The 288,358-nt window shown below is 40.7% G+C and overlaps 6 protein-coding genes across 32 annotated transcripts in view; 2 read left to right on the top strand and 4 right to left on the bottom strand.

The window, feature by feature from the left end:
* The first annotated feature begins 9,970 nt into the window (after positions 1–9,970).
* znrf3 (zinc and ring finger 3) lies at positions 9,971–79,490 on the top strand. 4 transcript variants are annotated; one of them, XM_086206836.1, is made up of 8 exons: positions 9,971–10,453; positions 48,612–48,734; positions 68,891–68,965; positions 70,569–70,700; positions 72,021–72,131; positions 73,712–73,879; positions 75,612–75,714; positions 75,912–79,490. In XM_086206836.1, exons 1-8 carry the CDS (start codon positions 10,223–10,225, stop codon positions 77,660–77,662), a joined length of 2,694 nt encoding a protein of 897 aa, XP_086062962.1. In that variant the 5' UTR covers positions 9,971–10,222; the 3' UTR covers positions 77,663–79,490. The 4 variants fall into 4 exon arrangements, with proteins under 4 accessions (XP_086062962.1, XP_086062963.1, XP_086062964.1 ...); XM_086206837.1 differs by having other exon boundaries at positions 72,024–72,131; XM_086206838.1 differs by lacking the exon at positions 9,971–10,453 and adding an exon at positions 47,809–47,830.
* Positions 79,491–80,769: 1,279 nt separating this feature from the next.
* Positions 80,770–87,446, bottom strand: coq5 (coenzyme Q5, methyltransferase). Its single transcript, XM_086205411.1, has 7 exons — positions 87,189–87,446; positions 86,142–86,291; positions 85,636–85,860; positions 84,149–84,255; positions 83,334–83,422; positions 81,614–81,725; positions 80,770–81,361 (listed from the first exon to the last, which is right to left on the bottom strand). Exons 1-7 carry the CDS (start codon positions 87,388–87,390, stop codon positions 81,260–81,262), a joined length of 987 nt encoding a protein of 328 aa, XP_086061537.1. The 5' UTR covers positions 87,391–87,446; the 3' UTR covers positions 80,770–81,259.
* Positions 87,447–90,692: 3,246 nt separating this feature from the next.
* kremen1 (kringle containing transmembrane protein 1) lies at positions 90,693–159,585 on the bottom strand. 2 transcript variants are annotated; one of them, XM_086206841.1, is made up of 9 exons: positions 159,230–159,585; positions 133,556–133,718; positions 124,636–124,727; positions 105,383–105,507; positions 102,983–103,136; positions 101,128–101,460; positions 97,926–98,123; positions 95,835–95,919; positions 90,693–94,505 (listed from the first exon to the last, which is right to left on the bottom strand). In XM_086206841.1, exons 1-9 carry the CDS (start codon positions 159,306–159,308, stop codon positions 94,346–94,348), a joined length of 1,389 nt encoding a protein of 462 aa, XP_086062967.1. In that variant the 5' UTR covers positions 159,309–159,585; the 3' UTR covers positions 90,693–94,345. The 2 variants fall into 2 exon arrangements, with proteins under 2 accessions (XP_086062967.1, XP_086062966.1); XM_086206840.1 differs by having other exon boundaries at positions 97,884–98,123.
* A 37,034-nt stretch (positions 159,586–196,619) lies between these two features.
* LOC147260323 (retinol dehydrogenase 14) lies at positions 196,620–199,989 on the top strand. Its single transcript, XM_086205412.1, has 4 exons — positions 196,620–196,981; positions 197,126–197,368; positions 198,837–199,139; positions 199,404–199,989. Exons 1-4 carry the CDS (start codon positions 196,861–196,863, stop codon positions 199,661–199,663), a joined length of 927 nt encoding a protein of 308 aa, XP_086061538.1. The 5' UTR covers positions 196,620–196,860; the 3' UTR covers positions 199,664–199,989.
* A 906-nt stretch (positions 199,990–200,895) lies between these two features.
* camk2b1 (calcium/calmodulin-dependent protein kinase (CaM kinase) II beta 1) lies at positions 200,896–278,927 on the bottom strand. Of its 23 annotated transcripts, none has more exons than XM_086206842.1 (22): positions 278,656–278,927; positions 271,874–271,968; positions 265,245–265,304; positions 264,522–264,576; positions 264,080–264,145; positions 250,660–250,732; positions 246,822–246,924; positions 245,494–245,577; positions 245,290–245,384; positions 242,764–242,886; positions 242,574–242,657; positions 240,888–240,930; positions 238,101–238,196; positions 231,381–231,415; positions 229,450–229,482; positions 225,339–225,407; positions 220,565–220,609; positions 216,494–216,542; positions 208,221–208,296; positions 208,030–208,124; positions 207,230–207,463; positions 200,896–206,009 (listed from the first exon to the last, which is right to left on the bottom strand). In XM_086206842.1, exons 1-21 carry the CDS (start codon positions 278,715–278,717, stop codon positions 207,231–207,233), a joined length of 1,674 nt encoding a protein of 557 aa, XP_086062968.1. In that variant the 5' UTR covers positions 278,718–278,927; the 3' UTR covers positions 200,896–206,009; position 207,230. The 23 variants fall into 23 exon arrangements, with proteins under 23 accessions (XP_086062968.1, XP_086062969.1, XP_086062976.1 ...); XM_086206843.1 differs by lacking the exon at positions 250,660–250,732 and adding an exon at positions 257,441–257,513; XM_086206850.1 differs by lacking the exon at positions 238,101–238,196.
* Positions 278,928–285,392: 6,465 nt separating this feature from the next.
* LOC147260325 (protein transport protein Sec24C) overlaps positions 285,393–288,358 on the bottom strand; it is an 11,536-nt gene continuing 8,570 nt past the window's right edge. The window contains exons 18-21 of the mRNA XM_086205413.1: positions 288,108–288,287; positions 287,620–287,817; positions 286,418–286,507; positions 285,393–285,845 (exon numbers count right to left, since the gene is read on the bottom strand). Coding sequence (XP_086061539.1) covers positions 285,705–285,845; positions 286,418–286,507; positions 287,620–287,817; positions 288,108–288,287 — 609 coding nt within the window. The 3' untranslated portion in view covers positions 285,393–285,704. The remainder of the gene's footprint in view (positions 285,846–286,417; positions 286,508–287,619; positions 287,818–288,107; positions 288,288–288,358) is intronic.

Here is a 288,358-nt window from a genome sequence, read left to right on the forward strand (position 1 = left end):
AAGGGGAAGACAAATAGAAAGGACATGAATGGCCCCGCAGTAAGTTGTTGGAGCACCTCAAACCTCCGTGACAGTTTTAGTATGCTTTGGCATTGATTCTACTAGTGCTCGCACGTCCCAAATTTCCCTTACGTGTTGGGCTGGGATGAGATCTTTTGACTGGAAAGCCTTAGCATATGATTCACATCATTCCAACGCTCAGTCAAGCACATGCCCTGAAATGAAGTTTATTATGTTTCAGGGATACTCGGGTTTCAGGTTATGCGTATTTCATAAGTGCTGTTGAAACATCTCTCTTGAAATGACCCGCAGCAGAAGAGTGTCAGCAAACTAGTTAGCAGAGTAAACACATATCAAAAATAGTTTAGCAGTTTGAGAGATATGGTAGTTTGTACGGGACTTTGATCTTCCTTGTGTTTAAGAATCTGCTGCAGGCAAATTCAAATGCGCACGTCAAAACGCAGACGTTTGTGAATTTCAAATGAATGATCCTGTCTGTTGTGACATTATGTTTCAGTGCTACATAGAACTTTTTACTATCATACAGCGTTATGAAATCAAAACTTCTCTGACTTGAAAGTCTTGTTAACTTCTGACATTTTTAATAGTGTTACAAGTCAATTTCTTGCTGTTTCATATCAAGGTCTGATTTCTTAGGGAAATTTAAATCGTGGCCCACTACCACTTTGAAGTTCCTTCAATGTTTCCTCTACTGGATCCTGGTGTATGTTTTTACGAGCAGGTGCGTGGTTGTCCAGTACCACAAAATCAGCAGAGAACAACTCACAGACATCAAAGAGACCCTGGAGGAAGCTGATCTGGTTTCAGTTATGGTGAACCATATTTCTTTCTCTCCCCAAGCAGTCGTCCCTCACACAAACCCCCCAGTTTAGACATCCTTACTGCTACACAACCACTGGATGGCACTTGTGGCAAAGTATTACACAAGGTCAGCATGTTGTCTCATGCAAACCAAAGATCCTTTCCCTGAGACCTAAATGAGTGATGTGCTGACTAGCTTTTCACTTTGGGATTTAGATGTTTAGGATTTGCATTCTTTTACTCTTGTAAGCGACGGCCTATGGGCCTGCAGTCACATGATTCATCAGTAAAGAAATGTAAGGGAGTAGTAAGTAATACATTCATAAATATGATACAAGGCAAATGATCAGATAAAGCTGTTAATAATACATCATCTTACCAAAATATTCAGAGAGTTACTAAAGTCTGACTAACTTCATAACTAAGGGAGGAATCAAATGAGAAGTGGTAAATATTCGTTTTCATATCGTGCCCCTCTACATTTGTGGTATTCAAAGAGCTTTGCAAATAACTACAAAGCAATTGTTCATGCTGCGAATTAGTGAAACAAAAGCAAATTGATGTCACCCCAGCCACAGCTGCATTGAGTTGATTTCTTTTAGCCTTGCGGCAGCAGAAACCTGCATACACTGACACATTATCATTTTGAAATGATGGAATGAGATAGTAAACTTCTGGCCATGACAAATCTACAGGCTCACTTGTCGTTCAGTAGCAATCTGCAAAATGGCTCCACTATTCTTGTATTGTGTTTTACCAGCTAGTTTAGTTGGCTGACAACATCTCTATGGTACAGTTTACAATGAGATGAAAAGCAAGAAAAACATTGATCGTGTAAACAGCTGAGAAACAGTCATGAAACTTTAAAGCAGCTACTTTAAACCATTTGTGTTCACTTTGGTGTCATCACTGACCAAAAGTCAAAGTGTTTACCATCACGAACGTATCTAGTTTACAGGATTCATTATATTAACCCAATGTATTATCAATAAATGACTAATGTGGCGATGGTGAAACAAGCAAATTTGCGGGTAGTTAACATTACATTACATGCAACTTACAACTACCATTTTTGGCCGGCTGCTCTGAGAACATCGTTTGTGCTTCATTTGATTTCACTGCATAGTGACCTGAGCAAAGGACCGTAAAAGCAGAGCAGGTCAGCAGGGCTGCATAACCGTTGAAAAAGTCTAGTGGCATTACAGTAAAATATATCTATATATCTATATATATATGTGTGTGTGTGTGTGTGTGTGTGTGTGTGTGTGTGTGTGTGTGTGTGTGTGTGTATACACATATATATACTGTATGTGTGTATATATATATATATATATATATATACATACAATATATATGTGTGTATATTCATTCATATATATATATACATATCTATATATACATACATACATACAGTATATATGTGTGTGTATATATTCATACATATATACGGTATATAGTTGTGTGTGTATATATACGGTACATATATATTATATACTATGTTTTTTCTGTATTATGCTTGTGCTTTGAACTTCAAGCAAAAAAAGAAACACCTTGGATGATGATGACTTAGCTTTTCAGAGCATCTGTATCATTTATTTGTTATGAAACAATCCACATGCTGACGATGGTTATTGAAAGCTCTCACTACACCAGAACCCCCAACTGTTTGGCTCTTGATCATTCCAATGTGCATAAACCCTTCACACACACACACACACACACACACACACACACACACACACACACACACACACACACACACACGTCTTCAGGGACTCCTCATCTACAGTATATCCTCTCCCTTAACATACTTCCTCATCCACTTACCCATCATTACTACCTTGTAAACCCTACCTAGTTACACTCTTTGATGTCAGCTTAAATGACTTGCATGTTTGTTTTTGTTCAACTGATTTTCTGTTGTTTTCACTACACAGGTGACCTAAAATTGTTCCTGCTTCGCTTTCTGTCCTGAGCAGCACAAATAAAAGAAAAGTGAAGCAACACATTTGCTGAAATTACTTTGTTTTTCTCTTTATTGCTTTGCGTTTTGTGCTTTGTGTGTGTGTGTGTGTGCGAGCGTGTGCATGCGTACGTGTGTGTCAGCACAGATTCCAACCATCCATACATCCTTTGAGAGCATGTTCACGCCTGTGTGAGTATATCAACATCATATCCCCCTGTCCTCCTCACTTCTCAGAGCAGATTATGAGCGCTGGAGCTGACTGAAATGACTTTGAATTCTCCAAAGCCCCTAACCCCTGGGAATGTACCTGTTCCTGCAAGCCTGAAATGTACAGGTGCCTCATTTCAAAAGACTGCAGCCCTCTTTCCCTCACGCTCCTTTCTCTCTCTCTCTCATTTTCCCCGTACCCCCTCACGGCTGCAACTTTACTCCTCAACTGAACTAGAGGCCTATTGAAATACCTCCCTCTGGTCTAGTCTGCACTTCAAAGTCGACTTTCACCCTCAAGCCAGATCCGAGGGGGCGGTTCAACCAGGAAAAAGCCCTTCCCCTGAATAGTTAGGACTTCAAAGCCTGTTGCATTTAGTTATGAGCTGTTTGAAAATTGGAGAACACCATGAAAAAAAGACTTGCTGATTGATGCTATCATTTATCCAATGTTGGAGGCAGCCTTTCCAGAATTTAGCCATCAGATCGGAGCAGCATGTTGTGGAAGGCAAGATAGTCCTCCATCCTATATTTGGTCAATATTTTATTTTACATTCATGTAAATGTAATAGAAAATTTCCAGTTATAATACTTTAAAGCTGCAGAGGGACTTCTTTCACTATCGTCTGACTGACCTTTACCACAGCCAACTGTCGACATGCTTATATGCAGGGCTTTCACCTCCTCAGAACTTGTGTGAAAGTCACACAACCCCGAGTTAGTGGAGGGCAAACCTGAACAGTCCAGCGTTTCGTTGGTGGAAGTCTCTGGTGAGTGAGTGTTACCATGAAGACAATCTCCATGTAAAAAAACAGAGATCCATGTGGCGGCATTGGGATTAATGAGCAGTCACTCTTAATGAGAAGTCATTTGAGAAGGGTTTGAATGTGAAAGATGTTCATTGATATGACAATGTGATTCACGATACCTTTCAGTTTGTCACAGAATGGATTTATTACTTGGATTATGTGGGTTGGTTTCTTTAAAAAAATCTCACAATTGTTTTATTTTAAGTAATGCGAAGTTGACACTGTAGTTATAATTTTTTAACCAAATATTTTGTCGGATAACAGTCCATTTAATAGCTTCAAGACAGTGAACAGCAGAATTGGCGCTGTTATGATTTCTCTCTGTAACATTTCGTTTTTATAGAGTCATTTTCTTTCCACTGTAAAAATGTTTGTCCTGTTTAGATATTGTATGTTATGTATGTACCTGTATGTATATATATATATATATATATATATATATATATATATATAGCTCAACAATGTCCACTTACATTTGCATCATTTTCAAGCAGATCTTTTTTCCTCATATAAGCATATTCCAGCATATTATAAGAATATCATTATTGTTATTATTTGAGGAACCCAAATTTTCCCTTTTATCACTGCTGTTTTTTTCCCCCCTCGTAATTCATCGCAGAACATTTCATGACAGTTTCCCACTGGGGTTTGTGCGGTGACATCATTGCAAACATGCAACTTGCTCTGTGTTGGCTGAAGTCAATAGTCATCACCACACTGTGTCATCATGGGGAAAGCATCTCCCATAATCTGGGGGGCTGTGGGGCCCCCTAATTACTTTATGTAATAATATGCTGCAGTGATGCATTCTTATGGGTACCATGAATGTAAATGTTCCCCCTCCTCATCATCTCCTTTCTTCATTAAAACATAACGTCAGCACCGTGCCAACAAAGGGACGATTCACGGAGGTTGGAAGCCCAGTCAGTATGCGTGGAGCCGTGCTGATGGATGGATCAAACACATTCAGATGTTCCCTTTGGATATTGTTAATAACCCTTGATGAAGTGTTTATTTTATGGTTATGAATTTGTTTATCCAGACAAGTCAATTAAGGACAACTTGTTATTCACAATGACAAACAAGAAGGAGGGACTTTCATAAACAATAGCATCATTGCAACCAATCAACAGTGATGTGAGGAAACATAGAAACGACTGAAATTGTTCTTCTCGTGCTGGTCAGACAAATTAGTGCCTCAACATAATAATAATAATATCAGCAGTAAAAAGTGCAACCTTGGAGAAAAAAAGCGGCTGATGATCATTATATCCACCACAAACATACATTCATACATCTGCTGTATTTTGAGAAAAACAAAACATATTGATTTGCTTCTACTCACCTTAAAAAACTCAAATTAAAATGTAATTGTAGTCATGTTACTGTCAAATGGGCTTTGCTAGATCATTCTTTTACTTATTTAGCAGTATGGTGTTTGCCTTAAAATATAAATGAATAAAAAGAAAAACTGCAATGACCTCCCCATGATGAAACCTCAACCAACTGCAGTTTACATTCATGCTTGTCCAGTCTAATCATGTGCTGCAAACTTAAAGGATTTTTTTAAATTACCCAGAATATCATGATGTCACAGGTGCGGCATGGCTCAGAGGTGAAGTGGCCATGTAGCAACCGAAGGGTCGCTGGTTCGATCCTCACTTCCATGGGTGACCATGTCGAAGTATCCCTGAGCAAGATACTGGATTGGCGACCCATCCAGCGTGAACCCCGCCTCTCGCCCAATGTCAGCTGGGATAGGCTCCAGCCCCCCCCCCCCAACCCTTAACAGATAAGCGGTATAAAAAATGGATGAATGGCTCATGATGGCACACTGAAGTTGACCTTTAACGTTTCCAATATGACCTGTGAATGTCTTTACCTCATTTTATGTTCGTGCTATAAAGTGCTGCAGAAATGACGTATCATTTTAGGCGAAACCACAAATTGGTAAAACACCACGGGATCCATCAAGCAAAAGCCAATGGAATTTTTATATTAACATTACATTGTTGCTGCATTCTGTGGCGAACCGAGTTTATCAGACTGACGTGCTTTCAACCAGATAATATTAGTAAGTGACCACTTCCATGATTTTTGAAGCATAAATGCAATAGTTAGAAGTACAAAGCTAAATATTGAGGAGAAACCTACACCACAAATGAATGACTTCAACATCAACGATAGATGTATAGATTTACTTTACTGATCCCAAAACCGGGAAATTCAATGACGGGAGCTGCTGCTTCAGGCTGCCTCCTGGCAAGGTGCCATCATGCATAAAGTTCATGCTTTTTCTTTTTTCTGTCCGTGACAACTTCTGCAGTCTTGTTGAGATGCTTGTAAGCAACCATTGTTTTTCATACAAAAATGCTTTGAAATTCAAGAGCGGGGAAATTTGACTTATTTCTGTGCTATTTAAATTAATTTATCCTGTCATTTTTAGAGTGTGAAATTCTGAACCATTCATGTTTTAGTTTTGTCACTGGGACATTGACTTTGAGGACCGTAATCTTTGCAGTTCATCCTTGAGTCCCAGTGGATGTTTGTGACAATTTTACGCCTAGAAATCTGAGATATCACTTTAATAGGACTGGGACCAATACAGCATTTATGCTCGGGGCATCACCCGGCACGAGTCATCTTACATACCGCAATGCTGCTGCATCAGTGTGTTTTAAGGTTTAGAAATAAACAGATTGTGCATCTAATTAAAAAAAAAAAAAAAAGGCAAAAAGAAGCTTGAAACATAGTTAAATATAAGAGAACAAAAGTCATGTTCTTTCATGGATTTAGTCAAGTAAAAAGTATGCCTCATTAAAACTACTCTTACAAGTGCACTTTAGCCAAAAAGAGACTCAAGTAAATGTGACTTGTTACCACCCATCTCTGACCTTTCTTGATTCACCAGCAAAGTCTTTTTCCTTCATTCTTGTGTCCAAGTGGAAATTTGTGCCGACATTTTAAGAAATGTCAAGTTACTGAAAACAATAACAATCAAAATACATGGTTCTTCCCACCCACGGCTGTCACCAGCACGGATGCATGAAATACTCATTATGGAATCTTTAAACTGCTAATCTCTGACTAACAGATAAATGCTTTTAATTTTCTCATGAGACAAAGTCAAGCAGCATTTCCACAGAAATTGACGTAAGGAAAATGTTTATTCCTCTGTTGATCGAGTGATTAACTGTGATTCGCAGTCATACATAGCGTAGCCGAAGTTCCAGCCATCACCTCTGACGGTCGTCCTCATCCTCAACACTCATTCAGCCTAAACAAGAGGACAGCTGATTCTTCTCAGGGTGGCTGGAGTTTGACACTGGTGGAGAGAGCGGCTGGAGCGTCAGGAGAAGATCCACAGCTGCTGTCCAATGAAAAGCACACACGGGGGGGAGGGGGCACAATTTGTCAGGAAGAAGGGGAGAAATAACGCATGTTGTAATGATCATATTATGTCTTTAGAACAGCTTCAAAAGGCTGAATGACCACCAAAATTTCCCAGAAGGCTAAACAGTCAATTCAAGTAGAAAAGAAAAGCCAAACTAAAGATTTGTCATGAACTTCCATCAACCAGCAGAGGGCAGACTTGCCATTAAATAGGAGGATCGTTTTAACTTGCTGCTCTAATGCTTTGTGTGGTCCATTAGCAAACTGATAATCTCATCAAGCTTGAAGGAAGTATTTGTATGCATTGTTCAGTTTACATTTTTAAGGTAATTTATTGATTGCGGTTTAATGTTTCTTCACATCTGTGTTTCATGAGCGCTTAGAGAAACATAAAGAGAGAAGTGTCACAAGATAGATATGGGACATGTGGTGTGGATCAGGATTTATAAAGCAGAGTGACATCCAATGTGATCTGTAAATTATTGCCACGCTGGAGGGGCTGAGCAACATCTTACGTTTCTGCTTTGAATTGTTTTCCGCCCCAGTTTTTCTGAGTCCGAACACATGTTGACCATCACGCTTTCTTACAGAGGCGGCTGCATGCTTGACCTAAAAAGTCCTGACAGTTGGTTTTAATAATCACACTGCCACACACTGAACTGAGTGCAAAATGAGATGATCACTGTGCATCCCTCATTTGAGAGCTTTAAAAGCATCAATAGAACTATTGTACACAGGCCTTTCCAATTTAATAGTCAATTCCATGCATTGTTTTCTAATATTTTGAAAAACAACTTCACTTTCCAGCTATGAAACGATATTATACTCTCATCTTTAAGTCTCTATTTAAGAGCCACAATGTACAATATCATCATTGTTCTGCTTGTTTCTCACTGTGAACATTTTTCATGATTGGTCATTTGTACAGAGAACAACATCTTCTTGTTTTGTAAGAATTATCTACTCTTTAAATGTCCAAGACAGACTGCGATTATTTGCAGACGCATAATGTACAGTCGAATGAAAGAACTGCAGATTTTCTCCAGGAAGTGTTCAGCACGTACAAAACAATCTTTATTCTGAAGAATAAAGAAGAGAAAAATAATTGTCTTTTTCCTCACATAATTAGAGTCTATCTACAGGGATGTGCCTACACAGCTTTAAGTGCTGATGATGGAAAACTGTATGTGTATATGTAGGACTGGCTATCATCACAGGGTACAAGACCTCAGAAAGACAAGGTTTTCACTATAGAGGATTGAATAGGGTCACACGCTATTCACAAACGTTGAATTTCCTAAAGAGGTATTCAATATGTCAAGAATAAACCGTTCAGGACCTGAAATACTGATTAAATCTACAGGGATTTCATCATTTTTGACCCGATTGGATCTTCCTTTTTCAGTTATTGTTGACAGCACCACCTTCGCAATAACTTGATTTCAAATCTTGAATATGCATTCAAAAAGAAATAAATAACACAAATCTTTTTTTTTTAGTGTTCAATTCCTTGATATTTTTCTTCTACCATGAAAACATAACTTCTCCATCCATCCATCCATCCATTTTCTTTCACTTATCCTGTTAAGGGTCGTGGGGGCTGGAGCCTATCCCAGCGGCCCTCAGGTGAGAGGCAGGGTTCACCCTGGACAGGTCACCAGTCCATCACAGGACCAACACATAGAGACAGACAACCATTCACACTCACAGTCACACCTACAGTCAATTTAGAGTATCAGTGAGTCCCGTCTTGATGCCGGGGCTCGAACTCGGAACCTTCTTGCTGTGAGGCAAGTCCATGCCGCCCTTTACGATAACTCAATTTGTCTATTGCGACTTTTTTTATGTTACATTTCATTAAATTACATTTCAAAAGTCGCAACCTGGAGTTTTCCTCCGATATTGAAAATTGTAATTATCTAATAGTGTTAAAGTGATGCTGTCACTGCCATAAATGTTCTCCTGAACAGAAATGAAAAATCTAGACACTTGTAGTACTTGAAATGATATATGAGGCTTGTCAAACGAAATGGTGACAGCTATTTTAAAGATCAAAGCCACCTGGTAATTGGAAATCCATCTGTCTAATAACAAGTGCCCATACCTGAGACTGAGCTGTTTAATGTCATGTGACCAAACTACGTCTCTGAAGAAGAAAGATTCAATTAATCACCTTAAGAGATGAGGAAAAAATATTGAATGACGTGAGAACATTTTATTAAAGTAATATAAATCATTATGCAGATGCACTATCGTTGAATAAATTCATAATAGCTATTGGCCAGTGCAAAAAATGACCAAAAAAAATTCTAGTACTACAAAGAACAAAGAACATACTTGAAGTGAGAAAATATGAATCAGGTTGAAAAATTAGCCCGGTTTAATCATGAAGGGTCCTGAAGAGGGGAGTGTGTATTTTAAGGTGGTACGATAGTTTAAAAGGGTATCAAACTGAAATAATTATCATGATAAAAACATCCCAAATCAACCATGGTTTGCACAATTGGCAACAAACGTGTCCTCGGGGAAATTAACCCAAATTTAAAGGAGTAACTTCAACATTTACCAAACAATAAGTCTCCTTTTTGGCTGCTCTGTGGAGTCCTCGATGCCTCCTTAACTGTGTGCTGCCACTTCAGAGTGGGGAGTGCAAAGGAGAGGGTCAGAAAGATTGGTGGGTGGGGACAGAACCCTTTTGGGAGAGAGAGAGAAAAAAAACTTTAAAAAAAATCACGTGTTTGGAGATCAAAGGAGATCCGCTTTGTAGAGGAGGAGGAGGAGGGGGGTGAGAAAGAAGGAGAGAGAGAGCGAGCGAGCGAGCGAGAGAGCGCGTATGCAGGCAGTGTAATTGACAAGGCTTGCAGTGGTGAAATAAACACGCTTCAGCCCAGTCTCAGCGCATATTATTGCACAATTCCCACTCTTTTGACGCATCGCCTGCAGCGCGCACAGACCTGATTACCGTCACCCGATTCATTAATCTGTGTGAAATTATGTTCCGATCGGCGCAGATCCAGCCGGCAAGATGATGATTCTACCACGGAGAGGCTCCGATCGTCTACCCAACTCGGTGGTCCTGGTGTTCTTGTTGGTCGCCGCTTCTCTCGGTACCGTTCTCGCCAAGGATACTGCCTTTGTGGAAGTGGTTCTGTTCGAGTCCAGTCCCAATGGAGATTATACTACTTACACGACTGGCTTGCAGGGACGGTTCTCCAAAGCAGGAGCCACTATCAGCGCGGAGGGGGAGATCGTTCAAGTACGTAAAGTGTCTTTTTCGTGCGGGGGGGAAGAAGAGGAGGCAGAGCCGAGAGACAGTACCGGGGCGCGGGGTGTGATTTGAACAAGCTGCCCCTCTTCAAACTTTTCCAACGGAGCTGGGGGGTTGACAGGAGTTGTGTATTGTGTTGCGTGTGTGTGAGCGTGCGTGCGTGTGTGTGCGAGCGTGTGTGTGCGAGCGTGTGTGTGTATGTAAGTGTGAGTGTGAGGATGGCTTGCAAGCAAATGCGGTCACAAGATGGCTCCTATCTTGTGGAATTCATTCACAGGGAAAACATGCTCTTGCAGGTCATTTCGTTGATGTTTGGAGCTCACTACCAGTTCTTAACCTTCAAGCAGAGAACCTTGCTTTCGGGAAAGTTGAAAATTCTCTACCGCTTTCGAAAAGTTTGTAAACTTTTACCGTGCAGACTCACCACAAAGCTACGAGGGTATGATTTACGGCTAGTTCCGATACTTTAGCCATGTGAACACAGTGTTTGGACCTTAAATTGTCTTTTAATGTGGAGACGTGAGTTTTAGTATTGTTTGTTATTATTGTGAAGGGACTCCCGCCGCTTACAGAATGTAACCATGTAGCCGTCATCAATGCTGCCTCGAAATATTTTATTTTGAAATTAAAAAAAATATATATAAGATGAATATTTTAGGAGGATATTTTATTTCTGACTTGTCAACATGACAAGTGCACTTTGCTGGTGTTGATCATGTTTTGGATCAGCCATCAAACTTTGATTTAGTAGCCTATAAGCCACTAAAATATAAGCTTTTCCTCAGTGCCAAGTGTTTATTTGACGTTTTATTACAGTTGCTTAATCTACTTGGCGGTGTTTGCTGGCAGTAAAGGGTTTGAGGTACACTGCTGCAATCATGTGCCAAGGCTTTTATGTTTTTCATGTTTGATTTCCTGACCTCTAATTCAATTTGTGAGGGATTTTTTTCAAACGAATTTCGGCCCATGAGGAGATCAAGTTTCGTTGCATTGAAAACAGCCTGATGAGCAAAATGATGATGGTGGAGTTTTTGTCTCTTTTTATAGGCAATTGTGTCTTCAAGGCTGAAGGAGTTGTTGAGCTCCATGAGATCGGTGGCCTGTTGGTGGGAGATTTTGAAGGTTAGCTGGTGTTTAAAGGCCACAAACACGTTTCATTAGAATCATGTTTCATCAGCGGTGGTTGTAGCACAGAGGCAGCGACCATACTGATACCGCATCTTCCCAGCCTGCTGCATCCTCTGCAAAAATGACGCCCACATAGATATCAAGCACACAACAGCAACTCCTCAGTGCCCCAAAATGCGTTCTTTTTTTGCTCCGAATTCAGATTCTGACTTTGAAAGGAAAGACGATATGTGAGGATCAAAGGAGGGGATACTCAGCACAAAAATGGCCCCTGTTTATACACAGTGATGGCCATTTGGCGCCACTCGCTAACCACACAGAAATGCCGGACCTCAGCTTTACATCGAAAAACCACATCTATTTAGGTTTGCTTTCTTTGCTAACATAGTTTCTGACCACTTAGAGGCAGCTTATATTTTGTCAGGCTATAATGAGGGGCAGTTTGTCCAGCATGGCGCACTGTCTTGACTTTCTTACAGCATATATTCTACCAAAGATTTATGAAAGTTGAATATGACAACCTGAAGAGTATAATTTCAAACTGGCATCATTTTCCCACTTACAGATTCTATACTTGTGAAATAACATTGCTGTAACATGGTGGGAAATTGCTGCGGTGTTGAAGCTGATATAGTTTTACACTTGGTTGAGCACTGATATTTAGATTCTTGTGCGTTAAGTTGTCCGTGGTGACCTCCTCAATCATTACGCTTCTACTCTACTTTTCCATCTTGTCTTCAGGGGATAGAATGCTAATTCCCTTAAGCTAACACCTGCTCAGTCCAGTTTGGAGAGTGTGAAAAGTCCCATACACAGTATAAGTGCCAAAAACAATACATCAATTTCCTATCAAGATAAAACGATGACAACACAAATAAAATGCCCAAGCCAAACCACAGGCTTCGAAGCCAGTTTCCTGAATGCTCCAGTTCAACTTGGTAATGGCAAAGTAATGGATGACTCCTTAAATCATTCTGTCAAGAAATTACACTGAGTGGGTATCAACAGGCTATTTCCCTTAGATGACCTTTAGGAGAGTATTTACAGCAGTGGGTCTTAACTCTGGGTGATCAGAGTGGTGCAGGTTCCTGCCAGGTGCTTAATTGTATTCACCACTTGTCCCATATAAAATGTTGTTCCGTAGTGATGGAGTGCTTGAAAGAAAATAAGAAGGTTGAATGAAAAAAGCAACAGCCTTTCAGGGCCAAAATGAAAGCAACACTGTGTACCTGGACATCTTGAATGCATCAGTTTGTGAAGGAAGTTGTGATGTCCTCTTTGTACCTTCCCACATCGAAGTTCCAATCGTGTTAATCCTGTTAAGCAGTGCAATGATCAGCACAGATCATCCCCTGATTTAGTCACCCATGTGTTAAGACAGACACATTTTGGAGTGAGAAGACAAGCTAGGTGTGATGTTTGACAGGCTCAGCCTGTTGATGATCAAGGAGCGGCCTCACTGAGTTCACGTCATTGTTGACATGTATGATGTGAAAGCAAATGCCATCTGCAGCTCATTCTTCTCCATTGTCCTGATGCTAAATTGTCTTTCCTGTAGCGAGACGAGCAGTGAAGCATTGCCCGATTGCACATCTGCCTCTGATTTCCATCGGGCGTGTGTTGTCAGCATGTGAGTGAGGAGCCGAGCTAGGCAGGGAAGTGGCAGGGGCACCAAGTGGACCAGATGGAACTCATAGTGTCGTCGGCCAGAACCAGAGGGAATAATGTGGCTTTTGCTTACTTCCTCTCCGAGGGGATACAGAGCATCCCCTGAATCCAGCATCAGGAAGAAGAGGCTATGATTTCCCAACACCCACGAGCTGTTTCACATTTGAACCTCATCTCCATATACATGAAGTGCCAGTAACTATAGCTGGGAGACTTCATGATGTGGTTCTTTCAAAGTGGCATTTTTTTCTGACTGCATGTGAAGGGGGGGTGGGGGTTGGCGGTTTTGAGCTAAGACAACGATGAGCTTAAATACTGGAGCTCCTACCTTGGAGCTGGCAGGAGTTGTGTCGCGCTGCATTTAGACTATAATGAGAGCTTTAGTGGTTTAAGGCATCCAGCGCTCTTTCTCACCACAGGCTGGAAACCCCAAGAGGCCATAATGGGCTGGTCCCAGACGGGAGGTGCCAGGGACCGGGCCACTCCTAGCGCCAAAGCAACAGTAGCTGTACACAAACGCTGGTTTAAAAGGTTAAAAGTGCTGCTCTCCATTTATTGGCTTGGCGATCGCAGCTGTATTTTAAGTGCTATCGTCTCTTAACCGCCACCCTGGTTCACTTTCATGTCCCTGCCAAAGTAATTTGAGGCTGCTTTTCTCCCCTTTTCGGAATGGAACAAACTAAACGCCCCCCCACCCCTTACATATACACACACAATCCATCCTTACCACTAGTGTGTTCTTTTTGATGGAGCCAAAATGCGTTACCACGCATTCTATACTGCACGTGAATGACTTAAACTGATGGTTTCCACTATTTTGTTACTCACATGTACAGATGAATTGAGTCCAAAACTTCACTTGCAATGGTGCGCCATGGGGTCTTATTGGGGAATTAACATGAACGTTCATTATTTTACTCATTACTACTGTCAGCTGTCCAGAAAAGTGTTATAAAACATGAACAAAAACAGAAACTAAGGAAAAACCTGAATCAATAAGTCAAGAGAGATCTATCGTAGACTTTGGCAGTCACAATCTCTACTCAGCCATGACAGCATTCTCTTCTACCATCAGTATGCCGAATGAGGGAATATGTTTTGGATTGAAGAATAGCGTTTCAATCCTCCTATCTATGTTTGGGTTTCGGTTTCTTGTGAAAGCTTGAGTTGTAGTTTTGCATCAAATGGAATCCTATGGCGTTGTTGCCCTACACCGTTGCCTAATCACAGAACATGAAGCGCACCTCCTTGGAACTGTAAATACGGATCGCAGACCACGAACATTTATTCATGCTACATACCTCAATTTATCTCGATAGTGCATAAGATGTATATGCGAATGCAGGTGTTTTTGTTAGCTGGACCGAACAACATTAAACAGAACCTGCCAGCTGCCTTGTACGAAGTCTGTAACAAATGGCCAGGTGAGTCATTTAGTGAATAGTAGGTCATAGTCCAGAGAGTTCAACGAGAAGGAGATGCTGATGCTACGTGTCTATCATGTAACATGGCACAAAACCAGGAGAAGACAACCACTGAAGGGTGAAGAACAAACTGTCTAATTGGAAAGATGAGATTCTGGAGCTTCTGTCAGTCAGGGCTAACACCGAAATCAGAAGTTGTGTTGCTACATGAGTTAAAGGGTAACTGGACTATTTTTGTTCCTGATTCGCTAGAAATTGTACAGACTTGTAGTCCTCTGTTGTACTTTCTGTGTGCTGGATGATCTGGGAAGATCTTCTTGAGGTAGATTTGCTATCAGAAGGTCTACGCAAATATACTGAGCAATTTTTTTTGTGATCCACAAGCATGTGCTAGTCGACCTTCATGCAGACCTAAATACAAGGTCGTGTGAGGAGTTTCCTTGCTACGCCACATCGGTATCATTAAATGCTATAAAGAGAGAAGTGCTCATTATTCTTATTTTGATTATTATTATTATTAATCTGTCTGTCGTGGTCATGTTCAGAATACATCTTCCTGTAGACGATGATCTATCAGATATCATTTAGAAGTATATTTTGAACATCTTGGATTGTAACACTGGCTTTACTCATCTTGCCCCTGGCTCTTCTCCCTCTCATTCCCAATTACTACACAGTTCCACCTGACACAAGTGCTTGTTGGCACCCGTGGCCCCAATAGCCGTGTTAGTTTCAACTGGGCTGAGTTGCTGAGCTGATCTTTGATGTTCCACTCCAAAATAGATTAACAGTCAGGGCTGCTTCTCACCGGTGTCCAGGCCTCTCCTTGGGGAATTCTATTGCTCCGTGTTGCTCTCCTCCTGATATGCTTTGATAGTGTTCAAGCTAATTTATATGAACGTCTTCAGTTTGCCCTTTGCTTTTCACAGTATTGATGAGAAAATGTAAATTCAGCTTTGCCTCAAGGCCGTCATGTTTCATTTAGGGGTCTGGCAAACAAACCACAGCAGAATGTCACACTTTGACAGGAGAAAAGGTGATTTTTCACACAGCCAGCTCACTAAGGTTATTTTTGAAACAGCAAGTCAAAGATGAAGAAGAACCCCCTAGTTTGTCTCTCTGCAATTGATGAAACCGTGCTGAAAGGCCAGTTCATTCCCTCAGCCCACATTTTTATCCACTGACACTGAGGTTCTGCAAAACAAAGGCTAAGGGGTCGAGGGTTATGAAATGACAATACTCACAGTGGCTCATCCAGGCAGAGGCATGCTTTGTTGTCAGCAAGGAATGTGCTGACTAACCGTGGAAGGCCACAACGCCAGCCTCCTCTTTTGTCGTACTTTTTTTGCCAATAGACTCGGAAGGTAGCTATGCAGGGAGTCCATTTCACTCGCTGCAATACGCTCCATCTGCCACCTCCTCCTCCTCCTACCTTTCGCTGCACTTGTGCCCTCATACTCCTCTCACTACTTGCATTTGTTTTCATGATAGGAGAGGTCTTATCACAGATCACTCAAGTTCAAGATCGTAGGGTTCAAAGTGCTTTCTTTTGTGTACATCATTACATAATTATCAGTTTCCTATGTCTGAGAAACATCTGTTTATCTAAAACTTAAGATATGATCATGCAACTCCTTGTATTTTTGATTCATACTAGTCGCTTATTGGCCTTGTGTCAGATTTTCTGGTTCTTGTTCTAGTAAGCTGTTACTGGTTATGTGCACATGATTAGGCAACCGAGTTTATCATATTAATGCTGCTCTCCTGACAAGACCTCTGTAAGGTACCCTGACATTTTTCTTTCTCTTGCCTTTGTCTCCTTTAATGGATTCCTACGCAATCATGGATAAAGGTCGTTTACAGGGGTGCCAGATGGGGACAAATCAGTTTCTGGTTGAAGCCCTGACCCTATCTTCATTTTTGTCCTTGCCCCCCCCCCATCCTACAACCATTTTCAAGCCCTCGTGCCTGCGTGCGCGTGTGTGGTTCACGTAATGAGGAAAATCCTGATTGTAACACAATGGGGCTAGAGTCATGATGGATAGGGCTTGCTTGTTCAGATGGTGAACATGCTAGATTATCAATGCGTTTTCTGTCTTCTGATAGAGTACCTCATGTCTCCAAGCTCCATAGTGCAGTGAAGATGTATCACTGTACCTTCCCTCCCCCTCCTGTTCCTGTATCTAAAAATGTGCCCTAGATTTTTGAAATGAAAAATTAGCTTCCTTTTTGTGGTGTCCTCGTATCCCTGAAGATATCGGGGACACAGGGTTACTGAAAGATGATTCTCTCAATCTCATCAAGAATATGAGTTTGATTCCAGCTCCTTAAATGCGAAACAATCAGGTGTAGCGTTCTCTTTTATGATTGTTTAAATATAGTATGTTCAATAATATACCATACCAATAAAAAGCTCTGTAATACCACCTCAGGCTTTGATAAAGCTTCCACAATTCCTCATGTCCTTCCCCTCAAGCCCCTTTGGCAGCTCAGGCCATCTCCAGCCCCTGGACCCTGAACAGGGAGGGGCCTGCGGTGTTGGGTGAATAGCTGCCGGGAGTCGTGCTGCGGGTGTAAACCACATGAATGTGCCGCCTGAGCAGATAGGATCAGGCAAGGCGGGGAGGCCTGGGAGGCCATGACGCTCGGCGCAGCTCCACGCGCTAACATCAAAGGCAGTGCTGGAGGGGGTGGCGAAGGGGAGGAGGGAAGAAGAGAGACAGCGAGGGCTGAGCCAAACTCTTCAAAGTCCTCTCTGAGTAATGCCGGTCCTGATATGTGGCTCTGCAAAACTGAATGATGATGTAATTGTAGGCCTTCCAGCTAAATCCTCCCCCATACAAATAAAGGTGGAGGTGTTCCCTTGCACAATCACGGTGAGAAAATACTTAGAGTTGAAACCAAAGAGTTTATAGGGCCTGACTGACATGGCGTTCGCTCATGTCCTGACACTCTACTAATGTAAGGACCCTGGTGGAAAAACTGTATAATTTTGATGGCAGACTTGAAACAGGAAACAGTTTTTTGTGTGTGTGTGTGTGTGTGTGTGTCTGATTTCACAGATAGGTTAATCCGCTGGGCAATTCTAAAGTACACAACAGGTGGAACAGAGTTGAATCTGTTCTTGGTAAAGTTTATACAGGGCCTGCGTGTGAGTGTGTCTACATGTACGTCCCTTGTAATGTGTGTGTTAAACCAAGCGTGACCACAGAACCTTTCAAAAATGCCCCCATGATCATCGGGCTGATAACTCATTGACAGCTCCCATGACAGTTGAGAGGACACATGGCAGGAAAGTATCTCTGACGCTGAGAGCAACACTGCAATCGCTCACTGTTGTTGGTTTGGTTTGCCAAAGGTTATTTGCATGCCTCTGATTGAAGTTATCGTCTCCTCGCCCTTGTTATGTGATTGTATGTCCCTTTGATGTAGCAGTAAACAGCTGCACTCCTATTTATTTGGAGTTCATGCAGAGGTCGGCCTTTTAACTCCTGCATTCTGGGTCGACTCGAAAGTCAGGACTGCAGCACAAAGCTTTTGTTGCTGGTTGTAAAGAAGAGAGCTGATAGTTTACGGCATGTAGCATTCATGACTATCACAGGACCATCTGATGGCTGCAGTTGAATACAAAACACAATTCATCGCAGGATTTCACGCTGTGCTGCACTTAAGAGCATTTCATTTGCTCTTCAGTGCTAATTGATGCAAAACGAATACATAATAACCCTTTTTTTTGCCAACTTAAAAACTTTGCAGTAAACAATATTTGTTCATTAGCTTTTTTTGAACCAATTTCAACTCTTAAACCAGATGCAGGGCGTTGTCAGCAAAAAAAAACCCAACAACCCAAAAACACATGAGCGAAACAATACAAAGCTTGCAGTTTCTAATAATTGTATCCACACTGACATCATATGCACTGAAATAATCAAGAATCTCCATTTTGTGTTGGAGAAGGATCAGAGGACCTCTACATGTAATTTTGCTTTTACTATAGCAACACTACTAATTACATATACATCTTTAATTCTGCTGTAAGTTGAAATACTGCATTGTAATTCCTGTTGTGAATGATGAGTGGCTGTTCAAACTTTCCTGGCAGATAGGACACAAAATACTGTAGGATATTGTAAATCATAGGCAACAACTAAAGGAAAGCTGTGGTGCCAGTTTTATGTTGCAGAACTATTCCGCTCTCAGTAAATTGAATTTGATTTACGAATTTTAATGTAGAGCTTTTTTAGCTCGAAGATGTCAACTGTGGATTGTCGCTCGACGTTTCTTATGTGCAGTGCAGTATTTTACAGTGAATCTCTTGTCATTTTATGTAAAACAGATTCCTGTACACTCTCTTTTTTTAGCTCTGAAATGTTGCTTAACAATGATGAGGTTTAAAATGGATAGGGATGTCTGGGCAGCATCTTTAGAGACCAGTTAGTCTAATGGAAATGACATTTTCCGTCACTGAATCAGCGCTCTCTCAGTCCCCCCACCCCTGCACAACTACCTTTCTGCCCCTGGCTCAACATGAACCTGAGTGTATATGAAAAGGTCAGAACAATTACTCCTGGCCAGCTGTGTCCATTTATGTCCTCTTCCAAATCCATCTGTTCAATCCTCGTTGCCCTAACATGTTGCTGTTGGGTCCATTCTTTTTGCAGGTCTGATAATTCTTCTCAAACACGTATTGCAAATTGGTAGGTGATATAAGGGGGAAATAAAAGGAAATAGGACTCTAATGATAGACGCAATCAAATCCATGATACTTTAATGTGGTCTAATGCAGCTCATTTGTTGCCCTGCAATTTCTCAACTTTTCTTTTATCCATCTACACTCCTTCTCTTGTCATATATCACTGTAAAAGCAGCAGTTTTCAATTTTAGCAAGTTTAAAAAGGGCACACAAATGGTTCTTGGCTATTCTTTGCCTGCCAGCGTTGTTTGTCCAAACAGACTTGGCTCGCTAATGATAACTTTTCCTCGGACCTGTCAAGGAATCTAGTTTCTCAGAATGCTGTTTTGAGAGAAAGGAGAATCGAGTAGGAGAATATAGGAATGCCAGAAAAAGACAGGCCAATGCAGCCCTTTGCTATTTCATCTGCATCCCACAGGCATGTGATAAAGTCAAATTTTCATCCCCGAGGTGACATGCATCCCGCAGGCATTTCGAAGTAAACACATCCCAGGGAATGTGGCTGGAGAGTGGCCTCACCAGGCGCTTGGAAGCATCTTTCTGTCTCATATAGCACTGCAAGAAAATCTATAATTTAGACATTGTAGATTTATTTATGTGGTCGATAAAGCTCAATTATAGTTTGACCTAATTATAATTGAAGGAAGGGAAATGGAATTTTTGGAAATTAAATTATTCTCTGTCTTGTTGAAATTTGGATGACAAGATTTATATCACTCCTGTGTTCAGTTTTATATGAAGCTAAAGCCTGTAGTTGGTTAGCTTAGCTAAACAGAGGAAATGGCTAGTCTGGCTTTACCACAAATTTCTATTTTTAGACTTAAGTTTTTGTATAGATTAAGCAACTATATTGCAATTAAACTGCACCATGTTGCACCAAAAATAGTTTATGTATGCTTTTTTTTTTTTTTAATGCGTGTAATCTTGCTGAAACAGGCAACTGACACCTTTCCCGTTGCCAAAAGTCAAGTTTGTCTTGCATCTTTCTGCAGGTGTGTGTCTGTTCCTTTTGGTGTGAGATGTTAAATGTGTGTTGGAAAAAAAAGGATCTCGTGGTTAGTTACTCTTTTCATCCCTAGATGCTCAGCATACCTGCGTGGCAGGTGAAGGTCGATAGAATGCATCATTGACCTAAAAAAATTGATGTTTAGCTGCAGTGTTTTAACCTTTTAATTCTTGCACATCAAGTTTAAGTTGAGTGAATGCCCGAGCCCGTGCGTTTGACCTATGTCAGGAACATTTATACGACTGCACTAGAAGAGGTGCGCATCAGCCTGCACCATAAGCTACTTTGTGGAGCTACGCTCCTTATGTCGCTGATTTAACTTCACGAGTATTAACCAGACTTTTGGCTGAAGAGCAAATGCTTATGGTGACAGTGTCAGTTGATGATAATTAGCGGTGGCAAAAGGCAAAAAAAAAAAAAAAAAGTCTTTCCAGGCATCGTGTTTACAACACAGCTGATCAAAGGTGGCCAGTAAATACTACTGACTAGTAATTAAGGAATATGATTGAATGCCAATTGCACCCTTTCCCATTGTAGAAGAAAGAAAGATGTTAGCTTTTCTGTCCAGTGAGAGAGATTTTAGTGGGCTTCTGAGATGTTGGTATGCAGAGCTAGGCTAGGTGTCCCCTCTGTTTTGAGCAGCTTGGACTTTTATCAGAACTTAGCTGAATAAGTTCATGTTTCAGCCTCCATAGGCCTAACCATGGCTGAGCAGATAAAGCATTCAAGAGAAGCATCAGAAAGTAATAGTGCAGTCCTTTGGAGTGCAGGGTTATACTCTTGAGACAAGTTGTGGCTGCAAGCATGACAGGATTCATGTTTTGGCGCAGCAGTTGGCAAATGTTAATTTCTGTTTTTAATGTATCAAACCTATGACTTCATTCACATTTAGCTGTAAACTTAAAAAAAAAAGAAGTGAATCTTATCACAACAGATGAATCAGTCAATTTGCTTATGTGGATTCATTTAGAAGGTGTGATATAAAAGAAGTGCTCATATAACAACGTTATAGCAATGGCGTCACCATCCAGTAAACTACCAAGTACAAAAAAGAGACTCATGTCCATGTTATAGTAACAAAGATGGCCTGTTACAACATTTTCTACAATGTGTTGGTGTTTAATTTCATATTACACAACTCAGGTGACTCTTGACAACAATATTTTGCATATTTGTGGCAGCTTTACTGCAGCATCGCCCCAAGCTAAGTTTATGTACATAGGATTTGGTAAGCTACTGATGCATATACTCGTCATAATTACTGTTTTGCAAAAACTGGAGTTAGAATCACCCAGGCAACGGAAAAACTTCAGAATTCAAATTAGAGTGTGGGATTGAGCTTTAACATTGTGGAGTAGGGATGTTTTTGGTTACTTCATCCTACAAACATCTTTTCGCCCTCTACCTCCTGTTGGTTTATCTCAGTTGCTCATGCATTAAACGGTTGTTGGCTTGGTGCATTATTTCTCTCATGACCTGAGGCGACATGGGAGACAGGTGAGGAAATCCCTCGAGTGTTCTCTGTGTTCTCTTTACTGAATGAAAACAAGACACAACTTTCTTTGGGATAGGTCAGTGAAGTTTCCTTAAACTCACTTGTTGATAATTTTGTACGCCTACTTAAAACTAGTGCAATATAATACAAAAACCCTGCAATAAATCTTAATTTGTTCCTAATATTATATATAACTAATATTATATAGAACTAGGCTTGTCAACAACTCTTAGTATAGCCCGCGCAGATTGTCAACTCAAATTAGCCTCATGAAGGTGGGATTTACTGGAAGGCTATTATATGTATATAAATGTTATATCTAGGTGTGCCTAATAAATAAGCAAATGAGTGTTCATGTGAGACCACACATGCTGCCTCCATGTTTGCTGGAATAATTAGGGACAATGTGAGCCAATAATGTGAGGATTTCAGTAACCTGAACTCACTTTGTTCTTCCCCAGCAGCAAGACAAAAGCAATTGCCAGATGTACAGATCCACAGGCTCAGAGCAGACACAACTGTACTTTTAGCCGGTGCAGTGCACATCTCAGGTGATCCGTAGGGAAACTGATTGGACTCGATGAAATTTGAACAGTCTGTACTCACTTTGCGTGGATACAAAGTGATGTCACTTTAGAGGCCTTTTAAACAGTGCCATTACATCCCTGTCACCAAATACACTCCTTCTCACCCTCCCCAGTCGTCCAACACATGGCCCAGGCTTAGAGGCTCCTCTTTAACTAGAGGATATCCGGCCGCTTGGTATGCAAAGAACCCGTGGATTCTTGACACGAGCGCTGGACTCAAAGGTGACTTTCAGTGTAGCCAGACAACTGTTGGATTAGCAGGACACTTTACGTTGACTCGGAGCCAATGGGAGGAATCCTGGCCAGAGGCAGGGCGTACTTGGTCAAATGCAGGCTAATAGATTCTTTTGAGCTATATATATTAGCATCAGTGGAATGCATGAAATGTAATCTCTTATCCAGCATGACTTAAAGTAAGCACGGCACACTTGGAGGCTTCGTCTTTTTCCCCCAAAACAGTATCATGTAGAAGAGAGGAACGAGCAAAATGAATACTCAAGAGAGCACCGGAGGGCACTTTATAGCCTACTTCAACACAAGACTGAGAATATTATCTTGCATAAGAGGAACCCATCGGGAAAAGACACAAGATTATACTCCCGAAGACTCCCAAACAGTGCACGCTAACAAAGTGTTGGTGTTTCCCTGGCTTTAGCAGTGACCCACTGCTACACCCCTAGGTGGACCAACTGGTTTGTCCCCTCCAGTGTCCGTCTTGAAAGGGGACACCGCTATGGGATGCATACATCCTGTGGAGGTCGTGGGTGTCATTCTGGCACCTGTCCGCTCCACTCTCGACCCATGTCAGCAGCTCAGATTTATTTACATTCACTCTTGTTTTCAAGAGAACAGAACTAGAAACAGCAGCGGGTCAATTTGTAATTCCTACAACTCACATCTGAGGGTTAATGAAAGAAAAAGTAGGCCTATATACATTTTGCCACATTGTGTTACAGCTACATCTAGAAAGTCTGGCTTGAAGTTTCTTTGTAGCAAAGTAAATACTGCAATAATGCTTGTGAAAGACTGTCCAGTGCAGTCATATTTTTGTTTGGAACTAGCACTATGTATTTATGCTACATCTCATGTCATATTTATAGGCACTTGTATGCGAACTTGATTTGTAGTTAGTTTTTGTTTGTTTTTTTGACAAACCGCATGCATCCCAAATCTCTCAAGGATCTGGCTGGGTAGAAATATATGGACTCTATACAGTTTTAGGGTATTTCCCTTCAGGAATAACTTCTTCTTTGGCATTTATACTTGTTATTGTTCACTTTTGTTTGACAGAGCTTCCCTCTCTCCCTCTCTTTCTCTCTTTAGCCTGCGGATACACAACAACTTTCAATTTTTTTCATCTACCCAGTGCTCTCCTATAATCATTTTCAGATTCCGTCTCCTTCTCATCACCACCCCCCACCTCCTCCCCCATCTTCTCATTCCTCTCCACTAGTCTGATGTTCTGTTTAGTTCTCCTGGCGGCAATGTGTTCCTCATCACAGCTTGTGTTTCCTCTTATCTGCAGTCCTTTTATCTATGGCCACCACACTTGCCCAAGAGAGGGAGATGGGGGGTGGGAGTGGGGGCTGAGGCAGCTGATACTATCAGCAGGTGGAGATTTCACCACCAAGTTCAGGGGTCCAGTGTGGCCAGAGAAGGGCCAGACCGGAAGGGTCTGACATGGGAGAGTGTGATGTGATCTCTGAGCAATGTGAACCTGGCTGTCACCAAAACACCTGCCTTTTAGTTAGTTTCTCTCCTAAATAATTTCAAAAAGGGAACATAAATGAAGTTCCCACGCTTCATCTCAATGACTTATCAAACTATGTTTGCAGGTTGCTTTTGATTTGTTGTTGATGAAGCCTTGCCTTTAATGCTTTTCACTTGGAGCTTCAAGTTTCAATGTTCTGGTATTTTGTGTGTGTGTGTGTGCGTGTGTGTGTGTGTGTGAGAGAGAGAGAGAGAGAGAGAGACTGGTGTGCGTGTGTAATAAATCCTTAAGAGAAGTGAAAGTTGAAATATGTTTTAAACTGTAAATACAAATAACTGCTTTGTAACATGTAGAAGCATCACTTTATACACACCCATCAAAGGAGTTCAGGACATTTTCTTGAATTTGATTGCAAATTATTATCAACCAGTTGTGATGTGAGGCCGCTTCGGATGTGCAATAATATGTGAGGTCCATTTCACCATACAGCGGTCAAGTCCTTGATGTGGCAGGATCAGAAAGCAGGCACGATGCAGAGAGAATGGTGGGTAAACCCAAGCACAGGCATGCAAAAGCCTAAAATGATATCGCTGGTGGATATCTGGATGCTTGGGATGCCTTGGATGGCTGCTGTACACTTTTGGCTTTGTCTTCTACGGGGATGAATAGAGGCCTCTGTGGCAGTGATGACAGGCCTCTCCGGGCTGGGCCCTGACTGGATGGCTAGATGGCAGACTAGGTGCTGGAGGTGGGGAGATGTCAGCCCTTCCATAGGGGCAGGAGCCTGAGAGGGGATGCTGGTTGTCCTGGTTCCCCTTACAAAAGACACTCTGTTCTCTGCCTACGACCGGCACTTGTTATTGTGACGTGCCAGGTACACTCATCCACACAGGTTTTGCCTTGCGCCTGCAACACCGACTGTCTGTACTTGACCTCTTGAGGACATACTTTGATGTTTACCTCTTTGTGAATTCATATTTCACTATCCACAGCCATTATTGCTCAATACATATATGGGGGAGGGATATGATTTATGTTTTTTGACTTTTATTTAGTGAGGGGAAACTCAGAGTATTACTCCCATTTTGCAGTAATACCCTGATCACATTCACACAGTTATACCTTCACACCTGGAAGCTGCTCAGTTTAACCACAATCTGATTTTACGGCCACTAAATAACTCAACTGTAGCAGTTGAGGTTAAAGGCCTGGCTCAAGGGCACCTCGGTGGTTGGTGGTTGTTTTTGCGTAGGAGCCACAGGTGCAGCAACTTGTAAAGATCTGCCGTGTATAGCTGCTCACTTACAAAAACACTTCAATCAGTTCGTTGCCACCGTCAGTTTTGTTTTTTTGTTTTTTTTTTTAACGTCAAAGTTCCAGTTCAGTGTGCGTTCAGAGATCTGTGCATTTGCAGATACACCGAGGCCAACTAAAAAGCCTTAGAGGTAGTTGCCCTTTGCACCAACTTGTGATGGGTGCTGGTCACCTTTTTTTGCCAAAGATAGAAGGAAAAACATCAGAGATGGCCTCCTCCTCATCTCATTTTCTACCTTGAGAGAATCTGAATTTTAACCCTGGGTAATTCTTCATCAGTTCATGTCACCATTTACACCCTTCAGTATCATCCTACTGGGGGAAAGTACGTGAGGGGGCACCAAAAGGTCTATAGAGTCTCTAGTCTGGAGAACCAAAAGGTCTATAAGGTCTCCAGTCTGGAGAACTTTAGGAAATATTGCTTTTCATTTATGAAATAATTTGAAGCATTTATTTGGCACACACAAAATGACAAGCAGAAGAATAGTTATGACAGCTTTGATTCTGTAGACCACTTTTTGTTTTGGACTCTGGTTGTTTTTTCTGGTCAAGTAATCAGAAGGATGCTAGTTTGATTCTCTAGGTCTATGAAGACTTTGTCCTTGAGCAAGACGCTGAACCCCCTAATTGCAGTTGACGCGCTGGTTATGTTTGCTGTGTGAATGACGCGCATTGAGTACTGCTAAGGTGGAGAAGGTGCTGTATACATTTCTCATGCTCACCTGGAAAAGTACAGGAGGGTTTTAAGAAAAACAAGGAGCCACCATGGCTGTCACACAAAGTTTCATCACCCCTCGATTTGCCTTAATACAGCACTGCTCAGCTGGCCAAGAAAAACGTGAGGTAGACATGCTGCTCACTGGACTGTGTGACTCACTTTTAGCAGCTCACTAGCAGCAAGCTCTGGAGACTCTAATGGCTGAGCCTTGCTGTGGTCTTTTTATGTTTTTTTTTAATTATTAATGAAATGAGGAGAGGCTGTAAATGGTCCAAGCAGAAGATGGGGCACGCAATGCATGATGAGCAGTAACTCTCTCAGACCCTTCACATGCCCTACATGTTTATTCCGATCGCCCCTCTTGAAGATTCACAGAGCCTCTTTGATCCGCATGCTGTCCTCCCAGCTGGGAGGTCGGGGCATGCAAGCAGCCCCTTTGGTCTTCCATTTCAAGTCACACATTCTTTCCTTAAGGACCCAGAGGTCCTGACCCTCAGTTGCAATGGAATTTCATATGCAAAAATAGGCCAGACTTGTCAGGCTATTTGAAAATGGACTTGTCCTCTTTTAGCATTCATCATCTTTGGATCCTCTGAATTTAGTATTCATCTGCAAGGTGTCTTGTGAGTCGTATTGTAATTTTGGCTGAAGCACACAGAGACCTTCCTCTTTTTCTGTCCTAATATTTTTATCACAGGGACTGTGCTGTTTGTTTTAGAAGGCTGTGTATTCCCAATCAAAGGGACAAATACCAGCCTGTTAATTACCTCAATGCCAAAGACAAACATGGTGATGGATGCTCAGACTACCTACTGATACAAATCTGCTCAGGGCCATGATTTTTGTAAGAGATAGGGATTTTTTCCTACATTGCATGGCCCTTTTTTACAATGTACCAATTTCCATGCTTCTAAAAGTTACCTTAAGCCTCCTGGTATTATTGTAGTGTCAGTCTTTCTGAAGTAGTTGCTTTGCATAATTTTGACAATTTGGTTTCTAACTCCAGGGGCAGCATTTATCCCTTTTTCAGAAAAAGGCCTTGCAACCTGCGGTCCTCTTAGATGTGGAGCCAAATGCCCCAGAGGTTACAGCCAGCTAAGTGGTTCCTTGTCTCTAATAAAAACAAATCAAATAACATGAATCCTGAGGGGTTCATAACACCAGAGTCATGAACTCTTGGGCAGATAAATCTCCTCCAGATATCCCCATTCTAGGGCACAGATTTGGTGGGAAGAACTTGTTGGCTTTGATTGTATAATTTATAAGCCAAAACGAAAGAGTAAGGGGGGCTGACCACTCTGCGAATTGCCCTCTCGACTGTGAAATGACCTGATCTTCAGAAGTTGGCCATTACCTTTTCAAAGTGTCCTGGTATCGCTGATGGCAGGAAGTGCTTGTGTTTAAAGCAGGTTTGATGTTTAACTCTTTAGGGGCAGTTATCCCCAGGGTCTGCTTATTCCTAGCCCCACAACTCTCCTTTCCCTGCTTTCTCCGGTCCAGTCAGCTCTGACCTCTGGCAGCGCAACCAGAGAGAACAGGAGGAACAATACTGTGTTTGTGCACCACTCTGCACTCGGCCTGCTGCAAAACAAATGTTGGGAAGAATTCTGGTTGCTGGTCTTGCCCCTGGACCCAGGCTGATGCACAATGACTTCATAAACACTCACAGAGGCGATCAAATGAACAAGTCATCCTTTATAGAGAGCTATATGGTAATGGTATTATTTCCACAGCAGTAAAACGCTACTTTTCTCTCCACGTGCCCCGATGGAGACTTTATTTTACCATTACAGAAAAAAGTTAGATTTGATATTGCCCAGGTCACAAACATTCTGTGGCAAGGTTATTACTTTGCAAGTTGTGGCATATTGAACACAGGACTGTCAAGTTTTCGCAGTTTTATCTGTCTGGAACTGCCACTGATGCTGTGGTAATATTTACAGGGGGGTTTACTCGCTCCTCGTTCTAAGTTGCTGTCACAGGGTTTGATGTAACATGCTTGTTTGTGGTCTGCTTTCTTTAAGTTCAATTTTCTCAAACGTGGTTTTGCTAAACTTGAATGACATCCTGAAAATCAAAACCACTTCAGTGGAGAAACAAAAGTGTTTCCCCTCTAACTGTGGAATGTATGAAATCCACAGACCCTGTCCTCAGGCAGCAGTGTGGGTTGACAGATTGGGGGATGAGGGGGATTGAATGGCAGGGTGACATAGATCCACACCCAGACCTTCGGACCATGTGGCCCTGAGGTGACTAGTGAAGGATAAAAACATGCAAGATAACTGAGTATTAGGCTTCTTTCTCAGGAAAAGAAACCAGTCAAATGGTCAGGTCATTATCAGTGCTGTTCTTCATAGATTGCTGATCAATTTCCAATATAGAACAAATGGGTAGGCCTCCGCTCTTTTTTGCCATGTCTGAGTCTAACCAAAGTGTAGAAACACTGTGGAGGAAAGCTCTGCATATCTGTCTCTAATGTTTGACATGTTAAACTAAATGACATTGCTTCCTTTGCATTTGAGCTGTGTAGGTGCATGATATTATTTTGCAATTAGCAAAACATCCCAGCATCGATCAAAGGAGTTAATAAGCTTGTAGGTGAACAGTATTGAGTCTCTGGGTTTGTGTCAATTTCTTTTCTCGATTCCTTTTTCTACCTAAGATGTGCCATATTTTTCAAATTGTCTCTTTCAAGCTTGAAAATGAACAAGCCTTTGAATGTTTTCATAGGAACAACCTCTTCCAGTGATCAATTTTCTGACTTTTTCCCCAGTTTTCCACAGATTTGCACGAACATTAAATGTTACAGCTCCCATGTAAGGGACTCAAACCAATCTCTGTTGTTAACACTGGCTCCCTTAATCTCAGATCACTTGCTAAGTAGAAATGATTTATTGGAAATAGTGTGTGCTTTTTTTTTCTTCTTCTTCACTCTTTAACTAGCTTTGGACATTATCCAAAAAGAATCTGTCATTTTGAACTCTACATAGGACGGCTCAGCTGCTCACACCTGCCAGTGTGAGTCAAAACCATCCTTCAAGCCATTTTCCACCACCTCGGCCAGGCCTCAACTTGGCCGCCCGGTACCTTTCTGCATTTTATCTCCATCCACTGATGGAACCTCAACCCCCACCCCTCGAAAACCTTTCTCTGTCTCGCTTAACCGCTCACTAGCACAATGGCCTCAGTCGGCAGAGTTCCAAGAACAGTTTTTGTCCGATCACCACCATAGCCCCCCCATTAACGTGTGTGTGGAGGACAGTGAGTGTGTAGGTTGGTGTGAGCACCAGAAGGAGATGTAGCTGCCTTGTTAATGGTACAGTAACATTAATTGCAAAAAAAAAGTTCCTGTTTGCATCTCTTTTTTTTAAACTTTCAAAGTAGGAGTTGTTGAACATCCAAGATTTTAGAAATCTTAGACCATGTGAGTTTACTCACATTTGAAACACTTTCATGCCTTTGATTAGAAACTCACAATTCAATCACCAACTCAGAAGATGAGTGATGTGTTCAAAAATATCCATTCATCAATTAATTAAAAATTGAAGTCTAGATGCTACCACACTCCAATCGGAGAGATTATAACGTCTTCCTTTGTTTCCAGCTAACACTTATTAGAAATTAGAGGTCACACGTTGTAGAACCCTAATAAAACACTGAGCAATTTAAGTCTCATTTTAAAATTATGGGTCAAATTCAGAGAAATTCAGAGGCCACAGAGGCTTACAGCTCTAAACAGTGCCAGTGTCTAGCTTTTTCTTCTTCTTTGATTCAATCAAAAATGTATGTTCATAACCTAAAACCTTAAATCATTTTGGACACGACAATGTTTTTTTTCATTGAATCATCTACCCAGATATTCAGCAAACTGTGGATATGATGAAAAAAAAGATGATGTGCCTTCGGTATTTCCATCAACTGTTTTCAAGTGAATGATATGCCACCAGAAGATGGTGGTAGTGACAGCGTATCGTGTGGCTGTGGCTTTAAGAGTGTAAAAGAAGAGCCATCTCTCGAAAAAAGCAAAATCAAGCTTGAAAACTTTTGCTGTTTACATCAACCTTTTCTAATGTGATACTTCAAAATGTGCTTCAAAATATATTCATGAAAGTTGTTTCTATGGCGATTCAAAGGATTTTTTTTTTAAATCACAATATTGCCAAGTCTAAATTCCAAATCATAGGAGCTTTTTTTTTTTTTTTTTTTTTTTTTGATATGTCAGCGTACCAGAATAATAAATGAAACATTGTGGCGTGAAGGAGGTGGCTCAGCCTGCAACGCGTACTCTCCAGACCTAAGGCAACATGCTTGTTTGCTGCATGCCCCTGTAAAAGTGATGTCATCATTTCAGTCTCATTCCCACCAAAATCACGAGTCATATCAGGACTGCACTATCTGCCAAGATAGCGGCAGTGTTATTTATTTGCAGCCAGATATGGGGATAAAACACTTCCAGAGGCAGTGTCTTTTCCAATTTTTCCATTTTAAAACAGATTGAGGGGAACCTAGTTTTTGCAGTTTATTTAATTCAGTGGTTCCTTTTTCATGTGTCACCTTATCCTCCACCACATGCTTGTACACACCTCTTCTCATTACCTAAGCTTCGATACCCTAAGTCCAGCTCCTGGGCCAGAATAGGGCTGTTCCTTTCCCTTTTGTCCATGCCACTGACCTCCAAGCGCACTGGGAGCTCACCTCTGTGGGGCCTGGCCCATAGCCGGACGCTTGATTTGGACATTGTTGAAGCAGCGGGTCCCCCTCACCCGGGCAACCAGGCCCCATTGAGCCTATACCCCTCACTGTTTGCCCAGGCACTCTTTCCTCCCGTTCTACTCCTCTCGTACTCCCCCTCACCGTGGGACTGGAGGAAAGCTTGAGAGACAGCAAGTTGTTTTGTGCTGGATGCTTGGATGTGCTGCTGGTGGCTGGCTTCCTATGGCGCACCAAAGCTCCCATTCACTTTCCCTCCCTCGCCTTCTTTGGCCTCCTCCAGGGAAGGAACCCCTGTTTGATCATATTAGGGAAGCAAGAGAGAGATCAGTGGTGCTTTTGACATCCCCTCTAGCTTTTGACAGTAGCTGCTTCAACAACAAATGTTGCACCTTTTATTTTACCTTTCTGTTAATGTACGAGAGAGCCTAGGGGAATATGTGGCTATAGTTTAGCAGAGCATTCTGGTTTCGCAGTTTTGTTTTGATTTTGCTATCTTTCTGTTTCCATCAACTAAATGTGTCGAGTATTGCACAACTTAATTCTGTTTGCTTTCCTTAATGTTTCGCTAAAACATAAATGCCTGATTTACTCTAGAATCAACTACTGCTTGTGTTTGTTATGGCACTTCTGGAACATTTTCCTTGCACACAATCATTTTTTACTCACGTCTGTGGGAATATTGCTTAATTCCTGCGAAATAATCGCCCAGTCATTTCAATCACGGACATTTTCACAATGGAAATACTATCTTGTTTGGATAATCTGGCATGATTTGTATTTGTTTAAATTGATTGCAGGAAAAGAATGGTCAACCAGGCAAGAAGATTTAGTTTTAACAAGTGAAAGAGAGTGGCGCACTGATATCAATTTTATGTTTATTTTAACAGACACCCTGACTGGTGACGAGATCAGACCAGATGTCAGTTGGTTTACATGATGTTAGAAAAAGTCCATTTATTGTGTCAGTCCAACTAAGACTGAGCTTTTAAAATGCGTGAAAGGTATGAAAAGGTATTTTTAAAAGTTGGCCTAACAAAGCTAGATAATAGTGATTTGGTTCTATTTCATCAGAAAGTCACTCTTTAAAAAGTCAAAGAAGGGTATCATCATAACAAATTAAATCAGCAAAAAAAAAAAAAAACTAATTTCTGGACACGTGACAATACAAGTTAGCTTAAGGATTTTTCTCTTCATCATACTGTTTAACGCTGCTTGTTGCTGGTTAACTCATTTTGGTTTACAATGTAAAACTTGAACTGTAAGATAATCTGATTCCAACTAGCTACATGGGACCATATTGCCACCTTCCATTTCTGAATGTGAGCGATTGTGCAAACCTCGCATGTGGACTTACTTCTGTCGCTGAATCAATTCTTCCCCAGTTTAAATATACTGGGACAGTGACCTCAATCCAATTAAATGATCCAACGGCACTAGCTCGACTGTAACTGTGCGTGTAAACCCGTTGAATCTACCCGTGCCTAGTTTGAAATTAAAAGAAGCACTCAAAGCAATACCAACTGGGTCTACTCTTTGGCAAGTTCCAGGCAAACTGAATCACTCAAGATGTCTGACACACTTCTAGTAATGTTCAGCCAGATGTTGCATAACAAAATGAAGCTGTTGGTGTGTGAATGTGTGGTGAATGTGCTGGTCACTGCTAAAATACTGCGGCAGCATGTTGCCCAGACTACCTCTGATCTGCTGTCTCAGTGATCGTATCACAATGCGTCCCGAGTGCGTCCAGACCTCACCACTTGTGATGGATCATTCAGGATGTGTGGAAATACTAGAACAAGGCCTTTACCTGAGGTAAAGCTGAAGCTGTCTAATATTTCGACCAGTGGAAAAGCAGTGGTGTGTACTGCAGAGTTGCTGTGTGTGTGTGTTAAGGTTGAGCGTTTACTTACTTTGATATGATAATTTCGTTATCACATCTTGGAAGTGTTCTGACAGTGATTCTCCTCTGTCTTTTGATCTGCCAGGTTAGAGAGTATTCCAGTATCGTCACGTGGTTTGGGGTATGACCATTTTACATTCATTGGAGGCCCTGCTTACAAAGAGGCAGATTTCACAAAAAGGCTTAAAGAAGGCCTCTGGAATCTTGTTTTATTTATGCCAAAAAATGCCTGGCCACAATTAACCAACCACAACCACTCTGAATGTCAATTTAGGTCATTTTATACCCTCACAAAGGCCCTGGACTTAGAACCCGTGAAGCAGAAAAAAGCTGATGTAATGGGTTTAAGAAAATCTCCAAGGGGAGTCAAACCTCACCCACACTCCCCAAACTACCCCCACCACCCCCCCGTCCGCAAAATCCCACTATTTATCCCCCCTTCAAACTTTGAAGCGGTCACCACCCAAATATGGTCACTTTGATCCCAAAAGACAGCAGGTTGGAGACTTATGAGAGAAAAGTTTGCACTTTTAGACTTACATTTTGTAATGGTGACCAAAACAAAAAGAGAAAAGGTTTATGATTCACTGATTTAGTGTTTTGGATGGGGGAAGGGGAAGAGGAGATGAAGGCAAAGGGACGAGGGAGAAAGAGAAAGAAATAGGGAGGGAGGGCGGGTAAAGAAAAGAAATCCCAGCCTTGGCACACACACACACACACACACACACACACACACACACACACACACACACACAGGCTCTCTGTGCAGCGCTAAAGCACAAAAGAAACCTGTAACGCCTCCAGATTCCTTCTCGTCGGGTATCAAAGACATGCTTTGCTTTAGAACAAGAGACTAGTGGGTAAGATAGGACTGAGTGAGCCAGTGAACCCAGTGCTGGCGTGGTTGGGTGCTGCGAGTTAATCTCTCAGATAGGATTTTTCCCCTCTTCTCCTCTGCCTCCTCCCTTGCTTTTTCTCCTCTGTGGGGATATCGGTATTACTGTTTAGCTCTGAATGGAGGGACTTGTCTAACCTGATCACTTGGCAGAAAAAAGCCACAAGGAGAGGCTCTGAAATCACATGCAGAGATGGTTTCAGCTTTGATGATCAGAGGTAAATGGACTCATTTTTGTTTTGCGCCTTTCTACCTTAGCGACACTCAAAGCACTTTACAGTGTCATCTCATTCACAAACACTCACACACTGATGGTGAATGCTGCCGTGCAAGGTGCCTACTCATCAGGAACAATTATGGGTTTAGTATCTTGCTCAAGGACACTTCAACATTTTCACCGGAGGAAGTGAGGTTTGAACCAGCAACCTTTCATTTGCTGGACGGCCACTTTACCTCCCAGCCATGCCGCCCACTGGCAGAGGTGCCAACTGGTCCAGTATGCTGCTCTCAGGGTAGCTTGCATTTCAAACCTTGCAGAGATTTAAACTATTCTTGTTGTTGATGTTTTTGCTTTTTTGTTTGGTTTTTACACTGGGGCTTTAAAGCCGGAACTTAACTAAACCATTTTCTCTAACATTTTCAATTTAATATAGCACATCTCCAGAGATGTTCTGCCTCCAAATTGTGTTCTGCAGACTTCAGGAAAAATCTTCATTCTCACATCATCTTACAGAGATTTTTTAATGAAAATGAGAAGAATGATGTAAAAAATGAACATTCCCTCTAATATGGTAAATCTCGTCATAGCTGTAATTTCAGTCCAAATATCTTGAATCTGGAATTGGCAAACTGGCATCTCAGCGATGAAAGTCAATGATTTAAAAAGTTGCATATCTCTATGACTGAAACACGTGCCCTCGATTCAATTTCTGTCCATCTGCTTGCGTTTTCAGAACTCGTGTCTTACTGACTTACCCGCTGAATTTCTAATGCTTGAATTTTTAGAACTTTAAGAAACATTATATCCCAGACGATCGATTTTTAACATGAGCACATAAGGAAGTTTGATACAGACGCCTTAATAACATTGGAGAGCTGTCTCTTTTTGGCATTATTAGACCATTGACCCCTTAATTGCTGTTGTTGTCTCCCTGCTTTTGTACAGTATATACAGGGGGCATGTGATGGATCCACAGTTGTGTCTCAAATCTGTCTTTACGATGTATAAAATCATGCCAAAGTTGATTCACATTTTTCAGTATTGTGACAGCTTGCTTTTGCTTTTCACAAAATGGTATTTGGATCAAATTGTGACCCCAAGAATCGAAATCTAATTGTAAGATTTTCAGAATCTTGAATCCCTAATATTTACCCTTATTTACAATACAATTGTCAGCTGAAAACATCGGCAATTCAGATATCAGTGGGGCTTTACTAAGTTTTTGTAAACATAAATGTGTGTACACTTAATGTGTTGGCGTGAAAAACTTGCATGACCTCTCATCCTTAAAACTACAACAAAGAAAAGACGAGACAATTGGCGGTTTGGAGAACATCCAAATAGCTTCCGCTGCTCCTGTTCTTGCCATTCAAGCTCTTCCCTTCAGGAATATAAGTAGGAAATGTTGTGATGGCTCCCCTTGCTCCGTCCAGTCCCCTTAGTCCACCCCAATCCATGTTTCTCGCATTATTCCTGGAAATGGCCCTGGCTTTGTTTATTCACATTCTCATTTCCTCTGGAATATCATTAGCTCCTTAGAGGGCCTTGAGCTCTTCAATCAAGCTTTCCTCCTGTTTCCCCCTCCAGGTTGTCTTGAAAGGTGATCATGCAGCCATTCACAGACACAAGAGAGCTGGCAAAAGAAAGAGAGGGGGAGGAAAAAAAAACAGACAGACGCAAGCCAAGAAACGACTTGGGAAAGTGTCAGAACCTGATTCTACGTGTGCCAGTTTTCACAGGGAAAATCAAGCTTTCATCCCCCTTTATTCTTAGTCCTCTGTGTTTTCTTTAAAGGTCAAGACAGCACATATGAAAAAACTTATTAGCTAAATAGTGACAATTAACCGCATTCCGTATGTGGTGTAATGGTGCTCTCGCTCTTCATCTCTTTTCCCTAAGTACAGTGTGACCTGAGCCATACGACCCGGAAGTGATGTAGGTGAGCACTTCCTCTGGTGTAGCTGGAGCCCCAGTAAGTGTTTCCTAAAGAAAACAAGTCTGAGGCGTCTGAAACCTGAAACCAGTGCTAATACTGGCTGCCTCTCTACCTTACCCTCCCTCCTTCCCTGAACACTGTGGCCAGGGGGTGAGCAGAGGTAAAGGGGCCTAGCTCAGACTCACCGTCTGTGCACACATTTATTTAAGTGTGTGAACATGTGCATGTAGTGTAAGTCCTGTTCACATTCCTCTCACTCTCACTGGCAGGGAAGTACAATCCTCAGCAAACACACTGTGCAGGGTTGGCCAGTGTTCTGGTTAGCCTAGCCGAGTGTAGCCAAGCCCTGACAGACATCAGCACGCAAGGCCAAAATGTTTTGTTTGTGCAGTTGTTGTGTGGAAGGTCATTCACTGTGTAAGTAAGTATGTAACTACTAAGCGTGTTTGTGTGTGCGGCAAAATGATCCTGACCTTTGCCGAAAGTCCTGTCCATCTCCCCTGCAAGGAGAGGCTCACATTTCAGCTATAACACACTCACACAATACACACAGATACTCTCTCCGGCAATTTAATAAGTGGTTGGATAAAAAAGATGCGGTATAATGGGACAACCATGGAAAAAAAACAAACCCACAAAGATTATAAACGGGAAACTAAATTTGGTGTTGCACTGTTCAGGGTGATCTAGTAAGGTGTTCCTAAAATATTTCCCACCCTCATTCATATAAATGAGGACAAATATCAGGAACACCCCACTGTATGTGATCAGTTGCTCACAGCAGACATCTGATTACACTATGATGACTTTGATAACAATTTCCTGACCTTTCATTAGCTAATTAACTGCCCCAAATGTAAGGCTCTTGACAAGGTTGCCGCCATGTTGTCCACCCTAGTCTATCCTAGAGGGCAGGCTTGAAGCAAAGGGGGGTGGGGGGGCAATATGGACCTGCGCTCTAATCCCATTTCAGTGGGCCTAGCAGCAGCAGCAGCTTGCACCACATTCCACAACCGGGGAGGGGGGGCTTTTGGGATGGGGGGAGCAGCATTCCTCCATGGCCGGGGCCATCAAAGAAGCCGCGTAACTTCAAAGGCCAGTCAGAGCCTAGGTGTTGATGACTGCAATCCTCCCCTCAGTCTACTTTTAGCTCAGCTCCTCAGCTTCCCCCCTACACACACACACACACACACACACACACACACAGATATATACAGTGTATATTCAGAGTGGACTGACTGAGCCAGGTATGAGCAGCCTCCCTCCTCCTGGGGCTTGATAGCTGCTCTGCTATTAATCATAGCTCGTTAAAGAGTGACACTGACTTTTGTTTTTATGGTGAGGATTGAAGTGGGCCAGGTTGGAAAGAGGATGCCATTTATATTTGGGTGTTTTAGGCACATTTTTAGCTGCACCAAGCCTGAATGTGAATTGGGAAGTTAAATTACAAAGAGTAAAGTTGCCTAAATTGGGGCAGAATGATGAATTTATAAATGAATATCAGGTAAAACTTATAATTACTGTGTTTTTCAAGTTTTGTATAATACACCACTTGCAAGAAAAAGTCGATTCGTTGCGTAAGTCGAAAAACCTGTAAACATGTTAGTCCAGCTGAAATTGTACTTGATGAAGTTGGGCTTAAAATACCCAGATAATGCAGTTGGGGAGAATTGGACTTTGCAGTTAACCCAGAAGTCCCAAACAACCCCCTTCTGCCCAGATGAAGGGGCAACATATTTTGCTGTTAACCTGCTTGGTGCTAACTTTCTTATGTGACACAAAAGGAGAACCGTAATAAGGTGGCATACCACCATCTCCCTCCTGTCAGTGAATCGATTCTACTCTGGTTCATGTTGTGTTGACCCAATTGAGAATGTGAACCCAAAGAGTGTTGGGTTGATAAAATTTGTAGTGAATCTTGGTCTTTTAGTTAAATCACCACATTCAGGTGCAATCTGTAACAAGCGTCTTGCACTGTATTCTGATGTTGTAGAGACTCAGTAGTTGATGAGTTCTCGATTAAATAGTCATTGTTAAGTTTTTACTGAGGAAAAATTCCTGCTTAATTTCATAAAAAATGAGGACGTGTTTCTGTGTTGGGAGAAAAAGCACATGAACGCGCTACTTTGCAGTTGTGTGCTGTTTATGAATGAGCCCCATTTCCCCATGCTTGTTACATTGTTAGTCCTGCTAATTAATTCACTGTGGCACCTTGATGCTGACAAATAATGTATGTGTGCTCACCTGCCTCCAGAATTGTACTGATAAGGGCAGAAAAGGCTCTTGTGCATGGAGACAATGTGTTTGTTTGCTGTTGTTACTTCATCTTTGCGCATAGATGGTGTGATCTCTACAGGGAACGGGGTGCAGTTGTTTCCACTCCCCCCTTTTTCTCTTTTCAAAATTTTGGCATCCCGCCCAATGTTGACCTCTGACCTTTGTCAGCCTATCCTTTGTTCATGTCACTCTGGGTTTTAAAGACTGAAGAACTGAAAGTGACACCACAGAGACTTTTGAGAGCACACACACACACACACACACACACACACACACACACACACACACACACACCATTGAGGATTTCAGGATACACTCCCAGAGAGTTAATAGAGTCACAAGCTCGGCGTCCTGCTCAGTGTTAAAGCTGTCAACCCCACAGCCTTGTGCTACATATCAGGACATTTACATGATATTAGGTGTCCTCTGCCAGTGTCCCTCGCTCACTCTGAAACCATGACACTTGTTTGCTTTGCCTGTTGCTATGAAGATGGCGTGGAGTTGATTTCCAGGGGAGGTTAAGGACCGGACAGTGACTGGTGGTGGGGAAAATGGGACAGATGATTGCATCAATAAGCAGCCTTGACATAACAAAAAAAATATCCTACTAACATCAAGAGAAATATTCTTTTTTTAGTCACACTCTTCATCAGTTCACTCCCCAATACATGTCCACATCACCAAAATATAATTGTTTTGCCAGTCTCTCTCTGTCCCAACCTTTTGTACAATCTTCCTTTTTATAGTGAAGATGGCCATAAAAGATGGACGTCAGTCTAACCTGGCTAATTGCTCCTTTAGTCCCAGGGGAGAAGACAAAAGAGAGGAAGTCTTCATTATTTCAGAGAAGCGGAGGGATCCCTTTACGGGGATAATGTTACAGGAGGAGGAGTGTCGGCCCCACCTGTAGGGCCCTCCCAGCTGCTCTACTGTAACTGGATCCCACTCCCTGTCTTTGAAGTTATTTCTAGTGTTGGGAAAGAGGGGCAGAGAGCAACTGACAGGGGCTGAGAGAAGCCATTTTTACACAGCAATTCTGCAATAGCGCTGTAAAAATGACCCCACCCTTTAGGATGCTTTGCTTGTTTACACTGAAGCATCAAAGCCGGCGTAATGCTGCCCCGGTGTGTGATTTTTAGAGTGCATGCAGGTATTCTGTAATCAGAAGCGCGAAGAGTAACACAACCGCCTCGGCATTTAGTGTGGCGCTGTCCCGCCATTCTATCTTTCCCCTTTACACAGACGGATGTCGATCTGGCGCTGTGACCACTACTGCTGTCAGCCCTCCACCCCCATGCAATTTGACAGAACAGCAAGGCGCACTAACAGGAAACACCACGGGGAACACTTAAGTGACATAATCCAGCAATTAGTATACTAACATCTGTGCAATACAATGACAAGGGGAGGTGTGTGTCACCTTCATGATAGGGACACAATTTTTTATTTAGACTCTATTTCTGGATTGTTCGTCTTCCACCAGTCTCCTCATCACCTAGAAATCCTCTTAGGGTTGTGCGATATGCTCCATTTTTAAATCGTCCTGTTCAATGGGGATTGCTGACTTGTGATCCAGTCACCTGTGAGATGGGAGGAGTCTTTTCAGTGCGTTAAATTTATATAGTCTGTAACTGAGAGGAAGATTTCATATGAGCCTAATTATTCTTACGGTTACATAGCAACGTTAACGCTTAAGACTCACCATCCCTCCGAGGCAGCTAAACTATGACAGGCTAATGCACCTCACCTGTCCTAATGGCATCTTTTGCAAAAGGTGTAAATGCAAATATGGAAGGACCAAGGCATTGAGTGCTCAACTGCTGTTGCAAGATATTTCACAATGGAGTTGGTTTTATTTTGTGTACTAGAGAATGGGCGACCACCATTGAATTTCTGTTAAATGTCAATAGGTGAGCGAATCATCATGATATGTCCAATGTTGTTGTGATGTTAATCACTGGTTAGCCATCGGCTCACCAGTCAGAACAAGCTTACTTTTTCTTTTCTTTCCCAGCATGCTAGAGGAGGTGAAAGCCACTAGCTTACTCACTGACTCTACCTGCTGGCCTTATGAAAGCTGCCACAGAGCGGCTGATTCTCCTCTCTCTGTCTGAGTTGGATGGTAAAGTTGATAGCATCTCATCAGTTCTTTACTGGCTGGGCTCGCTGTCGGATTGCAGATGTTTGCTCAGGGTGAAAAAGGCGAACATCTGAGGTGAATTTTACACACAGTGTGCGACTTCTCCAAATCATGCATCTCAGCAACTTCAGAATGAGAAATACGTCAAGATGTCCACTTAAAACCTTGGTTGTTTTTTATTTCTTTTTGTTTTTTTTTTTAGTTTAAATCATTCGCAACTGTCTCCATTTCCCTTTGCCATGCCTCCCTGTAGTGTCAGCTCAGCCTATAAACATGTTAGCTTGCGTGGCATGCTTCAAGTCACACCGGGAGAGATGGAGACACAGATCTCATGAGCTACCAAGTTGAGTGGTTTGTTTTTTCAAACTATTGTAACTGTAATTATGATGGTTATTCTTACTTTGTCTGTTGCCTACAGTGCAACAGAGTTAATACAATCAACTGCCGTGGTGTTTTCCATCTTTTAAGATGAACCTCCCGTTGTCCATAGTTTCCCGGCAGCCCGACGCCGGCAGTTTTCATCATGCAGAAGTGTGATTTGAGAAAGTTTGACCTTTTGACTCATGACAATCTATCAAGGTTGCAAAATATGAAAATAAAAAAAACTACACTCAAGGAGTGTTTCTATTCCTATCTGATAAATTCCTTTCTGCAGTTATTTTACTGGGAGCAAGTCACCATCACTTATGCATGTGGCAGCTGCTCAGGCCTACCCTAGAGAGGACAAACAAGCTTTCACTAGAGTGTCTGTGTCTCATACACTTTAAATTGGGACAGCAGCTTCTAGCGACAACACCTCATCTCATCTGTTTCCACATATTTACCGGAGATCTGGGGAGCATGTACCGGCTGGGAAGGGGTCATTTGTCTCCTTATAACTAGCCGATGGTGTGTTCATGTGTGTGCACAGTCTGCCGAGGAAGGTTTAGGGTTAAGCATCAGCAGGATCATAATCGCTTAAAAAAATGCTCCCGTGTCTCTTGCAGGGCACAGAGAGGTGAAGTAGACTGTGTCCTTCATCCACCACAGTTTGTTAAGGAGTGTGCAGCAGGGTGGCTGGTGGTGGAGGAGCTTGTGCTAACACGTACTGTTTTCTTATATGAATTCCAGGATGCCCTTTTCACACATGTAGCACTCAATAGGAAATTTTACATTTCAGACTTACTGTAAATGCTGTTTGGGTTCGGTGAGGGTTGGCGCCTGCGTACTGTGAGGGGGCAGGACATGGCTCAAAAAGCAAGCTTCAGTCATGTAGCATATTCGCTGGTTGAGACATTAACAATAATGTATCTCACCTTCGAAGAATTAGATGATTTTGCCCTCTGCCTGTTCTGGGAGAAATTCCACAATGGTGTCCTCTCTTCATGTAGACACCGCCGTCTACATCTCAGTGAGACTTGTCCTGCAGCCTCAGATTGTTGTGTTCTTTTTTAAAGCTTCAACCAGGTGATAAAAACTTCCTCAACATATTCACCCGGTAAAGTCTGGTGTATATAACGCTGTGGTCTACACATCTATGCCATCTTTAAACTGACAGAGACTAAAGTTTGTTTGTCCAGAGATGTCTCACCCCCCCCCCCCCCCATAATGACTCCTCCTTAGCTGTGCATGCTATGATTTCAGGGTTAAGTACCAAAGTGTAACCAATGGAACATGCACAGAACACTTTAGCAAATTTGGGGTTGTTTTATGTTGAATGATTTATGAGTAAATTTATCCTGAACCTGTTTTACAGGCAGGTTTGTAAAACTTTGACATGTGGCACAATTTCATTTGAAATCATGTGTTTACACGTATTTCAAAAGGCCGGGAAATAAATGGACTTTTGCAGTAAATGCACTGATATTGACTTTGTGTACATCACTCGGTTTAAGCTAAAACAGAGGAAACATTTTGGAAATGTAGCTCATAAATGTTATACATCTGGCTCATTTGTGAATTCTCCTGACAATGGTGTCCTCCATTCACACACACACTCTCAATTGGATATTTCCCAGACTTTGTACAGGAAGCTGGCAGGGTTAAGTCTGTTCTTATCCTGCTTTACTGTCTCAGACAGTAGCCTTTTCACATGAAGTCCCTCAGGTGAATGTCTTGATAAATTCAGATTTGCAGTGAATGAGGCTTACATTTAGCACATTAGTATGTTTTGGCCAACAGTTGTATAACTGAGCTCCATATTGTTGCTGCAAGGCTTTTATTGTGATATTATAGATGTTATCTACAGCGTTATTAGGGTTGCTGTGTTATTTTTGGTTTGGTGGGATCTCTGCTAATGATAATTGTTAGGGTGGTTTTTGAAACTGCATCACATCCTACAGTGATTGTTTTTGTTGAAAGAGGAACACTTAATTGTTCGGATAACTTATTAAGCAGACATTCCCAGCTGTAGTTTCTCAAATGGGAGAACATGATGTTCTTGTGTAATATTTTTGTGTATTAAACATTTAGACAGTTGTTTTTACAAAAGAAGTCTTATAAAGATGTTTCATTGGACTTTAGATCTTTTATGACATTTGACATACAAGACTTAAACTTGTTTATAAAAATGACAAATGAATCACAGTTGAAAATGATGTTAAAATATTTGTGTTTATTCAGGGTGTGTCTTGTCCAGCACTGACAGAAAGTGCTATTGGATGATTATTTTATTTTTTGGACAGAGATATTATCCCCAGGAGCAAACTTGTGTTGACTGAAAGGTTACAGTTTAAGTTAGTAGTGTTGTGTGTGTGTGTGTGTGTGTGTGTGTGTGTGTGTGTGTTTGTGGGTGTGTATCTTGTCATCAACATCTTGTTGCATATTCCTGACCTGAAAAAGCTCTTTCTTTTCTTTTTCTTTTTTCTCTTTTTTTTTTTTTTTGTGCCAGCCCTGAGAGTCACGCCTGTGTTATGAGATTCTGAAAGACACCACAGGTCCCAGCGGAGACTCGGTCTGTGGGCTGCGCTCAGACATACCCCACTGAACAACCCCATCCCCGCAGGCCTCAACACACCCGCCTGCCACCTCTGGTGGACAGACTGGTGTGTTATTCCAGGAAGTTGACAATTCTCCCCCCATAGTGAGGGAGGCTGAAGCACAGTGCAGGGGTTGGAGAGGAAGTGTTGGTGGAGGTGGCGGTGTGGGGGGATGTTGGAGAAGGTTAGAGGGGTCAGCTGAATTAAAAGCCCGGGGAGGTGGGAGGGATGCTTCTTCACTGGGGTGAATGAGTTCACACCGACCGGACGGTCAGTGAGAGATGCCACTGAGTTACCCCTCGGTCACCCATGATGCGTTTCAGGCTGCAGACACCCCTCCACACACGCCTGTGCTCAAACAGTGAGATACGTAAACACATGCACGGCGCTGGGGAAGCAGGTGGGTGCGAGGACTGGCGCCGTGCCCAGGTTTTTCTTCCTCTAGGTTTTGTGTGCATGTGAAATAGGTGCCAGCTCTTCTTCCAAAATTCATAAAAGAAACGTATGAGCAACAGAGTCATCCAGTTAATCATTTAGCCAGCCTCACAAAGAACATCTTGTAAAAATTGGCTGGCACACACTTCAGACAACAAGGCAGCTTTTATTGTTAGGACAAACTCATCTTTGGTGTGACCTAAATGCCTCCACAAGAACTGCTGGAACTGAAATGTGAAGTATTGAGGACTATGGTTTTTAAGAGATATGTTTGATGTTTTCGGAACATGCATGCCACTTTTCTATTTCTGCATCCTCTATAGATGTGTTTTAGCTCAGGGATCATTCCTCTCTCCTATTCTTGACTTTGATGTTGTGAGCTCCTGGTAGGTTGTAGCAAGTACGCCTTGTTATAATGCAGCATGCTTCTGCAAGTGTTGAACTTTAAATAGACATGCAATTCAGCAAGTCCTTTTGTAGACTGGTGGATTTTTGTACACTGCAAGCATCATTTTTCAAGTTCAGGAGTCTTTCCTGGCTGCTGGTGTTAAAAGCAAAAGAGAAATCTTTTTCAAGTTTCTGCCTTGTAACAAAAAAAAAACTTTTCAAGCTACAGGGAGATTTCATTGGCAAATATAGACATTTGCAATAAGATTTCAAGGAGGTTTTTTTTTTTTTTTTTGAGAAGACAAGCAGGAAAACAGCTACGCTAATTATTGCATTTAAAGTGCAAGTGAGGGAAGATTTTTGTAGACATACACAGCTGTGCAGGAAAAAAGACGAGCTCTTTCATGCAAGGGTGATATAGCATGATGAGGGCAAGGGGGGGTGACTGTTTTGGAAGTGTGGGAGGGATAAGGTTTTTTTTGGGGGGGGGGGGTAAAAGGGGCCGGCAATAATTTAGAGGGAGAGAGCAAAGGGGGGGGGGGGGGTGCAAGAGGAGGAGGGTGAAGAAGAAGTGGTTGTTGTATGATCAAAGGCTCAGCGAATTGTGTCACAGATGGAAGAATAGCGTTGGATGGTGTGACTTGCATTTTGATGTCCTGTGAGAGCCTGGGGGGGGAGGGGGGGGGGGGTATAAGTAGGGCCCTGTTTTGATCCCATTACCAACTCTCCGGTCACTTGTTTGTGTATTACAGCCAAAAAGCACCACCAGAGAGCCAGAGTTTTGATTTTTTTTTCACAGGAAAACCAAAGCCTGTTGAACATTTTTACAATTTTACCCTTGAGTTCACAGTTGTCTTCATGGTTTAAAACATTTTATGTAACAGCATAAAAACAACGTTTTGAAATTTAAAACAGGAAAAAAATGTGGTGTAAAAGCCATCTTTTATTTAAACACATTTAACCAATCTCCATATATTGATGACTATGTGTAAGACCTGCAAGTGGTTTTACGATAAAAAGGGTTTGGGTTCTGCCAGGGGGTGCGGCCAGCTTGAGTGACAGGTGGAGTTGAAGTCCCCGCCAGGATTTCATTGAGAGTGTGGTCTGTGTAATGGGATATTCATGTGAAAGGCTGCCTCCCCAGGGGCAGGACAGGCAGGGCAGAACAAGAGCCGCCCCCTTGTGGTACTATGGGGGGCACCGGATGCCCTTCACCCAATTCCTGGGTATGAAGGAGCAGAGCTAAGTGGAGCAATCGGGTGTTTCCAGTGGGCTGAGCTTGTGTGATTTGGGGCCTAGTAGGGAAAACTGTAAGTGGAACACAAGAGGGGACAGTTTCTGTCATTTTGTGTTTGTGTGTGTAGGCACGTTTGCAATTGTGCTCGTTACTTTTTTGTGTGTGCACGACCAGTAACCCTGACCCACTTCACTAGATCTCTCATCCAAATCTATCTTTCTCTCTTCGCCCCATCACCATGTAAATCAACACCTACGTCAATATGTGACAAAAAATAAAAATCTCTGTGGTGGAGATAATGGTGCAGTAGCCAGCCTCTAAAATAACAACACAACAACAACAACACTGCCTCATTTGGAGTGCAAGAACCCCGCACAATGGCCCAGTGTTCAGGAGCCGGGGGCGCAGGCGGGGCTCCCCACTGCCATCTTGTTAGACAAGCAGGATAGAGAGGTCATAATCACCCAACAAGCAGTGCTCCACTTCCTGGTCTGTCTTTAGCTTGAAAGAGATTGCTTCCTCTGTACATCTCATCCAACTTTAGCTGTTACCTTACTTGACTTGGATGTATGGTATGTGCTGGCAAATTGTCATGGTCACCTGATGATATGTGGAGGACCAGGTCACAATGTGCAGGTTGAATGGAAACATTATCTTATATCTTTGCCAAAATTGAAGAGAAAAAAACATTCTCCGAAGGCTGTGAACGAGAGTGCACTCTGAAATTATCATACCAAATGTGTATGTAATGTATACCTTTTGCCTGCGCCCGTGCTCCTCCTAGCCCTGGGCAAATATCCACCTTTCAAACAGCTCTGCTCACATACAGTATGTTGAGAAAAACAGCTTTGAGAAAATGCTCTAAATATCTGTGAAATGCAGGATGACAAGGTGACTGGATGCTGCAGACTTTGTTAGAAGAAAGAATTAAAAGTAAGTTGTAGCCTTGGAATGTGTTGACCTCCTTTATTTGGTTTCCATAACGTGGTTGTAAGGATGAGCCATTTTCCTTCAAAGGATTGTGGTGGAGTATCAGAACCTAATCTTTGCTATAGTGTTTGTCTGTGTGTGGGAGGTCTGAGGAGGCAGATGCAAGGATGAGCATTCTTTTCAGAATAAAAGAATGCCTGCACGTGTGAGGGTCTGTGGTCTTAAATCTTCTTCCAGTAGAGCTACCTTCAAGGCTTGTGATTTCTGTAATTCAGACTCCTTCTTGACAACTACGACTGCAAATTCCAGTCATCTTTCATCGAGACCTCCGGCAATTCCTCTATTAATTGAATGAGAGAAAATTAATCACTAAGATTTACTTACCACACTCTGATCTCAGGGAAATTTTGATGAGCATTTAAAAATTTTTTTTGGACATTTTAGGATGAAAAGATGATGAATCAAAAATTAATTGATGATGAAAATAATCTTTAATTAACAGCCTATTTTCATCTCTAAAGGCAGGAAAGATGCTACACTCTCAAAATCCAGGATGGTGTCCACGTTCCCTCTTCTTTCATGGACCACCTGATTTGCATTTGACCCCTTTACTCTAAGCTAAGTCCTGAAGAACTTAAAGAAAAACCTTCAGGTCAGGGGCTTGACCCCTCAACCTTGTACCACTGAAGTGAGTAGGCGCTTGGCTGAATATCTCTTCAATTGGCCTGCTGCACGACCAACCTGCTCCCATCATGATAAAGTGGAGTTCAAAGGTCGGGGGGTCACCAGAGGGAGAAGGGTATCTTGGGTCATCAGTGGTGGCCCAGGGGCCAGAGTGGCCAAGGGCCTGGCGCCACATTGCTCGCTGATTGGGATGCTGTGGTCATTGGGTTAATGGGATAAGTGGCCTGCAGGTCAGTTTGGCCCAGTTCTAATGCTAATACTGCAGTTTGTCTTGTTGCCAGGGATGGGGCACAAATCCAAAATTTTTGGTCACTCTCTTAGGTTACAGTTTAAGCTTGTTTAATTAGAGCTGCATTTTGTTTATTATTTCACTCAAGCAAATGACCAACAGCCCCTTTCCTTTCAGATTTGAAAGTTTCTGTTAACTTCCATCATGATAAGCGTTATGGATTTCTGACATTCTCATTCTTTCACATAAGTGCTGCAAACCAAGATATTAACTTGAGGAGCTATATTTGAGAATTTCCTGGAAACAGTCATTGAACAGATTTTATCCAGCCAGCTTCTTAGCACAAAGTGTGTGTGATGTCCAATTTTATCTCATCTGGGAATAGAGAAGGAAATTGTCTTGAGGATTGAGAATTCATGGCGAGTCAGTGGGTTTTTTCTGATATTTGTACTATTTGACTGGTACAAAACCAGAGAATGAGCAGAAATAGCAGACTTGGTGAAGGCTAGTGCTGAAATCGTCAGAAAAAAACCCCAGAGGCAACAGACTTGATTTTTTTATACCCAATGTACAAGTCGTCTGTATGACTGTCACATACTAATTGCATCATGTGCTCCTTGCTGCACAGTCTACGCAGACACCACCTTTAACCTGATCTAAAATGGAGGATTTACAGAAGGGGTGAGAATGAAATATGGACATCTTGGAACATTGTTGGAAATGCTGGCAAAAAATGCTTTAAAATAAGGTCTGCTGTCTTTTCTTTTCTTTTTTTTTTGGAGGGGGTAGTCTTTTTGATGTCTTTAATCTTCTTTAGAGACACAAAGCACTGACTCTGCTAAGTGTTTTGGCACAGAGAACTGGGCCAATTTAGTGGCCTTGAGTGTAACTGGAGGACAATTTAAGATAGTCTGATAGATACTGATCATAGTGTTAGTGTTGGGCGGTGTGACATGTCAGCATTAATCTATAGAGATTAGTGAGAGAAGATTAAAAAGTCTTAAATAATTGTGCTCAAGTGCGCTATAGAAACAGCATCTATATGAATCATTGGTAGTAGTCGGATTGAAGGTATGGGATCTTCTGTAAGTAGAAATGTTGCCTCCTCAGCACATCTTTTTTAGCACAAGAAGCCAAATTTGCTTACATGCTACTTTTCTGGAAGATGAATGCTGTACTTACCGTTTTCCTCTGCACTGTAATATTTCAGAGATGGTTCTCTTTATCATGTATGCCTCTATATGCTAGCTAGGTGACAAGTGGATTATAAATTGTTGCACTCCCTCAGGAGGGGACATCCAGGTGAGAGTAGATTCACTCTTGAGGGGGTGTTCAACCCTACGCCTAGAAATCTATAAATCTGTGATGCAAGGGCATTTAAACTTGGTGCACCATATGGGTCAACACTTCAAGTTACAATGATGACATGCCGACTAATGTCTTTTTTTTATCTGTTTTCCAGATGCATCCTTTGGGATTATGTAACAACAACGATGAGGAGGACCTGTACGAGTATGGCTGGGTCGGAGTTGTAAAGCTGGAGCAACCTGAGCTGGATCCAAGTTGTCTCACAGTGCTGGGAAAGGTAAAGACAACAGTGAGCTAATCTTTGTGGTGAATGAGGCAGACACATCCATCACTGATGGTTTTGAAACCATATGAGGTCATGGTTTTGGTGGTGCCTGCCTGTTTGTTTTTCAGCAGCGTTACACAAACTCTATGAGGCCAGTTTTCACCAAACATTGTGGAGGGGTGTAGAATGGGCCAAGAAAGAACTCATTAAATATAAGGGCAAGTTGGTTATTGCGTCACTTGATGGCAACAGGAAATTACATGTTATTTTTACATTTTGAATTACCCGCCCTAGATCCAGATCCATCTCAGATATAGACAGAAACACCGTGAGAACTTGGTGGTGAGATACCCGGAATGTGCAGCACTTTGTTAAATTATGTTACCCTGAGTACCAGGTGATCGGGTTTCAGCCCCCCTCACCCCTTAGAACAACCACACACTAGAGCAAGGCAAGGCAATTTTATTTGTATAGCCCGTTTTCACAAACAGTTTGTCTCAAAGGGCTTCACATGGCATCATAACAACATCCTCTGCCCTTAGACCCTCACATCGACTGAGGAAAAACTCCATAGAAAACCCTTTTAACAGGGAAAAATCTGAGAAACCTCAGGGTGAGCAACAGAGGAGGGATCCTCACCCAGGACGGACAGACGTGCAGTAGATGTTGTTACAGACAAGAAAACAGTTTACAATGCAGAATGTGGGAAACATGGAAATGTTAATAACAGCTGAAGAAGGAAGCTTCTGGTAGGGGAGGCAGGGAGAGCAAGCCAGCTTGATGGGGGACTGGATGGCAGACTGGTTCATGGAAGGGGAGCGCAGGCCGGTGTAACAGTAGGGAATAAGAGGGGGGGGGGGGGGGGGGGCGATGCAGGCGGCGGTTGGGGCTCTGGTGGATCTGTGGAAACACAGAGAGACTGCGAGACACCAAGGCCAAACTACAAAGGGCCAAAGAGCAGGGGCAGGGGGTGTGAAGGCCTGTTCATCCCTGCCTGCAGCTTTAGGGTGTCTGGCCTTAGGGCTAAGCAAAGTAACATCAGTGCTATCATGTGTGTATTAGATGTTTAGGTTTGGGATTTGGAGAAATGTGCAAGCATGGTGCCTCAACCAGGCTTCTTAGCTACGGTCAAGTCAAGCAAAAATTATTTCTTTCATTGTTTAATTAAAACCCTTAACAAATTAATATATGATCCTTTGTAGTCCTTTTAAGAGAGTTCATGGGGGATGAGTTTTGTAGCATTTGTCTCCGTTGAGAGAATGAGGCTGAACTGAATCCCTCCCTTGTGTCCCACCTTCTGCCCGCCCGCTCCCTCCTCCTCCAGAACCAAGACCCCTCTGGAGTCCCTGTCTAGTATTTTATCATGCTTTAATTAAGTGTTACACTTAATGGAATGGGCTGACATTCCCCAGAGGATGATGGGGGGACTGGCTATAGTCTCATTTATCTGGTGCATGTCTCGTGACAGAAGGAGAGCAGCTATTCATAATTTAAGGAGCCCTTGTGCTGCATAGACATGCTAATGGTGGACTCAGCTGCTGGTATCTAACTCTTGCAGACTTATGTGCAGAGTTTAAAACGGACCTAATCATCATTCAAACTTTTCTTGAACTGTAGCTGAGGCATGTGATTTTTACAACAATATACAGTGTATCCATCCATCCATCCATCCATCCTCTACCGCTTATCCTGTTAAGGGTCGCGGGGGGGCTGGAGCCTATCCCAGCAGCCTTTGGGCGAGAGGCGGGGTTCACCCTGGACAGGTCACCAGTCCATTGCAGGGCCAACACATATAGACAGACAACCATTCACACTCACAGCCACACCTACGGTCAATTTAGAGTATTCAATTAGCCTAGTCGCCATTTGCATGTCTTTGGACTGTGGGAGGAAGCTGGAGCACCAGAGAGAACCCACAGGGAGAACATGCAGACTCCACACAGAAAGATCCTGTGTCCAAGCCGGGACTCGAAACTGGAACCTTCTTGCTGTGAGGCAACATTGCTAACAACTGCACCACCATGCCGCCCTATTTTCAGAGTATAGTATGGAAAAATTAGTTCTTTTATTATTATTGCTGTAAATCTACTCTTACAGGAAAAAAACAAAAGGATGTTTGAGTTTAAAAATTGATTCAAACCATGATTTATGAAAGCATGTGTGAGTAGAAATATTACATTAAAATTCAGTGTCTTTGCACATTTTGCCTGTCAGAGTGACATTGACCTTTGACAATCAAAATTGTTTCAATTCATCCTTTAATCCAATTAGATATTCGGACCAATTTTGAGGACATTTTCTTAAAGTGTCCATGACATAATAAGTTGATTGATTATGGATGGATGTAGATAAGCGCAACCCAAAAAATTAATGCCTCCAGCCCATGGCTATTGCTGGGTTGAAGGCATAGAAAGTGTTCTATTTGAAAATAAGGGTTACTGTAATTTATGACAGAATTATAATAAATTCTGTACATAGAATGATAACAGCCAGTGTTTATACCTTAACTATGGCAAAGAAGGTGTAAGTTATTGTCAGAGGTGGCTTCACGAAGCAAGAAATGGCTTTCACTCGGGTGTATGTCTGTGTGGTGTTAACAGTTCCAGAGGGAAATAAAGTAAACTATGACTGGTTTACAAGAGCAACTGTTGTTTAAGAGGATTATAACTACCATGAGGGTAATGGGAAGTACATGCTTATAGGATGGAAAGACAAACAATTCACATTGTCAGAGGTGAATGTTTTCATTCTATCACATGTATGAACCTTGTCTGTTGTGTCAGTCAACAAGTATCAGCGCTTACCTCTCTAAGTCTCCAAGAAAACGACGGATAAGTGGCTTGTCTTTTGTTTGTGTGTCATTTGCAGCAGATAGCAGGACAGATGGGGAGGACAGTCATCATGTTTGGGCCAGATTCTGACCCAGAATGTTTTGGGTGCATGGCATGTGCCTCTGTCAAATTAAGCATCAGAGCAAACCCACACCTTCCTGTCAGTAGAACCAGCCAAAGCAGGGCGCTAATGAGCAGAGCATGTTCTGGATTTGGTGCTTTGCTAAGGGACACTGGTGTGGATGACAGGGACCTTGGCCTGTGACCTCCTGGCCTCCAGCCAGCCTCCCTAACCTCTAGAATAGTTTCCTCTGTGTTTACTCAACCAGGACCATAATTAGAGGGAAAGCCCATTGTTGCATCTTGCCAGACCCTTGCCCAGGCCCTGAACACAGCTGGGTGCCTCATGTTGGCACTGCCACGTTTGCCAGGCCAGACAGTGCAATGTCTACCCCCTGCCAGTCCACTTAATCTGCCTAAGCCACCATGCCCAGCCCCAGTCTGGACAGTATGCCCGCTCCTACACACTCACCCTGCCTGGTCTGGCCTCATGCTTGGCAGACGTTAACCCCCCCCCCCCCACACACACACACACACACACAAACCACACACACCTGCCCCGTCCTGCCCTGCCCTGCCCTGCCCTGACTGGGCCACTTTGCCACCAACAGTGTTGGAATCTGGTCTGGTCAATTAAGATTCAATTTAATTATAAAATCCGAGTGAATGTGCAGAAACTGAAGGGATAATTGCTGCTCACTCTAAGCCAGGTCTAAATATAAAGTGTCTGAGAGCACAAGTCCCCCAGCTGTGCTTTGGAGCTGGTTAACGCATAGCATTGAGTATTTTCTCCTCTATTTAAAGTTGGCTGCACACAAGGATTGGACTTGCCTTTATTTTAAGTGTCAGGTCCCAATTGGCTATTATGTATGGTCACACAGATAACATTTAAAGAAAAAGATGATTGAGGAAGTGTTTCTGGTTGAAAAAAGAACCTTACTGTCCAAGTTACTTGATTGATCAATCTAAATTTAGATTTACTAAATTTTCCAGCCTAGTGACTAAAGGATGTCTCACTGCTGCAGACAGATGTAAATACTGAAGAGTAGAGGAAGAAGAGGAAAAGAGTGGAGGTCATGTTGCCCTCTGAAGTCTAAAGCAAACCTCACAAAAGTGCTGGCGTGTCATGTATATGTACACAGTTCTTTCCTGCGCTTCCTGACTAGTTTGTGTGAAAGCTCCAGGAGTGGTAAACCCCTGACCCCTGTGTGCCATAGCAGTAGCACCCTTCTCCTCTCCCGCCCCCATTTGCCAGTAAATAAGAGCAAAACAGTTCCTACTGTAAGGAAATGTGTGTTTCGGCTGCGTTTGTGTAGGCTCAGTGTATCTTGGTGTCTCTCACTTGGGTTCCAGCTTATCAAATCTGTTTTGTCTAAGGTGCTAATAAATGTTGTAAATCATGCTCACACCTCTGCACATATGTCTCAAGTTAAACTATTTATTGCAGTCAGTAACTTATTCTTGGTTGTCATTTCCTCTATGCTGCTTGACTTTCTCAGGGCTGGCCTTCCTTCCTACTCATCTACAATGTCTTTTCACACACACACTCATTGCAATTGTTGGCAGGTCCTCTGGAACATGAAATCATGCCGCTGGCTCTCATTGGTGGCTCGAGTTGGTTTGGGGTCTTTGTCACTGTGCCAGCGAGATATCTCTTCTTTCAAGTACCTCAGTGTCAGTCCAATGGCCACATTGGTCTCATAGCATGTCAGCTTTTCCCCTTTCATCTTGGCTGGACTGACATCATGACAGCAGTCCCCAACTCAGGCAGCCAAGAGAGGAAGAGCAGAGGAGTGGAGTGGTGGCAGATAGGGAAAGAAATGGGAATCACACACAGAGGGCAGAGGGAAGGGAAAGAGGTTGGTGGACTGGCTTCTCAAGGAGATGACGAAGGCAAATGTGTCTGGTTTGGTAAGTGGGTGGCTGGGATTTGTGTCTCCCCCGGTCCTGCTTTTCATATGCTCATAAGCAGGAAAATGCGACCCATCCTCCCACACAGCCCTGCAGCTTGTGTAAAGCAAGCCTCTTGGCTGGCATAGCATGTAAAACTCACTGGTATGTGCTTGTTGTGTGTGGCCTGGCACTGCCCCTGACCAGCTCGTCTATGAACCGCGATCAGTTCCACCTTAAACACCAGCCAAAGACAACATTTCATCGCAGCAGAGTGCAACTGCCCCAGGACTGGCCACTACAAAAGCACTTAAAAATAACTGGAGCAACAAGAAATGTTTCAAGATCTTTATGACATATCCTCCTAGAAATTAAGCAAGCTTCTTTAAAGTCTTTGCCAGAGGCACACAACCATGAAATGTGTATCCTACGTTAGAAGCTATGTCTTTGACACACATACAAACACAGTTCTAAAACCACAGTTGCCATGGAACAATGTGTGCGGGCAAAAGAGTGGGTTCTTATGTCTGCTAGTTTTCCATAGAATGCTAGAGATTTGACTCGACCCTACTCAAATCCCACTTGCTATTGGTTGCAGGATTTCATTTTCCACTGCTCAGATAGTAGCCTAGCTGGCTGTCATAGCGATGCCACATGAAGCTGTTCTAACATTATCTTCAAAGCTCCATGCAAGATCCTTATGACGGCAACCAAACAAACAAACGTATGGCCATGACAAGACTTATAAATATGATTGACATCTTTGTTTCTGTTTTTTTTTTTTTTTCTCACTGCTGGATTAGCTCAGCTCCCTTTGGTGACACCAGAAAGTACCAGGTTCTGCCCGCAAACTTTATTCAATGGAAAACCAAAAAAGGCAAGTAGAGCTGAGCCAGTACCAAGTGGCTTTATTCTACCATGGCCCTCAAGCTGGCAGTATGGGACAGCAGGCCAGAGCAAACAGCTGCTGCTTCTTAGTGCTAAGTGGCTTTTGGATTCTACATGTGTCTGGCATCTTAGCCAGAGCTGCAGTTAGGGTGTAGTGTGTGGAATTATGAGGGGAAATAGCAATTACACAAGGCCTACAAGAATGAGTGTCTGAAGAAGAGAGACCTGCAAAGAAAAAAATACGAAATCGCAACAGGCACATGAGTGTGATTTTGCAGGCGACTGGCTCCAAGCCAGCGGCCAAGTGAGCTGTCCTACACACTCGGGTGTGTGTTAGAGGTCGTCCTGAGGCCACGGCAATGCCAGTAGAGTGTCATACCACAAGGCCTGTTGTTAAGGAGCTTCGGTGCTGGAGCGAACTGGCCTCACTTTGCCCATGTCTTCCGACAACCTCTAATAGACTGTGTTGTCCTTCATGATTCAGAATACTGTCTGGTCAGTGGGTATATCTGCTGTGTGCATGCATTAGCTCATCCGCCACATATCAGCCTGGATAAGAACTAGAAGCCTGGCAGATCAGCTTGTGTTTTGATGCAGACGGCTGAATGACTCACTGTGTCTCTTTCATCACTCTCTTCTCACTTCTCTCCATTTTGATGCTCTTCCCCTTGTCCACTGCAGAGAACTCTGTGAAGACGAGAGCCTTGGCAACAGCAAGAAAATTGCTGTAGTTTAACATTGAAGTCTGAAGTGTTTTGTTAAATTGCTGCAAAGACACAATAGAGATTGATTTGGAATGGCAGCTTTTTTGCGCGACAGATGAAGCTTGTTTTTTTCTCATCTCAAGTTTTTAAAGGAAATCTATTCATAACACAGCCATAAAGATGAAAGAGCCATATCGATAAGACAATGTCTCCCGCTTGAGAATTTTTAGGGATTTTGCTTCACTTAAATCACTTTTGTGCTGTAAAATTGAAAGGGTGTGTGTGTGTGTGTGTGTGTGTGTGGGGGGGGGGGGGGTCTGCCTGCCTCTAAGGCTCTCCATTCATGTTTTTGTGCTCCTCAACTTGCTGATATTATCTTGGTCGCTCTTCCTGGTGGGGTGTCAAGTGAGGTGTCCCCTCCCTCCCTCTCTCTATGTCTGTATGTGTCTCTCTTGCCTCACCCACCCTCCTACTTCCATCCCCAACACACCCTTTTCTTTAAAAGAAAAAGTCCCTCTCCTAAATCACTGCTTCAACACGTTTCACGGCACTTGGAGGCACCCAGGATCCCACTGCGCTCGTTTCCATGGTCACTGGGAAGCTCCTTGTGTCATGTGGCTCAAAGTGAGCCGTTCCTGGGCTGAATTACCCAGATTTCAATGGGAGGCCAAATGACCATTATTAGACTTCACAGCTCAGGCCTCTATTTAAGGAGAGTAGAAAGGAGTCCTGGGGACTTCAGATGAGAGAGAGAGAGATGGAGGGAGAGAGAGGAGGAAATGGGAGAAAACAAGGAAAAGGGGAAATCAGAAGAAAGACAAGAAAGCACAACTGCAAGCAAAGTATCCCCCCCTCACCCTTACATTGATTTTGGTTCTCAATCACAATTGTTTTTGAAAGTCAGACACCAGCAACAGCTAAAGCTCCACAGTCAAACAGCAACCAGAAAGACGGGGCGGTGCTGGATCAAAAGCTGAGCCGTGGAAAAGTAAATCTTAGTAAAGATAGGACCAGACATCCACCCACATTAACCAAAGCCCTGCCTTTTCTCTCTTCATCTGTGTCTAAGCCTGTTGCTTTGTAGGGCAATGTGCTTGTGTGCATGAGAATCCTCGTGTCCTGCACCCTGCTGTGTATGTCAGGGCCATGTTGTCTTTAAGGCTGGGGCCCACAGCCTGGCACGGAAGCTGGAAACGGAAGCCCCCTGGTCCCCGCAAAGATAATCTGAGGCCTCTTCTCTCTACAGATGAATCCGCCACTAGAGGATTCAAAGGGGATGAAAACAGAATCCTGCTCTTTTGGTTTGAAAATTCTTTAGCATTCTACCAGGGAGCCAAAGTTGGGCCCCTCCAAATTTGATCAGTTAAAAGTGAGATGTAGGTCAGCGTATTGCCCCTGACAGGCTGATGGTTAACTGTTGGTAAGGTAACTATTGTTAAGTTGGCTGTAATCGATGAATATGAGTTGTAGCATTGACTGTCAGTGGGAGAAAATATTCTAATTGGCTCTGATTGGCAGGGAGTTGGACAAAACTTTTTTTCTCAACTTCCATTCCTGACAACAGAGCTTTTTGCATCTCAGCAAACATATTGACAATATAATAATCATGCAAAACTTAGCAAGAAAGGAATGACGTGAAAATAGCAGGCAATTTTTTGTTATCTGCAGTCTGTAGTTCCTCTGGTTAATTTTTTTTTGGGGGGGGAGTAACCAACTCAGACTACTGCCACCTGCTGGTATGGCGAAATATATTCTCTCACGCAGAACATCTGGTTGACTGTCGCCTAAAATCTGTTCAAATGCAACTTTTTGGCCGAGTGACTTGAGTTGACAGAAGATTCAAGCATCATCAACCCTACCCGTCTGATCAGCTGGGTGTACCTGTGCCTTTAGAGTGAACACCAATCGTGATATAACAAGGGTGACAACCGATGTTTGCTATCCATTGTTCAGTGTTACCTAAGTGTAAGTGGTGGATGTTTTTCAATGCTGTACTTTACAAACTCACTTTATAAGTACAATATTTCTTGAGCGAGTGCGCTTTATCTCTCGGCAATGGTAAGTTAAATCAATGGCAAAACATAGTACCACAATTACTCTGAGATAAGACAACACTCAGGTGTTATATGACAGTCTTGGCTGAATGAGGTAAACACTATAATATTGCACCATCTTTCTGCCTTGCTTTGTTCAAATCTGGTTTACAGCCACAGACTTTTCCTGCTTATGTTATCTTTATTGGGGCAAAAACAACAAAAGGAAAGGTGTTTTCAATGTTTGGTGTAGAGACAATCTCAGTTCACCATAAAATAATATTTGCTCCAGTCCTTGCCCTTTCAGTGAATTTGTCCTCATGATCAGTTCAACTGAAAAGGGCATTATTACCTTTTTTAGATTAATTGAATGATTTTCACCGATAAGCTGTCCACCATATCACAAGAATCAGTCAACCTCTAGACTTGCCATCATCTCATCTTATTTAATACCCTATTTAACTGCAGTTGTCCACATTCTTTTCCTTTCTCTTTGACCTTCATTTGTCATCTATTCTTTCAACTTCACCAGTGATGGATCTCATCAAAGACCTGTCTGTCAAGTCTTCTCCTCCTCCAGCACTTTCCTTCATATTTTAACTCCTGAAATGAAATAAACAAGCAAAGGTTAAGCCAATGATTGGCTACATAGTGGGAGAAGAGAGGGTACAGTAAGACAGGAGGCTACATGGGGGTTAGAACGCTGAGTCCTGACCTGCTCTGCCTTGTTTGCCCAGGGAAAGGAAACAGCAGGCAGCAGCAACACCCCTCCATCTGCAGCAAGATGGAGCATTACAAGAGATAGATGCAGCAACAGCAACTTCTCTTTCATGCAAGCAGGGACTTGGTCTCCCAAAGAAGCTTCAAGGCAGAGAGAGATTAGAGGAAGCTGTATGACTGCAGACGAATTAAGAGAAGTAGCTGTTCCATAAGGATCAGCTCATCTCAAATCCCTACATTTGGGGTAAGGTGCATGTTCACACTGGTAGCGTAAATAGATGCCATGTTTCTGTTTGTTTGTTTTTAGTTACTCAATGTCATTTTTAACCTTTTCATAAAAATGATGCTGTTAAAGTGTTGATGTAGTCGTGATTGTCAATTAGCGTGTAGAAAAGATTTGATTAAATTTGACAGTCACGTGGGTTATTAAGAACAGGTGCACCTCCATGATGAGATAACGTCTAGGTGCCCTAGGGCCTGTTGGATTGGTGACAATTATTTTTCCTGTAATTTGATAAATTACAAAGTTTTTTCAGGTGTATAAACTTCTATAACATACAAAAGTCTTTGTGACCTCATCTTGGAGTTGGGGAACTTTGTCCAAAACAAATTTTAATACCTGCAGTATAATATGTCCGTGGAGCGCATGTCTAAATGTGTTGGCATCTCCTCCACAGATAACTGGTTGTGGTCTGTTGTGTGAGCAGGCTCAATAGGGCCCCCCCCCCCCCCCCCCCCCAGTTCATTTTGACCTATGACCTGAAAGCAGATCTGGATCTCCCATATACTCATGGACTAAGAACGTGTGTTGCTTTTTGACAAAAAAAAAACAAAAAAATACAGTAATACAGTAAATATGCTCCTGTGAAAGCGAGCCAGAACCTTGCATGTTTTAGACGGTGCTCTCCTCCAACACGTCCAATACTGAACATCATCAAACTCGACTGACTGAGTGTAATCAGGTGCGATGGAGCAGTAAGACACGGCTGAGAAACAACAGACAGCCCCTCTATTGTAACAGAATGGATGTTGTACCATACTGATGTTTCCAAAAGGTTTGGAGTCACCAAAGAGCTGTATTAGTTGTTGATTTGATGTTGACACAACTGTACACTGATCTGGTCACTGAAATTCACTGATATGTAACACTTGTTTCAAAATTTGGGGAAATTCAGTTAATATGTGTTCAAACAGAGGGTTGTGCACCCTTTACTGAATATTGCTTCAAGTTACCTGGTAAACATTTACTTCTCACCCCATACCATCAGGTAGCTTTGGTCTTGTGGAAAAATAGGATTGTCTGGAAAATGATTTCTTTTGAGAGCATAGAACTAATGAGATCAAATAACCAGATTGTATATTGCTTTTTTTAGGGCCTGAGCCCGGAGGTACTCCGGGGCGAAGACCCTATTACGTTTTTGTCGTATGTTTTTGACTACCTAGTGTCAAAAACCAGTAAGAAATGCATTTACACAAAATGTTCTTGATTGAAAATTTATGTAATACTGATTAAAACTATTTTTTTTTTTGCAAAGAATTCATCAATGTTTTACTCACAGCTAACAAAATTAATCAAAATTTTTGATTTCCTTGGATTAAAAAAAAAAAAAAAAGTGTGTCCATCATCAATTAGGCTGTCAGTGGAAATCTAAACAAGAAGTCCAGTCACTTTGATCCAAACAACATGGTAGAGAAGAGGCACTTAAAAAGTAGTATTCTTGTCCTTGTCCTTGGCTGGAAAGCTTGTTTATTTTCCTGTGAATCACAAAGGGCCAGAGCCCAAAACCGGTAAAAAAACAACATGGGAGGGACAGAGAGGAAAAGTGGAGGAAATTTAATTAGTGGTTGTCCGTTCCTCCGACCGTAACGTTTGGTCTCGACAGGCAGAAACAGTGGGCAGCCGTAACAGAGAGGATTGATTGGTTGCAGACTGAAACAATGTGTTTGTATCTGTGCTTGTGTTTATGTTCGTGTGTGTGTGTGTGTGTGTGTGTGTGTGTGTGTGTGTGTGTGTGTGTGTGTGTGTGTGTTGGAAGAAGTTAATCCATTTAGAGAGGCAGGAAATACTGCCTGTGACACAACTAAGAGAAGCATGTACATCCCAAGAGAAAGATGCATAAATGTTCAGTATTGGCACATAAATATGCAGCTAAGGACAATATAAAAATGTCTGTGGTCAGTTGAAATCATATCTATAACAGTTGATGATTGTGGTTATTCGCTGTTAGAAATAGTATCTTGTTAGAAACTTGTCACTTCCCAAGTTGCATCACTACCAGATCTATTTTGCACCTGATCAAGCAGGTCCACCATCTTCAACAGCAGCAACCCTTGGACGAAGCACAGGTCTTACGTGGTTGGCTAGCTGGGGTGGCTTTACTACATTGCAGCATATTGTGTCAGCTGGGCTGGTTGGCGGTGGTGTGAGACTGTGAGGCGGTAATACCTTTTTTTTTTTAACTTGTCAATTTATGCAGCAGGTTTGCCACTTTCATACATTTTTGAAATTATTATTAAGCCAGAAAGTGTTTGGTGGAACAAGTTGACAAAAGCAGTATTTGTACTTTTAATATTTTATGCATGGATGTAAATTAATTCTGTAAATGCTAGCAGGGCTCAATCAGGGATTCACAGCTGGACTGGATCCCCTGAAGTCTGAACCGACGTGCTCGGCCGTGTATTGATGGATGTACCTGACGAAGTTGTTAATGTAACTCAAACTCCTTTGTAACTCATCTTTTGATAAATCAGAGAAATTCACACAGATGGAAGAGATAAACGATGGTAAATGTGCTCCTGTTCATACGGGTCAATGGCCAGGGTCCATTCAACAAAAAGATCCAACATTATGCTGAGGTCAGGTGTGCTGTCTGTAGGTGCTGCCTCAGTTTTTGGTTCTGATGGTGTTGAGAGCTCCATAGGTGTACACACACACACACACACACACACACACACACACACACAGGCGCACGCACGCACGCACGCACGCACGCACACACCAGCTTTTGCCCTGCTTTATCACCTCAATGATTAAACAATGTTAATACACAAATTTAATGTTTTTAGTGAAATAACGCTTATGTTATTGTTTTTTTTTTGTTTACAGAACTTTTCCATTATTTGCTACACAACAACCTAATATTACCTGTAAACTTACCAAACTAAGCGCCCCCAACTGCTTGCCTTGTTTGAAGATGGATTTTATAGAATAAAGTATTTATTATTACATTATCATGACAAAACGTTCTCAAAATCGAGGTTGAGAAACAATAGTCTGGAGTATGAAACTTTCTTTGGGGTTATGATACTAAATCTGTATTCAATGACATTATCAAAGTTTAATAAACAAACATAATTAAGTAAATCGATAACTAATAGACTGTTTCCTGCATCCTGAAGTTTCCAGTGGAGGTGTGGAACAGGAAGTGTGGATGTGAATTTGCTCTAAGGGGGTTTTACCTTCTTGTAGCGCTCACATAGACCATGACCTGGACAGCACATTAGTGAGAAAAAGACATGCTGTGTGCTTCTTATGATGAGAGAGAGAGAGAGAGAGTACGTCCCACTCCATCTCTCTGTCTCTCTCTCTCTCAATCTCTCTCTCTCTCTCTCTCTCTCTAATGGGCGCCGGCTCATTGCCAAGTTCCACTGGCAGCCCTTCTTAGAGGTGCCCCCTCACACACATTGCACACACACTTTGATAGCACAATTCACTTGTATAATTCTGGTTACGCAATAGTTGGTGAATGGCCACCCAACGTTGTGCGTTGAGGCGGAGACAGAAAGAAGACGTGATGAAGAAGAGGAAAAGAATAATGAGAGGAACTGAAGGCAGATATGTCAGAATTAACGGGGGCCAGACTCTTGCTCTTATGTGTTGCTTTTGGGCCCAAGAGAGCTCATTGTTTCTCTTAACCTGACATAGTACCGTCTCCTCTAAGAGGCTGTTAGAATTGTGAATGCACCTGAGGCACCTGACTCAATATCACATTTTCATGTCCATGATCCATTTGTGTATGTAATCTAGAAAAAAGAAAACTGTGAAAACAGTAACAAGCTGATAAAATCTTTCAAAGCCAGTTCGGCAAGATCACACCTCTGGAAACAATCTAAATCTGATCCAGGATCACACCTTAAGAACGGGTGACATGAGAGCGTGTCAAATTGCGGGCAGCACTGATCTGTGTCTCCTTCCCTCTTTGTTCAGTGTTGCTTTTTGTTTCACACTTCGACGTAAACGCTCCACTCGATTCCCAACTGTCATTAAGAAAGAAATGATTCTTTGCTAAGAATTTGTACTGTTTTAATTATATTTGCATGTATTTATTATGTACTTTTTATGTCCAATCGAGTGATTTGGGACAATATCAGGCCGATAACGTACCAGTGTGCCTGTGTTTCACTACAAAAACTTTATAAAACGCCCTGATTTAAGAAAGATGAAGATGCCATATTGTGATATATTCCTGATGAGTAGTTTAACAGCTTGCATGGCAGCATACACGTGTGTGTGTGTGTGTGTGTGTGTGTGTGTGTGTGTGTGTGTGTGTGTGTGTGGAGTAAGGCGTTACATAAAAATGAGTCCATTCACATCACCACTTATCTGATCAAAGCAGGATTTTTAGGAATATGACAATTTGACATGCTCTCATGTCACCCGTTCTTCAGGTGTGATCCTGGATCAGATTAAAATCGGTTCCAGAGCTGTGATCTTGCCGAACTGGCTTTGAAAGATTTTATCAGCTTGTTCCTCTTTTCTCAGTTAGCCTGATTTTCCTTTTTTCTAGATTTACAGCCCACACGCTTGCTTGATTTTCAGTCTCAGCAAGGTCTACATTTGTCCTTTTGAGGCTTTTCCAGCAAATCAAGTCTTATAGGCCCCTTGTTAGCTGCCTGTCCATCACCAAATCTCTCAGTAGGTTGGTGGAGATCATTAACGGTGATGGAAACGGGTACTTTATCCATATACACAGGTCATATTGTGCACATCTTCAAGTTTGTTCTTGTGTCAAATGAGCAACTGTCAGCTAGAGCCGGTTATGGAAGTGAGAACTTTAAGATGTAGCAGCTTTTTTACTCGTAGCACTGGCGGGAAACAGCAAGGTTCTGGTTGTGTTGCTATAATTGCTAAGTGTTTATTTTGGTTGTTCTAAATGTGTGCATTTACCACATGCCTTTGGATGTAACTTTCATCTCAGTTTATTTTGAAAAGATTAAAAAAACATACAAACATGACAAAGATAAATATTACAGTGCAGTGAGCAGTAGAAAACCCAGCAGACTTGAAGCTTTCCCTTGAATAAAGTAAAAAAAACAACAACAACACATAGTTTCCACAGAATTAATAAAGGAATGAATAAAATCCTGAAGGAAAAAACTAATAAATGCAGCAGAATCAGCACAACTTGAAGGAACTTTGTTCTGCAGTCATTATACTGACTTTTTCAATATTAATGGAAGTTGTCAAGCGCACAAGAACTTCAAGTGACTCTTTCCTCAGCATGTTTGTGTTGTGTAATCTGTCCATTTATATGAAGCCGGCCGAATGGAGAGAAGCTCGCGGAGGCTTGCTGGCCTCTGACACACAAGTGGATTTTTATGTGCTTCATAAACATTTTATTCAGTTTGAAAAATTGCACCTCTGACGTCCTGTGATTACTGTTTGTAAGTGCTCCGTCCAGGGGGATTAACGACATTGTAATTCGTATTAAACAGGAAAATAGTTTAAAAGTTCGGGAAGATAGTAAGCAGTTTCCAGAAGGACCCTATTTGTGCCGGAACCTTTGAATAAGATACAAAGGTGGTTAATGAAACTACGTTATGAAGCTCTTTTATTTTGTAGGTGCTGTGACACAATAAATAGTGAGAGTGTCAAAACAAGTGGATTACATGTCACACAGCCAAAACGAATCTGTCAACTACCTGTTCATAGACTGACATGTTATGACAGATTAGCAGTCTCATCAAACAGCCGGAGATCTGGTGAGTAATGTGTTGAACTCCCAGGGGAAATGACTAAATCCTTCTGTCGTGAAACATGTTGACTTCACCAGCTTCCAATCAGGTTGCCACGTTGAAAACGTAGATTTTATTTTAGTTGAATGTAAATGATGTTTTGGCGTACACGCCTGCTTGGAAAGGGGGAGGGAAAAAAAAAAAAAGACAACCACATATAAGAAAATCCATGGGAGAAAAGTATGCCTTTATCTTTTAATAAACCGTAAAGCCAGGAGGCAACATGAAATTACAGCATAATAGCAGTGGAGAGTCTTCTGAAGACTTAATTGCCTTAATTATAGCAATGCGGAGGGGGGGGGGGCAGGAGAAGGAAAAGAAAGTAGAGATGCTGAGGAGAAAAAAGGAGAAGAAAGAGGGACTGATATGATAAAGAGGAAATGCGTGTGTGAGAGCCAGATGTTGCAGGTGTAATCCAGATGTGTCTGCAGGGGGGCGCACAATTGGGTTTATTTATTGTACACATATTTATTTGCACCTTAATGAGAATCCATGTGAATGACGGGAGCTACGCTGAGGAAAAGTCTCTTTCCAGACGAGTGAAAAAGTCTCTTCCTTAGATCTCACAAGCTGGCAGGCTTACTTAGGGATGCTAAACATAGCTTTCATTTTCCTCTGTGTCTAGACTTGGTTCTCAGTGCTTTTCTGCTGTGGTTTTTGTTCACTCGGGGAAGGTTGTACCCTGATTCTCATGCCTCTGAGCCAGCGGGAAGTTTGTTTAGCCAGCAGTAGTGTGAAGTACCTGTGAAACCCCCAACTCATCCCTCCAGCCCCCCCCCCCCACCCCCACCTCCACCCCTTCAGCTCATTACGTTCTAGCTTTATTATTGGTGAACTTAGTCAGATCTTAACGAGAGACATTTTTGGATCACCTGTCTTCTCCATTTTTTTCTTCCAAGAGGTACTGATGTATTGTCAGGGGTGTCAAACTGGAACTTATTAAAAAAAAAGTGATTTTTTTTTTTTTTTGGAGCATAAAAGATGAGTTAAGCACCTGCAAGATCAGACTTCTGCTTTACCCAAAAGTTATATTTCTGACATTTTGAGAGGAGCGTGTTACTTTCTCTTAGTACTTATTTACGAAGTCTCAAAGGTGGTACATTAATGAATTCTTTACCTCAGACCATTTTGGATGGAACCAAGAGAAACATCAAACGTGACTTGACCGCAGTCTTGTACAAGTGCAGAAAAAAAACAAACGGCACATAGTTGAGGTCTCAATACCAGTTCATAACAACTCTCTACGAACTCCATGAAGATGGACAGCACAGTGTGTGTTCGACTGATTTAATGTGACAAATTGATGACAGAGGAGCTGAAGAGGGTCTATAACGCCATTTTGAATCGTGATCTCGGGGTTTATAATGTATTTCTGAGTTTCCGAGTAGGAAGTCTTAAATTTCCAGCAGAAAACTCAGATATCAACCTTCTAGTTTAACTGGAACATACCATTATTGTCAGAGGTTTGTTGCATTAAAGTCCATCCATTTTCTACCGCTTATCCTGTTAAGGGTCGCGGGGGGGCTGGAGCCTATCTCAGCAGCCTTCGGGGGAGAGGCGGGTTACACCCTGGACAGGTCATGCGTAAAAGTCAAATTTTGGGACTCTCTACTCGCCAAAACCTGTCTTTGATCTCCAATCGTTGAAAAGGCGTCATCGGATCTCACTCATGAAATTTGATCTTACACTTGGCAGGGATTTTTTATACTGTATTTCACTCTTACAGGCAGGAAACAAAGCCTGATGCTTATTTTAAGCTCTTGTTTACCTCTTAAAACTGTCAATCACCTGGGCTCTTAAAGATTTTAATATTCCAAGAAGTACACAATAGAAGCTTTCTTTCTGTAAGACTAAGTTGAGGGCTAGAAAGTCCAGCTATTTTATGAATGACGCTCTGCTTGACCTTTTCCACGACAAGCTTTTTGAGAAAGGTTGCTGAGGACAAAGGATGGAGACTAATGAACACGTAAACTCTTATCCATACTTTTTCTCTCCGCCTCATGTTGGAGCATTACCAACTAGGACAGTTTTACATTTAAATCATCACGCAAGAAGAATGTTGCTTTTCTTTTTTGTCTTTTTTTTTTTTTCAACAGGCTTGAGAAGGTGATGTGTCATGTTTTTTAAGACAGCCAGTTTGCCTGTGGGTGCATTTTTGTTGTTGTCAGGCAAGTCCCTGCACTGCAACAGAGGCCTGCCCGAGTGGAGATTCTTTAGGAGGGAGATCTTCTTCTCAAAGCGTCTTACCAAGAGCTATTAATTATTAACTGTGAGAGCGAACATCAAAGGAGCAGACTTGCACTGAATTAAATGGGGGGGGGGGGGTGTGTATGTGTGTGGGTGTGTGTGTACACGCACGCGCGGGGGTGGGGGGGGGGGGGTGCTGGAGCCTGGCAGCATGGAGCTGAGAGAAAACTGGGTGAGAGGGAAAAGCCGAGCAAGATTTCGCTCTCCTCGCTTTTGAACTTTCCAAGTACAAAAAAGTGGGGAAGAAAAAAAGAAAAGAAAGAAAAGAGCTATGTTGGTTTAAGAAAAGGAGGCAGGGTGGAAGAGAAAGTTGGAAGAGCTTGTATTTATAGTCTGTCGCTCTTTTAATGTTTCGCTGTTTAATAAGGATTTTTTTCACAACTGGGAGAGATTGAATCAGTTTGCAGGGCTAATTACTCTTTAATCAGCTATGAAAGCCAGATTTATAAACATCTTGTTTGCAGATTAAATCGAATTAGTTATTATATGATCGCATTTTGCTCAGATTTACACTCAAAAGTTGAATTAATAGACTTTCATAGAGTTGCCAACCCTCCTATCATTTGATTCGCGTCCCTTTAAAAAAGGGGAGGTTGGTCCAGGATGTGTGTCGTTATACATGGAGGTGAAAATCAAATGTACTGTACTGTTGTATCCTTCATAGAAGGATACAACCTTGTACCTATGATTTCTTTTTTATCACCTCCGTCAAGGTTGCAAGTGAGCTTGGTTGGTTGACGTCATGATGACGTGAAAGCGACTGAGAATCGTCACTTGAGTCAGTTGTATCATCAGTGCATGACACTTAGCTACTGTAAGCTAACGCAAGATCAGACACATTTTTTTTCTCCTTTGTCTCGTTGCCAAAGTTGGTCTCCTTGCCGTTCAGTGCAAAAAACATCTTGGTACCAACAAGAAATTTATTGACTCCAAACTTACTGAACTTCTATGAACATAGTACACAGGGCACACAGGAAAAATAATATAAACTCTCTGAGAGGGAAATTTTCACAAAACACCTATGCCATGAAGCTTTCTAAGAGTTCAGGGAATCAAAGGAGGTAAATGGAGAGCACTCAGAGAACGCATTCCTCCGCCGTGGAGGCTACGTGGATACAGAATACGAACGTGGCTTTTCGGTGTTTGCTTCCCACCAAAAATAGGTCCTCCAGAATGCAGTTCAAGAAGGCAGTTCCAGAACACAGTCCGTACCACCCTCAGGAGCATGACACTAACCTCTCTAATTAGATTGTATCGCCTCAATGAATGAATTAAAAAATCTGAGATATCTGCAGGCCGAAATGTCATCTTAATTTGTGACTGACACCAGCCCATATATCCTGGCAATGGCTGAGATCAGTTGTCAGGATCCAGGATCTATCATTTTTATTTGGATCACTTTCAAAAAAATAATTACTTTTCCTTGTAATATTACCCCTATTTCCAGCCAATTTCATCAGAAGCGTTCTATTAGTTTTTGAGATATGCCGCTAATAAACAGATGCATGCTGGTGATCACATGACCGCCTTGGCTGAGGTAAATTCATAGAGTTCCAACAAGGACAAACCATTACGGTCAGTTTGTCAATCAGTATAATCATGCTAAACAAACTCTGAATCATTCATTGTCCAAACATTAGGCTTTGTTCATATCATCTTCCACTAAAACATCAAAGCATCAAAGAGACTCTGGTCCCTCCCTCCTTCAAGGTTTTCAGTGTGTTGTTGTGGCGACTTCACAAAGCCTTCTCTCTTTTCTTGCCTGTGTTGAAGCTGCATAAATGTCTTCAACATTCTATTGTTGAGTATTGTTACTGTTACCCCTCTCACACACATACACACACTCTCTCTCTCACTCACTCACTCACTCACACACATACACACACACACTCCTCTTTCTGTCCTCTGTCAGTGCCGGCAGACTGGGGCAGTGACTCTCTCCAACCGCTCGGCAAGCTGAGTCGCAGCACTGTACATTGTCACTTTGATCTTCACCCCCTTCTTCCTTCCAGTTATAAAGAGCACTGGCAAGCACCCAAGGGCACTTGATAATACCAGGATATGATCCCAGCCACACTCTTTTAGATCATGTAGTGCAGACATCAAAACTCTGTCTAAATAGGGAACCATGAATCAAGCCGGGTGAGAACGACTTGCAGGAGAAAGCAGGAGTTAAGATAATGGAATTTTTTTTTTTTTCCAGCAAGGGGAAGCCAATTTGGATTCTGCAGAGATTCTTGGGGTTCTGCACATCCAAGCATTTCCTTTATCTTTTGCCTTTAGCAGAAGTCTTCAAAAGACTCCTCTGCTGCGACTCCTCTCTGCGCGACGATGAAAAAAAAAAAAGGCTTGCATTTGTAGCAGTTGGAAACTCTTGATAACTTTATTCTACTATTCTGAGTGCACGCACACTCACAGAATTCAAATTCATGTAATTCTTAGTCGCTTAGTTGCAGAGGTGAATTGCATGTGTTAGTTCTTGACAGAAGGATGCAATTGTTCTAGTTTTTGTCAGGGTAATCTGATGCACATTTACAAAGAATGACATCATGAAGACCATATGTGCACATTTCACCAAATGTTATCAATGCCTTGTTTACTTCTTGCCTGTTGAGGGTTTTTTTTTTTTTTTTTGTCCTGTTCCAGAATTATATATTCACATTCAGGCAGATAACTCCCTCTAGTGGCTATAAAATGAATGTGAAAACATGAAATTGACAGGTTTGTTTTTTTTCTCCCCGCTCTCATGGAGTAACTGTTACTCTGTTTTGTGTTTGCAGGCAAAGAGAGCCGTACAAAGGGGGGCCACGGCTGTTATCTTTGATGTGTCAGAAAATCCCGATGCCATTGACCAGGTTGGTACACATTTTTTACACACACACACACACACACACACACAGACATTTATCACCACTGAAATACTTGTGTGTGAGAATCACTTGTGCTCAGCTGCCTTGCCTCTGTGACTGGCTGTGCTGTTTGCACAAACAATGATCTTTCTATCTTTAGTTTTGTTCCGAAGCATGTGGATCAGCCGTGCTCATTGAACCATTCTGGGCCTTTTGAGCTCTCTAACTTGTGTTTGGATGAGTGCAATGTGAGGACTGCAAATGGATATCCAGGTTCAGCTTTCACTAGACCATGACCAAACTCTGTTGAGCTCTTAATTGCACAGGTAGTGCACATTACCTCATCCCGCGGGATGAAGGATTTGTCTTTGTTCTCCTCCAAACATGCAGTATATTTCTTGTCACACATACCCAGACAGCCCAATTCCTCCCTTTTCCACTCTTGTCTTTTGCTGCTGAGAGGTATAATATTTGAGTTGCTCGTCTGAGCGCCTTTTGTCGCAAGAATTCTCCTGTGGTATTCATCCTCACCACAGCAGGCCTGGACTTGCAGGATTTTTTTTTTTTTCCCTTTCCCTCCTCTCCTCTTCTTCTCTGCTGCTGGGTCGTAAAGTGCGTTGCTGAGAGATAAAAGGGATTGCATGGAGACCACATGAAAGGCAGCTCTGGGCGGCTATGTTAAATTCCCCCGAGAGGCTTTTCCAGTCAGAGCTGCCCGATCAGCAGAGACAAGACCCGCAAGGCCGAGGGGCAGGGAGGTGGAGCTTATTGAGAATTAAGGTCCCGGGGCCAAAATTAAGAGAATCTTTTCAAAGTTAATGTACTTGGCCTCGTCTTTCCTCTCAATTTATATTGTAATGTGATGCCAAGTGCTGCTTGTGGCTAAAATATTTCCAGTTCTTTGAAGGGGTGGGGGGGGGGGGGGGGACTTTCTTTAAACACCAAGACATACATGCATGTTCTTTTTTGACATTTCTTGAGGTTTGCAGGCGTAATTTCAAGCAGCAAATTGTTTGTCAAATGTCAATCCTTTCTTAAAGAGGGAGCAGCATACCAAAACTGAGCAGGAGAACAAACGTTTCAACACATATACTTTAAAACCAGAACATACTGTATTTCACTTGGGAATATGACGACAGCAGAAGAAATAGAAATACGAATATCTTCGGTAATTCCCTTGGGCTTTTCAAATTACAGATTCCACCAGCAGACAAGAGGCAAGGATATATAGAGGAGAGGAAGTAAAGAAACTTGTCAACGCCAGAACAGACTTCCTCCTCCTCCTGCTCCCTCTGGCAAACCGTGACCACAGTTTCCATGTTTTGAGCCGATAGGCCACTTTGCTCAGTTGGTAAAAGGAGAATTTTTTTCTCTCGGACTGTCCATTAGGGCAGTATTTCCTAAATGTTTTGCCTTATATCAAATTGAAATATCTACTTTCAGTCATTCATTTGACAATGAATAGTGAGCAGATCAACCGCAGTAAAAAAACAAAACACTTACGCTGCGGCCAGTGGGGATCCTGATCAACTAAAAAAACTGTCATGGGTAAAAGTTCTTTGGCAGCAGCAAATCATGAAGTTCTATGTGTTTTTTTACCCTCCTCCAGCTCAACCAGGTTGCAGAGGACCCCCTGAAGCGACCGGTGGTGTACGTGAAGGGCAATGACGCTGTTAAGTTGATGAACATCGTCAACAAGCAGAAAGTGGCTCGTGCTCGGATACAACACAGACCACCGAGGGTAAGCACTCCTGCCAACCCCCCCCCCCCCCCCCCCAAAAAAAACCCCTCCGTGCACATGACACGTGTGTGAAAAGACAATCTAAGGCACATATGAGGAGCATGAGAAAGAGGCTGACTTGTTTGTGCGGCTGATGATCTGCAACAGAGCTGAGGAGTTGTTGTTGTTGTTTTTTTTTTAAGACTTGTAGGCAAACAAAAATTCCAGCTGCGAAATCTGACCCCTTTTTCCTTTCTTGTCCGGTGCCCCTAGGCAAAGGAGGTTTTCGGGGAACAGTGAGAGATGAATATCAGCCATTCAAAGAGCTGTTTGTTTGCTTGCTCTGAATATTTGATAAGAGACCAGCTCACTTTGAGGTTAAAAAAATTTGACATAATGCAGGCCTGAGAGAAAGCACTGTCTGATAAGAGAGCAAGTTTCCGACATAGAATTAAACAATCAGCTCTTTTTTAATAGAATTTTGTACAGATGTTTGGGACATGGGTCAGCTTCTTAATTTAGTTCCCAGTGCTCAAGAAAAAGAGATGTCAAGTATCTTGTTTTTCTGGTCTTGAACCATGTAGAACTGATTTGTAAAAGAAGCAGCAATAACTTAAATACGCAAACACAGAAGTTAGCATTTCTATCAGTTCAAAAACTAAGGGGATTCTTAGGTTGTTGTTTTTTTTGTTGTTGTTGTTTTTTTTTATCACTGCAAAAAGATCTGTTGCAAATAAAAGTATATTGGACTTACAAGTTTTGCCCCAGCAGGGTAATCTTTACTTATCGACGACTGTATGATTTGTTTGACTTTTTGTAAGTGTAGATACAACAACATAGCCAAACTATTAGGCTACTGAGGAGTACATGAAGGATATTTCTCCTCCTTTTGGTGCGATCACATTCAATTTCTATGTCACCAGCTATAGTTTCCCTCAGGCACGTGTCAGCAACAGGTGTTTTTGAGATGCATAAACTTCCAAATTTCCAAGTGTGGTATCAACAGATGTAAATCAAAGATTTAAACCTCACATGCCTCACAATCAGAGAGGCGTTGAACAATGCTAACATATTCCTGTGGGTGTAGGATTTATTCCTCTGCTACTTTATTCTTCCCAGAACTGTGAAGTTTTGTGGACATATATGTCATTTAAAAGTGAATGAGTCCCAGTGTTGAATGTCCAGGTCTGCTGAGCGACTTCCTAAAGTGTAACTAAATATCATGAACTGTCAGTGAACAGAAAAGAAAAATGTACCCATTGCATTTTCCAACCATTTCCTCCAGCTGCATGTGAAGCTAATTTGTCAAAATTGCATTCTTCCCTCCCTCCTGTTCCACAGCAGCCGACAGAATATTTTGACATGGGCATCTTCCTGGCTTTCTTTGTGGTTGTGTCGCTGGTTTGCCTCATTCTGCTCATCAAGATCAAACTGAAGCAAAGGAGAAGTCAGGTCAGTGTCTAATCGCACGCTCATCATCTCCATTAGAACAGACAACTTTGTTTATCGCCGTTAAACTCAAAGAAGATCAAACCTGTGTGTGTCTCACTCACAAAACACGCCCTTGTTTTTCCAGTCACAGCAGGACTGCGCTGGGAGTTGCAGGCATGGAGTCAGGGGACAGTAGTGCCACCGTTGATTGATTCCTTTCGTGTTGGCAAAAAGCTGTCAGTGGAGGCTTATGTGGGGTGGATAAATCAGGATTTGCATTTAATAAGCACTGATGAGAGGTCAGCTGTTGGCGCCAAATTACAGAGTCAGGACAGGGTAGAAAACCTATCGTGGCATCCGTTAAGACAGGTGTAATCCTGCCAGCACGTGTGTGTGTGTGTGTGTGTGTGTGTGTCTTGACTGTTTTTCTCAGTGTGGGTGTATAATGGGTGTGTATGTGTGTGTGTGTGTGTGTGTGCGTGTGTGCATGTGACAGGAATGTATGATCTGATCACGACTTCTTTTGGTGGTTAATTAAGAGAACAGCTCACACCAGAGGCACATTATTCACATGTGACAACCTTTTTCTTTGCAAAATGGGAAAAATGTAATGAGTTACATAAAACAAAGTTATAAAACACAATCGCAGTTGTGAGAATGGTGCAGACATCTCAGGCACATTAATGACAGATTCCTTAAGGGTTTGCCCACACAAGTTTGCAGTTAATTACACATTAATCATGTTGAATTTCAATTCTTCATGTTTTGTTGAGCAGGATTCCCTTTACGGCACCCTTGCCAACCACAGTGTGTCCTTAAAAACTCTATTTTCCAGTGCTGATGGAGAGAATCTAGTTGACTAAAGTCTCTGCCATAAATGATGCCATGTACTCAAGGGATGCACTCGTGACTCAGTCAGGGGAGTTCAGTAAATCACAAAGGCTGCCAAATGAGTCATCAAGTTTAATCCCGGCAAACAATTTCCTATCAGTCATCTATATTTAATAAGTGAACATTTGAAGGTGGCACGAAACTGAGATTAACTGTTAATTTTTCAATCAAAAAAAGGAATTCACTGCCAAAAAGAGTGGTCCTCCCCGCTGTCATTTAAGCGTGATTACACTCACAGACGCTTGGACGGATGTAAGGTGAAAAGAAAAAAAAAAAAAAACTGATTTGACCCGATTGAAATATTTGTCTTATTTGTTGGCCCTCGTGATAAATTCTCTGAGTTTATAGTCTTAAAATTGAAAATAGCAAATTCCTAGCCTGCAGACATAAAAAAAAAAAGAAGGCCACAAGTTTTTGGAAAAGTCATTTTAATCTTTGTGGTTTAGTTAAGATTGACTCGGAAGAAATGATATTGTTAGTGTAATTTTACATGAATAATAAGCTTGTCATTCATGTAATATGGTGAATTTTCACATGTATTTTTTTTTTAATCGCTCATGTACGTACTCACTCATGTCAGAGAATGTGTCATCTTGAAAATATTCCTTAAATTAATGGAGGAAAAAAAACTTATGTATGAGCCCTGAATTCTACAGATGTTCTTACATGTTGTGTTCTCGCTGACCATTTCCTCCTTCCTCCCACCGCAGAGCTCCATGAACAGAATGGCCATCCAGGCGCTAGAAAAGATGGAGACGCGCAAGTTCAAGGCCAAAGGAAAGGGCCAACGGGAGAGCAGCTGCGGAGCCTTGGATTCACTAAGCAGCAGCTCCACGTCTGACTGCGCCATTTGCCTGGAGAAATACATCGATGGCGAGGTAAGAAGAGGCATTTGCTTGACACTACGGATCGAATTATCGAATCTGTCACTAGTGGTGTTCCTTGAAATTGCCTCGACACATATCCATCGTATAAAAGTAATGTCCCTTTTTTTTTTCTTGGCTCGTCTTCTTGCTGAAGAAGCTATTTGTATACCAAAAAAGTACTTCATTTACTCCTCATTTGAAATTTCCATGGTATTTACTATTTTTCCTAGCATTAAGATAATGTCTTAATGAATGGAAAAGTACTCAAGGGTATGATACAAATGTTTTGGGAATTTTGAGCAACATTTGACCTTTGACACAGAATCAGGATTCAACACAGACACAGCTGTAACATGTGCTGAGTCCCTTTTATACTACAGAAGAAACCAAACATCTTCCTTGTGGCCGTGGTCGTGTGGTCATCTACCCACTGAGTTTGTTTTCTTTTTCATTGCATGGACATGAAACATAATGCAGTGATGTGGACAATAGAATGGAAGTTCCCCTGATGTGCATGGGGACTACAGGCCTGCAGTCCTTGGGAATGTTCTTTCCGGCACCTTTTTAGATGTTTAGCTCTGTCTTTCAGAGCACCTGGAGAGATAACGGTGCCCAAAGTGTGTTAGATTCTGATTAAACTTCCTGTTTTCCCAGTGCGGCTTCTCTAATCCTTCAAGGCCTCGCTGTCAAAATATATGGCCTCATCTTGGTTTGGGTTTACCGTAACTCTATTGCTCATCCTCATTCATGGACGCTAGAGGGACAAAGCCCCGGTGCCCAGGGGGGGGGGAGGGCATAGCCGGTGTATGTGTGTGCTTTTGTGGTAATGTGTCTCTTCAGTAAGGAGGAGAAGAAAACACAACAAAGCGTGGCGCCAGGATTGCACAGAGGAAGTGGCGATATAAAAGGCTTGAATGGCATCAAAGCATTTTTTTGCGCAGTGAGCCATACAACAAAAACTTGGGTGGAAAAGAGCCCACAGATGAGTCACGTTAAGGCAGAAAGTAAAATATTTATGGCTGTGTGAGAGCTCTCACTGGAAAAGAATATTATAATTCATACTTGCGGTGCTCCTGCTCCTGTGCCATGCTAATGGGAATGTGAACTGTCACATTCTTTTCATATGAATCCTCAAGTGGAAGCATGTTTGTTTTGTTCTTGTTCTTGTAGCTTAGCGTTTTGTTTGTGGCATGATAGGATGCTGGCTCCTTAGGGTGTAAAACATAAGCACTGTCACCAAACAGCCTCAGCAGAGGGTTCAGTGTAGCTTTGCTGCCACCTTCTGGACATTTAAATGCTTCCAAAAACAGTTAAATTCACTCTGGTACTGAGTGTCATTTTTAGATGCGTAATAGAAACAGATAGCTGGTAACTCTGGGAATTTTCTCTTTAAGCCTGAGAGAATCACTCATGTTAAATCTCAATTAAGTTCCTCTCATTTTTTTTTTTTTTAGTGGTTAATGCCTAAATTGAAATTGAAATCATGGCAAGACAAGAAACCTCACAAAATGTCACTGCAGTGTATTGACCTGTTCTACTTATTTGGATGTAAAGTCTTCTACAAGAAATGCTTAAAAATTGCTACCACATGATATTCCAACATAATGATCAAGCTAAGATATTTAGACGTGTTGCTGAATCGTCTTTGTGTTGTTTACATATTTGCTGCTATTTCTTTTTTGGGGTAAAAAAGTGACCGTCAAATCTTCTTGTGTTTTGTTTTGGTTTTTTTTTTTCCCTCCAGGAGCTGCGGGTCATCCCTTGTGCTCACAGATTTCATAAGAAATGTGTGGACCCCTGGTTGCTCCAGCATCACACCTGTCCCCATTGTCGACACAATATCATTGGTATGTTTCACCACCGTCATCTGTTTGGCTTTGACGTTTACATCAAATATGCTTTGTCAACAGCAGATACACATATTTCAGTGCAGTAAATATTCTTCCTTCCTTGGTTAGAAATGGGATGTTGCATTTTCATTCATATGAGAGAGTAATTCATAACGTCATTTAAAAGTTTCAAAATGTGTTATTTCTCTTCACAGAGCAAAAGAAGGGAAATCCAGGACAGGCCTGTATGGACCCTGGCAACTCAGTCCATGGCCGGCAGCAGAGGGTGGTACTGCCTGTCCATTATCCCGGCAGGGTGCACCGTGCTGGCCAGGTGACAGCCTACCCAACTAGAACAAGTATGGACCCCCATGGTAATGCTATTACTGTGCTTACTGTGGACCAGCACCCAGATCCTCAGGGTTTGTACCCGCCCCAATCAACGTCTGCCTTCCTGCGGAGCTACCACCCCACCCTCCATCTGGACCACTCACTTAACCCCCATCACTGCGGATTAGAGCACCGTGGGCCCCCTGCCTACCAAGCACAGCCGCATCACGCTGCTTTTAAAAGACCCAAGTTCCATGGACGCAACTTCTCACGAGCAGCCTGCTTCTCGCAGTATGAGACTATGTATCAGCACTACTATTTTCAGGGGTTGACTTACCCTCAGCAACCAGAGGGTGGCCAAGGACCTACTGTGGCAGGACAGCTTGCAGGTGGTGGAGGGGCTCATAAGGGCCACCACAGCAGGGCCTTCCAGCAGGGTCTGTTGTATCCCACAGTGGTACACATGGCACCTGCCTCTTCTTCACGGATAGGTGATACTGGTAGTACTTCTGGCCTGAGCTGTTACCATGGCCACCGCTCAGTGTGTAGTGGTTACCTTGCTGACTGCCCTGGTAGTGACAGCAGCAGCAGCAGCTCGGGTCAGTGCCACTGTTCCTCCAGTGACTCCATGTTGGACTGTACCGAGGTCAGTAACCAAGGAGTGTACGGTAGCTGCTCTACTTTCCGCAGCTCGTTGAGCAGTGACTACGATCCATACGTCTACCGAAGTAAGAGCCCATGTAGGGGCTCTGCCGGGGAAGCAGGGACTGCAGCTTGCACTTCACTTCCTGCAGAGGACTCTTCATCCCCTGCTCCCCTGGGAAATGACTGCCTCCAGCTTCCTCCTGGGGCTTCAGGATATAACTCTGGGGACCACCTCTCCAATTGCAGCTTGGAGCCCCGCTACAGCAGTCGCTCATCACTGGAACCCAGGGAGAACAGCAACACTAGTGCTACCTCAGGCAGGGCTTCAGAAGCTACCGGGGCAGACAGGGCAAAGGGGGCGCAAGAGGAATCAGGGGAGCTTGGGGCTGCAGCTTGTAGCTGCTGTTTTGAGGTGCTTCCTGCAAATGTGGAGTGCAAGGGGCAGGACTTGGACCAAGCTGGGCCTCTGGCGTCAGGACGCTGTCACAGGGGGATGGAATTTCAGAGCTCCACCTCCAAGAACTACTTTGCTTCTGAGCACATGTGCCCTTCCTCGGAGCAAGCAAGCTATGAAGGGCTGCCTTGCTGTTTTTACAAAGAGATGAAGGTCCACAGGGCCACGGCAGGGCGTTACACAGAGGACTATGCTGTCAATGTGCAGTATGCGCATGGAGACTCAGAGGCCTGCTCTGGACAAGGGTGCTGTGAACTCAACCAGAGAATACCCATAATTCCTGAGGACACAGATTGTGAAATGGGTATAGGAGCAGAGACACATAGCAGTTTATTGCCTATCAGTGTCACAATGGAGGCAGAGGTGCAAACAGGGGAGCGACATGAGCCCAGGGAGGGGTACTTCACCTCAGGACAATTCAGAGGTCAGCCATACCAGCAGGAGGAGACGCGGGCTTTGTTTCACCCTCAACTCTCTGCAATCCCCAATTCATTGGGAAGCAGTACTTCGACAAATGAGGGAGGTCTGGGTATATGAACTCGAGTCCAGAGAGAAGGAACTCAGTTAAAAGTATGTATTTGGTACCACATCAGTCAGTCAATCATTCAAACTCTCAGTTGCCTTGTACTAACCTTGCTCTCTGAGCACTGAATGTTATCATCGAAGTTTGTGTGGATTTCTACTGAAATGGCCTGTCATTTCTCGATATACAGTGTATCAAGTTCATTCCTGTGGCCACGAATGTCTCAGAAATTGGTTGGTTTTGGCATCTGTTTGCAGACTGCTACCATCAAGGGTTAGGCCCTTCAGCACAAGGAAATTGGGCCCATTTTTATGTGAGAATTATTAAGAATAAGATCACAAGTCTCCATCTTCTTATGTCACAAACATCTGCATCTCCATGTATACATTATTTAGTATATGTGCGCACATGAACACGGACTGCCTATAAAGCTTCAACCACCAACTCAAATAGGTTGTACGGACATAGCTATACCAAAACAGAAAGACATGATTGTGTGCGCGCGCGCGTGTGTGTGTGTGTGTGTGTGTGTGTGTGTGTGTGTGTGGGTTTTGTTTTTTTTCCCAGTTTTTTTTTTTTTTTTTCATTAGCAGGGAAGGGGGTTTAAGTGTCTGTGACCCACACATTTCTCTGAGGAGACGAAGCTATATATTACGGAAAAATGCATAGAAATGTGAATGCAAGACTGACACTGGTCTCTATTCAGTAAGATACATAATTTGTTTTATGCATTGCATTTCTATCCAGTCGTGGCCTACCTGTATGAGATGTGTTAGAGCGACATGAAAGCCTTATGCTGGTAAGCTATTTGTAGCAATATCTACTGCACAACTCATTGTCGAATCCCAGACTGAAGTGACTGTCTTGGGGTCAGTAGATTTCTTCAGAAGTAGAGTGTACCACTCTACCTCTTGTTCGGAAGCCCTTAGAAATGGTATTTTAGCTGTCACTTACCTGATTTCCTCCATGAGGCTTGGTCTAATAAGTATATACGGTTCTTAAGATTCTTACATGTATCAAAAGGCCAAAGGAAAGTAGCTGGAAAAAAACTCATATTTCATAAGGGTTCCTTATTGTACTGTGACTTAAAAACAAAAAAAAACAAAAATGCAGTTATACATACCACAGTCTATCCGGTTTAATCATATTGTGCTGTGCATAGTACATACTCGTGATATCAATGCTTGTCATTCATGCCTTTCTGTTTGTCCTGCAGACTGTTTATATACTGTTTCTATGAAATATACACATTCTCTACACAGAGGAAAACCTTCTGAAATAGCCCTATTTATAAGTTAACCCAGTGCTGTAATCAAGTGAGAATCTAATCTTGCCTTTTGCATAGAGTTATGTACCTACTGCAAGTATAACATTTGGGGTACTTGAGTCACTATTTAATTTTGTTATTGTTTCTAGCACTTAAGAAGATTTAAAATGTGTATAAAAATTAATATTTTTTAATTTTTTAAGAATATAATTATTTTCTGTCATTACCATTACAAATGTTTTAAAAAAAGGCTAGAAATCAATCTGTGTATATTTCTGTACCTGTATAGCAACACATTTCATAAATGGAAATATGTTCTCTGAATATTTATTTACTAATATATTTATCTTTAAGCCATGTCTTATGTTCAGAGTATATGAATGTTTGAGCTATTTGGTTGCTTTTTATTTTGAGACAAAAAATCACTAACATGAGACTTTGTATATACATGGTAATTGCACACAAGACGATTAAATCTTCTCTGACCAAAAAAACGATTTTAAAACTTTAGTACCATACAGTTTTGTAATTAAAATGTACAAAGATCTGTAAAATATACAGTTTTATTCAAGTAACTGATGTTGTGGCGTCCTTTTTTTTCCACTACAGATTGTTAGTGGTTCATTGATTTTTTTTTTTATTTACTTTTTTACAGGGCAAAGCTAATCAAAAAGACTGACTACAGATATTTGGAACTGATATACGTTCATAGTGGAAAATTAAAATCTTGGCCTCAAAATTAATATTATAGATTTTTCAGTCTTTTTTGCATTTTCAGCACTAAGTATTGTGACGTTTGTTCATTTGGAAATATTTGTCACCTTACTTTTGACACCTTTGTTCCTCTGCAGCTGTCAATCACACAGTAGCCTTCAGTATTGGTAGGCTACACTGATAGCAGGAAGTAAAACCCAGATGATGCCCATTAGAGAGGTACTGTAAAAATCTTACATTTTTATTTAGTATTTTTGACTTTTTTTTTGTTTATAAAAAAATAGGGCTGTACGGTGGTGCAGTGGTCAGCACTGTCGCCTCACAGCAAGAAGGTTCTTGGTTCAAGCCTCAGCTCCAGCACAGGATCTTTCTGTGTGGAGTCTCCATGTTCTCCCTGTTCCTGTGTGGGTTCTCTCTGGTACTCCAGCTTCCTCCCACAGTCCAAAGACATCAAGAGAGGACGAGGCTGACTGATACTCTAAATTGACCGTAGGTGTGACTGTGAGTGTGAATGCTTGTCTGTCTCTATGTGTTGGCCCTGTGATGGACTGTGACCTGTCCAGGGTGAACCCTGCCTCTCACCCGTAGGGATAGGCTCCAGCCCTCCTGTGACCCTAAACAGGAATAAGCGGAAGAAAATGGATGGATGGATTGATCAAAATATGTTCTTGTCATATGAATTCATATGCCATGATGAGGGGATTGGTATATTGGCAGACTATTAACTTTGGTCACACATTTTCAGAGCTTTGTAGAGTGTGTATGTCCAATTCTCAGTTATGCAGCCGGGCTATGGGGTTATAAAGATGCCCAAAAAATAAAAATTTAATTCAAAATAAAGACCTTAGATGGTTTCTTTTGCAGTAGTCATGGCACTCTAGGGAGCTATGGGTTTGGAACTGGTGGAGGCTAACATGGCTGTTGGACTGCCTCGCTGATATGCCAGTGTGGAGTAACGATGTGTTCACCTGGTATCAGGTGTGCAGTCACATGACGAAGGACGTTCAGTTATTTCAATTGAGGTAGACCATTCATATTTTGCATTACATGCAGCACTGAAAGTCTCAAACAGTCTTTGAGAAACACAATAAAAAACAGCTGCAACCGTGAAGAGGAAAAACTCATGCAAAATAATGTTTTCAGAGACTTTAATTGTTTTCAGTGTATCGAAACTTCATTTTGAGTCTTCTAAATATTTTTGTCAGTGTTGCTAAACCTTTATTACACTTCAAACTTTCCAACACAGTTTCAACCTCCCGGATCTTATTTTCAGTTTGGAATTATGGCAGGATACTTGTCCCATACATAAGGAGTGAGCCATGTCACGAAATGAAAGATACTCAAAAGAAAAGAAATAAATTTGGGGGTAGAGGAAAGTAAAAACTGACTTGAGACAAAAAGATTTCTGACCTGCAAGAAAAAGGACCATTGACACTGAACCCTGATATGTCCATAAACCACATATTCTGCCACTACGCAGTGGAATCTGCAAACAGTGGGGGTTTGTGCCCGGAGATGTCCAAGAACTCAACAGTCTGTCGTAAAGGCAGAAGAGCTTGAAAAACACATCTTTTCTCTTTTCCTTTTTTTTAGTTGTTGTTTTTTGATAAGAGGAGGTTAGGAGTGCATCTCACAGCTTGAAACCTGAGTGAAGAGAGACAACGCCGCCAGTGAAGTTGTAGGACTGCACGCAGTAGAAACCTGCATCCTCAATCATTCCTTTGAATTCTTCCTGCAATGGAAAACAAGAGGAAATTTAGTTTCACATCATTTATTTTAAGGAAATTTAGATCCCAATAGCTTGGAAGAAGATCATTTTTCAAATCAATTCTGTCAAATAATTCACTGGCCGTTTTTGTCGACATGACATCGACACTTTGCGTTGATTTCACAAGATGCTTTTTTTTTTTTAACTCCAGAGTTAAATCATGTTTTTGTTGTTGTTGTTGTTTTACCTAGTGAATGATTGTAAATATTTGCTCACCTGATCTGGGAATTTGCGGATGCTTTCGACTAAATACTGGTAGGATTTCCAGTCTCCAGCAATCACCTCTCCTAAAACTGGAATTACCTGGAAACTGTAAGCGTCATAAAGCCTGAAAAACAGACAGAAACATGCTGATAACGAGTTGGCAAAGAAGTGTTTTCTCAGAACAGAAGCTGTCGTCAATCCCATGTTTGTCCCAGTCTTTGAAGGTGACCCATTGTGCTCATTCCTATCTTTGTACATTTATTTTGTAACTTCAATGGACTCATTTTTCTTGAGAAACAATTTCATGTGGCCAAGCGTGACGATGGTAATCAACTGTATCTGCATGGAAGCCCTTTAGAGCTACAGTGTGTCAGGCGAAAGGCTGGTGACCACCGGTTCATATAAAAAGGTGCCCATACTGTGTTTATGGGGAAGAGAAAAAAAAAAAAAGAAAAAAAGATCCTCTCACTGAATTTTTAGGGACTCAAAAAGATGTCATGTCCGGTAAGAGAGGATGCTTGGTCACCTGTACGACTTCAATGGATAAGCTCACTTGTTCTTGGTACTTCAGCTACTTTTGATTTCTTTTTTCACTTGGCGTTCTTTGTAGAAACGAGTATGCATCATCTTTCCCTTGCTGGCTTTCAGGGTTTTACTTATCATCTACCGTTTGTTAAGAAATGACCTTTATGATGAATAAATGGCAACTATCTAGCTGACAGTGTTACTAGCGTGCTGGATGATGACCTCAGCAGAAAGTACACAGGTGATTATTGTACTTTGCAGACTACAGTAAGACGTACTTCAGTTAAAGACCCTCCGGGTGTGGAGCAGGTGTTAGATACTATACTATATACAATATGCATAGATACAGAAATCTATCAGAATTGGAACACTCAGGCTGAAGTTGACGACAGTGAATCCTCTTACATTATCAGATACTTTGAGCTTATTTAACATGAACATCATCTCAGTATTTATAGGTCAAAAACTGGAGCGTAATATATGGGCCTCCAAGTACATCTGCATGGTCTCCTTATACTTCTACTAGAAACTGCATTTGCATTAAGTAAACAGCGCTACATTTCCATTTGAATTTTACTTTTCCAATCAGTTTAAACTCTTTCGTTATAAATGCACGCAACAGAGCAAACAGCTTTCTAGATATCTGATTCTATTTTATCACTGAAAAAGCACTTACTTTAGGTAGTTCTTCTTTATCTCATGTATTTATTTGTGAATAGGGGATGATAGGTTTGCAAACATATATTGTACATATCAAGAACTCTCTGTACACATACAAAACAACAGGCCACTTTGCAGGTGAAAATGTGTAAAAAAAAAAAAAAAAAAAGACTGGAAAATTTTAGGGTACTGAAATAGAAGCGAGAGCAATACTTCAGGAGCAAGTAAAACAAAATCACTCTCTCTTTTACAGATGGGGAAGCACGTTCACACTCAAATACACAGTTTTGATCATGTAAAACCCTACGAAAGAGCAGGGGTTTATGGGAAAAGACAAAATACTGCACGTTTTAATTTGTCTTGCAACAAACATCAGGAGATCTGTCGAGTTTATGACCCTAAATCCTTTAATCAGTTCCAATATTTATTGATTTTTTCCATCAGTCCACCCCCCCCCCCCCCCAAAAAAAAAGGGTTGGACAACAAATCTGCAGCGTGAAACATATTAACACCTAGTCAGCCATCATGAGAGTACATCCCTCCTTACCTTGCCAACACAGGATTTGTCACTTTACTGAACTCTAAGCACATGAACCTGCCGCCAGGCTTCAGGACCCGGAGAGCCTCCTGGAGCGCCTGAGTGAAAGAAAACAATGATTATTCATGAATAGACACATTTATAAAAAGCATCATTCAATCTAGCAATGATGCCAATCATTCATCTTGCGTAGCTGCTGAATTGGGACGATTTCTGCTTTTCCCAGGTTTAATGCTGCCGAGATGGGAGTTCAACCAGATTTGGGGTATTACATTGGTGACAAGCTGCTTTTTCTCAAACATGAGAAGGATGGAATGCAGGTATTTGTTTAATCTAAGGTTGCAACCAATGATTATTTTCGTCATCATTTAATCAGCCAATCATTTGTTTCATCTGGAAAATGTCAAGAACATTTGAAAACTAATCATTGTCATTTGTTTTAGCCCAAAGTGATGTGTTCAAATTTCTTCTTTATCCAACAGTCCAAAACGAAAGATTTTCTGTCATAGATTACAAAAAAAAACATCTCAGATCTTGATATTTGTGTAACCTGCAAATATTTGAAAATTCTGCTTGAAAAAAAAGACTGAAATTGTTCTGAAAACTGTTGGCGATTAATTTTCTTTTGATGGACTCATCAATCAGTTGTTGTGGCTCTAGTTTAACCATGATCCTCCTTCCGACACAACTTTAGCACGCTGATACATGCAGTGGAATGTAAACTTCAGTCGCCAGACAACAGATATATTCTAAGGATTTTATAAGAAACCTAAAAGTGTCTGACTGAACATCACGGTATGAATTTAACCCCATCATTCACTTACCTGATCTATATGGGTCACATTACGAATGCCAAAGGCGATGGTGTAAATATCAAACTGGTCATCATCAAAGGGCAGTTCTTCTGCATCACCAACCACCCATGACAGACCTGGCGCGGGGGCGCGCGCACACACACACACACACACACACACACACACACACACACAAACACACAGGACAGATGCATGAAACCATGACAGTAGCCTTCCAATGGGAACTGGTTTTTAACATCATGCAGCCTCCCATGTTGATGGTCTCAACTGAGTTAATTGTGGCTTTGCAGTTGCAGAGTCGAAGGGCAAATAGGATTTAAGAACACGGTTGAGAAATCGCAACTTTAAACCTGGATTTAGGGAGTTTTCTCAATGGAAGCAATTGCTGCACGTGAGGCGATGGAAAGCTGAACATCTGGCGACACATGTTCACAGGCTGTAGCTACGATAAATGACAGAATTGGAAATTTGATATCCAGTAGGTGAAAACATTATGAGACATTAAGAATCAAAAACTGACATTTTGGATTTTAAAAGATGTGTTATTTTGTAATTGTATGGTGTAACTATAGATACACATTCTATTTTCTGATGATTTTATCATATTATTTGTATAATAACGATCATTGTTGAGTCATTCAATTATTCATTTATGTACAATATCAATAGCAGTCAAACATTTCTCGTCACTAGTTTCTGAAGATAATCGGCGAGTCTTCATATAAATAATATTGTAAATGAGCTCGTATTTCGTCTATCCTGGAGGTGCTGCAGTGGTTAAACATATTTTGAACTGTTTGGTTTAGAATAAAAGTCTGAACATAAGGTAGTAAAATACTGATTTAGTTTGTTTCATGATGTGTTCTTTCTGAAGAAAATAAAGTCAAATTTAAGAGTTATTCTTATGTTAATTATTAAAATTAATAATTGATGAGCCGAGTTCCCCAGCGCATCCTCTGTACCCACCTTAAACCCTTTTCAAGTTTAGGCAGATGCTAATGCAACCAAAATATCTCGACAATCATTTTAAGCAGTTTTACAGCAAATTATGTGTGCGATATGTAAAATTAAGCACGCTTTCTCTATATTTATCTATTTTAGCATCCATATTCTGTCTTTATTTTTGTCTTATTCATATTTCCATTGATCTCTTCTTCGACCCTTTAAAAAGGCTGTAAAATCTGTTCTTATTTCAGTCTCTTCTGTTTGCTCACTTGCTTTGAATCACTTTGAATTTCAATTAATTTGTTTTAAAAGGTGCCCAAGAAAACAAAGTTTGATTAACTGACTGAATTCAGAGGGCTTGCTGACAATGATCAAAAGACTGAAATAAGTGTGTGTTCTTCTGCCACCAGAGCCTTCAAATTGAGTTACATTAATAGGATAATCCCCAAAAACCTGAACTGTAAATACGTAATGATGCCCTGTGACACTTCAGGGTTGAAGGGCAAACAAACAAAGGAACAGTTGTCAGTGTTTTACAGCAGAAAACTAACCAGCACTGATGTTCATGTCATCTGCTTTCTGCTTCCCTATTTTCAGCATCTCCTTGTTGATGTCACAGACTACAGCCCTGGAGTCTGGGGACCCTTCCTCATTATCAGCCGAGTAGTTGTTGGAAATCTCATCCCACGAAGGTGTCTGCATAGACCGCGCCGCTCGCCTCTTCTGCCGCTCTTTCTGAGAGCGAATGTACTCAAGAAAACGAAATGCAATGTCACCTGTGGGGGTGGGGGTGGGGGGTGGGGGGTGGCATCACAAACCAAACACCAGTGTGACTCAGAGTGACCTTGAACTTGGAGAGAACAGGGAAAGTTGCAGACTTGAGTCAAAGTTTACATTTGTGCCATTTATGAAGGCTTTCCCTTGATGCACCAGGATTTACACACAGAACACTATGCTTCCGGTCGTGGCATTAAAGGCCTCTCATCGGACTTACAAAAAAAAAAAAAAAAAAGATGTTTCCACAACAGAGTTCACTGTATGCGTATAGACATTTTACCTGTTCCACCTGCCACATCCAGTAGTCGTGTTCCAGGCTGTGGGTGCATAACATGCAACAGGGCATCTTTCCACAGACGATGAATCCCAAGACTCATTGCGTCATTCATGATGTCATACTTCTGAGCAACATTCTCAAACACTTCATACACTGAAAAAATACAGACAGAGAGAGCATACGTATTCTAGAGTACGATTTTAGGGTGTGTGTTGTGCCTATTTCGTGCCATTCAGGTATCTAGCTGATGTCTCTCCAGCACCTCCCCCTGGTGAAGAGTAGTTATGAAAGTCAGGAGGGGAAATATGTCAGGGGTTGAATCTTAAGGCAGGGAAAAACCTGCATGCTTTTATGTAAAGATAGAAAAGAAAACTCATTTTTCTCTTCTGCCTTCTCTTGTTCACAGTGACACTGATCGTTGCTTGGCTTGAAGTACTGTGTCAGTTTTATCTAGGTGGCAAGTGGATGTGACTTCGATTAAATGAAGGGAATGTTTATCTGTGTTCCTTCTCATGGCTTAAGTTAACCACCTCCCAAAAGTACACAACACATAACATTTAACATTTAAGGACTTGTGTGGATATACTACCTTGAATGTGAGGCTTGGGTGATACATCCTAAAGAGTCTAGTCTCAATTGTGCCCCGCCCTCGACTGTCAAATATTCCTTTCAAAAAAATAATAAATTTTAGCTATTCCCTTGCTACGGAGGTACTACAACGAGCACAACACAATTTCAAACGTTTCAGCGCATAAACAATAAATCCCTTTAAAATTCGGCATACACAGACTTCACTATACCATACGTATTTAGGTAAAATTGCAAATTCAGTAACGCTTTAAAGCAATGGGAATCACCTGTTCATTTAATGGATATTCATTTAGCAGCTTGTGGATCATTTGAGAGCCGGATAGTCCTACTTACTTTCAGCATTCTGATATCATCTCAACTGTTACTCCTTACAGCAAATATATGTCGCGAAAGAAAAACAAATTCTTCAATTGCAAGATTTTTCAATGAGGTTTGCTTCTCTTATACAACTTCACTCACCTTTCTTTGCCTTCTCGGCCTCCGGTACAGTTTCGAAGCCGAAATGAGTGCTTTTGTCTCCGGCTGCATCGCTATAACAGCGAGAAGACGACGGTTCCCAACAACTACGCGCCTGACCAGACACTCCAGGGGCGGTAACGGAGATATTTCTATGAGAAAGCCGGACAACCCTCCGAACTAGCAATCTGATGGACGCGGCCATATTGACCAAGATGGTATTTAACCTCGCGCCCGTATGTCGTCATTCACATGCGACGCTAACGTCTGACTGTAGTTTTCATGCTCGGTCTTTATCAGCCCTATTGACAATGGTCAGTGTGGTGCCAGTATTATCAAGTAAAACATTTTCGACCACTATGACTAGTTGTATGATTACACTACAGACTACATCCATGTGTCCCCAACTGATAAGATAAAAAAAAAATACATGTTTAACCCTATTCGACCACACGTCATTTTATTAGGAACAAATTGAGATCATTTCTTCAAAAACAATCATCCACTGGAAATCAAGAATAAGATTTCAAGCGGCGAGGTTACAGGGCATTGTCATGATGGTGGTATTTCATGAATGTCTTCAGGGGAATTTCTTGAAATTGTGAGCAAACTGTCACTGGGACTCACTCGAATACTGAAGTACTCCGAGGACAAGAGTAATCACTCTTAGTGCTACCTCCCAAAATTTTAATTCTCTTGCTGCAATAGTACTCAATAACAGTAAATGAGTTTTTGGGGTGCAATATTATCACACTCTGACTACTAGAATATTCCGAGTACTCATGTCCAACTCTAACATACACTGGGTATGTTCACCAAGCAGCAGGCCTGTTCAAAATTTTGCAGGAATTTTCTTGTTTGTTTGATTTTACAATGTATGGATTGCTTATGAAATGTTTTAAATTAAAGTGATTGATGTTTACAGATTGCTATCTCAGTCCGACCAGCAACTTTGAAACTTTTAATTTTTCATTTTTGAACGACATGAGTTAAATGTTAACATTTTTAAGCTAACAATTCCAAAAATTATTTTATTTTACAAGTAATTAAAATGATGAGTTACCTGGATAAAAATGGAATTATACAATCACAAAAAGCCAACACTAGAAATATGGTAAATAATAAAAGCCCTTATAAAACATTTCCAAAGGCTTACACAAATAAAAAGGGTTTATAAAAAGCAAGTGATTTGGCTTGTCTAATTTCCTTGACTAGAGAGTTTAATATTTTGCGTGCAAACGCCTGGTCACCCTTAGTTACCAGTCATGACCTGGAAGTAACCAGCAGGGCACCATCCATGGATCATAAATGTCCAAAGAACATATGCCAGGTTAATAAGTTTGAAATATAACAGAGTTCCAGACTGCTTAAGACCTTAAACGTGAGCGTTCATATTTATAAATCAATGTGAAATCTAAAGAGAATTAAGAGCAGGGGAGGAAGATGTGTTAAAAACAGTAACAAAAAGCAACATAATATCCAGTCAAAAACCAGCAAAGTTTTCACCAAATGATTACAATAATCCAAACTGATTATTTTTCACTCAGGTTTAAGCCATTAATTATTTTAGCTTGAGTCAACTGTCTTTCAGAGGAGCTTGAATAGTTGTGTAAAAAGTATCAGCAGCATTAAGGTACAATAATAGAAAGAACATCTCAAGCATGAAACAGGCTAATGCATGCTCATCTCAAAACCACTGAAGGGCATAAGACTGCCTTAATTGCACCAGGGTCAAAGACAAAACTGCACAGCCAGGCAGATCAAAACAGACAAGTTCCTGCAAGGCCGGTAAACCAGACTCTTTCACACAGTTCTTGTTTAATCCATAGAGGGAGGCCAGTTCCTTTATTTCAAACAGTACCTCACTCCTAATCTCCCTGACTTTGGTACCTTGAGTGCAGAAAGTATTAGGTGTTGTCTCCCGTTCTTCTCGCTTTCCCATTCCTACAGTAACCAGACACTGCCATGTATTGTCCTATTGTTGCCTTAATTACTGGTCGACTCAGGTTCAGAGGGATCTGCTTTCACTGGCCTCTATTTTTCTGCTCTGGGAAGGTCGACCAGAGGGGGGTCTGCAGGCCGGGGCTTTCACACAGGGAACGGAGGGGTGGCGATAAGGCTCTGTGTCTATAAGGATTAATGTTTCAGCTGCACAATTGCTATTGAGAGAAACCCATCTGAAGTTGATAGGAGGGTGTGTGGAGGGACTTTGATATCTCACCATGATAGAATTTTGCTGTAAAGCTTCTTGGATCAGATGCTGCAGAGCAACAACTATCCATGAATTGAACCTAGCAATATTATATTGAATTAAAATAACATGTTATTGAGTAAACAATCTGGGTTTCACAGCAACAGAATACTTTATGTAATGAGTCAGCATGCAAGAACACATACCATTGGCACTGAGGATAATTTTTATGTAAGGCCTGACTTCAGTGCTTAAAATCTACCAGTAGAGGGAGTAAGAGGGCCATTCACAGTTTGCTATCTCTTAGAACGCAGAGGCTTCTGTTGGGAAATTAAAAAAAAAAAAATCTCCAAATGGTCTGATTCTCAGTTTTTGTTCATCTTTGGTTGACTTTGATTGCTACTGAGCATTGAATGATTGATTCATTCTATTGAAACCTTAATCGTTATGATGAGATTAAATAGATGAAGCATCTTTTTAAGAGCATTTTCTTTTGATGGGGTGGCATGGCTCAGAGGTAGCTTGGCCGTCTAGCAACCAAAGGGTTGCTGGTCCGACCCTCACTTCCCCCAGTGACCATGTCGAAGTATCCTTGAGCAAGATACTGAGCTCCTAATTGCTCCTGATGGCCCTGTGATGAACCCCGCCTCTCGCCCAATGACAGCTGGGATAGGATCCAGCGCCCCCAAGACCCTAAACGGATAAGCAGTATAGAAAATGGATGGGATGGATTTTCTTTTGATTATTTCATATTTACATACAGTTTTGAACAGGAAGGTTTTTGTGTTTTTCAGCAGCCTCATAAATGCATATGCACTACTATAGACATATGTTAGCACTTGCTGCCTTTTAGGGTTATTTTGCTTTTCCGTGGGGTATCATCGCTGTTGGCAGCAAAAAGGAGCACAGCACGTCGCTTCAGAAAAAAAAAAAAAATCTTTAAGTTGTTACAGAGCAAGGACACCATGAAAGAAACACAGAACCTTTTATTAATCAAGAAAACATCCCTCCAAACGTATCCCAGCCTATTACACATCCTTCCATGTTTGTTGTTTTTCTTTTCCTTTTTTTTTTCTTCATAGTGTTCCAGCTGCAAAGCTGGACTCCTGCTGTTCCCTCTAAACTCTGCAGGTTGCATGCTTGACCTGATCCCAGAGAGGAGCCAATGGGTTACACATGGCACTTTAATCCTCCCTCCATGTGTGTGTGCATCTCCAAACAGTCTGGGAGTCATTTCACATATCTGATAAGTATTTAGCATCACACACACACACACACACACACACACACACACACACACACACACACAAAGAAAAAGAAGTGGTTGCACATGTCCTGCTATGCAACCACTGAAGACTTTTTGAGCCAAATAGGGAGATTTGAGAAAATGACCCTGCACCTTTTGATTTTCACACTCAAATCTGTGCAACATTTTCAATGTAGTGAACCGGATCAATTTGATCCTGTCTCATATGTATCTCATCCGCATATACGTTTATTCTGGTGACATAAATTCTGTTTCATTAAGATCAAAATCAAAGGCTCATCACAACAAAAATTTAAGAAACATGCATACAGTGTTTATTTTGCAACCAGGACACATTAAATAAAACTACCAAGGTACTTCACTTATACAAAAGATAGTTTATATCCCATTCACATACAAAATAACAATAATTTACTGTATAAATTAACATTTTCACTATTTTGCTATATACAATTTCATGAAAACAATGTTTTGGCCCATCTAAATAATTTCCCACAGGGCTTCTGGTGTTTTCACGTCAACAATCACAACAGGACATTCACATCAACTACAGTTCTGTGAGAGATGATTTCCACTGCTAAGAGATACCGTGGAATATTCCACATGACTGGAGGACGGGACAGAAAATAGAAGTTTGCATAATTCACCTGGCTATCAAAACAAATATGCCCTTGTTAGATTTTAAGTGTCAGGTTTAGTTAGCTTGTGTTTGAACTGTGTTTGATGCACATTAATTTCCTATGGCTCTGTCACACACTCTCTTCTCTCTCTCTCACTCTGCATCATCTGCTCTGAACATCACACACCCAGGGGCATATGCTCTTGCCGTGCAATCATTTACATGGGTTACAGTTGAGCAGACAGGCAGAATATAGCACAGAGTCACATTATTACAAACATCTGATCGGTGCAGAATGTTTTTTTAATGGGCTTCCAATTCTGTCTGTTTTTTTGAAAACGATGAATCCTGTCTTAAAAGTCATGCTGCATGTGTGAGTAAAACATAACCTTTAGTCTCAAGTGCTCAGTTTGTTGCACATCTCCTAAGTACTCCTAAGTTTTGGTTTTGTTTTTTTTCCCCCAGTGAGACTGAAAGTACTGCTTCACTAGTGAGTGGAATTTAAGTGCATTGACATTTTGGATCTCTTCTTTATTTATTCTGACAGTGATCAGAGGATTTTTGACCCTCGAAACATCAAGTCCCACAACAGGAAAGGCCAATTACTATGCCGAGGGTGCACCAGTAGATTTTGACCTTTCACAAGTAGTTTAAATGTCACAGCATTGCACAGAAAACTGTCACAGCTGCAAACCTGCTGTCAGCTTGTGCATAGTACTGCTGAGTGCTTTTGGTTATAATTCTATTGGGTATATTGTTTATACTCAACCTTTTGGCCTGAAAACAAGGTGATGCGTATAAACTTTGGTGTCTGCGGTGTTTAAAGGTGCACCTCAACTTTTTGGGGAAATATGCTTCTTGCTTCTGATCTTGCCAACCTTCCCAAGATGATCGCTAACCCTCTGTCTCCAGTGTGCATTACAAAGCTGAGACCCACAGAGACTGGGAGACTACCAGTCAACTTCACGCAATGAATGATTACGGATGTGAATTGTTAGCATACATCCCAGTAAAAGTTGCCCATACATTTTTCTGATCTTTGCATGCATTAATATAACTAAGCACATGTGTACAGGCTTGTTATATAACAATTCAAAATTACAAGATATTGTTATTTCGGATTCTCTAGACACAGTCGGAAGTACCTTCTTCATTGGGTGCAGTGGTTTGATACAGCACTTCAAAATCTAATTTGCTGATGAGTATAGGAGCAAATTCTACCACTAAACACGTCTGACTTTGTAAGAGAGGAAGAGGATGATGACTTGTGAAAAACAACAAGATCCTCAGTTCTGACCTATTTGATGCTCACCCTCCTCATCCACTATTATTCATTGTGCCGAGCTAACAAGCCGTCAGTGTCTGTGGGTTTCAACTTCACGCACATTAGAAAGAAGGGTATCTATCTTCTTGTCTGGCTCTGGGGAAGAGGGACAGCGGGCGTATTTCCTCAAAAAGCTGTCGTGTTGTTTTGAAGAGTGAATTTAGGAAAAATGTACTGCGGTCTACCAAGAAAAGAAAGTCTCTGTAGTTGATGAGTAAATACAAAAAAGTACTTTGACGGTCTCTTGAATTCTTATCTGAGACACAGAATGAAAGAGCGGACATAATTCTAATTTTTATCACACTGAATTATATAATATACAACAAAATTCATCCCTCCCATGTTATCAAAAGACAACATAATGTGAACAATATGTTCAGTAAATGTCCAAGACTACACATAAGACTACACACAGAAAAAAGAAACAACAATGTTGTTTAAAGTCTTGTCAGTTAGTACAGAGTTCCATTTAAAAAGGCTATGTCTTCTTCTTGGAAAAAAAAAAAAAGACTCATCATATATCCATGATATAAGGAAAATGTCAAAGTCCAGTTTGGTGAGGTGTTTAGTTGAGTGTATTCTGCTTTCAATCACTGTACAAGATTGTTGTTGTTTTTTTAAAGCGATGGATATTTTGGAATGAAACCAGTTTTAAAGAAGTGCTTGTGGGACCTCAGTCCACGTACAGACAGAAACAGATGTGAGGAATCTGAGACAAGGGAAGTGGAGATCCTTAAGGCACTTGAACACCATCAAACCGGAAATACTCCCACCCACAACTGAGCAGAAAAAGCCCTCAGATCTTCCCAAACCTCCCTAAATGGCAGTTTGTCTACAAAACTGCGCCACCCAACCCCCCTGGTGAATGATGCTCCCTCTGCTCTCCACCCAAATCCACATGAGCTCTGAGTGAATGAGTGGGCGAGCGGCTTCTTTTTCTCCTCTCTGATCTTTTCATTTTACAGCGAGTGATTCATTTCCAAAGTGCTGTGATATCTACCTTCGTGCAACATTTCTGTGTCCTGCTTCCCTCTTCTCAGAGAGCTGCTTGTCACATAAAACACAGCAAAACAACATTATCACTTTGCATACAGAATCAAAACACAAATCAAATACTCTTTGGATGGGAAGACTTCAGGTTTTGGCTGCAAGTGTTCATCGTCCCTATGAGGCAGAAGAGTTATGCAAAATGTTACAGCATATGTGTATCAAAGATTCTTCATCCTCTCTTTGATACCGATGAAGATCCGATTGCCACTGTGAAGGAAGATTTAAACCTTCCTGTTTCCTAAAATGTACACAGACAGTGAAGGAAGCTGTTATTCTGTGCCTGGCTGCATTGTGTTTTCACTGGTGAGCCTGCAGTCTGGAGGGACTTTGGAGGTACAGTATGTTGATTGTTTAAGGATGGAAATGGAAGCTCACTGAACCGGGGATGTTTAAAGCATCCCTGTATCTTGGATCTGAGCTCCCTCAATCCAATCATTTGCTCTCCGTTCCCACACTGTGGCCACTGACAGTCCTGCTTGTCCCCGTCCTCTTTGGTGCTGAGCAGGATGGGAGGGCCCGGCCACTTAGGCCCACAGGCCATTTCGTTGCAGTCACTCAGTCAGTTGTCATTAGCCACTCTGTTGTTGGCTTGTTAGCTTAGCGCCTCACAGAGTTTCATTGTTTGAGGGCTTGGCATCTGACGGCCCTTGTACTGAGAAGTTGTGGTTGGTTGGCAGCGTTTGGTTAACAATGAAGTGCAGCAATGGCACTAGTTGCCCACTAGGGGACTGAGGTCACCGTGGTGGTTCTTTAGTTTTTTCTTGAAGAGGGAGATGGTGGAGGGCCGGTACAGGATGATCCAGGGCTCAGAAGATGCCGTGCTCTGGCTGCAGCTGTCTGACCCACTCACTGTGGGGATGCTGGGTGACCTGAGAGACAAAAGGACAAATGTGAGAAAGAGGTTGAGGGGGAGAGTTAAGAAAGAGTAGAGCAAAAGGCAGAGGAGGGAAAAGGGATGGACTGAAATTAAAGATCTACAGACAGTGCATGATCATAAAGTAACATTTAGGCCATGATGGATTTATTGTAAAAGCAGTCTGGTAGTCACTGTTGGATATAGGTGATATGTTTTTGTCATTAATAACATAAGTCAAGTCAAAATATTGGTGTTTAGTTTATTTCACTAAAAATCAACAACTTTACTTAAGTTAGTAAAATAGGCCTGATGACTCTAACAAGAAGGTCAAGTGATAATTTGAGTTATTTTGTCTTTTGACAGGATTACTCTAAAAGTTGTAGATGAATTTTGATGAAATTTTGGATGATAGACTTTAGGTTGAGGAACAAGCAGCTAGAGATTGTCTGGTAGCAGGATTATTCAAAAAATGAGGCAGATTTTCTTCAAAAATAGTAAAGAGGATGGACCAAGGAAGAGCCCAATCAATTTAGATGCAAATCTATTTCCATCCATCCATTTTCTTCCGCTTATCCTGTTCAGGGTTGCGGGGGGGGGGGGGACTGGAGCCTATCCCAGCTGTCTTCGGGCGAGAGGCAGGGTTCAACCTGGACAGGTCACCAGTCCATCACAGGGCCAACACATAGAGACAGACAACCATTCACACTCACAGTCACACCTACGGTCAATTTAGAGTATCAATCAGCCTCGTCCCCTCTTGATGTCTTTGGACTGTGGGAGGAAGCTGGAGTACCAGAGAGAACCCACACACGACAGGGAGAACATGGAGACTCACACAGAAAGATCCTGTGAACCTGAACCTTCTTGCTGTGGGGCGACAGCGCTAAACACTGCAACACCGTGATGCCTTCAAATCTATTTTACATAATAAAAAAACTGCAATTTTCTTTTATTTTACACTGGGTTTGACTGAAGTATCCACTGATTTTACTTCACTGGTAGGAATGCGCTGTTTGTCAACGTTGTACACATTTTAGACATGTTTAAAATTCAGAGATGAAGACCTGTGAACCATAAATTTAAAACTTAATACATTTTAAACATTTACTCAACATATTCCTAAACTCACCTATTATGAGATTTGATGGTTACAACTGGTCAGGTAACACTGACTGATGGGAATACACATGGATCATTACTAAGCTCTAAATAACCCAGACTGGATCTATTTCACTGAGATTGCCTCATTTGTCAGATTTCAATTGATCTTTCATCTGCCTCCAATTTGACATGAATGAAGCCTAATACAGGACATGAATGCCTCAATTATCCTCACACTTACTTGACTGTGATATGCAGGAGCAGCTTCGCCACCATGGCGATGACGGTGAGGATGAGGAGAGCTGCTAGCGCGTAGATGGTCCACACTACACAGAGGGAGTAACACAGTATCAGATATCGTATTGCATTAGAGAAAACAAACTGGTGCAGACGGAAAGGATTAGCAGGCGGAGAATTATTGAAGTCCTGCAGGTACACCTGTTAATTTTAGGGATGCATCAACTGCACTTTTCTTGGCTGATTCCGATTTCCAATTTTTTTTGCAAGAGGGACCTGTTGCTACCGATTTGAACAGATTTTGATATTCTGTCTGAGATCTATACCATAAAAAACAATAAAAATCTACTTCTGTTGAATGAGAAATTTTATTTTCACTATTACAGAAAATATTACTTTTCCAGTTTCCCCCAAATTGCACTACGTTGCTATATGTTTTCTTACTTAAACAGCTGTCGATAAATAAATAAAATTCTCCTACTGGAAAGCATACTAATAAAATTATAAATTATCATAAAATTAGTTGTTGTATATCAAGCTATGTCTCAACTATATTTTTACTTATCTAACAACAGCTGTTGAATGCAGTAGTCAATGATGGATGGAGCAGCCTGCAGGCTAGTTCTTGGCTCTGCTCTACCTCTGCCCATCAGCCTTAGCAGCTTTCACTTTGCTAGCTTCCTCAAACTTAGCAGGCTCAACAGCGTGATGGAGTTTGAGGTGTCTGATTAGGTTTGTTGTTTGGGATGTTTTCATTGTTACTCCCCCATTTTGACCTTACATGTTTTTAAAATTGCAAACTTGATCCCGAATTTCCAAAGGCATGGCTACGCCACACTTTGCCATTTGTGTCAGTCCTCACAGCTGCACTTTCCAGCGGCCCGCCGGCTTCTATCACATGCACGTAGAGTAAATGTTAATATTGTGTCCTTTTCAGGTCTGTTTTAGCGATTGGGAGCATACACGTGATGTTTTATTTTGAAAAATTGACCGGCTATACAATGCCATTCTTGTAAAGATTTCCTGTCTGGCTCAATCTGCTCTGATGCACCGTTTGTCAAAAACAGACTTGTCCCTGTTCCTTGTGAAGCAGTTCTGAGGCAGTGGTGAGCCATCTCCAGGATTTACTTGGGTTCTACTGTTGTTAATATTTTCTCAAAAGGACAATCAACAGTGCCAAATCCCTATTATAGGCAGGTTCTGAGAAGCGTGGCAGTGACTGGCAGCATAACGGTGGCCCTTTTTGGAATCACTTTCATGCTAAGCATTAAATTACACTTAACACCTTTACTCACTCGTTTGCTGTATATGTGTGTGTGCGAGGACTGGATTGGACACAAACACGTGTGGTGTGATATCATCAGGCCAAATCATCTACCACCTCCCTCGCCTCTGCTCTGAGGTACAGTATCTCAATCTCTGTTTGGTGCTTTTGTGAATTAAATTTGAGCTAACTGACTTAAATTAAAGACATTAATAATACCACAAAAAACAGGCTATCCTATCTACCTCAAGCGTCCTTTTACAGGTTTTCCGTTTCATAAATAAAACATATTCTTTTGCTGAGTTTGAACCCATGGCACTGCCTCTATTCTTGTAACCTTAGAGGTGGGCCTGCAATTATTAGATACGTCTTTATTCCTGGGCTGAAAGTCCTCAGGTGGCGTTGCTGTGAATTCAATGTAAAGCCCTTGGGCTTGGTTACAGCCAGTTAAGTTGTCTAGACATGGCATTGCATCATTAATTCTGTTTGAGAAATAGTTATTCCTTCTAGACAGAACACCCTGAGCTGTGAGAGAATCATATCTAACGCAAATGAAAAAGCCCAAGACACATCAGTCCATCCTGCTCAGCTTTGATCAGTCTGGCTGAGATCAAGAATGGATCCACAAAGTGACTTCACTCATGAGTCAATGACAGGAACAGAACAAGAGTGTTTTAACTAGCTCAGATTATTCTAATGCTTTTAAAGAGGCCATATCATGTAAAACCTTCCACAACATCCCTGCAGAGGTAAAGACAAGTACTGAAGGTGTAATGGGTGTTAACATACTAGCGCTGTGGCCAGTGGTTCCGCTGGGTCCAGCCCACTGACCTGGCATGCTGTGGTCCGGTTTGCCGGGGCTGGACGTGATTACATAAAGGATCTGTGAGGAGCGGCCTTTGGAGGTGCTGTTGGATCTCTCTGTAACCCCACTGGCCAGCTGGGGTCCCACTGTACTAGAGATGTCTTCCCCTTCATCCTCATCTTCTCCCTCAGCATCAAATGTCCTGGTGTCTTGGCTTCTCAGTGCTGTGTAATACAGATTACAAAATCTTGGTTATATGGCCTTTTGATTTGTTTAATTCTGATATTTGTATAAATCATCGTTGTCGTTAACAAAACAAATAACACAGCTACCAAATACAAGGCTTTATCTTTATTGGCAGATCAGTTTTACAGCTGATCAACAGTGGAGAATATAACAAAAGGAGAAGGCTGGAACAAAATTGCAACACGGTGGGACAGGCCAAAACCAGCCGCAACTCATTGTTCAAACACATATTTATTTTGTCTATCTTGCCATCTAATTTTTTTTTTTTTTAAGTGATGCATTAAGTATTTCTATCCCAGAGAACTATTTGTTACCTCCGCCGCAGGGGGTAATGTAATCACTGTTGAAGGAATTTGTGTTTTTGCAGGTAATCTGGATCATACCGTAGATCCTGGAGTCACTGGAAGGATATCAGTGCTGTTTTTCTACACACCAGACAAGATTTTGATCAGTTCCTTGAATTCTTGTCAAAATGATTAAGAAAAAAAACTTCCACAGACCGTCTCGATCGTATTCTGGATCTGTGATGAAATTTGCCAAAGTCATGTACCGGTAATCTAATGGGAGATGCAGCTGGAGAGCACACAGAGATGCTACGGATCATTCTCTGGTTCATCTGGGAGGCCTGTTTCTGGCAGTTGAGAATATCTAAAATTAGACGACAGAGCTGATGATACTATGTTCATGTTATCCATCAGCATAGCCTCCAAGGTGCAGGTTTGCACACTGTGAGGCCTATCAAGGTACCCCGACTCTCTGAGCCACCCACATACCGTTACAGTATTTTGCATACACCTGATCTTTGTTCTACTTATCTTTATTTTGTGAAAATGTCAAATTATTGTTGGGTTCCATGAGAAAAAAAAAACGGACTTATTTTTCAAAGAAATAAGTTAAAGTAACACGTTTAATCTCTCTCTCTCTAACATGCAGCAAGAGAATACATTCCTTTCACAAATGAATACAGGTTATTATACCAACTGCATTTGGCAAGAAACAGAATGACTTTGCAAGACCTTTCAAGTTTGCTGTAAACATATGGTGTTGAGCGCTTTGCTGTCTGCTCCAGACGTGATTCAGAAAGTGTTTGCAATAAGTTCTGTTTATTTTAACCTGCTCAGAGCACCAGATGGGCAGCGTTTGCTTCATAAAACAGAGCTCAGAATCTTTAAACTCATTTGAGGAGAGCGACATCCTAAATAAGATCTTCTCTGCCTTTCATTCTCTTCATATACATGTAGATGGGATTTATTTCAAATCACTTTCTTCTTTTACATCTGACACTCTGCTCTTAGAAAATAAACCTTGGAAGGTCTCACTGATGACTTTTCATTTACGCAAAAGGAAACTTATCAGAACTCTATCAGCGTGTGATTACTCATGTTTTTGTAATTTCTCAAACACCTCTCATTTGAAAAATGTTGCTGATGGCTTAGGAAGCAGAATTTAGCTAGATAATTAACAATCAGAATATTTAATCCACTGCATGACTAAGTACAACTAAAAATGTCCTGATATGACAAACCCCACCCATCCTGTAATGCAGTTTGTTTAAAACAAAAACAACTTCCCAATACTTTTGAATCCAGGCTTGTTCCACTGTTCCGTGAATGCTGATTTCACTTTAATGTATATAATTGCTGAGCCTGCCAGTGACATTCCCCAGGACTTCCCACATGTTCCCTATTTCCCAAGCAAAATACCATGCCATCATCATCATCATCATCATCATCATCATCATCATCATCATCATCTGAGAGCATTTATCCTCAAATTAACATGTAGACCACTTAGTATGACACCAAGGACATTTTACATGTAAGTAGTGATGATACTTGCATAACTGTTGTCTTTCTCTCTCTCTCTCTCTCTCTCTATAAATATATATATATATATATATATATTAAAAAAAAATTTACAAAAAAAAGTCTATTACTCTGGCAGTTGACCTGCTCTCACAGCATATATGCCATTCGATGTCTTGGCAACACATTGCCTACAACACCTTGCTCCAAGAAATCAGCAAGACGTAAAGACAGAGAGGATCTTGTGTGTCCAGAGGTCGGAGGACTGTGACCGCCGGATATTATTAGGGCCTGAGCCTGAAGGTACTTCAGGCGAAGACCCTATTATGTTTGCTCGGCAGAGCAACACATTAGCAGCACTAAAAACACAAACTAAACAGTGTCCCAGGCCCCCCCAACACCCATGAGGCAGCTCGGCCAGACGGCCCGGAGCTGGTTTTCACATACACACCCATTCAAAACCTGGTATTACACTGTTCTTGCTATTAATGAGCGAGCGCAATATGCGCATAAATTATTCTTTCTTTCTTCCGCCACCTCTTTGGGCCTTAATTTCACCTCCTAAACATGCATGAAATTCGCTGCAAATCGGCACACTTGTCCGGTCTGGCGAAAAATTCAATATTCTAAAAAAAAATTAATTCTGCATTTGATGGAAGTCCATATTTTTCACATTTATCTGGAGAGATTAAATCATTAGTCCAGCTGTATGTGAGCTATTGTTCTTACAATTCTGCTCTACAGTGCATGCTAGAAGAGACAGTGCACAGTATTGCAGTATTTTGCATGTAGGTGTAATTAAAACTCCACTAAGGAACACATTGTGGTAAAGCACAACAGCTTCCTGCAGCTTGATATGTGAGTGAATTCCTTGAAAAGCAAAACTATTATGTAAATATTCAGTAACCTCCTGGGCAGTGAAACATTGACTCGCAAATTAAAAAGAAAGGGGCCTGCCAGTGGCGTGACAACCAAGCACTAGCAGGTGTCAGTCTACTAAACCACAGCTGCTATGCAAAACTCCATCTTGGAGCCAACACGTCAGAAAGAGACAATGCAAATGTGGCTCTTGGTGGGTTTTAGTGAGCATTGTGCCTCTGGCAATTTTGCTTAAAACTCAAATTAGGAGTGATACTGTCATTTGCTTAGGGAAAAAAAAGTGAGTAAAAGCTCCTACCTTGGTAAATTAGAGCAAATCCCTGAGCCTGGTTGGTGCGGTCTGAGTAGAAGTAGAGTATGACAAAGTCACCAGTGATGTTCACCAGCTCCCGTGGTGGGCTGCGCCAGTCAAAGCGTGCTACCACCTGGTTGGTGTAGCCATCCAGTAACTCTACCATGTCAGTCTGGTCAGAGATGTCAAAGAAGGTGAAGTTGAAGAGGATAGCAGAGGCTCCAGGGACCTGGACGGTCCAGTAGCAAACACGACCAGCCCCATACTTGTCTGGGAAGTCAGGCGAGTAGATCACACCAGATGAGGAGGTGTAGTTCCCACCACAGGCCCCCACTCGTGCTGATTAAGGGGAGAGAAAAAAAGAGGTGCAAATGGTCAGACATTTCTACTTTAAAGTAAGAATGACAGAGTTTATACAGCCCTACTGTAGGTGAAAGTGAAAAATTGCATTTTAGGGCTGGTCTAATCTATTTAGATTAGTTAAATGATGCATAATCATTGCACAAATGTACAAAGCAAATGAGCTGTAATTTCATTTGATCATTGTTGTGGTCTGGGTGTAGCATTTATTCAACAAACCACCAGCCTTTAAAGGCATGCAATGCCATTTGCTGTATGGCATAACGCGTTTGGCGAGACGGAGCTAGAAATGATTTTCTGTCAAGGAAACAACTTGGTTTTGCTTTTCTTTGTAAAAAGTACACAAGAAGTTAGAGGTTTGATTTTATTTTTTTTTCCTCTGTTCGATCAAGTTTTTGAATTGATGTTTAGTGATATCTCCTGTGTGCACTTAAGCACAAGCACTGAAAACAGCCTTTCTAATCTTTGAAGAATATAATAATAATAATATAAAAAAAACAGCAATACAAAACACAACACAGTCAACATTATGAAGCTAAAGGATTTAGGACTGCTGTTTTACACGCATTTTACTTCCTCATGTAAATGTACACGGGGAGAAATACATATGTTTCTGCTGTAGCTATTAAATAAATATAACCTGTGTTTTTGACCATGTCAAGCTTTCACATCGTAATATTTCAGCTTTGATATTTGCATGTTTGTTTTGCTGAACAAACACGCGAACATTGCTGTCCCCATGTGTGGTGCATCATCTGCCTTTGTTGGCACAGCTTACTCTCTGGACATTGCACACTTTAAATAGCCCCTGACTGTAAACCGAGTTTTCGTTGGGAAAAAGAACATTTGGGCACCGGGCTGCATCAGCTGGGAAATAGCAATGTTAATGGTACGTACACAGCTTAGGAGAAGACTTCCAGATAGAGAATCTAAAACTGCTATGGTGTGTAGCACAAATTTCTAAACAATATAAAAAAAAAAAACATATACAAGGTTTTGTGTGGGTGAGGGCATAAGTTTTGACTGAAGATATGATGTGGAGGGGAGGTTTGAAGTAGAGCTTAATTCCATCCATCCATTTTCTACCGCTTATCCTGTTAAGGGTCACGGGGGGGGGGGGGGCTGGAGCCTATCCCAGCAGCGGGGTTCGCGCTGGACGAGTCGCCAGTAGAGCTTAATTCAAAAACACAAATTTGATTTGACAATTCCAGGCTCGAATCCAGAGAACAAAGGATTCTTTTAGCTTCCATGAATGTATTAAACTCAAAGCAATTCATGATGCATGATATGGATTTTACTTACTTTTATCTGCTTTGATTTTACTGTAAAGCCCCTTTCAATTAATCTGGAAAGACGCTATCTAAATAAAGTAATCATTTTTATCCTACAAATCAAAGACACAAAGGGGAGATTATATTTTTCATAAAATTCATTAGCTATCACAGCAGAGGTGTGAAATGATCGTGAGGTGGGAGCCAAAACAACACCCTCTTATACTCACTGTCAAAGATGATGACCCAACCATCTCCACCGCAGGGCTGAGTGTGGTCGCCGAAGCAAACGTGGTTGCACTCCATGCTAGGTGACTCTCCATGGTCATGCAGGTCCACTTCATTGCCACAGAAACAAGCATATCCTGACTCCATACCAGCCAGCTGCAAATGAATTCATGAAAACGATGAGTTCTGAAAAACGCGAAGATTGCGATTATCATCTCTTCTAAGTAAACTTTGATTACGCATGACCATTTCAGCTCATCAGCCAAATGTCTGGGACATAAAAAAAAAAATTCTACCTGTTAATTTTCAAAAATTTTTTTTTTTTTTTACAAGCCATGATAAAAATTGTACACAAACAGCCTTTTCATGTTGTGTATCGTAGATGAATAGCAACACTTTCTGGGGATGGATTAAAAACAATGCAAAAACCAGATTCAAGCAAATACATTGTGTTTTGTATTTAATTAGTACAGAACAATGCAGCAAGCCTGAATAATTTGATATGATTACTTGATTTTTTTTTTTTTTTAGATCAGTGGACCTTATGGTTTTGTTTTGTTATATGATGATCAATAATGTTGTAGTCTTATTGAAAGAACAATTAAGTAATAACAGATGTATCTTTTTAAATAAAGGAAAATAAGACCAAAAAAAAAAAAAAAAAAACACTGTCGATTTCAACAACCTCCTTAGGCTTGACCTAGTTTCTCACTAGTGTGATGGTGTGATCTGTCCTGCCGGCTAAAAGGTGGTGCAGGATGAGAATTATTTATGGAGCAGGTGTGTGTCTTTCATACAAGAGTGTATCAGAGAGGGAACTACAAGAATAAAACTAAGTATGGAGACCTCCTTCACCTCCATCTTGAGTATTACGACAGTTTAGTTTGCATGATTTTTATAACTCTCTTACTTTTTCAAATATTTACCCACCAGATGGCAGATTTCCCTCCAAGATTTACGCACGGAAGACAAAATTTACCCACATTTGATGCTTGGCGTGTTACAGTTTGTGTGATAATCAACAGCTTGTCATAAAATCAAATCAAATTGAACAATCAAACTCTTATGTAACTTTATAGTTTGAGTTTCTCCTTTCAGCTTTATGTGAACCTGCTTTCATTTCATCATTACTCTATATTTTGACAGTCAAGCAACTTGAGATACATTTTTTTATTTCCTCATGGTAACATAATTCTGTAATCTGAGTCCGTACAAACACAAGGTCTCAGCTGACAGGGTGTGTGTCTTGAAGCAAAAGTCGAGAAATAGTGCCTTACTATCTTTGAACCTGTTATTGAACTGTTCTTTAAAAGTGCCGGCGCAGGAATGTGAAACGTCAAAAATCATCACGTCTTGACCCCGCCACCACTGGCTGCCTGTCCTCAAAAGAGCTATTGTCCTTCAATCAGAAGGACACCATTGTCCAATCTTTAGGCCCTAAATGAATCCACAGAGACGAAGGTACTGCATCATTTCCCACTCTGCATATTTCTCATGGAATAGGAATTTATGGCGCCTCAGTTCATCGTATCAAGCTATGTCCTTGTTGCATTATTCCATCTGATGAAGCAGCTTTTGAGAAGTCTAATGTGAGTAGATCTGGCAGAGCAAACAAGTGATGGATCAGTGTCTAACTCATCAGGCATGCTCTTTGTCACAGTCACACAGGATCTATACTCCTGAGCATTGATGTTTCACATGCGAATTAAGGAAAGCGACAGTCGTACGGTAGGAAGGCGATGCCAATCTGCCACCGCATCTTGTAACATCTGCTGAATTGAGAGAAGGGGTGGGGGTGGGGGGCTGTCAGGATCTGTCAGTGCAGACGGAGCTGAACTGGATCTTCTGAGACAGAAAATGAACACCTGGCACTGTTTATAGCAGGGACAATGGCATGCCAGGCTCAGAGATGAGGAAAATGCACTGAAGAGGAGGTGCCCACCAGGCTAATAACCATTCATTCCCAGCTGTCAGCCCCGATTGCCGTGATGATTTGTCATCCGCTACTTGCTTTGAAACAGGAAGCCTAAAAGTTGCACAAAAAAAATGTGGCACTGGACCTCACAGCCCGGAAACGGCCTGCCAGTGGGGATGATTTACATAAAAAGTTTCAAAAACCTTAACTTGTGTCATTTGTAGACATGACAAAGGCAATTAACTGGATTCTTTTGCTTTTATTGAGTGGCCACATTTGGACTTGCCAGAAGGAGGAGGTGAAGTTTTTGATGTATGTCTGTCTGTTTGTCAATTCACATCAAACTTTTGGTAGAGGCCCAAAAAAGAACTCATTATAATGTCCCAATATTCTTTATGATTCCTCCCCCACAGAATCCCATTTTCTATCTAAGTGAATACATCATTTTCAGTTATAAATTTCCTTTATGTGCCCTCTGCAGTCTCACCTTGTATCGCTGCTTCCGACAGAAACTGATACAGTTCTGGATGGTGAGTTTGTTAGAGGTCTCGCTGGTGCCTGACAGGGTGGGGGGGTCGCCGCTGTCTCTGAAACAGCCCAAGTTCCCAGGCACTAAAGGAAGATGACAAAAGAGTGAAAAAACTGATTAGTTACACACAACAACTGAGATGCGATCAGTATCACATGAGGATGTTTAACATTTCACCAGTGTAAATTAGATTATTGATTGCGTTTATCCGCTTTAGTCATCCAAAATCGGAGAATGTCTTTTGTTGGAGCTGTTTGTTGGGTGAGGTCAGTACTCTGGACGCGCGATCTAAATGTGACTGTATAAAACCTACAGTATATTCTACAACTCTAAGGATAAAATGGTCAGTTGTTATGGTAAACTTTTGTAAAGACTTCAGCTACTGCATTCCTTTGAGCTCTATAAGTTTGACACTTTGCTTCACACATCCAGGGTGACACACACCTGGGGCAATGTTATTAGAAGTCTTCAAATTTTGACGTTTTTGGAGAAAGTCCCCGAACAGTTAAGACAGGATCCTGATAAAAGATAAAAGCACTTAGCCATTAGAGAGCTCCTACGGTGCTAAACTGTTTGGAGTAGTTTAAAAGTTTCTGAAGCAGTCATGATTGTGCAAGGGCTTGATCTCCCTACAACATACTGTAACGCATGAATGCAAGCTACAATCAAATATCACTTGTGCACCATCTCAATTTATACTCTCTTGGTTTGGAGCATTGTTGCGGCAATCACATCAATATCTCTTAAAATGTGACACAAATAGGCCACTAATCACAGATGGAAGGTGGTTTTTTTTGGACACATTTCTAGATTCATATTCACATTCCAGGTGAATCAGTCTGACTTCCCTAACCCACTGTGTATTCATCAGAGACTCAGCTATCATTCAGAACTCAGTACAGCGATTAAACACTCAACAGATTCAATGTAACAGCCAAAAAACATTTCCGCTCGTGATTTGCTTCTGCATTTCTGATCAACTGGCACTGTAACTTATTTGTCTGAAGACATTTCTACAGCTGGTATAAAAAGAAGAGGAGAAAAGAAGAGAAGCTCTTCATTTATTAAAAACCAGAAAAACACTCATGCTACATCACGATATCGTCCAAAATCTCAGGCCATATCTAACCCACGACCACAATATCTATGTCATATCAATATACAGTCATCTAATATGAATCCTAAAAATCACTGAAAAATGTCTCATGTCTTCGGCTACCCCTGTGATGGGATAGTTTATAATATTTCTCATGAGTTACTTTGTATAATATAAATATTGTTTGATCAAAAAGTTGGATCTCATAAAGCGGTATGTTTTTAGTTGTCTGCAAGAAGAACCTCTGTGGACGCTGCCAAGTCTGACAACATGCTGAGAGCCTGTGTAGTGGCTTGTCCCCTGACTCTGTATACCAACACTGTCCTAGAAATGAATTCCGCTCGAGCTTTCGCTTGTTCTCTCAAAAATTTGCATGTCGAAAGCTGCCTGCTACTCTGGTGACAGCGAGTTCCTCCAGTGAACAACTGGCACGGGGGTGTTGGCAGTAAATAATCCGTTTACACAAGGCCGTCATGATTCAAATACGGAATATATAAAGATTCAGATAGAAGAAAAAAGAGGTGAGGCGCACATCTGTAATATAATCATGGAGGACATCACTCGCCATCGCCCTCCCCTGCATGATAAAGGGCATCCACGTGAACTGTCACAAGCATGCCAGTTGTCAGCTTTTTGGCTGACATAATAACGCATTTACTTGCAAAACAGATTCTGCAGATTCTTTCAGGGGAAAACCATGTGAGAATGGCTTTCGGGTGAAAAGTGTGACATGTTTTAGATTCCACACAAATTATTTTACACAAGAATGTTCACTCATGACTGGAAAAATTAAGGGGTGGGGAGGAGGAAAATGAACAAAAACAGACTGGCAGAGAGAAGGCTGCACTCTGAGTCTCAGCCATTTTTTGAAACCATAAAGTGGCTGACATGCTACGGTTGCAGCCATGTTTCTGACATATGATGTCAACTCTTTCAGATAAAAAAACAAATCCTCATACACCCTCAGAGTTGCAATAAATAATGTGTAAAATTTCTTTTCAGTAAAGGCACAGCTTTGGAAATGGATTAATGTCCGCTTAAATCATTTAGCAAGACTCCATCATTCACACTTGGAAATGTAAGGAATGAATAACAAGACAAGTTTAAGGTAAACATGACAGTAATGGGAGTATTCCAGATAACTCCTATTTTTAGGGTAAGGTGGGACAGCCGTAGCAGCAGTTTCTTTTTAATCTATCACTTGAGCACACATTGGATTAACCTGAGCAAAGTGTGCGGGAGGAAAGCTGAGAGGAGAGATAAACACCTGGTTGGGAACCAACAACCTCCCCCCGAGGAAGACACGCTGGTACATTGTCAGTGGAGCTTTTTTGTAATTGCAGTCAGATTTAAGGCAGCAGTGCTCTTTATTTTTTTTACCTCCCTGTCAAGGAAGTTATGATTACATTTTTTGCAGTTAGTCTGGAAGCAGGGTTATGCAGAAACTACCAGGCTGATTCTTCATGAAAGTTAGTGTAGGGTCTTGAACGTGGGATAAGGGAGAATTAACTTTTGAATCAGGTATTTATAATGATAGTATCGAGGCTTTAAGTAAAGTTCTGATTAAATTTACTACAATAGTGTTAGAAACTCAAGTAAATCTCTACAGGGCCCATGTGCTAAAGTGGCCAAATTTAACTGTAACTCTTAGCCTTTGTAGTTAATTTCCCCTCTCGTCTCAACTTTTTACTTTTACATTATATGAAGGCCTATCGTTATGCATAATTAAGCGTACAGCCTGTTTGAGTGGCAGCTGGTTGTGACCTCACCTCACAGCTTATTTGCATCACACCCTAACTATCTGCTCCAGCTCGTCCGAATATAGTAACCTCAATTGTAAAAAAGAAAAGAGAAAAGATAAGGACAGTCGAAATCCTTCTCTTGATTTTCAAAAATGGAAGTCCGCAAAACAACGAGTAATGTCAGTAAGCGTGTCCACTAAACAGGCCGTGATTTAAAATAGTTTCAGATGGAGGTGACCTTAATTCAATCACTGTACAAATTGGGGAAACTTATGAATGTGCGGTTTGATGAAAAAAAAATTAAGCATGTCTCTCATACTTTGAGATAAGATATATGATGGTTTCAGGTGTGGATTTGCATATATTAGTGTGTAAGCTGGGTGGAGCTCTCCGAATGCCCTTCTAGTTTCACCTTGCTTTGACAAGATGATTGTAAACTGCAGTCATTTTATCTGTCTTTGTCCTCTTCTTGTCCCAGGGGCTGAAGAAACGGCAGGTGGTGGGATCAAGTCACATTAGGAGTGTTCGTGTGGAACTGGAGACAGACAAGACCTCTCCACTGCACCGTCCCTGCAAACACTGCATCTATTTTAAAAAGTTGAACGTTTTTTTGCATGAAAATCCCTTACCAAAAAATAGTTCCAAGGGGAGAAAAAAACAAAAAAAAACATCTGCTTTGCAGACGCAACAAGTGCAAATATCTCCACATACATTAAAAGAAAAAAAAAACACACAAACGCACTCAAGGCTTTAAAGCTGTCGGTAGAATTTAGACTTTAACGAGCCAGAGGGGAGAAATGGAGGAAACACAAGGTGCATAAATGCTCCAGTCAGCCCAGAACAGACCTCTGAAAACCTCAGGAGATCACAGCAGGAGTGGGGACTCCAACAAAGTCAGAGGCAGAAACCTAAACAAGGCCTGACTACTGCCAGACTCCTCACAAACCGGCAGCCTGCGGCCTTCGCCTCAGGAGGAGCAGTCAGTTCGCTTACCCGCAATACAGTGCTGCGAGAACAACAAAGTTCATGGGCGTCTGTCTAGCAGGGAGCAGGAGACACGTCTTTTGACACAACAACTGCACAGACTCCAAACACATCAGAGAGAAAGAGAAAAGAACAATACAGTGCGATTTAACAAACAAAACATCAAACAGGCTTTGGCAAGTGCATTTGGCGTGGAGCACATGAGCGTCGAGTGATGAGTTGTGGAGGGGGGGACAAACATGTTATTAAAGAAACATAATTACTGGTATAAATCTTGATGACATCTGGAGGTTAGAGATGAAGAAATATCTACTGGAGGAAGAAGAAGAGCTAAAGAAGTCTTTTGTTTTTAAAAGGATTTTTTGTGTGTGTTCCACAAAAATAGTTTTACTCGTAACAGTTAACGTCTGCTTGCTTTAATCCACCCACCACAGCGAGCAAGATATCTTCAAAGATGAGTTCAGAAAACCAAGGGAGAATATAAGCCTTGAGGAACAGCGGACCTTTAAAATCTCAGTTTTTTAATCACTGTTGAAACACTGCAGGATTTCAGTACAAGGTCTGTCCTTAGTATAATCTACAAGAGACACTGAGGTGACACTGACTGAAAAATGTATCTGAAAAAGCCTGCAGCGATATGGGATATTGAATAAAACAATAAAGCGAAATACGCTAAAGTGTCATCAGTTCAAAGAGGAGTGTTTTAGGACCAAAGCCCGGATATCATTTGGCCCTTGGTATCACAGTGTGAAATAGGTCAAAATAATATGTACAGTATATAGCTGTGAACATCTGCTCAACATCATGACTCACCATTAACCTGACCCACTGTTAAATAGCTTTTTGACAACGCACATGAATATTATTCACTTCCAGTGGAAACAGATATCGGGTGAAAAATACAGTCACTTTATCGTTTCCCAAAACCTTTTGTACAAGACAGTCACTTTATATCTTCTGTTCAATAAGAGATATGATTTCCATATCAGTTCCAAACATTCCTTTTGCAATAAGTGAAATATTCCAGTGAGATAGAGGGATAAACTAAACATGTTAGTGTGTGCAGTTGGAAAACGACATCTGACCACCGCCAAGGTGAAGCGAACTTTAAGCGAAAGTGCTGCATTTCTGCTGCTATGATCTAGCGGTGACAGTTCGTAGAAACAACAGTCAACACATGTAGAATACTCAACTGTTGCTGCTTTTGAGCATCACCACACTTAAATGACTTGTGTCACTGTCAGACTTGCATCCATTTGGTCTCATCACAACTGGAAGTCTAAAAGAGATGCTTAATTAAGTTAATTATCCATATTCAAGTTATTAGAGGTCTAGCAGAAAGGAACCAGGTTGGCCTGTACAACCCTGATGTCATTAAATCAAAATCACGAAAACTAAAAAAAAAACAAAACAAAACAAACCAACTTCTCCATATACTGTGAAATCCAGAGAGATTTACCTGACAGCAATGAGATTATGAAGCACTGTGTGATATGATATGAGCGTTAAGAGAGTGTTGAATTCGGGCTCCCGTCAATGCCTCAAAGTACACACAGATTCTTTTCATGATGCAAATGCATTTGGATTCTAAATTCATTTTGCAGCATGACAACCACAAACATCCAGCCAGAAGCAAGAAGAATTACAGGTATTTCGTGCAACGAGAGGAACACTGAGTACCACAGGAGTTGGTAGGAAGCCAATTGAGACCTGATCTGAACATCTGGGATCACAAGATGAGACAGAAGCAACTGAGGCTGTTGAAATCCCACGAGTGGAATGTAACTGAGTACATTTCCTCAGGTATTTGTACATTACTCCTTTCTAATACTCCTCATTCCGAGTGACTTTTAACCTCCCTGAATCTCAGAGGGAAACACTGTAGTTTTTACATCACTGTATTCATCCGACAGCTTTAGTTTCGACTGTAATTCATGATTGTTTTGTTATTACCTAAAATACAACTCCCAGTATGACACAGTTGAGAGAAAACTAGCATCTATTTTACATCATCCATAAAGAAGATTATCCTCGCTGTTGGGATACTCCTCTACATACACTGAACTCATGGAAGTCCTGCTTATACAAAAATCATGTATCCATCCATTTTCTTCCACTTATCCTGTTAAGGGTCGTGGGGGGGCTGGAGTCTATCCCAGCAGCCTTCAGGGGAGAGGCGTGGTTCACCCTGGACAGGTCACCAGTCCATCTCAGGACCAACACATAGAGACAAACAACCATTCACACTCTCAGTCACACCTACAGTCAATTTAGAGTATCAATCAGCCGCGTCCCCTCTTGATGTCTTTGGACTGTGGGAGGAACCTGGAGCACCAGAGAGAACCCACACAGGAACAGGGAGAACATGGAGACTCACACAACAAGATCCTGTGCCCGAGCCGGGACTCGAACCCGGAACCTTCTTGCTGTGAGGCGACAGTGCTCTGCACCTCTGTGCCGCCCTTAAATCATGTATTTAAGAGTCAAAAGGGACATTTTACAGCCCTGAATATGTACATTTTAATAATAATAATAATACTCTCAATAATTAACTTTTTAAAATAAAGATTTTACTTGTGACAGGGTACTTTTACCATGTGGCACTAGCAAATTTACCTCAATCAGCTACTGCTTTGGCCAGTCCTCCAAGATGATTGGAAGAATACCTCTAAAAATACTAATTGATTTGATGTAGCTTTGCCCTTTGGATGCAGTGGAATTATTTTTTGAAAGCGTCCTCATTTTACAGTGCGAGTCTGTTGCTAACACACATGATCTTTTGTTGACTGTTTCTTCTGAAAAACATCTCCCTTGCTGTCATGAGAATTCAGGATGTGGGAATATGAAAGGTTGCGTTAAAGAGGCTGACTGATGGCCCCCGCTCTGATATCACCGCTGTGTTTTGTAAGCGCAGCATGGAGGCTCCACATTGAACGATTCTGATTAACTTACTAAAATCACAGAAAAGGGTTATTTTATATTTACACTCATTTTTCATTTTTTGCACATCAAAGTGCATAAATATGCTGATTTCAGGTTGCTGAGAGGCTGAATGAGGCTGTAAACACCTCAGTGTTTTGCAGTGGCGGCGTTCCGAAGGAAATGAAGCAAATACCAACCATAACACCACACCATCCCCCCCATGTTCATATTGTGTCTCCAGCTAATTATTCTTTATCACTCATTTTACGCACACGATCATCGTTCCCAAAGCAGCATCAGGCTGCCTCATTGCTCCTTCTTCTTTACATACCTTTACATTTTACAGTTACATCTAATATCTCATGTTTTGTCTTCTGGCTGTGTTTTAAATGCTTGAACAGGAGCGTGTTTTTCCTTTTTACCCCCATCGAGCTGCAAAAAAACATTCAAGAGAACGCTCCTTTCACAGATTATATTTCCCTATGTTGAGTTTTACATCACATAGAGATTTTGTTTCGATAGTTCTTAACTGCAACATGAATGCGAGACAAAACAACCTTTACTGAGGCCAAAATTTTTCTTTAAGCAGCGCCATTTGTTAATTAACGTGTAATTTCACTGGAAGTGGAGACAAGCCGTTAGTGCTCCCTCATTAGTCAAGAGAGTTAAAAAAGTAAAGTAAAAGCAAGAGTTTAAGAGCACATTCCTTAATGTAAGTGCTAAAAGGTTTGATGAAACTAATTTGAAACACAGGTATGATGGAGCCTTGGAAACACTTCCACAAGCCTAATGAACCTCCAGAAGGTTAACCATTCATATTTCTCTCTCTCTCTCTCTCTCTCTCTCTCTCTCTCTCTCTCTCTCTCACACACACACACACAAACACACACAGATGCACACACACTGACTTCTCAGGAATTCAAAGTGCAACAAAGCAAGGAAATATTACAGTTTTTATGTGATATCCACCCCCCATGCCATTCTGTCTCTCCTTTATTCCTTGCTCCATCTCCCTTTTACTGTGTTTCTGCCCTATTTATCACACACTTTTGTAGCATAGTATATTCAATATATAAACAAATACAGCTGCTGCATTTCATCAAACCAATGATTAGTCTTGCTGACTGCACCAGAGCCTGAGAAACACAAAAGTACCCGAGAAATATCCCACAAACTCCCCCAGGACACTCATTTCTGGAAACTCAGCATTGTTTATAAGAAGGTGGGTGTCGCTGTTATGTCTTTCACTGCTTCGTTTATGCTTTGTTTCAATGCGCAGATCATAAATTATTCTGGCCATAAAGATGATCATTTGTTCAACAATAAGGGAGTTATTACTTGACAGAAAGAGGGTATTTGTGTCTGACTGACTGAATTTACCAGTGGGATGTTCAGAATACAGTGTCAGCACGTGTGTGTGTGTGTTTTCCAGGTATTCCTCATGTTTTCTTGGGATATAAATCTGTTTTCCAAGTCACATGGCAGACCAGATTAAGGGTCAGTTAGGGTACCAGAAGTCAGAAAGTGCTCTGAAGTGACAGAAATGAAATGTGTGCGTGTCAGTATGGTATGTACAAGATTACTGTATCTGTACATCCTCTTTTATCCTTTTGAACATTGCATGTGTGTGAGTGAGTGTGTGTGTGTGTGTGTGTGTGTGTGTGTGTGTGCGCCATAGAGGCTATGTTACAACAGGATTGAGATGGAGGAGATCAATGACCCAGCCCGAGGCCCTGGGAGAGTGACTAACCATCTAATTAGAGGGAAGAGGGAAGAGCTGGAGCTTTAAATGAATAATTAGTGCCCTAGCAGAGACCGGACAGAACAATGCAGGGAGAGATGAAAAATGGTCGCCACATCGCCTCGCTCCACCTCTCCCGACAAACCAAATAGCCTGAGCCCCAAGGAGTCCCAGGGGACCTGATGTAGAGCAAATGGATGAAAAGATTAGCAGTCATTTTGTGGCCTCCTCAGGCAGTATTTAAGCACTACAGTGCATTTCCATATATCACGATATTTCAAAGAGATGGACTTCTCGTTTGTCCTGCTTATCTAGATGTCCATAAAGTGAATAGGTCCCCAAGACTGTGCAAAAAAAACGTACCTTCAACATGTGACATCAGTGGTTGATTTCACTGCATAAAGGGCGTGGTCCATAGCAAATAGTGAAAAAAATGGCCTTAACATAATTGATTTCTTATTTTTTCGGACGAAAAAGTAAGAATGCTCACGTTCGAGAGGACTAGGATGTTGCTGTCATGTGAACCAGCATCGCATCGCTGTCTCTCATTGTGACACAACAGAGTAGTATCGTTTAAACAAATGTGCTTTTTGGTAAAACCAGACTATGAGCTGAAAGCACCACCGCCCAGTTCCGCCTGCAAGTATGACAGTAAAAAAACAAACAAACATACAAGGTCTTTAATTAGATGTGCTTCAGTTGTTGTTGTTGTTGTTGTTATTCTTATTCCCTAAGCAAATGTCCACCTGTTCTTACTTGGAGATGAGCTGTCACTCTCTAGTTCTAAATGAGTTGACCTGCTATTAATCTCCTCTTTTCACCAACAGGTGACAAACAAGGACTTCCTAGTTGTTACGATTCAAATATTCTAGGTTGCTACTTTGCCTTGGTGATCAATACCTTTAATTCCCTAATGGGCCTTTGCAGAATTAACCTGAGCCATGTTGAAAGAGGGACTGCTGGGAGATCTTTCTAATGTCCTCTGGGTTGTTTTGGTGAGAGTCTCTACTTTCTGTCTGAGTTTCCTTGCTGCACCGCGGACAGAAAATTCCCTGGAGGGCAGGTGTGGTGGGGCTATGAGGAGGTCAGAGGTCAAATAACACAGAGGAAGTTCCCCCAACCACTTTCTTAAGGATAGGCCCAATATGAAGGATGTCGATGCCACAAAATCAGCAAACAATATTAGCACGATTTATCTCAGCTGGCTCTGATCTCTGAATATCTTGAGGATTCTTGATTTCAGGCTCCGTGGCTCTACAGTCCAAAATCTTTCTTCCTGTTTCCCAGAGGATGTTTATCAAGTCTAATTTTAGCAGGAAGTTAACATCATCCCCATGTGGACAGTCAAGTGTTCATTCAGGAGACAAAAACCTCCATTGTTTGAGTGCACAGGCTTTAAAACTTCAAAACTCCACACATATGGTATATTATTCCCTAAATAGCTGTACAAATTGAGGAGATGGTGTGATGGTTTTTATGAAAACTGTCAATTTATTTGGTAAGAAAAACCATCCTGAAAGGTAATTTGTCAACTTAGTCAGGGCACTGAGGCAACAATGAAAATTTTGGACCTTGATTGCTTCTTCTAACAATAAAAGGACACTTTATCATTCATTAATTATTTGAATAATACAAAAGGGGTTCTTTATGAAAGTAGCTCTCTCAAGGGGAGCCACATAATGAGCCTCTTCCTCTTGCCTCTGTTGTAACTGTGTGACACTTCCAAAGTAGCAATCTAAAGCTACTCCAATACAAGTGAATGTTGCCACAGTAACTGTGCATAAACACTGTTGCCACTGTTACAGGTAGAGCTAGTTTGAGAACCATTTTGAGAGACCAAAACCTGGGGGGGGGGGGGGGGGGGGGGGGGGGTTTACAAGATGATTAATGAAAGAGGAAGGAAAAAGGAAGAGGAAGAAATCTAATACTGACAAACACATCAAAAAGAAAAATCACTATTTGGTGGAGGACTTAACAGCTCATTTATATTTGAAATTTCACCCACACTGCTTCTTTTCATCAGAAGCGGAAAAAAAAGTGGAAAGTTGAAATACAAATGGACAAGTATGTAAAAATTGTACTCGCTGCGTAAATGTTACTTTCTTCCGTTGATCATTTTAGTAAAACTGAAGAACAAGTCAACCTTTTCGTTTGTTTTCTAACTTATTCCTATTTTAACTGTTTAAAAATAGCCACTCTAACCAAACCTTTACCAGCAGTGTGACATGTCTGACCTCAACCATAATTCTTAAATAATGAACTCTTTCCTATAATGGCCTCTTAAATAAGTAAACAATGGTAAGAAATCACTTCTCCAAAATATCCTCTCTCTTTTTAAGAATTGTCCAGATATATTCAGTTGCATGAATACACAAAATAGCTCCAACACGTATCCACTCTGAAGCGCTAAATAATTTTATGGTGTCCAAAGTATAACAAATAACCCACTCGCTTCTCACTCTGTGATGCCTGAACCTGCCTGGGAGGGTTGGCAGTGCTGAAAACCTGGTACAAGGCCACCTAAGAAAAATATTCAGCTTCTGAAAACAATGACAGAGTGAGATAAATACTGCAATAACAGAACCTGAAAGCATCTCTAGTTCAGGGAACCACAACAAGCCTGAGGCAAGGCTGTGGTGCTTTAGTCTGGGCTCTACTGCCAGACCACATGTCCAACATGTTCCACTTGTCTGGGCTTCTTGCTTATTCTGACTCACCCTTCTTGTTTCACTCGTTGACCCGTTTATGTGACTTTTCCATAGAATCTTTCGTAAAAACCTTTCAAGATGTAATTTCACTCAACCTTATCCACATTCATTTTTGTTTCCCACACTTTAATGTGTGTAATGATGCGATGCACCTTCTGTGGTGCAGAGACGGACGCACCTGCTCACCTTTGATAGGCATTATTTTTAACAAGCGTTTTGCCTGTTTTCATCTCAAGCATTGAGGAATCTTGCTTGGTCATGACTGCTCTGGACACGATATTGTATTTAAACCCGCATTCATGTTATCTCACTTAAATCACTAAAAGTTTGAATTTATGTCATAAATTCAATCATGGCGTAACCCAGTGCTGCTTTTTAAAACAATCCTATTTAAAACAGCTTTATTACCACGTTGAAAGTTTTAACATTAGAATATCTGGTCGCGTAGCTGTAATCAGAGGGTTACTGGGTTGATCCCTGGCTCCTTGACTAAAGCTGGTGCCCATCAAATCCTCCTTCCAAACCATATGAACATGATGAATATGTTAGAAAAACTTTGAGTGATTGGTAGACTGGAAGAGCACTAAATAAACCTACTTTTCAATCCTGCCGTCAATTTTAGCACATCATAAAGCTGTTGATTATTTAATTAGTGTGCAGCAAAATGGCATGAAATTAATGGAAAAGATATGCACTGTGGCTGCGCTGTAATTGGCTGTAATGGGTAAGTATTATGCAATAACAAATACACCGAAGGGCACATGAAGCCATTGACAAACGCTACCAACTGAAACACACCATTGGGGTGAATGAAATTAGCTCATTTTTACAATTTTCAGTGATTGGAAATATTTGTAAATGTACAACTCAATAAAATATGCCGTATACTAAAAAAAATGTATGTATATTGAGTTTTTTAGAGTTGATTTTACTCATAAAATGCCCTTACAAACATTAATTGACAAATTCAATTGCTTCAGGTGTCAGTTTGTGTTCTGAGAACTTGTGATAGACCTTTTCAAAACATTCGATGGGATTTTTACAGCGAGTGTTTAGTCATAAACCAAACTGAAATTGGTAAAGATTTTGAGCTGAAGTCAAGAGGAGCACTAAAGTCCAGAAGGGGACATTATACTGTATAGGGATATTAGTTTCTGGTCTCACTCCCACCCCTTCAACATTTTTTCTAGGTTGTCAACCTAGTGGCGGCGCATAGGAAAAGTCATGAGATCCTGAATTACACAAGCAGAGGGCACTCTGAGCACTCTGCATGTTCGTAATCTTGCTGACAGCCACGTCTTAGGATAATAAAGCCTTCAGCCAGACTCAGCGGAAAAAAATGCCATTTTCGCTACGCTAAATGGACCGAAAACGTAATGGGTTTTCCCTTGAACCCTGCTACACTCCTCCACCAATACGTTTGGGGAAAATCGGCCTCGTTGTTTTTATGTAATCCTGCTATCTCCATCTATTTATTGTGGAGACATGTAGTTCAAAACAATAATAGTGATGACATAATTTATTGGCTGCTATAATTAATAGGGAAGGGCTGTTTTAATAATTAATAATAGCAGCCTACAGTATTCTGCCAAAAATCGCCACAACAAGGATGTGAAACAATTTTACTGCAAGTCACAAAGCAGTAACCTTTAAAGCTTGTGTTTTTGTAGAAAAGATGGACATTTATGACTACCAAGACAGATGATTTCAAAAGAAGACAAGGTTGAAAACCTGTAAAACTGTGACCAAGGAGCAGGTTGGTTTCATCTCAAAGCCTTGAACAAGCCGTGCAGTTCTTGGACACAGATATGAATCTCATCTGATTCAGTTTCCTGAAGGTTGACTCAGATGTCTCACAACTTCAAAGTACCATTTAGCAGCTTTATAATCACTCTTAATTTTCACAATATCTCATCACTGCATAGTTTCCTCTGTCTTTCAGTACTAAAATCTTGGGCCAAACACATTACTCCTTTGTCTTAATGTCTTCAAGGTGTGTCTGCTTCACCTCCCAGATGTATGTGGTGATTGTAGACTATTGTTCCACAATGAAAGACACAGTTAATTAGACATTCTTCCATGTGTTCAGATAGATGAAAGAGTAGCCGATACATTCAGGTCACACAAGAAGCAACTTATATTCCCATGAACATCGTGACACTAATTGTTCTGACATGAATTATGACTCAAAGGGGTTGAAACACATCGCACTCCATCACTAACTGAAAAAGTCGATCATATGCTTTTATTGGGAACTATTTTCAAAAGCTAAAGGAGGTTTTGCATTCAGATATCACTGCACCTGATCAAGAAATAAATGATTTCTTGTAAATTGCATTTGCATTTTCATGACTCTGGTAAGTAAACATCCATTTTGGAGTCCATGAGGGAAAGACAATGTGATATTATAATTACCATCGTCATTATTTTTAAGAAGTAAATTGAATTAAGGGGAAAAGCTGCTCAACTTTTCCAGGAAAATAAAGTGGCACAACAAGTTTTTCTTGGTTATATGTTGTTGAGAAACAAGCTCGTGACATACACATCAAAGTCTCTTTGTCTTGGCAAGTGCTCAAGGACTCTGACAGTTTCACGCCACGTCAGTCAGCTTCAGCCGGGGCATATCAGCGAGCAGATGAATGTCAGGTTAAATGAACCACAGCAAAACAATACAGCCTGATCTACCCTGTAAGAAACGTGTTTTCGAAAAGACAGTTCATTTCTAACAATACAGAAAGGGATTTGTGATCTAAAGGTCCAAAAATACCCTGTGACAGTCTGGCCAGGGTGTACCCCACCTCTCGTCAAATGTCAGCTGGGATAGGCCCCAGCCCCGCCAGGTATAGAAAATGGATGGATGGATGGATAGAGGTCCAAAAATACAAAACAATGAGAAACACATGCAAAACTAGAGGACACACAGAGAATTGCCATTTTTCATTATGGTAAAAGGATGTGCACCAGAATTCTATGGGTTAATCTGAGCTACAACCCTCTAGGAAGTTTGATGACATTCGGCTGAAAGAAAGTCTGAAAAATTGATAAATGCAAAAACAAAAACAAAAAAAACCCAAACAAAACAAAACACCAAAAACATTATAGCATTCATTATGAGAATTCACTTTTCTGAATTTGTGTTTCTTTAAAATTCCAAACAATTTTTTTAGGTTTGGTCTGTAAAGTGAAATTTCCCATACTGCAATTGAACAAAATAATAAAGAAATTGGTCTAAAATGAAAGAAAACACATAATAACCCTCAAGGAATCACCTGTCCTGTGTGAAACTAAAAACTTAAGCACGTCAATAATTGACTAGGCTGTCAGAAGTACTTGACAAACTGAGGTGCTTGATGGACCCACTGGTGTGGCTGGGGGCTCGACTGGTAAATTCTTCACACTTCATTAGATTCTGTGTGACTTTGTCAGAGAGCATTAACACATAGAGGCACAAAACAGAAAGTATAATCCTGAAACGATCTTGACTTGTACTGCACAACACCTCAACAATTCAATGAGGCGAATGAATATTTCACAAGTATTTAGGCTGGTCTGCTATACAGGAAATTGGTTTCAATAAATAACAACAAGCCATGACAAGGCTGTGCTTAACTGAGTCTTTGGTGGCACTGAAATGAGAAGGGGAACTAAAGCGGCAGTGTCATGCTACGGTACTTGAAAAGAACATGGGAACACCAGTTTGTTCAGATGACAATGTGCATCGACAATGTCACTTTTTTGAAGTGTTAAAATAATTCCACCACATGATAATTGCTGCCAGGAGGGATTACTGGGATCAACAACACTACACTATAATCCACACTGTCCTCATATAACCTGCCAGGAAAGCGTCTACAGCACCAGGGTGTGTCACCCTCACCAGGGTGGCATGACCTTAGATGAAAGGGTGCCCAGCTGAATAACACTGGCAGGCTCCAGGTGCCTCGATCAGCTAGTGGCCTGCAACTACCAACTGCACCACATCAAATATAAGCAAAAAAGAGAGAAAAAAGGAGGCCCAGACAAAACAAAAGCTAGACAAAATGAAAACAAAGACCTTTGTTGCACTTTCTCTGGCACACAATGTTTTTCAGCCTTTTTTTGTGTGTGCAGGCTAGACACTGACACTAACCCGTTGTGTACAGAGATTCTGCAATCCTGGTGTTATGAAAATGCCATCATTATGGCGCTTTGCTTGTTTACACAGACCAAAACAAAGCTGGCTAATCCTGCCCACATGTGACTTTATAGGGAGTTCACGTGCAACTGGGGAGTGGGAATGTTCCAACCTCTGAGGTGGGAGAATGTACAGTTGAACAAGGAGGAAATTGGGTGACATCTGAGAGCTCATTGAAGGAGTTTGGTGCCACTTGCTGTGACAGCATTTGTGATAAAAGCTATTCCACCTATAGCTGCACACTGTAACTAAAAAAACCTGACTAAAAGTAGGAATTTTCCAGATGAAGGCAAGCTGCTGAAACATTTTTTGAAATGTGTTAACGCATCATTAAAACTAGAGTATGCAGCTACATTTAATGGCTTTCATCATTGTTTTCATTGGCGCGGCTTCACACCACTAAAGGTTTGCGTTTCACAGTGACTTCGAGTTTGTGAAGCACACAACGTATATTTGCTTTGTGCAAAATTAAGTCACCTAACTTTGATGTCATACTCAGCGCATTTTGTCTTTTTCAAGTGCAAGTTTTTGCGTCGCTAAGTAATGTTAGCCTCTTGCTAAATAGGTTAAGCAACTGATTGACCTTCATTTCCTCCCTGTGTTGGTAAGTTTGTCAAGCTTCTCTCTTTCATGTTTCTCATCTTCCAGCACGAGATTTCACAATTGTTTTGTATTACTGTTAACCAAGCCAAGTTCAGACTTTTATAAAATTCCTTCTGACCATGTTTTCCAAAATATAGGTTATTCAGTTCATGATCCTACCGTCTTGACCATGTAAGAGTCATGATCCAGTGAACTGGAGATCTGAGAAAAAAATCTGATCATGTGTAATTCAGTTTTTTGGTAAAACATTAAGAATGGCCACCTCGTGCTGGTAAGGGCAAGGTGGCCATTTCATTGTCTAATGAAAACTCAAAGTCTTCCCAGTAATTGATCACTAAATTCTTAAGGCAATTTTGAACAAATTTGAGATGACGATAGCCAACCGACTAGGAGAAGTATATCAAAGTGTCACTGTAATTTCCTTATTGCTCCAGGGGGGCACTATGACGAATCTGCCCCAAAATGTTATGTTTTTTCTTTAGTCCATACTGCAACCCCTCACTAAATTCAGTGAAAATCTACCACATAATCCCGCATAATCCTGTTGACAAACAAACACAAGTGAAATCATTATATCCTTGACAGAGGGTTTTTAAATTTTTTTGGACAAGCCCTCTCTGTGCAAGCCCTCGCCTCATGCCTTGGCCTTTCTCTTGTCCAATAAACATAAAAAAAAAATATTACACAACTATATTTCAAAATGCTAAAGTGTCATTTTTTTTCAATACTCTTGTGTTAAGAGTCTCACGTCATGAATGGTAAGTCAGTCTGTAATTTATGTAAATCAAGACGTCTCAAGTTATGAGTTACAACTGGAGACCCCAAATACTGTCATAAACCCCAAAATACCAGGAAAAACTCATAAAATTGGGCTGAGAAATGTGGACATCATCATGCATTCATTTACAAAAATGTAATTGGAGGGGAAGAAATTTTGCATTCATGGTCCTGAAGCAAACAAATCCCCTTTATTCCATCTCAGGGTGTTCTATACAGAGTGGCGAGGTGTAGAAGTGACGCTACATTCCTGCCCTGAAAACACTGTGTAAAAACCGTTGAGAGAGCATAAGTCCCCCGTCGCTTGGCAGCTGAAGGCAGTATATTGAGAGCAAGGACCAACAGAAGGTAAGGTACCATGTGGCGATTGTGGTTTCACAATAAATGAAACGGATCATTTGTGTCTGGAAGCTCCCTAGTATCCCTGCAGGGAGAAACTGTTTTCATGTCACTGAATGCCTGGCTCACAGCAAACTTCATTTCTTTTTTCTTACATTACAATACTCTGTATAACTTTTAATGCCCCAAAAGAAAAAAAAGGAAGATTTACACTCGATATGGGCGAAGTTCTCAGCCGTTAGAAATTTGCCACATGTCAAAGGGATGAGTTACATGCTATGGAGTACTGGATCCTAGACAAAAACAAGACTGAACCAGCGCATGGTAAGCCCATCTGGAACAAAAGCTGGCCTAATTTTACCAAAGATAGAGGACAAGACTGGTTCCAAACAGAGGCGGTGTGGGCTGCACTATTCTTCCCTCCAAAACCATACAGGTTTGGGATATTGGCCTAGACACACTGAGTTAAATGGGCAGTTGTTTGAAGTAGGTCAGTCAAAAGTCTAATGGGAAGCTGCTATACACATGCAATCATTCACACATGCAAAAACACCATGGATAAATATGTGGATACACACAAGCCATCCAGCCAACAGGCATTATTAGATGGTTTAATGGCTCTAAGCTATTCTGAGCTATTCAAACAGCAGGCTTTAGTCAAGCATGCTACTCAGACGGGATAATGGTGGGATAGCTAGAGGGGGTGGGGTGGGGGTGGGGGAATACTTGAGACCTGGCGGTAAAGTGTACCTCCCGCTATGTACCCTGCAGCTGTGACTACTGTCCACCACGTTACCTCAAGTTCGACCACATGATGCATTTTTATGTATTTAGGCGAGGCTTTTATCTGTGCAGGCAATGGGCCACATTCATGACACATTCTTACTCAGAAATCTGTTCTTGAAGACGAAGGACAATTTTAGCCCTCAATTTAGTCTACCAGACAGGAAGTAAAGCCTGATGACAATTGTAATTTGCTCCAGGCTTTACTTCCTGTCGATAAGACTAAATTGAGGTATAAAAGAAAAAAATTTGAAAAATATTTAAATTCTACAAGAACTGTGAATCACTATTACAGTCTACTGTGATTTTGTTGGTTGCCTGATTCTAGAACTTCTGTACAAGTTTAATCGAACACTAAACATTCAAGAGGACCTATAAATGCCAGGCCGAAATGAAAACTACCCCAGGTGCATATGTAAGCCTTTAAATCACCATCCTTTAAATAAATATACAAAACTTGGCTTCAAAAAGGGATAAATGTACACTAGATTAAAGATTTTAAAATTTGTAATTACTTTTATAATTAAAATAAACCAACCTTTAGCAGGTGCTGCTATTACTTAAGGTGAAAAAGACAACTGTTATAAAAGCAGATAGACTATGATGAAGCAATTGCATAACTACCCCACTTCCATCTTGACATATCGCTTCAGGAAATATTAAAAAATCAATTTATGATACTTAAAAAAATACGAATCATCATTCCCCAATTAAAAATATAAAACATCCGGCACCATGATGATCATTCTGCGCTTCCCTAGTAGGAATAATAATGATCAAAAAAGAACAGGTTGATGTGCCTCAGTCTGTTTTCAATGGCAGTGATTAAAAAGGTGCAGGCAATAATCATAATGGGATTAAAGACTTGTACGTCTTTGTAGAGGCAGCATTAAGCTCTAAAACCATCACACACATTTATACAGGCATTACTGGACAGCAACTCGTGCACAAAACACATCTACAAACAGATACATACACCAAATCACTCCCATTAAAAAGCCAGTCCAAACAAGCTAAAAAGCCAAAAGGGAAACAAATCTTAAGCACACACACACACACGCACACACGCACACACTACAGAGGCAGTGATTGACAGCTCGTATTAAAGTAAGGGCAGGCCCATACATGGCAGGTTTAGGGGTGATGGGAGGCAATTAGAAGCATTTTTTGGACGATAATAGCTGTACACAAGCCACAGAGTCTATAAAAGCCATTCATAGAGGGAGAGCAGATGAGCAGAATGATGAAAATTGCTGGTGCTTATGTGTGTGATATGGCCCCCGGGGCATGGAGGGGCAGGAGAATGACAGACAGAGATAACGGAGGAATGGTGATCCCTTACTCTGGCATGTTGGGATGTCACAGTATCGCCAGTAGATTCCATCTTCGTGGTCTGCGATGTAGCACCATGGTTGAACGTCCCCATCAGGGTTCCTGCAGACATGGAGGCCAATAAGTTAGATTACAAAGCTGGCAAACCTCATGTGATGGAACATGGGTTTTAAGACCTGAGGCAACATCCACATGGTGGCTATTTAAGTACTGCTTACTGATTTTTATCAAACAACAGGGTAAAGGCAGGTCATTTTTACAAAGAAACTAAACCTGTAAAACCTTTTCTTAAGTTTTTATTTCATGTTTTTTTTTATCTGCTACAGAGGTGAAATAAAGGTTTTAGTGAATGTTGACAATTCTATCAAGTTTTTGAGCGACCCCTTGGGTTTTTAGGTTGTTTACAAAAATGAAGAAAATGGGTTAAAGATGACAAGCAACATTTTCCCACTGTTTTTGTTTCTTGTCCTGAATAATCAGGTATTTTGTTTGTACCTGTATTGTATCTTTGTGTGAAATACAGGTACTGCAAAAAGATGACATATCTGATCAGACACTCGACATCCTGTTTTTTCAGACCTTTAAATCTTCTCTCTTACTCATTTTGATATATTCACAATCATAAAATAGTATTGTTTGCCTATTGCCTTAATTTTTTCTTTTGCTCATCCTTGAAACTCAGCCAAAAAAAACAAAAAGAAGACGTAAAATGCTGTTTTTCTACTGTACTTCAGAGAGGGGACAGAACAAATGGTTATTCGGTTGAATCAGCAACACCTTATTAAATGTTGAGGAAACTTAGATAATTTTGAGCCATTTTTTTCAACTGCTTCCAGGTTCAAGATGTGTTGGTAAGACGCTAAATGTTAGAGAGGAAAGAGAAAAGGGATAAGAAATTAATGATGTAATGGGAGGAATATAAGGACAAAAAAGCAACACAAAGACAGGCTATCCACTGAAAGCCCCACAGTAAAGAGTTGAAAATTCAATAGTGTTGCAGAGGGAGATTATCTTGCTGTGTCAATCATCTGCAGTTGTTAGTTCAGTTTAGCCTCTTCCTCTGTGCTCTGGTGGCTTGACCATGCGTGTCAGGCGAGGCCCAGGCCAATGGGCCTTGATGGGTGGAGATGGCTACAGGTCAGAGGGGGGAACACTCTTTGTTCTGGGCCAGACACAGAGCTGAAAAAGGGACGGCCAAAGCTTTTGTCTGAAACTGCAGCCTCTTTTGAACCACATCAAGGCACTTTTAACTCATCATAATGAGGGTGACAGACCCCTCGGAGCTTTTGCTTTTCATTTTCACTTACAAAGGCAATCAGGGGAGGGATTGAAGAAGATGAAAATACCTAAAATTTTGTACATGTTCCAAATCCCCCATAGTAATAATGGGAATCTGTTAATCACGACCCTTATGGCATCATCTACATTGCTGATAAATGAAATCAAACGTGACAAATGTGGCTATTTCAGCTGGATTTCATGATTACTCTAAAGACACACAGTGTCCACTAGTACAGTGCTCTAATGTGACATCGCTTTTTTCAGCCTGGACTGTAATTGTAAAGGACCTTTTCTCTTCTCTTTTGACACACCTCATTGTAGCGTCTTGAAAAAACCCTGCGGCACTGCACTATCCCGTTTCACCCTTTGTGAGCAAAGTTGTGAAGGGCGTTTCCATTTCTTTTCTTCTCCTATCAAAAACAGTATCCTAGGTTTCCTCCTCTCTTTTCACAGTCAGAATGGGGTACTGACAAAGATGTCGTTGTATAGACTTTCTGAAATGAATTCAAGTTGAAGTGCCTTCAAGCTTTTCAGGTCAACACATCACTCTTTTTCTTTGCAGCTCAGAGGTGTTTAAAGAATCTAGGCACATTGTTATCTTATATTTATCGTACCATCATATCAAGATGTTATGTGCTCATTCTGAAATCTTCCAAATGTTCAAAAGCTTTGTTTTCCACTAAATTTCATCACTGTGTCATGAGCCTACATCTGTTTGCTGCTCCACCCAACGAGGAGGAAGACACATGCTGAAAAGGAGAAAAAACTCGATCCAATCATCAAAACATTGGCTCAATTTCTCTCTCCCTTTATTTGTTATAAGACTCCCACAACTCATCTTAAGCAACTTCCATAATTCATTTAATCACCCAAATGAGGCAGACATATATTACAACCATCAGCACCACCACCCATCCCACGTCTGAACCAAATGATGCTGTGGTGTTCTTTTCTGTTTGAACAGTTTCATCTTTTTGAATAACCTGCACATAGCAGGACCATCTGCAGAGTTAATGACTGTCACGAGGGGATTTTCAAATCTGAAATGATTTTTAAATACCTGGGAGACCTCATATTTAATACGATATTTCCCATTTAATCATATGTATGCACACGGGATGATTCAATCAAGACGTAGGACCATATACCGTACCTAAAGGTCATCCTAAAAAAATAAGAGGAGGTGGAATGTTGTAAATAGTTTGTCTGCGTAATGTTCGCTTAAAAAATAAACAGAAAAAGAGGAAAAATTACAGAAGAAGCCATGTCTGAGAAGACGAAAGAAACATGGATTATACTTTATTTTGCACGTCGAGCTAGAGGTGAGTTGGAACTAAAGTTTTATTACTGTTTACAAACAGGGATGGTGCTAACTACTGCTCCAAGTTAAGCTACACTGTATCGATGATTCTTCATTGGCTGTTAAATTTCTGCTCAAAATTGCATCAGTGTTTCTTTCACACTACATAATTTCAAGTAAAATTTTCCAAACCAGTTGGGAACATTAAGATTATGTCTGTTAACCTCTCACACGACAGGAGCATTTGGGCAGATCATCTGATCAGCTCAGGCTAGAATTGGGTACACGCCTGAAATCATTGGGAAGGGCAAGCCAGACCCATTTTATTATTCTGAAGTGTGCTGTCAGTTTCAGGTGAACAAGCTAGCACACATGACAGAGAGACATAATCAATCTGGCCCTGAGGTGCAAATGTGTGTGTGTGTTCAGGTGTGGATCTGGAAAGCAGACAGCCTCAGATTAGTGGAGGTGCCAGAATGCTGATATGAGTGAACCTTGATTAACCGAAATCCATCCGTTTAACCCGGCAGCACAGAGAAACACTGCGGTCCTCATGGTGACCGATAAAAGTTACAGCAAGTTTGTAGTTGAGGTTCTGTAAGTTGTGTGTGTGTGTGTGTGTGTGTGTGTGTGTGTGTGTGTGTGTGTGTGTGTGAGTGTGTGTGCGTGTGTTTGTGTGTGTGTATGTCTTCAGGGCTTTTTGGGTAGGTTGAGTTCATATCCGTGTGCGTCAGAGAAGGCCTGAGTGGAAGAGCTTGTTGAAACACTCCCATACCCAGAGGTACATCGCAGAAGATGTTTGGACTCTTAATTGGCACAATTATGCTGATTGACTCATTTTGCTCAGAGTGAGCCACATAGTTAGGTACAGAGCCAATTAGAGCCACATTTGCCTCGCAGGGCTTTGTGGTCCTGCATAAGAGGAGAGAGGCTGAGAAAAACAGCTGTTCTAAATTGGCCGCTGTTCAAACGCTTTTCTTTAATAACCATTTTCCAAAAACTTTAATCAGAAAATGTATGATCGCCTTTAAAATACTTGGCACTGTGGGCCTACTTATAAAACTCTAAAAATCATTACCATCAAACAGTATGTGCAAAAAGTGCAAATAACATGTCCACAGAGCACTCATGAGTAAACTCAGAGATTATGTTGAAAAAGACACGTAACTAAAGCGAGTTTTGGTACATTAGAAAGAACACTGAGTGAAATACGGTAGTGAGAAGCTTGTCATGACTGGGATTCGAGGTCAACAACAGATCAGACTCTTGCAATTTACTGCCTGGGAGAAGACCCTTTAATTGACTTGGATAACTTATCGTGCAAACTGCTGCCTGCTGTGTTGCTGCATGAATGAATGTATTGTAGAAGAGGGCTTGCTGGCCATGATCTGATATCAGTCTACTGTCTATTGTTGTTCTGTCATGGTCTAGTTGCGCCAAATACAAGGTTGCAGTGTGTCATGTGGGCTAGTATATAAGCCACTGTTTTCATTCACTGATCTTTAAACAATATATAACTAACATCCTGCAGTGTAATATTTGTATTTGCCCCAGTTTGTCAAAGTCACTTTTGCCTGCGGGGGAGCAGAATGCTTTTTTTCATGCTCACAGCAGTGAATCTAAATACATTTTTGTCTTTTAAGTAAAGGGGGATACTCAGGATAGTCAGGAGAGATAACGTACACCTGCTTCTGCTGGAACTATGTGTTCTATTGCACTGAGGCCTGCAGATTAGCTAAAGCACCAAGGACTGTTTTCAGGAAGCAATAACGATAGAAAAAAAAAATTTCCCTGCAAACAGTTTGACTTGTCAAAGCAACAAAACCACAGATGAAAGCACGGATATTAACAACAGACCTGAGAGTGGACAATACAAGAGGCCTGATTTTGCTTCCTAATCGTTCTTAAAAATATATCTTTATATATTTTAAGGGGAATTTTTGCCTTAATTAGACTGGGGTTAGGGAAAGACAGTCAGGATCTATTGTCAGGACTCAAACCAAGGACTTGCTGGTCAATTTGGGAGGAACTTCAACCAATTTTTTAATTATGTGGCAACCTATAATCTTTTCAGCAGCAGGTGTAGTTGTAAATAGAAAGTTTTATCCCAAAACCTTGAAAGAAAATCTCTTTATGATTTGAATATATTTGCAGTTTGGGTGAACTAACTGATGTCAAAACATTTCAATTGTACATTTTATTGCGTGTAACGACTCCTGAAACAACTTTAACATTGATTATTGATGGTTCGGCACCTCCCAGTACATCTTATCTCAGTGCTTTTAATTTCTTCAGTTTAACAAACCAGCTCACATGGGTCTTAACAAAGTAACATAAACAGGCTAACAGCTCAGCTGCAGTTTGCCTGACCTCACATTTGCACCTGACATCATGGGGATTCAATTACAATTAACTTGACGAACAGTATTCACTCTGGTACTTCCATTATCTTATTTATGTATAGGAAAAGCATTACAGGCCAAATTAGACACTCATAAATTGTGCAACAGTCACACCTGCATATAAACAGCCAGGAAATGGCTGGCAAAGCCATTCAACCACCCACTGAACCATCATGCACTTCACACATTGTAATGCATGGGGGTGTGGGGGGTGGGGTCCAATTTAGCCTGTATAGGACGAGACTGGAAGGAACGACAAATCAGACTTTGCGGGATTTCCTTCTTTATGAATGTCATGAAGTATTCAGGAAATGTTAAGGACCTACTCAAGAAATATATAAAATAAATAAAGGTCTGGTATGAGTGCGAAAATGTCTGAATGAAATACCAGGCTTAAAGGAGCAGATCATCCACGACTTGATAAATTCTTAGTTGGACCTGCATATGGATAAGTAATGTGACATTCACTGTTGAGTCTTGCTAAATCTCAGCTTAGACACGACAACTCTTGTCCTTTTCCTGAAGCTTTGTGCTCATCTTTTTTTTTTTCCAGAGAAATAATGTGACATTTCCCCTCTTCCCAGTTTCTGTTTTCAGTGGAATATTTTATAGCCAGCTATAAAAATGAATTGTGGTGGCTCTTTGGACTGTTTCACCAGCACCGCCATGGTGCCCTCTTGTCTAAATCCCCATGCATAGAAAATACCAGTGATGGGACGAGAATTGAGTTTGAAAAACGTCCCAGCCTCTCAACATCTGATACATGTTTAGAGCCATGTGCTTGAACAAAGACATGTAGTGAAGCAAGGAATTATCCACCTGTGCCCTGGCCTCTGCTCGCGCCTCATAAACCCACAATTTGCCTCAGGCTCAGGCAGGCCAAAACTGCCGTTGCTCTCTTTTCTTACCCCTCATTCATGCTGTAATTTATTCCCTATTTGTCAAAAAAACTAAGAAGATCTGGCCAGAAATGTCCACAAAAATGTAGTACTTTGATAAAGGATGAACAGAGATCAAGGAGACAGGAAAGAGTTTGAAGGTTTAAGGAGTTTGGGAAATACTGGAATCAGAGCTTGAATTGCACAATGCACTTAATGTAAATCAGGAGTCGTGAAATCCAAATTGTTCAACAATCCATGTCAAAAAGCAATATTCTGAGCCCCCCACCCCCACCCCCCATCCCTCATGGTTGATTAACCGTTTGCTATAGGCACACATACATGGGTTAATGCTTGCATGAACACTTGACCCTGTGCAGACATGCCATAAATGCTGTCCCTCATATTTCACAATGAAGTGGCCAATTTGATTCCAATGGCACAGTGAGGGACTGACTCTTTACAAGGAGAATGTCTGAAAGAAAGTGAGAATAGTTGTTGAATAGTGACAAAAAAATCCCCTTGTCGGGAAGAAACAAAGCGAGCTGTCGGTGAGTTAGAGAAGTGGCTATCCACAGCCAAATCCAAACAATGAAGATGTCCATTTTGCACTTTTTGGAAATGTGCAGGGAGAACCTTCCGCAATCATCAGCATGTATCTTCCTCATAAATCTTCGGATTTTCCTTCAAGTTCAAGCAAAAACATATCCATCCAGTGCCACTTCAAAGCATTGTTGCATTATGGGTTTACAACCATGACTTCAAAAAATGTTTTTGAGGCCGAGAAGGTTGGAGGGTTGGGGGGGGGGGGGTGTTCTGTTACTTAAGGCATGGCAGCCAAGCCACTGTTCTGGAAGTCTCCATGAATTCTATCTTAATGGCAAAAAAATGTGTCTCCTTGAAAATACAAAAGTCTGACAGTCACACATACATACAGCAGACACGGTTGCACTCTGAGTGTGACAGATAGATAAAGAGAGTTTAAAGCCACCATGTCCCTTCACATTCCAGGGATGAACGATGGAGATTTGCCTACACAAACTTTTCATGCATGTTTGCGTCCTTGTGATGATGGGGCGAAACGTGCATTAAAATATTCAGAGGCAAAAACGTCTGAGCTGAAACCCTTACACAACAACCTGCTTTTAAATGATTCAAAAAGTCAAACGCTTTGTTGAGGAAGTTCAAAGACGCTGCATCAGCTTAAAAGTGTTACAAGGAACATTTTTGACATCAGTTGAATAAATGATAACGATCAAAAACAAACAACTGCTACAAGACTGGTAGGCTGTGGCCTACTGTTTAAGAAGTTGGATTAAATCTACTGGATTTCCAGCGTGAAAAAATATTGATTTACACTGTGAAACAAGAGGGAAGATGCGTTGTTATTCAATTAGTGCAGACAGTGCTTTTATGAAATGGTGGCTACTGAAATGAGTTAGAAGACTTGAAGAAGTGGCTGCAGAAACTGTGAAACAAAGTAAATTCATTTTCTTTCAATATGAAAAACCGCAGACTCTATCAACAGACCATACAACCTGTGTTACATAGCCAGCAGCATGAATTTAATGCTAATGCTGAGACTGCAAATATAGAGTGCATTGCTAACTGATGACAGCTGAGATGGGTGACGTGCAGCTGTGATATACACTGCGTGCAACCCACCAACACCAATATCTGTAACCACAGTACACAATTTTAAACGGCCCTAAATTAAACCTAAGCCTTTACGTATTTTTCTCACATGTTTTATTCATATAGCACTTTAAAGCTCAAAGTGCTTCCCGGACTAGCCAATTCACCGTCAATAAGCAGCACGTAGAACAATTGCAAAAAGGCAAAAACTCATTATTGCATGCATGAAAAACAATAAATAAAACAAATCTGCTCCAATAACCTAAACCCTAGGCTTAACTACAAATTTCTCCTTGTGTTTTCGCCCTCGTGTCTCTTCCTCACTTGTCTGTCGGTCACTGAAATCATCGATTTACAATCTGCTTTCAACATATAATAAATAATAATTTGGCCACTAAATGTTCACAAGTAAATAAGCAGAATACTCTAATTTTACATTTACCACCCAAGTTGTTGGACCCTAAAGTTGTACATCCACGAAAAGAAGGCTTTAATCTAGTAAACAACCAGAAGTTTGTTCACTTTTGACCATGGCTGGCTGAAGAAAACTCACAAAATGTTTTCCAATTTGGATAATTAGGGGACAGACTCTACATGCTGAATGCTTAAATGTTAAAAACTGCTTTGAAGATTGCTCTTGCACACTCTGAAGAGACGTCCAACAAGCTGTTGATGCAGACACAGAAATGCTTATTAAGAATTAAGTATACACCTGGGTATTTCTTACATTTTCACAACTCACATAGTAGCAGGAATGCACTAAATACTCAACTTGACATCATATGTGGGTGTTGGCAAGGCTCTCCCTCTCCTTAGTCACCACTACATGCTTTAGTCCACTTAGTGAAGCTGGTGCAAAAACTATCTCAGAGTATATTCTTTATGCCCACTATTCACACACCTTTGTCCACAGATCTTTAACTTCACCCTTATTACCTCAGCCTTCCATTCATCACCTTCTGTTCTCCTTTTGTGCACGAAAATCGCATTTTCATATCACCCTGATGTCTGTCTATGAATTTTGGTCCAAAACTGAATTGAACTGTATCACTCTATCTGACATGCTGATGCTGCTCGATATCAGGATCCTTCCCATACATTCATAATCTACTAGTATAGATTTTTTTTTTGTAATAATAAAATGTGGCTGTGTGTGTGTGGATGTCCCTTAAATTTAATATCTATTGATTTTTGATTTTTTTTTTTTTTTAAACTTTCTGTACATTTTTTTGGAAGTTTTCCCTCACCTAGACAACGGGGGTCTAAGGTCAGAGAATGTCCCACGATGTACAGATTAAAATGCCCCTTAGGGCCTCTTCAGATTTTTGACTTCAGGTTTAATAAACAAAATTTGATTAAATGAAATGTAGATTAAAACATAATCATAAAAATGTATTTCTCCGGACTTCAAGATTAAGAAACAATACATCGAACCTGCAGTAGTTGTGGCTGCCCAAACCCCCCTCTCCGTTAGGGTATTTGAGTGTGTTGTAAGGGTGCTGGAACGTCTCATTCCAGAAGAGGCAGGGTTTACCACCATGCAGGTTGGTCTGGTTCTGGAAGCCCCTGTAGTCCTCTCCGTTGGCAGTGTAACACTCTGTAGAATAAACAGAGAAGGTGCAAGAAATAAAACAACATGTTAGATGTCTATCAAGAGAGGAATCAAACGGTTGACAAGAGCTTTTAAGTAGGCATAAAAATACGCCACATGTGACCTGCATTATTGAGAATCTGGGATTAGTAAAATGCTCTCATGCTATTAAAATGTTTTAATGTATTTGGAATGATCACAGACAATAAGTTTGGAATAACTTTTTTTCTTTGCCCTGACTCATTTCATTTCAGGTCTTGCCAAACATGTAAAAGAAAAATCTTCCCCGGTATTGTTTCAATTAACATCAACGCATGGCTTGAATTTCCAGGAAGTGCATGACAACCATATGGCTGAGAGAGAGAGAGAGAGAGAGAGAGAGAGGGAGGGAGAGAGAGAGAGAGAGAGAGAGAGATGGGCTTCCAAGGCAAAACAATAGCTGGTTGAAGGCTTTTCTTCCTTGAAAAAAGGGAGTTCAAATAAACAATGGCTGATGGGAGTGTGATGAGCTATCAACGCTCATCGCCCTGAGCCTAGGGGGACTCCTGTTAGCTTTATCTACAACTGAATTCCTCTTTTGATTACATTAATATGGAAAATGTGAATTTACCATGAGCTTGTTATGATCATTCCTCGTGCAGGATCTCACTGTTGACAGAGCAAGAGACCCCTTCATGTATAAAACAGATTTTTTTTTCTGTCTACATACGTTGACTCTGCCAAAAGTAGATATAATGTGCCACAAGGGAAACTCTGTTTTATGTACATTCTCTTTTCTTAAATATAAAAACTCATCTACTAAATGCCAAGCAAGTGCACACGGGACTATTAGAAAAATTACACATCATGCCTGTCAATCAAATGTTAACAAGAAAAACAATACTCCTTTGTTTGATTTGTCTCCATGGGGTCTTGTTGCTATGTATGGGGTTAGCCAATGACCGTCCCCTTTCATCAAGTCAAGCTGTCTTGGCTGAGTATGAGCTAATGCATTGCAATATGACAGTCATTACTCCCCTTGGTGAGCCAGCTGTGCTTCGAGGCACGTTCTCATTTTCGTTCTAGTACAAGGTTTCTCAACGTTCTCTCTCACTCACTTGCTTATATCCTATTGTCTGTTCTCTTCTCTCCTATGCTGCTTTTGCCTTTTCTTTCATCCTCTTTCAACTCGCAACATGTCTTTGGGGAATGCTAAGCTTCACGGCCTTGTAATGCAACTTCTTTTAACTGTTGCTAGGTCCATCTTCTGATGATGGCAACCTCCATATTTCTGAAGTCCAGAGGTGCTTCAGCATCAGTTCCAGGAGCCCGATAATGAAAATAAGTTCACATACTGCTCATAAATCTTCACAAAGTGACTAAATGGAGCTGTGCAGGGTCAAACAAATAATTAAACGTGAAAGTTAATGAGCATCCCGTACATTCTACCATACTTTTCTATATTTACAGCTGTTGTTTTGAATGCCTCTAGCCTCTGGCATTCATCAAGAAAGTGCAGATAACTATTTCTTTTCGAGTAAATCAGAGCCCCCCAGCTGTTCTCAGTTTTGCTTAATTAAAGTGGTTTTTGCCTGTGTGCAGTCAAGCTTAAGAGCCATCTATCGTTTGGCTGACAGGAGCTCAACAACAGCAAGAAGCGGCGGGGAGTCAAGTTCCTTCAAATAAGATGCCACTCCATTGTCTGTAAATGGCTCCCACTCTTTACAAATGGATATGAAGTTGGCATACATGGACATCAACTGCTGTAAACCCACTTCAGAGTGGCTGAGGCAGAACACAACCCCATAAAACAAGAAAAGCAGTTTAATAATGCTACAAAAAGGGCAAGATCTTGCCACCTTTACACGAGGGAGCAATGAGAGAGGGGTGGAGGAAACAAGTTATTATTGGGCTGACATCCAGAGGCCAGATGAGGTGTTAAATAACACTATGCAGGTTCCAATACCTGCATAAGAGGCTGAAGATGATCAGAACTGAGCAGGATTTAACCTGCAGAGGATTTGTTGGAAATGCAAGTGGGTTGGATTGCGGTATCTGGTGCCAACTCACCTGATTTAGTAAATTGATATTATGTGCATTATGATTTTAATTTTTTTGAGCGGAGTGGAAGCTGATAATGATTATTACTTTATTTTTTTGCCTTGATGGTTGCAACAGCAGCGACAGAAAGAAAGGGAAGGAGACAGTGCTATTTAGAGTTTGGCAGTTGCACAACACAATCATGAGTCACTACTCCCCAAAAGCAATCATGACCGTTACTGCCCCAGGATAACATCAGGCAGGGACAGGGTAACTGACTGCATCCCAAATGAGCTCACGTCCTTCAAATATCTTCTCCTCGAAAAGAGCCGGTATTAAAATGACTGAACTTGGCTGTGTGCAGCTCTGCTTAATGCACTGTATCAAAAAGGGGGCCAATGACTTTGTAAATGTCTCCTCCCAGCTCCTTCTTCAGAAAACTTTATTGTGGAGTTACAGTATGAAGCTGAGCTTGTCTGCACATGGTCCGCTTGGAACGAGCTGCTGCTGGCAATCATCCTGTCCAGCTGTGGCCAAGTTAGCTTTCCAGGATGAGATGGTAAATATGTCAGCGTTTTGCCACCGGGAGGGAGACAGTGGGGTGTTCCATCCATGTGGTTTCAAGGCACCATTTGCTTGCGGTGGGAATGGGAAGTAGCAGATCTGCAAGGACTCGGAGATAAGTGAGGCCATGGTAACGATGAATGGACCATTTGAGGGCCCTGCGGATGGCCGCACATCTATCACGCTGTAGAGAAACGGCTGATTTTCAGTTGTAATGGAGTGGATACGATCATTTTATCTGTGTCCTGGAGGAAATGAAGAGTTCAACTACTGATTGGACCATCACCACTTCAGACGTACGCCCCTCTGAACACATCGGGACCCCACCTAACATCCCTTTCTTGTCACCGAGCAAATGTTGTACTCTCGTCGCTTGGGCCTCAGCTTTCTTGTGGTTTCATCATAGGCTGTGATGGGAAACAGAACCACCACCGCATGAAAGGGGGGGAGAGGGTCTATAAAATACATACAGGTCTACAAATAGAAAAAGTCCGGGAAAGGGAACTCACCCTTGACCAAGCCCTGTGCTAACAGAATACTGTATAACCCCAGCAATGAGAGAGGTAGAGGGGAATATGAAACAGCAAAGGATCACAGAGGGAGAGGGAGAGACAGAGAGAGAGAGAGAGAGCTAATCGCCCTGTTATTATATTTGTTGGGATTTGTGGCTAATGACTTCCACATTGCAACTTCAAATGATGAGAAAAGAGGATGGAGAGAGGAAAAAGAAGGAGGAAAAGCGTCTCTGGTCATGTGATCTCAACAACACAAACAAACAAGTTTCCAAACAAATGGTTTCTCTAAATCGCGTTGCCAGGTCACACGAGCGCTTATTTGTTGTGTTTGCTACATGGGATGAAAAGCAGCGATAATTACAGACGACTACTTCCTCACAGCGCTGACAAAGAGCCTCCTTCCAACTTTATTATACGCTTCGAAGTCTGGGGAGAGCAAAACGTGCTTACTGCATGAGCAATACTACCACTTTGATACAATTACAAAAAATGATTCTATGTTAGAAACAGGAATATACGGTATTATGCACAAAAACCAATTTGTTCAGGCACTGACCCCACCAAAAACTGGAAGCTGCACACACAAGTTTTCAACAACCTTCCACAGTCAACAATGATGACAGAAATGGCAGATTATTAATAGACAACCTCCCATGATATTTTTCCCCACAGTGTCCTGGTAGCCATTACAGTTGTGCTCATTAATGTCAATGTAGTAAGAGCTGAGGCGAGGGCCAGACCAGATGCAGCAGGTTACAGAGTTCTTTTCTGAGGGGGACACAGCTGGCTGCAACACAAGTCTGGTTCCCCTTTTCCCCACCAGCGTCCCCGAATCAAAACCACATCAGACTTCAGAGGATCGCAGGAGGACTGCTTCACATTTATTTTCCAGGTTTTGCAGATTCCAAGAGGCTCCTTTTAATGAAGTTGCAGAGGAAAGGCAGTGATTTCTCTGGTGGTGGAGGTGGTGGTGGTGGGGGGGGCTCGGCAATCGACCGCACTTCGCCTGCATGCTTTCCTGACCTTTCTTCCCCTGGAAGGGTTTTTTCCAAAGAACCCTTCAGTGAGAGGGTCAGTGAAAGTGCAAAAGAAAAGCAATGGTGCCTCCTAAGTGATGAGAACAGATGCCTCTAACCAGCTAATTCTTTGCTCAATGACTTCTCAATGGGATTTTACAGTCCCTCGTTTCATTTAATGCTTTTGTCATAGGTTGTAGCCCCAGATAACTGGGCCATAAACCAAGACCTCATTCGAGCTCAAAATAGCCTCCACTACCGCCATTCTTCCCACAAAAACTCTGCACCACCTCTCCAGTTCACAACCACTGTAGCCACGCACCCACGGGACTCAGTGCCAAAGTTGCTGGGCAGCACATAAAACGTGGCCCCATCTCATTCTAGTACGGCCCCTATTATTTAACTCCATAATGGAAAGAATCTAATCTACTGGAGCCACCGGTGGGCTACACAATCTGCCAATAACTCCACAGTTTGAAGTTGCTTGATGCAAAAATGGAAAGCTTAAAAAGGCTCTTTTTTGCCACAAGCTGCTGTCTGGCCTTCAAATTACGTGTTGCATCTTGACTGATTTTGAAAAATCAATCAGCAAACATATGGAAGAAGATAAAATAATCACATTTGCCAAATGTCTCATAGTGGCTTGGATGATTTCTGACAAAACACAGCACAGATGCACCATGGGTAGTTTTGGCTCTGTGGAGGATGGAATGAGGTGGGACGATTTTGAGTTCTGCTTGGCAGAGGTTCATTCAGTGACTGATGGGCGACAGAGTCTGACAATGACGTAAAGGACACTCAGGGACTTGCTGGAACCCAGCTGAAAAAAGACACTGGCAAAATATCAACACCAGAGACCCGCCAGCCAACCTGACATGAGGGTGGATGGGGTGTCACGTTCAATTACCTCCCTCTGGCACCTCCCTGCTATTTCCTCAACTGACATCAAACATGTGCCAAAGAAGAGGACATTTTTCCAAACATGATTAAAGTCTTTTTCACCTCCACTAGCGTCCTTATTTTGCATAATTTCTCACACAGTAACACACCACACACCTCTCCATATGATACACTGGTGGAAAAAGTTCTCAGACACCCCATGCATTTGTGAAATATTGCATTAGGAATCCCTCTTAGGTCTTCAAGTGCTATTTCTTTTGTACAGTCACAGCCAAAATACTGAACAAATCCTAAAAAAGACATTAAAACCAAGTCAGTTGGTACCAGTGATGCACTAATGAAGGTCATGCTTTTTATTAAATGACACAATTTTTGTTGCTTTGCTTCATGTCTATGTAAAACCAGCACATTTGAAAGTTTTCAGAGACAGAAATGGCTAAAACAAGGAACCTAACTCTGGAAACACACCTGAAATTCTCAGCCTGGAAGGGTACAGCTGCCGCCAGATAGTCAGGAAGTGCAGATGCAGTCCTTCAGCAGTTTGATACTCTGCAGATATACAGACGAACCAACAGCTTGGAAGACAAACCAACATCTGGGCATCCAAGGATTTCTTCAGCAAGAAACGGTCGCATCCTGATCCGCATGTGCGGGAAAAACCGTCAAGGCAGTGGTCAAACCAAACTGGTGTCCAGTGTTCCACCCCACTGTACGTGGCTGACTTTTAGATCATAGCTTCAGGTCTTATAAGGCTGCCAAGAAGCCCCTGATCAATGACACAGAGGTTAGCCTGGCATCGTTTGGCCCAAGCACACAAGAACTGGACAGCCAGGAATTGGAAGAAGATTCTATGGTCAGATGAGTCCAGTTTCCAGCTTTATCTTCCTCCTGCTAATGTGAGGGTATGCAGAAGGCCAGGCAAAGAATTGTCTCCAGCATGTACAGTGTCTACTGTCGAGCATGGTGGAGGTAGTATCATGGTATGGGGATGCATGAGTGCTGCTGGTGTTGGTCATTTCACTGTCTGTGATGGTACATTGAACTCTGCCAAGTATTGTGCCATTCTCAAAACCCACATGCTCCCTTCTACGTGTACACTGTTCCGTCGGGGTCAAAATTGGATGTTTAAACAAGATACTGCCCCTTGCCACACATCCACAGCCAGTAGAACTTGGCTGCAGAAGCACAGTATCCAGGCCCCATTGAAAATCTGTGGTGGATTATCAAAAGGTCTCTTTCAAAGCGTAAACCAAAGAATTTCGAAGAATAAAAAGCAGTAATGCAAGAAATGTGAAGGCTCATGAGGAACGTGCCAGCCAGGATTAGAGCGCTACTGCATGCTAATGGCAGGACTACTAAATATTAATGTGATGATGTGATGGTATATTTATTTTGTTATCACTGTTGAGTTCGATACTGACAATCAGAGAACTGACATATGGAAACTGTCAAGAATTTAGCTTTGATAGTTTTTCTTTTAAACAATAAACAAAAAAATAACATATTGTGGCTATCTAATGCAGCCACGACTTGATAATATTTGAGATTGTTTAAAATTTTAAGTGTCTAAAAACATATTTCCACCACTGTGTGGAGAAAGAGGTTAAAGGGTTAAACAGATAGAGGTTGAACTCTCCCGCATGCTCCATACGTGCCACTGACCCCACTCTAAACCACCTCTGACATCATAGTAAACAAGACGTGCGCAGCCAGTGAGGGAGGGCGAGAGGGAGGGAGTGCAGAGAGAAACAGAGGAAGGATGAGGGTCTTCGGTTCAGAGCATTCCAAGGTGCACGATCACTTTGTCTGTTAAATTAAACAGTACATTAGCACTGAACATTAAGACTTCAGGATGAATTATGAAAAGCCGAGGACAGATGCAGAACTGGGGTGTCCTGAGTGATTAGACAGGGTGGATGGGGTGGTTTCTAAATATAGATACGAATGCAACCAGGAGGCGCCGAGGTGATCTGATCGCTGGCAGGTATACATGCATCTGTGTCCTGGGCTACAGGGCCAAAGAGGTCTTAGACATTTCTTTCTTTCTTTCATATTACTGTGGACCTAAAAGGGTACGAGTGCTTGACGCTGGGGGATCTTTTGAGAGCCAATTTTATACACTTCAGTACAAGTTCTACATGCTCTGTTGGGAAAAAAAGGTGCACTTCTGGGTTCTTGAAGACCAATATTGTAGTTTTTGAGGTAACAAATATTGTATTGGGGAAACATTCTTCAAAAGTGCAACCGTGAAAAGATCTTGTCTCGTAACTCCATTTTTGAGTGTTTTGAAACCATGCACACCACAAGTACAGATTTACACACGTCTATTTACAGGTCCTATATCATGGACCCATCAAACATTTTGAGTGATTTGGCCAATCAAGTTTGATTGATTTTAATTTCAGGCACACAGATACACGAAGTCTGCTGCTGCATCCTGCCGGTTAAACAGAAAAGTGACACAGAAATAACATACATTTTTATTTGCATATCAAGAAAAAAGAGCAAGGCAATCACAAGCGGTCACTCGTGACACATGAGAAGACATATTCTCATGCCAGGTGTGACCTCACCGGCTTTCCACTTTGGACAGAATCATGCAACACACGTTAATAGGTCTGAACAGGGTGAGCAATGGCAGGGGAAGCAACGTTGACAGAGGAGAGAAAAACAGAGGCAAACAAAGACTGTGTCAGGGTGGGACAAAGACCGTTTTACGATCCAGCAGATTGTTACCCAGGCTCTAATTTTGTCTTTTTTCTGCAAAGCAGCAGTGAAGTGAGCTCTTGGTTTATTTCACATTTCCCCACGATGAGCTGACAAAGCTCAGGCTAGTAAAATTAACGCCAAACATGAGAGACAAAGCCAGAGGTCTGGGTTTGAAGATACAAATCCCATGTGGCGCAGCTGCGTGCTGGCACCCTTCATGAGCAAACAAACAACCAATGCAGAACTTAAGAGAGAGAAAGTATGTCTTGCTAATGCGAATCCTGTGTAGAAAATAACACATCCCCATATGGGCTCCTCATCACTTGCAGCCTTTGATATCCTGCCCTGAGATACAAGACGTGATTGTTCACTGTTGCTAATGGTCTTGCATGGGGGTATTTAAAATTTTCTGTCCTCTTTTGTTTTGCCAGTAAATGATAGTAAAATGATCTCTCTGTCAGCTTGTACCGTCAGATACCCCGATGAACATAAGCTGTGACAAAACACGCTTACCCTCATCATTCTAGCTCTTGTTTTCATCCTTCGCCTCCCTCACACCCCCCTTTCTCCAGATGCTCGTAGAGCTAGAATGAAAGGGAGCAATTTTCATCAGTAGAGCAGCCGCAGTATTTTAAGATGGATTCGATGTGGAGGGAAGGAAGGACACACACACTTCTTCACGCACATAAATATGGACACAGGCCCCTTTGTTCCCTCAGTGTTAGAGCCAGTGTCTTTGCAGTGATGCCATTCTCACCCACTCATCACTGAACTGTAGATATCGCCCACTGAGCATGTGTGTGCGCGTATGAGTGTGTTTGTGTGTGTGGTACGTATAGAGAGAGAGAGAGAGAGAGAGAGAGAGAGAGGGAGCACGTGTCTAACTCCTCTCCTCACAATGAGCCAGACTCTCAAAGGCAGTAATCAATTTGTGGTAATGTTATGTAAGCTATGTGGTGAGTATGGCCTCAGCTCACTTCCTGTCCGCTCTCTGGTTAGACTTCCATGTTTCATGTTGAGCCAGTGATAACATTTTTGATCTGCTGTTGTACCTCCGATCTTTGACCTGTTTTAAAGCCACCTTGATCTAACATCAAAGGCAGGTAGCACCTCCACAGCGAGGTGAAGTATGAAGGATGAAGCAAAGGGTTGTCACTGAACACACCTGTTTTCCATCGTCCTGTTTGTGCTCAGGTTAGCTGGTATCTGAGGAATGTAAATTATATGTGGTTTGGTTTGGGCTGAAGCTCTGTCAGTGCTGTTGCAAACGATTGTGCGCAGCCATTACAGACCCTACCTCCACCACCACCACCACCACCCCCCAACACACACCACCTATCTGTCTCTTCTTTCTCTTTCAGAGGTCCTGCGTGATTACAGGGTCTGTGGAAGATGAGGTCTGACTTGAGTAAATAAAGGTCTCTGGCGATGGGGAGGGAGCAAATGTGCTTACCTCACAAAAACAAAAACACACTCAACAAAACCCCCAGATGATCAAAAGCTTGGTGCTTATTCCTGTTTATTCTTAACAGGCATCATTATCAAAAATTTCTCTTCTTTTTGTTTTAAAGTGAAGGAAAAAGAAGCTAAAGCCCGTGTGTAAAGCAACAGGGGAGTTACAGGTTGTGATAGTCAAACAAATATTTTGCAGTTTTTGTCTGTATACCTAGTTAAACTGGCCACCCCTCATGTTTAAATTCTTCCTTTTCAGTAAGTGTGCGGGTGTGATGATATCTTCTAAGCAGAGATTATTCTGCAGAGGTTTTTGTTGGTTTTTTTTGCAGTTTGGATATGATTTATATTTTGCTGTCTAGTTTTGATAAGCTATTTCCTGTCCAGATTTCCTGCCAATAGTCATTTGTAACTCCAAAATTTGATTTGGCAAATTAACAGATAGGAAGAATTTTATTGTAAGAAGATGGAAAACTCCTCTTGGTTTCTGTCCCATTTAGTGGTTCAGATTGGTTAGACAGGTGATCTGTCTTTTCTAAATAACTAAAATTACCACCTCGTGGTTGCATGTCTCCGCTAACCGGGCCAGTTGAAGTTTCCATTCATGTTTGTCAAGCCTCACTAATATTGTAGATGTAGTGCAGAATTCAAAGGAATTTAATAAAAGGTTTGACGTTTCTTTGTGGGTGAAACAGAACTGATTATTGAGATGGCATTGAACAATGTCCAGAAAAGAGTATCTGGCAGAACATTATTAACTATTGTCACAATAAATTTATCCAGAACTCCAAGTGAAAATTTGTGGCGAATTTAAGGAATTCCCTAAAGGCGGTGCATTATATTACATGCAGTATTTTCCATTTGACATGTATTTAATTAAACAGAGGACTTCACAGTTCATAGGGAGTTTACATGCCACAGAACATTTGATCAGAACGCAACTTTTTTGACATATGCAAAGATGTTCTTTTCGAGTCGAGACATGTTGAAATCCAGAAGTGGACCTGCCTGCCAATATATATTTATATTGAAATTAATCTACATTGATTACAGGGAATAATACATCATTTTCAATAAAGCAGTAATCCAAGCAGCATTTTTTAATTGCTCAGTGAGTCAGAGGATTCCAGAATGATTTAAGTTTTCAGAAATTTGTCTGATTAACTCTTTATTTCTTTATGGTGTTGGTGAATGGATACATGTCCAGCATCGGCTTTCAAACACAGGCTCACCACAGGGTTGCATCCTGTCAACCTCACTCTTCATTATTTACACAGACAGCTTTAGAACGTCACAAGAGGGCAGCTCGATTATAAAACTCTCTCTCTCTTCTCTGAGGCCAAGATTCAGATCATGGTCAGGCCCTACCTGCTTTCACAAAATGGTGCGACGATCAGTTCTTGAATCTTGATCTGTCAGAAACTAACTGATAATTTAAATCAAAACAAATTTAAAAAAGGAACGTCAGGACACACCGAGAGCAATCGCCATCAACAGCGAAGAGGTTCAGATTGTCATCTTCTACAAATATCTCGGCTCCATGTTTCAGCCACAGCTCAAAGAAAACACTGAAGTGATTGTCAAACTGATTGACGTTTGCACGCGTGTGGAAAAGCTGCACATGAATTACCCATTTGGGATGAATAAAGTTGTCAGAACTGAACTGATTTTATTCCTGCCCCAGACATGAGCAAAAAGAACATGTATATTTCAACCAGAAAAGGGATTATGCAAGTTTAACACACTAATCAGATCAATCTAATAGAGAATTCATGTTGATCCGGTCAGACTTTTCCAGGAGGTGATTACATGAGGCATTTTTATTCTAACTGGAATTTTATGGTTCATGTTAACCCAGTTGCTCCGTGTGTGTTCATGTGTCTGTAACGCAAGTGCAGCCGAGAGGACAGAAGCAGGAGCACCACTCACTGAAATGTTGTTAGCGTTTCTTCTTATGTAAGTAAACACAATGGCCAAAAATGAGGTGAACAAAAATGACTGTCATGTCCAGAGTGATCATGGCGGGCCTATATTGACATTTTTCATCGAAAACTGAAAATCTTAGAAAAAGACAACGCCTAAATGAAACCTTATGTCTGGATATTCTCAGCACCAATTCAAGCACCAAGGCCGCTTCAACAATAGCATCTTGAGCCTTTTAGACAACTTTACAGTAACTGGTTCCTTTAGAAACTGAGCAACTCTTGTTACTGGAAATTGGGGTTAAGTTGATCAAGTGTGTGAGTGAGACTTAGAGCCATATGATGTGATTGAATGTAACTAAAGTCGACCAGTTGTGGGTTTTGTTCATTGCAATGATTTAGACTGACAAAGGAGAGGACTTTGTGAAGGGGTCATTGACATCAGGGGAGCTCTAATTTATGTATATTGAATAGTGAGGTTTAAGTAACTTTTACTTGCGCCCACTTTCAGTGGCGGGTGGATGGGTGGGGGCACTAACAGGGCCCATGTGTGCGGAGCACAACCATGCACCCATCTGAATCCAATGAATCTCCAGCACGCTCGTTTGGAGGGTAGCAAACACATCAGAGCAAAGGCCGCAGTGTGTTTGTTTTGTCTATCGTTGTAAACTATAGATGGAGGCAATGGTCTGGTCCTTCAGTTTTCCCTGGAATCTTTTGATTATTTTATACTTAAAATCCATCTATTTTGTGGAGAAAATCCAATGTGCTTTAGCCACATACCAGTTTTAGATTTTACCATAATCTCTTTGTTGACAGATTTGCTCTGTTCTCGTTTTTGACTTCAGAGCAATTGCTGATCATTATGCAGCACTGCTCATTCATCTCAATTTGTACTCTGTTATTTGCTAATATGTTTCAATCTTTCTTTTTTCATCGTCTCACCTGAGTGACCTGGTGAGAGCATAAACGGAGTGTACATTTCCAGTGTATCAAATCACAAATGGTCGTCAGATACATGGCAATGGAGCATACTTTCAAGGACACATCAACAACAACACAATAGGCTGCTAGAGAGGCGACCGCAGTCTTCAACATTCAGACCCCTTTTAACCAGCCACGTCTCCAGTTCCTGATCTTGACTGTGAAAGCGATCCTCTTCTACAGTGGTTTGTGTGGCTCTGGGAAGAGCGGTTGTACTGGGAACCAGATGGGAAAAGACAGGGGGCATCCCACTGGCTTCACTGAGAAGAGGATCCATTACGGAGGATCTATTGAGGGTCAGCAGATTCTGTTACATGGCATCAGCCGAGTGTGACCACCGCTCAGTTGGCATTAGTTGAGGTGTGGTGCCATGTAGGCTGCTGCAGGCCCAGCCCGTTTTATGTTCACCTCGGGAGCCGTATTCACCTGCAATACAGGACAGACAACTAAATACGGGCCTCTTGGTGACTTGGATTTCATCCCTTTTGAGCCTCTTTCAAAGAGCCTCGCATTGCAATGGGATATCACCAGCTCCAAAGCTTGAAGGACAATGGATGTTTGTGAATGAAGTTGACGAGATGTTCATGTGCACTTGTAAAGTAGAAGTCTTTAAGCTCAGTTAACTATCAACGGGGTATCATTTGCGTTAACAGAGGTTCATGTCCATGTTCTCACGACATCCTGAAACATGTTCCATGCTCTCAGATCCGCAGCACATTTCCATGTCATGGCTTCTTTGCTCTGCCCACTTCTGGCTTTGTTCATTTATTTGCTGTCCACTTAGCTGTGTCTGCTCCCTTCCCCTGTCCAAATGTTTGCTCTGTCCACTTAGCCATGTCCACTCGTTTGGCCGTGTCAAATCAGTCCTTTCTGTGGGCGTTTCCTGCGAGGAAGAAAGGCGACAATTTGCCTCTTTGGCCACAAACTTCGGCAGGATGGACACAAACCAGACTCCGGAGCTCAGCAGTGGAATTACTCTCCATTTATTTAAAGTGGCTGCCATTACTCTACCGCAGGAGAGCGCAGACGTCAGTGGCCCTGGCCCAACCATAACTGAAGTATAAAAAGAACTAAAGTTCGCCGGACAGGTCATGTCTCACACAGTAGCAATTCAATATCCTCTCGTTATGTTCTTGGTTACGCTGTTCAAACGCAGAATTGCATGTGACACCACAAAAATACATGCTTTTGTAGAAACAGAATAAATCACTGGTAGGATTTTTGTTTGAATCCAACAAAGAATAACAGCTAATCTATCTTAATAATTGTGAGACAAGAGCCTTATTAATTGTACTTTCCAAAGGAGGATTAAACAGCTATGAGATTTTTGTATAAAAAAAAATATGTAACAGTCAAAAATGTAAAAGTCTCATTGTTATACCTTTGCTCATTGAAATACACCACCACCAACCAAAAAATGCTGTGGGGCAGTAGTGCTGCTCTTTATCAGGGATGATAACCCACTTTTGATTTCTCATCATATTTGATTCCAACGTTGAGAGAAAAAGTTTTGTAATGTTGTCACACATCAGCCACTTCCTCCCTGCGGACTTAAAGTCTCCTTTACAATTCCCTTCAATGTGAATTAAATTGAGTTTTGATAATGAAAACAATTGTTTGTCTGGGAGTTAATAGAATTCATAGAAGAACATAAGGCTCGATGGTATTTCATTACTGTTCTCTGACTATTTGATTTACCTCTCTCGCCCTGAAGTGTGTTCCAGCTGATTGGCTCAGACTGTTGAAGAGAGCACTAACAAAGCTGGAGAGAGAATGTCATTCAGCTTTGACTAGAGTGGGTCTCCTCATGCATACGCAAATGTCAAGGTACGCAAAGAAACCGGGAAACGTAGCTCATGCATAGTAGTATCAAAATGTGCGACAGAGGGGAAGGAAGAGAGGGGTGAGGAGGTTGAGAGAGGGGGAGGGAAAGAAGTTAGGGAAAACTCTCGATTAATTTCAGATGAAAGAGGGTTGTGAAGAATACATAAAGACGCTATGTTGTGTTGCAGGCTTCCATCCAAAACCAACATTGCACAGCTCATTGACAAAAACACACCGACTGGTCTTGACTGACCTTTGAGCAACACGACCTCACAAACCACTATTCTGTCCACATGAGTGCACGTTCCCACCTAAGTATTGTTTATCTCTTTCACGCTTGACAGTTGCGTACAGCCAACAGCGGCTTTGACAACTTAATTCCATGTTGTTTCACAGGACCTCCTCTGTGGATCAGGCAATTGAGTGACACACTAAACCTTACACCATTCCGTTTGGGGATACTTGCTGGTCCATGCTTTACATGACTATCACATCGGTCATGCCTCATCACCTCTGGCAGGGAGGCTACCCATGCACAACCTTCACCATCATAAACCTGAAGTCGGAGGGACCTGGTTGCTTTGCATGCTGGTCGTCAGAATAACCGCCCGAGCAGGTGGTGATTTGCACAATATGAGAGCAGCGCTGAGCAGAAGTTTAAAAAGAGAAACACAGGAAGTAGGGAACGACACATACAGAGGATCAAATAAAAGTAAGCCTTTGAAAAGCAACGGGCTGAGAATCAGAGTGGCATGATAATAAGCATGATTGTGTTTATAATAACTGGGTCTGTTTCTACATCTTGGCGGTTGGTGGTTTTCTGCTCCAATCCGTTGGCATTGAAGAATGAGGGTGTTGCCTGCAACTTGACCTTCTGAGGGCACCACCCAGAGGTCAACAGGAAGTAAATGGGTAGAGGCGAAACACACAGGCACACATTTCTGATTTCTTGCATCTGTTACACCAAACGTGAACCAGATTCAACTTGCTTTCACACCGGGAAATGAGGGAATTATTCAAATCGGCCTGTCTTCAAAAGTCAAGCTTATGCTGAGTGTCACGAGTATTGAGAAATGAAGAAAGGAAACTGCACTACTGTGCTGTCAGCGAGTGTAACTGTGTCTCCTCATTAATCACAACTACCGTAGGCTTGCCCTGGTGTTACTGAGGAACTAGATGAAGATTGATGGATTCTTTTCACACAGACCTCATCTAAATGTTTAACTATAAATGTAAGAAATCTATGTCTGTCTGTTTGTGACTCAGTTAAATCGTCAACTGTTCATCAAACTGTCAAGTTAGGCAAGAAACTAGAGTGATAAGTTTTAATTCTAGGGTCTGAGGTTTGAGGTCACTTGTGGGCAGAGGTCCTATTCAGATCAGGATTGAAAATAAATAAGTAATTGGATTTGGTATGTGGATCAACACTGTCATTCCCATATCTTATTTGTAAATAACATAAGTCTCAGCACCAGATGTTGATATTCCTGATCCAATATCCCATTTCAAGTTCGGTCGGAGCATTTCTTCTTTAACCACCACAGCTTTTCAGTACCTGTTTGGCATCCAACTTGCAGACAAATTGCACGCAGTGTGAATCATCACATGCGATGCTGCTCAGCTGTGAATTAATTTGAAAATTAGTCTGCGTGTAATAGTACATAAAGTACTCTGTAATACTGAGAGTAGGCGATAGCCAATCAACTGTGCCAATTTGTTTTTCCCAAAAAATGATAATCCATTTTCCTGAATTGGTTTGCAGTTATCAATGCACCCTTATTGACACAGAATTGACACGAACATGAAAGAGAAAAAGTAAGAAACTAATATCTTTTTATGTAACGTCTTTTAAATGTGCTGCTGAATACAACACGCAAGACAGTATTCAGCATTCTGCTACTGGGAAGCTCGGCCGTAAATATGTATCCAAGCATAAATAACCATAATTGACAGCATTCATATAAGGAAATCAAATTACAGTAAATCTAATTACACCCCTGTTGCCAGGATGGCTAGACAGTAAAAATATTTTCAAGCAGTTTTTTTTTTCAAAGCAGTAATAGACTATTCCAATGTAACATGGATGGGAGCTGTTCGGGGCACTTACAGCAAAAGCGCTGTGGAGAATACACTCAACGTCTGTCAAACTTAGAAATATCCCACATGACAAAGGGAGAGCTTTGTGATTATTTTTACTCTACTTTGTCCAGTCATGAGTAGAGGTAATTAAGATGTTAAACAGCAATCCCGAATGAAATCTTTCCAAAACTCAGCTGCCTCATCACGCTATATGACCGGAGAAGCACTGGCATCCCTGCACGACCCGACGCCTGAAGTCAGTTACCTCAGTGGCAGTTGAAGACAACACGCATAGTTGGTTTTTTGAAAAATTTTTGTTGTTTTACAAAACTTAACCTCTCGGGGCATTTCGGTGAAGATTTATGGGGGTTTCACATGCGGCCAGTGTGGACCTGATTATGCATGGACACAACAAAGGAGGAGACAGACTGACTGGGTTTACTGTGAGAACAATCAGGAAATAATGACTGAAACCTGCGTGCAACCTGCAGGACACTTTAAGGAAACCAACGATACAACATTTTTAAGCAGATTAGTCCATCTGACATTGTACTCACCATTCAAATGAAGGGTATAGAGCATAAAACCAGCCATGTGTCCCTTGTTTGTTCCCTACTGTGATTGATGCAGACGTTGCATGCCCTTGACTGAAGGGCAGATAACTCACATTATTTCGAAAGTCATTAAACAGAAGAACAGCTACAACCCTATGTTTAACCTTTTCCAGATTTTAAATCCAAATAGGCAATCACGCTTAAAACGTAATCTTTTCTAAGCTGTTGAAGGAATGCTCACCAAATGAGTGAATTTTGTCTCTGAAGTACTTCCAAAAATGTCACTCAAGATAAAAAGAAAGAATAAAACAAATGGTATTTTGATAATGGCTGTTTACTTAATTACGTCATGCCCTTGCACAACATAACACATACATGTACTGTTGGTGTTACACCTGGGCGCAGCTGGATGGTGTCAGTTTGAGATGAAACAGGTCCAGAATGCAGATGAAAACAAGCAAACAGAAATGAGGAACTAAAGATGATGAATCATTGAAATTGAAAAAGAAAAATGTATCAACTAAAGACAGAGAGACATCACAGGGATGACAACAGGCATGGCAACAGTGACCAGTCAAAGACAACACTAAGAACCAAAGTAAAATACAACCCCAATGACCCAGGTCCCTTGTACAGGTGGGACAACATGAGGACAAAAGGATGAACACTGACAAGATCCAAGTGATCACACAAAGAGGGTGGGACCCAGATTAAGACAGGAAGAGAAAAGAGGGAAGTCCATGAAAATGCAAAGTAAATGGTAATGGACTCAATTTTATATAGCGCTTTTCTACCTCAGCGGCACTCAAAGCGCTTTACAGTGTCATCTCATTCACCCATTCACACACACACTCACACACTGATGGTGAAGGCTGCCATGCAAGGCGCCAACCTACTCATCAGGAGCAATTATGGGTTCAGTATCTTGCTCAAGAACACTTCAACATGGTCACCGGGGTCAAGGATCGAACCAGCGACCCTTCGGTTGCTACACGGCCACTCTACCCCTGAGCCATGCCGCCCAAAGTCAAAGATAATGACTAAAGTGTTCAAAATGAAAATAGCTACAGTCAAGACACAACTGTTAAAATGTTTGAAATGAAGAAGAAGACAAGGGGAGTGGCTTCAGATCTGCAATACATTCAAATGTTTTTTAACCACTCAAGAAGTCCCTTAGGTAGAAGGAGTGCTAATCCCACAAGGAGATCTCAACAACTAAAGTTACTGGGAGTTTAAGAAACAGACAAAATAGATTGATTCAGTTGTACTATGACAGAAAAGCAATCACATCAGATATCCTTTTTCTGGCTAATCTATGATACCAGTCCAGATGAGAGAGAAAAAGCTTAACTTCAAACACAGTGCAGTTCTCTATCCATATTTTTTTGGTGACAAAATGCAGTGGACAGATGCTGGAGAGCACTGGGATGAAACGCCTTCACAGCACCAGAAAGAGTGTTTCCCGTATGAGTCTGTTTTATATAACAAAAACATCTTAGCAAATTATATGATAGCCCAGCCTGGCCCCTTTTCTTTTTATAGACTGTTTTTCTTCTCTTATTGTTTGATTTTCCTCTCACCATGAACATCAAACCCATGATACTGTAACTGTGTGTGTCGCTGGAGATTGAATTGATCCAAAATCTCCTCATTAACATTCGGTGCTGCTCTGTTCCCACAAAGTAGCTTTTCTTTCTCTTTTATGATACTTTTAGAGAGAAATAAATAGTTCAGAGCAAACAGATATGGCAGGTAAATGGTGTGTTACCAAAGTAACAAGCTGATTGGTTTCTCCCCCCCCCAAAAAAAGACTACAGTGACAGTAGCCTGCCTGAAAAGTTTTGAGATTTTCAACGAGAAGGATATAAAACAGGTGGAGCTGTCCGATGCCGGCTGTTGCTCTGAAAATGATGCGATGTGGACACAAAGATAGCAACGTTGCTAACCTCTGCAGACTATCGTGCTTCACATGTATTTGCAAAGTGTTTAGATACACACTTCAAAGTTGTGGCTGATGTTAAAAAAAAGTGAAAGATAGTGAAAAAAGACGACTGATCGTTCACCATTCTGATCTGCAAGTCATCAACCTTTATCAAACATGAGCCAAAACCCTACATGAGGTCAGGATGAAAACGATCCAGCCATGGAAAACTTTCTTACTTTTAAGGTCTAAACCTCCCTTTGGTTAACACCAACATCCACATCTTTAATCATGGATAGTTAGTCAGATGTGCTCTTCATATTCAACCAACACACTTTACACTGAAGTGTGTGTACCTCTTTCCAAGTGGTTTGTCTGCTGCACAGAAGCTCCCCAGGAAAGAGGAGGTTTCCATCTCCAACTCTGAACCGGAAAAGCAAGGGGTACCACAGGGCCCACATCTGAGACCCGGACCCCATGTATCTTCTTCCCAAAATGCCTTCTGACACTCCCCACACTGAGCAAAGAGGGTTTACCCGCACACCAAAAGCCCTTACGTTAAACTCTTTAAGAACCCGCTGTCTCTCCTCAAACCAGCACTCAATTGCAATCACCTCTACCACCACAAGCTCATGTTTCTTCAAACAGCAGGGAAAGATCTGTTATTATCTTCCAAGGAGAGGATTCAGAGTATCTCTCTCTCTGTCTCTCTCTCTCTCTCTGTCTCACACACATACACACACACACACACACACACACACACACACACTCTCACAAAGATCACTCTGTCCAGGGGTTACAAAGGTTGATGGAGTGCACTTATAAACTCTGTATAGACTGCATTTACAAGTTGAGAGTGGATTAAGTCCAGACAGATATAGTGATTGGATATGTGTATGTGAGTGTCAGGTTTTGAACAGAAAAGTGAGTGTGTGCGTTCATGTGGGCACGTATACATGTGTGTGTGCGTGAATGCGTACGTGTGTGGGAGGAGGGCATCAGATAGAGTACGTGAGACATCTTGGTTTGATATTTGATGTGGCTCCTTTGAAATCCAGAGCCGGGACACTGGAAGTTTATAGAGACTCCAGATGGCTGCAGATGTCTTAACTTTTTAACTTTATACCAGACACAAGCATTGCTGAAATTAATGCTGACATAATCTGGTATTTGGAGAAGTATGAGGAAGACAAGGATGACCAATTACAATTGAGATCTATTACACAAGTCAGTGAAGATAAACAGCAACAAGTTAAAGCAGCAGTTCAAACGCTTCTTAGAATTTGACATGTTTGTTTGCCAAAGATCATCGCTGCAGCCAAAACCACTGTCCTCATCAAGCAAAGTTCACAGTAGTTTATCAAGTATGTAACTACAGAATCTGCAGGCAAGGGAGAAAATTTGATCTTAACTTTTTAACTTTAAACAACCAGACACAAGCACTGCTGAAATGAATGCGATTAAAGAGGAGGAAGACAAAAATCTAAATCTAAAATCTAAATCTTCTAAATGTGATTTATCACACAACTCAATAAAAATCAACAGCAATAATCTAGAAAATTGACATTCTTTAACACACATGGTGACTGAATGGTAATCTCTGAGGGGAAATGCCTTTTCTGCATTAACCAGTTAATAAAACCCTACAGAGCAGCTGAAGTTTGAGCCTTTGACCTTCTGATGACCACACAGACTGAGCGCTTTGTAATCGACAAACTGATGTTGAAATATGCTCTATTTTATGTTGACTGCAATACTTTTGACTTGGACTGCATTGAAAATCTTTTCAAATATTCTGTTTTTTGAGATGAAAAACAATTACATCTTATAGCGAATGTAAAATGAAAAGTTGAGATTTACATAAAGAGAGCAAGCAGTGGCTGTTAAAACAACTATTTACACCTATGATATTTTAAGGTGGGTTCAGTTTTTGATAAAACAAAAATCTGGGAGGATCGCTTATGGAGCACAATCTGAAGACGCAATGTGCTTCGGATTGCTTTGTAGGCCCCTAAAGTTTCTTAAAATAGGAAATGTGCTATTCAAACACACAGGCCTTGTCTTGCCATGCACACGGCTGAAAACAAACAGAAACACGCCAAAGACTGCACATCCTGTCAACTGATGTCAGAAGTTGACCACATCCTTGACCTTCAAACAGCTCCAGCTGTTAATATAGGAGAGAAAATGCACACGCGGCTAACAAATTCCAACTGAAACTTAGTCTTAGGCCAAACATCTGAAAATAACACCAGAGCCAATACAGATTCCAATCACAAGTAGTAGACAAAGAAGTTGCACAATTGCTGCCAGGATCAAACTCCAATCCAAAACCCTGCGGGAGCTAATGCTTAGGATTTGTGCAATGTTTTAAACAATTCAGAACCACCCAGTTCCGTCTGCGGCCGAGAGCGATGAGTCGGGGCCAACGCTGTGCCCTGCTGGACAATGATCAGACAGGGAGCAGGCTTGCCAGATGAAACATGGAGACGGCAGTTTATGTAGCCCATAATATGCATGTCAAGCTAGAGAGAGAAATCACAGCTCATGCTGTCATTCATTTACCCATCAGTCTATTTGGAGTCTGCACTGCTTCAAGGAAGAAATAAACTGCAGTTGTGAACGTGTCTAAAAAGCTTAAATGTCACTGCTTCAGTCTGAAAATAATCTAGTTGCTTCACCTGCCATATGCTAGTTTGATAAGATTCCTCCCTGCACAGAAATCAGCCTTTGCAAAAATACCCGCTGTGACCTTAAAAGTTATTTCATGCATGTTGGCAAAAAGTAGGAATTACAGTATAGCCCATAAGGCACCTCTGTTCTCGCATCCTGCTATCAGTGCAAGATTCAGTCAGTGGAACAGAGCCTGATATTTACCTGACGTTTTCTTAATTTAGCTTTATTCCTGACAGCCGTCTCGTGTGATCGTATATTGAAAGTGCATTTCATATTGCCAAAAAAATCAAAATGCAAACCTTTTCAAGCCTATGCTTGACTGAGCTGAAGCTAGCCATTCTCCTTCAAATGTAATCAAAGACAGTCCACTTGATTCACTTTGTTCTTACTTTCGAATCTGACAGTAAAGCATGGCTAGATCAACTGATACCAACCCTTTAAATCAAACACAAACACTGAGGTACAAGTGTGTACCTACAGTATAGGGCCACAAATGTTTGTCACTACCCTTATGTACACTTCACTTTACTTTGTACCCTGTCTGCTCTGAGTTTCTGACCTCTTAAAGACCTTTATTGTACTTTTGTGGCACCGTTCTTCAAAAGCGTACTTGTACGTATGGACTGACCTTGTCTTGTGCCTCCATTTTTGAGTGAGTCAAATGTAACTTGTAAGACTTTGACATTTGAGTATGACATCATCTCTGCGACGTAACAGCAAGACATTAGAAAGAGCTCCAACTTCATTCTCCCGCTGTTAAAGCAGCAGCTGAAACACTTCTGAGGAAACAAGATGATCGCTGCATCCAAAATCATACACTGAATCCGCAACACACAAAGTAACATTCTGCAACTGGGCCTCAATACACAACGGGTCATCGAGCATAGAAATACAGAATCTGTAGGCAAGGGAGAAAATGTCAGGACAAGGAAGCTTCTGCTTTCTCTTTTCCAACCGATCACATCCAAACAGCCCTTGGTTGTGTCGAAAATGATGGAATGACTCAAATCTGAGTCATCTCTGCAAAGAACCAGCTTAAACATATCCTCTTGAACCCAGACTTGTGTGCAAGCTGTCTGCCGATGGTAGTTTGATGTTAAACTGACAGTTAAAGTGGTTCAATCTTCTCTTCCAGGTGACAAACAATTTAGATAACCCTCCTGCTGCTGCCAACCTCTGTTTCAACTCAATGATGAATCATTTACACAAGCTGAAGTGTCATCATGCTGCTCACTGCTGCACGACAAGCAGAGGTGGGAAGTCCATCCATCCATCCATCCATCCATCCATCCATCCATCCATCCATCCATCCATCCATCCATTTTCTTCTGCTTATCCTGTTAAGGGTTGCGGGAGGGCTGGAGCCTATCCTAGCAGTTTTCGGGGGAGAGACAGGGTTCACCCTGGATGAGTCGCCAGACCATCACAGGGCCAACACATAGAGACAGACAACCATTCACACTCACAGTCACACCTACAGTCAATTTAGAGTATCAATCAGCCTAGAGATGGGAAGTTGTGATTCGTTTTTTTGTTGTTGTTGTTGTTTTGGACAAATTTCTACTTTTATCACCTACATTTTAATACAAATACCTGTAATTTCTGCCCCAACTTTAAAAGAAGTTTGTCTAATTAGGTTTATTTTGCAAGATTGTACACCTAACCAAAAGCACCTGGATTTTTCCCCAACCAAAATAGATTAGTCAGTAACACAGAAAACATGATATCTTGGTGTATCCTCCAAAATCCTCTTATCTAAGGCTGAATAAGACCTACCATTATATTATATTATATTATATTATATTATACTATTAGGTGAAGAAGTTACTTCAATTCTTCTACTTCTACCACAATCATCTTTTCTGCTCCTACGTATGTATACATATATGTGCATCTGCTGCCTCTGATCATCAGAGATCATCACACGTCTCCATTCATGGATGCCCTGACCATCAAAATCTCAAGAATCCCCGGCTGATTAACCAGCTCTAGCTTGCTAACAACACTGCCACCAGCGCCATCATTACCACCTTACAAAGCAACTCAATTATACCTCCTCTTGACAGTTCTGACAGCATTCAGCTTCCACATTTGTGTGCAGAAGACAAGAAAACAGCTGCCAAGTGAGCAACAGCAGGCTGCCGACAGAGAAAACAGCATCTGGGGGTATGAAGGAGGTTTTTTTTTTTTTTACAGCCTTTCAGTTCAGGTGTGTCACTGGATGAGACTCAGCACACATTGTACTGGGAGGATAATGGGTACTGTATGAAAGAAGAGCCCATTTTGACATAAATAAGCTTGAAAGCACTTATCTGCCGAACCTCTACAACCAACATACATTAGCTCCAAACTTTCTCAACATTTTTGCTCTTCCTATGCGCATATATATCGCTTAACATTTGATTATCCCCCTACAGAAGGTGAGAAATGCTTCTCGCTGTTCGCAGAGTTCAGCTTGGTGCGTTGCTGCAGTCTCCCAGGACAGTGAAAGCTCTCCTGTATAATTGTTTTAGACGTTCTGTCACAAAAGCAACTGGCTTTCTGCACAACATCAATAAGCCTCTTCTAGCTGGAGCAGTTCAAAGACAATGCCACCGTGTTTAAGAACTCATATTTACATCCTTCTTCACAAAACATCACAGGCATGCCGAGGAGTTTAACAGAGCCCACAAATTCATGGCAACAGTCTGAGCCACATGTAGAAAATGGAACTATTGAAGCACAGATATCGTAAAGAGCCCACCCCTGTAACCTCCACGTCCAGTCGTCCTAATCTCCAGAACATGAATTTGCATTTTCATCCACACTGATATGATTTAAGATGTATAAACTAAAATAAAACACCCGTTGGCTATCGGCCAAATTATCATTATCACATTGATATCTGTATATATTTTCAGATCATCCCTAAAACATATTTTTGTGTTGTTCTTTGATTCTAGGGGCTTCAAATTAAAAGAGTCTACTCACACTTAACACAATAAAACACGTCTTGACTTTTATGAAGATATGGGGCGACAGTAACAACCAGTGAGGCCAACAGTAACAGCTATGTCTTTATTTTAAATGCAGGAGAGTTGTGTCTTTGTTGTTTTTTTCTTTTTTATGTGGAGTAGTTTTCAGGTTTAACACCCAGTTTGACCCTTTTAATTGTAGCCCACAGGCCAAACGTATTAAGGGCATCTGCATTGAAATTATTGTTTTACTGTACAGTAAATATGGCACAGCTGACTTCAACTAAACATAAACTTGGTCATTTTTTTCTCCTCAGTGTTATGAGGGGGAACACCATTGCTTTAAATACTTTGTTAATACATAGGTACACATGGGAGTACTTACGCACTAGCCCAGATGGTGGACCCTCTAATTTGAAATCCAAGGCTATAATTAAGAGACAAAAAAATTAAAAAGGAAAGCCTGCGGATTTGCTGCTTGGAGATGAAACGCGGCACAAATTACAGCAAGGAGAAGCTTGGTTTGTGTGGTCGTCATTATTAGATATTCACATTAAGACCAAATATTCTCTGGGGAAGCAGCTTTGAACCGGAATCCGCGTGTAACTTTGAAGCCACGCATACTTGAGCGTGACCCTGCGAAAGTCTGATGGCAAATTAAATGGTGACATCGAATGACTGCTGAGGGTTTCAAATACATCTCGAGGAAAATGCTATGCAGACCGTAGGAAGATTAAGACATCATAGAGCATTCTTTTTTTCCCCCGGCTCGTGTCACCTGTGATAAATCAGACTCTAGTGCAGCTGTTGCAGAGCAGGTACACATCTGGACAAGACACCCAGCAGGATCGGTGCGTAAAAGCGGCCGGGTCGGTGAGAGCTGCAAGCAATTCTTGATATAAACCAACAATTTGATTCAGATGATTTAAAGACCCTTTATAAATCGGCATAGATCTGGAGGGAAAAATCTGAGCACGCGGAAAGAGTTTTTCCACAAAGTATACGTGCCGATCACTCAGATCCACTGCCGTCTTTAAATTCTTATAAAATACTACAAAACCATTCATCTTTACGACTCGGCTGCCGTCTTAAAATCACCGCCATGCGGTTTGGAAAGCAGCACCGTTGTGGGACTTGGACCAATATATGCGATGATGGATGAAAGTGTAGAGGCTGCAATCTGTGGCAGATTCGACTGTGAATGAAAAAGTGTGTGTGTGTGTGTGTGTGTGTGCGTGTGTGTGAGCGTGCGCGCGTGCGTTAACTAACACAGACTCATATGTGTGATATTGGGCTCTTTGCAGCATTTCAAAAAGACAGCTCGTTCGGTCTGCGCGCTAACTTTGAAGACGCTTCCGACAACGCTATCAGAATAAAGGAAAAGGCGTAGAGAAGAAAAAAAAAACTTAGTAGAAAAGTTGAACTCACCGGTATCGAAATGACCGACAGCTGCACAAGATAAAAAGCCAGTAAGGAGGAGAGCAGAGGTGACTGTCGCGGAATCCATGGTGTGGTCAAAGAGTGTGAATTGTCTCTCAGGTGAAGCGCAGCCTGACAGACGGACAGATGCGCAGACCGGCGGCGGGCTGCTGCTGCTGCTCGACTCTCCGGGTCTGAGCTTCTGGAGTGGCGGATTCTTGTCGACGTTTAAAGTCCCAGAACTTCAAGGGAGGTCACGCGAATACTACAGAGACACCACAACGACTTGACTAGATAGTAGAAAGAAGGGATCCTATTTCCAACCCATGTGACAGGAAACAGGGGCAAACATTGAACCTGCAGCGTGCAGGGAGCAGCAGGAAGAAAAGAGGAGGTGGAGGGAGGGTTGGAGGCTGGGCTCTGCTGCAATGAGCAGCAGGTTAGTAAAGTGCGTGAACTCCAAATTATTGATTCTTCTAATACCCCCCCAAAAAAATCATAGACCATCGTAGAAATACCATTAAAAAAACATCACCCATCGCAGCGTTTCAGACATATAAGTGATACCACAGATATGAAGCATACGACTTCCCTGAATATGCCAGAGTACCTCATGACTGGAATATATGAGGGTGTTATTATAGCCTTTATGTTTGCGTCATTGGCTTTGAAAACCTCTGTGCTAACTGCGCACAAAGGCAAGTTAAACGACCTCTGACCGCCACATATCATTTTAATCTCCATAGCCTAGAAAATCGTGAAGTGAATTAGAAGGACCTGCACATATAAAACAGTAGACTCCTAATCAAATTTGGATGAACTAATATTGAGGATTTGCCAGGGAAATTTACTCAATATAAGTTTTGGGTTTTTTTTTTTGGAGGGGGGTTGTTTTTTTGTTTTTTTTTAACTGATGCTCCTGTTGCTAAGGTGGTGATGATCAGAGATACTGGTCTGAAAACATAACAGTCCTGAAAAATAATCTGGACATTCATTTGTAATCCACAAAAAACACACTTGCAAAAAAATAAAAAACGACAAAAAAACAGCAGAAATGTTCCCTAAAAGAAGAAAAGAAACTTAATAGTTTCTTTAACAAGTTACCCCACATTTTAGCTTTTACCGTGAGGAACTCATAGTTTTGCATAAAATGTTTACAGATTAGAAAGTAAAATCATGACGCGGCTGCAAAGCAGTGCATATAAAACAGGTGCACAGAAGTCTAGCAGCAGTGCTTGTCACCTCTCTGCACCCCTCCTGTTAGACGGACTGTTCCTTTTTAAGTGTAAAACAGCACCCTCGTGTGTTTAACTGTTAGTATCCTACAGCTCTGTGTTTTTAAGTGTCCAAGCCAATGGGCCTAAAAATAGTAACTCTAGTATGATCTCACCACTCGTGAAAAAGTAAGTCCAACATTTATTTTTGCCAAAACCGAAAGGGTTTAGACAGAGTACACTGGGAAAGTCATCTAGAATGATGTGTGCCCTTTTGAGAAATGTAAAGGCTGAGTAAAAAAAAAAATCACTTGGATTACAGTAAACGACTGAGACTGTTTGACAGAGGAGAAAAGAGAAGAGAACATTTTAGTGTGACTATGACTAAACTGCTTGGTTATTTGGTCTAAATGTGCTGAATCTGACACATATTATCTGTTGTGGCAGAGAATCCTGCATTTACTGAGTGCTGTCCTCAAATATAAAAGAGCTCTGAGGCGCCCAACCATTGCTGTTTTTCAGAGATATTAGACTTTGCACTTGAGGATTTTACATACTAGCAAAATGTAATTTTAGTTGGACACGCAGTAAATTTCATTTAAATTCTTAGGGGCAGAGACAGAGACCGTCCAGGGTGGCGCTGGCTGCCCCCGATACCTGACTGTACACTCTGCGTATCTCTGATGCGCATTTATTTATTTATTTTTGTATTCATTCATTCATGCGTCAATAAGCATATAATTAATTGGTGCCTCCCTCAATGATCTCCAATTCTATGGCCCCAATGTTGCCAGATTGGGTGGTTTTCCACCCATTTGGGCTACGTTCGATCGCATCAGACATGAAATTTTAGCCTTTTACGGTACATCAGCAATATTTTTTCTGATTTTATTCACTGTAGAAAATGAGATTAATATTTTGACCTCTGCAAAGAAATATCCTTGCAATGGCAGAACAATCATGCTGCACAAAAGCCAGGCTGGGGTTACATTATTGTTCTACATGGTCAAAAGTGTTTTTTTTTTTCAGGCCAAGGATCTCTTACCAATTCAAAAAAACAAAAAACAAAAAACCTCCAGCTCCGTCTCACCCACTAAGTGTTCCCCAAAACATGAATAGGTCCATGCTATTACAAATTATGGCTTAATTAAATGATGAATTGAGTGAACTGTTGAAATAGTGTAGTTGACACGCTCATTATTGTCTCTGGGGCTGTTGTCAAAAGAAGTGTCCTGCTTTTTTATTGAGAGACATCTCTTAAGTGCTGCCTGGCTCCACAGCAGAGCGTTTTAGTCTCATCAGAGTCCAAATTGCAATGCTTTGTTTTCAGAAAAATGCAATTTCATAGTTGTAAGTGGTTGTAAACAGCAAGAGCATTTTCAGAGCAGGGCCATCGACCTCAGGAGGCTCAGGTTGGATGAGGAGTGTAAAGTCTGTCAAACTTTTAGTCGCTGTGGTATTTCTGTTTCACTTGAGCTCTGGATTTTCTGGGTTTATACTGAATTTCACAACTTTGACAGTCTCCATTTAACAATAGATCCTGTGACTAAAGGCTTTCTGAACTGGTCTCTGTCGATGAATCACTTGTTATCTCAGACACTTGCATCAGTTTGCTGCACTTTTTTTTTGTTTTTTTTTATTTAGAAGTTTTATTTGATTCTTTTTAAATTGACCTGTGTTACGCAACATATCCCACCGCTCTGACCATGCCTTTTTTTGATGTAAATCATTCTGGTGTAGAGACGTATGGAAGTAGCGTTGTGGGCAGTGTCAAAAAAGGTCACTATAGTCCAACAAAAGCCAGATCAAATAATAACAGTTGGAGAGAGGCTGGTCATGAAGTACATAAACTGTAGTTCCTCCAAGTATTTATTTCCCTATTGTATGTAATGCAGTTCAAAAGACAACAACTTTGAAATGTTCCTTATTCATCTGTGCAGTAATGATACAGTTATACTAATATTACACTTTTGATAGTCAAACTATATTGGCTACAACAAACACTGACATTATCAATTATTCTTGTAATTTTTTTTATTGAAAGCTCATAGTGATGAAATGTATTGTAACTGTTTTGAGCAGGTCTAAGACATTCAACGAGCTTTTACATATTAAGAGCGTCATTGAAACCAATGCGCACAGTAAATAAAACTCATGAAAATATGATCAACTTGTTTGATTGAGGTTTCAGGGAAAAAAAATTGTTTTTGATCATAGCGACGTGTCCATCTGCTCTCAGATCAGCAGACTTTTCCAATACCAGACCAGGTGTTTCAGTCCTGCACTTTTGAACATCTGAAAGACTCACATGACTTAAGGGGCTGTACAGGTTTATACATCCGTGCAAGCATGTCAGACACTGAGAAGACCTTAAAGTGCTTCAACAACAAGTAACATTTTTTTTTTTTTATTGTTAGTCAATATGGAACTGTCAGGCAACCAGTGTGAGGAAAAACAGGTGTAACATGTCTCCTGGTTCTTGTCAGCACTTGAGCAGCGTAGTTCAGAATCAACCGATGAATAACATCTTCAGGGAAGAGGAGGGTGTCACACTATCCAGCCTTCTGGATATAAATACCTGCATTGTGTTACAGAGGGAAAAACAGCCAGATTTAATTTGTGTTTTTGAGATGATAAATAGCAGGCAAGGTTCTTGCCTGCTGGCTGGCCCTGGAGAATTACACATTTTCTCTCCAAGGATTAGAAGCAATAACTAAAATTTCAGTTTTATGCTGGTTGAGCTGTAAGTTTGTTTGTTTTTTTTACATCCACCAGTGCTTGATAATGCTAATATGTATAAGACTCATCTGGAAGGAGCATGAGATGGTCTATTGTTATCAGACCACAGCAGCCACATAAAGCGGTGTGTCATCAGCATAATTATAGAGAAATATCCTGGAAAGAGGGCGGCACGGTGGTGCAGTGGTCAGCACTGTGGCCTCACAGCAAGAAGGTTCTGGGTTCAAGTCCCGGCTCCAGCACAGGATCTTTCTGTGTGGAGTCTGCATGTTCTCCCTGTTCCTGTGTGGGTTCTCTCTGGTACTCCAGCTTCCTCCCACCGTCCAAAGACATCAAGAGGGGACGAGGCTGATTGATACTCTAAATTGACCGTAGGTGTGAATCTGTCTATATTAGTTGGCCCTGCGATGGACTGGTGACCTGTCCAGGGTGAACCCTGCCTCTCGCCCATGGCCGCTAGGATAGACTCCAGCCCCCCACGACCCTTAACAGGAATAAGCGGAAGGCAATGGATGGATGGATCTTGGAAAAGCAACTGGATGAAGTACAAGCAAGAGCAAACTACCAGCAGCAAAAAACCAAAGATCCTAATTTGCCCAGTCTGGCCATGTATATATAAAGTTTTAAAATGTATTTATATATTGCAACTAATTGTGCAAAAAAACAAGATTTATGTATCTTCAATGAATATCAGCCAAAAAATCTTCCTAAATTCTACACACTAGTCTCTTCTACTCCTGTAAAAAATGAAGAACACCATAAGCCATCAATTTCCATCCATCCATTTTCTATAGCGCTCAAGGGTCACGGGGGGGGGGGGGGGGGGGCACTGGACCCTATCCCATCTGACAGAGGACGTGAGGCAGAGTTCACCCTGGATGGGTCGCCAGTCTGTCGCAGGGCCATTGGGAGCAATTAGAGGCTGAGTATCTTGCTCAAGGGTACTTCGACATAGTCACCAGGGGAAGTGAGGATCGAACCAGCGAACTTTACGTTGCTAGACGGCCACTCTACCTCTGAGTCATGATGCACAAATCTGTTTTTTTAAGCCCCTCAAAGAATATACATTTCTGGCAACTGATGCCGATTAAATTTGTTTTTGAGGACTAATCAGTGATTCTAGTCATCTTTGCTGCAACAGACTAGTTAACATCTACTCAAGTAATTCAAGAAAAGGGTGCGATCATATTTTTATCACTGTGAATCATTACAAATATACTATATATCAAGGATAGATTCTATTCACCCAGAACAAACCCCCCTATTAATGAAAATAACTGTTATTTCACAACAATTAACCTGAACAGTCATCTACCTCCCCTGCTATCAATCCATGATGCTGTGTAGTTGTGATAGAAAGACTCACTTTGTTGTCTCTGTCTCTCTCCGGTTGTGTGATCACATGTTGGGCATGTCTGTACATGCTGCCTGGCCGCATTCCTCGTGGTCTGCTGGAGTCACTGTATTGCTCTTCTGTAGTTTTGTTCTCAGATCAGACTTAGCACCTCCATTTTTGACATTCACTGTTGTTTTCACCAGGTAAAGTGCATCAGATAACACATATGGAGAGTTTTTCAAAGTACTATGTGTGTGTGCATTTTTAGCATAGGCGGCTGAATGCTCTGCCTGTTGAGTTTTGCAAGACGGAGGAGGTCACAGGAAGAATAATCCGCTGAGATGTATTAGAAAGTACTCGGGCATCCCTGACCTGCCTGCCAATGGGACTTTGTGCATAGCTGAATTAGAGGTTGGCCCAGATGCTTTGAATTCACAAATTCAGGAGCCAAGACTATGTCATGTCCTTGTTCTCTCCTGGGTAAACATGAGCGCCTGGCCCTGAATCTTAATGCCATATTTCTTCTCTTTGTGTTCGATACTTTTACTTTTGGCATCCAGGATCATTTTTGGTTCCATTGTACCTGAGGGTACCTGAGAGAGAAAGAGACAGACAGACAGACAGACAGACAGACAGACAGGGTGTGAATGAGAGAGAGTGAGAGTGAAAGAGAAAGAGAAAGACAGAAAGTGAGAGTGAAAGAGAGAGTCTAGATGCCAGGATAAAGTATTGGCATTATGCATTGTTGTTAACGATAGAATCCATATAATGCCAGTATTTTTCAACCAAATACATTACAGAAGTTGGTTGTCTGTCTCTATGTGTTCACCCTGAGATTGACTGGCGACCTGTCCAGGGTGAACCCCGCCTCTCACCCAAAAGCTGCTGGGATAGGCTCCAGCGATTTGGTGAGATGAAAATGGAAGTGAATTTTGGTGTGGCGCTAACAGTAGTGGTAGTTTCTAGTCTCTAAGATCTCTGTCCTGGTATTCTAGTCCTGTTCTTTGATTAATTACCAAATATACTGATAATTATTCAATTATTTGACTCTCTTATCAAGAAACAATTCCAAACATTCATTGCATAGTTCTTCACACGTGATGACTTCCTGCTATTCTTTGTCTTATGTGATGTAAATCAACTCCCATGTTTGTGGTTTATATTGTAATTAAAGGCATTTGAATGTATTACATAGTTTGATCTGCATTTTCTGCTAGTAGCTGGCACAACAAAAGATTGATTGATTGATTGATTGATTGATTGATTGATTGATTGAGGAAACTTCCATTGGATTATTAAGTTCTTTATAAGAGAAATCTCTTCACCACAGTCTGCCGTTGTTTATGTTTTCAAGAGTACACATACATAGGGTTCTCTTAAAGTAAAAGTAAGGTTTATTTTCAAGTTGAACTTCAGTGAAGTTCAAATATGTTTTACTCAGTACACTTAATCTATGTACTATACTACTTTACTACTTGTGGTAAACTGGTAAATGTCCCACATTTGGACAAAGATTTTGCTGAAATCATCAAAAGTACACATATTTGTGTTTTATCTTATCATTATGAAGTGAATATTGATCACACAATGACTCAGTCTTTTGATTGTTTCCCTATCTTTCCCAAGGTGATTCTGTTGATTCATACTATATGGTAGTTGTACTGCACATCAATTTTTGAAAGCCAAGGTACAAGTGAAACATACTACTTTTCCTTACACCTTTCACTATAAACCAGAATAAGCGTGTTAATATATTTCTGATAGGTCGCGAAAAAGTTAAATGAAAGCATACAAAAACATCCCTGTTGTTTACTAAGGGATCCACGGCTAAATTTGGACAATTGGGGAAGCTTTCACCCTGATTAGAAAACTGTCCTCTGTTTTTCCTTTTTCTGTTCTTGGCAGCAATGTGACAAGAAGAGGGAAAACGGTTCTGTCTCCTCCTGCGACATCAGCACTGTCTGGATGATTGTCCTCACTGCCAAAATAATCTCTGCCATCTCTTGGCTCATTACATTAATTAAAAACAAAACACTCTGGCACGTATTGACGCACAGCTTCTTGCATCTACTCCTGTGGGGGACACAGTGAGTCAATGCAATTACTCAACCATGCATCTGCTTGTTGTGTAAAGTCTATGTGACCCAGCCAACACCCCCCACACACTCACACACAGCCACATCAGTGTATATATGATCCACATCATTAGTGGTTGCAACACAAAACACATTACAGTGTCACTCTCTGACTCCAGCAAAGCTCTGTTGAAGTGGGCTCCCCTTGACAAATGACTGCCTCTGGCCCCGTTTGTATCAGTGACAAGCCCCAACCACCATTTTCTCCGAACACTCCTCCCCAACCCACACACACACACACACACACACACACACACACACACACACACACACACACACACTCATGAACACACCCTTGTATAGGCCCCTGAGCCTCCCCGGGTTCAAAGCAAAGATAAAAGCTCACGTTTACATCCAGCCACCTGCACATAACCAGCAGCCACTGTGGGACCGCATCCCCTCCACCTCCGTCTCTGTCCGCTGACACACACAGAGTTGTCATCCATCTTCTTTGGCCGGCCGGGTCTCTAATTAGGCTCCGGTTAAGGTTTATTGTAGCATTGCTCAGCGTTAAAACCTCTGAAGAAAAGACAAGAATAGAAGGAGAGAGAATAAAAAACAGAAGGAGGGAGCGGTGACGGGTACATGCTTTTGCATGCTTCTTCAGGCACCGAGATGTTTATCAGAAACTAAGTTAAATACAACTATTGTGCTTTTTGGGTGTTATTGTCATCTCATCCATCACTGCTCTGAGTTATGACAACACTGTACTAACCAAGGAGATACAAGAGTAGGAACAGAGACAGGGCAAGATCAACAAACACTGAAGTAAGCAGACATGTTAAGCAGTGAACCGCTTAATTTGGAGGTAAAACTGAAAATGAGTTAAATTGATGATTCAATATGAAGCAGAACGTTACCAAAAACTCTGTGATGAATTAGTTTACTGTTTCCCTCATTTTGTTTTCCCTAAACAGAGGGTTGGTAAAAACATGAGAAATGCGTCCCAACATGCCCTCAGGAACAGAAGAGGAACATAATCCAAATCCTCAAGTTGTGAAAAAGACATTCAAAACTTTATTTATTTATTTATCTATTTATATTGATTTATTTATTTTCCAGTTCATTTGACAGGGATAGTACATGTAGGCATTCTTAGAGCTATTATAGTGTAATGCATATGGCACTTCTTGCCATGGTTAATTTGCAGTCTGGTAAGACTCTTGGGAAATTAAAAATATGATACAATACTTTAAAACCAACATAAAACTCGTAAGAAGTTATAAACAATCAGGCACAGGAATACATACAAATATATAAGCAGACATAGACAAGCAAACCAGCCGCATAAAAGAAACGAAGACCAAAGGAAAGGGAGAAAAAGAGAAATGTGAGAAAACAAAGTAAAAAAAAATAGATGTAAAGATGTGACTTAGTGTTCACAAATTTGCCTTTTTTTTAAAGCCGTTGTTTTACTTTAGCACTGAAAACCTCGAAATAGATTCATGTTTTTACTGCTGTTGATGAGGTGTTCCTCAGCTCCCGACCTTTGACACATGACATAACCACACCCCTGGTTTTGACTTCATTACTGGACTACTTACTTTAGTAGAGAGTTTAGTGAAGGAAGGAAGTTTTTGTTTTGTTTTGTTTTTCGCTCCTGCCATTACGGTGGCTTCTGATCCAATATTTTGAAGGTTTTTGTTTTGTGCAATGACATCATATGTTTCATTGCAGATTGACTGGCCTGGCCACAGTCACTTACATGGTCAGAAAAATGTGATGCAGTTATGGCTTTCATGTATAGTTGTGCAGCCTCAATCAGCCAAAAGACTAGTTTTTATGGTCTTTGATAATTTCCTGATATGTGCTTCAAACTTCAGTGGGGAAGCCAAGACAACCCTTACTGTGGACGTCTGAACTCATTCACCTTCTGTATTTCCTTCTGATCAATAATAACTATAAAATCTTTACAGGGTTTTTGCCCCACACAGAAGGACGAGTCGACTCTTTCAGCACAGTTATTGCTGTCACTAAGACAGTAATCAATTACCTGTTCAGTTACTTTGAAACAGGATTGAGGTCTTTGACAATTCATGGACTATTGCATCATCAGCATCTATTCTTAATAACAGAAGTACTGATTAAAGGTACTATTTGTATCTTTTCATAAGCTATTTCATAATACCACTTTGTAGTGAGTAACTATCCTCAAAGCTATCAGACAGATTAAATTAATTTGGGCTGCTTTTAACTAGGATCTTTCATCACTACCCTAAGCTTTTGATCACCACAAGTGAGAGGTGGAAGTCATAACCATGACCATCCTGAAGGGTAAGAATATTTTCCATCTAAAACTGCATTTTTTTTGTTTTGCAGGCTGTTCTTATTCACTCATCCTATTCATACCAATGAAAAGTAATGTACTGTGATTCGTAAATAATCCAAGCCAAGAGCTGGGAGCGAGGCATAAATTGTTCTGGCAACAAAACAGTGAGCTTTTAGTGAGGCATTTGCACCCGTTTTTAATTATTTATGTTTTTTGCATTTGTATGTTAACCCAAACCTTGATCTTTCCAAGTAGTTTTTATGTGTAAACCTGACAAGTCCTATTATAAATCCACCATTTTCCACTGAAAATAATGTAAATTATAGATATAAATGATAGTAGCTGGCATTTTACTTGAGATTTTCACCGCAGGGGTCTGCAAAGGTATGATCACTGCTCATGTCACTGAACAAGACTATGCATGAAAAACTAAGATATCATAAGGTATCATACGAACATCCCATGAGAGAAAAATTTGTGTGCAGAATTTAGGAAAGAAGAGGAGGTGAAACCATGAGCGTGCACAATGAATGACGGGTTGAACGTCAACATCGAAACCATCCAGTGACCACAATAGATGCCAGGCTTAATGTTTCCTGTGGCTTGTCCATCACCCTCAATTAGCAAAAACACTGCAGGCCTCAAAACCAAAACAAAAACCAAAGCTGAAGAATCTCGCTGCTTGTAAAAGCCTGGTCCCTGCATATGTGATCTGTACATTTCTGTGGAATAATAACATGAAAGTGCTACATTTATAGGGTCTTGCAGTAAAACTGATTCAAAGGGGAGACAAAAGTAATGATGATATCTGTTTGTCTCAAACTATCATAAATGTAGCTCTAAACTAACATGAGATAAACGACAAACTGATTTGAGTAGCTTAACCTCTTTAAAAGTCTCCCCGTTGAAATCTGTTACACTTCAAAAAATGTTGTTTACTATCGTAGATTTGTGTCTTTCTTACAATAACATGGGACAAACAAAAGAGTTTTATGCGTCAACATTTAAGGAAATGATGGCTAAGAATGATCAGCCCTCTCAGTCAGAAAGAACATCATATCAACTCACTGCAAACCAAGAGAAGATCCAGAAGACAGATGGTTGTTGGCCAGCGATGCCAAACGTCCCGAAAACAATGTCCAAACCCAGAATACTGGTTTGCGGAAACTGTCCTGAAATGGATCTTTGTTGTTGTCTGACAATTGCTTCATATATGATTCACACACTGCTAATGCTACAGCAGCACTAGCGGCTGAGGAGCCATTCATGAAAAGGGTTTTTGTACCCAAGAATTAGGTACCTGATTCTTTGATCTTAAATACGAGACTCCTACTTGAATAGGGTGTTGCAGGGTTTCCGCATATTTGTAAACCAACCCAGATGTTAGCATGGGTTAGCAAATAAGGCTTTTACAATGGATTTGGGGAAATATGTTTTTGTCAAATGAAAGTTTATGAGGCTAACACATGTTGAAAGAGTCTCACATATGAACATTATTTTTATGAAATTTGTAGTAGAAATACGATGTTGAAGAGGAACAAACTTTGTACTTCTCCCTTTGGCATGATGAGATAAAACTTTTTTCAGGCATTTAACTGAAAACCAATTCAAAATACCATTGACACAGGCAACATATTTCAAGGTTTTCTGACGCGTATATATATATTTATACGCGTCAGAAAACCTTGAAAAGTAACCCTAACCTTAACCCTAAACTGACCCTAGAAAATAGTAAATGCATCAGAAAATACATCCATCAATCCATCCATTGTCTTCCGCTTATTCCTGTTAAGGGTCGTGGGGGGGCTGGAGCCTATCCCAGCGTCTACGGGCGAGAGGCTGTGTACACCTGGACAGGTCGCCAGTCCATCGCAGGGCAGGGTATCCAATCAGCCTCGTCCCCTCTTGATGTCTTTGGATGGTGGGAAGAAGCCAGAGTACCAGAGAGAACCCACACAGGAACAGGGAGAACATGCAGACTCCACACAGAAAGATCCCGTGCTGGAGCCGGGACTCAAACCTGGAACCTTCTTGCTGTGAGGCGACAGTGCTGACCACTGCACCACCGTACAGCCTATATATATATATATATATATATATATATATATATATATATATATATATATATATATATATATATATATATATATATATATCAAATTTTATATTTGAAAAACATGTTTATAAGAGCCATACAATTGAATTATTCATACCTAATCCACTCAGTGAGGGACTAACCAGAACTAGACCTTTGTCACTGTTACTATTTTGGCTGTAAAGTGGTGGATAAACAAATGAAAACATGAAAACATGTTTACCAAAAGTGAAAAATGAAGGGGACTTAACTTTCTTTACATTTGGAAAGGCTGAGTTATGATTTGAGAGTTGTCTGAGTCTGGTCTTCAAAGGACCATAGAAAGTGGTCACTCCACTGAATCAACTACAATCATTCAGAGCACAAACATCTCCGGGGTTTTAGCTCTGTTGGGTATATTAAGGCCAGACTTGTTTTTATGCAAGTCAAACTCAACAACACTGCAAACATCCTTTTTTATTTCATCCATTCGAGACATGCAATGTGAGAACCACAATCCAGCGTGTGTAGAGGGTAAACTGCTGATGAGAAACACTTGGAGGATGCATGCTTTGCTGCAGTTACATTGTTTACAGGGGGCGAATGAGCAAAAGATGAAAAGTGCCTTGATGTCATATTTCATTTAAGCAGCTAAACATTCTGTGGCCAAGTGAAAACAGAGACGCTATTCTATAGTGTCACATATCGACACTGACACAACCCATGAACAGAGTTTCAGGCCACAGAATCCTGGAACACATTTATGTTTGCAGGTTTCTGATTTGAAAAAGGCGATCCCCTGCACTGTCGCCACTAATACAGCATGTTGTGCTGATGTTTGGCAGCTCTCCCACCACATTTCAGTCCCAATTATGAACCGAAACCAGTCCAAGGAAACTATGTCCTCCATGCAATCTTCAAACATTCATTTCAGAAAGGATGACAAATCCTTGCCTGCAAATCATGCTAAAACTGGAAAAAAAAAAAAAAAGCAAGTTTAGAGATTTTAGTTTCTGAGTCACATACTGTGCTGCGGTGAGACTCAGGCATAGCAGAAAGAGATTACAGATGATTGTGTTTGAATTGCATGAACTAGTTACATTTTTGGAACATCAAAGAGAAACACGTTGAGTGTAAAATGTAAAAAGAAATGGAAAATCTGATATTACTGGCTAATCAATGAGTTATCCTAAAGGGGGGAAAAAAAATAAAGCCATTTTAAAGACATCTGCGTTCAGATTCACAGCCCTGTTCACAGGAGACACTGCCAAAAGATGAAATGGGCACAGTGCCACATGGCTTGAGGTGAGCTGACAGGAGGCATGTTTGCACACTGCTTGCAGCTTTGGCAGTCCCACGATTTAGTCAGTAACCCTAAGGAAATAAATGTTACAGTGGTGTATGGTTGAAGGCGTCAACTGACATTTTTCAAAGGACTGTTGAGAGGAAAAGACATAAAATCATCCTGAAAGTTCACACTGTCTAATTCAAAACATGCTGTGTAACTTTGAATCGATGGATTCCTTGTTCTTGACTGCTCCTGCTAGATGTAAGATGGCTGCCCTTTGCTAAATTAAAGGTGGATCAAAAAAATTAGTTGCGCAGCTTTTCTACCCACCTGCTGATTAATGTCATCCCTACCATTGAGGACTTTGTTAGCACTTCATATTATGTAGGTGATAATCGACTGTCTTTCCCTGTCAAACTCTTGTAATTATACTTTGCATCCACATAGGACAGGTTTACTGTCCTTATAACAGTTCAGTGCTGCTCACTGTAAATATGACTGTTGTGCCTTTTGGACTATATTTTTCATTTGGTATTGTGTATATTGTATTCTCTCCCATGTATTTAAATTTTTCATATAAGGACTACTGATGGAAATGATCTATCAGCTAAATCTGTGCACTATTATTTCTTTGCAGATTCAATGCGCAAGTGCACACTGTCCTTCATCTAAATCAAATAACGTTCAAGATTTTTCAGATGTTATCAGTCCAAATGGATTCGATTCTGATGGTGGAATATGGCGTTTCTCAGGGTTGTGTGATGCTGAAAATTACGTATTTGCCTTTTTACAGCTGAAACAATCGCAATGAAGTAGGCCACAGTACATTCCAGCCTAAGGTATAAGTACTTTGAGACAGATGTTGTAATAATTGGCACTGCCGGAACATAAAACTTTCTGTTGATCAGCCAGTTGATTAAGTTGCACCATTTTAATTAATTTGTTGCCTTAAAAAAATGAATGTTGGACATCACACGGTAAGGGGATGTTGTGTTTTCCAAATATGCACTTACTGTATGTAACGGTTGAAGATATTTACATGTAACATGTCACTGCAGATGGTTCAGCACCGTACAAAAACCTCTAAAAGACAAGACTAAAAGAAACTGACACTCCCCTTCAATTTAATGAATATGAATGGCGATAAATTCACCTGGTGTTGCTGGCCGTGCTGTCTCAATTAGCAGAAGCCTGCGTGGGGACAAGGATATGAATAATTATGAGATATTTGACCTTGTATGTTCAGACACAGCAGAGACAAGAAGTAGAAAGAACAAAGCATGAATCACGCCAGTGAGAATGCATATGAGGACACAGAGAAAAAAATAACAGACCTTCAATGTAAATGTGATGGTCCACACATGGAAATGGTACCACAAATAAGTGTGTCAGGAGAGAATATCTACCTAAAATTGACAGCAGTGGGCACAACAGGGACTGTAGGAGTCTTAAAATTGAGTAAATATTGAGTGTTACAACTATAGTGCAGAACAATAAGTCCTAGGCTCTGCTGTGGGCTGGTCCATCACTGTCAGAATTTGATCCATTTGGTACAATAACATTTAGGAAGTTATAAGAGCCACACAATTGAATTATTCATACATAATCCACTTAGTGAGGGACTAACCAGAACTAGACCATGGTCACTCTTACTATTTTGGCTGTAAAGTGGTAGATAAATTGTTCTTAGTATAATGCAACCACCAAGACATAAATTTAATCCATTTGGTCCGATAGTTTTGGGAAAGTCTTAAAGTGCCACATGATTACATTATTTATCCACATTCAATTTCGCAGAGGGCTAACCAGAAGAAGCTAGCTCTGCAGACGGAGAATGCTCAGCTCTAGCGTCACATGCAGATTTAGCTGGAGGCAATGAGCTCAGTGAGCATTGTGTGGACTCGTATGGCGAGGATTTTAAGGTGCACGGTCATTTATATGATCCACAGCTTTAAAATGTTCTTAATTAACATCAGTAAACCTAAAAGCTGAGACAGTGGCGAGTCTGAACAAGTATAAGCTCATTTCATTTGAAAGCTGCAGTGTGTATAGACACAAACAACCGCACATACACAGAGTGGAGATTTAATTCCTTTTTTAATCATATCTGTGTATTGTTCAAGTTCCTCAGGGCATGATAAGGACAGAGTGGGGGGGGGGTGGAGGGTTGCACAAACCAAGCATGGAGAAAAATGTGCCTTTTGAAGTTGTCTTTCTTCTTCAAACTAGCTTTGGCTTAATGCAGCTAGTTAAGCAGATCATTAAGCGTAATGGTCCGGGTGGATTTCAGCACTTTATCTCCGATGGCAAGAACAAAGTTCTTGATGATCTGAGGGATTCTGGAGATAGATTGGGTGGGAATTCCCATACCTGCTGGAACAATTTATTTTGAATGTTCTAATCTATGCAAACAGACAGGTGCAACCATAAATCTGGAGTTAGGGGATTACTGAGTCAGTTTTACAGTACATACAGAGACATGGGGTACAGAATATGAGGATCACATTTTTATTGAAGATTCTCCTTCTTGTAGACTCCAATATTGTATATGTCTTGAAAACACTGATGGAAATACTGCTTTTACATTATTGTAAAGAAACCTATTGATGAAGAGATCTAATGTGTAGGCAACCCCAGCACTGAGCTGAGGACCACACAACAGCAAAACATGTGGCTCTAAGTGGGATCTGATTGTAATGCATGGAGCCAAATCTCAAGAGTCCCAGCTTGCCTTTAACTTTAGTAAACATAGTTGTGAAAATAAAGGGTGAAAGTTAAATAGGAAAATGTGTTTGCCAGGGCTGAACTTCTTCAAAGAAAAACAAATAATCAGGATAGAGCACGACTTCATCTTTGCGTGCCACCAAGAAGTGCCATGATGCACATCTTTATTCATGGCAACAGCTGATCCATGCATAAAAGCTCCATTTTCATCACAGTTTAAATTCCTTTCAGCTCTGAAATGAGAGGACATTGTTGTTTGAGGATTATCGCCTCTAAAATGATTTCTCAGGATAAGAATAAACTTTGAAAATATTTTCTCTCTCGACAAATAAAAGACGATAGTTCTAGCAATTGTTTATTTATTTTCTCTTCTCGTGTCTCTTTTGTCAGTGCCCTCCACTGCTTTGCATTTGAATCACTCCAAATCGGGAAAATCACTTCCACCCAGTTCTCATGTTTATGAAAACACAAGTTTCCAAGAGCCTGCAATGAATTTATATTTGGTGCAAGCTGTGAAGCGCATCTCACTCCCTTGGCAGCATGCCCGTCCACAAGCTTTCCATGGAGGTTTGTCCCCCCCAGTTTCCACAGTGCCGACTGATTGATTTGCTCTTTAATGGCTTCCTGTGTTGGGCACGGATGAACATCTGTAAGGGTGAATTGCATGCTGTTTTGCTCCTTGACACTCATCTGTGGTGTTGTAAAGTGAGGTATCTGCCTTTTCTGTGGCCTGAGAGAATGACGTGCTCCATTATAAAAAGAATTGACTCCAATGAAAAATGAGCCTTGGGTCTCAGAAGCCGCTGGTCGTTGAGTGGATTACGGTGCCTTGGGGAATGAGGTTCCGCCTCTGATTCAGACGACCGAGGAGGGGGAACACTCGTTTCTGGCCCGTGAGTGATAAAGTCATACTGAGTGTTTATGTCAAGAGCCGTTTATATTTGAAAGGTCACAGTTATGAATCCTCACAGAAGCCGAGCTTCAATTTTGGGCAGTACAGTTTGACTTCTGCCTCCTTATGTGTCGCACGAACGTTAAGGTTCTGAGTGAATTAAGCTTGTGAATATTTAATTAGAAACATTTCAAATCCCAACCCTTAATAAAGGCATGATAAATTTGGAAAGAGCAACATGCCAAGACTTGTAAGGCAAAACTTCAATATACAATAGTAAGTCCTCTTCCACAGTGCTGGCATCTACAGAGGCGCAGTAGGGACAACATTAAGACATACATGCTACTGGCACCATAGAGGTTGCTCCAGGTCATCCTGTTATTTCCTGTCTTATACTTGCTATTGCTGGTTGTACTAACTTATTTCACACTCTATAAACAAGCTAGTAAAGAGCGCTCTGCTTTTCTTCTCCGTGAGACTTTTTTCATTCATCTATTTTGAGGTCTTTGTGCTGCAGCTTCACTTTTGTATTGTTTTTAGCTGGCCTACAGCTAATGACAGACAAAAATCGTTATGTTTTTGGCACTGGTAATTGGCTCTTGTGTTCTTAACTGCATTATAAGTAAGCTTATTTAGTTCTGTTCTGTTTTTTTTTCACAGTGGTTTTACTTTTGTCTCAGAGATACATTTTTTTCAGCAGCTCCACATTTGCAGTGATGACTCCAGGGACCAGCTGATCACTCTGAAGCTAGACTCAACAGTGGACATCCCTCAGGAAACTGAGGACACACAAGAGGAGCAGAGTCTGGAAGAGAAATGACTGAAATCCCGTCTCCATTCTTTGGGTATCACCTGCATTGTGTAAGCAACTTCCACCACTGGACTTGGACTTTCAGCCCCTGAATTAGGACATGCTGGCATGGACGGTAAAATCCACAGGCACTTAGTGTCACCAGTGCACAGGGGTGAAAGTGAGCCGGAACAGGCCGGAATGCAGTTCCGGTAAAATACTCACGGCCAGAACAGAGTTCCATTTAAAAAAAAAAAGGAGGAGAAGGGAGCTGTCAAAATCCTATATTAAATAAATAAAACGACGTCTGAAGGCGGTTTCACTCTGAACGCGGCAGACGCGCAGCGCTACCGAGTTGCTGGACTTGGTTTGCGCTCATGTGACGTCACAGCGCGCCCACATACACAATGAATGGACTTCCCCTGCGCAGCCTGCGCCTTGCGCGTTCAGTTTGAAACCGCCTTTACACGGGCTGCGTCCGAATTGCCAAGTGGCAACCTACGTCCTACTTCTACAACCTAAACATGACGGCACCATTCAGACACCCTAGAAGATTGGTGAAGCACGACCTCTGATGGCAGAGCACAGACACAGTACTTAGGTAGACAGCACCAACGAAAGCCCCACCTGCTGGCCTGACTGTTGTACTGCACTCCACTCTGAGCGCACCCTTCATTCATTCTCTATTATTAAGCACATCAACGCAACTGTAAAGGTGTGTTCACATGGTCGCGTTTGGTGTGAACACGTCTTTAGTCATCTACAATTACTATGAATGTTCGTGATGCATAAGAATGGCAGACTGTTGGTGGCGCAAACTTGGCTTGCAGGTCCACAAGTTTTTAGGGGACGAAGAAGAAGTCGGCATTGGTTGCTCTGTAGGATGCACCTGAACCGACCTACAATGTGGGCGTGTTTAGGCTGGAATTTAGGTTGCGAAGGAGGTCGCTACTCGCGCCAGTTGTGGTTTTGGACAGCCTACAACCTACTCTGTGACCTATGATCTGACCTACTTGGCATTTCGGACGCAGCGATGGAGTCGTGCCCATGAGCGCATCTCCACATGCGAGGCATTGGCTGGTTGGCTGACAGACGGACACGTGGGTCACGTGACCAGCATTGTTAGTTTTGATTGGTTAAAACCACACGCGTTCTACTTTCACGGAATGAAAAAAGAGAAAGAAAACAAAACAGAGGGCAAAATCAAAGAACTAGGCTGCTGGCTACCTGCTTTGGCACAGTGCAATGTAAAATAAGTGACATGTTTAAGTGAACATGTGACAGAGTTGAAGAAGCAAGAGAAAAAGTTAGCAAAACTAGACCCATGGAAGATTCAGACTCAGAGACACTCATTGTTGAGAGTGAGTTCCAGGGAGAGACTGTCTCTGTGGAGTCTGCCAGTGAGAGCCTACAAGAAGAATAAATCACTGAGTGATATTGATGATCTGTTTTTTTATGTATGCATGTCTGTCTGCCTGTTCCCTGTTGTTAGCACTGTAGTGGGCAATTACTGTAAAAAGCAGTTCTCAAAACATTTCCAGGGGTAGGTGGGGTGGGGCTATGGGGGCTGCAGTTGTGTGGGGAATAGACACCCGAAAACTGTAATAAAAATCACCCAAAACTGATTAAAAACCGTAAAACTTCGTCGGCGGCGGCGCTTTTTTTTTTTTTGAACGCATGCGTGCGTACAGTTCCGGCATGACTTTTAAGCCACTTTCACCCCTGCCAGTGCATCTTTTGAGGTATTTGTTGATTAAGTTTTAATCACTGAACAGCACCAACCACTGGCCCCACATACATGCACAGGATCTTACATGTCATACTGGTTTAACAGAAACTCATAAAATGCAGCAATGAAGTATATTTGGCAAAAGTGGAACTTTGAAAAGCTAGAATATCTTAGAATGTTTGTTTCTTTTTTTTAACTTCTTTAAATACCTGATTGCATTCAGTTTGGATGTTTTCAATGTTGTTGCGTGTTAGGGTTTATTAGTTAGCATCTTGTGTCATGGTGTGTGAAGCATGACTTGACAAAAACATTTATTAAATACACAATAAGACGAAAGGTAAACTGAACTGGTGACTAAATTAAAAGAAAAAGCTCTGGTAGGTAACAGGCTGAAGAAGAAACGGGAGAGAACAGACACTGACAAAGACAGATGTGATAAACTGAATTTAATTGCAAACTCTGCTAATGACACAACAAGAAACAGGTGGTAGAACATGAGGGCAGGAAGGAGCTGAATGGTCAAGAAACACTAGGAGCAGATCTGTGACTGATTAACTGACAAGACAGAGGTGAGACTCAAAAAAGGTGGGGAAACATATCAAGAAAGGAAGTTGAAAGTACAAAAATACACAAGAGATAAATGAATACAAAATAAAACAGGAACTGACCGGACTAACCACAACCAAACCACAAGCCAAAAAACCCACAAGAACCACAGGAAACACAAGGACAAATATACTGAGGAAAACCAAGAAACACCACCGCGATAAGAACAACAAAACTAAACAGTAAATAATACAAACTAAAGAGTCCAAAAAGTCCATCACTAAAAGTGAACACAGTCAAAGTGGGACAGGACTGTAATTTTGTATGCCACAGCTGAAGCTCAAAACAGCCTTTTCTTGGTGAGGAAAAAGGCCTAAATCGATAAATGTACAGAGTATAGTCTATGATATGATGGAATCAAGATGGCTTATCAACTCTATCTGACTGTGATAAAATCTTCTGAGTTTTTGACAAACCTCCTAAATCCTGAAATCAGTTTATTTAAAGCTTTGAATTATAAATTAATATCTGAGGGTGCTACTCAACCATGAGACATTAGGAGCTTTGGGACAAAGGACACCTGCAAAGCTGGAGGTGACATGAAATAGAAAAATACACCCAAAACAAACACCTCACCCGTAGCCACTTCAGAAGCCTCTCTTCATAATCCTGGGATGAAAAGCAGATCTGAGGAATGGGAAAAGTCCCCGGTGAATGCAACAGGTTTCCACAGAGCACATTAGCATTAACCTACGTTTGAATTTGATTGAGCTAATTATGCCGGATTGTTGGGATGATAAGCAAATGTAAACATGTGGGGTTATCGCAGGCCCCCACTGAGATGAAAAACCTCTACATTACTTTACTGTACACAGCACCTGCCTTTGCAAACAGATGCGGCAAAATCTTCCATATCCTCTCTCTTGTAAGCACTGACTGGCACATGAAAGTGGAGGAATTTGCACCCAGTTAGGAGATTATACAGTAAAAGAGTCAAATCCGCGTTGAAACTGCAGAAAGACCCCAGACAGTGACATCCAGGGAGGCTTTGCTTGTACTTTGTGGGGTATCAGGACTTGTGTTATTACCAGGTAACATCACAAGGGAAGTATATGCATACTAATTTAGAATGGTTTCAAATCAGGCACTGCAGCAAAGACGCCAATTCTCATTGTGTTTGTGTGCAGATTTGGAGCCATAGCTGTCTGTCACACAAATTTGAACCAGAATCAACCTTTGAAGAACTGCAACCTGACGTCATGCTGTGGAACACGAGCCGGGAATCAGACGAGAAGACACCCAAGAGAAGAAGCGGTTTATTATGGTTTACCATGCAGCACTGAAGGATTCTGCTGTTTCCTGAGCAACAGAGAACATGGAAGAAAAAGCGTGAGCGCCACCACAATGTCTTCCCAGGCTGTACAATGTCAACATGAAGCCCTGAATAGATGCAAGTCAACATGCAATCACATAGTGTTGTTTCACTAGCCAAATTGGGATTTGTGTAAAGACTCTTCTTCCTGTCATTTGTTGTGTCATGGCATTTGGCAAAGAGGCCAAGTACATTCTCACATCGCCACACAACCACCGCAGCACCCGATTTGGCGTAAAACCAGCAGATCAATGTACATTTAAATGAAAAAAGTGCTTGAGGTTTGAGAGCAAAGCGAAACCAGTCAGTTTGTGCAGGAGCTAGTTGGATAGATCATTGCACAAGTTAGGAAACAGCACTCACATGTGCCCTAAAACTTCAAAGCCTCCCACATCCAGCAGTCCAGGTTATTTCAATTAGTCTCCAACAACAAACCTTCTTCTCCGCCAGATGGACCTTCACTTATCACTGCCAGGGATCAGCCACACGTGACCCTGTCATTCCATTTCCTCTCAGCCCCCAAGGACTTTGTCTTTTAAAAGGAGAAGTGAGTCAGTTCAGGGGTAACATGAGATGAAGGCTCGTCCATCGCCTTTATCAGACAATGCCTGTCAGCTGGGCCGAAACAGGAAGTTTTTTTAATTTCTGACCTCTAAACATAAACACTCAAAACTCTGCAACATCGTTAATCACCGTATTTAATTCAAACATAGATACATTCTAAATCCTCATATACAGATGGGAAACAGTAGAATAAGGAATTTCGATGGAGTGCAAAAAGGAAACCTTGAAGGAACATTTGTGGAATTTTCTGGTTCAGTCACTCAGCAAAACCCTCGAGTGACTGAGACCCACATGAAGGCTGCGTACGAGTTCAAAGTCTCTCAGCCAAAAAAAAAAAAAAAATCCAGTTCACTTCACATTTGATATCAATATAAACACACGTGGTCCTAATTTCAGTGTAACAGGAGAGGGGACTGTTGATTTTAGTGATACATCCATGTACATATACAGTTCTCTCTCCATTAAAGATCAGTGGTTCGCTCATGCGAAACAGGAATATACAAGCAATAATTGCATGGTTTAATCTTCACACTACATGCCATTTACCATAGCCTGGAGGTTTTTCCAGACTGAACAAGGAAAAAATATGATTGCCTGAGGTTTTCCTAATAAGGTCATGAGGTCAAGCGAAGGTCTAATGAACAACATGAGTGAATATGATTTCAAAAAGGCGCAGCAATAAACCATCAGCATTAAATATGCCATAGACTACATAGATAAAGGTCTCATTGTGTTAGGGTGCGATTTAAAATTTAAATAAACTTTGATGCTCTAGGGAGTCCGTTCTTGTATCACCATCAAGTCCAGTTTCTCTTTTTTGAAGAAGTCATTCAAAGAATCTCTTAAAATGAACAAGTAAGTCATGAAATTATTTTAGTTGTATGTTCTCTTCAAGAGAATGGGCCTCACCTTTCCTAATTTCATTAGTAAAAAGCCATCCAAACTGTATCTGCTTCAGCTCAGGAGTTTATTAGGCAAAATGATGAAGACCGCTTGTTTAATCAAAACCGACTCCAGCAAGATTACCCGGTAACCCTGCAACAGAACATGTATTGTTTTCAACGGACTTTTAAATGAAAGCACTGCTTAAGTCCTGTTAAGTACTGTTTTACTGTATTTATAGCTCTCCTTGAAAAATCCAAATGAAATTTGACAAATTGGTCAACACATGGTTGATCTTTTTACTACCATATTACTTCCATAACTATATATTACTTCTGCTTTTCTTCTTAAATGCATGTTTTTTAAAATTTTGCCTCATTTCGTTTGTTCATTTGTTTGCTTGTATATTTTGTTATGATGCACAGTATTTAATCTGAGTCTCATGAGATATTTTGAGACTTTCATGCTACTTCCAGTGATTTGGATGCCCTCGTCCTCTGAGCGCATCCGTCAGTGATTCTTCAATTCTTCAATTACTTTTACTTCAACTCTGCCATACTCCTAAGGTGCACAGAGGTGGCCCTCGTCTCTCTTCCTCGACTCATCACTCCCATCACCACAATCGCTGAACTCACTACAGCAAATATATCAGTCGGTTATGGATATTTGCCAGCATCTGCCTGAAGGGCCTGTCTTATTTTGGCCCGTAGTTTCTTCACGCCTTCTTTTCATTTTTTCTTATCAGTTTTGGCACTTGGTGTTCTGTTTAATGAAGGCACTTAGCCCAAAGGGTTGGGCTTTAAGATGTGTTAGGGCAGAGTTTGCTCCTTCATAGGCCAGTCACACCAAAAACAGACACTTTTTGTTATGCTGGCCCAACGGGGGCACATCCCTGCCAGAAGGCCTATCCTGAGCGCTGCATGCGGCTGCTCACTGCGCCATAGACAATGGGTTAAATTCAGAGGAGAAATTTCGCTGTGTTAAGTACATGTGATAGATAAAATCTTCTTTTTCTTCCTCAGTTCTGGTTGTATTGTGGTTTTCTAATATATCACACATTTTTAACTCATAAATTAGGAATAAAGGTTTACTATTCATGTGTATGTTAATATTATTAGTAGTAGTATTATGATAAAGACAAGCTTTACAAGACCTTTGAAATGTGCACACCCACATAAACTGTTAGAACGTAATTCTAAAGATAATCCTCTCTGCTGGCGTAAGCTACATGGATGAACACTAAATTAAACACCAGTCCTTGACACAAAAAGAGACAGAAAATGCTAATATTATTTGAAATAATTCCAAGTCCCTGATCATTAACTGTACATATCTATTTTTCAGATACACCGGTGACACAAGTGTCTTGAACTTCCTGGCATATGTTCTTAAGACCGTTTGCTTTAGTCTAGCTATTAAATATGCTTCCTCCTTCAATCTAAACTGAACCCTGAGCCAGGTTCAGACAGCTCCCTTCTACTGTTTTTGATGTGTCACATAGCAGAAATGGAGCAGACATGATGGTACATCTGACGCTGTAATGACATTTCTTCCTCCTGTGGTGAGCTGCCAGTAGGCCTGTTGGAACCTGCAGAGTAACCCTAGATGTGGAAAGTACCCCTGCAAGTCTAAGACACTTCAATATCTACCTACTACATGCACACACACAAAAACACACGCACACACAAGCACGCACGTACGCGTGTGCGCACACGCACGCATAGAAGTGTAGTATCACTGCTGCTCTCCTCACGTAACCCAGACATGATCTGAAATCCTGTACGGCCCCTGATACTTCCACCCTGCTATGCTTCTGATGAGGGGAGACATCAATGCGTCCGCACTTGTTAGATGGGGGTGGGGGTGGTGGTGGGGGTATGCATCTGTGACCACTCACACTTAAGGAATGTATAAGATTTCTCTTGTATGTTGTCTGGCCGCGTGTGTCATATGTGTACCAGCATGTCATGGGTGTGATATCAACTCCCTCACATCTGCTGCAGACCTTTTGACACTCTTCTCCTCTTGTTTCACCTGGCCTCCCATGATCAAGGCAGATTGAGAGGGCAGGTGTGCTAGACCCCGCCAAAGCTGCAGCAAGCAGGTGGCCCTTGACTGCCTACATCTATTTTTTTTTTCTTCCCCTATCGGAGTTATGGCGGGGGAAAGCCCAAATGAAATCTATGAGTCCATAAAAGAGGCCTTTAATTTGCCTTTACACACCCAGGAGCTAGTGCTACCAGTAGACTGTCATTTCTCTGGACTGCATTCATGATTAAGGTCCCACGGGGTGTATGGGTTGACTTTGTTTGATCAGACCAGAAAGGAAATTTATGATTAACGGTTAAGAGGCCAGGGCACGTTTGGATATCAAACAGGCAGGTGGGATTCACTGCTTTTTTGTGTGTTTTTGTGGGCTGAACAAAAAGGTTTTCACTATTGGGAGGAAATGGGAGGAAAAGACCTCAAGCCATTTAATCATTTACACAATATAAGAAATCCCTTTATTTCCAACATGTAATCTACCAATTCAAAGATGGAAGGATACAAGAGGTAATGGCCAGAGGCGTTCTGAACAAACACAAACACATTAAGCGTGACCTGTGGTGACCTTTCCAGTGGTAGCTTGTACACAGAAGGGGAGCTATAGCCTGGCATTTTGAAATAAAACAGTAGTTAATGGTACATTGATGAGATTTTTATGGTTGGAGATAAACTGAGGGCGGCACAGTGGTTGCCTAACAGCAAGAAGGTTCGGGTTCGAGCCCTGGCTCGAGCACAGGGTCTTTCTGCGTGGAGTTTCAGAATCAAAATACTTTATTGATCCCCATGAGGAAACAAAGTCAGTTGCAGGTGCTTCCATTGTAGAACAATAGAAAAAGAACTATGTTAAAGAATATTTAAAAAAATATGTAAAAATAGGGAATAAGAAATGTCTGTGAAATATGTACACTATGCAACAATGTAAATCAACCATAGTCAATTATGCATGATCTCCCTGTTCCTGTGTGGGTTCTCTCTGGTACTCCAGCTTCCTCCCACAGTCCAAAGACATCAAGAGAGGACGAGGCTGATTGATACTCTAAATTGACTGTAGGTGTGACTGTGAGTGTGAATGGTTGTCTGTCTCTATGTGTTGGCCCTGAGATGGACTGGTGACCTGTCCAGGGTGAACCCCGCCTCTCGCCCGAAGGCAGATGGGTGGACGGCGATAAACAGAGAAAAAAGTGTCACTCACTGAAGACAGGTCATGCATGTGGGGCCTTATTTATCTGTAGTAATTAGAAGCCCACTACCCAATGTGCCTTACTTGGGTTGGGGGACATGCTTCAACTATCACATGGCATGTGATCTGGTGATAAAATACCTCTATTTTTCTGGTATTTTTTTCAGGATCATGCCAAAAACGATTATTTATAATTTCACAATATTTGGAAGAGCCAATGAAGAATTCCTGGTGGCTCAGCAGGCATTGATGCCTTGCAGCAACAAGGTATCTGGTTCCCTGTCCCAGCCTCCCTCTTTGCATGTATCTTTGCATATGTTTCCTGTATCTGTGTGGGTTTCCCCCCTTAAGACAGAGTGCTTCTGACTTTGACAGTGGCAGAGAACTGTAGAATGTTGTCATCACTTCACACGGCTGCTCAGTGCTTCACAGAGGTTGGATTATCAGTTAGATTACGGTTTTGGGTGCCCCCCGTGGAAACGGTCTGCTACATACAGTACTAACATATCTGGCATTTAATGGGCTACACCACCTGCATGGTCAGTTTGTGCCAATCAATAGGCATGGCAGTTAAAATCATCACTGGGCAAAGGAAATCACGATCTTTGTGATATAGCGTTCTTCCTCAGTTTTCATAAAAACACAAAAGAGACTTTATGATGGATTAACAGCATGTTATTTGAAGACGCTGAGTGCTAGCAGCCCTCACTGAAAAGTGCTGTCTCCAAATGGTTTTGCAAAATAGACACGGGCCTCTGAATAGTCTTTGCCTGAGGCCTCTATGTCTAAAACTGTCCCTGATTGTGGGTAGCTACATCAAGATTATCAGTTTACCAGGAACCTGGAATTCAATCCTACGAAAGGACTGCTAAAGAGAGAAAAACATTTTTTTGCAACTTTGGAATTTTTATCATCATCGTATAATGAAATTGGTTCAAAAAACACTTAAATTAAGAGAAGTACATTTTTATGTTTTGTTTCTTGTTGTAATTTCGTAGCACCAGTGGAATACGTGAATTCATTTTTCCACGAGATGACTCATGCGAGAACTCACCTTGTTTCCTGTGGTTTGGTTAAGAATTATGATCAGTGCTGAGAGGGAATGTCATGTGCAAAGCCAAAGTTATCATTCCTCACATCTCCAGATATCTGGATCAATGCAAAAGTCCAAAGAAGCATTATGGCTGAATAAGGACACATCAATCAATATCCATATTTTCTTTCAGAAGCTCAGTAGCCTGAAGACTGTGGCTGCGAGGAACAGTGTAGCAGTTGGAACATGTCGCTAGGTGTGGCTGAAATATATCATGCATGTTCAGTCATTTATATCTGGGCAAATAAAGGATTAAGGCGCAATAAACTGAAGGGTTTGGTGAACATGGCCGAAACGAAGGTTTGCAATTGGCAAACAGAAACTATACCACATTTGCATGTTGTTAGTGTAAATGTAAATGAACAGCTTTGCTAGATATGGTCAGGGGCAGCTGGAGACATGTAACCATAAAGTTTTGTTGTCAACATTACATGATAGATTAATTAAAAAAAACAATAACCTGTACTCATAAGTGACCATATATGTAAATACAGAATGTTTAATGATTTTGTATTGCATGGAGGGTGCTGGTAAATTACATGTACATTGATGTTTATTAATCCTATGAGTTCGTTGTGTTTTATTTCCAGTTTTTGCTGTGCTATACGTCCTCTCTGCTGCATTTCAAAGGCAAATGTTGTGATTTCTACTTCGCTGCATTTATTTGCCAGTTATTATTTGTTACTTGTTAGATAAAGCTTTGAAAAGGTTTTAAAATGAAACACATTGTTAAAGAAACAGTTGTTGAACCAGTACTTCACAAGCATTTCTGTCATTTCGTCACTTTTCTGGCTTGTAATAAAATCTGGTATTACCTCTGGTCGGCATGCGAGGAGAGTGAGCGTACTCAACGTCGGCCCTCTTGCTTTGCTATTTTTACACCACTTTTATATGGCTTCACTTTAAAAGTGTAATAGACATTTCTTACCAAAAGCAGCTTGTATTCAGGGTCACATTTCAGATGTCTACGAGCTGTTGACTGCTTCACCAAACAGAATATTTTTTTCTCTAAATTTCTCATATGGTTTTATTTCGACAAGTGTGCAATGGTCCAATATTTTACCAAAAAGATCAAAGATGTGAGAAAATCAAAAACATACTTGAACATTTGATCTTTTTCCTTTTTCCTTTCCCATTAATCAGCTCACGATTCCACAGATTTATCCGGAATCAGTACATAAAACCGCCTGCTGCAGCTACAACAGCAACAATAACAATACACTGATGCTTCAGTATCAACAATATAATAATTTCAGTACATCAGTAGAACGGATTTTACTTCTTCCTACTGATATTTGTAAATTTGAATTAAGTTGTATTTTACTGGACTTTCAGCAAAAGTGAGCACATTAGAGGAAGATACATTTTTGGAAGTCTCAAACTGTCAAGTATATGAAAAAGTATTGTTATCTACAGTATAGAGGCTTGCCCAAAGTTGAGCCTGTATAATAACAGTATCCAAGTGATCCTCTAATGCATGAATGCACAATCGTATATCAGATGCAGCGTATACCCGTCAAGTGAAGCCGTATCAGATTCAGGACATCAAACACATACAGAGGCACACTGAGATCCATGTATGAAAATTCCCTGACGTTCGTAAAGCAATCAGTTTGGCTACAAGCGGCCAGACCTTGGATGCAGCAGCAGGGAAAACAAGCCAGACGCTGAAGCATTCAGCATGAGTGCAACAAGCTGCCGGGGTATAATTGTAGTGGGAGCATGAGGAGGGCTGACAGTCAATCAGTGTTAACACAAAGTTTCTCCCCCCTCCTGGCAAAAACCCAAAGCCATTTCATTAGTCCACTGACCTCCCCCCACCCCGGTCAGTTTGAAACCATTACATTCCCTCAGAGACAAGATCAACACATGACAGGACTCAACAAGCACAAGAAGCACAGAAAAGGGCATTTCACGACAACATCTTCCATCTGTAGAATCTATGCTATATCAGCTCAAGAAGATGAAAGCGATTGTGTTAAGCATGATACTTGGTACAAAGCCAAACTCAACAACTTGAAACATTTCTATTACTGAGCTCATCATTATTCAAACGTATCCTTTTCTACTGTTTATCTCAGAGTGAAATTGCAAACATACGATACCAATCATAAATCCGAGACTATTTTCATAACCCTGCCACACCCGCACACCCCTGAGCTACAGTTTTATCATCTTAAAGCATTTCTTCAGATAGAGAAGCTTTTTTTTGACAGAGTTGATATCATCTTATAATAATTCTGTTGATGTTGATGTTGTTCTCTCCCTAGTAACAATGTGTGTGTGTGTGTGTGTGTGTGTGTGTGTACCCAAGCTACTGTTGTCATCTGATATATGTATCTCATCTTGTCTGACTTTTAACGTGACGTCTGGAAATATTCTTGGTATTTGAACCACGTGTCAGATGTAAAACTTCAGACATCCAAACTTAACAGGCACAGTTGCAAAAACAAAGACATAAAGTCAGGTAGTAGCCAAGTCAAACATTTTAAACCTGTTTCTTTAATGTCAAACCTGCCTGTTGTGAAAACAGAGATTCATATGCAGAAGCCGTTGGAGGAGTTTATGAATATGCACTCTTCACAACAGCAGCAGCATCTCTGGAAGATAGGGTTGTCACAAGCGATTAGACTCAGCTTCATCACCTAACCTTTCTTGTGGTGTGGGACCCCGGGGCCAGGTGTGTGAGTATGGTGGGAATGTAGATGTCAATGCACGGGGGTTTACTAAAGTTTTCAAGATTTCTTTGATCCCTGATGGTTAAAGACAGCATTTCTGTTCAAATTTATAACCATTTTTCAATGCATATAATCTCATAATAACTGTCACCCTTCCATGAAGTCAGTTTCTATCATTTGTTTTCAATTTCTATTCCTCATACATGTAGTTAAGTCAATGTCGGTTGCTTTCAGACACCAGGGCTGTATGCTATAACAGAGACATACAGTAGTAACTGAATTAGACCATGGTCAAGCTAAATAAATGTCATCAGCATTATCTGTGCAACTTCCTAATATTAGGCATGGCCACCTGTCCAAAACGTGTTAGAGATCCAGTTTGTTGAATTTGAGGTGGATGAATGGGTTCGGGTCAGGTTTAGGGAATTGAAAAATAACATTTTATAATTGGTTTGAAAAAGGAATTACTCACAAGAAGACTCAATGAGTTTCTCTTTAATTAATCTTGATGGAAAAGTCAACTAAGGCTTCTTGCTGTTACCTGCTGTGAAGGGAGATTATTATTATTAGGGCCTGAACCGGAGGGAACTTTTAAGCTTTCTTTTCCAACAACTCTCACGTCACACATCGCAGTAAATGGCATTGCTCTGGCTTATCATCATATTTTGTCTTTTTCATATGAAAATGTTCTTTGTAGTAATTTATTTCTCCATCAAGATTCCATCAGCGCTGCTGTATTTTTATTCATTCAACTATATGTTTGTCACTGAATGCATTTATGCAGCAACTCCCGTTTAACTGTTTACATTGAATCATTCTGCAGCTAGTTGTCATTAGCAACCACAGAAGCCACTGATACTACAAGGACACATAGTGGCAGTAGAGAGCAGCAAAGAGAGGCAGTAAGCCTCCCTGACATGGTTGCAATAAAATGTGGTTGACAAATTCTGGATCATATGTAAATTAACCTGCAGGCTAATGGAGGCATAATCATACAAGCTTGGAAAGGGAATGAGGGGTGATAAAATCTAGAGGACACTCCATCCTACAGAGGTATGAGCCAAGGTCCACCACGCAGTTTGGCCACTGCATAAGTAGAGGTAGAGGTCTACTAATCAAACACAGAACAAAACATGTGTGAAAATATTGGTTAAGAATTGTGTGTGTGACTGATGAGTGAAGCAGAAATCATGTTCACAAACGAGGAAATGCCCTAAGTTGTATTCAAATTTAGTTCGGTCACTTTGACAAAAGTTCTGTCCTTAAATTATAATAAAATATTTGCAAATACCATTTGCTATGATCACATTTAACTCTACTATGTTGAACAATGTTGAAGTTACTAGTTTGGGAAAAGTTACCTTGAATAATTTTACAGATTCCTCTGAGTTTGGACCTTGTATTCAGCTCTACAAAGCACATAACTGATACGTAATTGTTTTTACATATTTTAATGCAGAAACATTCCATATCACGTCTTAAATGGAAGGTTTTTTTTTCCCACATTCCCTCAATCACAGAAGCGGCTACATTATGTCAGTAGAAAACAATGTGCAGTTCTTGGCGTTTCAACAGCTCCTTTCTCTACGTGGCCTGCATTTACCAACCACCCCCGTCTCTCCTGGCTCCTGGCTGCACTAACTCAGAGGAATCTGAGATGAGAACCCCAGGAAGAAAATTGAGCAAGGCTTTGTCTTGCAACCCACGTCACTTTTCCCTGTGAAAATTGCTCTATCCCTCTCCAGCAGCTGTCACCTTCCCTTTAATCACATTCCTCTCCTCTGCTCAAGGACCTATATTAATATTATAATGCCATTAAGGTGGAGGGAACCTGTTCTTGGCATGTGTCTGATACTTAAGCAGGGTTATTGTTTTTCACAGGAATGTGACAAGGTGCAGCCAAGATAGTAGAATCTGGAATCTTATACCTCTGAAGACTGCAGTGGCCTTGTTTGTACTTGATCAAATACACTTCAAGAACTTCTTGATAAACCCCGCCCTCGCCTCACTCCCAGCTTGAGATATTCATCACGACAATACAGCAGGATAATAGCAGATAGGTGTGGCCAATACTGTAGATATTTATACAGAGATCCACTTTGACGGAAGGGATTTACTGTCACCTCTGCTGACAGTTGCCCTTTCAACGCGACTCACTACAGTGACTCAGAGAAGAAGTCAAACTGGATGCAGTAGCATTTGTTCAGTGGCATCTTAACTACGACCACAATTCTCTAGCTGTTTGTTTGGCCTAGGCTGCAGTGAATCATACAGGGAGGAGGAAATATGTCTGGGCATCCCCTGCTGGGTCTGTATTTAGTGTTGTTCACATGGCTAGAGGTCATGTTTGAATGGTGGGGAGTAGAAGCTCCTACAACACCTGCCACTGAGCACTTCAGGGCATGTTGACTGTTATTAGCTCTGATTTGCTGTTGTGTGAGCAGAAAAGTCCGAGCTTAGTGTGTGTGTGTGTGTGTGTGTGTGTGTGTGTGTGTGTGTGTGTGTGCTGCCGAACACATTTGTGTTTGTTTATAAATGATTGTCGATGTGTGGGTGAGATTTTATATTAACCTCAGGAAACGCCCACATCACTTTCACACTTGCTAGGATCTCTATACATTCTAAACTTGCACAGCAGCCTGTACGGTATAATTATGTGAAACCTAAAAGTCCCCCCTCCAGTCAAAAATGTGTTTTTCTTCTTGTTCCCACAGTTGAAGGTTTAAGCTTTTCTGCGTAGGATGATGGATGTGCTGGGTTTGACCTGAGAAACATTTTCACATTCATTCGAGAAAGTGTCAATTTTCTCTGGGGACAGTCGTACGAGCGCAATCTGTGACATCACAAATATTTTGGAAGCAATTTCTGGTCCAACTTCAACATAAACAAGTGTAATGTGGAATTTGAAAGTCTCCTGTGGACAAATAGTCAAAAAGACCTTAGAACACACCTCTTGTCCAACAGTTAAACATGTGAAGTAAAAAAAGAAGACGTATATTCATGTCATCAGGAATATTTAATATGGGAGAGGAGCAGGAAGCATTTTAAGGATTTTATTACAGTAAATCTAGTTGTGCTGATGTCAGACACATATTATAGGGTAACACTTTACAATATGTGCGCATTGGTTAGTTAATTGCAAGGGGTTATTTAATTAATCATTAATCAAGGTGTTCTGTGACCGTTGCCCCACCTTAAACTCCCTCAGTTTATCCACTCATCCTTGTTATAACACTTAAATTTAGCTTGAAATAGTAAATAATTAATCCGGACATTACTTAACCATTAGTAATTAAAGGGTTACTGAACTTTACTTACAGTAGCTAAATATTACATCACTATCATTGATGAGAGTACCATACATCTTAATAATACTGTCTTTGTATTCAATCATGTGTGGAGGGGATCTTTTAACAGGAAAGCCAGGAAAGATCTGACTGAGCGGTTAAAAACATGTAAAAATGGATTTAAGAAATGGATCTAGCTCACTAAGAAACATTTCTGAAACACGTTTCCTTATGAACCCATATGATCCATCTGATGAAGGAGTTCAGTGTTCATGTGTCCAGCTGTGACCCAGCCAGTTGTTACCTCCGAATCTAATAAATGAAATCTGTTCATCGCTGATCACTATCAAAAGGAAGTCTCTGTTTGTAGCTCTTACCAAGACAAGCTGGAGTCACCAGGGGATTGAAGGAGAGGTGGATCAGAAGTACAGTGCTTTTGCTTCTCCGCTTCCTCTCATTCCTCATAGTTGGATGAGGATTTGAAATCTTAGGACAATATAAATGAATCATTGTTAGCCATTACACCGGGGAAGGTTGCTCCGTCCTACGTGGAAATTCAATGGGAAATACTGCCACCTGATGGTAATTACTGATTACTACCACAATTCTTAGAGTTCACTGCTGGGGTGATTAATGAAACCATTCCAGAGGCCCAGGTGGTTCCAATCGACAAGCCCAAATCCAAGCCAGTCCCGGTTCAGAAGTTTATAGCATTAAAGCTAATGGTCTGCATGAGCAACTGAGTGCAGAAAGAGTCTGTTGAATCAAAGAGACTGAATGAGAAGAAGATGATTCCCTCAGTTTTCATGGGAGGATGCTGCCAATCCTACGAAACAGAAAACATAAGAAGTTTGTTTGTACGTTAAATTACGGCTCACCTATCAAGAACAATCGTAGCAAACTGTTCCCAAATAAATGAAACAAAAAGAACAACATGTACTTAACACACAATGATTCAAATTATACAGATGAAATCAACTACATCTGCATAAAAAAAAAAAAAAATTTGCATGTCTCAACTCAAATTAGATTATACCAGAAGAGATTGCTTTGAAGTCACTCCCTGTTTGTGGTTAATGAAAAAGAACAGTTGTAAATTAAACATGATCACGCTCACAGAGTTATGCCTCGTATGTGCCGCTACAACCTTGCTGTCCTCTTCAATTCGTTTCAAACAAAGATCTTAAGCACAACACTATTTTCTTTCTGCAAACTTGGGTTGAACGAGTTGGAAAAACTATCCAATTAGGATTATTAGACTGATATTGCAATAGATTCACAGTGGCAGAAAATAAATCCCTCGCCATCCCCAGCAAAGAAAATTCCTTAACTACAGGGATTTATACTAAGTAAATGTTTTTATTGATTGATTAAATACGTGATGCAATCCACTGGCAAGTCCTATTGTTGGAATATTTCCATCATACTCTTTTACATACACTTTGAAGAACACCACCAGCTGCTCCATCCATCCATCCATGTTCTATACTGCTTATCCGTCAAGAGTCACGGGACAGGGGAGCTATCCCAGCTGACACTGGGCCAGAGGAACCCTGGATGTGTTGGCATCAGGAGCAATTAGGGGCTCAGTGTCTTGCTAAAAGATACTTCGACATGGACGAACCAGCGACCCTTTGGTTCCTAAACGGCCGATCTACCTCTGAGCCATGCCGCCCACCAGCAGCTCCATGTATTACAAACCTGCCATACAGAGGATTTGCTCTCCTTTCATCATCAGGATCTTTGCACACTGCAGATGCAGCTTTCATTACCGGAGAAGTGTAAATATTGATTCTTATTCCTTCTCCCATCTCAGGACAGAGGAATCTAGCCACAAAAACAACAACAACAACAAAAAAACACACACACCAAAGAATTTCCACCGACAAAACCTGAAAGCTAATTGGTTGTGTCACTGAAATGTCACACATTGTTCTTTGCCACTGTGGACAAAATTAATTAGTACACAAAGGGTTTAACATCGGGTAAACTTAACAAGGAAATTCTACTTTTGACTCCACTCCCCATCGTGTCTGTTGCTGTGAAGATGTTGTTATTCTATGTTATTTCTCTGACTTACTCAGTCCAAAATGGAACACCCCTTCTTTGGCTCATCTTTGACACCACTAAGAAACAAAGACACATTTAAAGATGTGTAATGAAATACTATGCTGTGTAATAAAAAAAAAATGTAGCCATCAAATTTTTACAAAAGATACACAAATATGTGATCATCACTGGCAAACTGAAACATGAATCCCTCTCTGGCCTGCTTTACTCCTCTGAACACAACATAAACACATTTTATAACTACATTTATGCAACAAATTACACACTTTCAAGAAAAAAAAAGTGTTCTAGAATACTTGCAATTGTCACTTTGAGAACGGAGGTCGGTCTTTGCGAGCAACATGTGTATTTTGAAGTGCATCTCATTTGCCTAATATAGACATGTTTATTGATTGAGGCTTGTGGAACATGGTCCTGCTCCTGCACCAGTGCAATAACGAGCCTGCAGTCATTCCAAGCAACAGGAGCTGACTTAGCCGACGATCCAGAATGCCCCACAGATGCTCCGTAAGAGACATGGCTGTTGAATAACGCGGCCACTGGAAACAGGGATGCCCTCAGAACTGTGTGCACAACTCATTGACACGAGTCCATGCTCTCATGCTGAAAAAGTCTGATCGTTTTTACAGAGGAAATGTTTACCATTGCCCTTCCTTACAGGCAGGCATTTTTTGATTTTTTTGATGATTTTCAGGTGTGGCAGACATATGAAAGTCTATAGGCTAAAGTCTATATTGTGGGGGGTAAAACTGGATTTACCTGTGAAGAGAACACATATTTGAGGAACAAGAATCCATCAAATATGTACGTCAGACCTCTTGAAGTCTGTTTCCACACCAGTTGAGTCTGTGTGCAGGTTCTCACTCCATCAGCTGTATGAGTTGCCGTTCTTGGGGGGGATAATTCAGATGCAGCAGACAAATATTCCGATCTTTCCACATTCTGAGGACTAGGGATAAGCAAGACGGGAAGAGAAGATTGGGATTATAGAAGTGATCACACTTATCTATCACACTAATTTACACATCTGTACATATCTATGCAAGATTGTTTAAAAAAAAACAATTGTGCCTAAATAATAAACAGCATAAAAAGATCACCCCATCCTCTAAAACCTAGAGGGCTGATATGAAAGTTTAATGTTTGGTACAGTCATCGAGGAGAAATTCAATTGAAATATGACGGCAAAAAGAGTAATAAAGTGTAAAATATCATCAAAACAAGAGTTGCTAATGATGAATGCCATTGCTTCCCACCTTCACCAGAGAGAACAGACATCCTGTGGGGAGCGACAGGGTGTTGTGTGATGTTAGATTTTAGATTTTAAAGCCCAATAGATTTGTCTCTCACTGCCACTTGGGCCATTGAATGCAGTTTTATCAGGAATGTCTAAAGAAACTCTTCTTGCATCCATCTTTGCTGGATGACATCTGTTGCATTTCCTTCATCACCCCTGACGGTCACATGGCTTTCACCGAGGTACCTGATGATAAAAAAAAAAAAAAATTGCTCTGTTCTTCATACAAAACTGATTAAGCGTCCTGAAATCAAGACTTGGTTATTTCACAGAAGATCTCTGCTATCTGAAATAATCCAGATGTTTCTATTTATTGGTCTAATGAGGAGAATATTAATGACATCTGGCCATCACTCTCACTTGGCCCATAGCTGATATGTAATTGGAGGAAATTCTAAAAAGTGAAGCCAACATCTGTTATTCTTCCCCACATGTGACCCCAAGAAAGTCTAGTACTCTTACCAGGACCTGATATCGCTTCTGCAGAGTAAAGGATAAAAAAAAGTATTCCCTTTGTAAGTTTTGTTTCATCCAAACTCATATTCAACCTTTAAGTAATGGTTATGAATGAATGAATGAATATTTTAGTCAAAAATTTATTATTTTTCCCATGTATGCAGCATTTTGATTTTTCAGTAGCTTCCATATGGTGTGACCAAGAGAGGCTAAATCAGTACCAGATATGTTATTTTCATTTTTCAATAGCTTCTATCTCATGTGACCAAAGGACTCCAGATTGGTAACAGATACAAGTACCAAACTGGAACTATAGGACACACCTCTTCTTGTTGCATTTGTTTGCCTCCTATTTTTTATATGAATATTCCAGAGCAAATGGATTTTAATCAGGAAAAATCACAACAAATATTGTTCACTTAATATGTACATAGAAATAATACAGTGTAATGCAACAATCTTGTAATAAATCCAACCTTCATGGGCTTTACAGTGATTCATTTTTTTTTTCTACTGTTTGAGTGGGTGGGTGTCTATTTTAAAACCACCGGGCTATACTGAGAGGTCTTTTCAGTATTTCGACCCTGTGGTTTGGGTTGAAAAAAACAACAACACAATTTAGGAACTCCTGTGTCATCCCCGAAACGTCTGGTATTTGACCGGACTCTGTTTATGCGTTTGTAAACTCTCGCGATAGGTTGAGGTAGCTGTGTTTCTGGCACATGCGCACACACAGTATTCAACTTGTACACAGCTGCGTAGAGCGAATGAATCGGAAAGGACTTTCCCATGAAATAAAATATTGACTTCTGTACTATTTAAGTAGTCCGGTAGAATTTCCACCAGGATAACCGCGACATGACCCTAAATGGAAGGATAAGAGGAGGTTTTCTCAGTTAACTAGCAAGCTAACAAGCGAAGACATTTTCAGAAAGCTAGCAGCTGCTTCTAATAGGAAGATCTCAGGGAGCTCTGGGACATGTATGCCCTTTACACAATTGTTGCGTCTTTATTTTTGTTTTTTATCTTGAAATGGATGAAAAAGAGAAGGTATTGCACTGACCTGAAACGGCTTGATGGCAAGACAGTTCTTATTACAGGTATATAAACATTCCCATGTTGTCTTATTTTACTTTGAAGTCGAGATGAGTGCAGGCACTGCCATTGCTGAGGTCTTCATGTCACCTCATTGCATATGCCTAATAAAACATAGGTTTTCCTTTTTCCCATTGTTTTTGTTGTAGGTGGGAATTCTGGTATTGGCAAGGAGACAGCTGTTGCCATGGCAGTGAGGGGTGCTCGTGTCATCATCGCTTGCAGAGACCTGGATAAGGCTGAGAAGGCAGTGAAGGAAATCAAGTTCAAGAGTCGCAGTCTTATTGTCCTTCACATGGAGCTTGATCTGGCCAACCTGCGCTCTGTACGGGAATTCTGTAAGAACTTTCTCCAGAGAGAGCAGAGGCTTGACATCTTGATCAATAATGCAGGTGAGAGGGAAGAAAATCATACAAAGAGTAGAAAGAAGAGGACAAATATTTTAGACCTGATGGCATTTACAGATGTTCTGATTCCATTTCTTTCCGTCCTGAACCTTGAAGAGAGTGTGCTATGAATACAACATTGTATTCCCGTTGAAACATGGAAAAATGTATCCAGGGAATTAATTCATGGAATTTTGTTTTATCATCTACTTTGCTAGTCGCCTTTCAAACTTCAGTCATGATACTGGACATGTTGTAGTTTTACTGGAGGTTTTTTTTTCTCTTTTCAAAACAAAAGATTACTTTGCACCTCCACTTCTAAGAGAAAAAGTGCATAGGAGAGGGGGGGCTGGAGCCCTGACATTGGGTGAGAGGCGGGGTTCACCCTGGACAGGTCACCAGTCCGTCATAGGGCCATCAGGAGCAATTAGGGGCTCAGTATCTTGCTCAAGGATACTTGCCATGGTTACTGGGGGAAGTGAGGATCGAACCAGCGACCCTTTGTTTGCTAGACGACCACTCTACCTCTGAGCCATGCTGCCCCAATTGTCTTAAACTTGCAAAATATAATTTATTTAACACAATTAAGAGCTAACATGTCTACATCGGCTTCTCGCTCCCCTTGAGAGACAGGAAATTAATTCTTCACTGTTCCAAAACAGTAGTCCAAGTTTACACAGGAGGTTGTGCTTTGCCTCCACTGGCAACCAGTGATATTGGTCGGGTCTTAAACAAGGTCTGTTTTTATCGCCCTTATCTTTTTGCTCATTCTTCAGTTTTTTTTTTTATTGTGGCCCCTCTTAAAACAGTTGTAAATGTCTTGGCCGATGAGAAGCCTTAAATAAGCTTCATCTATTACTATTGAGATAAAACGGAGTTCTGCAAACTAACTAGGTGCTGTTTCAGGACCAATAAATTATGTGGATTGTAAAATGTTGGATCAGTGCAAAGAGGCATATCTCACATTAACAACACTGCATAAAAGGGTTTGATTTGCTCTTCTTTATGTGAATCAAGAGGTGACGGATGGAAAGCCCTGTACTGATTTTGTGTGTGTGTGTGTGTGTGTGTGTGTGTGTGTGTGTGTGTGTGTGTGTGTGTGTGTGTGTGTGTATTCTCATTTGTGCCATCAAACGAAAAATGAACAACCTTTGTGATTATTGAGCCACACTGTGATTAACGTTTATTTCATCACCATCACCCAACTTCCTCTGAATCCTGCCAAGTTTATTCTTGCTTTATTGATGTTTGCCAAAAGACACAGTTTCCGGTTGTAGCAGGGAATTATTCAGCATCTACGGCTTTGAGATAAGAACGATATTATGGGACGATGGCTGACAGTATTGTTTGTTTGTTTAGTAGATTTGTTGGATTTACAAAATCTAAATAAAGTTGTTCACATGAAACCTGATCAAGTGTTAATGAGGCTGGAGGCCACCCAGTATGGTCTCACCCTCTTCCCCTGCTCCTCCAGGTATGCCCAGTGTCCTGGACTGGACTGATGATGGCTTCAGCATGTGTTTTGGTGTCAACCATCTGGGTCACTTCCTCCTGACCAATCTGCTTTTGCCTCGCCTGAAGGAATGCGCCCCCAGTCGAGTGGTCACACTCACATGCTCGAACTACAAATACCAGAAACTGAACTTCCAGGACCTCAACTACAACCTGCTGCCCTTCTTCACCTACTGTCGCAGCAAGCTGGCCAACATCTACTTCAGTCAGGAGCTGGGGCGTATCATGGAGGGGAAAGGAGTGACCTCCTACGCTGTGCACCCTGGTGAGAGACTGTGATGTCAGCAAAGATGTGATGTAATGAACCTGACTAATCTGTCCTTAAAATTAAATCTTTTTTTCTACACGCCTCAACCATGTTTTTTTGAAAATTAGCCACTTAGATTTTGCCTCAATAATCTGATTTCTGCCGTTGTTCAGTTTTTTTGTAACATTCTACACTTGGAGATAGAGCGCAACTAAAGTTGTTCGGGTAACTGATCAGTTTGCGTATATTTATCCTGATGTTTGCTACCATTTGTCGCTCCAGGTTTCGTACAAAGCAGCTGGACGTGCCACTACTCCGTCCTGTTCCGCATGCTGATGCAGGTGATCATGTGGATGTTTTTTGTGCCTTGTGAGATGGGCGCTCAGACTGTCATCTACTGCGCCGTTTCAGATGAAGCCACCAAACACAGCGGAGGTTATTTTGTCGACTGTAAACCCGCCACTCTGAGACCTTTTGCTAGAGACGCCGGCGTGGCAAAGAAACTGTGGGAGGCCAGTGAGAGACTGGTGAAACTGGCCTGATGGTGCACGCTGAGAAAGGGCTTAATGTTCATGTGATTCATTTTTTAAAATCTATTTATGTTCTTTATTTACGTTATTTAAGTTTGTCATGTACAGTGCGCGATATAAGAGTTTGCTCTCATTTCAAAGTGAATTGTCTTTTTTCACGAACAAAGCTTCATTTTCATGTTTTATGCATCAATAAAAGATGCCTTTTACAGTGTTTTTATTCTGTTAAGAGTTAATTTAGTTTAAAAGCCGGTAGAACACGTTAATGAGTAATATTTCTTTAAAAAAATATCAAACTAAAGTCAAACAGTTTAGCTTTCAGCTCAGACACATTTAGTATGCAAAATGATTGTTAATAAAGAGTTTCTCTATCTGCTGGTAAAAAAAAATGCTGCTGCCTTTTGCTCGTGTGTCCAACTTCACACCAGAGGCATGGATGAAGGTAAGTATTTATAGTGGATAAGCAGCTTCATCCTAGGATTTATAAAAACAAAACAAAAAAATTAAGGTTTTCCAACCTGGGAGCAAAAAATGTTGATCAAAAGAGCAGTGAGACGTTTGTTTATGTTTTCCAACATAAAGAAGGTTCACGTGATCATGAATAACCTGCAAAATCCTGGAATTAGAAAGTGTCACATAAAGCTTGGAGAAGTTTTACAAGGAAAACAAGGGATGCCTTTGAAAATTGCTACTAGACAACTGCATATGGACTGAGAAAATTCTCTTGTTTGATACCGTTTCAGTGGAACATGTTGAATCAAACCGCATAGCCGGTCATTAGTTGTTGTTTTTTTTAAACCATCAGTATTTTAATTTGATATTGCAATTTTGACATGATTACTCAGTTTCTTTTTTTTTATGTGCAAATTTAGTAGGTAAACTTTGTATTTCCCTAGATAAAAAAAGTATAGCTCAAATTTTAAATTACATGCATCTTTTGATCCTTAATAATACTGAAGTAATCTGATCCGTTCCATAAAAACTCAATACACAGCCCCAATGCCATCATTTGAATTAATCACAAGAATTGTCTAACTTTTTTTCAAATTAAATATTTAAGGAGCAATACGTCACCCATTATGTTCGAGGGGTAACTACACAGTTGCTAGTGCTGGATTATTTAGGGTATTATATGTACTTATTCTTTTTTATATACATAGTATCCATACCTAAAAAAAAACAACAACAAAATATGTTGTGGACTTGATGTCCATAAACACAAAGCGACAGTCATATTTCTATTTAAATTGCCATTTTATTGATAACACCTTAATAACACATTTTCTTGAAGTTAGAGAAACATGTGTAAGCACGTAAGAGAACAGAGCGATAATCTGAAGAGCTAGAGGATTAATATTATAATACAGAAGAAACCCAAAAGGAGACAAAGGGGAAACTCCAAAGAGCCAACTGCAGAAACATGATTGAGGAAGGAAAGGGGGGGACATCATGTTGTCATGGGCTAGAGAAAGAAGATCGAGTGAACACGGTGCCTCCGGGGATTCAGCGGACTAAACATCTGACAGGAAGGCGACAGAGGTCATGTGTAGGGCTGCACAACTGATCAACCATGATTTCAACTTTTTCTTGAAGAATGTGAACAATAATAAATATCCTACTATGAGATAACTGATCGGTTCAGTTATAATTGTGCAGCCCTGATCAGTAAATATGAAGGAAGCTGGTTCTTACTCTATAGCGCTGAGCTGCTGTTGTCTTTGTTCGGATTGTTTGTTAGATTTAAACTTATTGTGCAGCTATTAGAAGCATCAGACTGCCATCCATCCGTTTGTGCTTTACATGGTGCGAGTGCGCCCCCTTGTGGAGCCCACTCACACTTTGAATAAGTCTCTGTTATGCTCTTCCTCAAAGTGACATGCAGGCTGACGTTTGGTGCTGATGGTCAACAAGTGTTCCTCCTATTCTCTCTGCTATGTACAAAAGGCAGCCATTCTGCACTGAAACAGAGCCCCCCAAAGGAAAGCATGCGAGATAATCATCATCATCATCACTGTCCACATCCTCATAATCATCTTTAGGGCTACAGTCATAAATATATATAGTCATCCTAATCATGTTATCATCTCGAGACAAAAATAGTTATATGCACTTAAAAAGCTGAGAAAATAGAAAGAGAAAAGTCGATTATACCAGCATTCAGTAGAAAATGAGAAACCAAAAATTGAAAAAAAAGGAAAAAACACCCAAAAACAAGTGTCCCTTTGACTGTCATGCAAAGAAAATCAAAACACCGGCTCCACTGCTAGGTAGTTGCAGCCGTGTAATACTGTGTACTCCTTCATTTTAAATATGTGAATCTTATACTGATGTTCTAGTAAACACACTTGGAAGAACAGAAAACAACACATTTGTACATGCTGCTATTTCTTCTTTTTTGTTTTTTTGTTGTTGTAGGGTCGGGGTCATGTTCAGCAGTTCGTACAATCACACATGAACGCCTTCAGTTAAGGAACAGGGTCGACTAGGCATGAATATGGTGACTGGATGAGACGCTACGACTCAGCAGTCCACCCTTGGGGGGGGGGAAATGTTTGAAAAGATTCATCACCTTTTTTGATGGGGGGGGGGGGGGTTATGAAGCTTTCAGGAGGGGGTAGGTAGTTCACACAAAATACAATCCTGTGTGACAAGGGTTCTCAAATCTTTTCCTGTTCCTGACCGACGTGTTCACTCCAAATGACCTGCGGACCCCCACAAAGTGATGTTTTCATCGGGGACCCCTTAACCTAGAAACATTAAGATTAATAATGCATTACTTCACAAATATTTAAACATAAGAAATCAAACTAAGCTCGTTCTTTTTTGTTTAAGCCTATTTATTCATAATGTATTGAACTTTAGCTAGTTTGCTCATCACATTTCCTCTTACAATAATTACAAATTAATCTATATTAATTCATCTTATTTTCAAAGTCGTTGGGTTGCTTTTGCTAATTGCTTGTAATACGTTGTGTTTTATAATTTAAGTAATTTTTCCATTAATTTTTAAGTTTGATTTTATTCATTTTTCTCAATCGTGGGGGGGGTCTTGTTTAATCTTATTTTTAGCAATTTGTTTTCTGCGGAAGTCTATATAATTATCAAAAGGATTTATTCATAAAAAATTCTTGTGTTTAATTGTTTGGGGAAGGCCATCCAAAGCATTTACATAAACTGAAATCTAAACCTCACGATGCTGAGTAACCCCTGAACCCCACATTGAGAACCCTTGCTGTAATACATGACTTTTTAACTGATAAATGCACCAATCTCAAAAAATGGTAATGACCTTAGCAGAGAAAAAAAAAACTTGTGAACACCATAAAAAAAAAAGGAAAAACAATGTTAAAATCCATGTAAATCCACATTACGAGAAAAGAAAAACAGCATAAGAAGAAAACAAAAATTCACACCATGTTGGTCATTACAGAACAAACACATGCAGGATGCAAATTGGGTGTATTATCCCTTTAAAAACAAGTCACCTTTACATGGAGCACAGTCCCTTTGAACAAGAGACAGAGCTTGCACAAGTGCATGAGCTGTACAATAAGAAAACGGGAAGAAAAGAAATAGCACATTAAAAAAAAAAAACCCTACAAATAAATAAATAAATAATCAAAATAAATAGAAACCTGAGGACTATTCACCAAACAGACTGCCTGGTCTCTTAATATCTTGGTCTAACCAATAGGGACGAGACAATTGTGAAGGCAGTCAACGGTGGACGAGCAAAGTACAAGGAGCTGATCTCAAGTCAGACCCCCACAAAGTCAGTTTTCAGTGCTGCGAAGTTCATCTCATTAATTCAGCTACTCCTGGCACAAGCACATGAGATTACATGATGATAACAACTGACTGTAAAACATATCAAAGACCGGAAGAATAAATGTGGAAAACATCATACATGAAGAAGTAAATCAAATCATTAAAAAAAAAAAACACAAAAAAAAACAGTCCCGGGTTGAAGGCAGGAGACTGATATGTCCTCCAAAATAAAACCTTCTGCTTTCCTGTAACGCCACCCCCTGCCCTGACCCAGGCAAATAAAGAGCACACACTTATTGGCAACATACTGTACATGCTCAACACACCCATATACATACACACATATTGCACCCTGTGGCAGAAGGCTGCCCTGAAATGAAGAACCACGACACAGAACACAGGTGCTGTCCACTAACACCACCATCTGTGGGCCTTTTACAAGCTCCTCTGGCTCACAGAAGCTGCACCCGCGCACGCACACACATATTATTCTCCAACACCCTATCTGTGTACATGTGTTTAGACAAACGGGAAGGGCAGCGGCTTTCTGCGCTACAACTTGCAAAGTTAAAAAGGTCACACATCTTCAGGGGTCCTTCCTAGTAAGAACTGGCTTCTTGTATTTGGCTTTTCTGATTGAGACCAGGACCTGCTGGGGTGCTCCTGACATTTTACAGTGTTAAAAATAACTCCGCTTTTACAAAAAGAGCTCAGAGCTGTACCCAGCTTTCGCCACGCAACAGCAGGAGGCACCGACAGCGCCCCTGAGCACATTTTTAGCACCTCAAAGAAAAATACAGCTCCCGGTGGGACTGCTTGCTCACTATTATTTATCTTCACTGACAGCAGAAGTGCAGGGTCACATAAGAGTGAAGCTGCAGAAGTACCACAACATGTTTCTGCCACTGCTACCAAAAATTGTGCTCAGTTCACCCCCTCCCCCCCGTATTAAAAAGATGTATGTTACAGTGTGGACAGACTCAGTGTAAAGTATGAAATGTCAAATTATTGCCATTATATCCATAAATAGATTATTACTTTTCACATTTAGTTTTTTTGCATGCCTTCTTAGTTTCTTATAATTTGTGTGTTTGTTACATTGGGAAGTCACAGGAGTTGTAGACTTAGTAGAGGTCACTTCAGGTCATATCCAATCTGTTTTTTATGTAATATAGTTTAATCCCAGACTTCCTCAGTCTAAAACAGTTTAAAAGTCAATCAAATATTTGATTTTTTTTCCATTATTGTCTGCCAACTCTCCTTAAGGCTTTGACTGAATTGTTTTTCCTGGAACATATTCAATATTTTGTTTTATAACACTGTACACATCTATTTCAAAATGAAATAAAGGTGCTGTGTTGTTATAAAAATACATTTTTGTTAAAATACATCAGAATGTGTCATGTTAAGGACCCCTCTGTCCTATTTTAGGTATCTTGGAGATTTTTACTGCTTCTCAAGATCTAACTGGGTACCATTAAGGGTACTAGAACACAGAATAATCTACGTCATGCAAGAAGATTGCAATGATTAAAAACCTATTAAAAGTTTTGATGCAGGAAGACAATGGGCTTAGCTGACCCCTCCCCCAACTGTTCACATGGCAACAAGGGAAGCTTCCTCCACAGTTATTTACACAAGCTCACATCTGACCATCACGCTACATTCACACGACACCCATCAGACACCCACTGTCTAAAAAACCCCCAAAACAAATTAAAAAAAAATAAAAACACAGACCGACAAGACAAACAAAACAAAAACAAGTTGACCGTGAGTTTGAGAGTGGTATTATAGCTAACATACAGAAGCGAGATACAAAAACTGCCAATATCATTTTCCACTTAATAGCCACAATTAAAAAACAGCCACTGTTAATATGAAGGGGGAAACATGCTTCCTTAGAAAGATAGAGAAAAACAAACAAACGAAAAAATCCTTCAACTCTAGAAACCACTGGCATCAAGAATTTCCATTATACAAATTACATATACAATTGCAAATGTGTAATATAATGATAATAATAATAACCATAATAATAATCATAATGATAATAATTAATAATATTAATAGTGATAATAATATTGTAATGATAATAGATTTTACTTAAAACTTTACATACTGTATATCCAGTGCAGTGTTTATGTCACACAAGTGTTGATTCACAGGAGGAAGAGGGCTGGCCTCACAAACAGTGTTGGGTTGGAGAGGAGTTCACAGGAGGAAGGAATCAGTGCTGGACACGCACGCATGCACACAAACACACACAGACACAGACACAGACACACACACACACACACACACACACACACACACACACACACACACACACACACACACTCCTCGCCAATCACCCAGCGTGCCAGAGGGAGGATGAGGAAGGTGAAGAAAGTCAGATGTTGTAGAGCAGGTGACATACAAGAGGTTGTGGTAGTAGTTAAAGAACTGATGCATGCTGGGGGTTGAGGCTGGATGCTCAGCGAGGGAAGGCGTCTTGATGAAGGCTTGTCTCTTATTCCTTCCTCCTACTCCTCTTCTCCCCCTACCTCCAGCAGAGCACTCCTGACAGACACAATTATGGATCTCAACCCTAAGAGGAAAAAAAAACATCAAATGTCAAGGAGGTCATGTCACTAACCTTCGTGTGTTGGTTGGTTCATTTATGGATAGGAAATCTCAAACACTGATCAAGTTGATGACATTTGGTATAAAAATGGTAATACAACAAGAACCCACCAACCCACATTGTTCAAAAATCAATTTTTTGGGGGGGGGCTGCACGGTGGTGCAGTGGTCAGCACTGTCGCCTCACAGCAAGAAGGTTCCGGGTTTGAGCCCCGGCTCGCGCACTGGGTCTTTCTGTGTGGAGTTTGCATGTTCTCCCTGTTCCTGTGTGGGTTCTCTCTGGTACTCCAGCTTCCTCCCACATGTAGACATGTAAGAGGGGGACTAGGCTGATTGATACTCTAAAATTTAGAGTATCAATCAGCCATCAATTTAGAGTCTAAACTGACTGTAGGCGTGGCTGTGAGTGTGAATGGTTGTCTGTCTCTATGTGTTGGTCCTGAGATGGACTGGCGACCTGTCCAGGGTGAACCCTGCCTCTCACCCAAAGGCTGCTGGGATAGGCTCCAGCCCCCCCACGACCCTTAACAGGATAAGTGGAAGAAAATGGATGGATGGATGGATGGATATTTTTTGGGACCGATTTCATTTTTGCTATACTTCACTGATGTCATGTTATCTCAGAAAATCAATAAAATAAAACATTCTTTCTCAGCCAAAATGTATTCAGTCCCCTAAAATAAGGCTCAACCTCATTCATGCTTTCAAGATCCATGTTCCTCTTCTGCCACATTTCAGGGCTCAGGTACTCAGCATACAGACATACCTCAGTTGGTACCGGGTTCAACCCTAACACTGCATATTAAGTGTGGCCCAGAAGAGAGAAAACATTGATGTAAGTTGTGAGTGATCAACTGGTTGGGGCAGAGTTTTTACACCTTTTATTAGCATCAAGACAGACTCAAAGAACTTCTGCTGACTTTCTGTCAGAGAACATAACTATTCAGCACCTTAAATAAAACATACTTTAAAAACTTTACATGCTCCTTGACCAACAATGGACTCAGTGTGCCAAATACTGCATGAATGACAGTAACATTTACAACAGTGATCTGACACACTGTTAAGTGACATTCCTCGTCTTCTGTTTCAATTTGCAGGCTACATAAACACAGGTCAAAACCGATGTAAAAGGTGCAGTTCCTTATAAAAGTGGGTGCCTGGTCCCAGTGCTGCAGTCCATACCTCACTGGAGTGGTGCAGCCGGTGCGCCTGAGCAGTGAAAGTGGATGTTCTGCCACTTGCTGTCCCTGCGATGCCACACGCGGGTTTCCTCTGACTGGCTGGAGCGCGGCCGACCCTGGCCGTCAACATACTGAGTCAAACGGATGTAAGCGATGCAGGCTGCGTCGTCGCCAATCAGGTGCACGTGGGGGTTTAGGATAGTGGTGTGGATGGGCTTGATGTTTTTGGCCAGGACTGAAAAGATGACAGGGGCCATGTCAAAAGAAAGAATGAGCAAGATGACAACAATAGTGATGGCACTTGACTTCATGTCCTCATTTGTTATTTTGGCACCTGAAACTTATCAACAGAGTAAGCAAAGTCACAGATTACACAACAAATATGATAAACAGCATATGAAACAAGATCAGGTAATAAAAAAAAAAAAAAAAAATCCATTTTACATGCAAGAAAGCAGGCTCAGAAGCACAGTGGCCTTCTAGCAACCAGAGGGTCATTGGTTCGATCCACACTTCCCCCGCTGACCATGATGAAGTATCATTGAGCAAGACACTGAACCCCTTATTGCTCCTGATGGCCCTGCGGCAGACTGGCGACCTGTTCAGGGTGAACCCAGGGTGCCTCTCCCAATGTCAGCTGGGATAGGCTCCAGCCCCCCCCCCCCCCCCCCCCCCCACCACCCACATGAACCTGTGGACCTAATGGATAAGCGCTTTAGAAAATTGATGGCTGGACTGCTGCAAGAATGCAGAGATCTGAGGACTGATTTCAAAAGTGACAACAAATTGTGACAAACTTACGGTTCTCAAAGTAGAATCTATGGAAATCCATTCCCTCCACCAGGTTGCCGAGTGCCTCAGGCTCGAATGAGGTCAGTCCAGGGTCACAGATCTTACTGAGGAGGAAACAGAATGTTGTGCTACAGAAGCTGGACAAGTTTAAACTAGACAACTGAGCACAAGCCAAACACAAAGAGTACACAATGACTCACGCATATGCCTCAAAGTCTCCATTGTTGATTGCCTCGATCAGCTGCTCGGTGATCTTGATTATCTCCTGTTTGCGTGCTGCAGACAAAAGCAGAAACAAGGTTAATCAAAGACAATTTCAAAAGCTATATCCAAATATGATGGCTAGTTTTTACATCAATTTTGGACTCAGGCAGAGCCAGTTCTGACTGCAACACAATCATATACTTACAGAAAGGCAGGCATTTGTTAATTTTATGTGTTCAAGGTGCTCTCATCAGCCATATGAGTTTCATTGTAAAAGACTCATTATGGCAAGCATTAAAACACATCTATGAAGCCTGAACAGCAAGTTAATGCACTCTTTGAGAGCTTTCCATTCACACGTCAAACAAATAAGATTAATAATGTCCAGGCATAAACCACAGAGTCTGTGCATGTCACATGACATTAAACAAAACCTGTCAAGTGTATATGAGCTCACACAAGATATCAATGCCGACAGGGACACTTGTATTTTAAGACGTTTGGACTTGTCCAAAAGAAACAACCAAGTTCGGCATCAATGTGACAGCAGTCAGTAGTGTAATCAACCACAAAGGAGGTCAACGAGGCTGCACACAATGCACCTAAATCTGGATACTTTCTGAACCTCAAAATTAGAGGAAATGTTCCCAATTTAATATGTAATGTATGTCTCACAGGACAGACATTACACCTCTAATGGTCTGATTATTCAGGAAAGTGCTCCTGTATTTTACCGACACAAGGTAATTATAAGAATGAAAAATTAATCAAGTAAAAATGACAGATTATGAGGAGAGTGGAAGAGCAATGATCTTTTCAGCATATGTTCCAAATAGTGAGCCTCATTCACCAAATGTTCCGAGGCACAAATTTGTTAATCCTCATTGTATGATGGTTGTTGGTAACTCCTTGCCAGATTTCTACTCTTTACCTCTTTATCAAGTCTTCGCAACCCTGGTGATAACCAGGGACAAGGGGTTAAAAAAAACTCCTACAGTCTATAACAATGGTGTTTGAGCGTAAGACGATGTGTCTCAGTTCTAGAGACTGCATGCTTTCTTTTCATACAATAATAATGATAATAATGATAATAATAATTTTATATACCACCTTCTATGCATGTGATGCATCTTAAAGGACCTCACACAATATACTAACCTACATGCAAACCTGCAGAGATACAAAAAATGCAATCAAACATGCAAAAATGTAAGAGACAAAGGTGAAAAATAATTAAAAATTAGTGCTGCTAACGTGTTGCTCTGCCGAGCAAACATGATAGGGTCTTCGCCTGAAGTACCTTCAGGCTCAGGCCCTAAAAAAAATCAAAAGGCTGAGAGGTAAGCAAGCAAAAAAAAATTAACAAATTATGAAATACAGCCGTTAATTTAGATCAATTTAGAATCAATCAGAGCAGTGGTACAAAATAAACACGATAAAAATGCGTAAAGGTCTTCATTCACAAAAACAGATTAAAAAAAAAAGTGTTTTTTTTGGTGGTTTCTTTAATTCTACATTCACACCTGCAGGGAACAGAGCTGCTTCACTGGAATGTTTGAGGTTAGGAGCTTTGCTTGAGCACTGCTGAGGGGCAAACGGGGCAGACTGCTGAATGATCACACAACCTCGTAGAAGACATTTAAGGCACTGTACACTCCTATATGTAGCTTACTGTCCAAAGCTGAAAACTAGCTGAACGACTGATTGAGATGTTATTTGATTCAGTGGTGACCATGCATGGCCGAGATGGTGGGGGTTGGGGGGTCATGCTCAGTACTTACTCTGAGAGGAAGGCAAGGAAGGGCTGGATGGGGGGTGAGGGGGAAGTGGGGAGGTGGTGTGTGCAGGTGGAGGAGTGGGTTTGGCACTAGGCACCGGTGCCGGTGCAGTGTCAGCCTCAGGTGCAGGGGCCGCCGGGGCCCTGCGGACGCTGCTCACCAGGTCTGTGAGCCGAGACACTGAGCGGCATGAAGCCAGGATGGAAGGAGGGGTGGGTATAAGGTGGTGAAATGCAAAAGAGTAAATTAGAAAAAGAAAGGTGAGAAACTAAAGAAAAAAAATGAATGTATGAGGGGATCCCTCATACATTCATTTCCTAGATCATGTCCTAGATCAGCTGGGTGATGTAGTTTTTAGGCAAATATTGAAAACAACAACAAAACAAAAACAACAAAAACAAAAGGCACAGAGGAATAAAGACCTTCAGGCTTTGGCTTCAAAACTTACCGACAGAAACATAATTAACACTGGATTATTGATAAACATTACCATAAAACATAGTTTAAAACTGGAAAGAAATATATTTTGATTCTATCTTTGCTATGTTTGGATTTATTGACATTTGAAGATGAAAACTTGAAGAAATTTCTAAACATGTCAGTCCCTCCAGGATCTCACAGTTTATGTGATCAAAAATGCTTAATTTTTCAGTGAGTTTAAAAACAAACAAACAGATTTTTATCCCTCAGTAAAACAGCACAAATTTGCTGAAATTGCAAGTCTAGAAATTGCAACACCCTACAAATTTAGCACTCTTGCTTGAATAAGCGCACATTAACGCCAGTGCCACATCGTGGAAGGACTGATATGGAGAGGCAACACATTTTGAACCTTTCTCCATTAAAGGTTTAAAAAATTAATGTAGAGCTAACGCAGTTGTTGTCGGGGGTGATCCCAAATAGGATAACAAACTGTGGTCCTTTTAGAATGTCAACCTCACAGTCCAAGCTTTGCAGTAACATGTAAAAAAAGCAGGACCATACCATTCAGGCTATCTGGGAGTGGGTGCATAACTAATATGGGTGAGGCTGAGGGGCACATGTTACCCTGTCTGCTTGTTACAGAACTGATACCCACCTAACTACACCATACACCTTTGGTGGAAAATAAGTGGCTGCACTATTTCAATGTACTTCATAATAGGATTAGTCGGAGCGTCCTCCACAAACTCACACTAGTACAGAACGCTGTGGCCTGAATATTAACTGGCACAAAGAAAAAAGAACACATTATTCCTGTTTTTCTGATATACACTGGCAGCTAATTTTACTGCATCAAATTAAAAAAAAAAAAAGTATAGTAGCTCTATTGACCCTGTACCAGGGTGCACTGTGAGATCAGTAGATGCAGTTCCTCTTGTTCTTAGATCACAACGTGACAAAAGGTGACCCTGTACTGTATACTAAGAGTTAAAATATAATATTATCATTATCATTATTATTATTATTGTTATTATTATTACCTTAATGTTTCTGCCTCATCATTCAGAGGTTTTGGTGAAAGATGACGTGCTCAGCCACTAGCTGAGGGTGACGGCGGAGCATGCAAGCGCAAAGTTGGTGAAAGAAGACAATGGAGAAGGAGAACATGGAGTACATGACCAAAGAGGTCTTGAAAGTTTAACATGAGGCCAAAGATAGTCTGCTGAGGATGATGTCTGTATCATCACCTTCTTAAAATGACTGCCTGAGTCATTTTTTGACAATTTTTTTTGCCTAAAACAACTCCTTATGATGTTTAATCTCAAATGTTTTTGTGTTTTTGGAAAAACTTTATTATTTTAAGAAGGCGACAATATACTCTGGTACTGTAGGTCCAATTGGGTGGCATGCCAAATTCGAACTTGTCTTACTTTTATCTTATTATTTATTGGATGTACAGTACATTTTGTTTCAGCTTGGCTGGTAAGAAAAAACCCCCAAACTAACAGGTAATGTTTCAAATGAGACTGTGGATCCATGAAAAAAATCCCGACACACAAAAAAAACATTACTTAATGATTAGTCGATGATAAACAGGACTTTAACAATCAAATCTGATTAAGTAAGTTCTTAGTTGGAAACACCCCTGAATGTTTTTACCCTTTCCTTATTTTTCCTGAAATGACAAACACTTATATGTAATCTCTGTCACGACAGAGCAAGGGAAGATTGCTTTCTGTCTTGTGGCCAGTGGTGGTCTACCATACGCTGTATGTTCTTGCCCTATTCTACTTACTCTGCATTGGGACAACCGGAGTGTGTGGAGGTGAGGGGGCGGAGAGAACAGCTGGAGGTGGTGTGCTGGATCTCCCTTCCCCGTCAGATATGGGCCCTGAGCCCCTACGCACTGAGCCCAACAGGTCAGCGAACTTTGCAGCAGCTGAGTTCAGGAGGGATGAAGGGAAGGAGATGGGAGACCCATGGGGGAACAAAGCTGAAATCTTGTTTACAGTGACACTGAGGTAAAGGATGAATAATCGAGGTTCTCTGACTAAGAAAGGAGCACTGCCAAAATTCATGCTCACAGAAACAATGTTATTATTTCCTTGCTAATTCAGGTTTGTCCATGAGAGGGAGGCAGTGATTCATTTTGAACAGACTGCTGGAGAAACATTGGGAGGATGGGACTGAAGATGAGAGAACAAGCATCTCAGCGTTTCTCAGTATGGCATATTTGTTTGACCATGAATGTCATCAATAGATGTTTGAAATTTTCTGATTCTAACTACAACTCGATTGAAACATGATGGACAAATCTGGGTCTTCAAGAGATTTAATGGCCCTAAATGTTAGAAGATGCTTTTATACATGCAGGGACCCTGATTAGGAGAGTTAGTTAAGGAGGAGAGAGCACATGAGTGCATGTTAGAAGCTGCATGGGGCCATGCTGACTTACAATACACAGCGGCTGAAGAGCTATCAGGCTGGGAGCTCGTGCTGGACTGGGCCTTAAGCGAGCTCGTGTCTAAGCTCTTCCCTGGTAACATGCGCACACAGAGAATGAAAGCACACACTCATGTATGCACTGTCAGAGAGACAATAACCAGCCACAGACAAAAAAAACAAAAAAACAAAAGAAACATCCCAATGAAGAATGACAAGAAGGTGAGCATAAGGCAACATGGTGGGGGCAGATAAATACAAAATGACATTTTCTCACTCATAGCTACTTTTCAGCCCTCAAATGTCATTGACAAAAAAAAAAAAGCTTTGTTTTACTCATCACCATTCATCTATTTAATCAAACGCCATAGAGGGACCACGACATGTGAGCACTCATTGACAAACATAGCGCGGGAGAATGTGTCTACTGGAGAGAAGACGTACCAAGTTTCCTGCAATGCTGCAATGATGAGAGAAGTGTGACTGCACCCTCTAAATGTTAAGATGCAATTCATGGAATGAAAAATGAAAAACTTGAACAATCTACAATATATTCCATTATTCAGGACACTACAGTGGCTATTTCACTTGTGTGTGCAAGTAAAAATGTGTAAATGTGAAGAGAATGTTGATATTTGTGAAAATAAAGTATACCTCTATCTAAAACTGCTACTACTATGTGTCACGCTACAGTTGGCTTTACGTGACCATTATGTCAGATTGCAATTTTCCAAATGTCATTTTTTAAAATGTGTTTTGTAACAAAAAAACAGCATAAAATGCAATACAGAAACAATCAAATTATTTTCTTTTCATGAAATTGTGTGTAATTGTGTGGCAAATGCAAAAATCAAATATAAACAAGAGGAACTATGGAGAAAAGTATAACACTCATTATTTGACCGACTTGTGTGAATCTCTCTGACATCCAGTGCAGACCTTTGTCACAAAAACAGAACGTTTTAACAGTAAGTAACCCTTTAAATCATATTAGTCATAATTACAACCTTAGATTGTGACTCACAACAAGCAGCCCTCTGATAAGAGCGTCTACTACGTTAAAGAATTGCGAGTAATAGAGTAGATATGTGTTCAGATGCCTCTACAGCGTCTGGTTACAAACCAGCTGTCGAGTACTCACTGACCTGACAAGATCCTACAAAAGCCAACGTGACACACATGATTCCCAACAGGAGCCCCCCTTCCTCCTGAACTCACCTTGCTCTTGTAATTTTTCTCTGACACTAACCGTGTTATCAGCTGGTTTGTATCTTTAGGAGTCTTCAACCTGCTGTGTACATTATCCCGGGGTGGCGCTGGTTAAGCAGTGTGCCTTTAACCCTTCTCTGGGCACTCTGTTTCCTGTCACCACGGCTAAATTTAGACACCTCCCCCTTTAGCCCTGACCTCCCTCCCAAGGTGCCCATGCCCTCTCCACTACTGCCAATGGGGGGGGGGGGGGGGGGGGTGGAAGTGCTGGGGCTCCCGTTAGGGACCTTAGAAGGGGAGAGAGCCAGGTACAGCAGGGGTAGGATATCTTTTACTGGGTATAACAGGAGTGTACAACATAGTACAGTATATCCTCAAGGAATGAGGCATGTAGTTGAGCGCAGTATTCCTGGTGCCCTGTGACATCATCGCAGAGTCAGAGATCAGTAAGAACTCTGCAACCAAGAGATTTTCTAACAATGGGCACTGCACTAGTGAATGCAATACTAATAATGTACAAGGACTTCCAGAGTAGGAACACTTCATATCCTTTCCAGCAATGGAAAAGACAGATCTACATGATGAGTGTAACCATGGTTGCTAGGGAATTTGTGACATAGCTGCAAAGTCTCAATAAGGAGAAAGAGGAGGAGGAGGAGGAGGAGATTGAAGCGGACATTCTGTTCTGTACTCTCCGCACCGAAATGATACATTCAAGACCCAATTTAGATGCATTGTACTCTGCTAAAATGTTGTGAACAGGAAAGTGCGAGTATGTTGGCAGAGAAAGGGGAGACAGAACCCACGCATGCTCACAGATTCATTCATTCACACACTGGACACATACCTTATTTGCTAATATGTGTAACAAGAACAGCAAAAACACAACATTTCACAAGTCTTTTCCTCAAGCCACACACACACACACACACACACACACACGCAAGCAGCGACTGCAAGCTGACACCCCACGAACGAGCTGGTATTTTAAGTGTGTTTCTCTGCATCAATTAAGATTTCAGCCAAACACCAACTCTTTGTGAAACCAAAAAAAAAGAAACAGTGTCTCCAATACTTGGCAGTTTCACCACACTCCACTCATTCCCACATACACACAAATATTTCTTTACACTTTTTGAAAGAATAGCAGGAGGAAGTAATACAGCCCAGCACCATGAGGGTTCAGTAACAGGTCAGCAATCAGCCAGATGCCTAGTGACTGCACGAGACACATGTCATCAATAAAAGATATGACATGTACATTTATTCTCTTTTATGGCATGAAAAGTAAAAAATAAATAAATAAGTAAATAAATAAAATACACAAAGGCCCCACTCTGTCAATAAAATGCAGGGAGAGAAAAGTACCAAAGAATAACTCTGAAGAGGAAGCCAGGAGCAAAAGCAATGTTTTCAACAGCTGGCATCAAACATCACTCACACCTTGAGGCTTGTCATATTGTCACTCGGTAAACAAGAAGCTCATGCAAAGCAGAGCACTAGTTATCAGAGGTTTAAGCACTCGCTTAGGACGTTTCTCTGGACTTTAAGAACTTTAAACTGTAGTTGTGCGAAGAGATACAGCAGCAGTTTTTTGTAGACAATGTCATTCTAGGTCAGCAATTGAGTCTGTTACAAATGTTGAAAAGCTTTCACTGTTAGGAGAATATCAGTATTCATTTCCCCATGTGTAACCTAGCAGATGCTGTCATAATCCAACATTACAAAGCTGAAAACTTAATAAGCCCAAACAAAAAGCTATAAACCAAACCTCTTAGTGCTCTCCAAGAGAGTCAGTGAAGGCTAATTGCTGTGCATTTGTTATCTAATGCTTCTGTTATTCCCACAAAGATGGGTCTGCAACTAACCATCGTTTTCAATGATTAACCACAGTTAATCAATTAATCATTCATGAATCATGTAACTTTTGAAACATGCTCATCGCAATTACCCAGAATCTAAGTGACATGTTAAATTTGCTTCTTTTGTTTATCCAACAGTCCAAAACCCAGTGACTTTTCATTTTCTATGCTAAATGACAAAAACATACCAAATGCTTACTGTACACTCAATAGTCTGGAACAGGAATATGTGTGAATTGTTTTCTTGATAAAAGCACTAAATTAATAATTGTTTATCCAAATGGTTGGCAAACATTTGTTTTGATTGACTCATTAACTGTTACAGCTCAAAAAGATTGTTTATTTGCTCCATCTAACATCTCTGTCAAGAATTCCTGATGCTTTTCAAAATAAAAGACGATAAAAAACAATTAAATCAATACAAATTGATGCTTCAATATTTGTCAAGATCCCACAGGTATTCTAGCTTTCCATTCATTGGGAACATTTTAGTACCTTACTTTCCTGAGCATCTAATATCAGCATAGTAGTATCGTTTGTACTGAGCCATCTTACCTTTCACATCTTCATCCTCCACGGTGGTGTTGCTACTGTCTGATGATTCCTGGAGATCAGAGATAGTTAATGGTTTTATATATATATATATATATATATATATATATACATACACATATATGTATATACACACATACATATATGTATACACACATACATACATATATGTATACACACATACATACATATATGTATACACACATACATACATATACACACACAAACACACACACACACACACACACACACACACACACACACACACATATATATATATTCTTTAATTGTGATTGTAATATATATATGATATATATGAGTAGAATACACCAGAACAAACAATTAATGTTGATGCAAATCAAACATAGATGCCAAAATGGAAGAAAATCCCAATAGTGTTAATGTGTTCATCAAAAACCTATCAAACCTTTCAATAATAAAAGTCGGAACATGCTGCATAATCACTCACAGAAGTCACACCATTGTTACCCTTGGCCTAAAACTTCTACTACAGACAAAACTGCTTCATCTTCAGTGTGTACCACACCATGTGGACAAGTTGTCCCTCCGCAGGGGGCTCTCGTCTCTCCCTGAAACTGACATAAACCCAATGGGATGTGCCCCGTCCATCTATTTCAACCATGAAAGCAAGCATAAATGGTTCTCATCAAGCAATTAGTTGTCATCTTGAACTGCTCCTCAGAGTGCTCCATCTATCCAGCCACCTGACTGCATGCCTAAGTCTCTCTCCTCACGAGCTTTCGCTTAAGGAGAAGTTAGCTTCTGATTTCCAATTAGCAGATTAAATGGGACTAAATTCCCCCTGCAAGAAGAGGAGAGTTGAGAGACTCTCTGACCTCATTAGACGCATGAGCATGCATGAGCAGCACCGCAAACTCAAAGTGTTTCTCTGCCTTCTAAAGAGCAGCTGGTGACCTGAGAGGAAACGAGTAGAGGCGCGCGCGTGTGTGTGTGTGTGTGTGTAGCTAGCAAACACTCAATGCAATATAAATATCACTTAATACCAACCAGTTTATTTTGTTCTGAATAAGAAGTGTCATTTGGGATATCCTGTCACTTATTTTTGTTTCATCATTGAACTTTATATCTGAGCTAATTAATAGCGTCCATGAAGTGCAAATCACAACAAAAAAAATAAAAAAATCAACAAATAATAATAATAAAAGTGGTCTGAGCAATTGTTCAAATTGCTATACTGTAAGGTCTACTGTAATTTTCATGTCACTGGAGGCATGAAGGGTGAAATGTGTGTCAAAATGCAACATGATCACATTCGGCACACTTAAGATGATGATGATTTTTCAATGAGAGCTGGAGAACTACCACTCAATCTGATATCACCAATCATATCATACTTGGTATATCTGCCAAAACCACAACGGCAAATAGGAACACATCCAAGCACAATCACATTGTTTTGGAAATTCTTCAGAGCCCATGGATTTGTAGACATGAAGATAAGGAGGATGCCAGGGAGACCTCGGTGTCTTCAAATTTACAGCATTTATTCACAAACATGATGCATCAAGGAGAAATATAGTGGCCAGTACCGTGCGCCAGCCACTACAGTTCTAAAGGAATCCCAGAAACAGTATACCAATATATCCTCTGGTCAGGTGTCCAGAAAAGGAGGTGTTCACCTGAATGAGGAAGTTGATCATAGGCAAGGGATATAATTTTAGGTCAGAATGATTTTCATTATTGATGTATATGACCACACCACAGACAGATACTACTGTCTCCATCACAACCTTGGTTCGCACAGAAGCGGGCATGTTTACATTAGCCTTGTCAAAGTTAGCAGCACTACACAGAAACACTGAATAAGGGGTAGAGATCACTTTTCTATGAAAGGATATTTTTCCCTCATACATATGATCAAAAGAGAATATACAGCAATCAATTTGAATCATAGTAGCAAAGCAGAAACCCCAACCTAAACAACATATCTTTACAACTATTCAAAGAAAAAACAAACAAACATAAATGCCTTATTTTACAATTCCTGTCTTTTCAAAACCTGGTGTTTTTAGTATCTAAATTGTTACTAACTTGCTAACTTGCATAACAAGGAGGACTTTGAAAACAATGCAAAAATTGGAAGGGGTGAAGAATGCTGACTGGATACTAAAAGTAAGCTTGTGCCTCCTTCCAGTAAGCCAAACTATTTTTTTAGGGCCTAAGCCTGAAGGTACTTCAGGCGAAGACCCTATTATGTTTGCTCGTTTACATTTATGTTTATATAAGAGAGCAGCTGTTAAACACATAATGGAAATTATGTTATATTTAAAATGCACGTCTAGTTAGCGGAGATCCTTGACATGAGCAGGTACCCAACTCATCCAGTGGCAGTTGATTACTATGTGGTTGTGGTTTCTTCTTGGTTTTTTGTTTTTCTGGTTTATTGTTTATTCTTTAATTGTGATTGTTATTTCCATTAAACCAATGTGTAATGATTGTGATTTGCAAATCATGGCCACTGCAGACAGGGCTTATAAAAACACTTAACAGATAAAATCGATGGATGTCCTTGTTGATGCATTTCGCTGTTATCTACCCTCTATGGTAAAATTGTGACATTAATTTCTCTGTATTTAAATTAAAGCACTCTTGGATGCAGGATGGATGCCTGGACATAACAAACTGCTCCATGCATGACAGACTTGTTTCTTTTTCCTCCAAACAAAATTTTGGTTCACCACATGTACTAAAGTTGATATTACATACTCACAAAGCTCACTCTGCCCGCCTGCCCAGATAGATTCAACTAACAGACTGATCTAGAGGTCAAGTAAGCTGCTTCAGAGAAGTCTGGTGAGAAAATAGAAACATGATAAAGCATTCTTTCCAAACACTTTCAGTGTTTTCCTGGGCAGCCTTTTGCAGGGCGATACAAAGCCAATGCCCCTAAGATCTACTGAAAATCAAATGGAAAGGTGTCCCTACTGTGTTGCTAAAGCTGGAAATAGATTCAGAACTATTCAGCTTTGTGGATCACAGCTCAGCACATATTACACACGTACATGTACATGAGCATCAAAACAGCTTGGGGGGGGGGGGGTCTTAATTCAGAATCATGCAGGTTCATGCAAAGTCCTTCAACACATATGAATTCACACCAATATATTTAGATCTCCAATAGATATGCCCAAAATTGATACATTTTAATCTCTCCAACATTGGAGTTCTGTAAAAGACCCAAATGACTGCAGCACATCATGCTGCACACTGCTTTGTGCAGAACAGAGATACAGAAAAATGGCATGATGTGGCAGAAGCACGTGATTGAGTCAATATGTTTAGGTTAGAACTCCCAAAGGTACAAAAAGAACATTGACATGAGCAGCATGTCTGTTGTTGATTTAATAACTAGCTGAATTCTAAAATACATCGAAGTACTTATGGATTAATTTATGTGTATTTGTCCCCATATATACAGCTTTAGTTACCTGATATCCTACATCTTCATTTGTATTTAAAGTGATACTTCACAGCATAAGAGTGTACTTTGCTTTTCAAGTGCCTTTCACAAATTATCATGCATTACTTTTTTATAAAACAAGAACTGTAGAAAGAGCCAGCCAATCACAACCAAAGAAAAACAATAGCAAAACTGTCCAAAAACACTTTGATTACTGCTACAAAAATATCTTTTTAACCCTTTAGGTTTGTCTGTGTGACACCTATTGCGTGACCAAGTATCACTTTGAGTGGAAGGTGTGTGTTTGTATGAGCGCGCGCGCGTGTGTGTGTGTGAGTGTGTGGCATAATGTATCAATAGCTAAAATATTTTCACTATGGTGAAGGAGATCTGACAACTACTCTCTTATTTTACTCTATTATATTGTGACATATATACTGGGCTGCTCTAGTCTTTAGCTACATAGAAGCAGACATGCACAGATGCACACATTAGTAAACCAAGTCATGGTGCGTTCACACTGATGCATGATGAAAAGAGAGATCATAGGACAGGAAACGTTGAGCAAGAGGAGGAGAATGACAAAGAAAGATAAAGGTCAGGTCAGGTCAGGACTGGGGAATGAGGTGTACCTTCGTCCCGTCCACTGGATTATGGATGACGGTGGTCTGAGGCTCCTGGAGGAGAGGGAGGAGGAGAGATAGAAGAATATGGTATATGAAAGAAAAGAGAGAAGGGAGATGGAGATAAAGAAAAAGACTTTGATATAAAGTGCAAAAAAACAGATAAAGAGGAAGAGAGAGAGTGTGATTTGAATGTTGGATGATGAGAAAGTGCTTGTTAAGGTTGGGAAAGGAGAGAGAAGAATCCAAAACGATAGTGGGTGGATGAGCTGTAATTTGGAGTCAGTTCTGTTTTCTCTCTCTCTCTCTCTCTCTCTCTACACGCACACACACACACACACAAACACACACACACACACACACACACACACACACACATACAGTAGAGAGATATACATGGCACTGAAAGTCAAGATGAAGTGTCTGCCAGAAGCACATCGGCACCCTCTCTCTCTCTCTGTCTCTCCCTCTCTCTTGCTCTCTCTCTCACACACACTAACATACAGTACATACTATAAAGTCTTAAAAAGAGACAGCATAAAGTTGAACAAGTACTCATCTTGAGTGCATTCTGTATTTTTTTAGTTCTGCATCTAAATTCCCCACCCATTCCTTACATGATGCAAATATGTACAGTTGAGACTGAAGAAATGAAACAAACAAATTAAGATCAGCCAGCTCATTAAATAAGAATGAGACGTGCTTTGACAAAGATAAACATGGCAAGGCACTGGCACAACAAGCAAAGATGCCCCCACAAGATTAAACCAGGTCATTTTATTTTTCACACTTGACTTAACAAAAAAAAGGCAAGCGCTTCCTGGCAGACACTGGCATCTTTTTAGCTTCTCAAGGATTCCTAAAAGAAATACAATCTGACATGGCAGCTGTTTGTCACAGTGGTGCATACAATTGTCTCTGCCAGTCAATACGATGAGACATAACCAATCCCTTCTGTTACCAAGGCCTATCACGATGCTAACTCCGCTTAGAATGCTGCAGAAGCTACTTTACGTCTTGTCTTATTGAATAGTCAAGTCGTTTGATTTGAATTTGATTTATAAAGCACCAAATTATTATTATCATTATTATTATTAATAATAATAATAATAATAATAATAATAATAATAATAATAATGACATTATAAATTATTTTGACACTGTCATGGTCTCATGATATAGAACTATCTCTAATTAAATTATATTAAATCAAGCCCTTGGCAATCAATATAGCAGCAAGGAAGAAATATCTGAGCAGTTCTTGGTGGTCGCCCATCTGCCTTGACCAGTTCAAGTGACAGAGATGGACAAAGACAAGGAGAGAGACACAGAGAGAGAGACATACACAGAGACAGTAACAGATACTATATTCAACAAACAAAGGTAAATAAAGATAGAGACAGCGACAGACAGATATGGAGACTGACAGACAGTGATAGTGAGAGATAGAAAAAACACAGATAGCTACTGATACAAAGAGACAGATGAAGCGAGATAGTGACAGCCAGACAGACAGATAGGTAGATAGAGACAATGAGGGAGACACATAGACAGATACAGTAAGAGATAGAAAGAAACAGATAGTGACCAACTGACAGAGACATTTGGACAAAGACAGAGAAATGGCAAAAGACAAAGACATAGACAAATTGAGAAAGAGACAGATGGTGATAAATAAAAAGGGAGAGGTAGAGACAGACAGCTTTCTAAAGGCAGAGAGTGACAGAGACATACAAAAAGTAGGGGAATAGGCAAATGTTTCAATTCCTAGGTACAAATGTATCATTAATCATATTAAGCAACTTCAACTGTTAATTTAATTATCTGGTGAAGCCAAAACCTTGCCATAACAAGACAATAAAGTTCATGATATGACATTGTTGTAACATGTTACTTCTTCTGCAATCAACTGCATTTCATCAATCCTGCCAGATTGTTTGTTAAATTAAAGGCTACTGTCAAACGCAGGAACACCCCACACGGACACACCAATTATTCTGAGTGGAGACACATCTATATGCTTCTTTAGCACTCCTGGATTTTTTTTTTCTTGATGTACAGAAGATTTGAGCCCCCATCAATACCACCCCAGATTTTCTTCTACAGTAACCCCTACCCACCCCCCAAGGAATGACACCTCTGTGATGACTAATCAGCTGTCTCCTGGTGATGATGCCAGTGTTGTCATGACAACTGTTGCCCAAGGCAACTGGCACCAGTGGCAACTTGGGTGATGTTGATGAGGGAGAACAAAGTACTTGTGGTTTGCAGATCAAAGGAGGGGGCGAGAGCTGATGTCATCAGGATTGGCGTGTAGTTTGACTGTTACGCATCACCACTGACCTTATGCTACCATGTCATACAGGAGTGGCAACTAGGTGGCTACCAGCACACCTAAATGCAGGATTTCATTTAAATAATCTTACATGTGATGTGAACAGAGACATAAATTTGACATCAACAGCTTCGAGGCCAGAACATTAAGGTCATGAAAGTGAAGGAAGCCTGTCTCTCCCGGCAATTCTGTAATGAAGGAGTTAATGTAGCAAATGGCTAAACAGTAACACATTCAACTCCCTAGCAACAGCATGGAGATCACTGTCACCCACCCACTCTCTATTCCCTCTTAAGGATCAGAGAAAAAAGCTCTCTTTTACTCCATGGTTGTGCCCACACATACATGCACACACATGAGCACATAAACTCAACAAATTGTGTCTGATAGAATTGTCTACAGGCGTGCAGAGTAAAACGATGCTTAAACTGACATTACATGCATGCATGCAGAGAAAGGATGTCTAGTATGATGCTCATATGGATGTTCAGTGGGAGTTTAAGTTGTCATTTTGCCTCATCTCTTGTTTCCAGTCTTTAGTAGAGGCACCGCCACATAGTAGCAACTGGGTTACCAGTTAATGAGTGGCTGACTAAAAGCCTAGAATGTATAATGTTTAAATGCAGCTCAGTATAGCTGGTGAGTCAAAGCTATGTTTAGTGCGCTGGAGTGCCGAGGAGCAAACCCAAACTAACCTAAGTCCCCAGTGGTGTTAAATGTCTAAATTGGTGAGATCATTAGTGTGGCATCTAAGACTCGGGTGTCAGTGATTTACGACTAAGCATGGCTTCTGACCTAAGTATATAAATGGAACAATATGACGAAGCCATACTGGCAACATAACATGCAGTAGGATATAAAATTAAACTCATTATGTAGTTGCAGCTATGCAAAAGTGTCTTAGTGGTACATTGATTTGATTTAATTTAATCCAAATTAATCATCATGTTTTCTGATAGAAAGGTTAAAAGGATGACTTGTAAACCTCTGCAAAAGACGGCTCCTCAGACATGACTATAAAAGAGGTTGTCACCTGCACTTTTAGAACCTGAGGTTATACTATATAACTAGTGAACTTTTGCTAGAGAGGGAACGTTATTCCTCTTAATGCCTGTTGTCTATTGTATCCAAAGACTAAAATGATCCAATGTGAAAATAAATCGCTCAGTTATATTTTTGCATTCTCATTATGTCCATAATATTATCATTACATTACATTGTTTGTGTAGAAGTTTAAAATTAAATGGAGAGGCACTTTTCTGATCCCTTAATGGAAATTAGATCATTACAATTGCTAAAAGGAGCAGCGTGTCACCAAATTAGTAAAGTGCCATTTTGACAAAATGCCGGTGATGACTAACAACTCCAGTTATCACATTGTGTCTTGACAACATATTTTACAAGTTTTTAACTTAAAGTATGTCACCCTGACTTCACACTACATGTTCCACATCCCTGCAATATCCACATGGGGTAATGTAGATGTAAGCTGTGATTTTTGGACAAAAATCCAACGAATGGGTATATAGAGGTTGGGATAAAAAGATCTATAATGTGTTTTGTAAAAATGAATGGAATGAGTATAGGTTTTGAGCTTACATCCAAAACCAGAAGAGTGTTGAGTTTATTAATAAGAACTGCTGGGTGAACTTATTCCAACATATTAACAAATTTTATAAAGGTCATTAAAATACTGGAATATATGTTGCAAAATATAAACATGCATGTCAACACAAATCAAGAAAATAGCATCCTAAGAATGAAGATAATTATATTCATCTGAATCTTTACAAGATATCTGATGCTAAATCAAATTCAGGCTCAGATCTCTGGAATATCCTTAAAAGTGTAAATGTATTCCTGTTCCCTGCATATTTATAGCTTGTTGCTATGTTCTAGAAGACTTGAGCACGCTGTTGATTCAAGCTGACCTACTCGATTTACAAAAATTCATACTTTAATTGGAGCAGGAAGAAATCTTTTCTGAAATCAGCTGGTGAGCTTTTTTAGCTGGAGGGCTAACTAGCAGACCTTTGGGTTTTGATGTCCACACAGTTGGGAAATGGTTCTCTATAAACTGCACTGACAATCCCAGCAGGCATTAGCAATTTGTTCCACTTTGGTTTTTCTCTAACAGAGAAAATGACACAGCAGCACAATATCATCCAGAAGACACACTGCATCCACACCTGCCATGAGAAAATGTTTCCACACCTCGCGGGCTGGCTTAGAACCATACCGACTACTGTGGCCTTCTCAGTGATGAGGTGAAGACGGAGAGGAATACAGACAGAGGTGAAGGAGTAGGGGAGAAGTGTAGGGTGGAAGGAGTGTTGGACAGACAGTGGTGGGACACACACACACACATGCACGCACGCACACGCGCACGCACACGCACACACACACACACACACATACAGGTGAAGGGTGTGATTAGGAGGTAAATACCAGAGCAGGTGAAGGGAGGTTTCCTTTTGGGCTGGTGACTATGCTGTTTTTGGTGCTGTTTGTCTGGGGCTGTGCAGGAGAGGAGAGGAAAGGGAGGAGACACAACAACAAGAGGTGAGTTAACAACAGCGAGAAATAGATTCTGTGAGTGTTTATCCATCCATGTGTATGCGAGTACACATTTGACTGTGTTCTACACTGCTAAGTCCTTCCCTTGTGAATGTTTGAAGTGGCATATTTTTGATTGGCAGGCCACTTACTGAACTGACATGATCAAGTTTTGTCTTTAATAACTACAGAGACCGTTTACTTCCATACCTTTGATATGTATCCACCAGCTGCAACAATTCAATGAAGGCCATGTCTCGCTGGAGTCCGTGCTGAGGTGACCAGTGAGCCATCCTTTCAATGAGCAACATGGCTACATGCCACCAACCAGCCAACAGGCCCACATGAGGCTCAGATACCTGGGTTAGGGGGTCTCAAAACAGGCATTTAAGTGGGTTGGTTTTGGGGCCTAAATGGGCTAAATTCTTCTCAAATGGTCCCTCTTGGTACCCCTCAGGTGCACATCATCAACCTGGGCTTAACCATAGCCACGGCCTACATGGAAACTCAGGACAAAGTTGGCAGGGACCCAGTTAAATCTCCCAGATGGGCCTCACATAGCTGTGCTGGCCGGGGACACAAGTTAAAGGTGAAATTTCGATAAAGTTTGCTATACATCTGTATTGAAAAGAGATAAATAAGCAGTACTTGAATATCCTCAAAGATATAATAAATGTAATAAAATAGTGACGAAAGGGTTAACTAAAATATGGATTCACATGATTTACATTGACATGGTGTTATCAACTACGAGTACTGTAGTTTCCATGCCAATACAATTTGATTTTGGCCATGATGACATACCTTCATAATCCTTGATCAAATGCTCCTTTGAAGGCTGAATTTCAAAGAGTGGTCAGTCCTCTCAAGAGTCATTTGATCACCCTGATATCTGTATGTAATCAACATTTCATTTCTGACCCGGTTTGGAAACCTATTTATGTCAATTTCCCTCTGTACATCTGTCTTCCTCCATTATCTGTCTTTGTCTCTGCTCTGCTCTGCTGCTCTCTTTCCCCCCAACCGGTCAAAGCAGAAGGCCGTCCCCATTGAGCCTGGATCTGCTCGACATTCCTGTCTGTTAAAAGGAAGGTTTTTGTTGCTCCTGTTGCAGGATGTGCTTGCTGATGGAGAATTGTTGGGTGTAAATTCATTGAAGGAGTGTGGTACTGGACCTGCTCTACCTGTAAAGTGTCATGAGATAACTTTGGTTGTGATTTGGTGCTATATAAATAAAATTGACTTGACAATTGACCTTCAAGACCCAAGACACTTAAAGAGTGTCTACCACTGTAACATTTAAAGTAAAGAGTACAAGAAAAAAAAGGACAAATAGAGCAAATAATATCCTATCAAAAACTCAAAACACTTGACTTTGTCATGAAACATTGCTTGCTCTGTGAAAGAGGAAAAGTCCATCATGTAGATATAGACTGCTCATTTAAATGCAACAGAAATTGTTGAAATTGTTGTATGAGCTTGAAGAAAACAAAGCTGTGAATTTTAAGATTCCTTTGCTAAACACTGGACCTTTAAATGGAAATTCTTCCAAAGACAAAAGACATTTCCATCAACTGCGGGAGATGCGCATGTAGGGTATATGAAATTTAAAAGATATGAAACTTTCTAAAAATGCTTCAACTGTTTCCAAAGATAAAAAAAATATTAGTGTGTGTGTGTGTGTGTATGTGTGTGTCCATTCATATTCACTGATGTTTCCGTGAAACAAAGAATTTAGAAACCCACTGGGCTCACACTAAAGAGGAGAGGAACCAAGGAGAGAAGAAGACACAGTGAACACAACAATGCAAACATACAAAACAGTCAGGAAAATACAAGCTGTTGTAAGCTGACAATAAAATGACAAGTACATTTAGGACACATGCACACACGCACACGCAAACAAACCTACATGTATGCATTTGCTTCAAAAAAACTTCTTTCAATCAAAGAGCCTCAATGATGACAGCTGCTCTGACATCTACTCCACGGTCCACAGCAGGCCAATGCTGAGATCACTCCGTTTGCATCAGAGGTTTAAGTTGAGATCGATAATTCACATCATTCAATGAACAACCAAGGTAAAAGAAGAGGATAAAAATCGCCATGGCTTATTCCCCCGGTGGGTATGTAAAGAAGGATTCACAGGGAGAACAACAGATGAGGGAATGGTTGTGTGAATAAAAAAGATTGCTGGGCAGGTGAGGAAGCACACCTCAGGGCAAAAGAGAGGGAAATAAGCTGGGGTCAAATCTCCTTCAAATTCACTTCAGTGGAAATGAAAAATATCATTATTTATGTGTAAACTACATTTTTATTTCATATTTTGAGTGAAACAGAAACTTGATTTGTCAGGAGATGAATTCAATGCTGAGAGGTGATTTATAGCATTGCATGTAATTGCATTTGCAGGCCAAACATTTATATTCTTGATCCAAGTTTTTGTACTTCTAGGTGGAAAAATAGAGGTAACAAGTGTGCTGTGGGATAGAAATGAATGTAAAGTGTGTGTCTAATACAGGCTTGAACAACTGGCTCTGTAAAACCTTTAGTGGCATTATAAAACCCCACGCAGTGTTGGACTCTGATAATTGGATGATTATTCATATGGGACTCCTGTCTCACTACTGCTGAAGCAATGCACCCCACTGATTTCATTATCCTAACCAGAGGTTTCTATCTGAATGCCCACTAGCTTTTCAGGGTTAAGAATAAACAAAGCAAAGGCATTTGTAGAATTCATTTAAAAGTTTCCAATGAAGTTTGGAGCATACCAGTCTTTTGGCACTTGAGGTGGATTTTTTTGACCCTGTCATATTTTGAGGTAATCCCAGATTCAGGTATTTCCTCACCCATACATCTGCGCACACGTTTTTGTTTGTGGCATGTGCAATGTGTACGATTTAAGATTTTATGCTAAAACTGTGCTACTGACAGATCTGGAGCAGCATCCCTGGAGAAACTGTGAGGAAACTAAAACATCCTCACATTTTTAGAACAATGTCAGGGTTAGATTTATCGTAGCACACTTAGCAAGGACTGCTTAGCAGTCAAACAACAGCACATTCTGTAAATAAAATACTCATCATCACTGATCAGGACTGATTTAGAGAACTTTAGAGAACTTTTAGTCCCTTATGAAAATGTGCCTGTTTTATAATCCAGGCTGAAAACTGAAAGGTATATCACAACTCCGTGCCAGAGCAAATAAGGTTATGAGTCAGTGTCTCTTCCAACACTTGTACCAGAAAAGTTTACCATTAACTTCACCTAACCTGTTGTATGGCTTCCCTGAAGTTGATTCGTGGTTCACACATACTATGCTGTAGTCGGGGTAAGGGCCCTACAACCTCATGAGTATTTGTACTTATGCAATGGTGTGTGAGTGTTGCACTGTGCTGTGTGTTACAATTTCACAGCCACAACATCATTTGACAGCGGTGCTTCGATATAACTGCATTGAGACTATTCTGTACTTTAAACAACGGCAGCTGAAACAGAGCCAATAGTCTTGGAGTTGGAGCTAATAAATGTCGATCTGGTGGAGAGGGATGGTTGAATCATGGCGTAAGGATGAGTATGGTATATTTATGTAGTTTTATTTTATTTCATTTGGAATTGCATATTTCATACTTCAATTGTTAACTTTAAAGTGTTTCTTTTATTTAACTATGTTTGCTTTGGTTTAAATAATAATGCTAACTGCAAAATTCTTATCATATAGTTCATATAATGGCTTTTATTTTCGCTAATATCAAGAACTCAGTGTTGCCTGTCATGCTCCTGAGTATTACTGTATTGCAGGTAAGAGCACCTGACTTCCATTGTTCATGAACCACTGTGTCTCAAAATTATTACTTCAGTGAACAGAAGGAGACTTGATTCCGCAACTAATTCAAGTCAGACACTGTGGATAGAGCAAGAAGTCAAGTGGAGGGAAGGAGCAAAAACAAAAAAAACAAAAAAAGGACTGACTGGGCAAATGCATAAATAGCATGCTCACCATATATTGGACAGTAGAGCTGGACTTGCGTTTCTGTCCTCAGACGATTGATGAATGGGTGGATTTATTGACGGATGAACAGATTGATGAATGGTAGAAAAAAGGTGGACAAAATAAAATGGTACAAAGAACAAAAGAGAACTTGTCAAGTTTCAACCCTTAAAAAGACAGGATCAGACAGATACAACAGACCAGAGGATGGATGGATTCTTCCCCCCGGGAAAAGAATATATTGAGGCATTGATATGAAGGTAGAGAAGTGAAGAGATAGAAGGGAGCAGTGGCCCAAGTGGAAATCATCAAGAGATAGAGATAAGAGTGGGAAGAAGATCGGAGAGCAGTTGTGCAGACCAAGACTGTGCAAAACTGTGACCCGCTGTTCTTCTCTTAACAGATTAACATTTGTGGTGAGAAGAAGCCAGACAGAGGCGTACACCAGCAAGAAGAAGAAATGAATGTGTATTCTGTCTGAAAAATAAAGCCTCCTCCCAGAACTCAGCTAAATGTATTAATTTCACCTCAACATCATACACTACATTGTTGCACTAGGGCATTATATGTAATTACTGAAAAATAATCAATTTAGCAAGACTCCTTGAAGTACTGTGGATAAATGGATTAATCGGCAAGTAACAAGCAGCACAGGAGGCTGAAAGTTGTGCATACCTGGTTCCAGAGAGAGAGTGTTTTCTTGCTCTAGCAGCAGGTGCCACATCTTAAAACATTCTGTGCTACTTCATGTTTACAAACCAGCAGGAGAAAAATAGTTAGGGGAGGCAATGGAGAGGATGTGAGAATTGCCGAGAGAACAACAGGGAAAAAAAGGAGGAGAAACAAGAGAAGAGGGAGAAAAACAGCAGCAAATGAAGAAGAGGCCTTGAGAAATGGTTTGGGGCAAGTGTGAAAGGAGCCTGTTGCTAGGCGATGAGTGCGGCACAGTGGAAGTAAGTGTCTATTTCTGTCGTCTGAGTTTCCAAGGTCCAGACTGGCAGCTATTCCTGGAACTGAAGTCACATTCCCTACTGAACCGACTGAGCGGGGAGAAAGGGGGGGCACACACGTACCGCACGCACACGCACAGACACACACACACAGCTGCACAAACATGAACCACACATGTGGACACCCACGCTTACACACACTCAATGTGCAGGCATGCTCACACCCCCATTTGCACTTACACTCTTTTTAAACTGACAAACAAAAGCAATTTATTTAGTCACACACACGCACGCGCTGACGTACAAACATAAATTTGCATGTGCACAAAGCTGAAACACGCATGATGTACAATGGCAAGGAGCTACATCATGTTGCAAGCTTTGTTGCATGCTATCATGCATGCTCACAGACTCGCGATGTGTGGGATGTGTAACTGCGATATGTATGCGTGAGAGTGGGAGGGTGAGAGATCTTCATTAAAGGATGAACAAGAATGTGGGGTTAAAGACCAGATGGGGTGAGCAGGATACAGGAGGTTTAATGTGGAAATGGAAGGATGACACAGAGAGGAAGAGATGAAAAACACAAGTCAATAGGGCTGACAGATGGTCCCATTTAAGAATGGTGATTGAGAGGTGGCAATGAGCTGATTGAGGTCAAATCCAAATAATGGCTGCTTTCAGAAGGATGTGCTACATGACGCAAGTGTGTTCGCGAGCAGCACAGGCTGAGAAGTCCATATAAAAATGGGCACACATATGGACATACACAAAATGATGAATCATCAGAGAAACGTATACACTCAACAAAAAAGAAGAAATAACACACGCAATCAGATGATGATATATTCAACAAAATACATTAAGAACACAGTGAAGTAGAGAAAACTGCCCAGGGGAGGAATCTGAAGCTTTTGAAAATTAAATAAGGAGTTGACAAGAAGTGAGGGGATGTGGAGAAGAGACGGTGTGACACGTGATGGCCCTTACCTTGACATCTGCCTTTTTGTTGAGCAAGGTCTTGGCTGCTGCAATGACAAGCACAGAGGAAAATACCCAGTTAGAGAATAGACTTAAAGGAAAATCTCTTCATACTGCGACTGGGTACACAAGTATCAGACATACAATAAAATCCACCTTGATATTTGCTTCAGACAAAATAGCAGTGTGTACTTTCAAAAACCTGGCTAAATGCTGGCCTTTGTGAGCTTTGCTTTCAGTGGTTCAAATGGGATTGAAAAATTGCTGCAGTTTTTTTAAACAATGTATTGTGTAAAATCCCAAATTATACAAAGACACAAACTGAGCTGTTTCTATGGAGATTTCATCATTTTCAAGGCCTGGAAGACCAAGTTGTCATAGAACGTGAGAAAAAAAAAAAGACAAAACTGAGATGCCATGTCTCCCGCAATAGATGCGGTCAATGTATTTGTTCAAATTCAACAAAATAAGAATAGATTGTGGCAATTGTTGCTATGCTGACAGACCCAGTGTGTTTCAGGCCTAAGTCATCTGTTGGTGCTGTCCTGCAGGATACCCTCTAAAAAACCTTTCCCTATGATAGCAGTCAGGGGGGCTTATTATGTGCTCAAACAATCTGTTAAGTAATTGATCATTCCTTACAGACAGGTGCATGAAGCGATATAAGGGCGTTTATAGATGTAGTAAAGCATAACATAGGCCAGGTGGACAAGACATCTTCATTGTCATAAAGTATCTGCTGCACTGTCTTGCATTCCAACAACACACTCCAAATGACAAAACACTACATTTTGATAAAAAAAACTACAAACAAACAGACATTTTGTTGTCGTCATTCATTCTAAAAAAGAAAACGAATCAATGTTTCACTTAGATTCCTCCAAAGTTCCCTCATGTCTGCAAGGAAGCAGAAACAAAGATGGCTGCAATGACTGTAAACCCAACAAAAAGCCCTGCCTTAAAGAACTCTGGGGGGTCTTAAGAGGGATTAGTCTTAAGTCTGCTCCCTAATGAATGGTAATGAGAGAGGGTGGTGAGGAGGGACAGTAGCAGAGGAAGAGTGATACTGTAGACACAGTCCTCTGATGAGCATAATACTCATAATCCCTTACAACAGTGGAAATTGCATGCAGACGACAGGAGACTGTCCACAAGGTGTTTACCTTGACTGCACTGTGAAAGCATGGATATGAGCTGGTCCACACAGATACATGTTCACCCACAAGGGACCAAAAATAAGATCCAGACACTCTGTGATGTTAAACTGTTTAAGGGTATGGGATGTAGTACAGGATTAAAAGGTAAATTGACTCTTTTTCATACAGCGCCTTCCACCTTAGTTTTGAACGCTTTACAGTGTCATCCCATTCACACACACAATGATGGTGGGGGCTGCCATGCAAGGTGCCTACCTATTCATCAAGATCAATTACTGGTTCAGTATCTGGCTCAAGGACACTTCCGCACCGTCACCAGAGGAAGTGATGATCTAACCAGCAACCCATCGGCTCTGAGACATGCCGCCCCCAGGTTAACACAAGAGCAGACACCAGATGTTGACCAGATAGCTTGAATACCAAAACACCTGGGTGCAGGTGTGCAACTCCCACCATGGACGCAGACAGACATGCAAAGAATTCAGGCAAATATAGGGATTATATTCATTGGATCTGTTTGTCGTACACTGAATGTCTACAGCTTAATTTTTGCAGCAAATGTGACAATTTGATGATTTTTAAGACTGCTGTCTCAACTGCCCCATTATAAGCCAAGCTAACTAGCAGCAACTGTTCCACAGAGAGTACAGAGGGGTATCCATTTACTTAAATGATGGACAATACATATATTTCACAGCCAGGTTCCATTCAATCGAATGCTTTTTAGGCTTTTTAAAATATCTTTAACAACATTTAAGGCTGATTTTAAGGCAATTTTATTTTTCTTATTCAGGCATTGCAGGTAATTTAATTTTGTAAATTAAACATAAATCCAGACTGTACTACATGTATCTTGAACAGCTTTAAACCTCATTTTGATTTGTTAACATTGCAAAGACATAAGGAGTAACTCTGTAGAACTGACTATCACCTGCTCCTCCAGATCCACACCGTCTCCTCTCTCACTTCTTGATGCAATCCTTACTGGGACTCTTTAAGGGGCTGAGTGCAATTTCAAGTCTAATCACATGCAATCACATCAGTACCCAGCCATGTTACATAAAATACTATTCCTGGCGGTCTGGATTTTCTTTTTCCCCCCTCCTTCTCTTTGACTCCCCTTTCCCTCTCTCTCTAAAACAATCTATTTAATTCAAGTATGCTCCAGTCAAGCAAGATTTGCAAAGTGGAACAAATTCCGTCAGAATTTTTGTAGTGAAATGGCGATTTCTCAAGGGAACTAATATCCACTGACATGGAGTGACTTCAATGTGCAGTGTAGTCCTGGTGTTGAGGTACAGCACTTTTCAGAAGAAAAGCACTTTAAAGGCTGTCACTTGAAAAAGGAAACAATATAGGAAGGAAAGAGCATGTACTGTACAGTAGAATGCATCACTTCCATGTTTTAGCATAGCTTTGTTTCCCCAATTTTTCAGTCATGTATTGTGTTATTCAAAGTTTGAAGCACAGTGTGCACTTTCAGTGAAAGGAGGGACATTAGGAAGAACTATAAAATCCAGAAGGATATGTGAGTGACGTGTATGGTTTATTGTTGTGCTGCTCTTCCTCAGTCTCCATCTAAAGGCTGGTTGTAACTGAGGAAAAGAAATTAGGTCAGAATAGTGGCATTCCATTCTCTCCTATTTGCTCTTAACTTGGCACAAGAGGGAAGGATATGGAATGAAAGGAGAAAGAGAATAAAAGAGGAAAGAAAGTGATAATTCACTCTGCGGTTTCTAAACAATTATTTTGTCAAGGGGGACAAACAGGAACTTCTACACAAAACGAAAATAACAGGTACAAAAACTGTTTGGATTCCAGTGCTGAAGAGACTATGAAAATCTGTAAAATCAAAGAGGCAGCTTAATTCAATAAAGGGTGGAGAAGCAAGGGGGGCTCCTTACCTTGCCAAAAATTACACATGAAGCAAGAAGAGAGAGGAGGAAGAGATTAAAACAGAAACACCACTAATAATCTTCCTCTAAAGACACGCAAGAGGCACTACTGCTAGACAGGAGCAAGGATGGGCATGAATTCACTCAAAGATTCAGGGGTTAACAATTCTGAGGGCCCTCTTGGTATACAATGAGCTAGTGAGGGGATCTCACTTGAGTACATGAGGACCTCAGCAACCTTTTCTAGGCCATTCTTGCATGAGAGTTGGGTGCGTTCTAGTGGATGGTGATGCTATTTGTGCGTATGAATATGCAAGCTAGAGCGAGTCTTGCAGTGAGCTAGTGAGGCTCAGTGAGCCTGATAGAGGGAGGCAGCTCACTATAAATGTTTGATTGGAGCGTAGTGGAGGCTGAGGGACACAGAGAGGACTGTGTAGTCCCAGTGGGCCCCAGAAACAAGGACACCGCCATCACTTCTGTCTCCTTGGCTCAATGCTAGACTGTCATTTCTTTGCCGTTTATGCCTTTAGTTCAATTCTACACACCCAAAACAAACTTGAAAAAGTTCCTTTAAAAACAAAAATTAAAAACATGTGAATCCCTTGCACTGTTGATGTGAAAATACTTTTACAGTGATGTAATATAAAGGATGCCCAATGGCTCTCTACAGACATAAGTGATATTGCATGTTTCTGAAGGAATGTTCTAAGGCTTTTATTTTGGTTAAAAAAACTGGAATGTCCTTCAAATACACAAGGGATGCACAATAATTGCTATTGACATATACTGGTCAATTTTCTTATATTTAAGCATATAATTTTGCTCAATCCACTCCTCATCATCAGTGATGAGGGAACAGCAATAAATATGTTTTATTGCTGTTCCAAATGTTTCGGAAATAAAGAAAAATGTTACTTTTAAAATTAACATTTCAATGTGATTTTAATACAATTATTAATCAATTAATCCATACCATATAAACTCGCTTTTAGCATTGATATCTGTAAATGTTAGCTGTTGGCAAAAGTCATTTGTTAAATTTATGTAAGAAATCCAATATTGTGCATCGCTAAAACAAATGGAAATTTTAAAATGAAACAGTAAGTAGCCAATTCTGTTAAATGCTGAATGTACCAGTTGAGAAAGCAGAGGATGCAGCAAGGGAAGACCCCTGGAAATCTTTTTTAAAGAGGTCAATGAAAAATTTGATAATGAACTTCCATATAATGGATGTCAGTGCTCATATTGGCCTGTCTTAGCTGGATGTGTGCGTTAACAAATATTTTCTATTTTCAACATTCTATATAAAATTCTGTATATTTTAAGAACCGATATATAATGCCTATTTATTACTTGGTTTCACAGGAAGGAAATAGAGCACTAAAAATTCAGAGCTGGATGCATTTGAGCCAGTTAAGAAGTCCAGCGGAAAAATGAGTTTAAACAAGGATATTCAAATAAAACACACACATATACGTGTGTGTGTGTGTGTGTGTGTGTGTGTGTGTGTGTGTGTGTGTGTGTGTGTGTGTGTGTGTGTGTGTGTGTATAATTTGAATATCCTTCAGTTTTAAGTCCTTCCTCTGCTGGAGTGTTAAATATTCCTCGGATGGAGTTTTTTGACTTTGTGAGAACCATCCCAGCCTTGCACCTTCTTCAGTGTTCACTGTACCACCATAATCCCCCCGTGTTGCAGCGCATGCACCAGTCCAGTGCCCCATGCAGCATTCACCGACAGCTCTCAGGCAGTTCCATCCTTAAAAAACTTTCCAGTGTCATTGTTAGACAGAGAAAAGAAGAGATAGAGGGAAAGATGACATTAGAGTGAGATATGAAGCTATGGTTGAGAAAAGTAATGAAAAGTGACACTGATATTGGTGGAGCTCCAGAAAAGTATCATCAGAGAGGTAAAAATGAAAGAATATAAGGAAGGGAATGGACAAAGAATGGTGTGGACATACGACAGACAGGGGAGGTGGCAGGAAGAGAGTGAGGGTGAAAATAAAGAATCAGAGACAGAGACAGCACTCTACATGGGGCGAAGCCATGCTCTGTGGCTGCATCTGAAGATGCAGATGAAAGAATGAACATGGTTCAAAAGGTGATGGCAGAGCAGTGATGGTGCAACCAGCCTATCAATTCTCAGAAAGGAGGGGGCAGATGTGCTGGGATGAAAAAACAAAATTAGCAGCTGGGTTTCCATCCAAGTTATAATTTTTCTGAAGCATCAACTGTCATGATCACTGAAAATATAAAACTCACTCGAAATAGAACATGTTTCCATAACAAGGAAATTCAGCAAACAACTCCGACAGAAAGGCATTTTTCATATAAACTGAGGTATGCTTGAAAGGACAGCTTAATCTCGTTGGCAAGGTGCCTGTCCATGATGACTACATGCTTTGGCTGAATTTGTGACAAGTAATGCTGTCTCAGGAGAATGTCTAACATGGCAGTAACGCATCAAACCATCATTCAAAACCAGACAAATTTCTATTTCCTATCTACTGAGATACCTTCAAACTGGAGAATGGTCAGTTTTCTGTGACAGTTTTGTGAACCACTGGACAACATAAAGTTACAGCTAAACTACAATACTGTGTAACCATAAAATGTAGTTTGGTATTTTTGCAAGCCATGTTATAGGCAGCAAACTAACAGCAGCTAGCTAGCAGAGGTTTGCCAAAGCTTGATCTTTACGATGCGCTAAATAACCACTCTGTGGTGTGGTGTAGGTATGCAACTTACCCTTCGCTATAACCTGATATGCACCTCCCATAAAATCAATCTACCGTTATATGTTGCAGACCACCAGGGGTGCACACTTTGTATCATCAAATTTCCACACATTCCTCTCCATACCATCTTCTCCAAAAACTTAGCTCTTTGTCAGCTAATTCAGTAAATACAGTAGTTGAATATGTATCAGCTCCAGTTCCTAAATTGTCTATTCAGTTTCACTCATTTGAAACACATGAGGAAACTCAACACTATGTCACAGAAGCTAACTAACCTCCCGGGAGTCAGCTACAGCATCTATGGATTGAATGATACACAATGATAAACTGGAGTGAAGCATGCCAACATCCCAGCTGTGCTGACACTGCACATTACCGTAAACGCTATCATAATAGCTCATTCAGAACTAAGTTTCAGAGGAAGCCTTCACTTAAAAGTGATGTCTTATGAGGACCTCTTTACATAAGCAGCATCCTTGAGTTAAAAAAAAGAGCTGCATAGATCAATGCTCTCTAGATATAGAAAAAAAATATGATTTTACCTGTTTTAAAAAGGTAAAAGAAAGAAAAGAATAAGACAAAACTGAAAATCATTAGTGGCATTTGATGTTTAGGTGGTTTACCAAAATGAGACCACCCTCTTTACCAAGAAGGTCTGATTGAAAAATGGCTGAATAAAACCTGTTAAATGTCTGGATGGAAACACAGTTCTCACTACAGATGATGAGCTGATGGAAGGTTTAGTGATCAGCCATCATGCTCTGAGTTCCCATGCTGAGGAAGGAAGGAGAGAGGGAAGAAGGAGGCAGAGAAACCAACAAGAGAGAGAACATAGAAGAGGAAGAATAAGACTAGATACTAGATTAGACTAAAAGAGGCAACCATAGAGAAGGGTGAAGGGGAAAGGGGTGCCATGCCCTAGGTGATCCCCCATGCTACCTTGTTCAACCAGCCCTGCAGTGGTGCCAGCGGCTGCAGCCACTGCAGCTGCGGCTGCAGTGACAGAAGCTGGAGCGGTGGTCTGCCTGCTGCCCACTGTTACAAGTCCAATACCCAGATACACATGAGAGAAAGAGTGTTACGTGACACAAAGAAAAGAAAGGAGAGAAAGTGGTGAATGATCACAAGTGAGTTAAGATGGAGAAGGGGTGTTGTGACATTTGAGAAGTATAGGATCAAAATAGGTTAAAAAAAAAAGGACAGAGAGAGAAGGAAGGGACACAGCGGACAACATGAGGTAGGTGGGTAGGGCAGAGAAAAAGGTTAGAAAGTGAAGACCCCAAAAGGTAGAGACAAGGTTCATTAGTTTAGAGGAGGGGGTAAATTTGTATGCATTGACCCCTGACAATGTTTGACTGTGACACAGAATCTGTTATATATGAATCCTACAGTGACAAAAGGGTCACCAGAGAAAAATGTCAGAGAGAGACATGGTGGCGTTTGGCTTGAGTATTCCTGCAAATGGCAGTATGTTAGGATGATGATGTGGTCAAAATACAGAATTTAATCAATGTTAGCAAAGTCGGTCTGTGCTCATCTTACATAAAGCTCAAAATATTATAGTTATAGACAGGTGACAGATTAATGGAAAACTAGTGGTCTCAGTAAGGTGCTGGGTCACTGCAAAGTGCCAGAAAAGATGCACTGTGCTGTGGCTTTAATTCTACAAGGTATCTTGAACTCTACTGGAGAGATGCATCAACAACTCTATCAAGAGATAGTACCTCATTTTGGGTTTTCACAAAAGTGCTGGGAAATGCTAACATAACCAAAATAGTTCAGTTAAGTTAAGATCTGATGACTGTGAAGGCCAAACGCTATGATTCACATCATTTCACACTCATTTGACCACTCAGTGACCCCTTGTGCACTTTGGATAGTGGGAGTTATCATCCTGGAAGAGACCAGACCAATCAAGAGAGAAACATGTCATGATGGTCTCATCAACATGCTCAATTGCAGTGAATGTTCCCTTAAGTCTGAATTATACATGTGCGTCATAACTACTTACGCTGTTGTCAGCTTTAAAACTTTCACACTATTGTGGCTGTGTCAGAAGTGCAGTCACACTGCTGATATGCTTGGTCGCATGGCTTCTATGCCACTAAACTGAATTTCTTTGAGTGAAACTTAGCAACAAAGACGTTAAACAAACTTACTGAAAAAAACACAATGTCAAAAGGAGTTCATTCCAGAGAGAGAGATGGTGTGGAAATGAGTTGGAGGAAATGTCATTTTGAAAAGCATACTCTTTACTGTTGTAGTCTGTGTCACCGCAACATACTGTACAATCACACTTCAATGGTGGTGTATGTTAAGCTACGCTATTCTGTACGCTATAGCAGAGGGTATCTGGCTGTATCTACCTATGCCTAAAAAGCAGTATTGATTTGACAAAGAAGTATAAATCATGCTTTGGAGGACAAGTGGACCCAAAAAAAAACAACAGCCAAATTCTACTGACATATTAGGGGAGCCACTGTATCCTGTGGTTTTCCTTTGATTTGTCACCCGTCAGTATATCAAATACAGTAAGAAATGTGTTCTAGTGTGAAATTTTCTGTACGATTAATTTAAAACAAAGCTATCAATACAACCTCGAGTGGCCTGACTTCCACAAGATACAGACACACCCATTGGTATAACAAGTGATCCATAATGTTTGATATCCATAGAGCAACCTATTGCAAAAAGCACTGATGTTGAGTTGTATCTCCTGAAATTCTTTTATCTTATGATTTCAATTCTTTCTTCATCCCTCCCTGATTAATTCCTCTGATGACCTCACATTTATAATGGAGTGTCACTTCCTAAGAAGAGGAAAGAGAGAGAAATATTGTTTGAGAGTGGCCACACATCTGGGTGCGTGTGTCTATACATGTGTTGGAGTGGAGATGAGGTGTGAGTTGCAAAGCTTATAGTGTCAAAGCAGCTTCAGTGAGTCATGTTTACTGCAGCAGTGGGCTGGTGGGCGCGCGCACACATACAAACACAGACACACACACACAAACATGCATGGACTGTACATGAGCAATGACTTGTAAAAATTATTATCTAAGAACTGATCTAAAAAACAAAATTCAACTATTAATCTTGTACATTTAACAATTACACACACACACATATATAAATTATAACATTATTTCATATGCTCTGATCTAGTCAATCAATCAGAGCAAATTTTGAATCGTACTTGACATGTCAGGGGGAAAAAAGTACCATTCCAAAAAATAAACGTGTGAAAATGTGGCAACCTCAAAAGGTGGGTCAGATGTGTTGAAATATAACCTGCCATGATTATGAAAAATATTTCAAATTGAAATCCCATTATAAAAAATAAAGTCTTATGAGCATGGACCTGTAACATTATCTCTTCTGGTCAGGGATGGGAGATGTTCATGTATAAAAGGAAGTCTGACATGTGTTTTCCTCTCAAGCAAAATATAAAAGACTAGTTTGTATTTTTTCACTAAGACCAAAGCATTATAAGCTTGGTCTCCGCAGATGCAAATTACAGATTTGCATGACTCCTCCAACATGGTGGCATGCTCCCCCAAACAAGACGAAATGTAATAGTTTTTAATATTCAGTAGAAATCAAGTAATTCATCTAACTGGCAAACAGACCAAAAGTTACAGAAGCAATATACGGATTGATGTGGCAACACTTATATAAATGGCTTTGCAGGATGAGGGATGCTAAAAATTACAGTGACGTGAGACTTACCAGAGAAATTTCGAGAGACCAGCATGGTGGTGAGAATGGCCCCCTGGGAATAAGAAAGAATGATCAATTCATGCTGCTTGTGATGGAGTTTTGTCCAAAAAACCAATGATTTCTTGTAACTGTTATTATCTACTTATGAAAGCCACCCTGCCAGATTCTCTTTCAATAACTGCCACACATTTTAACTATCAATCATCTAAGAAGCTTTATTTTACCTTTGTCAAATGTCATCCTGGTGTCAGGGCCAAATCAGAAATCATCATTTATAGTTCTTATACAAAGAAAGACTTACAATAGGTCTTTTAAAACAGCAGTCCATCGACAAAGCACAAGCAGTATTGACTAAAACAACAAGACACAGCAAAAGGTGCGGACAAGCTCAGTGATCAGAAGTGTTCAAGAATATCAACAAAATAATTAAGAGAACAAACAAGAAACAGATTGAACATGAACAAAGCAGGGAATCTCAGAGAGCGCTGGAGGAGTATTATCACTGTACCAGTAAAATCTAAATTTAAAATAAATTGGACTAACTGAGTCGTAATGTTTAGGTGTGCAAAACCAACAGATCATTGCCACTGGCACCATTTGCCAACAAACAACAAACTGTGGCAGAGGTAAGGGGTAGTCATATCACCCTGATCTTGAACCAAGGCCTTCAGGGTATCAAACATTCTCACAGACCGCAAAGTCAAAGAGCAAGGCTCATTGGCACAACAGCCACAGTGCATAATGACTGTGGTGATGGCGATCCATCACACTACCCCTCCCTTCAGGAGGCATGCCCATGCGTTTCACACATATATGCATTCCTCACACATCCTCCACTGCACTTCTCCAATTCCAAGGGTGCGCTGCACACTAGTGCTTAACCCATTTCAGGGGTCACCCTAACCTGGGGGTCCTTCATACAGCTCACCCACTGGGCACGCCTCCAATGAGCCTAGCTCTTTGGTGTTGCGGTCCATAAGTATGTTTGGTACCTTGTAGGCCAAGGTTCAGGGTGGGGTGACTACCCCCTACCTCCGCCACACAAACACTGCACAATCTATCTGAATAAAACCAATTTGGACTCTACATTATTTCTGTTGTTTAGTGGAGTATAAAACAAAGGGTCAAAGTAGCAGTTCCCCTTTCTTTTCACATGCGCAAAATCAGAGAGAATTGGCTGATACTGATGCCCTATCTGTTGAATAGGCCGACATTTGCCTCCAGCCACCTGTGTTTCTGCTTCCAGTTTCCCATGTGATGGTATTTGAGCTGTGCCAGGTCCGGCCAAAAGCAGCATGCTAACAGTGATGTGCTTGGAAGGCTAAGCTGTTACATCCACACAAAATGTCAGTGATATAAATTAGCGTAGAAGGGACAACTTCAAATCTAAATGCTGCCTACAACCACCTCAGCACTAGTCTGGATAGAAAACAATAATACACACACCATCTGCACAGAACATATTTCATATTATATACTCTGACCCTTTGGCGGATTTTTTTTTTTTATCAATTTATTATTTTTAATATAAAAGTTCAAAAGCATTCCATTCCAAATATTTCTATAACCAATAATGATATTGTGTTAAGTGCCAAGGAAATGGATTAATGGTTTAAGTTCATGGTAACGGCAAAAAGGGTTTTATTCTACATGAAAGCCTTAAGAGGAAGATGTTGGAAAGGTGGAATTGCAGACCTTGAGTTTCCTTCTGGCATTGAATTTCTTCAGGCACTCCACTGTCTCCTGTCTGTGCATCATAGATGCCACTGTAGACCGTTGCTGGGAAAAGGAAGAGACAAAGTAAGAGACGGACATGAGGCAGGTTTAGGCAATGATTCTCTGCTAATCAAGATCATAAGTAGCTGCAGTGACAAAGGACACTTACGCAGACCCATGGGTGCTTCAGGGCCTCCTGAGCAGTGATCCTCTTGGCTGGGTTGATGGTCAGCATCTGGTTGATCAGGTTTTTGGCCTCTGGGGTTACAGTGTCCCACTCTGGAGAAGGGAACTGGGGGGGTGTGGGGGGGGGGGTGTCATGTTAACATTCATTTATAGCAACATGCCTCAAAGTCCTCAGAAATCCGATTTAAAATTAATACTATGAAACAATGACAGACAACTTTAGCATGACGAAAGATAGCACTTGATGCCAGTGACAGTCATTTCAGGTAACTTTCCAACTTGATGCTTTTGAGCAAAATAGGTGTGTAAATGGTTTATCCATAGATATTAAAATTTATTGGCTTCAAATTAAATTAAAAAAGAAATTCAATTCATGCCAAACATAGCACAGTGACAGCTCTCCTCAAGGTATCTGAATAGATTTGGAAACTAAACAAACATTTTTGAGCACATCGCAACACTGCTTTAATTTCATATAACTAGGATCTTCTCATGTAAAGGTTGGAGCTGTTAGACTCCGGTCCTAGATTGACTGGATTAGATCCTACCTCCCAGGTCAATTTTTTTTTTCCCTTTTGAGAGTTCTGTTTAAATAAAGTACCTCAAGGCTCAGAACTGGGCCAAATTTTTGTGTCTGTAAGTGCTGCTATCAGTTTTTTTTTTAGCAACAAACATAAAATTTGATTTGTTTCTTTGTTTACAATTTTTCCAAATCATGAAGACACATTTCTTGAAAACTTCCAGACACTTACCAAAATCATGAGAAGCATCAAGCTACATTCACAAAACCTCAGACTCTTCCTGCAAAAACTAAACAATTTACCCACAAGTTTCACTCTGCTCAATCACATCATATTGAACAACAGTCAAATGAAAAAGAGGACAGAGCATTTGTTGCACACTAGGTCAAAAAAAGAACAACGCAATGTTAAGGGCATGTAACTCCAGCAAATGTATATTGCTGACATAAAACATTTAGCATTTTGAAAAAAAACACACAATACAAAATATTTCATAAATAAGTTGATTCAACACTTAAATAAATGCTGTGAATGTAGACTGAAGACTGGGTTTTGTGCTACAGTTTTCAGAAAAGGAATGTCTCAAGAAATGTGTCTTCAGGATTGTGGAGAAAAGTACTAAAATCCAAGTTAATAAGTGATTCCTCATTTGGCCGCATCTCATTTTTTAAGTGTGCTTCCTCTGCTTTTTGAAATTTCTGTCCATACTTAATATGAAGCCTCAACTACCCCTGAACTGACTTCTTTTGGTTTCTTCACATTGTGGGCAAAAAGTCATATTGGTTTTGAGGTGCGCTGTGTCAGCTCAGACACCTGTGCTGGAAATTGTGTTTAACTTTTGATTCCTGAGCTCAAATTATACACCACAGTGCAAAATGCATATAAGTGTGTCAGAATGTACTTAGAGTTTTGCAAAAAGGCCCAATAATATCTGCAAATGGTGATTAAGTTGGCGAAAATTGTTTATGGCTTTGCCAAAAGACGGAAATATTCAATTTGCTTCTGGTTCAGGGAATGGATTTTGGTGTTATAGCAATTCAGAAAAACTGTTATACATGCTGTTGTGTTTTTCAATTAGATTATATAATAAGTTTTATTTTAGTTATCATTATATTACAATCAAATCTGGAGATTATTCAAGCTTTGTGAAGCATGTTGTATTGCATCTTTTTGTACTAAATGTTCAACTATACATTACGTGTCTTCTCCGAATCATCATACCCACAGTTATGACTCATGTATTTCAATGTCCTCAAAATAAAGGTTTTGCACATTACCATCTTTGTTTTTTAGTTGTGTTTTAATTTGGTATCACGTTTTTGTTCTTTACAATTTGGTATTACTATGACATTTTTATGTGATCAATGTGAGTAATTCTTCTGAAATCATTCATTATCATCTTCTTCAAAAAAAAGCTTGACATGTGGATAGGAGGAGATGTTATGTCAGGAGATACCAATACATCTTTTTCATTTATACAAACAGGTTTGAAAAAAAGAAAGAAAAAGCAATATGACATTATAAGCCGGTACAGGTCCCAAGCAGATACGAACCCAAGTTATTGCAAGTATATGTTATTGCAAGTTATGTTCCTTCAGTATTTTCTGTGGGTGTGCTTTTCAGTAAATCATAAAGCCAGTCACATCTCTGAACAATTTTAAAGAAAATATCCAATCCCATCAGTCATGTTGTATTTAGCTATAAATGTTGAAGTCTGTGTCCTATGAGCCCTGAATCACAGCCAGAGTGTGAGTCATCCTCTCTCTTGCTCTGTATGTGGCATAGGGCTGAATGTGACCTAAGGTGAGACTCCCTTTCTTGCACCCCCTGAAATATGAATGAGGTGACTGAGTTATGTAATTGTTGCCAAAATGGAATGAGGGCAGTGGGAGGAGAGGGGAGGGCACCATAGCAGGGCAGACGAGAGGAGAGGAAAGGAGAAGAAAGGAGAAGAAAGGAGAGGAAAGGAGAGGGGAAGAAAGGCTCACATCGTAAGCTCCAGCCTTGATCTGCTGGTAGAGCTTGTGCTGGTCCTCATCCCAGAATGGAGGGTAACCCACCAGCAGGATATAGAGGATCACCCCTGAGACACAAACACAAAAACACACATACACAAAATCCTGTGTGGTATTCTGAATTTTGCGTGAGATATGCCAAGTGTGTGTTAAGTGTGTGAATCAGTTTCAACTCACCACAGGCCCAGATGTCTACAGGTTTGCCATATGCCTCCTTCCTCAATACTTCAGGGGACAGGTAACCTGGTGTGCCAGCAAATCCTGGAAGACCAAAAAACAAAAAAAAAACAAAACAAAACAAAAAAAACACACAACAAAACTGATTGATTGCTCAGGTCAACACAATGAATGCATAAGCGCTATACATGGATCGGCTTGTTTCGAAAGGAAATAATCTCCTGTGAACTTGGATTTATTCATCCACACAGTGGAGTGAGATCTTAAGGTCAGACTGGGAGATTTCAGATCAACTTGAGTGTGAGGAACACATAAAACCTCTCGGTTGAATGAAACCACAAATGCTACCAAAGCAGGGTACAGATGTTTGTAGCAGTCATCCAGGTGAGATGTCCTAGTGTGCTTGGACAATAATTTCACTTAACTAGAGACTAGTCATGTTTCAACAGAAAAGTATCACCAATTTTTAGCAATTTTCAGAAAATGTACATTTACTACAGCTATACAAATCATAGAAGGTGATCATTAGAGCTTTTTTCTCTGCTCCCTCTTATAGAACCAGACACTTTGTTTCATTTCCTCATTCATTCAGTCCGTATCACTCACAAAGTCTTATTGTGAAGTGGAAGTATTGTACTTTTTCTTTTGTATGACATTAAATACTCACTTCATCCATTTGCAAAAGATTTTTCTGTCTCCCTTTTCTTTTATTAAAAAGGCAAAAACAACCTTGGGCTACATTAAAAGGTTTTTTTTGTAAAACTGAGGATGTTTTTTTAATCCAATTTCCATTAACCTTTTCTACTGCAATACCTCAAAATGTGCATCAAATATTTTAATGGAAACTCAGCCATTGATGGGATGAACCCAATCAAGTTTAATAATTCAACTTGCAGTAATCTAGACATAACAGGGCAGAGTTTATATCCATTATAAAGAAAAATAATAATAATATTGATGATGTTAGGCTTCACATGCACTGATTCACGAAAGCAAATGAGTAACAAATGAATCACATGACAATTCTTAACTTATCAACGCTGGTGCATTACTTATCAGCTGAAAAGAACTAAATAATATAGTATCTTCAAATATGAATCCTTAATGTTAATCAGGATGCAACTGTGATATCAAGCATATTTCAGACATCTACATGTACTATATAATAGGTCTGAGGGGTGAAGCAGATCCTAACTACAACCCAGATTTTGAACTTTTAGCAGGACATCATCTTCCAAGATCAGAATTACTAAAATCATAGAAATGGTGCTTTTTACAAATATAGATGAGTACTAGTACATATAAATGTGTGATCTTGCTATACCTACCAAACCAGGCCTGCTGATCCCCCTGCACTTCAATGGCCAGGCCAAAGTCAGCCAGTTTCACTGCTGCATTCTTGCATTTGCTTGCCAGGAGCAGGTTCTCTGGCTAGAGAAGGCCGCAGGAAAGGAGAGGTTAACAAACACCGTCAAGTTAAGGATGGGATACACAGCATATAAACTGTCCTGGTAGGGTAGAAGAAACATTAGTTATTCATGCACAAACATTGTTGAGGGGTTTAAATAGTAAAATTTGGAGATTTCTTATCAACGCTTGATTCAGCACAAACACAAATACAAACAGACTCAGATGCCAGCTGAATAACTTGCTAGGACACATAAAAGCCACAAAATTATAGTTAGAATATTTTTAGAATTTTTTTTTTTTCAAGAGGATCTTTTCTGTCCTTGCCTTGTGTGGTATGCTTTAGTCTATAGGCTCCATCACTGTGGCCCAGATAATACAGCCAGCCTCATTATTCTCTGTCAGAAGGGGGCTCTAATAATGGGCTGCTATCCCCAATGGCCCCTGTTCCTTCTCCCTGTCTCTCTCTACATCTCTCTTAATCTCACTTAACAATTCTTTCTATAAAAAGCAATCTTGACTGACAATAAAGCAATGATAAGAAGTATTAATAAAATTGTGAATCAGATGACTTTAACCCATTCATAGATGTGGAATGTGTGGTGTTGAAAATCACAAAGTTAACACCCTAACCTAAAAAGTTTAAACTAGAATGACTACTTATAAATTGTGGAAAGGGTATCTTAAACATCCATCAGGCGCACCATTAAAATCACTGACAATTTAAGTAAATAACACTGAATATCTTCTTACAATGACACCTGCTAAGAGGAGGGATTATATGATGCAGCAAGTGAACAGTCAGCTATTTGAGATGATGTTTTGGAAAAATGGGCAAGGGTCTGAGAAGCTTTGACAAGTGCCAAATTCTGAGGGCTAGATGCTCGGGTCAGATCCACCAAATCTTAAAATACTTATTTTGTCTTGGCCAACACGAAACTTTTATCTAACATGTAAAAAAAGGGCACCTTTTTAGTTCTGGCTATTTAAATGTACCAGTGCAATAATAAACCCCTCCTCATCGAAATCCTAGGTTACCATCTTCTAGAGACCTGCTTCTGCAGTGTTTTGTCAACATTAACAGCTGCATACACAAGTTTGATGTGTGTTGATATTTCATTATCCATTTACTGATATATATATATATATATATATATATATATATATATATATATATATATATATATAAAATCCTCTCATCTTTACAAGTACTAAAGAAAACTTCAAAAAATTTCAGGCATTTAGCATGAAATGCTGAGTCAAGGCACCCTTGCAGAATGGAGAGAACGGGGACATTATATTTAGGCTGCATTCCTGTCACTGCCTCCCTGCTTTGCGGCATTGTGCATTTTCTATCCTCTCAGCTAATTTGTTTAAAAGCAAAGCAATGTGTACTTAAAGTGCAGAGACTTTAACATGCGCTTTTATAGCATTTGTAAGTAAGAGGGGAACATTAGCGAAAGAGAGCAAGAAAGACTGTGCGCAAGCAAACCAGTAATCCTAAAGCACTCTGCCTGACTGGTGCCATCAAATTCTCTGAGCCCTACCACTTGGTTAGGCAGGAGCTTTTGTAATGTGGGGAGTTAGAACCTGCCAACACTGCAGCAGCAAGATAATCCGTGAAAACCGGTGTAGGTGGAAATTCCAATGAAGGCTGTGCTTCTGTTCAAAAGGTTCATAAACCAAATGCAAAACATCCAGGCCACACTTTCAGATGTAACTGCAGCAATCATCATTTGGGCACTCAGCCATTCCTCTGCATCTTTTAAGCGTACAATGTGCACAAAACACAGCATATCAATGACGGGCGACTGTTTTGGTTGAAGGGGAAAATTGAATGATAATCATCTTTCTCCCTCTCTCTCCTTCAAGTAGCCTGTCATGAGATGAGATGGAGCTGTTGTAGCATTCCTGACAGATTCTTTGAGAGGAAGCGTGAGAGTTACAGACCCCCCTTGAGGAAGCATTTCAATCAAGTAGATTGCTGCAGCGTGCAAAGAAATCTGGTCTTATTCTAACACTTTAACTTGAAGAAATACCTCAGTTTGTTGAGGTTACAGTTAGGGCAAGGGATTGAAATTACCAACGCCAAGCAGACACCTGAAACCTTGTTCACTACACTTCTAATTTCTGAGATGACAAAAAATATATATAACACTATCTACTGTACATCCTGAAGAATTTATGCAAAATTCTCAGCACCCATACACGTCAGTTCACAATGTTGTCATCTCATTTGCCATAACCCAATTCCTACTTTGAGGGATCTTGTCACCCTGGCTGTCCCTGGTCATCACACCATGACCTATTGCATGTAATGCTTGCAGATGCTTGGGTGTGAAACCAGATAGGCGTGTCGGCTAAATAAAGAAATAGCCACGGCAGTTTAGATCCACGCAGCACGCTTTTGCTGTAATGCTGGGAAGGATATTTGGAGGTGTATTCACCAAAAGGTATTCATGCAAAACAAGATGTAACATACAGGCATGCACATAAAACAATCACAAGCAGGTCCATCATATGCAAGAGAGGGGACTGGAAGCTTTTTCTGTTTCAGCAGTGATTCGCCTGCAGCTTATTGAGTTCGAGTTACCGTTTGTAACTCAAATTTGATATAAAGCATTAATTTAAATGTTGCCGCCTAAATATCTCAATTTCAGTAATTGTTTGCTCAAAATCAGAAAAACTGCTCTATAATCTTAAGAATAATGGCCATAGGCTACGCCAAAATCCTTAAAATCAAATCTTAATGTAAATACTTTACATATTAAGGAAGTGTAAATGTATATATGTATGGATATATATATGTGTGTTTGCATGTGTGTATATTTACATATATATATATATTCATATATACATGTACACACACATATATACATATATACACGTATATATACATACACACACACACACACACACACATATATATATAATACAAACACACACACACACACACACACACACACACACACACACATTAGAACTGTATTTATATCTAAAATATATTTGAAATATTTGGAAACGAGCAGCCAGTTCAAATTTGGCAAGTTGCTCATGACATAAGGGAGGAGTGGAGGGCTGTTTTCAGAAAAAAGAACTGTCACCTTTGAAGTGTAAGTGTCATGAACTGATCTACAAAGGCAGTCAAAACCAGACAGGGTATCTGTCAAATGAATGAACCTTCGCTCTAATTAAACATCCTCCTGGATCACCTTGAATTAATCTATTGACCCAAAGAGGGCAAGTAGATCCTCTGCCTCAAAAGTTCCAAAAGCAGTGGAACTGGTCAGCCAACCTGCTCAATATTGCATGTCTTAAATTTCCAGAGAGTAGAGTTGCTAGCAAGAAGCTGGTATTTGTGTCAGAAATTTGACAGTGTTATGATGAGAAGCATAAAGCTTTACCCTAAGGTTGGGTACTTTTGGTGGTATTGATCATTACAACAAGTACAACCAACAACTATTCACATAAACTCCAAGTCTACCAAAATTCACAGACTTGAACGCATCATAGAGACTGTAAGAAAGGAGAGAAAGACAGAAACTTTCAATTGCTTAATATGGTATTAGCATTCGGTCCATATTAATATTAGTAACTGTTGACTTGGGCAATAGATACGGTTCAAACACTGAACCCAAATTACATCCACTAACAATAACACATCACAAATACCCAGACTACACAAAGAACAAAATGACAAACTGACATAAATATATATGCACGCTCTAAAAGGACAGCAAAGGGTTCGCCATCACTCACCTTCAGGTCCCGGTGCACCACGCCCATTTGATGGCAGTGAAGCACCGCCTCCAGGATCTGCTGGATGCAATGACTGCATGCAAACACCAAGGGGGGCGCATGTTAGTCTGAGCAGCGCTACAGTCCCGTGCATAGGCCAAGGGTGTGGGGAAGGAAAGAAATGAGGGGGAAGTTTGATGAAGGAGTAGGAGGGTGTGGAAAAGGCAGGGGTTGAAGGGGCTCTTCTGTTGCCAGGAGTTACACTACACATACTTCCACTGGCCCACCACTACACACACCACAAGTGTGAGAACGGGTATAATTTTTCTACAGCACAGAATCAGCCTAATCAATTGGTGTATTATTTTGTCTCTTTTCCTTTCACAAGTATTTTGATAGACATGCTCATCTAAAGCCGCTTTTACACAGTGCATTTAAGGCAGAAATATAACTCTGCTGTTATGTTTCTCCATATGTATAAAAGCGCACAGAAACAGAATGGAGGAACAGATTGTTGAGCCTCTGAACCGCCAGCAGAGGTAGTTAACAGCACTAAATGCGACGGTTGTATGAAAGGGACAGAGAGATACAGATGCACGTTGCCCATATCTTGTGGAATGCTGAGATGCTACATAAATTTACATTCTGTGTTTGGGGTCTTTGTAAACATGAAAATCAGCATAATGGCGGAGCCAGTTTCATGAAACATATGTGACTCTGTGTAAAAGTGGCTTAATAAACAGTGTTCAGTTAGCTGCAGGTGGATTGTAGGTAACCCCTTCCCTTTATAGCCAGCAAGACATGAGCAATGAAAGAGGGGGTGAAAGTTTCGCTGGCCGTGGGGGGGGGGTCACAGAAGGCAAAAAGGTAAGGAGTCATTCATTGTACAATTAATAACACAAAAAGATGTGTGTGGGCTCAAGGCCATGTCTTTTGCCTGCCTAATATGGCCTCTGCTGACAAGAGCTGTCATTCTGATGTTTGTTCACCGGGGATACTAAAAATATAAATTGTCAAAAACATTGAGAGGAACATGGACATGTAACTAAAGTTTGAGTCTACACAGACTCGGTGTTAAATGTCAGACAGACAACATGTACATGTGCTTATACAGCCATGTACATTGTCTGGGTCCAGCTGTGTATGATGTGGCATTGTGTTCTTGCAGCATTGCTGCATGAACACGCACAAACAAACACAACAGCACTTTAGCTGTTGGGGATGAGGCACTGGGTGTGGACAAAAGCTTGGCCATGCCTGTGTGCTTCCTGTGCACTGACAAAGTTGATCAGAGATCACAATGACCTGAGATTCGTCTGCATGTGATTTTTAGCTTTAACCAAAAAAAAAAAAAAAAAAGGCCCGAAAATTATTCAAGAAAAGTCAGATATAGTTATTATGATTGGTTTTGCTTGTGTAGTTCTAAACATCAATTAATCCAATGGCCCTGACCAGTTTAAAACTCCTAAGTACAACTCAAATAACAACAGAGCATGACCCCATGATAAGACCCCTTGCATGTTTTTGTCTGAATACTATTAGTAAAAGCTTTTGAACCTTTTTTTTTTTTCTTACCACTCTACATCTCTTTCCACCCACACTTTTAGAAATAGAATACACGTATAATTTCTGTGAAAACTGTTGGGAAGCCAAGTTAATTCATTCAAGTTTCACCAATAAAGAATAACATACAGATTAAATACAATGTGGAAAATCATTTTGTATTATAGTTTTTGGAAAATGTGTTTTGAAATAGTCTTCAAAGGGCAATGAATGTGAGGAGGAGTTTGGAAGTATTATACTTTAATTTAAAAAATGTAACGACAGCTTCAAGTGTAGCTACAACCACTAACACATTTGTGTACACATTGTATATGAATCATTTCGCCATGGAAACCATGGCCATGAGTTATTTGTTGTGTGCAGCATTATTTTCTGTATTATTTACATGTTCTTCTGCATTTTACTTGCAGTATTGAAAAAGCCCGTTCCTTTATACATACAGATTTGGAAAAACCCTGTCGTAAATTTAGTTTCTTACATCTTTAAATTATTTCACAATGTCCTGCAATCAAACAGTTATTACACAAGTAGCCTAATTATGAAAAGATTAAAAAATGAACTCTAAATGGGTCGCTGATTTAACCTCACAGTCTACAAGGATTCAAAGACTGATTTCATAAGGTACAATAAAGTAATCAGCAAGCAGTCTCATCATGACTCAAAAGTAGGCCCAATTGTATGACGTGCTGCAGGAGCATGGCCTTTTAAGGATGTCACTAATGTCATCCAGAAGGAGCAATAAGGTGGGTGAGCACAAGAACTGTTACGTGAGCACAGAGGTACTGAAAAATATCAGCCCATGGACTCATAAGAAAATGCCGGATGATGGACCGAAGAATTTTTTTTTTTTTAAACTAAACTAGCCTTTTGTCCAGAGAGGGAGTTGAAATATTTTCTCTTTTAGACATGAATTTTCTTTTTAGGAATTACTTGTGGTGTCATGTGGATAGTGTCAAACCAAAACTTTTAAAGTTCTCTATGGAGCAATGAAAACCAAAGCTTGGAAATTTAATTCAAATAAAAGAGAAGACAAAAATCCCTGTATATTCATGAACAAACTACCACTTAGCAGTTGAAAATGAAGGTAGGTACATATGCCTGTAATGTGTTTGTGTCTTTTTGATAATGTTAAAACTGATAGAGATGCACACATTTATCAGGTGTATTCTGATGCTGAAACACATCTGCCAATACAAATACTAAATCTGACACCAGAGATCTTTTTCTTCATTAATTAGACTTAATGTTGTTGCTGTCATTATTGTTGTTGATGGTATTTTTAAAGGTTACATCATGAGGCTGTCGTAAATCTTATGAAAAGAGAAAAAAAAAACTATTATTAATTCAAGTGTATTCCAAATAAGCTTGAAACGATTCCTTGATTCAATTACAAAAAATCGTCAACTCTAAGGCCGAATCCAAAACCACCTGACTGCCGAGTGGTCACTTTATTCCATTTGGATGGTGTTTACTGTCCCACTAATGCTGTGGGTGGTGGTGGTGGTGATTGTAACATGAAGAAAGACAGAAAATAAAGACGGGTGTGTTGTAGATGTATTTTAATGCATCACACACGTAGCAAATATTTTAAGGATTCTGTGTGTGTGTGTGTGTGTGTGTGTGTGTGTGTGTGATTAACAAGTATGCAGTGGTGAGGCCGGCTGTGTGCATGACATCAGCTCTAACGGTGCAGCTGTGATTATAGCTGTGATTGTGTGAAGTAGCAGCTGTTAATGTTAACATGTCTTAGGATCAGCGTCACAGATTTCTGAAATTAAAATAGCTTTATGGTCGCAAAGCTTTTCATTGAGCTAGCATCTGCAGCAAGCTAACATTTCCCTCAAGTGTGACAGAAGCTAGCATATAGCAGTTGGAAATAAACTAATAGTGTTTCAAATCAATGTGTGATGCCACAACAAGACTTACGACACATACTGTATGCGTAGAGTTTATAGGACATCTGTTTGTGAATTCATGCTTAAACAACATCAAACATAAGCTCTTAAGTTTTGCTAGTGGAGCTAAGGAGTCGACTAACATCATCTTCCACCCCAGCTCTCTCCCAGTTAAGGTGGGCTGACATATAAGGTGGAGTGACAAAAATACTCTCCCCAGAATGTATATTAATGGTTAATAACATATAGGCTGAAAAAAATAATGTCTCTAAATTGGTTAGCTCAAGAAAATAAACACAGACACATCTCACAATAATAAAATGCCAAAGCAAAATATCAGATAAATACCTGATTTCTTTAGTTTTGTCAACCTGATATGATGAGTTGGATTTATAAAATATAGATTTATATTTAGTGATGTTTTTTGGAATGTTTGGCCATTGAGAGAGGTAACAATGAGTCTTTCACATCAAGACGATTCTGCGATATAAAGGGGGTGCTTTGAAACTTTCTTCAAACATGAAAAAAAATGAAAAAAAATTCATTTGTGGAGCAGCACACCATGATTTGTCATCCTGTTATATGTCATTGTTGCTGTGGTTGTTGGTGTCTTGTAAAACAATGTGGAAGTATGGACACATTTATTAATCAATTAATCACAATATCAGGGAAAGAAGACAGACAGATATACAGAGAGTGATAAACTAAAATAGAGAGAGAATGTGATCGTAAGAAAGATGGACCGGCATGACTGTAAAGTTCAAGGCTGTAAATTAAAATTAGTGTCTGCTTTCTAAAGGTGTCCCAATGAATAAATACTAGGCAGGTCACATCGATGGCCCTGGTGCTATGAACTGTGTATTCTGAGGGATCACTGAGAGCCAACGACAGCACGTGCTTGCATGAATCTCTAAATCTGCAGGCAAGTCCAAAATGATTCCCATCTATGTCTGGCGCACATGTGCTCCCTTGCACTCTCATTCATGCATAAATTGTGCCAGTGTATTGGCATGTATGCTTCTCAGAAGATATGTGAGTGTGCTTGTGTGTGTGTGCGCACGACTCTGTGTGTGTGTGTGTGTGTGTGTGTGTGTGTGTGCGCGTGTGTGTGTGCATGTGTGTGTGTCCTCCCCCACTTTATCAGCTGTTGACCTCCTTAATAACCTGCAGGGTGAGAATCCTCTGCATGTGTCTCGATGGACAGCTATCATCCCGTGTCAGTTAGCAGTCAGGGGTGATCACGATGTCGATGTTACACCCAAGATGGCTTGTATTTTACGATCTATTGCTTCATCTTTATTTTAACCTCATGTCTCAAATTTAAAATATAGATGTCAGAACCTTAACAGCACCGTTTAGCAGCATCATTCATTGTATTGTGGATTAAAAAACAACAAACACTTCACTTCATGTTCTGATGTTCTACACTGCTAGTGTGCATCAGAATTGGCCGTGACATAACGGATTGACAAAGATAAAAGTCATCTTTGAGCTGCTAGTATTTTGTTTGGAGAAGCTTTCCAAGAACATAAATATTCTTAAATGTTTTACATGCTGCTTTTTATGACATTTTCTTTTAACACTAAGATCTAAAAGCACTTCTAAAGATATGCAGCAGTCATGTTACTAAGGAAATGTTATTTATTGTGTTGTTACTTTATTTCTTTCTACCTGCCAACAGCAATTTGTTACATTACTCACCACATCATTTCTACATTATGACCCATGTAATTGATAATAGCATCCTCTATCTTGTTGACCAGTCCGCCTTCTCTGACCAATTACATTTCTATACAGAATATCCAATTACTCGTCTTATTTTGTGCATATCATTCATTGATCTTCGAGTTGTTCTTCTCACTGTGATATTGTATTGTATATATTTCTATGTCTGTACAGTATTGTGGTGTATAACCTGTTACATTTAAATGTTCCTGCTGATACCCTTTCTCAATTGATGCTATCTGATTAAAATGACAGTCCAGTGAAAAGATCTGCAACATTTTTTTCTTTTTTTTGCATCTCTATGATTTTAAAATTAAGGTCACTGCCATAAGTGCTGCTAAGGGGTCCAAAGTACATTTTTTATGAAGCACATAAATACATAAATGTTAAAGGCAAGAAAACGCTTTGATCGCAGGTATTTCAGAATGTCTGACATTGTGTTTTTGTCACAGAAAGAGTCTCAGTTATATTGGTAAGTGTACACAATTTGCATTTGACAGCAACAAACCTGTCATCCTTCCTCCAACAAAAATCAAAGCTGCTGCTGCTGAATTTAAGTATTTCAATCTTTGAAGGAAACTTGCTGTTTGGTACCCTGCAGAGGTAACAATTATGAAAATTATTTCTTTAAAATCTGATTACATTTTAGGAAAATACATTAGTAAAGAGCTTACAAAGTTTTTGTTGTATTTTTGTGGTATTGGTATTAATAAGGAAACCTTGACCTTGACCTTGATTGTCTGTATAAAAAGAAGCTTGAACGACATTTATTTTTTGTACATACTGAAAAAATATGTAAACACTGTGTATTTGAAAACATCTCTTTTTTTATTCCAAAACATTTGGAAAAGCCAATAAATAATATATTTATAGTGGGAATATAGAAATTGGCCATCAGGCTGATACAGATACACTTGATAAATGATCAATATCTCCAGAAGCTGAGCCAATGTTGCTGTGCATCTGTACTGCTCATCATTACAGCGATACATTATGACACAAGATGTACATATTGAATTATCTTGGAAACACAGGAATCAATACAATAAAATCAGTGGTGAAGGGAGGAGGTGGAGAGAAAAACAAATCAATACAGATCCTAATAAATATCACTGTGGACTTTTTAACTATCCTGGTAGGAGAAGCTGATAGTTGTAAAGATATATGTGAACACAGGATATTTATTACACCAACAGAAGTTCACTGAGGGTGAATGTATCTGTGGGAATGTTGGTGCGGTGCCTGAAGACCCATTCATTAATTAATCTGGTTGTCAGTCAGTGCAACAGTAGCATTTTTTAATGTAGCTGTTTGTCTAGAGGGCGGGTGGGAGGGCAGTTGGAGTGAGGATTGTGGGTGAGGCAGGCCAGGGACCACTGTTTTTATTTCTTAAAAAAAAAGTTCAGAATAAAAGCAAAAAGTAAACAAATGAGCATACCAAGAGACAAGGCAGACAGGCGGACATCAGACTAGCAACTGACAGGAGTGAGGCGAGACGGAGATGGACGGAGGCAAAGAAGGAGGGAGAGGACAGGGGTAGGGAAAGAAGCAAGCAAAGGTTTAAGGGAGGAGAGGTTGGGGGTTGTGAGGGATGCAGATGCTCTGTTACATATACTAACCTTCAGGTCCCTGTGCACTATGTCATGTTGGTGAATGTGATGGACACTGTCTAGAATCTGATGGATACAGTGACTGTGAAGACAAAACAGAGAAGGGGGGCAGGGAGTGAAGATGGATGGACCATGGGGGTGTGTGGGTGAAGGTGGAAAGGAAAGGAGACAGAGTGCCAGGTGAACAGAGTGACAGGGAGGGCCAATGCAAGATACACAAAACGTAAGGGGAAAAAATTGAAATTAGACAATGGCAGAATTTGGTTAGAAGGAAGTGACAGTGATGTTTGTGGAATTTAAAAAAATGAGATGACAGAGAAAGAGGAGGGGAGACAGGTAGAGATGTTGACAGGGAGACATAGGTGAATGCAGGTGGAGACACAAAAACTTTTTTGCTTTGTAAAGAAATATAAGAAACAAGAGCAACTACAGCAGAACAACCTGCCCGACAAAAATCACAACGCCACTGTCAAGAGAGGAGATGAGAGGAGAGAAGAGGAGAGGAGAGGAGACAATTGTGGAAGACAGGACCCTTTTGAAGAGCAAAGAGAGATAATAATACATTAAATAAATGGAACGCTTATGTACAGGATGACACTGAATCATAGAGGAGTGGTGAGGTGATGCCAGGCCATTTTTCCCCCTCACTAAAAGGAAGAACACATCTCTGTGTGAGCACTGAAAGAGATACCTCACGATGTCTGTGTGTGTGCACTTACAGTATATGTGTGTATGCAGGCTTGGTGCAAAGAAAGAGTGTAATGTGCAAAATATGTGACTAATAGCAGGCACAAGGAGACAGGCAGCCTGCAGGATCCACACCCACACAGTGTGTAGTGAGTGGGAGGAGTGAGAGAGATCTATGTGTGCGCTAACTCATAAACACACACAAGAATGTAAACATTTATACACACAAACCTGAAATCAGGACAGGTACGCATGCAGCGAATTTGAATGTGACACACTTCAACAGAAAAACAACTTTTGACTATGATGCTTGTGTCTTCATGGGCCCTGTTCAGACCTGGTATTAAAGCCAACCTGATGTAATCCGAGAACATGTGCACACATCTCTTGAGTGAATTCACACTTGGCTCCAAGGGTAGCTCTCCACACTGTGACAACTTGTGATCAGATCACTGTAGGCAAGTAAACACCCACGTTACTTCCATTTGGATTATTTTATTTTTTTATCCAGTGTATTTACCAGCGACAGTTTATATTTACGGTATTATAAGTGGCATGAACAAGTATGTCACTCATAACATGCAGTGGTAAAACATATTTTTTTGCTGTGGACTCCTACAATCCAGAATTCAAAGACTCTTTATTTTCCATCATAAATGCAAGGAGAAAAAATTCCAAAGTCCCTCTACATTTTCCATCCATCCATCTTCCTCCGTTTATCCTATTAAGGGTCACGGGGGGGCTGGACCCTATCCCAGCGGCTTTCGGGGGAGGGGCGGGGTTCACCCTGGACAGGTCACCAGTCCACCGCAGGGCCAACATATAGAGACAGACAACCATTCAGACTCACATTCACACCTACGGTCAATTTAGAGTCTCAATTAAGCAACTTTAGCAACATTTTTTTTATACTTTCTTTTTATGTCTGTCTGCTTTCTACTGGTGCAAAAATATCTTAGAGTAGATTTATGTGTAAGTCAATCAAACATTAAAGAAGAGAAAAAAAGATTCTGATAGGGGGACCACAAGGTGTGATGTAGCACACTTAGGGGTCTGTGTGTGCATGCGTGTGCTTGACTAATTATCGAAGCTAATTAAAGTCCTACTTCTTCCTGGTCTCCAAGGGAGTGGGGATGGGGGTGGTGGGGAGCTGGCCTGGATGACTGACATTTAGAAGGGAGGTGAAAGAAAAGTGAGTATGCATTTGTTGTGTGTGTGTGGGTGGATCGATACGATCTACAGGGGTTAAAATGTGGATGGGAGTGACAGCAATCACTAAGGGGTTTGGATAGGCAGTTCTTAATACTATACGTACATGGCAGGAACACACGCACACACATACACACACACACACACACACACTGAAAAATATACTGCACTTTTGAAGATTGGTAGTTGAATATTGAACCCAATCAAGTTTTAGTTGCAGAATCCTCCATAAACCCCTAAGTGGAAATAAACTGAGTCTGTTAACAAGAGGATGTAATACTTGTCGGCACATATGGAGCTTCATATTTTAGCCAGACAGTAATGTTTTTTTTAATGACAGTTATTGTCAAAAATGCCTCATTTATTGCTAAGACACACTGGGCAAATATTATGTGAAGATCTGTTTCATGAGTGTGAAATTCAAAACAACAAGCAGTTACCACTGACAAGTACATAGGCATTGTTTAGTTTGTTATTGACACATCACTTTATAAATTGTAATCTAGTTTATATAACAAAATAGGCTTGTGTCATGTGGCAATCAGATCGTGAACTGGAGATTGAGGGAATGAATAACAACTGATTTTTTCCAAAGATAATCAAATTGCCTAAAGCAGTTAATCAACAGTTTGACACATGAATTAAAACCATGCTACGACCCAGTTTTCCAACCGTTCCTGCCGTTTCTGTGGTTCTGACCCTCCCACCTGTTGTGCTAGCCTGACGCAGTTTTGCAACAGTGAGTCTGCACGTCTACAACTAAATGAGTAGTCTACATGTGTAACGTTGGCATGCATCTTTTACATACAGAGAGCGACCACACAAATGAGAACACTCCAGTAGACAGAGAAAAAAGATATATATATATAAGATATACGATGAGCAGCACTGCAGTGCAATGAGAGGATGAAAATATTGTATGCACCACTTGTCTCTCTCAGCTTGGCCAAGAGTGACTCAACTCTACAACTTCAATTTTGTGATTTCTACTGAGCACGACTGGACGATCTAAGATAAGATAAGAGATAAGATGAACCTTTATTTGTCCTTCAGTGGAGAAATTGGAAATCTGAAAGTAGAACTGATTGCCCAACCCTTTGTCAAGTGTGATGTAAGACAAAGGTCATACCTCACCGGTCACAGAGGGCATTTGATCAAGAAATGATGAGGCTGAAATTAATCGACATTTAGTTATTTGCCTGTGATGGACTGGCGACCTGTCCAGGGGTGAACCCCGCCTCTCGCCCAAGGCAGCTGGGATAGGCCCCAGCCCCCTCGTTACCCTTAACTGATAAGTGGTGTAAAAAAAATGGATGGATAGTTATTTGCTTTGCGTGGAGATTATCATACACCTATTATATGCATGTTTCCTGTACCTTCCTTTGATAAATGAGAGTCATTGTGAACAGCACAAAGAATACGATACAAACACACATGGTCTCTCTCTTTCTGTCTCTGCCATTTGAGGACCCAACAGAAATATTTATTGGTGTGTATTTATGGGTCTACTTCGACTATAAAATGAAAAGCTGTTAGAGTGTTGGTTCAGTTTGGCTCTATTAGAAATAAGTCAACACAATGAGAGAATGTCAGATTTCTATAGTAGTATTTGCTCTCCAAGTGCCTTGGATATCCTGTACTGAGCACATGGTATTAAAAGGTTTTGGGTTTTTTTTTAAATTATGACTATGATCTGACATTTCTAACAAAATACATTACAATTGTGTGGGAAGAGAACTCCCCTTCATTGTACAATCATACATGCAGTGTTTTACTTGTGCTTTGTGCAACAAATAAAATAAAATCATAGCAATGGATCAAATTTCTCTCGCCATGTGCTGAGACTGTTAGTCAGCCCATGATCTTAACATGCCTCTTGCTCAAAGAACAACGGATACATAAACTTGAATAGGATAAAGTTGTTCAGGTAATTGAATGATGGACAAATCTTTCATCCATCAGCCACTATGTTAAATCCAATCAGATGAAATGTCATGGTATGATTTGTAAACAAAACAACTAATGCATCTGCTAAGTGGGCAAGATTGGCCTCTCTTCATTGTGTCTAACAGAACAGACAAATTGGACTAACTGAGGTTTAAGGACTTCATTGTCTTGTAATCATGTAATGAGGTGAATTAATTGGGTAAAAAAAACCACACATTTAACCTGGGAATACACTCCAAGAGTTTTAAAAGTCTGACCAACTGTTGAATCGGGTTTGCATAAAGCATATCTTCAAAGATGTTTTTCCCTCAAATCTCAAACATGAACGCATTCCAAGTTTTTCAACTTGAAGGCCCATCATTCATGACAGGAAGTAGTGCAGCGCCTCACACGATCTTTCCCATGTGATCTCAAGAAGGGACAAATCTGCAGCTAATGTTAGTCCTCGATGTTATAATTCTTAACAACATTGTCAGCTGCTCTATGAGTCCTTTCTCAATGTTACATGTGGTTCTGCTAAGAGAGTTGACTGATGAGATCATCCCAATTTTCAAGTCCAAAATACCAAACATGTTTTAAATAGTTGGGTCCACACCAATCATCATTAGCTCACATTACCAGATCATCTGGGTAAATAATCATTTATGATCAGAATTGAGTCAGGAACACCCTGACGATTGTCAGGCAGGCTGAAACAGAATTCAAGTCAGCTAGATTATCCTGTATGGCCAGCGTTACCAAACTCGTCTGGAGTCACTTTTGATTTAAATTAGTAAACTGTTTTTTTTCTATGAGGAGATGAAAGAATCTGGTCAATAATGTAGATTCAGTATGACTTTTAGTTGAGAAAAATGTAAACAAAAGTAATTATTTAATCAAAATGTTGCAAGATGGACATTAGAAATGCATGAATAAGATGTACTACAAACCAGTTACACTGTCAAGCTACCTAACACTATTTGAGTTCAGATTTTCAAGTGATGACTGGAAATAAATAAACTAGCTGCTGAAGTAGGCTGCAGAGTTTCCACAATATCAGACATTTCAGCTTCACTTTCAGTGATACTGAATGGACTAACACCCCCATCGCAATGTCACTTTCAAGTATCTCTCTCACTCTTCCATTAGCCTATTGTCTGTCCACCCCCCCAATACTCCATTTCCTCTTCCACATTAGGTTGAAGTGAACTGTGTCTGTCAATGAGTAAGCACAAGTGGTGGGAGTCAGAAATATAAAACAGCATGGGTGGCGGTGATGATGGTGGAGATTAAAAGGAGTGTTGAGAGGAGGGCTGAGAGAAAGAGAGAATGCAAGATTGTCCATATGCACATAAATACACTCAAGGTGGACCGGGCCATTTGTTCTGCTCTGCTTGCATCTCTAGTATAAAGGAAAAACATTGGTAAAAGGAAGGGAGCAACATAGCTGGGAACGGATGTACCCTTGACTACAGGCACCTACGAAGATAATTGGATTGTTTAAAGGTTCATTTAAAAAGGGTTTATCGATACAACTATAAATATCAGCTACCGTCTAGGTTCCAGATGAATGCAGGTATTGTAAGTTGCAGGAAATCCTCCATTAGCGAATTCATGAGCAACTGGAATGTGAGAACCTCACAGATGGGATAACACTAAGTATATATGACATCATTCCACACGGCAGTATTTGAGGTTACAGATGAGAAGTACACTTGCTCCAAACCTAAAGAAGACTGGATGAAAGGAGTGTAATGTGCTTCAACCACTGTTCATGCAGTTAACAGCCTATCCGCTCTCTTAAAGACTCTCAGTGTCATGAAATTATCTCAGAGCACAGCGAAGGTGACAACTGTAATAAAAGACTAATGTTTTGTTGCACTTGCACCCTCTTAATTAACATCCATTAACCCAGCACAGACTCGAGAAAACAGGGGCAGAGGCAGTTTTCAAAATTAGTCAATTCTGAGGTATTAATTATTTTCTTTAAATGACTCACATTGCCTTAAAACTGTTTGTTATGGCATCCTTTTTGGAAATTTTCCCTTATGTCTAAATAAGGTGCTTCATTAGTTACTTAGTTGATCATCATTAGCACAGGGGGTTGTGATGTCAAACCATTCAATAGATAAATAAAGCTACCAAGCAGTCAAACTGTAACTGACAAAAATCAATTGAAATACTAACCTTCTGAGATTCACTGTATTTTTTGAATCAGGCTGATGAGGTAGTTTATTGTTTTCCAAAGTTTGATAGCAGTAGGACTGAGTTTCCAGAGCCATCATGAATGATAGTGAGATTGAGGATTGCACAACACACTTTGAGAAAAATGAAAAAAAAAATTCTGTATTTGAAACTAAGTTGTCCATTAAGCACTTCTGTTTGCAAACCATGGACTGATATCAAGGTCTGTTCTGTTCAGTGTATGCCCTACTAACTGGTACTATACTGTGGTATAAGGGAAGAAGCAAAGGAGGGAGAGGTATAATACTACAAACTAAAAGGAGAAAAGTGAGGAAGAACAAGAATGTAGTATTATGGCAATGAAGACAGGAATTAGAAGCAAAGGTAAAGGTAGAAGATAGAACTACGGGGGGAAGAAGAAAGGAGAAAACTAAAAAAAGACAATACACATGTATAGAACAGGTATGTAATTGAAGAGAAAGTACAGAAGAGCTTAGAAGGAGGTAGGAAGTGATGAGAAGAAAACAGGTAGAACAACATCACAAAAGAAAATGAAAATACATAAAAAAAATAAAAAAACAACCCCTTCAAGAATGAAGAGAAGCCTTGTCACAAATACTGTGGTGAAAGCAGTGCACCTACCTGGCATCCGCCTCGCTGTAATATTCTCTGGCTACGATGTCCTCAAACAGTTCACCTCCAGTCACCCTGCATAAACACACACACACACACACACACACACACACACACACACACACACACACACACACACATTTCAAAATTGAGATGTTTGGACAGGAAGACTGTGGGGAGGTTGGGCTTCAAAACTTTAAAGCAAGGACTCCTTTCATTTTTTGTTTCCTGTTGCACCCCCCCCCCCAACCCCCCAACCCCCCAATCCATATCCTCCCCCTTCCTGTACTGTTACCATGGAAACTAGAGGGAATTGCCAAGAGATGGCTGTGCAAGGCGTGGGTGGTGATGGCAGTGGGGGGCAAATATAGAAGAGAATTATGTAATTGTATATGTATGTATATATGTAGGGAAGGATGAGGGACAGAGAGGAAAGGAGAAGATGACTTACAAGTCAAACAGGAGGTAGTGGAAGCCCTCCTCTGATATACTATCATGAAGACGAACTGGAAGAGAGAGAAAGACACACTGAGACTGAGAAATAAAATAACTATTGTTACTATTATTTGGACCAGTGTAGTTGGGTGATGTTTGATATTTTTTGAAAATTTGCACTTGCAAATATCAGGATTCCAGAATAATATTGCTGCATTTTAACTAGGAGATTAAAAAGGGGGAAAAAATAAATAAAGAGTATTAAAGAGCATATTAATTTGATAGGTTCTGGAAATAAAGGGATCTCCTTCATAAACAAATTAGATGGTTATACTTGCGTGTCAGAGCATTATAATGTAAATTACAATATTTGGATGTTTTTTTTTAATGTGTGTGTGTGTGGGGGGGGGGGGTTAGCATGAGCCAAGGAAGGACAAATTAAATTTTGAAGTATAAAACATCTTGAAAAATCTTTTCTTTTTTTCGTACATTGGTCAGGCTGAGTTCACTTTGGTAGGGGGTTGCACTTTGAGTGCCTTCTCTGGTGGCATGGGTTGCTTTTAATAGTAGTAGAAATGTGATTCATTTTGTGACAAGAAGTTCAAATGGATGTTATCTTGAATAAAATATAACAAATAGGCCCTTACTTTTTATTATGAAAAATATGTTTAATTTTGTTAAAAATTATATCATTAAACCAGATGGATCCCAGGACTTTGGCACGACGTCACGTCCTCACCAATGTTTGGGTGTTTCAACAGGCGACAAATCCGGGCCTCTCGCTCCAGCTTTTGGTGATCTGAAGAGCAACAGAGACAGAAAACAGAAGTCAGTCACTGAAATGTGATTGAAAATAAATTGACAACAAACTAGAAAATGTACAGATGATACAACCAAAGGTGATGGATCAGAAAAGCTCAAATGCAATAATGGGAAGATATGTGCTGTTTCTCCAGGTTTTAGCCGAGACAATTGGTGTCATTACATATCATCACAGATGGATTCATGGTGGCATAGTGTGTGCCATTTTGTAAAATGATGTATTGTACATTTTTTCTGCAGTTAATCCTCAGTCGCCAGTAGCTTCCATGTCACCAAGAAGCAATGTAGGGTGAAATACTCTTTGTGAATTCAATGGTGAGTAACTGGCTATGATAGAGATGATGAGAGAAGTATCAATATAAGAGGACAACAGAGATGCAAGAAGTAAAAAATATGCATTTTCATATTTGTGTGCATATATGCCCCTTCACACACACACACACACACACACATAAAACACACACACACACACACAACGGGTTCGACCACCTTGTACATGCATGCAGACAGAGCACAGCAGACAGCATAACAATGGAGACACACACAGCAGGCCCACAATACACTGACAAACACAAGCACACACACACACACACACACACTCACTCTGGCATCAACGACTGACAGTGAAGTGTAAGCCCAGTGATTATAGTCTTAGAAGATGAGAGAAGCGAGGCGGAGGAAGGCGTGGAGGAGTGTCGTAGAGATGGGGGTAGCAAAGTTGGAGGAAAAATGCAGGAGTGATTAATGTGTTCAAAGCCTCCTCTTGGATCAAGGAGAGAGAGAGATGAGCACGACATCGCTAATCGCTGCTGCTGTTTCACCAAATACTGCATGCTACAATTTTTCAACTCCCTTTGCATGAAGGTCACCTGCACTCCCACCCTTGGCATTTGCCACAATCTTCTTTGTTTTTGTGTTACAGACAAATATCACATGCCACTTCTGGGCTCAATCACGGTATTCCCCAGTAGTGACCTTATCAAGCAGACCAGTTATTGAACATGGCATTACTAATACTTTTAGTATCATTTGTGACGTAATCGTGCAACACAACACACAATTATTCTGAGTTTCAGGCACAGTATAGTTTGTTTCATTTTGGGGAATAGCTGGGATCAGATGGACACTCTCAGTCAGGAGAGGAAAGGATTCAGTACATTTGAAATTAGATAAAATATTAGATTGTATTTTTTTTTTTTTTTTACACAAAAAGCACATCATTAATTCATACCTGCAACAGCTTCCATCATTGTTATTTGCATGCTTGTGTGGACCACTTCCACATATGTTAAACATCACCCATCACACTTTTAATGTCAAATGGGAAAAAAAGATACCATGAAAAAACAAGTAGAAACAGCAGTTTTATTCTGTCGGTGGTATTAGCTGAGAAGTACCAAGTGAGTGCTACTGCCCATCTTAGCTCAGTCTACCAGATAGAAATATTGAGCCTGGAGTATCAGATCATTCTCTGTATCTGATGCACATCAAGATGAAGAGAAAATTGGGGTTACTTTGCTTGATACAATGTTAAAAACTATCAATGATGTTTGGCATCTCTGAGGGAGGTAACTGATAGCTCTTCACACTTTAGTCGCAAATTCCTCGTGTTGTTCCATGGTAAACTGGACTCATCCATACACATGGTAAACTAAAGTCACACTCATACCTGAGTACCTCTACTCAAACCCTTTCAGAATAATATTGATAGTGCCTCATTTCCGGTAACCCAATCAGAATATTACGCCATTCAATTATTAATCTAGTTAGCTGGACAAACTGCTGGTCAGTCAGATTCAGCACTACTGATGCTGCAGGGTAATTAGGAAATGGGAAGAAAGGGTGATGAGTGGTTCTCAGGAGACTGAGAGAGAGGAAGAGGAGAAGAGTGAGCAAGCCAAAGGGGATAGATGTGCTCACTGAGGTGAAGTAACCTGAGGCCAGCTTTAACTCAAGTGCTAACCTATGTTATAGGGGAGGTTCATTACCATGAGGTGAGGAGGAAGCCTCAAGCAAGGATTAGGAGTAAAAATAAAGTCACCTAAGAAAAAAAAATCCATGTTTCGAACATTTGAAAAATTTACATGATTCTGGAGACTGGACTGTATAAACAACACTACGGTTAGTAAGGTCAGAACACTTTAAGGGCTTGTGTTCACCAAAGAATGTTTTTGTGCAGCCCGCATGTTTTTTGCTTTCAATTAGGGTGCTGCGTCTTTACACGATGCCAAAAATCCCTGCAGAGTGTCTTTTGTGTTTATTATTTTCAGATCACCAAGAGTTGAAAAACAGAAGCACTTGTCACTTTAGATTTTTTTACTCAGTTGTCCAATCACAGAGTGGAGCACAAATAATTTTCCAGTACAAAGATGATACATTGCCCACAAAATCTCACAAATCCACAAAAATGGGCGTGTATGTTTCCTCTGTCTCCATCCCTTTAGTTTTGAATTTACCAAAACAAGGATGCGATCAAACGCTGCACCTAAAAAGCAGTCTCAAACTCTCCCAGCTGGAAAAAAACACTTTGGTAGAGACAAGTCATGACCAGAATACGTCTCTAGTACATGTTACAATAATGGCAGGACTAAAATATCTTTTGTTTTGCAGCCTCTTAATTTGACATTGCCTGGTAGTAAAACATATTCATTTAATTTGAGTTTTTCTTTTGTCAAGATGGATCTTGAATACTGTTTAATAAAGAAACACTTCTTAAATAAAAAAGCAGATCATGTGTTGGTATTCAAAATGTTCAACTTCTATTAAACAAATCCAATTGAATATGTTAATATCGCTAAAGTGATCAGAATAATGCAAGCGAAGAAGCCCTTGACTATGCTGACTACATCTGTCCTCATTATTTGACATTGACAGTATCAGCTGGCCAAAACCAGGTCATTTCACTTCTACTGCATTGCAGGTGAATCTAAAATCTCCACACACACACACTCACACACACACACGCACCTGTGAAGAGACACAAATAAGCATAACATCTCTCTTTCATGATAGATTATAAGGCCATACCGCAACCTCTGGCAACCCCCTGACCAGAGATCACTGCCAATAAACAAGCTCTGTGATTGGCTGGAAGCCTTGCCCAACAGACCTGCCCTACATTTCCTGTTGACATGTACTGGATTGGCATTAACTCTTTGGTGGCTGCAAGGGGATGCTGGTGTTCAACGATGTAATTAATACGCAGAATTACTCACCGACTGTGTTGAAGAGGCCTCTATAAACCAAGCCTGCATTCCTAACTTTGTTACACAATACTTCACAAATAAATGTACCAATATAAATCTGCGGAATATAAATGTATTATCTCAACTTCCATTATAAAACAATACACCTTCAACAACTGAGTAATCAATTTAATCATAATTAAGTTACAATTTAGTGCAAACCTGATAAATCATTGATGTCGGGCAGAGTAAACGAATAATGTGGTAAAATATAGATCAGCTCCAGACCAGTATCACCATCACAAGTAATACCCAATCCAACATTTAGCATCATTATCAGACTCTGATATCAGTCTGCTATCTGTGCTTCCCTAACTACCATTAGTTCACTATCCAGTTGATTGAGTGCATCAGCGCCTCAGTTCATCTTCTATGGCTGACTGTACAAGAGTGTGTGTGTGTGTGTGTGTGTGTATGTGTGTGTGTATGTGTGTGTGTGTGTGTGTGTGTGTGTGTGTGTGTGTGTGTGTGTGTGAGTGAGAGAGCGCAACAGAGAGCAACAAGAGTCAGATGAGAGTCCGAGAGTCAGATGAGAGTCCCATGCTTAAGGCATGTGGGTGTGCAGGCACATGGCCCTCAGCTGCCAAGTGCCTGGGGTGCCTTCTCTTGCATGACCCCTCCCTCCCTTAAGCAACCACCTCCATCTGTCGGGCATAAACAACAATGTACCCGTGGCTTACAGCTTATACGACCTCACCTGCTACATGACAAACAATTACAACAGCATGACCTGCACTAAATCCCAATTCATATGGAAAGCAGCAAGTGATCATCGGTGGCATCAAACCTGCCTGTAGCAGCCTGTGTCACATAGGTCATGGAGCTATTAATAGAATCTGAGGTAGAAGAGGTATGCAGCAGCTTCAACACTGCTCTGCTGTTTCACGGAACATGTTTCATCCATTAGTAAGGAGCACAGCCTTACGCACCCCCCAGTCAGGTCAGATCAGTCCTCCTATCATGTGTTGAAGCAGAGAGATTATGCTGCGCTTCACAAATATGGTGGACAGCTGCAAGCAGATACACTTCCCAATCGAGCGGCTGAGTGGAATGTATAGCTCCAATGATAGTACAACCTATAGGTGAATTATTTATTCTTTGTGTGTGTGTGTGTGTGTGTGTGTGTGTGTGTGTGTGTGTGTGTGTGTGTGTGTGTTGCATGAAGCCTCATCAAGCCAATCACAGGGATTAAGAGATAGCCTCCTGCTAATCACAGCAGGATAATCTAGGAGGGATTTAATACAATTAAAAGATGCTTAAGAGAAGGCCATAAGCGAGACAAAACTGCTGCCAGGAACGATGGCCACACAACATTAACACAAAAGGCAGATCATTGAACTAATCTCTAAACAAAAAATTGACTGTCCCATAGCCATGCATCAAAGGTGTTTCTGTTGTCCCAGCAACATCACTGCCTTTCATCATCAGCCTGAATGACCCAGCGTATAAATGTTGCCAGGTATTTGACAGTCAACATGACTTCAGGTAGGTCAGCTTAATTATCTTTACATACACTAAATGCCTTTAAAGTAACACTGTGACATCATTATCCATTATTTCTAATCAAATAATTGTTGAAATGCAGCAGCCAGCTCCTAAATTCAGGAACATTTTCATGTATGTAAACTAATTCCTTTGGAAAGACAAATATTGGCCTGACAAATGAAATGCAACCACTTCAGTCCCGACATTAGTTTCATTTACTAGCACATGCCTGGTAATTTACCATTGTCAATCACTAAGTGTCTCTGAACTGCAGTATTTATTTAACAATTGTAAAGGGCTGGGTTTAAAAACATCAATAGAATCGATTTTAATCGATCTCCCTTTAAACGGTTCATAATCCATTCACAGAATTCAAAGATCGATCTTTTAACTTGAATTTTTTTTTTCATTGGACGTGCAGAGAAGCAGCATGAAGTATCAACCCTGTTGGCGCCCAAGTTATCAGCAAACTCTCAACATGCAAAGAAAGTAACAGGCCGTTGCGATTTTTACTTGCAAGGACATACGTCCATACAGTGTCGTTGAAAACGATGAAAACATTTCCGAAGTCTCATTAAAACTGTGGAGCCACGCTATGTTTTGCTGATAAATTCACAGGATTATTTTCACTGAGATCCCTGATCCTTGTCATATCGAATCGAATCAATCTGGAAAATCTGAATCGATACCCAGCCCTACAATTGTAGCTGCCAGTTTGTCTGAATGTGACATTAACTGAGCTTCAAATTTTTTATTGAACAAAAAAAAAGTGCTCTTAGGTTTCCGTTTCAATGTCTTCAAATTCATTAAAATGAAAAGATCAGTTTATACATTTTTTTTTATCTTATTAAAGTACTTGATAACACGTTTACTGCATCTCTGTCAAGTAGAAATTTAAGAGGAGAAATAATTAGTCTGAGTACTTGTAGTCAGTTGTGGAGAGCCACTGATCTGACGTGTCACATAAATCCAATGTGACTGGACATTGATTTGTGACTAAATTATACTCACTGTGAGTGCCACTAATAAGCAGAGCTGTACATATTCATAAAGGAAAAACGGATTTCCTAAGATAACTCCATCTGATTATTTAAACCGCTCGACATTTTAAGGCAACCTTATTCATTTTTGTCTCAAGCATGCAGTAGCTGTAAACAGCATGTTGAAATGCATGGCAGAACATGTATTACAACAGCTAATTCATTTATCAACTCTGCACCATTTGTCTACATTGTAAAAAAAGAGCAGAAATTAAGCCTGAATATGCTGGCATTCTACTCTTAAATTTATCACACTTTATCCTTCAAAATTACACCATTACACAACTTATCAGCTAAGAATAGCTGCACATTTACAAATAGCTTCTATGCAGAGCTGGCATTTTATTTGGAAGGAATATAGTATCTAATTTATAAAGTGTAACTGAAAAATCCTGTAGTCCTTATTGAGACCCACACTTGTCAGACACATACGTTGAAAGCAAAAGTAGAGAAATGAGATTTAAAAATCAAAAATGTTTCTCTTTTTCGTACATGCTTGTCAGATATGATCCTTGATCAGTTGGTTACAAAAACATACCCCATTTTGCCTTCAAAATAAAAAGCAGCGCTTTGTTATTGTTATGGTTCTGTCACAGCTCACTCTGACAGCCTTGTTCTGCACAGTTCCAAGGAGAACTCAACATACCTTGTAATTCTTGAGGTCCACAATGCACTCAAAGCACCACTTTACAAACCTTGAGGTAATCAGTATTTCGGTTGCAATTTCAATGTAATGAAATCTGTAATGAAATCCCCTGCAACATAAGTGTGCTTACCTCTTGCAGATAACTTTTTGGTGTTGATTATTTTGGCAGCATATTCCTGTCCTGTGCACAGCTTAACACACCTGCGCACCACTGAAAATGCTCCCCTGTAGCACAGAGAGAAAAAAAACACATTGGTGTCAGTCAACAACACCATCATAAACCAAAAGTAAATGCACCATCAGCACACTTTTAACTTCTTGGTGTATGACAAAGACTAACATTTGTTGACTACATTTTCTGCAGTGCTAGCATCTTCACTTTAACATGCTGCCTCCAGGATTTGTCTGTTTAATAGGTTCCCACAGGGTTCCCCATAAACACCCAGAATACACTCAGCAGGTGCTATATCCACTAAAGCCTTTCATGATAGACTCAGTGTAATTTCATCAGGGACAAAACAAAACCGGAATAAAATTCTTCACAAACCTTTTTTTTTTTTTTTTTTTTTTTACCATTTCATCCCAAAAAATGTAACCAAGAATTCTAATAAATTAAAACACAGAATATCTTTGTCAAATTATTCAACACCCTGAAAATTAAAAAAAAAAAAATTAATAAAAAAAAAAAAAAACTTTTGTGCATCCTCATTTTAAAGATTTTAAAAGCATGATTTTGTTTTTTGGACATGCTTGCCTTGGCTTTTTCAACCAGATGTCACCATATTTGGACAAAGCGCGGAGCTGGAGAGGAGTAAGCCGTGACTCAATCATTAGGCAATAATATCCTGCTTTGTCATCTATTTTACACCAAATGGGACTCATATTTATTCAACAAACTGTATTGAATCAAACAAGTAAAATGCTGAATGAGGTAACTTTTTCATAAACTACTTTATATAAACAAATGCTGATTTGCTACGCTTTGCAGGACTCGACGACCCATCTATGATTTCAAGGACTTTTTTTAAAAGACACATTGATAAAAGTCCTCTTTGGGCTCTTTCTACATGGGCCGTCGCAGTAACAGTCAGATTGCGTGTCTGTCAAAATGAAATGATTTCAGTCACATTATTCAATAAACAAAAATACTGTACATAGGAGTAAATATTTTGAATATCTACAATTTGCCTACTTCTTTCTGACACAGTCATCCATCCATGTCTCCCTCTCTCTCTCTTTCTCTCTGGTGTGTTTGCTGCAGGAGTGTGAACTGAGAACACGCCGTCTCTCAGAGAGAGATCAAATGAATGATTTGGAATGTAGGTTATTCAGCAACCTAATATTCTTATACTGATTATATATTCATACTGGTGTACCAGGATGTACAGTATACCCAGAGGGTGCACTAAGCTAGAAACAAATCTAACAGGCATGATTTGTTAACTCTGCCTCGTTCTTATTACCAGTGTTAACAGTGAGAGGCTGACTGGTGCCACTAGTCTGTCTCCATGCTGAGCCACTTACAGACAACCAAGAAGGTCAGGGTCAAAGGTGAATGCTGCGACACCAGCTAACTAGAGACTTAGATGAGGAGGCACGGGGGGAAAATGTGGAGACACTAATCCCAGCAGGATTCACATGGTATTTCAATCCCCTTTCAGCACCTGATAACGTGTTTCAGCAAGTTTGACGTGTTGTCTTGTTACGTCTGAACTGTCTGGTTGGAGTGTGTGGTGGTAAAAACAAACGTGCTAGCAAAGTGCTCGTGACCATGTGTGCAGTGGTGAAAGAAGACCCGAAAACAAATAACTCACTGATACATAGTTGCGTATTCAGCACTGTATGGGAGACATCGTCTACACACACAAACAAACGCATACATTTCTGACACCAAACTCCTCAGCTGTGCCTGGAAAGTTCACACTCTGTGAGTTAAGTTTCTATCGTCAGAGCTATACGTGCTTTAACGAAAACATGGCAACACACAGTTAAATACATGAACAGGCCATGAATCATCGATTTCAAAAGTCATTTCAAGACTACCTCGACACCCAGAAGTCGGACATTAAAACTGACTCCAAATCATTTTTTAAGAATGGTGCCATCGGTCAAGAGATTAGAAACCCGATACCACTGAGCTTCAGTGTGCAGCTACAGTCTCACAGGAGGACAGATGAGACAGATCTACAAATGTATACTCAATATAGCAATAGCAACGTGGATTGATGACTGGCAGTTCTATTCAAGTCTGTTTATTCATATAACGGGGAATAATAATGTAAGTAACTGTCTTCTGACTGAGGAAGGCTAAAACAGAACCAGACTGCACAGCTCAGTTGAGCTGAGAGAGCAAGACAATCTTTTATAGTTTTGTTTGAATGAATTAAAACCAACCTGCCATGAAAGCATATAACAAATTCAACAAATATCAAGCTCTCTCTTCTCCATAACCTAAAAATATTTATGAATTTATCTAAGAATGAGACATTGTTTGCAGTGCAGGGCCCTCCAGATGAATCTCTCTCAGACAGGGACCTTTCAAAACCAGTGTACTTTCTAGAAACTGAGATTTGTTCCAGCCCAATAAGACCATAACATTTGAAATAACCAAATAACCTTTAGTCACAAGCCAGTACTGTCTATATATTCTGGTGACAGCTTAAACTTAGGTCCATGCCATATTGTGTCACTCGTTACAAATCGTCCCCATAAAAAGATTTTGTAAATACTGTGCCACTAAAATTATTTAGTCAATTTTCCATCCATCCATCCATTGTCTTCCACTTAATCCTGTTAAGGGTCGTGGGGGGCTGGAGCCTATCCCAGCAGCCTGTGGGCGAGAGGCAGGGTTCACCCTGGACAGGTCACCAGTCCATCACAGGGCCAACACATAGAGACAGACAACCATTCACACTCACAGTCACACCTACAGTCAATTTAGAGTATCAATCAGCCTCGTCCCCTCTTGATGTCTTTGGACTGTGGGAGGAAGCTGGAGTACCAGAGAGAACCCACACAGGAACAGGGAGAACATGGAGACTCCACACAGAAAGATGATCTTGTCACTCTAAAATGATGAAACTTTGTATTTCACCTTGAAAAACATGGATTTTCCACTGATCAACTACATTTGAATCTTAATATATTATGTGCCAAACATGACTATGACCAGTTCTCCTGGGTTTGGCCCTGTTTGACTAAGACTGAACTCACTACGCCCATCTTGGGGTCTGGCTAAAAAGTAACCAACCAAAATTGCCAGTAAATGGTTTCACAAGCTGTGGCAAGTATACAGAAACTACCATGTTGAGGTCAAAATCCAATCAGCACCATCATCAAAACAACAATTTGGAATTACATCAATTTTGTATTGTTTTCATCATCAAAATAACTTGAAACAGATATTTTCTGGATGGATATTAAGGTGACTTGAATCGCCTGAACTGAACTGAAAGAAAAAATAAAATTCCAAAATCAGAATTTACAGATTTTATATATAATGTTCAAGTGTGTTGTTGTTGTTGTTTGGTGGTTTTAGTGCACACCTTCGATTAAAAAAGATACACGGGCCAATAAAAGATGCCGATACTAATAATGTGAATGAAAAAATACGCCACTAACCAGTTAAGTGACATATCATAAGCACGAAAAATACTTTGATACAGGGCTGCCATTCTTAATTTGAAATGTGAATATTTATTTGGACGTGAATGAAAAGTTCATGTTCAAACTGTAAGAACCTCTTTTATATGGCATCTTCTTCATCAGCTTGACCGGCCGCAGTCCTTTGACCTTTCAGTAAATTAAGACAACATTTTACCACAGAAATGGACGACAATACAGCTGAGCTGCAGAGCTGCCCTGAGTGAACGATCACGGCAACGAAGGCAATACAGCTCCTGTTTGTTCCCTTCATGGTCGAGTGCATTTGACTGCATGTCATTCAGCGCCATCACAAGAAAGATAGCAAGATTCATGGAGATAACACTGATTGTATTTATACAACTTTGTTTACTTTGGATGGTTTTTTTTTGAAGTGACAGCCATACTGCATGACAAAGTTTTTTTGTGCACTTTAAAATCTACATCCTCCACTTCTATCTTAATCCAACAGAGACGTTCTGCGTGACACTGAGCGTCAGTGACCGAAACAGGACGACGGAAAAGACGAAAACGAAGAAACGAGATGAAGTATAAAACCTCTCTTTACAGTTCCAACCCCTGCTTCTGTCTGAGTAGCTTCTTTGGTTTACCACTGTTTATTTTAAAAGACAGCCTACAAGCGAGAAAAAATAAAGAAGTTAATACCCCAAACGAAGACACCCTGGAGAGAGTCCATGTATTATATATGACGGTTATCACTAACTGCCTAACAATTGGGGTCATTCCTAGGAGATATTCATATGGAGCACAGTTAGCAAAGTGTTTAAGCTGTCGATCTAAATTTTACAAGACTGATAACAACTGTCTTGCCAAACATTACATCATGTCTTCCATGCAATCCACAAACAAACAAAAAAAAGGAGAGGACAATATTTTTTGCTGCATTGTTTGGTGGTTGCAGTATTGTGCAGCAACAGGGGGCCAATCAAGCCATCGGTAATAACCGCCCATGTGCATGATTATCTAACAACACTCGCGAGATGCATGCGATGTAAACAACACAGCTAATGAGGAGTGATTTCTCCATTGTTTCCTTCACTCCACTGCCCTATCGCACCATGATAAGCAAGAGTAACGAGAACGTTCCAACGGACAAGCGGGATACTGAGCTGAAGGTCGTGTCAGGGAGTTAAGTTCATTTTAATGTCCTGAGTTATCACTATTATTAGTCTACAAGCAGGGATAGACGTGGTGTTAAAAAAAAAAATTAATTCATTAATTTAAAAAAAAATAGGCACCTTCAATTACATCTCTAAAAATACCAAAGCGTTTCATTCTTGAATGTAAAATTTGAGCAATAATTTAAAACTTTTTTTTTTTTTTAAAGTATCCACTTGATTACGGTGACGGTCATGAGTGTGAGTGAAGGTGAGTAAAGTAGTGATTATTTGTTTTCACATACACGTGTGTTTCCGGGACTTGTTGCTAATTTTGGTTGGCGTTTATGTTCGCCAGTGGCGCTGAGTGTGCGTATAACAGCCCGCCGCCCCCCAGCGTGAACGCGAGTGAATGCTGATAAATAATCTGATCACGGCCTCCTTCAAACTTCCCAAATGTTATAGAACCAATGGAAAAAAATCAGAGAAGCATTTCCATTGGCTGTAGAATGAGTACAGACCCCATCAGGAGCAACTGGGGGCTCAGTGTCTTGCTCAAGGGTACTTCAACATGATCACCGGGAGAAGTGAGGATCGAACCGGCAACCCTTTAGTTGGTAGACGGTCACACTAACTCTGAGCCATGCCGCCCCCATCATTAAATCACTTCTAGAAAAAACTGTGAGAATATAACCTGACCCAAAAACAAAAACACATCCATGGAAACAACTTAAGTCACTCCACGCTGTTGCAAACCAACACTTGAACACAAAAACTCTTCTCTCTCATATTCTGACAAGAATCCAGTCAGGTGACCAGTTACTTTATCATGAACTCCATATTGCCATTTTTTTTTTCCTCTACTAAACCACTTTAACTTTCTGTTATATGATGAACATGCAACCATATTCAATTGTTAATGATAATATCATTGTTTTGTTGTATGTGATTGCAGTTCTAATTTTAACTAGTACGGTTCTCGACTTGCTGCAATTCTTCCTGTTTCAAGTCGTTTCAGTAAACAAGGAAACGTGTGTAAGTTCAGTTAATGTATTTATTGGTGGAGATTAAATAGAGTGTTGTTCCTGTCCCAAGTGCAGGTCTTATCTTGCAAAAACAGCCTTCAGAGAAAGAAGTGTGAAATAATGCTTCAGAAATACTTCTTCAGGGCTGAGGGAGATGCAAAACAATATCTAATTGTTTTGATGGATATTCCAGTTGAGACATGACTTGCAACGTTATTGGGAACTGTAGTTTCACAAGACCACATATAAAAAAAATAACTGGCATGTTTCTTTAGATCTCAAGAATACAAGTTATAGTTCGATGCGTCTCTTTGGCATCGCAGTGCTTCATTTAAAGTGCAACTCCTGCCATACGGAGATTGCACCGGGCCATGTTGCAGTTCTGACAATATTTAAAGTAATTGTGCAGCCATATTTTTATTTGCAGGAAAACAAAACAATGTATATACAGTTGGCACACAATCAAAACTTTTAAGGACTGTGCTGGAAATAGAACAGACAACAAAATAATTCATAAGGGCGTGTAATATTACTTTTTACCCAGAGGAACACGTCTGTGTGGCGAAGTTCTACAAATGACAGTTATTTATCTCGACACATAGGTGTTAATACAACAGAGCATTCGCATGCCCCTCACCTTGTACAACTTTGGATTATAAGAAAAAGTGGTTGTTTTCGTCTGTATTTCGTTGTGACCCGCTCTTATATATATTTTCTGTAAATAATTTAATGCAAATAACTAATTCTGTATTTGCATTTTGTATAACATTTTGATGAAAATCTCCAACTATTGGGGAAGAGCTCGCATACGTTGAGGACAAACTTGCACGGAGAGAGAGCGCGAGAGAGAGAGAGAGAGAGAGAGAGAGAGAGAGAGAGAGAGAGAGAGAGAGAGAGCGAGCAGCATATTTTGAGAGCTGTCATCCAGAAAAAGCACACACGCTCGTACACACACACACACACACACACACACACACACACACACACACACACACACTTGCTGGCCTAATACTAGAAATCAGCTTTCATGTCATTTACCCAAACGCCACTTTTTTACAGAAGTGTCTGTCGCCGATAACCAACACAAACCCAGGAGATAATGCATGTAAACAGGGACAAACACTCACTTGCCCAGTTCCTCGTATAGCTGATATTCGTCTGTGAACCGCGTACAGGTTGTCGTGGCCATGTCTCTCTCCTCTCTCGCGCTTCTTCCCCTTATTAAACTCCGAAAAAATGAAGCGTGTTTTAATTAATGAATGTGCGTTTGAAAAACTTGTCCGCCCAGCAGCTACCCGGCCGTCGGAGCGGTGAAATGCCTTTCAGCAGGCGCCGAGTGAATGGTTGAATCGAGAAAGACGAGGCGAGCAGGGAAGGCGTTCCTCTCGGTCTCTCCCACCACCGCTATCTGACAGCCAGCGCGCTCACTCAGCCCTGACTCAAGTTAGCTGGCCGAGGGAGTTACATTTCCGGTTAGGTGTTCCAGAATAAAAGCCTTGTATCTATTTGTACTGTATCTCAAATTTGCCTCAAGGTCCAAAAATGCTGTTTTTCTATTATTATTATTATCATTAGTAGTCTTAGTAGTAGTATTTTAAGTGGCATATTTTGTTGTGACAGAGATTCAACTGACTATATACAAATGCCCAAATGTCTGGTCAGTAAGGTTAGATTTACCCCAAACTAATTTTGCTTTGAGGAATTGAATTCCTTCATTTGGTTTAGAGGCCCATTTTGCAGTGGGCATTCTATCATTTTACTGATGGTAGATGTAATTTTGGCCCTGTTCCATTTTGATGCGCCGGCACCCCAGTATTCTGCAAGCTGATTCAATAGATGTCTGGTCAAATAACTGACATAATGTCTTTGGTTCACAATGTGACCTATAGGTGAGTAATATAAACATGTGATTTTCTAAACTTGAATGTGTTCACTTGTGAAAATAATCTTGTGAAACATAATGTGTAATTTTAATTGACTGTAGTTTGTGACAGAGATTTTTTTTCTACAATGAGCCAAAATCAAATGCAAAAATGTTTTTTTGGACGAGGGACAATCCCTGACACACTAGTTTAGGAGTGTCAGTCAACCACTCATAGACTGCCAAGCTAATTAGAGACAAGGAAAAGGCAATCTTACAACATGACCTCAAGCTGCATAATGGAGCATGCACTCTTAAATATCATTGGAGGGGAGTACTGGGGAATCAAGGGTGATGCTGACTTCCTAATAAAAAATACACCACAGAAATATTTTACACTTCTTTTTACTTGGTATGGCAGATCAAATATTGCTGTGACAAGGGCCCATCACTGTTGTCCATCCATCCATCCATCCATCCATCCATCCATCCATCCATCCATCCATCCATTTTCTTCCGCTTATGCCTCATCCCCTCCTGATGTCTTTGGACTGTGGGAGGAAGCTGGAGTACCAGAGAGAACCCACACAGGCACAGGGAGAACATGGAGACTCCACACAGAGAGATCTCGTACCCGAGTCATGACTCAAACTCAGAACCTTCTTGCTGTGAGGCGACAGTGCCAACCATTGCACCACTGTTGTCACCTTTAGTTATTGTACATAATTACAGTTGAATTTGACAAAAAAAAGAAATATGCATTTTTTTAATCATTTGACTCTTACTTATTTAACTTTGAGATAGTATAACTAAGTTGCCTCACCTGTTTAATTGGCTTGATTTAATTTCTTTTGGAGGGAAAAAAACATGTTTTATTTTGAAAGGAAAAAAATAACCAGATTCCGGTCTTTTAATGATAAATTTGGCCAACTTTCCGCTCAGTGTCTAGCGTGGAAAGGGGAGCGTCTCTCTCGCTCCCTCTGGTGGAAAAAGTCTTGAATGGCAAAGGATCCCAACATAGTCTGTCGTAGTCCAAATAGGGTCAAATCCCACACAGAAAAAACTTCGATGTGACATATATGTTTAACATAAATGTCCACATATATTTTCGACATATAGGTGACATATAAAGTTTTGGCCAATCACCTATATTGCATTTACATATATGTAGGTTGCATAAATGTAAATTTAGGTTACATATAATGGAAATGGGACACTTTTTTTTACAGTTTACTTATATGTCAAACCTACACTATATGTGGACCTATATGACATACATATCGATTCTTTCCCATATGAAATTTGCAATTTAAAACCAATATGCCTTCATGTACATGAATAATTAAATTCCTAAATCCAATATGTCTTTCACGCCAACAAAACTTGATTCACATTGTCAGGAAATTATTTCTGTAAGACAAAGACTGTATTTTTGCTGTTAGTTCGTACCACAAAATTTCCCAACACAAAAGATCAAATTCTCAGAGACAGAGACCTCAAATAAAGTTTTTACTTGCAGCGAGGAGTACAGGCAAAGGTTTACATCTGCGCTGAACAGTCTCAATGTCTTCCAAACATATATATGCAGAGTTCCTCCTCTCAGTGGCTTTCCACCACGCCTTTATTCGTCCTTCTTCCATCAAGGACAGGTGCGGGGGGAGCGTAGGGACGCTGATTCCTCACTGTCCAAGGCCTTTCCCAAACTCTTATCTTAGGAGTGGAAGCACAGCCTGATACATCCTGCACACACTTCATTACTTTGGTCTGAATAAAGGTCACAACACTCATACAATCCTACATCAGGCTAAAACTTCATGATAATAAAGCATTAATTTGTCGACATATTTTCGAACACACATACGAGCAGAACAAAAATAATAAAGCATCCTCTCAAAACAAACGGGGAAAAAAAGATAATTCATGGCTTATTGTGCAGGCGGCGTAACTCGGTGAGCTTGCTGTTTATAGCAGTGCCCAACTGCTATACCGAACTTACTTGCAACTTGAATAATTTTTGCTCTGTATATTGGCCATGTTGCACGACGTTAAAAAAAAAAAAAAAAAATTTTAGATTCCAAATCCAAAATCCATTTTTTAAATATCCTCGTAATTTTTCTTGTTTTTAATGGACAATCTTCCATGTATTTAGTTCTATGTTTCATCATAAAAATGATGATAATTTAAACAACACTGTTTCAATGAGTTGTAAAAAAAAAAAAAAAAAAAAAACCTCCATAGCAAGCCGACTGTGCATGAATGACATTGTGTCAACCAAATAACCAAGTGAAGAGGTGATCACAGCCTCCTACACCTACTAGTAGGTAGAGTAGGGCCCGACTAGCCCATGTCTTTGGGATGAAGGTATAAGGATTGTGCCTATTCAATGGTATGACAGCAATCAGGAGGCCAATGTGCCCTGTATTATGAGCATATATGACATATATGTGGATATAAACAAGATATATAGGAGACATAAGTGGCCTGTATATGAAAACATATGCAATGGAATTGAACATATAGGCAACCTATGCAACACCTATGTTCCATATTTGGGACCTAAATGTGCACATACAGCACTTGAATGAGAACGCCTCGCATGCGGACATGCGCTCATGGGCAGGACTCCGTGTCAAGGCGGTTCACACTGAATGCGCAAGGCGCAGGATGCGCGGGGGAAGTCCATTCATTGTGCTGTGACGTCACATGAGCGCAAACCAAGCCCAGCAACTCGGTAGCGCTGCGCGTGCTAGCGCCCCACTCCGCGCAGCGCGCCGCGTCTGCCGCGTTCAGTGTGAAACCGCCTTCAGACGTCGTTTTCTTTATTAAATATTGGATTTTGACAGCTCCCTTCTCCTCCTTTTTTTAATGAAACTCCGTGCCGTGAATATTTTACCGGAACTGCGTTCCGGCCCGTACCGGCTCACGTTCACTCCTGCTGATACTAGAGTTACACTAACTGTTAAGCGCCTTTACGTTATGAAAGACTGTTCTTTAAAACCAATCGGAGTTGTGACCTGATACTTGATGTTTTATACCCCGTACAGACAGATTCAGGTTGTTTTGTGTGATTGAAAATGTTTAAAAAATAAATGAATAGCATCTTTTCGTTTAGCTCTGCTGCTGGCTCAGTAAGCCACTTTCAGTTGTAGCAGATCGCTGAGAGTTCACGTCGGTAGATGTGACCATACTTCGTTGTCGAGTTACCAGTTACTCCATTGAAGGAGCACTTGCGCCCTTTATTGGTCAGATATGATTGATTTATATCATTTAGTGTCTAAAATGTGTTTGATATGAATACGTAAGGGCCCTGCAGTTCATCTAAATTCTAAAAGGTGAAATTATTAAAGGTTATATTTAAGATACAGTTAAAAAGCATAAATGGATTTAAAAGGGTTAAAAACATAAAAATCTTGTTTCTCAACTGTTATGATTTTATTTCTATACTGTGAGATGGAAGTACAGGATTGATGGATTGATTTTTCAGTGAAACTGATCTATCTTCTGTGGTGTGATGTGTATCTATTCATTTGCATAGTGATTGGAGTGTAATATTTACATCCTTTACTATTGGTTGTACTTGATTTGACAATTGAATGGACATAAAGTCATTAGATTTAAACTGAATGAGATAGCAGTAACTAATACGTTCTGTACTGTATGTATAGATTGGGTTTTTTTTTAAAGAGAGAGAAATCATCTGAACCTGACCCTGATGGTCAGTGGCGAGCTAACCACAGACATTGGCAGTGAATGGACCAAGATCCTGGTGTGGCACACACACACACACACACACACACACACACACACACACACACACACACACACACACACCACAAAGGACCAGAGACACTGAACCACCTTTATTTCCTTGAACTCACTAAAGGACACTTATTTTGAAATCATCTATGTTGGGATATTTATTTATTTTGTGTGTGTGTGTGTGTGTGTGTGTGTGTGTGTGTGTGTGTGTGTGTGTGTGTGTGTGTGTGTGTGCAACTGTGCACTCAGGAAGCCAGCTTAGACAGGCAGGGAATGTACTGTTCATAATTTTGTCTAATCCATATATATTTCCAAATTGATTTTGTGTTGACTTCTCTCTGCTGACCTCTTATCATTCTAGGCTCCGTAGTCCTATCTACAATTTCTGATTTTGGTCCAGCCAGTATATATATATATATATATATATATATATATATATATATATATATATAGATATAGATATAGATATAGATATATATAGATAGATAGATAGATAGATAGATATAGATAGATATCTATATATATATATATAGATAGATAGAAAGATAGATAGATAGATAGATAGATAGATAGATAGATAGATAGATAGATATAGATATAAATATATATATATATATATATATATATATATATATATATAGATATATATATATAGATATATATATTAATCCCTGTCAAAATGATGTGTAATGCAGTGTAATGACAGACCAGTGAATTTCAGCAACTGGTAAAGTCGAGGCCTCCTCCCAGATAGGCATGCCATGTCTCCGCTTATTCCTACCTTCAGGGTCGCGGGGGGGCTGCAGCCTATCCCAGCAGCTATGGGCAAGAGGCGGGGTTCACCCTGGACGGGTCACCAGTCCATCACAGGGCCAACACACAGAGACAGACAACCATTCACACTCACAGTCACACCTACGGTCAATTTAGAGTATCAATCAGCCTCGTCCCCTCTTGATGTCTTTGGACTGTGGGAGGAAGCTGGAGTACCAGAGAGAACCCACACAGGAACAGGGAGAACATGGAGACTCACACAGAAAGATCCTGTGCCCGAGCCGGGACTCGAACCCCGAACCTTCTTGCTGTGAGGCCACAGTGCTAACCACTCTTTTTTTTTTTAATTAGAAAGCAGTCAAGTGAGCGTCTGCTAAGGGAAACATTTAGGTTTTTTTTTGCAATCTTGTTGCTAAGGTTTTGCATAAATTAGGTTTAAACCATGAGCTCAGAAGGAATTCTGTGACTGTTACAGTAAGTGTTGGGCAACTTCTAAAAAGTGATGTGTCAGATATTACTAGTTAGTTTCTTTTTTTAAAGTGACCAGTTACCTCAAATTCTTACCTCCTGTGTCGAGAAACAAGTTGATGACTGATCACATTATTTTTGCATTACTTTCACCAAAATAACCACAAAGGTTCATCGACAGGCGTTAAAAATGAGTGTGTAATTCATGGTCTCATTTTGAACATTTTATTTTTAGAATTAATCTCAAATGTTTCTTTTTTTTTTCTAAACAAGAACCATTCGGTATAATCAGATGTGTCAGACATTGTAGAAAAGAAATGGTTACCAAGTGTTCATCACATAAGAGGCTAAAGTTAAGTTTCATGAGTCAGTTGTGATGGAGGCAGAACAAAGGCTGTGAAACTAATATGTTATTCCATGAACAGACAATATGTACTTCCTCACTTTATGAAAACGGGATTACCATTGGGCTTTCTGGTTTTGAAATTGACATTAATGTCAATTACTTAATGTATGTTATGTGCGTGTGTGTACTTAATGTATGTTATGTGCGTGTGTGTACTTAATGTATGTTATGTGCTGGATTTGTAAATCAGGAGGTCACAGATCAGGTGGGTCAGTGTGAGGAAAAATTTGGGACCCTGTGAAAAAAAAAATCAAACAGTGCCTGAAGCACACTGGAAATGCGGGGGTGCTTTTACAAAACAAAACACAATAAACAATACTACAGTACTTTAATGATGAAGAAAACAATAGTTCAAACGATAATCAGACCGCTCAAATGAATCAGTTCATTATTCCAAATTGAAAGAGCAGCATGTAAGAACAGCTGCGCATCAAATGATTTCACTTTTTTTTTCCAAAATTAATATATCAATTAATTCCACCAGTAACTAGAAAACTGTTTCAACATGATGACACAGTTCTCCTTGGTTGACCATGAGACAAAAAAAAAAACTCCAATTAAAGTTCCATTAAGTACTTTATTTATGTACAGAAGATTATGGATAAGCACAGACACATAAACACACTCACACTCACACACACACACACACACACTCACACATCAATGCGCACACACATACAAATATCCCAGGCATGGATTAGAGTTGCAATGATTCAGGAATAAATGAACATCATAAACACAGTCTGAGAACAATGTGGATTAAATTCAGCAGCCATCACACAAACATGACATCACAGCTGTCATCAGCTAAATGAGCTCATCACCACCTGCTGAGCTGACAGGCATCACGTACACGGATCCATCGTCCCGTCACTTCCTTCTGTTGCTGGACAGACAGCTGATTTCTGTCACTGCAGGAAACGGACAGAGTTGATGTGAAGGTGGTAGAGAAAATCTGCATAGGATGCTCCTCCGTTAGGGCTCTTATCCTCCACTAGGTGGCGCTGCAGAGCCTCTTCACAGATGTCCCCCTGCTTCACCACACACAGCTGAGACAGAAAGACAGATGCTCACTGAAGTATAGTTCACCCCCACAGGAACATGAATGAATATGTGACAGCAACAGGATGTGCCGCCACCTATAACAGTGTTGCACCAGCTAGTCACACGTTGTCCCAATGCTGAGTAGGAACCACAGACACGAGGTTCATGTTAACGATGGTAAAACATTCTTCCATCAGTCTTCAGATAAGCTTACTTGCATATTTTGGTGTGTAGGAATAAGTGGGAACATCCAAACTGCACACAGAGGCCCCAGCTGACAGGCAGCTCTGAACCCAGCAGTCGCAAATTGTTTCAGAAACTGACATTTTTCATTCCTCTAGCCAATCAGGGCTCATGTTTATAAGCGTTTATCCATATTTTCTCTCTTACCTGTTTGTCTTTGAACATTTTACTATGTGATAGTTAAGAGGCTAAAAACCACAATACATAAACAGCATCACAACACGGTTCAACCCCAGTGGGAAGAAGGTCTACTGCATCTATGCTGCCACATCCGGATGAATCTAGTGTTCGGTTACTGTCTTTTTTTTAGCCTAAACCTCTGAGGTCTGCTCACCTTGCGGGCGCAGGGGGACTGAGAGTTCAGGCTGTCAATGAGGGCTCGAATACTGACAGACGAAGGGTTTTCCAGAGCAGGGAGCCTGGTCTGGACACAAAACACATAATAGAAACTCAAATAACGCAGTGGTCCGTCAGAGTCCCTGTTTCCATTGTGTCTTTAGAGAACTTTGAGTTCAGTTAGCGTCCATATAATAAAACATGAGCTTGATAGCACACTAGTTCTTTTAATATGGATGACTCCTTTACTCTTCTCAGTAACTTTCCTGGAAACATACCTGATTTTATTAAACAGAAGACTATTAAATATCAGACTTTTTACCAGGCCAAGAGGGCCCAGTATGTTTCCCTGTGTTTTTTTTTTTCTCTTTCTTTCTTTCTTTTTTTTCCCCCTGTTTCCCTGTGCTGGTATTTGAGCCATGAGGGTCAATAAACGATCAAAAGCAAACACTAAAAGAGGTTAAATGCTGACCAATTGGTCAACTTGGTTGCATCACACAGAATTGTCATGTTTTTCACTCGGATCTCAGAGAAGCACTTGATAACAAATTTAATAATAATGGCAAATCATGCACTATAAAGTCTTATTAAGATTATTGGATTATTCAAAATGTTTCCATATGAAATTAGATAAACCAGTTTAACATGCCCCTTAGAGGTCAGCGGTCCAAGGATTGAACGATAACCGGCACTGCAGTACACGATCACACAGACAGTGAAATATCACTTTTGATACTTAAGAAAAGTTATTGTCAAATACTTCTCTACTTTTACTTAAGCTAAATTTGGAATGGAGACTTGTAATTTCACCACAGTGCTATTTTATCTGGGTATTTCTACTTTTAGTAAAATAAAGGAGCTGTGTAATTCTTCCATCACTGTGTGTGTGTATTTGTCATAGAGAGGAATACTTTTTATATTTCCTTAGGTCGAAAAACATTTTTCAAATTCTGGTGTGCAGTCACTGAGGGCTGCTGCCCATGAGACCCCTGAAGCATTTCAAATGATGATTACTGGTTATAACCTAATCAGCTGCTTCAGAAGACCAGATACTTTTTTCTTTAGTTTAAAAATGCCTGGAGAAATTGAAAAAAAAGAGGGTATTTTATCTGATGGACATCTAGCCCGTGCTCTGGTTTGAGTCAGAAGTAGAGTTGGTTCACTGCACTGTACATGTCCTGAACTCCTCTCATATCTCACCTCTCCAGAGGGCAGTGATGAGAAGCAGCTGGTGTTGAAGAGCTCAACCAGGGTGCATGCTGGGACTTGGGTGCCTACCCACAGCAGCAGGGTGTGGGGTGCATGCACCAAGTATAGACCTGTGGGCTGCAGGCTGGAGGCACAGCAGCGCAACACCTCCTCGGGGTTTGAAGTTTTGGAAGTGCCTACAGACAGTGGCTGGAGGGGACAGAGGAGGGGAGCAGTCACTAAAATCCCTTGATTGACTATCAAGTTCTAGTTAAATGGTACAAACATGAGTATCAAAAGTAAAAGGAGCTGATGGATCATTTAAAGACAGAAACGATACCAGCTCAAGGAAGAATTTATGTGTCAACGTGGTCTATGCTACCATCTGCTGCCTCTTCAAGAATACATGCCCAGTTGACTAGACTTAAACTTTCTGGATATTTCTGTGTCCACCGGATACATCAACCTAATTGTATTCAATACTGTGTGATGGTACTGACCAGAGGCAGCAGCAGAGGGTAGAAGTGCGTGGCGGTGGTGATGGCGTCCATGCTGAGCACCTGGCAGCGTTGCTGTAACCGCTGATGGACAGAGCTTCTCAGGCCGGGCAGCAGCACCTCACTCTTCCTCAAGCTGTTGATGTAAACAGGAAGAGCTCGCAGGTTCTGAGGGAGGACCAGCTGCAGGCAGGACAGTTTGAACTTGGTTATGTTTGGGAAATAAGAGAATTAATATCCAAGATGGCTTGAAC

The sequence above is a fragment of the Aulostomus chinensis genome, chromosome 6 (genome assembly GCF_037954235.1).
Source record: "Aulostomus chinensis isolate RoL2024-O1b breed Wild chromosome 6, RoL_Achi_v1.0, whole genome shotgun sequence".
In the NCBI taxonomy this organism is placed as follows: Eukaryota; Metazoa; Chordata; class Actinopteri; order Syngnathiformes; family Aulostomidae; genus Aulostomus; species Aulostomus chinensis.

What these genes read in the sequence shown, in the direction of transcription:
- kremen1 (XM_086206840.1), bottom strand. Translation starts at nt 159,308, where the DNA reads ATGGATTCCGCGACAGTCACCTCTGCTCTCCTCCTTACTGGCTTTTTA. An exon ending in TTGGGTCATCATCTTTGACA is followed by an intron (nt 101,461 to 102,982) that starts GTGAGTATAAGA and finishes CCCCTTAATCAG; the next exon opens with CACGAGTGGGGGCCTGTGGT. An exon ending in ATTTGCTCTAATTTACCAAG is followed by an intron (nt 98,124 to 101,127) that starts GTAGGAGCTTTT and finishes TGTATTACACAG; the next exon opens with CACTGAGAAGCCAAGACACC.
- coq5 (XM_086205411.1), bottom strand. Translation starts at nt 87,390, where the DNA reads ATGGCCGCGTCCATCAGATTGCTAGTTCGGAGGGTTGTCCGGCTTTCT. An exon ending in GGCCGAGAAGGCAAAGAAAG is followed by an intron (nt 86,292 to 87,188) that starts GTGAGTGAAGTT and finishes GTATTTTTTCAG; the next exon opens with TGTATGAAGTGTTTGAGAAT. An exon ending in TGACATGAACATCAGTGCTG is followed by an intron (nt 84,256 to 85,635) that starts GTTAGTTTTCTG and finishes CCCCCGCGCCAG; the next exon opens with GTCTGTCATGGGTGGTTGGT.
- LOC147260323 (XM_086205412.1), top strand. Translation starts at nt 196,861, where the DNA reads ATGTATGCCCTTTACACAATTGTTGCGTCTTTATTTTTGTTTTTTATC. An exon ending in CAAGACAGTTCTTATTACAG is followed by an intron (nt 196,982 to 197,125) that starts GTATATAAACAT and finishes TTTTTGTTGTAG; the next exon opens with GTGGGAATTCTGGTATTGGC. An exon ending in CATCTTGATCAATAATGCAG is followed by an intron (nt 197,369 to 198,836) that starts GTGAGAGGGAAG and finishes CTGCTCCTCCAG; the next exon opens with GTATGCCCAGTGTCCTGGAC.
- znrf3 (XM_086206836.1), top strand. Translation starts at nt 10,223, where the DNA reads ATGATGATTCTACCACGGAGAGGCTCCGATCGTCTACCCAACTCGGTG. An exon ending in GTCTCACAGTGCTGGGAAAG is followed by an intron (nt 48,735 to 68,890) that starts GTAAAGACAACA and finishes TTGTGTTTGCAG; the next exon opens with GCAAAGAGAGCCGTACAAAG. An exon ending in ATCCCGATGCCATTGACCAG is followed by an intron (nt 68,966 to 70,568) that starts GTTGGTACACAT and finishes ACCCTCCTCCAG; the next exon opens with CTCAACCAGGTTGCAGAGGA.
- camk2b1 (XM_086206842.1), bottom strand. Translation starts at nt 278,717, where the DNA reads ATGGCCACGACAACCTGTACGCGGTTCACAGACGAATATCAGCTATAC. An exon ending in CTATACGAGGAACTGGGCAA is followed by an intron (nt 271,969 to 278,655) that starts GTGAGTGTTTGT and finishes TCTGTGCTACAG; the next exon opens with GGGAGCATTTTCAGTGGTGC. An exon ending in CACTACCTCCTGTTTGACTT is followed by an intron (nt 264,146 to 264,521) that starts GTAAGTCATCTT and finishes GTGTTTATGCAG; the next exon opens with GGTGACTGGAGGTGAACTGT.